The following is a 223184-nucleotide window of genomic DNA, read 5'->3' on the forward strand; positions in this document are numbered from 1 at the left end:
AGCTAGCTGCGGGGTTACAGCAGGACCAGCGATGTAGAATAAACCCGTGTTAGTGCTGCCCCGAAATCACACAGAATCCACATTGTAAAGCACCATTTTCTGAAAAATGTTGAACCATGTTTTTGTCGACATTGCAGTCTTACACAGATTGCCAGCAAGGTTTAAGTAGACCGTTCTCTCAGTGCGACATTCAATGAAACTGCAAGATCACTGTTAGCTCACATGGCATATGTCATGAGGATGGGTGAATTAATAAAGCATTCGATTGTCTGTGAATTCATGCAGTTTATTGCCATCTGGTTAGTCGTCTGATGGTACTATATTTTGCTTGCTGCCTCGTGTGTGTGCTGCAGGCTGCTGGGCCACTGGGAGGAGGCAGCCAGGGACCTGGCCACAGCCTGTAAACTGGACTATGACGAGGACGCCAGCGCGATGCTGAAGGAGGTCCAGCCTAAGGTACCAATGCCAGAGAAAAGAGGGAATAAAAAACACTGTTCAGCCTTTTTAAATCGTAGTAACTGTAACGCAGACATGTCATTTTAATGTGTGCGAGCTCAGAATTAGAGGCTAGAGGACATATTTGTGATGTATTTCAGTGTTCAGATGATCCTGAAGCAGATAGACGGTTTGATCAGAGTAGGGCTCCAGAAGGGACTCTATAGCCGATGCTCCCAGCCGTGAGTTTGTGGTTCCTCATTCTTATCGTGTTTCCCTTTTTCTGTTTTTCAGGCTAACAAAATCATGGAGCACAGACGCAAATACGAGCGCAAGAGAGAAGAGAAGGAGGTTAAGGATAAACAAGAGCGGGTAAAGAAAGCCAGAGAGGAGCATACGCGGGTCCAGAGGGTGAGTTGCTGTGGGGGATTTTCCTATTTCAGACTTCCTATATGGTCAACTGTAACGGCATACTAATGTACTACAATTAGTTGATAAAAGCTGTACAATTTTAAGTTGCTCCAGAGCTGCCAAACACTTCACTGCTGGTGTCCATGATTTTCCCACCTCAGTAGCTAAAAGGCACAACTGACATCCGCTAAGCCCCGCCCCGCCCTTAGTCACTGTTGCTCCGCCTGTCAAGCTTATACAAAACCGGTAACCCCACATATTAATGTAGCATGAAATGCTCCTTGGACTTTGAAGTAACTCTGGGTTACTACTACTGTACGTACTAAGGTAGTTAGCCGGACATGCTAACATTTGTAGCTATATTAGAGCAGAAAAACACTCTAATCAATTCCTACACTTTTGCGGTCGTGTCTAGAAGGTAACCCTGAGTTGGGGAAACTGTCGCGAGACGGTTAAGGTTAGGCATTGATCTCGAATGCTCAGACTACAAAGAAATGCAGTTCGAGCCTGTGTCTTCATGAGAAACTACATCATCTACATTCTTGCATTCATCATTTTGAACCCAAAGCGAACGGCAGTAACATTTTCACAAAAAAAGAGAGTTGTCTGTCAGACACTGATAAACTCATCCTGCTCTTTTGTCTTTCAACAGGAGGAGGAAGAACGACAGTTCGGAGGAGGATTCTTCCCAGGTAGGAGAGAGGAAACAGGCCGGTTCATTGCATGATGGGATGAGATGAACACTCCAAATGTCATTGGAGAAGCAAATCTCTTTCTACACACTTTGATTATTTTATTGTTCAGCTACATAAGTATTGTATGTTGTAGGATCCAAAGCCAGAACAATGGATGATTTGTTTAGTCATTTGAGGATTTGTGTCCTTGACAATTACAGGTCGATATTTATTCGGAGTCATTTGTTTGTTTCACCGGTATCGTATTTACTCTGTGCAGTTGGGATTCATCATTGATTTATCAGACAGATGTTACTGCACCTTTTTAAATGCAATAATGAGTGCTGCTACAGTTAATGAGTCTGGTTGTTTTTCTGCAGGTCCTGCTGGATTCCCAGGCGGAGCCCCTGCTGGCATGCCTGGTCTCGGTGAACTCCTGAAGGATCCTGAGCTGCTCAACGCCATGAAGGTGACTTAACTGCTCAACATTAATCCTCCACACCCCACCGCTACGTGCCCCATGACTTACAGGTTATACAGATACTAAAGGAATAGGTTGACATTTTGGGAAATACACGCTTATTCTCTTTCTTGCCGAGTTACCAGCAAAGCAATGTACTGCTGTGGACGGGACCGGCAGCAAAACGTATTTTGGCCACCTAAAATAATCAATATCAGTTTAAATGTACACTAATTTTAGAATATTTTCACCGCTTTACCTTGAAGCCCTTATTTCCATTCATGCTCTCTTCAAAGCCACCAGACTCCTTTGACAAAAACAGTAATTTTACCTCGCAGAACACGGGGGTCGCTGGTCTACCGCTGCCTTGATCAGTTAGTTAGTGTTATTGTGCAACTTTGTTGTTTTTTTAAAGGGTTTGTTCGGATTAATCCGGATTAATCTTCACCCACTTTCCAGGATTAGGAGAATGTCCTGTTTTATTTCACTGCATCTTTAAAACAGATTTTTGAAATGCACTACATGACTTAAAGATGACTCTGTTTGCATTAAACCCCAGGACCCTGAGGTGATGACTGCCTTCCAGGATGTGGCACAGAACCCGGCCAACATCGCCAAGTACCAGAACAACCCCAAAATCATGGCCCTCGTCACCAAGCTGAGCTCCAAATTTGGAGCTTCACCACAGCCATAGACGTGAAAGGACCAAAGAGGAGATGAGATGAGAGGAGAGGGGGATACGTGGTGAAACAATCTGGAGAGCCACAACGCTTTTCAACAATTATTCCACTGTGTGCAGATCAAACAGGGGAGCAGGTGATGGGTTAATTGGTGTGATGTAGAGAAAGTGAGGCAACTTTTTAAATGTTCTTAATATGCCGGTTAGCACATAGCAACGTCCCAACAAGGTTAGGAGTCACGTTTGACTCGTCTCAGCTGGGACTTCACTCAACCACAGGTTGGTGTTTCTTAACCTGTATCTGGAAAAACGCTAAACTGGGAGCTCCTGAATTAAGACGTTAGCTCACAAACATTTTTACAGCCATTTAATACGTGGTAATGGTTAAGCTACCGGTATTTCCTTTCTCCGAACAGAGCCGAACTCTCACTCACAACCGTCTGCACTTTTTGTTATCAGATCTGTTATTATAAATGCAAAAAAAAAAATAAGTCACTGATCTTTGATGTCTGACCCTGTTGGAAAAATGATTCACAATAATAAAACCTCTGTTGCTGCAAAACAGGTTTGACGTTCTCTTCAAGTTTACTTTGCACCTTGTACAAACCAGACTTAACTGATTTTACAGAATGACAACATGCACTAACACTCATTTTTACTGGTGTTATCTGTTGAACTGAGAAAAGTGATTCAGAAAAATTCAATAAGTTGATTTTTTTAGCACATTAACATCCAGGAGGACCTTCACTGACAGCACCTTGTCGGTGAGTTAGGGTATTTGGCATAAATTGATGTATTGCTTTTAATGAGTTTCAACCTCTCCTAACTTTAATAAACGGTTACTTGTACTGATGAAACTGGTTTAACTAAACCAGATAGTTGCAATTTGACAAAGTTTTGGGGGCAGTGTGTAAAGCTAAGTGTTAGGCAAAATGGCTGAATTTGAAATATTTCCACTGACAGAGTAGAAAATACTTTTTAGGTTTTAAAGTTAAAACAATGATTATTCTTCATTTATCAAGAAAAACTTCCACATTGTAAAATGTGTGAATCTGCTTTTCTCAAATGTAATTTGAATATCTTCGGATTTGTTGGTTGGCCAAAACAAACAATTTAGAGACGTCACCTTGGGAAATTATGATGGGCATTTTTCAGTATTTTTTTTACAGAGAAATCTATTTTTAAATCAGTAATACTGCAACTAAAAATTATTTTCATTATCGTTTAATCTGCCATGTTTCCCCCTCAATTGTTTGGTCAATAAAATGTCAATAAACCCATAATTTCATTAAGACCAAGGTGCGTCATCAAATTACATCCGTTTGTCCGTCCAACAGAAACTGAATATATGAGCGAGTCGCTACAGGTGCTGCAGTAGAAATCCAGCCCAGAGGGAGAGTGGGTCACCAGGCCACTTAATCCGCACAGGGCATCTGTCTTTCAGCCAGAGGATTACCGCTATATAGCACATGGTGGGTCCTGAATCACTGCGTCAAAGCTGATCTAACCGAGCAAATTCCCCTCAATGAGGACAGATTTTTGTCCACCAAAATGTAGTTTAATTGTTAACCAAGTCGTGAATGAGTCTTTGCACACAACCAAAGCGATGTAATTTTCAGTGGCTGGCATTCCTGCTTCACAAACCGGAACACTGAACCGTCAGAGACCCCTACTATCTCCACCAGAAAAAAAAAAATGTTTCATTGTTTTGTGACAACGTTCAGGTTTATTTGTGTACTTACAACATACCAAAACAAAGACGTGGGCGTAAAATAACAACTAGGCTTACAAGCAGGAGGGGACAGAGAACAGTAAGGTAGATGCTGGTCACAGCCAAGAAAAAAGGTCAGCAATAATACAGCTAGTGTCCGTATCTGAAAAAAACAGGACGTACTGTCAATACAGATGTTCATTTCAAGAAATATTCACAAATTTTCACTGTCTAAGGCAACAAATGAGTAACCAAAGTAAGACTCATTGCACTTCAAGTACTGATACTCACTTCTGAAACTCCCACTCCCTGTTGTCCAGAGGGCACACCTGTCTGGTTTTCAGCCAGCGGGAAATACAGTGGAAATGGAAAGCATGCTGGGAAAGAGAAAAACACATGAATACATGCACAGTACAGCTTAGAACAAACAGGTTAGTGCAGTCAATGTAAATTAACATTATTTAATAACCAGTTTCCCCTATAAATAATGCTAATAATGTTAATGATTTGTTGGCAATTCTCCTCTGTACTTATCATACTGTAAAGGGATTGTCTGCTTCAGTAATGTTTGTAAATACAGGAGAGACACCAGCCTATATATAGTTTATAACTGCCATCATACGATCACTGATCATGATTTCAATTCTCTATTCACATCGCCTTTATTTTACTTTGTTTTAAAGGGCACTCTTTCATTCTAATCTAAAATCAATCAATCCGCTAACGGTGTTTTTAAAACCAAATTAGCCGGATGAGAATTAACTGGATCATGTTAGCCTGGATTAGTTGAGCCACAGACAGTTGGAAGAACAGGGCCCTGTAATACGGTAATATGCTCATTTTGACAACATTGCACTGTTTCTGAGTTTTATAACATAATATACTTAAGTGTTTTAGAGCCCCATATCAACATAACTGTACACAACGATCACCTGCATTTTCCCAGGAAATGCTTCTCAGTCTGATCTGTTGAGAACATGATGCTGGTGTCTCATCTATAGAATCAAACTGAAACTGTCAATTTAAATATATCTCAAAACTACATGGGCAAAAATGACTACTGACTGAATCTCTAACCAAGTTACAGTGTATATCCAGCCATGCAGATTATTTTGGTTTTATTTTCACGTGATTTGAGATATCCATCTCCAAAATTCCGGACACTAATTTTGTTTGTGATGTTTACAACATTAAAAGAGTCTGGGATAACCCAGAAACCTTGTGAAAAGCTGTTATGGGAACCAATTTGCATTTGGGGAAAATAAATAAATTGACAGCACAGTCGTAATCAACCTGATCAGTGACACCTGTTAGAGGCGGGTACTCACGTTGCAGACACCCCAGGCTACAGTGCACTCCTCAGAGGTTGCTGAAGCTTGGTTGGCCTGGCACTCTATACCTAATGAGGGAGGGAGAAAAGTGTCAACAATGCAATTTCACAGAACAGGCCGACATGTGATGAACGTCATTTACAGTCTGACAACTTGTTGTTCGTGTGCACTTTCACAGCTGCTGCACCTGACCATGTCATTTAATATTCACGGTCCAGTATGTATCAAAGGAGAGAGTTAACTCACAGAGATCCATGATGTGGTTCCGACAGATAGCACAGTTATCCACCACAATGTCCCAGGCCCACAGCGCCACAGCATTCCACTGGTGGGAAATCACAAAAGTTATATGACCAACACATTCATTGCAGGTTTTCTTGTTGACACAGATGTAGAGATTTAAAGGGGACATATCGTGCTCATTTTCAGGTTCATACTTGTATTTTGGGTTTCCACTAGAATATGTTTACATGCTTTAATGTTTAAAAAAAACTTTATTTTCCTCATAGTGTCTGCCTGAATATACCTGTATTCACCCTCTGTCTGAAACGCTCTGTTTTAGTGTATTTCAATGGAATTGCAACAGAATTGCACTGCTAGGCAACAGTTTGGGTCCATGTGTACTTCCTGTTAGCTGACGTCATTCACATACACTGCAACAGGAAATAAACTGGGACCCATTTAGAATGTTTACGTTTAAAACTGTGAAATGGTCTGAATATTGTAGATTTGTGACATCACAAATGGACAGAAATTCTAACGGCTTGTTTCAAAGGCTCAATTTCTGAATATGGGCTGTGTGTATTTCTCTGTGGATTAGGCGTTTCGATACTTTCACAGTATTTATATAGAACTTAAACCTGCTTTATAATGTAAAAGCCATGAAAATGTCACTTTTTACAATATGGGACCTTTAATGACTGCTTCACAGTACATTTAAATTTCATATTTTAGATTCAAAACGTTTTAATATGCTCTTGTCTTGTTTGGGTAGTACAGCATACATTATGGAAACAGTAAAAGGCCAGCAGTGCACAAGCTAGTGATCAATAACACCAAATTCATATAGATAAAGATTTTACTTGGGAAAGATAGAGACTTAGAGAAAACCAAAGCCATGAAGGGGATGACTGTTAAAGATGGGACACAAAAGATGGGTTAATACTGTATTTGTGTTAACATGTTCAGCCACATGTAATTAAAATATATAAATGGAAAAGGCGAAGCATCACCTCTCTGCTTCTTTCTCACCTCAAAACAATAAACTCAAGAGTTAAACTGTGAAATAGGAGTTGCAACATCACATCTGAGACCTTGTTATTCCAACACTGATAACTGTTTACATTGCTGGCACTGTGATATTACTCTAACTGATATAATGTCACATACCTTTACACAACATTGACATGGCTCACGTTAAACCAACTATAACATTAACCAACTAGTTAATTGATGAACGTATCATTGAATGCGGGGTTCCCCAAAACGTTTAGCTAGCTAGCTAGTAAAGTACAAACACCACACCTTATTTTAGGTTGACCACATAGTCCCAATATTACATTGAAGTGGATCATAAACGTATTATAACATTAGGTTTTGACTCTGGGCTCAATCTCCGGAAATGCGGCTTAGCTAAACCAACTTAGCTAAGTGCTAATTCATACTCTGTTTGAAGCAGGCTAACAGCTACTGTCCTAAAGCTAGAGCAAGGCCTATTGAAGGAGGCTGGGTCACGGTCTTGAAGAGTTGGGTATGACGCATGCGCAGTGTAACGACTTTTTAATAGTCGTGTATCACAGCTGTTACCCTGCACTATATTCACTTTTAACAGTTTTCTTCATCTCCTTGTATTTTTATATCTGGTATATTTTTTTGTACTTTGTACTACTAACTTTTTTACTGCCTTTTTTACTAACATGTTTTTCACTATGGAACTGTGATGCTAGAAAATTGAATTTCCCTTGGGATTAATAAAGTTACTATCTATCTATCTATCTAGTATGCACTTCATGACATACCTCTATCTATCTATCTATCTATCTATCTAACTCTATCTATCAATCTAACTGAAGCTGAGGTCGTGCGTTGTGATGGGTTAAAATTGCAGACCAGATTCTACTGCGCATGCGTAATAGCTCCCACAGCTATGACGCGTGTCTCGGCCTCCTTCAACAGGCCTTGGCTGCTAGGCTAGCGTGAGTTAGCGCTAGCATGCTACCGGCGGCTATGCTATATCTAGTTATTAACAGTTAGCAGTGAGCTGATATATTTTTACGGCTACTAGTAGCTGCTGACAGATTATACAAGTTCTTTAGCATCACGAAACCGAGCTGTACTTCATGCCACCATACCTTCTTCACTTCGAATCTCTTCTTGCTCGCTCCGCTGTTTGCGCCACTTGGCGTATCTACATCCATCGCTGCGGCCATCTTGAAATGAGACGTTGGGACCAGTTAATAACCTCACCCGGAAGAAACACACAGCAATATCCGTCCGTCAGCGTGAATAAATGTGTTAATCCGGGATTGTAGTGGGTTTTTGTCATGAAGTGGTCATTATGGAGAGGAGTAATTTATGTTATGTTGCTTAAAAGAAGTGCATACATCGTTTTTTCTAAAATCAGGAGTGCAATAAATTTAGGTTCCACCGAGATTTGAACTCGGATCGCTGGATTCAGAGTCCAGAGTGCTAACCATTACACCATGGAACCCCATGCAGCTCATCAGAAAATATCAAGTATAAATAGTCATGAGATGTCATGTCTCTCTTTTATTACTGTGGAAATTCTGACTAAACATTTCATTGTATAATTTAATTATTAATATTGTTAGTCTGTCTGTATGTGTATGTGTAAATTCAATAAAAAATATTGTTTAAAAAAAAGAATATATAGTTATCTATGTGTGCTATAAATTGATGTATATAACATTAAATTGGTAATATGGGTTTTATAAAGCATTTCAGTCAGTCATATTTTAGCCGAAGGGTAGTGCAGGCAGAACATAATGCACACAAGCATCTAAACATCTAAATCCCATACTGAGGTTGTTTCTTTCTTTCCTTGTATTTCCCCTATTTTGGTTTTTGCTTTGCTGTGTTATTATTATGTTCAGACAGTCCAGAGTGCTAACCATTACACCATGGAACCCCATGCAAAGATTGAGAAAATATTAAGAATATATGGTTATGAAATGTCATGTCTCTCTTTCTTTGATTAACATGGAAATTCTGACTAAACATTTCATTGTATAATGTAATTATTAATATTGTAAGTTTTATTTAAATAATTTTTTGTTGTTTTTTTGTTGTTATTTTTCTTCTTCCTGTTTGTTTGTTTGTTTTCTTTTCTTTTTCTGTAGCTGTTTGCCAATTTTGCATTGATTAGTACATGGACATTTGTGATTATATTCGTTTACTCTATTAGTGATCTATCAATTTGTAACCCCACCCTATATAATTATGCTTAAATACCAATACAAAATTGATCACAAAAAAAAGAATAGATAGTTATCTATGTATGCTATAAATTGATGTATATAACATTAAATTGGTATAATATGGGTTTTATAAAGCATTTCAGTCAGTCATATTTTAGCCAAAAGGTAGTGCAGGCAGAACATAATGCACACAAGCATCTAAACATGTAAATCCCATACTCAGGTTGTTTCTTTCTTTCCTTGTATTTCCCCTATTTTGTTTTTTGCTTTGCTGTGTAATTATCATGTTCAGACAATAAATGTAAATTCCACACAGAGTTGTAATCTTAAACGCTTTAATTTAAAAAAAAAAAGAGAAAAGGATCTACACATTCAATTTGTTATATTCACTTATTACAGTGTCTTCTTGTTCTTTGTCACTTTTGGTGCCTTACGTTTTCTCTGAGGCTTATTCTTGGTTGCTTTGGGTTGTTTAGCTTTGGGCTTTGCGGGCCTAGTTTTGACTCCAGGGGCCTTCGAGGGGCTGGGTTTGGGTTTCTTCACTTTTGCAGGTCTGGGGGCCGTAACGACAACCTCCTCATCTGGAGGAGAGCCGCCTGCTGGGCAGGACGTGAACACATGGACATCCCTGACCTTCTGACCTCTGATCTCTGGAGGGTGACCGCAGGTGGCAATCACCTCCAAACTTACATTTTCCATCCACCTGAGAGACAGAGATGGAGGGAGACAGAGACAGTCAAATAATTCTTGTCAATAACGTAGCTTTTAAATAATCTAGGTGAATTGATTACTATGCTTTCTTGATCCCAGTAGCGAGGAAAACTCTGCACTGACCTGCGTAGCGGCAGCAGAGGACAGTCACACATCAGGGGGTTGTCCTGCAGGTCGACCACCTCCAAGCCGGTGAGTGGGCTCAAGTCAGGAAGCTCCTCCAGCTGGTTTCCTCTCAGAGTCAGAGCCTTCAGCCCCGGGCCCAGCCCTGCCAGAGCATCCCTGGACATCTGGACGGTGGTACAGTAAAATTTAAAGAACTGATCAGCAATAAGTGCTTTTTGAGCTGTTAGCATGGGCTAACAATGTTGTGAATAATATTAATCCAACACTTAATTTCATATATAGTCTGATTGATCAGCTGGCCCACTCTGTTGTGATTAGACAAACAAACCAAACTCTTCGGACTCCGCTCTAACTAGCTTTGTATGACGGCGTGCCACACTAGCCTCTTGGCAGGTGTTATGCAAAAGTGTTACTTGGTGACACCACCACCTTACGGAAGAAACGCGGTACTTCAAGCAAGGCCTTTCAGACAGTTCAGGATCAGAGTTTCTGTGGGGGAGAGTTACTCTCTTTGGCCTGGACTTTGGGCTTTGTAACTTTGCAGACCTTTTACCTGCACAAAAAAACTAAAGGAAAGGGAAAAAGCACAAAAGCAGAATAGGTCCCCTTTAAGATAAGGGAAATGCTGTCTTGTTAGTTTAAAAGGATCTCTCGTACCTTCTCCACGCCCATCTGATCCATGTAGAGCCTCTTTAGACTTTGGGATATGGGCCTGAATGCGTTCGGTCCCACCCAGCGAATTGAATTCCGGGACAGGTTGATCTCCTCCAGGTTAGGGGCCTCGGACAGAGTCTGGGTGGGCATCTCCGTCAGCTGATTTGAATCCAGGTGAAGTGTACCTAGGTAGGCAGAGTTCAGAGCACCTTTGGCAACAGCAGTTATGGTGTTGTTGGTCAAGTAAAGCTCCCTGAGTTTAGGGGTTACTGAGGACAGCAAACCAGTGGGCTCTAGTTTGGAGATGGAATTTCGCTCCAGGTGCAACACAATAAGGCTTGGTAAGAGTGCCAGAGCTAAAGGAGAGACACAAAGAGACAGAAAATATCAGGTTTCCTGTGTTTGTTTGACATACATATAGTATGTACCGTGTACCGACTTGACTGGGCTAACCACTCACCTGATCCGGGGAACTTCACCAGTCGGTTCCCTTCCAGGTGGAGGTAGGTGAGCTCGGGGGCTCCAGCAAAAGCTCCGGGATCCAAGGATGTGAGGTCATTATCAGAAAGATACAAATAGAACAGTTTCTTCATTCCCCGGAAGGCGCCGCCTTCGATCTCGTGGATTTTGCAGAACTCCAGGTGAAGGGAAACCACTTGGCTGGTGCCTGGGAAGCTGTTGGCAGGAAGGTAGTGGAAGTGGTTGCTGCGGAGGTCAAGCAGCTGCGTCTTGGCGGGGAAGCCTCGCGGGACTTTGGTGTGACCCCGTCCCTCACATGTGGTGTGCTGGGCTTGAATCTGGGGGAGGGTTAAAATCAGCACACACTGAACGTACAGAGCAAAGCAAAGCAGCTAATGATGGAGGGTGGACTGTAAAACACTCACATCACAGTCACAGTTAACTGGACACTTGACTTTCTGCTTGGGCTTGGCTGTTGTGGGCGTGGGGGTGCTTCCTGTGCTCTCATCGTCCTTCTCAAACTCGTCCTTCAGCGTCTCCCCCCTGCTTCGGCAGCGCAGATCCAGAGGAACCACGGCCTGCAGCGGCTCGTCCGAGAGGTGAGGTGGTCCGGCGCAGGCTCCCAGCAGCTTCACGCCACCGACACCCGCCCATTCCCTCAAGGGCCGCATGTAGCAGTTACAGTACACCGGGTTGCCTTTAAGGAAAATGATCAGGATGTATTAAAGATGACATATGGTATGTAATTATCCTCCATGTCTAAGTAAAAACTGTCAGAACCCAGTTGTACCTGTCAGGTTGAGACTGGCCAGCTTCGTGGGACCTGAGAGGGGCTCCAGGTGACGGAGCTGATTGTGGCTGAGGTCCACGTGGGAGAGGAGGGGGGCCCGGGACAAAGCCTGATCCGACAGGTCCTGGAGGGACATGTGGTCGAGGTAGAGGTGTGTAAGCTTCGCCATGGAGACGGATTCCTCTCCGAGGTAGGTCATGGGGTTGTGGCTCATGTCCAGACGCGTGACCTCAGGGAGTCTTTACAAGGAGAGAGGAGAGTAAAGTCAAAAAGTTGAATGACAAATTTACCGCTGTTTGATATTTCATTATGTACTATTTCTTCCTTATGTTGCCTCTCAAGACTTTTCAAGTTCGTACTTAACTCTGTTACTGTAATTCTTCACCGTATAACCTATTAAACAAAACTGAACATTTAAAGCAAAACAAAATAAAACATAATTTAAGATTGTGTCTTTTTTATAGTCAACAATTAGTCCAACCTGCATGTCTTTGGACTGTGGGAGGAAACCGGAGAACCCGGAGAGAACCCACGCTAACACGGAGAGAACATGCAAACTGAACTGCTTTCCATTATAATACTAAAATAACATTTGTAAACAATCCTTCAGATGTTCCCACCTGGTCATGGTCTGAGTGGGGAAGAACTGCAGCTCGTTGTGGTCCAGGCTGAGGCGGCTGAGGGAGAACAGTCCAGCGAAGGCCTCGGGGGCCAAGTTGTTCAGGGAGTTATGGCTGAGACGGAGCCACTTGATGCTGTGCATGCCCTGTAAAGAGGAGTCAGAGTGTTGTGGAATCATACTGCCAAACTTACTTATTCATTGTGGAGTGTGTGTACAGTGTGTGTGTGCAGCAGCTTCTTGCATTTGTGATAAAAAAAAAGTCTATAATCCCATAAATCGGAGTACCTGGAAGGCCATGTTGGGGATGTAAACCAGCTGGTTGTGGGTGAGGGCCAGCATGTTGAGGAAACCGAGCTGTGTGAAGGCTCCAGGCTGGATCTCCTCCACACGGTTATGGTCCAGGTGCAGCTCCTTTAAGGAGGAGAGGCCGTCAAAGGACTCCTGCAACAGAGGTAGGAGGTAGAGGAAGAGAAAATTAAATCACCTCATATTGCCAAAATATTTAAACAGCCAAGAAAAACAGTTTTTTTGACCAACTGTTCAAAAATATCAACAGGGTCTCTTCAGTGTTGCCCTCTGCTATTACCTGGTAAAGGATGTCAATTTTGTTGTAGGCCAGGTTTAGGGAGACCAGGCGGCCCAGGGTCCGGAAAGCGCCCTCCTTAACCTTGATGATGTTGCAGCGCTGCAGGTTGAGATGGGTGAGGTAGGGCGTGAGGATGAACGCTCCTCTCGGCAGCACCTGCAGGTTGTTGTTCCTCAGGTCCAGTTTCACTGTAATCTGTGAGAGCGATAAAACAGAATGGAGGATGTATCTAAGGCAGAGAGGATGCACAGTTAAAGGACAGGTCTGGGATCAGGAACAATACTATTTTCTGCAGAGCCCTTGAGCAAGACACTTATCTCCTTCTTGCAGCTATAACTGTACAACAGTATGAATGGCATGCAAACGTCTGCAATGCACAAAACAGTCCACAGCTGCCATTCAGTGTTTCTTCCTCAAACACTTGCGTGAAGTGAAAGTGAGGCATTTTGAATTCCTCACCTCATCTATAGTCGGGGGAATCTCTGTTAAGTTCTTGCCAGCGCAGGTGACTGTGAGTTTGGAGCCATCACAGCTGCACAATCTGGGACATTTGCCTGCTTCAGCGGGGGAACTCGGCACCAAAAGCAGCAAGAAGGCAGCAGCAGAGAAGAAATACATCTGCGGCAGTAAAACATGTGTTAGAAATGTGATTAAAAAGTCGAATCTGCTGTCTTCACCATTGTTTAAGCAGGCACAAGCTTCATCAAAGTTGGTGCTTAGAGAACTACACAGCCTCTTAACCAAAATATATAATGAATGCTAAAGAGTTCAGTCTACTTCTTGTGATTACTTTTTACTTATCTGGGGCTTTCTGTTGAAACACATTGCTTATCTGCTGTTTTGTTATTTCTAAAATATTTTGGGATTAAAAATATATATATATTTTATATATTATATATATATTGTTGGTTTTTAAATGATGTATCTTATTTTCAAAATCTCAAATCTGCACTAGAACCACAAGTGTCAGCTCATCAGGTGAAAAGTTATTCCTAGAATATCTGAAGTCTAACCTCAAAAACAAACAGAAAGAAAGAAAAAAAAACTGGCTTACCTTCAAGCAGAACGTCCCCATCACAGCCTGTTTGATAACATGAAATAAAGGCGGCTTAAGTGTGAATCTGACAGTTTAAGCTTCGGTTATCTGCCGCTGACTTTTTCTATTTCACTCTTGAGTGTGTCCAGCCCTTACTGTCAGCGGACCAGCAGGCTAACAAACAAGGCTTTGGTAAATTCTTTGAGGATGACCCCTGATCCCCCGAGCCCCCTCACTGCAAATTAACACCTTGGCTTCACATTTTTTTTGTCCAGTTAAGAGGCTGAGACACAGGGAGCAACTGTATTTGTTGGTCAGGTTGAGCTCATTTGTTGATATATGGAAGAGATAAACTGACTATTCTTGGTTTGTAAGATCAGGGCTTTTTACTTCTTTGACCCCCAGTGCCACTAAACTAATGGTTTCTGCCATAAACCTACTGTTAATGAGCAGGGATATAACTCACAAGAGCTGCTGTGTTGCTCAGTTTTTATGTACTTATACCATATGTTCTTGTGACATTACCTCTTTAAAGCGTATATTTATAATATTATATAATACTCAAAGACTGTGAAAGCCATCCGACACTGAAACCAGCTTTATTTTCGCAACACAAATCCAAAAACTCTGCATCTTGTGCCTCATTAAAAAGGCAGAAAATACATTTAAACATATTTCATCCCTTTTGATTGTTCTATTGTACATTACTCTTATTTTGATAATATTTACCAGTCAATAATACATTTTAATAACATCATTGTTTGACCATATTATCTAATTCAATAAACATTTAATATAAAACAATAGAATAGTAAAAGGCATATATGAAATATAAAATGTGCAATAGCTGAAAATTGGAGCCCAGATCAGTTCTGGTCAGAGCTTTTTGTAGTTTGCACCAAAGTGTGATCTGTGCTTCACTAACCAGGAGACACACTGGTCGTAGGTTATGTGGGGGAATGGGACCGTTTCTTATTCACCAGAATACAAAGAGCATGAAGCCCAGGTTGTCAGTGCTGTCCTTGTTATATGAGTGTACACAAAGCACTTTAGTTAGTCCACACTATGAGAGCATAAATCTACTTCAAAACACAAAGCATTCAAGTCCAGTCCAGAGTCCAGAGAGAGGTTTGTAGCGGTGATACAGCGAAGAGCGTCTGTTCTTCTCGAGTGCTGCTCCGCTTTATTTTCTTCAAATGTGAGCTCATGTGTGCTGGTTTCCAAAGGTCCATCAGTGATCAGTCAAAGTTCAGTCTCTGTGTGTGTGTGTGTGTGTGTGTGTGTCCACAGTCCTCAGCCCTCAGACCGGACTCTCTGCAGTGTTGACTGGAGGCTGTTTCTGGCATTGCCACATGAATCCAGAGCCTCGTTGTTTCTGTGAATGATAACACACACAGTTAGAGGGTGAAGCCTATACACACACACACACACACACACACACACACACACACATCTCTTTAAATTCTTAAAATAAATTGTATTATTTATCCATTAACTTAATATTTTTCTAAAGGGTAAGTCTTGTATTTCTCAGATTGTTGACAAATCCCATGAAACACCAAAACCTACAATGACTGGATCCTTGCATATACTAACAAGTATGGTCTGTGTAGCCAAAGCGTGCGCTATTGTTGTCCAGAAATACATCAATGAGCCACAATGTTGCACATGTTCCTTTGTTACGATGACCACGGGCACTGTAGTTTCAGTCAATGTCACATATACTGACTGTCCTGCTGCTGTGAATATGCACTAGAGCACCAAATGTGTATTAAACTCTGGCTATAAAGAGTTCCCAACAAAACAAAAGTTCAAAAGTATTTAGAAATGAACTAATACATTGTCAGTTTAGGTCTAAAGAAAAAAAAAAAAATAACACCAACATTATTATTAGAGTTATAATCCTTAAGATTTTCATAAAATCAAGCCCCATTTTTGATACTAGTTATGGTGTGTATTTTCCAGGATTAGCCATTCATTGTATTTACAAGGGTGTAACGAGACATTGATGTGGATCGATATACTGATTTAATGATCAACGATCCAATATCATCGATGCAAAGTGGAAACATTGATACATATCATCTTTAAGATACGCCTTTATAGTGAACAAAAGGAGGTCTATTTTTATTCTTTTTTATTAAAAAGAATAGATTGTTTTTCATTTAAAGATCTGGATGAGCCCAGTAATATAACTGTCAAATCATATTTTAGTTGCTTTTTGTGAGTTGATATAAACATAACTGTTTGTGTTAAATAGCCATATGACATCGTCTCATATCGATCGCAGGCGCTTGAATTGAATCAAATCGTATCGTGGCAGACTTTGTGATATCAGCAAATATCGTATCCTTATCCAGAGAATTGATATAATATCGTATTGTGATGAAACTGGTGATTTACACCCCTAGTACTTACACTCTGAAATGACCTCTCTCTATGGTAGTTTTCACTGTTAGTGGCGGGGTCCGCCATCCCGCGCTGGATTCAAATTGCCCATTAGTGCACGGGTGATTCACAGGAAACCATACGGCATGTAATCCACAGTTACTGGTTGCAATTTTATCTTGCTGAGCCTCACTGTTTACTCTTCTAACACGCCATAAGAGCTGTATCAAGTTAATGCAAAACTAACATTTCCTCGTGCAAGTTATTGATTGACTTCTTCATTAACACAACGTGTTTGTTTGGCTTTAAAACAGATACACAAGGTTGCGGTTCTGTTGTATTTCTGACAAAGTAGCTGTTCAGTGTTTGCTGCAGGGCTGAAATCTTAAGGATTATAACTTTAAGGACAAATTACCATGAATCCTTTGCTTTAATCTATGTCATAGGGGCAGAAAGTTAAATGTTAGCAAACAACATCAAAAATAATAAACCCATTCCAACACAACAATGAGCAATCACCAGAGAGTGTCCTCCACCGCTTACTACGGGCACCAAGTTCAAAAACATTCATCATGTGCTTCATTCCTGAAGATAGGATTGTAATCGTGGTATTTGTACCTGGGAGCTGCCTGCTGATTGGCTCATTCTGTCACGTCCTTACCGGGACATGAAGGCCTCCAGCACGGCCACGTTCTCTTTTGGGAAGTAGTCCTGTCGAACAACGTGCTCCAAGGCGTGGAGGTGGCCGGGAACAACGAGCACGGGCTTCACCTTGTCCTCACTCTGGACAGAGGGATGGAGGGGAAGGACGAGAAGACAGAAAAGAGAGGAGTGTTAAAAGCAATGGGAATGGATGGAGTGAAAAGACCACAGTGAGAAATGCAGAGAAGCATAAAGGAAACAAAAGGCATCAGAAAGTGACGTATTTCTGTCTTGGCAAGCTTTGCTGAATATGTGCAGACTAATCATACCTTGAGAAGTCCGAGCAGCACTAACAAAGATGATACAAAGCTGTAGCCTTGGAAGGACGGAGTGGTAAAAGCTTTCTTCAGAAGGGCATCTGTGAGGAAAAAAATATTTATTATAAACGTATATTCTAACACAAAAAAGAAAATAATATAGAAAATGCGTGTCTTGTTAGCGGACTCTAAAACTAACTAGCATCTCTCAGCACGTTGGTGCAGTCGTTCTGTAGCAGAGGTCAAGATAAAAGATAAGTAAAAGCAGAAGCTTTAACAGACCATAATGCAATTCAGCCACTAGAAATGACAGGAAATATGAAGATGATGAACCAAAGTTGTCTATGGACAAAGTTAAACATTTTGGGAAAATTTGCTTATTCGCTTTCTTGCCGACCACTCACACATTTTTGACTTTTGACAGAGCCCTGCTAGCCGTTTCCCCTGCATCCAGTCTTTGTGCTAAGCTGTTGGCTCCAGCTACATATTTATCGTTGAGACACGAGAGTGCAATCAATCTTATGTAACTCTTGGCATGAAAGTAAATAGGCAAATTTTCCTGAAATGACAAATGATTCCTTTATAAATGTCAAAATGGGTTGAAATAGATTCTGTGAGATCACTAGATGAAACAGGTTGATAGTACACCAACAAAAAAAAGTAGAATAAGTGAAAGACACTGACATACTGGCGTAAACTAATTTGTTACGCTTTGAGGTTTCTCGTCAGTCAAGCCCCTCTGTCAGCAGAGGCATGTACAATAACAATCAAACCAACTGATGCAGACAAAGTGTCTCACCGACGCTGTCCAACACGGCGTTCTTAACGTCGTTGTTCTCCTCCTTGTACACAGATGCAATCTTGAGGAAGGCTTCAGCTGTTTTTGTAGCATCTGACACGTCCACCTAGACACAGAGAGGAAGAAACATTTACCGATGGCCATCTGCTTCATGCTAGAGGAGGAAGTAACAAATTGCATTTACTCTAAGTAACAAAGTTGTTATTTTTGTGTACTGTTTGAGTATTTTTTTTTTTTAAGTTAGTTTTACTTTTACTTAAATACTGTTTATCACAAGATTGTACTTTGCTACATTTCAGTTAAAACCGTTACAGAGTAAAAAACAAAAGTTACATGACAAAGATGAAAGGAGATAAATCAGAAGCTGCAGCAGAGAAGAAGCTGCAAGTGTGTCTGTGGCTGCAGGAGGCCTGCAGTGGTGATCACGCTAAGTGACACATCCTCGATGTTGGTGACCTGAACAGCAGGGGCACGCAAGGTCTGGCTAACATGCTAAATGATAACATGCTTTGACTTCTGTGTTCACTGAGGAACCTTTACCTTCAGTGAGGTGTGTGGATGAGGACTTTCTGCTGTTTGAGACTGTTAATCCCTGATGTGACAGAACGTTTTTAATTTGAGGAGCGCATTGGGACCAGAGAGGCAACACAGTTGAAGCTGCCAAATGCAGGACGGACAGCTGGCAAAAGAAAAAATTGCCGATGTGTGAATGCGCAAATTAACAGACTTATTAATTTAACGGAATACTCAAAAGTCAGATATATTCATCTAGATGGGGCAGTGATATATAAATAGCTATCAGAAGTGTAATGGATGAGTTAATTACACTTCATTATGGCCTTTGACAAAGTGGTGGAGTCTATGACTATGTCAGTCTTCTCTCAGTTGCGTCCCCGACTCCGGCGGCGTGAAACGGACTTGAGAGCGAGTAAAAGAATGAATATAAAAACATAATTCAAAGCAGTAAGCACCCACAGCATACAGCCAGCTGTCCTTCCTGCATTTGACAGTTTAAACTGTGTTGATTTCAGCCTGGATTATGACTTAAACTTATCATACGATCTGCGCACTGAGCTCTGATTGGTCAGTAGGCGGTGCCTTTATACGAGTTGATCTCTTATCCGGAAGATAACCTGCTCCGGAGCAGGCTAGCTGTTCAGGATAAGTTACCATGGCGATCTACCCCGGTAAGAAGTGAACCACCGCTGTAGGACGGAAAACCCTGAAGGGTTAAACCTGAAGTTACCTTGCTAACCGCAAATCCTGCTTCGTAGTACAGGCCTCTGATGAGGATGTGAACAACCACGTCGTTGACTAGCGACAGAGTTGCATGCGCACGCTTCGATCGCGGTGTGTAAAAAGCCATAGACTGTACAGTCTCTCCTTTGCTGTAATATGGCTGCAGCTGCTGTGGAGTTTCTATTGTTTACATGTCCAGGTTGTCTGCTTTGGTGATGTTGATTCTAAAAGAAGTTTCAGGCGCCGTGGTGTCCATAGCTTGATCATTTTTGTTTAGTTGTCTGAGTTTTGTCTCTTTTCTTATAAGGCTACACTGAGGAAGGCAGTTGTTTATTTATGTAATTGATAATCAGTTGTATGCACAGACTGCAGAGTCTGGTGGTTTGGACAGAAGGGGTCTTGTTGCTGATGCTGTTCCACTTGTGTATAAGTTGGCATTTAATGTAATCTATTTTGTAGCCAAAAGATGTTAATTTAACCCTAGTATCACATCATCATACCCTCCCCCCCCGACCCCATTTAAAATGTACCTACAGTACATTTACATTTTAACTGACCTACTTTTTACTTAAGTCCATTTTTTACACAGTTCTGTGGGTGAAAACTTAAGCTGGTGTGCATGTATCCTGTGTTTACCTGCTGCTCGATCAGCAACGCTCTCTTGGCCCCCAGTTTGAGCAGTTTGTCTGGGGACGGGAAGCTGAGGAAGGAGGAGACGTCTGGCGGCCGGGGTGCTGATGCAGGGGTGGACAACTATGAGGGGAAAAGGAGGGAAAAGAAAGTCAACAAAACCACAAACACCAAACACACACGTACATACAGCTAGTGTGGCCTTTAGATTGGACAAGATGTCACCCATGTAGTGCAGACTGACACGGTTGTGCTATAAGATTGTCAGCAATAATAATATAGCAACATATGCACCTAATCAATAGGAAGGTGAAAAAAAAAACACACATACAGAATGATCTTTCCATTTCATATTCATTTCAAACTTGGGGAAACTGTTGGTGCACAGTCCTGCTATCAGATCCAGCATTTCAGCTCTTGCTAAGAAATATTTGATGCAAAAATGAGGTTTATCATTGCTTAACCTACTGACACATGTCAACTGCATTGAGCAGGAGCGTGACAGTGTGGATGCGGTCAGCAAACAATGGTTTTAGCAATGACTTGGAATAAATAATGGTGTAAACATCATGTATTTTTTGGACTCTCAATAGCACCACCTAGTGTCAGAACACTTGGACTTGTCTGTTACATATTTGTAATTTTTAATTAATTTCATGCCGTCTTTTTAGAAATGCTTAACAGCTTGTTCATTGCAGCTTCAAACTTGCAGTTTGTTAGGTAGAAATTTAAACTTCACTCAACTCATGTATGCAACAGGTGATTAATGATGTATTTTTTTAGGTTAACTTTTGCTTTGATGCTACACAACACCATCACACATGTATCTGACCTTGATGCCATTGCTTTCCTCCTCCTCCTCTTCTTCCTCTTCCTCCTCGATTTCCTCCTCATCCACATCCTCTTCATCCTCGTCTTCTTCTTCCTCTTCGTCGTCATCCTCGTCATCATCTTCTGGCTCACCCTCATCGTCACTGAGGCAGATTAAAAACACAGCTCATTAGGGAGGATTTTTCGGGATGAGATGCATCTTTTTGAGTGATCGTGATATTCGACAGGTTCATGTGAGAAGTCACTGTCGGGCAGATTGCGCCAGCTTTCCAGGTGCAGATGTGATGCATCAATCAGGGGAGCAGATGGGATTTACACAAGCCACAAGGAAGGTTATGGTGGAGAAATGTGACAGAAGTCATGACAACTGTTGTCTGCACTAGACTTGCTTGTCCTGGATTATTAACGGATAGCTCGGCTTGATTCTCTTTATGAAGCAGGTTACATCAATCCAGGTTGCTATAGTAACACATTTCGGAGAACAAGCCCGGTGCTTGCTTGACATATTTAAGGTCAATGGTTAGGGTTGTGTTTAAAAACACATGAAATAATAATAATAATGCACACTGTCACCTCACCTGTTTTCTATGAGGAGTTTGCACCTCTTTGCTCTGGTTTCCTCTAACAGTCCAAACACAAACAGGTCTTGAGTATCGTGTTTATGAGTGTTAACTCTGTGTTAGACTAGCAGCCTGTCCTGCTTCTCACCCAGTGCATGCTAGGTTCGATTCCAGGCACCGATGACCAACAATAGGACAGACAGGTACAGAGAAAGGATATACGCAACAGGAGCTAAAGCCCGATGTGATTACCTGAGCGATCCTAGAAGCTGGTCCATGTTCATGCCTTCCATGACGTCTTTCAGAGCTTTGCAGCCATCATCTCCTAGACAGTTACCTGAAAACCAGAGAGATTATTTTATGGAGCGTAGTTAGGGGAGCCAAATTAAACAATAGAAAATCACCAATTAACGTCTCTACAAATGAACATCACCTAATCTTTTAAAACTATTAATAGAAAAGCTGATTTTTGTACATTTTAAAAAGGATAATAATTAAATATACTAAAAAATAACTAAAAATGTAGATGTGTGAGGAGCAGAGTTTGCTCTTTACAGTTTTTTACCATTTAGATCCAGTTTCTCCAGCTGGTCCCTGTTCTTTACTGCTTGTGCCACAGCCAGAGCAGCTTCCTCTGTAATCTCGCCGAATGACAGATTGAGTTCCTGTTAAACGTAACAGAATATTTACTCAGAAGGGAGGAAAAATGTCAAACAAAAGCTAAGAAATACACAGGGAAATAAAGACCTTTTAGAATCAAATTAGGATAGAAACGCAACCTCCACTGGTGTGTGTGTAACCATGTTTAGTCTGGCTACTAATTTATGCCCAGTTACATCCAGATTGGATGGGCAGGGTCACAACATCCACACCAACAATTGATTATTCTGAGTAGCAGTGACAGCTCAGGTCAGCCAGTAGTATAATGTATTTCTCACTTACCTTTAGGATCGGTAGTCCCTCCGATACAGTTTCGGCAATAGCTATTGCTCCTGCTGGCCGCACCAGACAGTCTCCAAAGTTTATCACCTGGATGTTGCGGAGGTGTTTCAGGGCCTGTGAAGGACATATATATGATTTGCTGCAACTTAAAAGACTGAAAAGAGAATTATTAGTAGAACTGCAGTAAAACTGACGGACAAACTGGTGGATGAGTTTTTAAAAGAAAGCTAAAATCTGAATTCCACATTCAGATCTCATCCAAGAACTAAAGTTCTCCAGCGTGGGTATAAAAAAACATTTTAAATTCCTTACTTATCCCTCTTAAAGCTCCACTAATCACTATTTTACATAAAATAAAGGATGATTTTAAATCTTATTTTTTCTGTTGAAACCTCAATTCATGCCCCAATAACATTTTTCTTAATTGATGTGAACTAAATAAATATGTAACAACTTGGGGATTTTTATTTTTTATTCTTCTCTTCATTTTTGTTGGTATTTATTTATTCTTTTTTTCGTTGTGATTTATTATAATTTTTTACTTTGTTTCTCTTTATTTTTAATTTATTTATTTACTTATTATAATTGTTTTCCCTTATCTATTTTTCTCTATTTAGTTTTTAATTATATTTTGTTTATTATTATTCCTATTCTATTTTTTTTATTTATATTTTCTAACTTTATCTCTCATTTTTATTTCACCTATATTTATTTATTCTTTTTCAATTCCTTTTCTATACTTCTCTTCTCTTCTCTCCTAATATAAGTATAAATAAACATGTTATTTTTCCTCCCTGTACATTTATGTATTCTCTGGGCCTATGAACGGAAATTATTACTCATTCCTACTTAATGGAACATCGTAAGGACACTTATGACCCTGTTGTGTCATGTCAAAACATGTGATTGTTCTGTACCTGTTGAAAGGAAATAAAAAGAAGTCCAAAAAAAGAAACCTCAATTCATGACCACTGCGAGTGTATGTGTGGGCCTTAAGCTGCTAACGGTCCTTTAGTAGGTTCATCACTCTATAAAAATGATGCGGTGATGGGAACACATGGTAATAAAAAACTGGTACAACAGAATATAGAAGTTCAATGGGCCTTGTTGTGGGAATTTCTGTAAACAGAGCTCACAAATAAAAGCGTGTCTTTTGAGTTTCATTATCTCATTCTCAAAAACAGGCACAGTCAACCTTCAACAATATCTCAAGCTGAGTGTGCCCTACTACTTCTAGACAGACAGATATTATTTATACAAAACATTGTGAGGTCACCGTGACAATGACTCTAATCAAACAGTCTGCAGCTGTGTATTAATACAGGGAGCTGTCTTTGATGGTATGCCTCAAAACAAGCTCCCAAGCTAGAGCGTCTGGTCACTTAAGGTTAATAGATGATAAAATTGATGGGACATCGAGTGTTAGCTCAAAGTAGGTAAGCACTCGCAGTGGTCATTCAAAATAACAACATTAGAAGTACTAAATCATTTTTCATTTCCTTCAACAATCATTTTGTCAAGGAGAATTTCACTGTCAGTACCTGAGCCATGGCGATAGCCCCCTTCTCAGTGAAGGTATTGTCGTTGAGGTTGAGGATGCGGAGGCTGGCGTTGTGCTGCATGGCTGTGGCCAGAGCTGTCACACCGGGGTGATTGATGCCATTCTGGGGCATGTGAACTTCCTCCAGGCTGCCCATCAACTGACAACACAAATTATAACCATAAGATTACTCTACCTACACAACCACAGAAAACTACAGCGGTTTGTCTACAATAACAGACTCTCACACAGCTTTGAACAAGTCAAGTAGTCAAATAACTGACAATATGAACTGCAGTGATGTAATCTGGTCTGAGATCAATATTTGAAAATAATCATGTAAAGAAGACAAGCTGGGTGAAATCTCTCACAATGGTCGTAATGTAATGTAGCATGACAATGTGGCATTCTTCATCAGAGTAGACTTTGCTGTGTTTCTCCAGTCAGTGTTCAAAGCTCAAGGCGGGATAGTTAGTCGTCCTTTACCTGGAAGGCTTGAGCGAGGGCTGTGGCTCCATCGTTCTCCAGGCGGTTCCTCCCCGCAACAAACACCTTTAGGCCGAGGGGGGTCCCCTCCGCACTGGACTTTCTATGGCACTGGGTCAAAGAAGCAGCCAGGATCTGAGGAGTCCATGAACAGGGATGTGAATATTTACAACCATTTTTGTTTGGGAAAATTCTTTTTTCATTGCAGCTGCTATCAATAAATCAAAAACTTAAAAAAAATGTCCATGCACACCATTTTGACAGCATTCATCTCTCTAATTCTTCAACTGACAACTTTCAGTGTTTACACTTCGACGATCACTTCAACCCTTTCAGGTCACAGGTCTTCAACAAAAAATGTCAGCTTTTCTAACTTCCACAGTTCATACATAATTTACTCTAACTTCTTTCAGGACTTTCACTTCAACTGACACTTTCTGCTCGATTTAATATCTAAACTTTGGCGGACATTTCAACTCCTTTCAGTGCTTGAACTTCAACTTAATCTTCAACTCCTTTCAGAAGTTAAAGAACATCATATGCATCATAAAAGCAGACTTTAGTAAAACAGTTGTATTGGATTGCATAAGACTGTACAGGTGTACCTAATAACGTGACATTATTCATTCATTCATTACCTAACAATGAACAATGTAGATGGAAACATGCCTCATTTTAAAAAAGCCGTTCTTGGGACTCACCTTCCCCCCTCCAATGCCCATTCCACAGTTGTTGAGCCGAAGCTCCTGAAGCGTGTAGCACGCAGTGCTCTTGAGCAACTTCTCAATGCCCTTCACCCCATCTGGTCCAAAGGCGTTGTCGCTGAGGTCTAAAACAGTCAGCCTGGCACCCGCCAGCATCAGAGCGTCACCCAGTGAATTCTACATCACATGGAGAGAAAGAAACAAAATAAATGTCAGGATAAGCAGGTCAGTGTACCAAAAACAAACAACAAACTCTGTCTGGAAGCCTAAACTTGTAACAAGAACAATAATGTTAAGGAAGAAGTGCATTACCAGGGCAGGTGGGATCTCAGAGCGCAGGCGACCTGTGAACATGTCACTCCAATAACAGCGCTGAAGGAGAGAGAATAAAGATACAGTGTCAGATGAGAGACAATCGTGAATATACTCCACTATAAAGAAAATTGAAAAGCAACTAGGCATAATCATGTTCAATATGCTGTACAATAATATTTTTATTATTAAAGCTGAAACAAAAAAAAACAAATCAGTCGATCAAGAGAAAAATATCCTGCCAATATTTTGATAATACATTAATCATTTAAGTAATTTTTTTTAAGCAAAAATTGCCAAAAATGTCAATTAAAACATGAGTATTTGTTGCTTTTCATGTCTTATGTGATAGTAAATGGAATATCTTTAGGTTTTAAGTGTTGATCGGTGAAAAAAAAAGCAATTTGTTGACATCGCCTTGGGCTCAAGTAGGTGAAGGTAATGATTCAATTTTAGAATGATCAAAAAGGGACAGAAGAAACACTCCAAACCTTGAATTTGCTCTTCGTCTCTAGAGCCTTAGCGATGGCCTGTGCTGCCTCAACACCTATAGTGTTTCCCTCCAACCTCAGAGCCTGTAAATCCTCGAAGTCCTGGATCTCCTTAACCATCTCCTCCACTGGAGAAAGGCAAAGAAAGAGGGATGGGAGAGTTGGGACGTTATAATGGAAAACTCATTAAAACCAAGACTTTAGTGTGTTTAACCAATCAAGCCTCACTGGCTTATAGGCAGGGATTCTGGCACCCTGAACATGCACAGTGATGTCTGACACTCACCTGATTGGGCATCATCCAGCTTTCTTCCCTGGCCTTTGTAGCTCAGCTCTCCTTCCTCCTCTACTCCGGCCTTAGCCAGAGATTCGGCCAACTGCGCAACAATGTCTGTCGCCATCGGGACACCTGAGGGACAAACACATAATTTACTTTTTATTTTGCTTCATGATAATCCTGGTGTCCAGTGACAGAGTTGGTTTCCTCTGCCCATTAGGTGGCCCACATTAAAAATTAAGAACCAAAACACTGACCACATATAGCTAAGTCATTGAAACATGCAGTTATGTATGGACATTCTGGCTTTAACTACCACTTTTTTGTCTGGAAAGCTTAGTCCACCTTTCTACTAAACAACTGTTTTGCTGAGGGACAATCCACACACACATTGTGTTTATTTACATCTGCTGTATGATACACTGCAGCTCAGATTTCATTAACAGATTTGAACATATCTCGTTGAACAGTCTACAGATGGTAAAGATGTTATCACAGGTTAGGGGACAAAGCTCCTTCAGCGACAGGCTGCTCCACCTGAAGTGTGTGAAGGAGCGCCATGCAGGTCCTTCCTTCCTGCAGCTGTCAGACTCTACAACCAGCACTGCTCCCAGTAGACCACTTACACACCAAAAAAACTGACAAGAACTGCACTTTACTGTACACCAACTGTCTATCAGTACTACTCAGGTGTAATTCTCACTGTGCAATATCATTTTCCACTTGTGCAATTTTGTTAATAGTCGGTTCATTGTCAATACTGTATATACTGCTCCTTTTTTTATACTTCCTTCTATTTAAATGGTTCATATTTTGTTACACTTTGTGTAACACTGTGTTAGCTGATGCATCTTGTTTTTTGCACTATATCCCCTTTGCTGCTGTACACTGCAAATTTCCCCACTGCGGGACTAATAAAGGAATATCTTATCTTATCTTAAATCCTGGAGCTCCTCCGTATACAATGAACCAACAAGTTAACTTCAACAAAATGAGATGAGATCTGATATGAGATGAGATATACACCTCAAGTGCAACAACCTTCTTTACATTTGATTTATTACATCTACCCTGCCTATTTTACAAGTGCAATTACCTCTGTTTACATCATATCTATGTTTTATATTTTATACTTCTAGTGTAACATAGTTTATATGTGTTTATTACATCTACTTGACCTGTTTTATTTGCTTTATAACTGTGTGTGTTTTACCTGTTATATGTTTTATCTGCCTCGTTTAGTTTTGTCAAGTATTTGTTTTAAAGAACTGACCAGAAGTGGCAAACTGTGAATCTCTATGTATTTAATACAATGACAATAAAGCTTTCTATTCTATTCTATCTTGTTGAAGTCAGTCACTAACGCTGATTTACTGTCCAACTAGAGACTCAACAACAGGTTGTGATGCTCCTTCAACCTCAGGAGGACAGTTGCCTGGTTTCATACATCATGACGTCACTAGATACACATCAGAGTTGAGTGTTGTTTTGGGGTTAGCTTAGCAGCATTAGCATTAGCCGAGTGCTGCTAACGTTATGCTAACACACCTCAATGGTTTGATGCCAGTGACGCTAGCTTTGTTGACAACTGTCCATTCTGTAAACATACCACGAGCTTTGCTAGATGCTTAACACACTTAGTCCGGTGGTTGCAGGAGTATAAAACGTGCCATTTAGTGAGCTAACGTTAGCTAGCAGGTTAGCTACCACTAGTTGACGTCAGGTGTGACAGAGCAGAGCAGCGCGTGGCTGTTAGCTGTTACTCGGCCTCTCCTCTCTGATAACCGTTAACCACACAGCTGTTAGTCTGAGCCCTCCAGTAACCCGGTTTCTCTTCTATATAACAGAGACTTTAACACCATAGTTAGTCTACTCCCAGTAGAAGTTAATATCACCATTACCACAACACCGCTGTTCTGATTGAATCCGGTCCAGTCACACACTCCCGCTCGCTCCTAGCGTTCAAAACCTAATCCAGCACGTTACACGACGTGATGACGACAGAGAGCTGGGAGACAAGGGACTTGTAGTTCAATTAGACTACACCGGTGCGTTCAAGTTCCAGTTCTACACACAGTCTGTGGGAAATATTGCGTATATTCTCGTCGTGGGTAATAATAAGAAAATGAACCTTGTATTCATTGATTCGTTGTTTGAGCCCAAAAATATATATATATTTTTTTTTCAATATTATATTTATTGTTTTTTTTGTTCATTTTGAAACCATAGAACAAACATTTACAAACCTCCCCAATAATAACATTCTCGGTACAAAGAAATTTAACAAACCTAATATTAATAGAAAATAAGCCAGTATAGATACAGGAAAAACATATTATATACAAAAAATAGATAAATAAGTAAAAAGAATATACACATGTAAAAAAATAAAATTAAAAACAATAAAATACGATAAAATCTATTTATATATATACATATATATATATACTGTATACATATATACATACATACACATATACGAACACGCAGTATATACACATACCAAAAAAAATATACATATAATCAATTAAAAAAACTCAGTGTACAATTCAGTCATATCCTATTCTATCTCCCTATTCACAATAATCCTGCTCCAGCAATGATACAAATAACAAGCTACCTTGGAGTGACGGTGGTACCAATCCTTATCCGAAGAAAAAGTATAACAGAACATTGATTCATATTTGATCAGCGTTGCTTAGTTTGACCGTTTGATCGGAGTTTGCGAGTGACTGACAGCTGCTCAGAGATGGAAAGGCTCCAGTTCGGCTCTGATTGGTTGTTTTCCTCTGGTCTGGGAAATCTTGCAGATGCCATTATGAGCACCGGAGGCCCAACATTCTGCCCACTGAAGCTTTAAATAACAAGAATTAAAGCTTCAGTGGGCAGAAGCTTTAACTACAATTAAAGCTTCTGCCCACTGAAGCTTTAATTCTAGTTATTTATTTAATTTAAATAATTTTATATGGAAACTTGTTTTATTGACCCATTGAATGTAAACATATTTTGTTGAATTTTATTTACCCATTTATATATTTATGTACTTATTTATTTATTTGTTTTTGGTTATGGTTATTGTAGCTTTGCTGTTGTTTTTGTGTTCTTGTGTTCTTGTAACATCTGTTTTGAGAAGTGCTATATAAATAAATGTATTATTATTATTATTATTATTATTATTATTATTATTATTATTATTATAATAATTATTATTATTATAATTATTATTATTATTATTATATACTTTAATGAAGCTGATAGATTTAGAGGTTGTCGTATCTTTCCTGCGACAGTGCTGTTGAAGTGATGAGGAAGGATGCTCCGCGGACACTGTTCTTGCTGGTATAATAGAGTTTATTACAAACAAGCAACAAATGTCATAACGGACGTCTAGAGCGTCCGGAGGTCTCAAGTCAAATCTGAAAGTCCTGCACTTCGGGGCTCTCGTGCCTCCTTATATCGGGTTCATGTCATGCAACATCTGAGCTGAGCGTATAACCATGCATGGCTCCTTTGTCCTACATGTTTATCTTTCAACCCCTGGTCTTAGTATGACCATGTGTGTCTCCACGTATGCTTCTTACACATATGTTTACAATTAGGGGCCTCGCTGTCTTGTGCAAGACCTGAAAATATACCATAAGGTCAAGAGAACAATCTGCCAGGGCACCACTTCTTGTGTTTTCGTGACGTTATTGAGGTTTGCACCGTTATTGTTCCCAACAAGAATTAGTATCATAGTGTAAAAATAAAGGAGAAGTGAAATAAAGAATGAAAACAAACCCATGTGTATGAATTAATGGCAGAAGAACAGGGTGTGTAGGAGGGGTTTAGGCAGGAAGTGGTGCCTGACAGACTATACCCAGGGCTGAAAAGCTACGGGTCATTAAAGGGCTAGCGGATGTTTGCAGCTGGCTCCTGCATGGAGGCTGGGGCTGCTGGGAATCGAAACTTAACTGAAGTCAGACACGAAGCCTCGACGGGTCTATTCCTCCTCGGCTCGCTGTCTATCAGCTCTCACCTGGAGAGAGTTTCTCCGTCTTTCAGGACACTAAATGACACGCGTGTAAACTTTTCTTCAGGTTCAATGAACTTCTTCTCTGCATTAGGTAGGTGTGTCTGAAGTTGGCCCACTGCAGCAATGATAGCCAGGGTTAGGGAGGCATGCAGGGTCAGGGGGCTTGTTTATACGGGATGTTTGTGTATTTATTGAACATGAAACCAGGCTCGGTGAGAGTCTTAACACGAGGTGGTTGTTTCTTGCGCTCTACCTTTTAAAGGAAGTGGGTGTTTACAGCACAGGCACTATCAAAACAACAACAGTCAGTCTTTGCTACTAAACCCACTTGTTTGTCTTCTCCCCAGGGAACCAGCATGGAGCCTTCCAGACACAAACGCAAGGAGGAGATAAGCAGATCTCTGACATTTATACAGTGAGATGCTTTGTGTTATTTGAGTGACAGAAAGTGAAACCTACCATGATCCTGAATGACTCATATCCTCTATAACAAGTTGTACCTTTCTAAGCATGTTTATATCTTGTGTTCTAGGTCTTCTCTGGCTTATCCAGATCCTGAGGGCTACCAGGTACCAGCTGTTATTATATATTATGTATATTATGTCTGTCTCTTTACTCTTGCACTCTGGGTTTTTATGCATGTTAAGATCTACTTGGTCATAAGTTGTTGCTGAAGTCACAAGCCACTGTGCTTTCTGTTTCGTTTCTCCCTTAAAAATCCTCTGTCTTCTCTCTCTCCTCTTAACATCTTTCTGTTTACTCCTCGCTGCATGTAAAATCAAGGACTGGGCACTTTATTCACATATTTTGTCCATTCTCTTCTTTGGAGGCAGTGTTGAGCTTCAAATTAATTTCTAGTCTGTCTTAAAGAGGACATATTTTGCTAATTTCCAAGTACGTACTTGTATTTTGGGTTTCTACTAGAACATGTTTACAAGCTTTAATGTTCAAAAAATGCTTTACTTTTCTCATACAGGCTGTGCTGCAGCTCCTCTTAACACCTTCTGTCTGAAACGCTCTGTTTAAGCCCCTGCCCCCTGAAAAGCCCAGTCTGCTCTGATTGGTCAGCTGGCCCACTCTGTTATGATTGGTCAACTGACCGGACTTTGCTCTCGCTCCGCTCTAAATAGCTTTGTTTGAGGGTGTGCCAAACTAGCCGTTATGCAAATGTGTTACTTGGTGACATCACCAAGTTACGGAAGAAAATGTAGGACTTCAAGCGAGGTGTTTCAGTCAGTTCAGGAGCAGTGTTTCTGTGGAGGAGAGTAACTCCCTTTGGCGTGTACTTTGGGCTTTGTAACTTTGCAGATCAGAATCAGAATCACAATCAGAAAGGTGTTTATTGCCAGGTGTAAGGGGTATACACGAGGAATTTTTTTGGGCTTTGTTGGTGCGAGACAAATAGTATAATAACAAGAATTGAATAAAACGTTAGAATAAAATAAGAATAAAAATGTACAATTTACAAATAAGCTATAAAAACAAACATGATATAAACAGATAGTGCAAATATTGCCGGTGTGCAAACAAAACAATCAGGTAACAGAGGGAGAGAGAGGGAGAGAGAGGGATACTGTAGGGGGTGGTATTGAGAGTGTATGAGAGAGGGGGAGAGTCAGTGTCGGGGTAGGGGAGTGGGGGGGGCAGTAGTGTGTGTGTGAGGGGGAGACAGTCACGGGGGCGGATGGGCTGTTGGAGAGCCCCACTGCCATGGGGAAAAAACTGTTTTTGTGGCGTGAGGTTTTGGTCCTGATGGACCTTAACCTCCTGCCAGATGGTAAAGTCTGAAATAGATGGTGTCCAGGATGGGAGGGGTCGGCCACAATCTTCCCTGCCCTCCTTAAGGTCCTGGAGGTGTACAGCTCCTGGAGGGAGGGAAGGTTGCAGCCGATCGCCCTCTCTGCAGCACGGATGACCCGCTGCAGCCTGGCCTTGTCCTTGGCGGTGGCTGCGGCGAACCAGACGGTGATGGAGGAGGTGAGGATGGACTCGATGATGGCCGAGTAAAAGTGCACCATCATGGTCTGTGGCAGGTTGAATTTCTTCAACTGCCTCAGGAAGTACATCCTCTGCTGGGCCTTACTGGTGAGGGAGCTAATGTTTAGCTCCCACTTGAGGAGCTGAAGTCCACAAACAGGATCCTGGCATAGGAGCCAGGGGAGTCCAGGTGCTGGAGAATGTAATGAAGGGCTAAATTTACTGCGTCGTCTACAGACCTGTTGGTTCTGTAGGCGAACTGCAGTGGGTCCAGCAGGGGGTTGGTGATAGTCTTTAGGTGGTGGAGCACAAGGCGTTCAAAGGTCTTCATTATAACGGAGGTCAGGGCGACGGGTCTGTAGTCCTGAAGACCTGTGATCCTTGGCTTCTTGGGGACCGGGATGATGGTGGAGGCTTTGAAGCAGGCCGGCACCCTGCAGATTTCCAGTGATGTGTTGAAAATCCCTGTAAACACTGGAGACAACTGGTCTGCACAGTGTTTCAGGGTTGCAGGTGAGACAGCGTCTGGGCCGGCTGCCTTGTGGGGGTTTTGTCCTTTGAAGAGCCTGTTGACTTCCCCCTCTTTGATGGACAGAGGTGTGAAGGGGGGGAGGGGTGTGCACAGGCTCGGTGCTTGTGGAGAAAGCTGGGGGGTGCTGGTGTTAACAGTTTTAACAGAGTGGTTAGCATTGCTGTCCTGTAGCCTTGTTGTAACTCAGACTGCTGAAGCTTCATATTATTTCTTGCATTGGAGTTATGATATGAAAGGATCACTTTAGTGCCAGTATGAACGTGAAATGAATGTTTACGACAACCAATACAGTTGGCCTTGTGATCTTTTTGAAGCAACTGTGCTTACTGTGCATGCAAATGTGTAATGTGACCATGGCCCAGAATATCAAATCATTCATAAAAGCTGTGGGGTGTGACTACTTTAGTCCCAAAGTTTTTGGGACACACCACCAGTGTCTTATTCCCTTCTTTCTTTCCCTCCTCCCAGGACTTCCTGACCCGGTTAGTGTGCAACCTGCTCGAAGAGGGCAACGCCTCGTTCAGAGACAGAGACTGGGAGCAGGCAGTGAGAGAGTTCACTGAAGGCTTAAATGTCTCACACTATGCCGCAGCGGAGGAGATCCAGATCCCCGAAGCTTTGCTGGAGAGCCTGTATGTCAACCGGGCTGCTGCCTACCACAGCATGGTGAGATACACCAGCTGGTCCTGTGTGTTGACGAGACACCGGTGAAGATGTAGACAGCTGTTCTTCAAAATGCATGCAGCTGTGACTAAGACTTGTGACAAAAGCTTTTCCACACCCAAACCTGATCTGTGCGTGAGTCAGTCAGTTGTGGAGCCAGTTCAAAGTGGATCAACAACCCATAATGATGACAGGTCGAAATAATTATTCAACCTCCGGCAACTTAAGTTATACGTAGTTTATTATGCAGCAGTAGAGGAAAGCTCACATATAACCCAATGCAGGGGATTGCACCACCAAACACCGAGGCAATAGATGAATGCTGTGAGAGCGGGGGAGTCATGGGGAGGTTGTTAGCATGAGTTCAAGGGAAGGCCAAGGCATATCTGGGAGAACCCAGGAGTAAATCTTAGAGTATCATACAAAGCAGTGAGCATAGGATAATAATTCATAGCAAGATAACATGACTATTACACATTCCTTCCACAGCTGAATTACAGTTTTCTCCACAGGACCAGACTGAAATAACACAACTATTGTATAGATTGCCATTAAGTTTGTGCAGACTCTCATGGTCCCCAGAGGATGAGTCCTAATGACTTTGATTGATCCCCTGACTTTTGCTCTAGCGCCACCATGAGGTTGCTATATTGTGATCTATAGCTTTATGTATAATGCTTATGTCGTATCTTTCCTGCGACAGTGCTGTTGAAGTGATGAGGAAGGATGCTCCGCGGACACTGTTCTTTTTGGTATAATAGAGTTTATTACAAACAAGCAACAAATGTCATAACGAACGTCTAGAGCGTCCGGAGGTCTCAAGTCAAATCTGGGAGTCCTGCACTTCGGAGCTCTCGCGCCTCCTTATATCGGGTTCATGTCATGCAACATCTGAGCTGAGCGTATAACCATGCATGGCTCCTTTGTCCTACATGTTTATCTTTCAGCCCCTGGTCATATCTTATGACCATATTCTCCACTTATGCTCCTTACCCATGTGTTTACCCTTAGGGCCTCTCGGTCATGTGCAAGACTTGAAAATATACCACACTTACAATGACAACAATAGCAACATGTTCGCATTGTCACAAAAGCATGTTTGCATGCTGACGTTAGAATTAAGCTCAAAGCCCTGCTGTGTCTAAGTATAGCCACACAGAGCAGCTAGCATGGCAGTAAACTCTTGATAAGATCATTTTGGGGTCTATAAATTAAGATGGGTGTTTTGGGAGTACTTTATACATAAAAAGATAAAGCCTATATTACTTTTGAAATAGAAATAGTTTTAACCAATAATGAAATCCATATCTGGTCATTTTCAGACTGTTCCATCCGACTGAGGCAGTTAAAGGGTTAATGTGGCTGTTCAAAGGTCTATGGCATGCAGGTGTCCTCAATCATCCAGCCAAGCCCATTGTTGACTGACTGTCAACACAGATACTTCCATATCCGCACTCATGGAAAAAACATTTTCGTGATGTCTGCTTTAGTACAGATTATACTTATGTTGGAGACAAAAATGTAAAAATCAGATGTCTAGTTTTATCCATAGTAGGGGTGTAAAGATACATCGATCTGGATCGATATCGATTACTAGATCAACGATCCAATATCATCAATACAGTATCTTTAAGATATTAAGTAATAGAATTGTCGAATCATATTTTAGTTTCCTTTTGTGCATTTATATAAATGTAACTGATTGTGTTGAATAGGCATATGATATTGTCTCATATCGAACGCAGGCCCCTGAATTGAATTGAATCAAAATCGTATCGTGGCAGAGTTTGCGATATCAGCAAATATTGTATCATTGTCCAAAGAATCGATATAATATCATCGTGACGAAACTTGTGATTTACACCCCTAATCCTAATCTAGTATATTTAGCTGATAGACCTAATATTAGTATTAAATTTCAATATTGAATTCAACGCTGGAATCGGGGAAAACCAAAACCTTTGACCTACAATGATAAGCTCAGCAGCAGTCTCTGATGTATTGCAAGTGACAAATAATGTTGGAAACAAAGAAGAAATAAATACCCTTTACATGTCCGTTCAGGTAAAACAACGCAGTAAATCTGTAAATCAGATTATATAAGTTTATTGAAACTTCAGATAATGTTAATAAGGCGATGAGAAGAAAAGGTATTAAGAGAACCTGCAGTTCAGAAACATCTAGTGTCCTTGACAGTGCTGCCCACACACATTCCTACAGTTATTAACAGATCACTGAGTTTGGACTAAACTCAGTGCATAACTTCTTCAACAAAGGAGTTTTTCTTTTCTGTCCTCCCCATCCCTCACACCTGATCTCTGCTTCTAAAAACGCCGTACCGATCTGATTGTGACTCCTTTAACCATGTCTTTTTCTTTCACCTCTCTTTCATGTCTCCCACAGGGTGAATATGAGCAAGGCGGGGAAGACTGCGACAGAGCTCTGAAAGTGTGTAAGGAAAGCCGCAGGGCGCTGTACAGGAAGGCACTTTGTTTGAAGGAGCTCGGGAAGTACAAGGAGGCCTACAACTGCACCACGGACTGTCTGCTCGTTACTCGTCTGGTAAAGGAAAGAGACAATTGTGTAAATTGAGCTCTTGTAAGAAGCAAAGAAAATGATTTCAGCTGAAAGGTTCATTCTTGGCCTCGGAAAAAAATCCTCACAAGGTCCACTTACTTAGATTTATAGCCACGCTAGCAGTCTAAATACCTGCAGAAGTAAAGGTGCCTTCAAATGGGGTCGTGTTCACGAGAGGAGTCCATATGAACGCCCCCCTCTTGTGGTATTCACAACCTCGTAAGTGGAAAGCTTCTGAAAGCTCAGAGTTCACGTGTTTGTCGACGTTGTCAGAAATAGCGGAGGCCATGGAAGCTCATTTTTCGATACATAATAAGTGAATATATTGTAATTTTAGTCGTATATTGTTTTTCTTCGTAATTTCATAATATATCTGAGGAAAATGTTGATATTCCCAACGGCCTCATCTGTCACCTGTCATTATGTCTTTGCATTTACTGCATTATGTTACCAAATTGTTAGCCTCTGTGGCTTCTAGATGCCGACAGTAACGTTAATATTAGCGTTGCTTAGCAGCGGTGTTATCACAACTTAACCACTTGACAGCCTCACAAAGCCACTAGCAGCTTTAGACCCTTAGCCTTGATTCTTAAACTTTTTGATAAAACCAAAAGGATAATTATCTCTTATCTTGTGGATTGGAGAAATGCTAAAATGTGTAAAATTTTAAGGTGTCTCTTTTTAGCATTGGTTAAATGAACAGTAAATGCAATGCACAACACGCGATAAGTTCCAAGATGATAATAAACGGGCTACACGACATGGTAGATTACACAGATGTGTAACTTGTGCAATGTATTGATTTTTTTCTTTTTTCTGTTTAACTCTTAACAGGACAAACAAGTGAATGAGCTCGCACAGGAGCTGGCCATCCATCTGGGACTCAAAAATCGGAAACCATACGTCGGCGCAAAGGTTGGTAAAGTGATTATTGTTTAGATTTTGTTCACTGAGGAATGCAAATGGATAATAGTAAAGGATTTTCTCAGTCTTCAGCTCTGTCATGGTCAGATAGGATGCAGTCTAGGGGTGGGCATGGATAAAATCTTATATCACGGTAAGTAATTTCATATTGTGATATCGATATATTTACATCATGATTTGAAAAGTTATTTGGCTAAAACAACCATTCTTGATTATCCAGTGAATTAAATACCTTAAAAATCACATTGATGCTAAAAGCTTGTTGAGTAAATATGCAATGCAGTGGGGTAGTTGCATCCAGAGATTTTAAAGAAATGGTTACCATAGTACATAGTACGACAGAAAAATCTCTGATGGTTGACATATATCAACCATCAGAGATTTTTCTGTTGCCAAACTCTAATTCAGACAAGATTGCAGATTCCAGTTGATGCAGATTTGTGTCTCATATTCAGTCTGTTATCATGTCTTTCCCAGGAAGGAGGACTTATCACAAGAGGTGTAACAAATGGAACCAAGACTGAAGCCATCAAGGCAAGTTCCACATTATCTCTAACATTCACCTTAGAAGAAAAAAAGATTTGTACAAAGTTCCAATTCATAATATTTACTAACATTTTAGTTTCTTAAGTGAGAAAACCTCTCTGAGATTTAGTATCACAGAATCAGTGATGCGTGTTTTGCATATATATTTTTGTTGAGCCCTTACCATAGACAGTATAAAAGGAGTGGGCGTAGTCACTGTGACGTCATCCATTGTTTTGTGGAGTGCTGTTTTGAAGCCTAGAGTTCGGCATTTTGGCTTTCGCCAACTTGTTTTTTTGGCCATCGGCATCTTGTTTTTTTGCAACCAGAAGTGACACGAGAGGGTGGAGCTAAGCACAACCGAATGCTAAATAAGAAATTTTTAGGCGACCAAAATGTTACAATTAACTTTCATGAAGTGAAAACAAAGAGTTAAAGTTGTAAAACAAAAACACGGACAACTCCCAGCCCGGACAACGCCGTGGTAGCGACCTGTCAATCACAAAGTAGCCCCGCCCTAAAGCATCCCCTGCTTTATGGTCTATTTGACTCTAAATGGGACCATAATGTACTAAATGAACATCATGTTGTATTGAAGAAGTCTTGAAACTAGCGATTGAAACCATAAACTCATGTTTACAATGTTTACTGAGGTAATAAATCAAGTGAGAAGTAGGCGATTAGGACTCGGAAACTGTTTAACTTTGGAACTTCAAATTTGGTATGATGGTTGACAGTGTGGTCTGGTTGTGCCTTTTGGGGGGGTAGAAGTCCAGGGTGTCCAAAACTTTTTAAATTTTTCCAAAAGGGCAAAACCGTTGGCCCTACTTTAGCAGGGGTCAAGCAGTGATTGGGGGTATGTGAGTCATGCTCACTTTTGCATTGTTTTATATGTGCTTGATTATACTACATATGCTTTTTTCCCCTTCTCACTTCCAGGTGTCTGGTGCTCCTGTTGGAAATGGTATTAATCCTCTGAGTGGCCTTGCACCAGGTGGGAATTCTTCACTTTTACTTGATCAGAATTGTGTTGCATTGATAATGCAGGCAACATGTTTGTCTCCACATCTGTTTTCATTGATTTAAGTTCTTGAAATATGTGTACAAAACCTATAACAAGTAAAATCTAAATGAATTCCCTACCGCTTCTTTTCAGTCAGTTTTCCCAGCATGCCTCAGTCCTCCATTGCCTCCCCAGCTCCCAGCTGGCGCCAACCTCCTGTCTCCTCAGTACCTGACATGGAGGACTCGGAGCTGATGGGAGACGATTTGGACAGCCTGCTCGACTGCTTCCCCAACGAGCAAGACCCAACTGAGGTGAGATCTGTGTTTGTGCTGCGTTTGTCCTTACAGACCAGTAAATTAACTTTTGTCTTTTTTCATTGGAAAAAAATGTGTTCAGTAGGGAAAGAAACAGTAGAGGTCAGTTGTTGCAGAAGTTGATATGCTAGTATGTTAGATGCCTATTTACACATCCAGCATAGACTGGTGGACATGGTTTGTCGACTGCCGTTTTGAAGCCTTGAGTTCTGCATTCACCATCTTGGTTTATGCAACCAGAAGTGACACAGAGGGTGGAGCAAAGTACACCTGAACACTGAATAATACTCATTTTTAGGCGACCAAAATGTTACAATTAATTTTCATGAAGTGAAAACACACTGTGAAAGGGGTAAAGTTGTAAGACGAAAACACGGACAACTCCCAGACCGGACAACGCCGTGGTAGCGACCTGTCAATCACAAGGTAGCCCCGCCCTAAAGCATAACCTGCTTTATGGTCTATTTGACTCTAAATGGGACCATAATTTACTAAATGAACATCATGCTGTATTGAAGAAGACTTGAAACTAGTGATTGTGACCATAAACTCATGTTTACAATGTTTACTGAGGTAATAAATCAAGTGTGAAGTAGGGTCATTTTCTCATAGACTTCTATACAAACAGACTTCTTTTTGCAACCAGAGGAGTCGCCCCCTGCTGGATATTAGAAAGAATGCAAGTTTAAAGCACTTCCACACTGGGTTCACTTCTCAGATCTGGAGGTTTCCCACTGGTCTCCACCAACTCCTGAGGGAAATATCTGTCTCTTAAGCAGCTAGATGTTCCACTTTCTTCACCAGCTAGTTGCTAACATTGTGTGTCTGCCATTTGGTGCTGGTCAGGTAGTGTACAGCGGGTTTATCAGAACCTTTCCACTGGAACCAGCTGTCTACCACGGCTAGAAACAATACTGATGAGAGTTTGTGGGCTGTAAAAACAAAACGATAACCTGAGGGAAACTACAGTCGGGAGATAATCACTACGAGTGTCCCCTTTAACATTACACTAATTTGATCCATTGTTTATGTAATAATATTGATTAGTGCAGCTTTAAGTATGGGTGATTCGTCATAAATAAACATTTCAGAATCATGTTGATATTGCCAACATCCATCAAAACCTTCAAATGTAATCATGAAATTGAGCATTAAATTTTTTACATTCTGTCCCATTCTCTTTTTTTCACTCCAGTTTCTTTCTCCATGTTTTCCAGACCCCCACCAGGCCAGCATTCTCAGTCCCCAGCAGGACCTCCAACTGCGAACGCACAGTTCCTTCTGTCCTGCCCGCCCCAACACCCCAGCTCCCCCCGGCCTTCTTCAGCTCGGCCGTCAGCAAACTCAACTCCCTGGACTCCTTTTCAGGTGGTGGGTGCAACACCACAACTGGAACACTGGATGCCCTTGATGACCTCTTGAACCTTGGAATTGGAGGTGCCACAGGTGCTCCAAACTTAGCACTGACCTCCTTGGCGCTGGATACTCTGGATGGCCTTGATTCCCTGGATGACCTCTTGGATACGGCTCCAAGTGCTGCTGATGGGATTGAGTCCCTTGATGATTTGCTAGATGAACTAGAGACCGTCTCTGATCCAGGCGGTCAGAGCGGTGAAGTCCCTAAAATTGGTGTGAAAGCTGTGGAGCCACTCGACTTTCTTGATGTCCTGGATTTGTTTCCCTCAGTGGAAGGTGTTGCTGCAACTTTGCCTGCAATCTCCACCGGGAGAGCAGGCCTGGACACGCTCTCCGATTTCAGCTCAACTGGTGATTATAATTTCTTGGGAACTTATTATATTATTGGCAAAGCAGGAGTTTGTCCTGTTCTTTTAGAGGTTATAACAGCAAATAGCAGATCAATTGAAGAGTGATGTTTGTTTTTGTTCTCACATTGTTTCATTTGAAAACTTTTAGAGCCCTTACAAAGTGAAAGTACGCCGTTTTTAAAATGAAAAAAATCTGATAATTTGAATTAGAAAGGATAAGCATAATTTGTCATTTATTTCCTCTCATTGCTCCTCAGATATCACAGTCCCTCCCACTGCTGCAGCTCCAGTAATACGATCTCCAAAGAATAACTACAAAGTAAGACTGGTTATCTGGCTTGTGTTACAGTACCTGCTCTATTGTTATCCGTTTTCTCAGCATTAACTGAAATCTTATTCTTGCCGTGGCAACAAAGAAGAAGAATAACCAAGCGCCGGTTGCAGTCTCTAACCCGCTGTCCTCCACCCATGAGTTCCTGCAGGCCTGCTCCGTTTGTTTTCCTCGTCAAGGTACGTCAGAGGTCCATTCATGTCTCAAACTAACTGTAGTGTAGCCAGAAATAACAATGATCCTGTTGATGGTTTTACTATCCAGGCAGGTTAATGCCCTTTTAATATTCCCTGTTTTGAGCTTGAAAGGAACTTGTGATTTCAGCTGCACCCTTAAGCATGGGGTTGTATGAGGTACTTAATCCATAGTTGGTGTATTACCTACAGTAGATGAATGTCGGCACACCCCCAGTGTGGACAAACAGACAGGAGTGCCAGCATGGAAGCAAAACAATGTACTGCTGTGGAAGGGGGCCGGCAGCAAAACGTATTTTAGCCACCTAAAAGAAAGGCCCACCTTAAAAAATCAATATCAGTTTAAGTGTAAGCTATATTGAGAATATTTTCAGTGGGTAACCTTGCTGTGAGACAGCTCTACAGACTATGTTCTGATGGGGAACTGGAACTGTTATCTATGCTCTCGCCAAAGCAATCAGACTCCATTGAAAAAAAATACATAAATTGTACCCTGCATAACACAGGGCTTCTGGTCTACCACTGCCTTGATCGGTTAGATTGTTTGTGTTATTGTGTGACTTTGGTTATTTACGATTCACCAAAGTCACACAATAACTCAAACAAAATAACCGATCAAGGCAGCGGCACACCAGCAACCCTGTGTTATGTAAGGTCAAATTAATGTTTTTTTCAATGGAATTTTGTGGCTTTGGCAAGTGCATACATGGATACAGCGGCTTCAGTTCCCCGTCGGAAAGGGCTGTCTGACAGCAAGGTTAAGTGATGAAAATATTCTAAATATAGAGTACACTCAAACTGATATAGATTTTAGAATACGTTTTGCTGCCGCCCCCGTCCACAACAGTACATTGCATTGCTCCCGTGCAGTAACTTCTGTCTGTGTCTCCAAACTGGGGGTGTGTTGACCGCCATCTACTGTAGGTAATACACTGACTACAGATAAGCACCTCATACAACCCCACTTCAAAACACCCAAACTATCCCTTTTAATATTGCAGAAAGGGCAAAATTAAAAAATCGATACAGAATACATCAGTGGAGATAACAAACTATGTCTTGTGGTGACTCCTACTCCTACGTTTTTGTCCTATTGAATATCTTCAACTTTTATAAATAACCCTGCCCCCTTTCATTTTCAGGTCAAGGGATATATACATTTGTTCACAAGCCAGACCTGGTCCACAGCTGTAAGCAAGACATTCTGTTATGTAGACGAAAGGCAGGTCATCCTTCGGAGTGGACCAGAGTGCGACAGATTCCCAACTGGAGTTTCTTCAGTGGGCCGTTTGTACTTTGCAGGGGTAAGGATCTCAGGATCTCTTCTGATGAATTGTCTGTTGGCATTCATTGTTCACTGCTTGTTATTGTGGTTGAAAGTCATGTATCAGGACTACATAGTGTGTTTTGTTTTGTGTGTGTCTCCGAGTGGTCGAAAAGAACCTAATTACAGTACATTTGCATAAAACACTTCCCTTTATATCGTGTGTCAGATCTAAACAATAAGACTGAACTTGATGACGTCAACAGGGATGGACTTTTCTCAATGGACACAGTCGGAAATTCCTTATTAGGAATAACCCCTTGAAATGTGCCATCTTGTCCTCAAGGGGGTCCTCAACGACAATAATTCAATTGGTCCAGACTGAAATACTAAAACATCTACACATATACATGATGCCCAGAGGATGGATCTTAATGACTTTTGGTGATCCTCTAACTTTCATTTAGTGCCACATTCAGGTCAAAGTTTTCATTTATCCTGTGATTTTTGTCCAATTTGTTTCCTGCAAATACCAAACGTCCCATCTTTATCTCATGGGGATGTGTAACCAGTTCCTGTTTCAGTGTCGATGGTTCCTGCGTCAAAATCAGCATGTTGACAATGAAAAACTTGCTAAATTTTCTATATGTTTGGTAAACATAGCAATCCATTAATGTACATTTATTTTAATTTTGCACTGAACAGTCAGTTCCTTTGTCCTTTGTGTGTGACTGAGCAGACCACATTGTGGTTTGTTGGGGGTAGTAGAAATCCAGGTCAGTTCGAGGAGGCCCATCCTGTCGTAAATTGAGCATTTGTCACTTACTTTACCATTAGTGTCGTCCTTAAGCCTTCGCAGGGCCGTTTCCAGTCTCTCAGGTCAGAGTTCAGATCAAAATGTAAAGCTGAAGTCACCAATATTGGCTACATGGTGTTGTCTTCCTTTAACCATGTGACCATCTCTTTGAGTTTCATCATATCTTGCGGTAGTGTCAGGGAAGGCAGTTGTATATGATAGGACTTGGTCATTTTGGGGAAGGTGTTTACATTTTCCCAATGCGAACAAGGCAACTCTCTGCCACTTTGATTTGTCAGAAACAGTTGAATGTGAAGGAACCGTTGATGGCATATGTTTTTACAGATTAAGGAGGGAACTTGTAATTAAAAACAATGAGTGATTAACGTGACTGTGTTTATGCCCCACGCCCGTGGATGTGTGATTGAATAAGCTCTCTATTTTCTTACATGTCAGAGCTGCTGAGGTCCGGGGATTTGGGCGTGTGTAAGTTCGGAGAGAAATGCACGTTTGCCTACAACCAGCTAGAGATCGACGTTTGGACAGAAGAGAGGAAGGGGACGCTGGACAGAAACCTACTCTTTGAAATGGGAGGTTTCAAACTGGACCCTGTAAACGGCATCATCCGCCTCCTGCATGAACACAAGGGCATGTTCATGTTCCTCTGTCAGGTTAGTGCTCCTGTACAGTTTATATAATAATTATTATTATTATTATTATTATTATTATTATTATTATTATACAAACATGGTTTCAATTCTCAACTCATGTTTGTTTTGCTTAATTATATATCTATTTATTTGTTGATTTATGTATTTGTTTTATAAATCTTGTTGTTTACTATATTCTGATATATGTATATTACATTTAGGAATGTTCTCTATCCTGTAATATGTTTTGAAAATTGAAAAATTTAATTTGTCTAAATCTAATCTAAATTTGTTTTATGTGCTCAGGTCTTCCTTAAATTATGGAGGTCAAAACATGACTTATTCCTCAATAAATAAACACTTGCATAAATGCTGGAATAAATACAGAGATAAAGTTAATAAATATTTAAATAAATAAAAGAATAAACAACTAAATAAATGAATGAATAAATAAATGTGGGTTATTAATCAGGAAATAAATAACAGTAACATATTTATTTATGTATTTCTACTTTTATTTGTGTGTCTATGTTTCTATATTTTATTTATTTTTGTATTCTACATTTATACTTTTATATCTGTTTTTTTTTCTTCTGTTTTTGTATGACAATCCGGTAACTAGGTTGTAGTAACCTCCCTGTAAAGCAGGACATTAGTGTGTTACAGTTGTTAGGTTAGAACCACTGACCTTAGTTACATACAGACACAAAAAATCTAAATAAATAAAAGTAGAAATACAAAAATAAGTATATTTAGATGTATAGAAATGTGTGTAAATATCCTGATTTTTAAAAATGTATTTATATACTTATATATTTATTATTTTATTTATTGATTGAAATACACATTTTATTTATTTAACTGTTACTGAGCACAAACTCCAATCCCAGTTGTATTGTGTATTAAAACACTGGAAACTGACTAAGAAGTACCAGTTTCCAGTGTTTGTTCTGTCTTGAAGCATGCATGTGACTCTACACACTACTGTATCTATGTTTTTATTCTTCATATGCCTGTCTGGAACATTTACTCAGCATTTTGTTGTATCATAATAGATTTATTCATTTCTATTCATTAATCATTTGTTGAGACGGTCATCTCTTAATCTGTCTGTCTGTTTTTGTTCCTTTCTTTTCTTTCTTTTGATTCTAGGAATGCTATGACAGTAAACCTAGAATCATCAGTAAGCGCTGTAGAGACAATCACACCATCTGCTCTAACTTGGATGCTCACCACACCTTCGATGCCAATAAGTGAGCGCGTTTACAACATATGTGTCTTCATCCTCGTTCCCTCGCTCATTTCACTCATACGCTCCTCTCTTCTCATGTCTTTCCTCTATCTTAAACACACTTTGATTTCTCTCTCTGTGCCCGTCAGGTGTTTGGCGTTTGTGATGAAGACCCACAGCGTGAACTACCGAAAGGTCCGACCTCTTGGCGTCCTGTGCAACATGGATCTGTGCCGCCAAGCCATCCGGTACGGCTGCCAGAGAGAGGACAGCTGCTATTATGCCCACTCAGTCATAGAGCTCAAAACCTGGAGGGTGCAGCGAGACACAGGTGCAGTCTATCAGACACTGGACACTGCAAATAATAGAATAATAAAATATTAAAACACTGAAGAAGTGTAGCAATAGCCTGTATTGTTTCTCTTAAATTTAGTATTTCTGTGTGTGTGCTTGTGTTATTTTCAGGAATCAGCCCCGATGAGATTGTAAAAGTATCCACAAAGTGTTATGACAAGCAGGAGCAAAACTCAAGCAAGCAGAAAGGAAATAGAGTAAGAAAACCTTTTTTTATAATTTTATTAAAACAACACAATGTTTCTCCGGCATATAAATCAACCGGTTACAGTTTTTTGTTGGTCAACTTGTCCAACGTCCTCTCTGTTTGTTCTTATTTTTGTAAATGTTATGAATCCACTTGTTGAACCTGGGACATCACCTCACTGCTGGTCTTGACTGAATTTTTCACCTTTTGTACAGAGCGTTTGTGTAAGAGCTGTCATATTTATCATATTATTTTCATTAAAAACAAACCTACATAAAAGAAGAAGAAAAATAATCGGTATCTTTGACATGTGAATGATGAAGATATGCTGTTAAATGACTACCACTCTCATCTTTGTTATCGTTTAATTTGATGCAGTTGTCTTCTGGAGGTGGTGGGAGCAAACCAAGAGGGAAGAGTCTGAACATGAATATGAAGTTTGTGTGTGCTCTCTGCTGGCGGGACCGTCTGATCAGTGAACCAGACAAAGCCCTCAAGCACTGCAACGCAAAGGCCAAGCACACGTGAGTACAAATAATGTATTTACATAACTCCTATACAAGTCTGGAAAATGCATTTAAAGAGCGGGTCCATTATTATTATTATTTCTTTTAGGTTTATATCACTCCGTAGCTAAAACGCATGTTTTAGCATCAAAATGCTTTTTTGCCAGCAAGTCCTACTAAAAACTTAAAAGACCTGACGTAGGTTTCTGCATAATGATGATGCTGCTATATATACATCCAGTTAGTGTACTAACGTTACATACAGTACCATAGGTGGCTGTCGGGATGCTCCCAGTTTGTAGAAGCAGACCGGAGTAACGGCATGGAAGCTAAGCAATGTACTGCTGTGGACGTCATGTTAGTTCGGATCCAAAAGTCAGACAATAACACAAACAAACTAACCGATCAATGCGGTGGTACACCAGCAACTCCCATGTTCAACAAGGTAAAATTACTGTTTTTGTCAATGGAGTTTGGTGGCTTTGAAGACATTATATAACTTCTTCTTCAGTTCCCTGTCCGAAAGGGCTGTCTGATGGCGAGGTAAAACGGTGAAAATATTCTAAATATAGTGTACACATAAACTGATATTTTTTTTTTAGGTGGCTCAAATACTTTTTTCTGTTGCTCCCGTCCAGAACCGCTTTGACTTGCCATCAGACAGCCCTTTCTGACGGGGAACTGAAGGCGTTATATCACTCTCTTTAAAGCCACAAGACTCCATTCACAGAAATTCAAAGTCATTTTTACCTCGTGGAACCTGCTTTTTGCAACGGCTGAGTGGGCGTTCCCATTTGAAAAAAACGTAACAGAGCGTAGATGGACCCGTCCTTTAATAATTATTAAGTTATCTACTGTATAAACATGTCCATGTCATATTATCAGAGATCTTATTAAATATCAACCAGAGGTTTTCAAGCCTGCCTGAAAAAAGGGTGAAAGGTTAAATGTTGTCTACATATAAAGACAGTTGTCCAAAATGATCCATCTTTTTTTTCCACCTCCCATCTGGGTCTCGCAGCTGTGTCCTTTTCAACCTCTGTCCTCTTCTTCTTGTGTCGTCGTCTTCAGGTGGACTAAAGAGAGATGGGTGCTGCTGGTCAAGTCCTTGGAGAGAAGTAAATGGGTTCAGGTCCGACCGCTGCCACACGCCAAGAACTTCCCCGTGCAGTATGATGTAGGTCTACTCTTAATGCACTTTAATACAACAAGTAGTTCAACCAAGCGCTCTGATTCATCAGACGCTTCCCACATTGATGTGCAGAGGGTCTCCCTCACTCTTTCTTGCATTTCTTGTCTTTTTACATTTACTATATTTTACACATTTGGTGCTTTTTAAAGATGAAATATGTAAGTTTGCCTGTTGTTGTGGCATCTGTTTGAAAGTTTGTACTGCACATTGTAATCTGTGTTTTAACAGCATTACGTTTTCTCCCGGCAGATATGTACCCAGATTTTGGAGAAAAGGAAATGTAACTACTCTGGAAACTGCACCTTCGCCCACAGCCAAGAGGAGAAGGAGATGTGGATGTATATGAAGAATAATGACTGTGAGTTATTACAATAGTGCTTCTTAAAGAGTACGCCACTGATCTAGCATTGTACTCCGATAACTACTCCTATTAAAAAAAGATCAGAGATATCGTCTTTTTTAATTACAGGCATGCGTCTTCCTTGTCCGAACATGGGGCCTACATTACCCACATTGCAACTCAACAACTGAGAGTTCAGTTGGAGATTCAGATGTGTTATGCTAGTAACAGCTAATGTAGCCTTGAGCCGCTAACCCCAGATACCGATACTGTTCGAAATGTTGCTAAAATAGCCAGAAATCTAGATGGAAATCTCTAAATGTATAATCTCGAATTTCACCTGAAGAGCACTGCGGCCGATCGTTGGGGCCTTGATTTGTTGTCTGACTTCAACTCTGTCTCTCACTGAACATCCTCACAATAACAGATTTGTATTTGTTCCTGTAGTGCGGGAGATGCAGCAGGTATACGACATGTGGCTGTCATTGACCACCCACAACCGCCAAGCAGATGGAGCAGCGCTCAACCAGCCTGTCCCAGAAGAGAAATATATCGTCATGCCAACCGACTATGCTGAACTAATGGTGGGTACACATGTTGTTTAACAGCTGCCCCAAACTAAAATGTACACATTATGTTTCCTGACTATGCATCTGTAAGATGACAATGATGATTGTTTTGTATTTTTAGAGTGGCTTCCACTGCCGTCTGTGTGGTAGGCACAGTAACGGTGAGCGGCAGTGGCAGCAGCACATCTCCTCTGAGAAGCACAAAGACCGAGTGTTCAGCTGTGAGGGGGAAGACGAAGCTCTGACGTGGAGCTACCGTTTTCCCGGCCCGTGCTTTGAACTCTGCCACAAGTAAGACAGGTTCCTGGATCAGTTTTTGGTTTTGGATTTGGAGTGTTGTTGGTTTGAATCACAGGACCAGCTGGGGAAACCTGCCCACAAAACCTAAAGAGTAAATTAACACCCCCTGAATTTCTAACTTATTGCTCTAATTAGTATTTTAGTATTAACAATGGGTCAGATAACTTGTGTCACATAGTGACAAACCTTCAGAGAATTATCACCAACTTTGCAGTTCCCCTCAGTTCCACCGAGCATCTTTCAGTGTTTTGGTTTTACCGCCTGCAAAATGTACTATTTTAGTTCAATCTCATCAGCATTGTTTTCACTCTGACGAACTCTGATAAACCCACCATACACTACCTGTATACACTACCTGCCCTGCACCAAATGGAGCTACAGAACCAGATATTTTTCTCAAGAGTTGGTGGCGATCAAAGCAGAGCAAAAAGAAGAGTGAATATTGAACCAAAGATTCTCTATAACAAAGATGACACATTACAAGCTCCGCCAATGGTTTGAAATGGTATACACTTCCTGTCTCCTAAGTAGGCATGGTTATGGCATGTTCACCTCTCCCCCCCATGCCCACTCCTCGTTTCGAAGTGTTGTGAACATCGTGTGGATGGATGCATGCAGATTGGGTTATATTTGCATAATGTATTTATATTTACTTTAGCTAACATTAGATATTTACTCAGCTAACCGCCATATTTAGCATTACAAAAATTAGTTAGCAAGGGTTTTTGCAAACATTAGTTGCCAGATCTTGTGAGAGTTTGTTGCCGAGGCAGGGAAGGATCTCAAACAAAGTTAATTTTCTCCTGATTTGTTTGTCTGAAAAATGTCATTTTAGTGTCTGAATGTGCAGAAGATATGTGGCTCGTGAAATGAGTCCAATATTTACTTTGGTGACGAGAAAGAATCAGTCATACTCTGTGTACACGTTCACTTCTCCCATTGGAGTTAATAGACTCAGGACATGCCGCCAGTCTCCTAAAGGGAAACCCACGTGACACAGATACAGGAAACGGACTGTCAGTGCACCGTCTCCTTTCTCAGCTGTCTCCGATTGAACTTACATTTGTTGCCAAATGAATGCCAGTGTTGCTCTGTGTCTGCTGGATGTGTAAATAAGCAACTGTTTGCTAAAACCATATCAACTTTAGAAGGATACGTCATGTGTTTACAGCTTGTTTTGCATGATGTTAATGTTTGACAGGTTTGATGGCGGCTGTCCTGACGGTGTGAGCTGCGACTACGCCCACAGCGCAGAGGAGCTGCAGGAGTGGACCGAGAGACGGGACTTCCTGCGACAGAAGCTGGCCAAAGCCAGGGAGGACAAGCTCATCATGCCTGATGAGTTTGACTTTGGGAAGTTCAACTTTCTACTTCAGGACTGAGTAGATTTTGTTTTTGACTTTGTGAGCCATTAACTGCCAAACTAGCATTTCAGTTTATGAAGAGGTTTCAAATCTTGACCAAAAATCAGCAGGTGATCAAACTAGCAGTGTTCACAATTTTACCTGCCAAAAAAGACGACTTGAAATGATACATGAAGCACGTGTATTTGCATTCCAAATCATGCCATATACCGTTTACTTTAAATATTTTAACTTCTTCTAATTGAGCTACTTTTGCTCAGGTCTGTTCAACTAAAACATCAGTAAAACAAAAAAAAATTCTCTGTGCTGTGAAAGTGTTGGTGCCACTTTGAAAAACACAGCAGATACAAAAACACGCCACACACACACCATTCATCACAGAATACTCATAAAAGGGTCATATTTAACCGTACATGTAGCCGTTTGTGTGCTCTGACGAGTGACATTCACACATTTAGTTAAATAATTTTGTTCTTTTTCCCTGTTTGTGTCCTGTTTGAGCAGGGAGTATTACCAACAGTGCTTTCATTCCACAGTTCACTAAGAGAGACGATGTTCAAGGCCTTAACTGCGCATTAAAATACTTTTTTTTTTCTTAAGTCTTAATAAAAAAATGTCATGTTCATTTCTGATTTGTACTCAGGCAAAGACTTATGTGTTGATTCAACATTCAAGATTCCAGATGTTTTTAGTCACGCAGGTTATACAGGTACAATCGTGTGAAATGCTTTTTGCTGGGAAGCTCCATTAAAATAATAAGTTATATTACAATTATAAAAGGAAATACTATGTACAAGGGCATATTAAGAACATATACATATCAGGAAGTATGAATGTACATATATAAGAAATAGTTTGTACAAGGCATATCAAGAATATATACAGGCATATTAAGAACATATGCATTAAGAATATATACAGTATAAGCTATATTTTTGTGTGAGAAGGTGTCATATGAATTATCTATTTTATTTATAATATTATGGTGGTATGACTTGACTTTGTGTATTTTTATGTGGAGCATATGTGTGTTATTCTGGTTCATAATGAGGTGTTCCTGCATTGGCCAAATTATTATGAGACTTAATAGTTTTGCTCATAGTTTAACTAAATGAGAAGTCAAACAAGTGTGAGTATTTTCACAGTGTATTGCTACTAATAGTAAGTACAGGTAAAAACAGTTTCATTATACTGTCACCTTTTTTAGTGCATTACTCAAACAGGCCACTAGATGGCGCGGGGCCATCCTGGCCTCGAGCCGCCTTCTCATGCCTGCACGTGCTGCCGTGCGTGGCGAGAAATGTGCTCTCCTGAACAGGGTTGTTGTTGTGCTCGTGACAGAGCCCGCCCCCCTGCTCTCTCATTTACTCCGCGCTGTGACTGACAGGCGCCTGCTCCGCTCTCATCCAATCAGCGCGGTTCCATTATAATACAGGTTGTTTGGACACACGCAGACGTCCCCGTGATGTGAGTTGCTGCAAAGTTGGTTAAAAGTGTCTGAAGTCAGCTGCTGACACACAGTTTGGTTTCTCTCTCAGTTGGGACTCGTCTTTTAGACAGCAGTAGAGACTTTTCACAGGTTGCTCATCATGTCGACAGCAAGCCAGATCATCTTTGGAGACAGGAGTGATGTTCCTGATCTCCTCAAGTCCTTGGCTGACTATCCTTTCTCCTTCCCTGCCTTTGGTGACACAGGTAAGAATCATTTATCATGCTTTTTGCAAGCAGAAAAACAGACTTGAAACTTGCACTTGTTATCATATACTGTAAATTACCTTAAGTGCAATTTGCATGCACTTATAATCTACTTGTATAGCCTATTATTGAGTCCTTTTATGCTACTTTACTACTGCTACTAATGTAAGTTACTATTTACTCCACTGTATTTATGTGACTAAACATATGATCCGCATAGTATGCTTTTTTTCTACTTTTTATTTGAGTTTTCAGAGTGAAACATACAGTAGAAAAAAGATGAAGTATTTTAAGTAGAGGTATTAGAGGTAAAGACCTCAAATAAATAAAAATAGATGTGTGTGTGTGTATAAATAAAATAAAAAAATGTTTTACAGGTGAATTATCACACATGTATGAGGGAAAAGCAATATAGCAAATTAGATTGCAATACCTTAATTTATTGCAAATTCTGTTCAAATATAGGCAACAGAAAATGTATCAAAATAATACATAAATAATAGTATACATTTTTATAGATTAAACTAACACTGTAAAGTAGTTAAAAATTTGCTTCAGATCGACCATTTAAACATCACCAGTAATACTAATCAAATCACTGGCCAGTCTGCTAATAATGAGTACTTTTACTTCTGATGTTCAAAGTACTTCAATAAAATTAACAATGCAAGACTAGTATTTTGACATATTTAAGAAAAATATCCCAGTGCTTCTTCCATCATTGGTGTAAAGTTATTAGACAACTTAAATCCTGATGTATGAGTACAACACCTCACAACCCTCATTACAATGGGATTAAATGTCTGGTCTAGGGCTAACCCCTTTTGGTCTTTTGGTCAACTAAGATTTCTTTATTCTATTAGTCATTGTTAATTTTCATGCTGAATGACTTATTTCCAAGAAACTTATGATCACATCTCTGGTAAACACAAGATTTAAAGTGGTGCTTTTGTGTGATTCTTTGTGGTGAAACTCTGTTTCACAGATCTGTCGATTAAATCGACTAACGATAAGTCAACAAAATGTGTGTTAGTCGACAAAGAATTTCTTTGGTTGAGTAATACATGCTAATACATACCCCTCTCCGGCTGCATTCAGGAACTCGTATTGATTACTATAGTAAAGATGATCAAGGTTGTATGTTGAAGTGAACCCTGTTGCAGGTTCAGGCCTGTATGGAAATATGTCAGCAACACAGCAGCCTGCAACTGATGCAACAACACTGAAACAGTCCTCACTCCACGGTTTCATCACATCATTAGCTTCTTTGTGCACTCAGTTCTTCTTGTTTACTTTCTTGCTTTTTTTTGTCAGATCATTGTTTGGTATTTTTATTGGATAGTTGACAGTAGAGACAAAGAGGTGCCATAAGGTGTGAGTGAGGCCCCCAGCTGTAATTGAACCAGATCCGATCACATGTAATGGTGTGAGTGTTTTTCCCCTCACTGGACATGTCCAAACAGTACTCCTCCAGATGGTGAGGACAGTGTTGTTAGTACATTATGGTTGGTTATGATCAGACTTTCACATCCAATGAAAGTGACCCTTTGTAATACTGGAAAAATAACTTTACTTTGCTATTATGCTCTTTTACTATGCTACCAACATATTTCATCCTTGAATTACAACAATATATGTTGCATCCGCTGACTAAATTTCCCTATAACCTGCTGGAATGTAAATCAAGAATTGAACATGGCTGTTTAAACTCTTGAAGGGCCCTTCAGCAGGGATGATGTTTGTTCAGGTTTGATGGGAATAGGCGGACCCACGTTGGCCCCATGACCCTGGTAGATAATGCTGGTATTTAGATTCAGTTTGTAAGACGACATGTATGAAGGAACTGACACCTTGGTACATCTATGAAATATTCACGTTTGTGTCATTGGAACAAATGCAAAAATATTTACAAATGCCGTTATTCATTGAATTTCATCATCTCGCGCTGCCAGCATTGATGCATTTGTTGCCATATTTGCTACTCGTGCTGACACATCGATGAATTAATAAGCCAAGCAACATAATGTGCAGAGTTTTTGCAGTAAATCTCACAATATAATAGCCTATAATGTAGAGCAGAATACAATTTACCTGCATGTTTTAAGCATGACAAATCACTCACAATGTATGCATCTCTGGATTGACAGTTTGACTGTCTTTGTTAGTTGTGCCTGGTAATAATACGACATGACACCTTGCTGTCTGCCCTTCCCTTTAGTTTCGGTCAACAATAATTGCAAGTTCTCTCGGTGACACCCTGATATTTCTTTGTCTCGTTTACCTTGTGTATGTCTTGTTTTTGAGCAGCATTATTAGTGCAGATTCATGCTATAATGCAGAAAAACAGGAATAATCCCTTTTTTTTGCTACGCACCAATACTTATTTTAACATTAAGACCAAAATAAAGATCAAGCAGATTAATAATAAGATTATTTTTATCAAGCACACTGCATTTTCTTGCCATGCTACATAGTTCATAGTCATACTGTGGCGTGTTTGTAAAGGTTGTAAAACAGCAAAGCCCCTCCTGCTTTGGAGAGGAGGACACAGAAATAATACACAAACTTTCTGTTAAACTCTTCGTTCTGCTCCGATAGATTGAACGTTAACGCAGTATATAAACTGAACCTTCTTGTTCTCATTGTCCCGAAACGAGTTGGACCACAAGGCCAAGACTACCTGTCTTAGCTGCTTCATTAGACTAAATACAGTGTTTATGTGACCGGACAGTAGAGGGCACTGAGAAGTGTTTAATCTAACGATTATTATTCTAGGCCAGCGGGTGTTTGCATGTTTTGCACTGTACACACCGCATTATGAGCCCAAGGCTTTTCTTGCTGTTTTTTTTTCCAACAAGCTCTGCAGGATATTTAGCAAGTAACAAGGAATTGACCACTCTGTATATTGTAAAACCTTTTGCACAAGTACAGGTGAGGTACTGCACATAATTCAGTTGACGTTTGTGGTTATTGTGCCACACACATGCCGCCAGACTGACCCAGTTACCCCTGCCACATAACTACCTTGACATTCATCATCCTGACAAAGCGGGAGTCTCAAGCTATATACCAGTACTACATGGTAATACTGAGCAAGTGCAGCATTCACAAAGCAATTTGTTGTCTTGCTTAAGGGCACTTCAGCTGATAGGCACCATGGATGAAATACCAACAACCTCTGTTGACTAGCTCTAAGCTGGGTTTTTCACTTTGTCGGTGCCAGTGGGGCTGGGCAAAATGATAATATATATCTTCAAAACGATATGAAAAGGTTCATCGTATATATTTTTCTGTGCTGTTTCTATCGCGATAACGGCTAGGTTTATGTCTATTTTTTCTCTATAATTTCACTTAAAAATGGTTCATTTTGCTCTTAAAATGAGAAACTATTCCATACTTTTCATTTGTCAAGTATTTAATTCACACAGGAGGATACAAAAATAGGCTTTACCATGTGGTTATTTCATATAGACTATTTATTAATTGAACTACCAGAAAACATGCTATATCGTGATATATATCATTATCGAGATATGAAATTACCTATATCGTGATAGAAGATTTTGGCCATATCTCCCAGCCCTAAGTGCCAGTATTAACAACCCCGGAGTTATTAGATAGCAACGTTTAAACCATGATACAGTGAGATACAATTTACCGAAAAGTTAAATGGATAAATAAGAATGTGGTAGTTAGGTGTTTTTTTTTTTTTAAATACTCTGAAAATATTATTGAGTTTGGTTGGTGGCGAATCCAAATGTTATGTGTAGTACTGATGAGGGACTCAGACATCACTCATGACTCATGTATATCTAAAATCTTGACCTTATGTGTAACAGGGTTCACACTGTATTCTCAGGTGGTCGAACATGGTTGAATCAAAAGAGATGCTTATGTATTCTCCATTCCTTGGCACTTTATTTCAGAATCCAAATCAATATCAGTTTTTATTCGCCATACAGTACATATATACAAGGAATTTGACTGATTTTATGAAATGGAAACAGAAATGGAAATAACAGCTTTGGACAATGATAACAAAGCTGGAAATGTCTATATACAAGTCAAGTGTTCTTTAAATGTAAACAATACAAATATCGCAAAGAAATAAATACTGAATGGATGAAAAAATGTCCGAAGAAAAGTAAAAAAAAAAAAAGCTGGATATTTTGGTATAATAGGGTTATTGACAGTGTATGACTGCGTAAGTATTCATCAGTGTAGTTTTTTTAAGATAAAATCAAGGTAAATTGCTAAGAAAAAAAAAAAATCATCATTTACATGGTGTGTAGTCTAACGTAACGTAAGTGGTGCACTTAAGTTAATAGATAAGACTGGAATGTAAACATTCATTCAAACTTTATTGCAGACTCAATGTCCAGATAAGAAAAAAAGAAAAAACAGCAACAATACATTACATATAATACATTACAATACAGGAAGCACTATAAAAAGTCATGATTAAAAGATATTAAAAATATATATACATACTTCAATGCCTTGCATATAAAGAACTATACCAGTGCCTCCACAGTGATTGGTACCGTGTAGTGCTAAATCTGATGTATACAGTCCATCAGTAGTCTTCAGTCTGTCTGTGTCCAAGCTGCTGCAGCAGCAGGTTATTTCCTCTCTGGTGGGTCACTGACTGCACAGCAGACACTGGGCGCTTTGTTTACCGTCTATTGTGGTGAACTGGTGGACAAAAAACACAGACAAGTGGTGAAGGTGGGGTGATTGAGCGGTTTGAACATCGTGTTCCTGAAACCAAAACGTCTTGCTGAAGAGAGCGAGGGACTGTCGCGCGCTCACATAGCAGCGCGTGCACAGAAACGTGACGTTTCCTCCTCTTTTGTTGTGGCTCCGCGAGCGTCTGATGTGCATAAACAGCATAAACATGTTATCAATTACGATGGTGTCAAATAAATAATGCATGTCATAATGAGTTCCTATGATAAAACGACGCACATACAAAATGAATAAACGAATGGTGGTAAATTATAATGAATAATAGTAGTAATAATTGTAATAATAGTGTTATTTAGAGCTGTCTGGTGAACAACGTGTATTCTGTTACCTTTTGGGTCCCCGTGCACAGCTGATGGGGCGCGTGCCCGCTCCAGCTCGCCTTGACCCGCACGTGCTAAATATGTGGAGCTACGCCCCTTCGACAGATTGTACTTTCACGTGAGCAGGATGGAGGCGGGGTGCACGTGTTTCAGCACGAGTATCCTTGAAGAAGGTGCTATATGGAAGTGACAGAAAAGTATTTGCACGAGCTGCATTGTAATTTTTTTGGGTGTATCGAGTAGTGTGCGCGGGTGCAGACGTGCAGATTAATCTGTATAGTCACGATGCAAGTGTGCAAATGTGTGATTTTAGTGTGCTTCAACTGGGATGCATCCTTTCCCTGCAGGTTGTATGTATGCGCGAGTAGTGACACTACACATGATATGTTGTCTGGCTGCACGAGACTGAATGTTCTTTCCAGCCTCCTCTATATAAACATCTCCATGTGGTGAATTAGTAGCCATGAGCAGTCTTTTTTTTCCAATATCATATTTATTTGTTTTTTGTTCATTTTGAAACAACAGAACAAACATTCACAAACGTCCCCAATAATAACATTCGGTACAAAGAAACTTAACAAACACTAATATTAATATAAAATAAGCCAGTATACATACAGGAAAAACATATTATATACACAAAAAATAGATAAATAAGTAAAAAAGAATATACACAAGTAAAAAAAAAAAAAATGTAAAACAATAAAATAAAATAAAATCTATTTATATATACATATATATATATATATATGTCAATGAGCAGTCTTTTTTCCCCCTCAATATTATATTTATTGTTTTTTTTGTTCATTTTGAAACAACAGAACAAACATTCACAAACGTCCCCAATAACAACATTCTCGGTTGAAAGAAACTTAACAAACACTAATATTAATATAAAATAAGCCAGTATAGATACAAAAAAACCATATTATATACAAAAAAATAGATAAATAAATAAAAAGAATATACACAATTAAAAAAAATATTTAAAAACAATAAAAAAAATCTATTTTTATATATATATATATATGCCAATGAGCAGTCTAAGAACCACTACAAAGACAAAGAGGAGCGCCTATGTACACTATACATTGACAGTCACACATTAAAGTGGACAGCGCTGGCAGCCAATCAGCTTCTACTATTCCGTGAGTGGGCGGGGCCAGTGGGCTCAAGAATATCCAATCAGCTTCTACTATTCCACTAGTGGGCGTGGCCAGAGGGCTCATGAATATGCAACAAGCGCTCGGTGGTGCACACAGAGAACAAGGGGTCTTGTGTACAGTAGTGTTGCTTTTTGCTGTCCTAAAAGCAGCGTTGATAACAGGCCTGGAAGCAGCAGCTCTGTCGTGGTGAAAGAAGCGTTTGTTTTTGTTGTTGAGGAGGCATCTCTCTCGGTACCGTTCAGTCTCTCTGGTGGTCTGCTCGGAGCTCAGCAGGACATAATGTCTGGTAAAGCCGCGGTGACAGAGGCGCTCCAGCCGTCTACCGTCGTTACAGCCGCTCCTGTAGAGCAGAAGTGCTTCCCGTTTGTTTTAAAGAAGATTATGGACATCCCTCCTCCTAACATCCTGGAGGAGGGCGACGACGGTAAGATTAAAATGATGAAAATAGTTTTTCCAGTCTCTGCCATGTTTATCCACACTACAATATAAAATGCATAATCTTTAGAATAAACACCAAATTATTGCATTGGGAGGAAATGATGAGCGTTAATTAAACCGGATTAGGACGGACCCATCATGTGATGCTTGGAGTCAGTTTCATCTGAGAGGCTGCGAGGAAACCAAAAAAAGAACAAAAAGTTCTAACTCCTCTCTGCTGCTCTGCAAGCAGCGCACACACACTGCAAATACACTATCAGACAGAGACAGTGCTTGGCTTTTCATTAGACATAATAATCTAGTGTTATTTTGGTCTAGAGTTAGTGTGGTGGTGTTTTGTGTTTTGGTAGTGCATGTGTGGAACAAGCTGGGCTCTGTACCTATTTTCCGGTTTCCCAGAAGCCTCTTTTATTCCATATAGTCATCCTACTTTCTCACTTTTAAACTCAGCTTTTTGCTTGAAATCCTCTTTTTTTTTGTCACGTGTCACACCACACCCCCCTCTTTCCACCCTCCCCTCCTTCCATCTACTAATTATCTTTTCCTGTCTGCAACCTGATGTCATGTGTGTGCACAGGAAAAAACCTTTCACTCACAGTAAGCAGCCTGTTTATTTAACCGCTGTTCACCCTCTTGTCTTTAATGCAGAAATAGAGAAAGAGAAGCTGTGCTCCTCTGAGGATGTGGAGGGGGGCGGGGCCGCAGCAGCAGCAGCAGCAGCAGCCAGTGCTGGTGGAGGTTCCAGAGGAGGAGGAGGCAGTGGGGGGGTATCAGCCTCCTTGACCCCGGCCATTTGGGAGAAGACCATCCCCTACGACGGGGAGACCTTCCACCTGGAGTACATGGACCTGGACGAGTTCCTCCTGGAGAACGGGATCCCTGTGAGCCTGGAGGAAGAGGAGCTGCAGAAGACTCTGGCTTCAGTGGGAGTCAAAGGCAAATCCATCCCCAAGGTTACTCCTACTCCTACTACTACTCCAACTGCTGAAGCTGAAGCTCCTGTACCCGCCTCAGCATCATCCCCCTCGACGGTCACCTCAGATCCAGAGGAAACGGTGACGGTCACCACGTTACAACCAGCCAAGCTAGAAGAAGAGGAGGAAGAAGAAGAGGAAGAGGAAGAGGAAGAGGAAGAGGAAGGACAAGATGAGGAATCTTTGTCTGAGGAGGCAACAGCAGAAGTGGAAGTGAAGAAAACAGGTGAGAAATATAGATTTATTATTATTTTTGCATGTGTTTTTTGGATATACAGTTCCTATTTATTCTTCGTTCCAGTTCTCTTTTTAATTCCCCCATTAGTATTAGACTGAGTAATTTTAGGAAAACAATTCCTGCTGCTGAGATTCTTAAATTCTGTAACTAGAAGCTGAATTATATGCTATTTGTTTCAGCTGTCTGTAGTTGTATATGATGTCTTTGTATAGGTGTAGCTGTAATGTGTACTTGTAGTCGATCTAGCCTTGTAGACGCTGGGCTAACATTAAATAACATTGCACATTTAGACACACAGACAAAACCCTGACCTTTGAGCCCATGCTATAGCGTTTATACTGTATGTTTGGCACATGGCCAGCAGGACTATGTCTGCTACACATCACTGTGATCTGTAAAAACCTGCAACTAAAGGCAGACATTGTCAGTGCTTTCTTGAGAAAAAGAGTTGAATCAACCCTGACTGTCTTGACAAAAACTGAACATTTAAAGCCTCACAAAGAGATGATGTTTTACCGGATCTTTGCACTGATTTGGATTACAATGTGCAAAAGTTTCCCTGTCACTCTAGGGGAATAGAAATGCTGTATATAAGGCTGCAAGTTAGCATTATTTTCATTATCAATTTATCCACAATAGATGTAGTTTCCGAGCTAACTTTGTCTCTCCGTACCCATATAGATCGTAACCCTGCAGACCGTAACACCCCCTCCCCCATCGACCCAGAAGCCATTGAGGTGGACGTTAACTTCCAGCCGGATCCCACAGACCTGGTCCTGTCCAGTGTGCCGGGGGGAGAGCTGTTCAACCCGCGCAAACACAAGTTCTCTGACGAGGAGCTGAAACCGCAGCCCATGATCAAGAAGGCCAAGAAGGTGTTTGTTCCTGATGAGCAGAAGGTAATTTAAACATATGTGTGCGGTGTCTATTGGGCATCAACTCCAAAACTACACACTATTAAAGATACAAACATTTTGACATTATTTTTTACTACAAAAAGGGATGTTAAAGTGTGATTGCAGCCGGACTGTGTTCTGGCCACCCCTGGTAAAGATTAAAGCATTTGCAAACAGTGTGGTGGCTTAGAGATCAAGGATGGGGGGATGTTTTCACAACACAGATGTTCCTTTCAAATCCCTTGCTAATGTTTGTTGTGTTCAACTGTACCTCTCCCGTTCGTTCCCTCAGGATGACAAATACTGGTCCCGGAGAAAGAAGAACAACGTGGCAGCAAAGCGCTCTCGCGATGCGCGGCGGCTGAAGGAGAACCAGATCACGGTGCGCGCCTCCTTCCTGGAGCGGGAGAACGCGGCGCTGCGCCAGCAGGTGTCCGAGATGCGGAAGGACTGCGGCCGCTGCAAGAACATCCTGACCCGGTACGAGGCTAAGTACGGCCCGCTGTAAAAGAACTCACCCAACGAAAAGTATCAATGAGACAAAAAGCAGAACTCCCTTCCCCGCAGAATTCAACACTGACACAAATCCACCAAGGGAATCTAAATTTGCACTGTTGTCTTAGCTGACCTCCAGTCACTGTGTCGAGCTCCAGCTGTTAACAGGATGCTGGAGTTTTGGATGCACACTGGCAGGGCAGTGAGGCATGATGGGAGCGGTGGTCACAGGACGGCCTGTGGAGAGCGCCTGGCTCCTACACTCAGAGAGGAAGGGGACGATTTATGGACACTCCCATGGTCAAACACACGTGGAAAAATCTGGTCTGTCTCCAGACGGTTTCAAGAAAAATCAGGAGATGTGAAAAGAGCAGACCGGTACAAAAAGTATCATAGGCTTTTAAAATGCCACACAAATCAGTTTTTATCACTGCACAGCACTTCTTCTTAGTGGACCAAAGCATGTCAGTCAGAAGTCCTGTATTTAGAACGGTGCACACTGGCCGCCCCTCACATTTCCTTGTGTTGCACTGTGTCCGTCGTGTCCGTAACTTCCTTTTAAAAATACTCCGTCTGAAGCTCAGAAGAAGGATGTTGATTAACTGGTGGCAGAGTAGGAGCAGGAGACAGGTTCACAGTGGTACTTCCAGTCTGCAGAGAAAGGAAGCAAAGGCCTCAGGCCGGTCATAGGAGAAAGGGATGAGAGTCCGTTAGCAGGTGGGATTCAGTCACAGTTCTTCCGTCTTGTAACCCACATGCACGCCTCTGCGCACACAGAAACGGTCTGTATATATAGTCGTCATCTCCCTGCACCACATAGATAATGTGCGTGTATCAGTGTGTAATCCATTTTTGCACTTTTCTCTTAAAAAAAAAACACATTATGGTGGTGGCAGGTATTTACCACCACCACCATGGGAGACACAGTAGCTTATTAGGGGAGAAAAACATGCATGACCTACAATTTAAAGCTACTGTGATGTAGTTTCCTTTTCTACTAACCTCAGATCATCTTCCAGAGCCTCACACAAGATTTAGTCAAAGAAGACCGATATTTTACAAATGAAGAGAGCTGTAGTTTTTTTTCTGCATTCGAAGGTATATGTGTGATGATCTGCAGGGCCCTCACCGGTGGAGGGGTATGTTGATGCGTAGGGATGTTTATTTTACTGCACACTGCAGGTAGAGGGCGCTAGAGCCACTACAGCCTGCCTAGTTCACGGTGTAGTGATGGATTGATTTTATTTTTTTAGCCAGGGCCCAAAGGTGACTGCTTCTAAACGTTGTAAATAAATGATTGTCTCATGGTCTTTATATCCTATAAGACAGGGATTCTGACTGTGTGTCTTTATTAACCCAATACTATTTCTTATATTTGCCAAATAGTCAATGAGTGCTGTATTTATTCTGACGGTAATAACGCATCTGTTGATTGTGATGTACAACAATATGTCAGATAATTCTATTTCCTTTAGAGGAACAATACTTCTAATGAAACCAATGCAGGGAAATCAATGGGTAAACTGTGCTTTTGGATGTTTGTTTAAAAACAAAAAAAACCAGATTTATATAGTTTTATGGGATTTTCTTTTCTCTATATACATACAGCATGTGTCTGAACACACAGAGGATCCTTGTTTACCTCATCCAACACTTCCTATTTTGAAAGGTTGAAAGTTTAGCAGGGTTATAAAGTGTTGTTGGTCGAAACAGAGAGCACATAAAAAGTTCCGTTTGACTCCCGAGTTGATAAATTGGGTTCTTTTTGCGTCTAAATTAGTAAACACATTACAGACTGTTATGGGACTCTATATCTCAAGTGTCTTCGGCCGACGCACATTTCGTGATCGGTCGGCTTGTGCTCCTAATCGCCGTAATCTTGGAAAGAAAATAAATGTGGCAATAATACTCTTGTTATGTAATGCTCGTTTTCTTTCGGTGACGATGTTGTATGTAAAATTGTTATGTATTTATGTACTAAATAGAAATGCCCCCAAAGTCATTTGTACTTCCAGTTTAGATCCTCTGTAGTCTAGGATCCTAATGCATGAAACCCAGTAAACGTGTCCTTTTTTTTCCTTGAATATTTTACACCAAGTGTACTTATGTCTGTAAACCATCACTGAAAACTAGATCTGTTTTTGGATGGGTAGGTTGATGGTCTATTGTACAGTTCTGTCAAAACAAAACAAGCAGAGCATCTTTGCTATGATGTCCTGTGTTTATGACTTGCATAATAGAGCCACCCATCCTTTGTGCAGCCAGTGCTTGACCTTGGAGCGAACGTCAGCTGAAAAAGGCATCTTTTGATCACTGTGTGGATTGTTTTTTCTATTTACTAAAGATCGATCTATATCTAGATACACTGGATCAGCTGGTGATTTTGTGTTTTCTTGATACATTCTGTGTTTGTTTCAGTTTCCTGATGGCGTAGTAGTGTAAGGAGACATTTCTTAGCAATGTGTTTTATGTTGCATTGACATTCAAACTTGGCATTGACTGCATTATGCTGTTTTATACATCAATGTAGTTGATGAATGCAAACTTTTAGTTATTTCTCAACTAAATTAAAAATGTTCTGCATCAGGCTGACTAAAGGTACTGATCCTGAGAGTCTTTTAGAAGACCGAAAGATCATTTATAGTACTGCGTACAGTATGTAGCAATCTCTGGCTCATTGTCATTTAGCAGGCTGTAGATTTTCCAGGGAAGATAATAACAGTGGTTTAGATCTCCAGCTGTCTGTCGCCACCTACAGACAAAGATAGTCACAGATGCTGCACTATTAGAACCACCATGCGCCACCTGCAGGCAATAAATGTTACAACGGCATGTTTTTCCGGCATGGTTGGTCGGTTTGAGGTATTTTATTTAACCTTTCACCTGTTAGCTAAAAAAAAAAGTAAATTTACAACATGATTGTTTTACAGTTACCGTCAGTAACGGTTACCTCCGTGTATGACTTCGTTAGGCACTTCGTCATTAGAAAATTGAGCATGAAATTGTTAATTGACCTGCCCAGAGTGAGACATTTTACCGATAGACAACAGATAAGTCAGGACAACTAAAATCATAAAATCTGATCCAGGTTAAAGATGTCAAATATTAAATGTTATCGTATGGAAAAACTGCAGTTGTAATACTCTGCCTGCAGGTGGCACCAGTTTGAGCGTGGTATTGTTCTCTTTGCCTGACAGTGGTGGAAATGAGCATCTCCGTCTGAAGGTCTAAACCGCTGTTTTCAGCTTCTGGCCTGAAACCATTGGCACTGGCTTATGGTGCTGCTGCACATCAATGACATTACGTCCTTGTTTGCTATTCAAAGCAGCTACAATACTCCTGAAAAATAAAATGTCTAAAAAGTCTATTGATTTTTAAATTGAGTTTGTTCTGTGGTGTTTCTGCTTTGTTTTCTCTTTTTTATATAAACATATGTTTTTTTGTTAGATGTTTTTGTATCGTCCTAACCATGTATGGGATACATGCAACTGCAGTACCATGTCCTAACTGTATCTTGTATCATGCAATTGAAATAAATTGGGATTTAATGACATGCTGGCTCGTTGCTTGACCTTGCCTGAGTCATCGACCAGCTGCAGCGGCTCTAATGGGAATAGGCACGCTGGTGCTGAGAGACAAAGAAACGATAGAAAACAAAAGAAGCAGTTCGGTGCAGATGTTTTCCACATCCTTAACCTCAACCTTGATGCACACGTTCATCACATAATTTTCCCTTTGCCTTGTTGTTTTTCACTGTCCCCTCCTTCGCTGCCTCTGTCCTGCTGCTCATCAGTATTCCAGAGGAGTAGGAGATGTTGCGTAATGATCACACCGACACACTGGGGAGCAGCGTTGCGTAACAGCAGCAGCGGCAGCCTCAAAGACGGGATGGGTGTTTGTGTGTGGAGAAAGGAAAGCGAGGAAGCAAGGGAGGGGCTCTGGGAATAAGGAGGGAGGGGGGGCAAGGAGAGGAAAGGATGGAGGAGAGAGAAGAGAAGAAAGGATCAGGTGCTTGGAAGGATGGAGGAGAGAAAGGAGAGGAGGAGGGAGGAGCAGGGGGTGAAGGAGAATGGGAGAAGAAGGGAGGGGGGGCAAACAAGATGGCAAGAGGATGGACAGAGAAAGATGGAGAACAGGGATGCAGCTAAAAACATGTGAGCTGAGGGAGGGAGGGAGGAAGGGAGGGAGATGGGATGCAGCGAGTGGGCGATGAAGACGTGGAGGAGAGCCGAGGAGGAGCCCAGCCATGCATGTTAATGTCACACCACTACATGTTACTATAGAGAGCGCAGCCCTCTGTGTTCACATGAGCGAGTCAACCTCACAGCTGGCTGCATCGGACAGACAGACAGACAGACAGACAGAGACAGAACGCTGGATGATGAAATGTGAAGTAATATCTGCTGGGATGGGTCCAGCTGTGGTAGGTGGTGAGCAATCTGGCTCCTCACCATTTGAGAATTCCATCTTTGCTTTGAATTATTGATCAAACATCACTTGAATCTGTTTACCACAATGAGAGCTCCGGCATTTCAATCCGAGGCTTCTCGCAGAAACATGGGGATCTATTTTTCATAATGTTTGATCTGCAATATGTTCAATGGTAAGTGAGTATGACACAGTGAGAGGTGAGAGGGAGCTGGGTGTATCTAAACTCGGGCTGTCAATCGATTTTAAATAGTTAATCGCGATTAATCGCAAATGAATCACATTCTTTAATCTGATCAAAATGTACAATAAAAGGGAGATTTGTCAAGTATTTAATACTTTTATCAACATGAGAGTGGGAAAATATGCTTTGTACAAATGTATGTATATATTTATTATTGGAAATTAATCAACAACACAAAACAATGACAAATATTGTTCAGAAACCCTCACAGGTACTGCATTTAGCATACAAAATATGCTCAAATCATAACATGGCAAACTGCAGCCCAACAGGCAACAACAGCTGTCAGTGTGTCAGTGTGCTGACTTGACTATGACTTGCCCCAAACTGCATGTGATTATCATAAAGTGGGCATATCTGTAAAGGGGAGACTTGTGGGTACCCATAGAACCCATTTTCGTTCACATATCTTGAGGTCAGAGGTCAAGGGCCCCCTTTGAAAATGGCCATGACAGTTTTTCCTCACCAAAATTTAGCCTAAGTTTGGAGCGTTATTTAGCTTCCATCACGACAAGCTAGTAGGACATAATTGGTACTGATGGATTCCTTAGGTTTTTCTAGTTTTCCTATGATGCCGGTATCTTCACTAGCTTTAAAACTGCGCTCTTATCACTTAACTTCAGTATTTTCTAGCTTTAAAACTCAGCCCGCTCCAACCTCCGAAAGATCCATTGCGTTAATGCCGTAAAGAAATTAGTGGCGTTAAAATGATTTTGCGTTATTAACCCGTTTACTTTGACAGCCCTAATCTAATGTCTGCATTATCTCCACATCTAGTCATTCTGCGTACGCATAAAACAATGAGGATGACACAATCAGATTATTTCCCATGCTTATTCTTTGCCAATCTGTTGTTTTTTATTACAAACTTAAAAAAGAATCTGATACAATAAGAAACTGCAGTAGTAACTCCCCATTCCCCGGGGGAGGGGCAGCACAGAAAACAGGTCATTGCATTTCAGTAGTGAAAGATTCATTACACATCTACAGGGTGTACAGATCGGATACAAAATAGGAACAAAAAATAATAAAATACAGGCAGGAAAGAAAGCACTATATTTATACATCATCTGAACTTTTAATTCGATTTATTTTACTCTTAAATGTTAAACTTTTACATAGAAAATAAACTTCTTTTATGACAATGAAATATTCCAAAGTGCAAAATAAAACGCACACATCGATATAAGCAAAAGGACATCAGAATACAAAATTCTTGTTTTTCCTCTACACTAATGTTCAACCCTGATTGTAGAATAGCCTGCGTTTAGAGTGTGTTTACAACACTAATCTAATGTGTTCATTTTCAAGTGTAAAACACAACAAAACAGCGTTCACTCTTAAGAGATGCGAGGGCAAAACAGCTTTTACAGTAATCGCTCACATCCTCAGATTTGTACACAGGAAATTTAACAACGCACCTCGTTTGCTCTGAATAATCTGACAAATACGGAATAGAAAAAAAAGGAGTCCCTTGGACATTTTAGACATGCATGAGACAAAAATTAAATCTCTCCACGTCTTTTAAACACACAAAAAAATGAGCAGTTTCCTCCGCAGGCCATCTCAACCAGGGTTAACTAACAACATTCACAGCACATTCATTTCCTTCATCATTTCCAAACCTGCCGTAACACCGTCTTCCTTTAGAGGAGATATACTGGATTTTTTTTTTTTTATTCCCGGGTGCAGAGAGGTAGAAACCCCTTAAATCCTTCAGGGTAATTTAAATTATGGCGTTACATTGCACTGGAGGAGGGTGAGCATCTGTGTAAGCAAAGACAGTCTGGGATATATGGCTATAGTATCAGGACCAAAAGGACCAGGCTGATGGGGAGAAGAGAACCCACTGAAAGAAATATGGAGGTGAGAAGAAGTCTAATTTAATGGGATATATAATATGAGGGAGGTTAAAAGCCATTTTTGTTGGTATAAATCTGATTATTTCTAAGTTTAGGTACTGAACTCGATGAAAACAGGAGTGTTAGCGTTGATGTTAAATTGTTTAAATTAAGAGGGAAACGGAAAATCTTTCAGGGGGAAAAAATAGGCGAGGTGACCACAATATGCAGTGAATTCACATAAAAGGGAAAATGGACATTGCACTCAAAAAAATGAATGTGAAGATTTTTGGTTTAAACGCACTGCCTATGGGAGTAGTGTTCAAAAGTGATATCAGCCATCTTTTCCTACACAAACCCACTGTAAACATTCACATCTTAAACTTCAAATCGGACTTGAAGGATGAATACATTTACCCGTCTTGGTAGACAAATGCTGCACAAGGTACAATACACATTCAATACTTTTATTCTGTACATCTTTATTTTTGACTCGGTTTGCATATATTCACGTTATTTTTCTGAAAAAATAACCTCGGCATGTAAGAAACTAAACAAAGAATCTGAACATAAGAACTTTGTATATACATATTCCTGGACTCGTCTTACTCAATACAAATGTAAGTGATCATTTTTTGCAAAAAACAAAAAAATATAGAAATATTGGAAATAAATTACAAAACAAAAAAAAAAAATTATATAAATGCATCTTTCCCTCACAATCGTAACATTTACAGTACCTCCCCACCCGTTCCCTTGGAAAAAAAAAAATACAAACTTGCATGCGTATGACAAGCTGTCACATTGCAAAAACCAGCGTGAGCACAAGTCAAGGGTCCTTGGGTCATCTTATACAAAAACATTTACTTGAAAAATAAACAGACAAGACTTAACAGCATCTCCTCAGCGGCGCGATGCATTCGAATACTGTTTGAATCTCTAAAGCATTTCATGATTAGCTGAATAAAATGTGCCATTTCCAAACAAGAGGGCGAAAGGAATGGTGGGAGCGCTAGTGTCTGTGGGCGACACGCCGCCTCAGGAGCCCAGTAATAAAGTGCCGGACAGCTCAAATGGACATCTGAGAGTTACCCTTCCCTGTAGTGACTAACCGACAATCACGTGGACCCGGCTGGTAAACAAACCATTGTTAGAAAAACAGCAGACTTCCAGAGATCTGACAAGCTGTCCAATAAAGCGCCAACAGACCAACGAAGAACATTCATCTTTGTATCTTTGTCCACATAACTGGGAAACTGTACGATTCTGGGTTTTTGTTTAACAGCCAGAGAAGAGAGATCGCTGAAGAATTTCAAGAGGAGGGAGAGAATAGTGTGAGCCTTTTGGCTTCAATACCATTTAAGCTCACCAGAAACGTGTTCTGGGTTTTAAAAGTGTCGCTCTCTAAAAGCCAATACAGCCTGGACGCCACCGAGGCAAAACAAACCCTCTAGCTGCTTCTCTCTCCCTCTCTCTCTCTCTCTCTTTCGTTTCCTTCGGTCTTCCCTTCCCTCCCATCTCCCTGCAGAGGAAAACCTCTCCTTCATAGTCAAAGTCATGCTAAGCCATTTATCACAATCCCTACTGCTTAACTGCTGCATCCTCTACGCCTCTTCACCTTCACACACTGCTGACTGAAATAATTGTGTATATATATGTGCGTATATTTCTGCATGTGTGTGTGTTTGAATACATGTATGAAACTTACATCCCAGTGTGTACAATTGAGGTATCAGCGCATTGTCTTAAAAATGCAAAGATTTACTTGCTTTTTTTTTCACATTCACCAAGGTTTCCCTGACCTTCCCAGCCGCAGTTTCCCCTGACAGATACAATACATTCTACTACATCACTCCCTCAACACCCCCGCTGCTCCTTCTCTCTGCTCCCTCCGCTGCTCTCGCTTCATTTAAACCCACGTCGTGTACACTATTCCAGCTTATGATAAACTGCTCCCAATGTACGCCCCGGTGACAACAACGGAGTCAAATTGTGCCTGCGCACGAGTGCGTTTCAAGGGTAACGGGGCCCACCGTGCAAATAACGAGTCTCTCCATCACGCTGAGCCACAACAAAACAGAGCAGGACTACACACACACACACGGAGACAAGCAGAGCCCCCCTCTCTCTGTATTTGTGGCAAGTAGGGCAGAGCAGATTGCAGAGCAAAGTGCTGAGCTTTTCCACAGCCGTCGTTCCCTGCAGGACTTGGCGAGGTCCTTTTTCACAGCATGACAGTGCAGTGCAAAAATGGAGCTATACTAGGGCCGGGTCCATTAAACAACAAAAAGTCCCTCACATTAACATTCAATGCAAAAACATAAAGAGATTGGCAACGACTCAAGGTAGAAAAGGAACTCACCCCCCCACCCACTCCTGTCATCAGAGAACGTGATGAGTAACAGCAACGGACATAAGGGCAGGGTGGGGTTGGGGGTAATAGAGGAACAAAACAAAATCACATTAATTATTCAGTGGTATTTTAAATCTTTGTAGTAAAACTAATTCTTAACTCGTATTAGTATTAGAAGAATTTGTTAGAAAACTGAAAATATGTGGAGCGTCATTGTCCAAACCCGCCTCCTCCTACAACAATTCTTATGGTTACAAATGAAGGCTTAGTTGGCCAGCACCACGGGCTGGAAGGACTGGCTGGGGTATTGCAGGTTGTAGCTTCCTAAACCCTCGACGAACGGCGGCTTCTCCATGTACGAGATTCCTCCGTTGCTGCCAATGATGCCCACGCTCTGGGCGGGGGGAGGGCTGGAGAAGGGGTCGAAGGACGGGTGGCTGTTGACAGTGTGGGGGGGTTGGAATGGGCTGGCGTGAGGCTGCATGGGCTGGGTGTCTGCATCAAAGTAAAGGGGTCCCGGGGATCCTGGGTAGACGAACTCTTTGGCGTTGGGAGAGAGCTGGCTGGCGATGGGACCTCCGAGGGAGTGCAAGGAGAGGGACAGGGGCTTGTGCTTGAGCAGCTCTGGCGCCGAGATGGTGGTAGGAGAGCGGGTGAGCATCCTCTGGGCGGGCGGTACGACGGCTACGGAGCTGGCCGCCGACCCGGCCCCGCTGCACTTCTTCATCTTGGTCGAGCCGAATTTGGTGGCGGCGAAGCTGGCGGTGGTGAAGGTGATGGGTTGAGGACGTGCGGCGGGAAGAGCGGAGGGCGGCTGCTGAGAGGCGAGGTAGGGCAGCCCGCCGCTGGGAGGAGAAGGGGTGGAGGTGTTTGAGGAGTGCGCGGCGGGGTCGGTGGGCGTGCTGGAGCTGGTGTAGCTGAAGAGCCCGGGGCAGGACTGGGCAGACAGAGGCGTGGGGGAGCTGGAGAGCGACGGCATGAGGGCGGGAGACGCCTGGCTTCCAATTGGCACAAACACCTGAGCGTCCGGGTTAAAGCCCAGACTCTTGGCCTCCTCCGCCTCCGCATCTCCTTTACCCTCTCTGCTCACCCCCTCAGGCCTCTCGCCGTCACACCCGAGACCTGGAGGGTCCTCCAGGTAGAGAACCTTCACCGCCCCCTTCTCTCCAATCTGGTAGGACACCTCGTAAGGGTCAATCCACACACTGAGCTCCGCAGGAACATTTGCACGCACCTCCTCCGTGTCCAGTCCGCTTCTCTTGGCGGCCAACTCCACCACGGGGTCCCTCGGCGCTCCCAGGTGAATGCAGCGGAAGGCGGAGCCCCTGAGAGGGGCTTCGGGGTACCAGTGACCCTCAAAACGAGACATCAGTATCCTCTCCAGCTCCTCGCCGAACAGGTCAGCTCGACGCCGAGGCAGCTTGTTGTACAGGTAGGACACGATGAAGTTGAGGGCCACCTTCACTTCTAGATGCATGGCTGCACCGGGTTAGCGCCGTCGTGGGGGCAAGGGGATCAAGATGATGCTGAAAGTGAGGCAATGCAACTGTGACAAGGAGTTTTTCCCTCTGGCTTATTGTAAAGTGTATGATTCTTTTAGTGTCACCATGGTAAAGGCACCTTGAAGGCGGGGGCGGCAGGTTGCAGGCGGTCTTTTGTCGTCACAAATACGCAACAATGTTTTCAGGTCCTAACTGTGAAGAAGAAAAACAGAAGAAAGCCGTAAGTTTACATGGAAAGAACCAGAGGAAGATTTAAGGGGAGATCAAGGGATCAAAAACAAGGGGCAAGGACATGGTTGTCCAGCTGTAGACAATAAATCACACTCTTATTTTATGACCATAGAAAGCCTCAGTTGTACGGGGGCTGGAGTGGGCCACCAGAACAAACAGACTCTCTCTCAGAACACCAACAGCACGAAAATATAGGCTACTGAAATTAGGATATTATTAGAGCTGCAACGATTAGTTGTCAACTGCCAACTATTTTGATAAATCGCTTAATGGGTAATTTTTTTAAGAATAAAAAAATCAAACTTCTGATTCCAGCTTCTTAAATGTGAATATTTTCTGGTTTCTTTACTCCTCTATGACAGTAAACTGAATACCATTGAGTTGTGGACAAAATGAAACATTTGAGGACATCATCTTGCGCTTTGGGAAACACTGATCCACATTTTTTGACATCTTATAGACCAAACAACTGATCGATTAATCGAGAAAATAATCAACATATTAATCAACAATGAAAATAATCGTTAGTTGCAGCCCTACATGTTAGGGATAACGTACAGTACAGTGAGCTGGTCGGGGTGCCGCATCTCTCTGTCTGGGTTTATTTTGTAATAATGACCTGCTAGCTGTACATTATCCCGCTTTTTACATGGCTACCTACTTAAGAAATCAATAATTTGACACAAAAACAGTCTGACATCAGAACTGCGCCCATAGCAACGGTCTGCTATACATAGCAACGGTCTGCTATACATAGCAACGGTCTGCTATGAAGAAATAACAGACCGTAGAACGCCGTGATTGACCAATCAGAATAGAGTATTCAACAAATCCGTGTAATAAATTATTGTTATCCATCAGTTCCTTGAACAATTTAAACAAACAAACAAACAAACCCGCCCCCCCCACACAAACTGCATCACCGTAAACAAAATGCTGCCAATTAAGACACAGTTGTGAGATCCTGATGGAACGGTTTAGTAAATGAGTAAAATCAGTTAAGTGAACGCTTCATTGATTTACATAATTATTTGAATGGCACGCTCTAGCCTCCATATAGGTCATTGCTCTAATGAAAGCAAGAAATACACACGACTGCATGTAAGAGACCAGTGGAGGTGTCAAGACTTAATACACTATGGATTGAGACAATTCTATACTGAACCTGTGAGGGCAAACATCGATCAAAATAAAAATAAATTATATAATTATATGCACTTGAAGCCATCGAAAATCGATTCAAAGAGCTTGGGGAAACAGTGAAAAGCTCACCATAATGCCTTTAGGTATCAAATTATACATTTCCATAATACTAAGAATAGTTCCTAATATTAAGAATAGAGCTGCAATTAAGGATTATTTGTATTGTCGATTAAAGTGTTGATTATTTCACGATTAACCGATTGGTTGTTTGATCTATGAAATGTCAGAAAATGGTGAAAAATGTTGATCAGAGTTTCCCAAACCCCAAGATGACGTCCTCAAATGTCTTGTTTTTTCCCACAACTCAAAGATATTCAGTTTATTGTCATAGAAGAGTAAAGAAACCAGAACATTTTCACATTTAAGAAGCTGGAATCAGAGAAATTTGACTTTCTTTTCCTTAAAAAAATGACTCAAACTGATTAATCGATCAACAAAATAGTCGATTAATCGTTGCAGCTCTAGTTACGAGGTGAGAAAATTAACTTGCACGCTACTCTTATTCAATAACACACAGAACTTGTACGCTTTTTTATATTTTGGTTTCATCAACTGCAGCATCTACTGATGGATGTAACAGATGCCGTGCTGTGGGCTTCATAAATCCTTTATAATCTGAATCCGATCCCACGGAGAGCCTCCTGCTTAATGCTTTAACACAGTCACACAGAGTCCATCCATTCATCACCACGCAGTCGAGACGAAATGAATGAAAGATTACATGCTAAAAAGAACAAAACAAAACAATAACACAACAAGAGGAAGAGGTGTAAAATGGCAGGACAGCTATGTCGATTCCACAGAACACCATTTCCCACCATGCAGTGTGTGCGATCAACCCCCTCCCCCCATACACACACACACACACAAACAATTCACTCACATTCACTTCTCTGCCAGATGGGGGATTCAGCAGCTAAGATTAGAAAGATGCCTCCGATTAAAGACAATTCTAATGTTATTACAGATGAAGCTGCACAGGCTGCATGCTTCAAGACGAGATTTACATTCCCCCCTATCGCATGAAAAAGGTGACATTGAAGGAGAAGATGGGGGTTGGTTAGAATGGGCTATATATATATATATATATATATATATATATATATATATATATATATATATATATATATATATATATATATATATATATATATATATATATATATAGGGCCCCATTTTGCATCATCTGTGGTGCAAATTCCTCTCCACCACCTGAGTTAAAAATGAGTTGAAGTGACTGTAGAAAAGGATCTGTGAGCACAGGAGAATCCACCGGTCCATCACCTGCAACAGCCACCAACATCCCTAAAAACCTTGTGTGCACACACACAGCTAATCTACACAGCATCTACTGCATTTCATTATAAGATACACAAAATCCAATGTCATCCAATGACATTAGAGGAATAGCTCAGTTAATATGTGCAGATTTGTTGCTTCAGGAGTGCAATAAATGGTCCAAATCATAAACCACAGCTTGCAATTGCAACAAAAACATCAAATTGTTCATGTTCGTATTTGTATTCTTCACCTGCAGATTTGTGACACAGCTTGAAAAGAGATAAATTCATTTTTACAGGCCTGTTGTTGTGGATCAGGGCAACAGCAGGATCTATAGTGCTATTTTTGTTTACATGGACTCATTATCAGAGCTGCAAATGTGTGCTGCAAAGCATCCCCACTACATGTCAGGTTTTTATCTATTAAGCACCACATCTACAGTGAGCTTACAAGTAGCACAAGCTAATGTGCAATAACAGAAATATGAAAGCAAAAATGTTATAATTGAAGGTCAACAAATAAAAGGCCTGCCTGAAACCAAGTGGTCCCCACACACATAAAAACCTCAAAACAATAGGGTGAATATTATTGTGATTTTGCACTGTTGTTGTCACCTCACCTAATAAACACACTGATAGACCTATTTGAATGGGAATATGTTGCACATCTATACCAGATGTGCCAACCAAATTGAGGTAAATATGCATGAAGAATTGGAGATTGGAATAAATATCCTCCAGGTTTGCATGTAAGCTCAGATAACAAGGGAGAGCAGAGTCTACCTGGGGATTACTGCCATATGTCAGTCAAAAAGCCACTGGAGCAGAAAGGACACTGGTTTAGCTGACATGCAAGAATGCCAAATTGTCGCTGTGAATGAAATTATAAGGCTAATAATTAAGTGGTGAACATCCCATCGACCCAGTATGTGGTCACTGAGTCCCTCCTCTGCATAAACAACATATCAAATCAGATAATAATAAACAGTTGAGCAGACTTGGAGAGGGTCACTTCAGCTAATACATAACAGTCTTTATTCAATTCAATGGCTGAACCAGTACAGTCATTCATTATATAGTCGCATTTAGCAAAGCCAAGACAAACACAGCAACATGCTGCTGACAATGAATGAATGAACACGCCTTTATGGATATATCTAAATAGAATTAGCCCTATTTCATGCACCGGCGGATGTTTAATTACTCACCTCTCGTCACTGATGCGCTACTAGCTTGACTTGTACTCCTGCGCGTCTCTGTTTTTATTCCCTGCTGTTGTCTCAGGATTTCAGGGCGGATGATGTGTCGACTCCACCAGAGGATGACCACTGGATATTTTTGTTGATTTTTTTTTTTTAACCGCTTGCCCCAGTTCTCAAATGGCCAAAAGGAAGGTTTTCCTTCAGTTAGTCTTCAGCTGACAGTTCGCATGGAGGCTCCAGAGAAACTTTACTGTTTGACAACCCGGCGTATTTATACACTGTGTGACTCGCCCACACGCCCGTGACGGCAGGAACTACTTTCTTCATATTATAGTTAATTTTTATTATTCCATATAAGGGGTATTTATGCATTATGTTCTCCTGTCAGAAAATCATTAATACCATGCACAATATATATATAAATATATATATAAAATAAAAAATATATATAAATATATATATTAAAAACAAAACTGCAAAAAAACAATAATAATAATTAGTCTTTACTCACTCTTCATTTACTAGACAAGATAATATATATATAATAATTCATAGTCTTCCTCTTAAAGTATTGACCCCCCCAAAAAAAACATTATGACGTCTTTTCCCCCATGTTTACCTAGCGGGCTCTAGTTTAATTGGCGGAGGGATATTTGTAGTTTTCCTAAGGTGCTGAGCAATTTGCTAAAAATATAAGCGGTGATAGCAACAGAGTCTCTATTGGCTGAGATGGAGGAGGACCCACACATTATTGGGCTGCAGCGTCCATTCAGAAGCCAAAGCAACCTGACTTCTACCAGGGGGGCTTGTGGGAAATGATGTTCTTGTCAGTAAATGGTGTGTGGTGATGAGAGTGTTAAATTATAAGATGTGCTTTGGCTTTTTGTTGACTCTGGGTTTGTTATGCATTCACACAATCATAAATTTTTCTTAACTGTGGGGTCAGGCTTCTATAGTATCTTATGAGTTTCACTGTGATAATGGACTTTTTATTTAAAAAAAAAAAAATGAATGCATTCGAATGATATGGATTAAAACCCATGCATGACAAAATGTTATGCTTACACCACAGACTGTATATAAATGGTTTACACAAACACATTTGGTAGCCATGTTTTTCAGCTCGTCCTATGTGTAAATTTAAGTATTTTTTCTTCATCTTTTACTTTAAAGCTCAGACGTGTTTGTTTCCATTTGGATAATCTAAGGTTTAAAGACTCATTTAAAGCAATTGTTTGAGTTATTGACACTAATGTCATTTTAAGGCATTTGAAATAGATTATTGTTTGTTTTTTTCCAGGACAAAGTGTTTTGTTAAGTATTGTGTGATGTACTTCAAGTAGAAAATATTTTCAAAATAAGATAAGATAGAGTTGAACATGACACATCAAGTTAACAGATAGTACAAAGTGAGCCTGAAAAAAATAAATGCCCAAGTACATTTTTACTTTTCTTTACTTCAGTAATGTCCTCCAGATAGTTATGTTTTTATGCGACTGCAGTGTCTAATATTGCATTAAACTATAAAAACATATTCACTCATTATATTTATATCATATTATATGTGATATTATGTTATGTATTATGAATATAGTTCCTTAAGATAGTAGCAATACTACACTTTAAAATGCTCCATTAAGTAATTTCTAAAACTGTGTACTCTTGCGTAACTGATTCTCATTCAAACCAAATTACAACATACATTGGCTGTAGACATCTGATATGTACCTTAACTTGTCTGTGTGACTATGTGTATTTACGTTTATATTATGATCTTTTGTTGCTGATTGTTTATGTATGTTTGAAAATACATATGTATATGTGTATTACTATTATTATTTTACCTATACTGTGGTTTAGTTGATAATTCTGTTCTTCATTCTACTTTTTATTAATTTAATTTAATTCATGATTTAATTTTATTCTTTATTTGTTTTTGAAAAATGTGTCAAAATGCACACTTCTGTATTTGGTATTTCACACTGAATGGATTGCAAAGTTATGTTGTTGATGAAAAAGTAAAATAAAATAAATAAAAAATAAAATAGAATGCTCCATTAAAGTCCTACATTCATTTACTTAAGCGGAAGTACAAAAGTATTAGCAGTAAAAGATTGTATCCAAAAGTATCCCAATTTAAAGTAACCTACTTGTTGTGCAGTAGTAGGCCCTTGTCAGAGGGTTGTATTACTGGATCATCATTATTGCTGGATCACTGTGTAAGCAACATTTTAATGTTGTGTTCTGTTGTGTAGGTGGAGCTGGTTTTAGTTATGTCCCGGGTACTATAGACCTAGCTAACTATTTTACACAATGTTAGGTCATTTAATCTTTCAATGCGTAATATTTTTTCAGATAATGATATGTTTTGCAGGCCTATGTAAAATCTGAAACTTAAAAGTAATTGTAACTGTCAAATAAACATAGAGGAGTAAAAGTACAATATTTTCCTCTGAAATTAAGTGCAGTAGGTACTTCAAAAATTTTACTTAAGTACAGTACTCAAGTAAATGTCTGTTACTCTCCCCCACTGCCTAGTTAATACATGTGAGAAACAGATTAGATTTATATGTAATATAGGTGTTATCAGGATGTTACTGGCACAAGTCATGTAGAAACTTAATTTTATTTTTTGTCGTTTATGTTTATGGAACAACAACAACAACAACAACACCAATATAATAATAAAATAATAATAATAATAATAATAATAATAATAATAGCCTACTACTACTACTACTACTAATAATAATACCAATTATTATTATCATCATCATTTTTTATTATTATTATTATTATTATTATTATTATCATTATTATTATCATCATTTTTATTTGAATTATTATTGATGTTGTTGTAATTATAATTATAATAATAATAATAATAGCCTACTACTACTAATACTAATAATAATAATAATAACCAATTATTATTATTATCATAATTTAAAAAATATATTATTATTATTATTGTTATAATAATAATAATAATAATAATAATACCCTACTACTACTACTACTACTACTAATAATAATAATACCCTACTACTACTACTACTACTAATACCAATTATCATTATTATCAACATTTTTATTATTATTATTATTATTATTGTTATTGTCATAATAATAATAATAATAATAATAATAATTACCAATTATTATTGTTATCATAATTTAAAAATATATATTATTGTTATTGTTATAATAATAATAATAACAATAATAATAATAATAATAATAATAATAATAATAATATACTTTAATAATTCACTTTATTATTTAATCTTTTATGTATGTATTCTTTAACCCAGTAGCGCGCTCCCTGAGCCATCTACGTCACAGGAGGGCGACACACTCATCTTTGTCAGTGAACAAAATGGCGTCCTACTGTTTGACTGTCACCAGACTGCGGGTAAGAAAACGGTTATTTCACTTTCACAGAGCTTTTAACTGCTTTGCTATCGACCACACATGTGACAACAGATATGTTTTGTCGTGTAATTCAGCCGCCGGGTCTTAAATGTGACCGACAGCGGCTGAATGTGTAGTAAAGAGCTCACGAGCCGCTCCGGTCAGGTCACAGTGTCCTCGGTTGACTCACCATGGCGACGCGTTGTAACGGTTATAAACCAGCTCCGAAACCACAGCAACCACCGTTACACCGTGTTGTTGTTACCACTAGTAACTAGTTCACACGTTATCAAACTGAAAAGAGGCTGAAAACGGTCCCAGGTGGCCTGATGTGTGCAAGGTGATCACAAGGTTACAGTAGTTTCCTCAATACGCACTTCATAACAGTTCACTCCGGATTCATTATCAAGATTCAAGATGCAAGATGCAAGATTCAAGAGTCTTAGTTGCCATTTGCACCTAAAATAAGTACATTTGAATTGTGAGCAGTTTACACCGAGTCAGCTTTAAGAAAAGAAAAAAGGTAGAAAAGTCACACGGTAATTACAGTATAAAATAAATAGCACATTCAACTCAACACAATAAATAAAGTATTAAGTGTAGTCAATAAATAACCTAACCTACCCTCTGCATAGGAACGATACCCCCAGAATACTAATATGCAGTATGTATGCTGATGCACAGCAGTGTGTTTCTGGCCTCATGTTGGCTAGTGGGTCAAATCAGATAGTATATGTTTATTTGAATAGCACAGGGCCTTCGTTAAGCATCTGTTTATGTAAACACAAATAAGTCTGCTGCTCATAAAGTAACCTGCTGCCTATCTATGTCTTGTAAACAATGAATATTTGTTGTCTGCTGGGTGAGGTCTTGCTTTTATTGGTGCTTCATCAATTTATTATCTAAATATTTCCATTGGAATTTCAGAATATAAATCAAAAAGCTTTTATGTCATCACACATACAGTATAAACCATTGCATATGTCTGCATCTATTATTCCCATAAATGAATATCATATGGTATAAAGGAGGAAACAAATACATAGTTTACTCCTGAGAGCTGGGACTGATGCACAGCAGTGTGTTAAGATAAGATAAGATATACTTTTATTGTCCCCGTGGGGACATTTTTCCTGGACTCCATCCAACTGCAGTTACAAACACTAAATTAAAACAGCATCAACAAAAATAATAAACGATTCCACACAAGACAGGGAAACAGTTTCACAGAAACAGATGTTTCAACACATACACAGTCCACGTACATAATGGCACATACTATCACACACACCATGGCAGGTATTGCACCCAGGTAGTGCACTGCACCGTCTACCGTCTTGCCCATATTGCACAGACAATAGCCCAATATTACACAGATGCAACATATTGCACTGTCCCAATTTAACATATTGCACTGTCATTGTGATAGCTTTATGTTACGAGTTGTTGAGGAGTTTAATAGACATTAAACCCACTAGCCAACATAGGTCTTATGTTGGCTAGTGGGTCAAATCAGATGGTATATGTTTATTTTAATAGCACAGGGCCTTCGGTAAGCATCTGTTTACAAAAAGGATGTAAACACAAATAAGTCTGCTGCTCATAAAGTAACCTGCTAATCTAATCTGTTTCTTGTAAACAATGCATATTTGTTGTCTGCTGGTATGAGGTCTGGGAGAATAAGATAATATACCTGTTATATTACACACAGTAATGGAGATTAGTTGTGAAAAGAAGACAAAATGGTTTCCAGAGTAGTGTGCTTGAGTTGTCTGAGTTTGAGATGTGCCATGACCTCCTTTAGCCAACATTTATGAGATGGTGCCATGGTAGTATTTTTCCATTTGAAGAGAGTCAATGCAATGCAATGTAGAAAAGGGCATAGTCTCAGTCCTTACATGTTTAGTTTATTATTTGGATCAATATGGGTTGGATAGCATTGCATTGAGTTTACATTATATAAAAACTATGCATTCAAACAAGTTCTTCATGAACCACTTGCACTTGTTACTGTCAAAATAGCTGGACAACACTGAACCTGCTGGTCAGTGGTGTGTCAGTGTGTCAGTGGTGTTGCCACAATACACTGTCAAAGATTTGCACAGTTTGTATAGACTAGATGGATATTCTCCTCATTTAGGTTTAACTTAAGGAAAAGACCAAACTGACCATATTTAGCTAATCTTTGATCACTTGTCAATGCTGGCCACCAAAAAACACCATTTCCTGGAGCTATGAGAAAGGGCCTCTGAGCAAATTTTCCACTCCTGCTGGTTTATTTACACTGATTTTGTTAGTTAACAATGCTCTTCTGATTTACTTTGCCTCTTAACCTCTAGTGTTCATACGTAGTAAACAGTGTAGTGTATCAGACTGTCAGTGACAGCCTAGCGGGTGCTGCTAGCCCCTGAAATATGAGCCGTATAAACTCTCACCCAGTTTTCTCTGAGCAAGATGACTTTCCACTGAATAATATAAACACTGAGGGTCAGATATTCACCAAGTGAACATAGCATCCCTTGTGTGTCGCCTAGAATCGCTCATTGGCATGACTGGTTTAAATCCAATCCTATAATATAGCTTACTTTGCTGGTAGTGGCAAATGACATCAACTAATAAAAATGACTCACACTTGAAGCAGTGGCCTGATTTAAATTCTAACATTCAGTCTGATATTAGGTTTCTGCCAGAGTTTTGATGTAATAGTTATATATGTAATGCATTTTACTCCATTATAAACGTATGAATAAAAAGTACATTAAAGTTATCGAAAGAAAGGTCTTGAAATGCTTTATTTATACAGTGTATACAGATAGATTAATGTCAGTCTGATGTTGCTGTAGCAGGAAGATTTGGACTTTCATAACCTGCTGTTTTTACCGGCATGAACAAAATCCTGACACAATTCAGCTAGAGCTGTAACAATTGATTGATTAGTTGTCAACTATTGAATTAATTGCTAACTATTTTGATAATCTATTAATCGGTTTGATTCTTTAAGAAAGAAAAATTCTCTGATTCCAGCTTCTTAAATGTGAATATTTTCTGGTTTCTTTACTCCTCTATGACAGTAAACTGAATATCTTTGAGTTGTGGACAAAACAAGTCATTTGAGGACGTCATTTTAGGCTTTGGGAAACACCAATCAACATTTTTCACCATTTTCTGACATTTTATAGACCAAACAACTAATCGATTAATCGAGAACACATTTTGGTCACCTCAAAATGTCTTAATCGACAATACAAATAGTCGTTAGTTGCAGCCCTACTCTTAACAAACATATATATACTGTAGATATATACAGTATATATATGCTGTAGACCAAACAACTAGTTGATTAATCGAGAAAATAATCGACAGATTAATCGACTATAAAAATAATCGTTAGTTGCAGTTGTTGGTTAAAAAAAAACAACTAAAATTGTTGCTAAAATGGAAGCAAAACGAGAGTCTCTTTGCTGGCTGAAGCACACTGTTATTTACGTGGCATATGTTAGAAATTGGTTCTAGGATTTTAACAAGTCCAGTGGGTCATTCTTGTCGGCTGGTATAGATGGAGAACAGTGGGATAAGATAAACAGAATTAACAATGACTGATCAATTAAAATATGCTTTATTCGGCTCCAATACTGATCTTGTAGAGCGGGTCGGGATGTCTAACCAAACTGACCGAGCCTTTTGGGACCAAAATGGTGGATTCTTCCTCTTCTGTCTTTCTGTATGCCACATTTTTAATGGTGCCACTTGCAAGATTATGTTTTAACTATCCTCACACACGGTCCTACTCTTGCAGCATTTAATTGCCTCTATTTCCTCCGCATAGTTATTATATAACTCAGAACTTAATGTGTTAGTCCTAAACTGTACAATAAAACTTTGTTTATGGTGTTATGTCTCAAACATGTCCTCTGTTCCCTCTGGTCCAGCTGGCCCTTGGAACCGGGGCGAGGCGTCTTCATGTCTCCGCAGCCTTCAGCGCCAAGGCCAAGGTGGCCATGAGCCGCTTTGAGCCCGGCTCCAGCATTAACTATGAGAAGCTGCACGAGAACATCAACATTGTGCGCAAAAGGTCAGCGGTCATCCTTCTCAGAAATACACACAAACACACAGAGTCCTTGTTGATTACAGTTTGGCTCATGAGGAATGGCTGGTGTTTATTACAGCTGCACAGTTAATCTGGTGACATTTACAGTGTTGACGTGTGAGTGCCAGCAGGGCCCACGGAGCTAACTTTGGATGTCCTGGTGTTCCTCTTTTACTGAGCTTACCACATGCTGTAATCCAGGAATAGGAGATTCCTTTAGTGTGGCTGTTCTATGACTATTATATGAACAGTTGGCCCCCAAGTGTTTGCTGTCCTGATAAGCCGTATTTGCTTTTGGTGTTAAGGGCTTTTCCATGATTCTTGGCAACAGGCGACATACAGTACACTACTTTCCAAAAGTGAGACACAACATACGGAAGAACAGAACACTTGAAATACACTATATAGACATTAGAAGTAAGATGTTTTTAGACAAATTAATAAAACTTGTAGTATTTGACTCTACAAAACACAATTTTTACCGCATCTCTCCATTACTCCACCCAACCAGGCTCGGCAGGCCTCTCACTCTGTCGGAGAAGATTGTGTACGGTCACCTGGATGATCCAGCGGGGCAGGACATCGACCGCGGCCGCACTTACCTGCGTCTGCGTCCAGACCGCGTGGCTATGCAAGACGCCACAGCTCAGATGGCCATGCTACAGTTCATCAGCAGTGGTCTGGCCAGGGTGGCGGTTCCCTCCACCATCCACTGTGATCATCTGATTGAGGCTCAAATCGGAGGACCCGAGGACCTGCAGAGGGCCAAGGTGAGGACAGATGGATGGAGTATTATACAGTATATATATTGTATATATATATTTTTATGGTACAGTCATTGTTTGGACTTTGACATTGGCAGAAGGAGAGTTGCAAAATTCTGGGAATATTCAAGGTGTAGACTTTCCATGGGAATTAACAGGAATATATGAGAATCAATGGGAATAAAATGGAAATAAAGGGGTTATATGCTCAGGCTGTATTTACCACGTCGTATGCCGATAGAAACAGCTCTTTTACCATATTATAAGCAGACATAGTCCATTAATTTGCCAAATATATCTATTAATTTGTCAAATACATACAATGTGAAATGTGCCATGTGGTGAGTTAGCTAGCAAGTTAACTAATGGGGAAAGGTACTTTGAAAATTTGAGCCAACGGTGTGAGCCGTGTACAAACCTAAGATTTAAAGTGAACAACTCATTTTATAAAAAAATATGTTTTACAATAAAGAATGAATATAAATTGATTAATTAAAACTCCTCAATTAGCTCAATCAAGCTACATCCCACATAGTAACAACAGAAGGTGTTAGTAAGTAATGAACTGTGTGCTTTAGGCTACTATCTGCTGGTTGACTGAAATATCATAAACAATATAAAATATATTCACTCCAGTAATATAATCAAAAGTGACATCATGAAAGCATGTAGTCCTTTGGCTCAGACAGTGCAGTAGTGTGCTGTAGATTGCGCTGCTGAATTCAGTGCATGGTTACAATTCAATTCAATGATTTTAATTTTAACCAAAACATGCCATAAGACCTAGTATCCTATTACTGCTTTTTAAATTGAAATTGTGCAAGCTTAACTTCCCTTTGATTTTAATTTTTTCCGGAAATTCCCCAATCTTTTGCAACCCTAGACAGAAGAAAAAGATTTGTCTTTTGATACTTTTTCCACCTACTGAGATGCATGTTTTTGTGCCTTCCTGCTGTGCTACCGGCCTCCATTCTGCCCTGCGTTTTCAGTGTAATCTGGTCAGACAGAGAATCTGGACAAATGGACTTGGTCTGGCATGTTTATTACCACAAAACAAATAATAAAAGGAAGCGATAGTTACTCTGGTTTGAAAATGTTTTAATAATGAATCATTAAAACACCATGTAATGCTGATTTCAGGTTAAGGCGACGAGTGCTGGTTCAAGTTTATACAGCCAGTCACATACACACACACGTACACACACTTGATACCAACAGCAACAGACATCAACATTAAGCTTGTGCACTTGCAAAGTGTGTATCCGATACCAGCCTCATGAGATCCCATTAATGTGTTTGCAGGACGCAGTTATAGAGAGACTCAGCAGCTTTATAAGTTTCTCCTCTGGCTTTTGGCTCAGGTTGTCATTTGAGCCAGTTTTTGTCAGTTAATACAATGAGTGAACAAGAGCCAATTTCTATTTTGGGTAGTGTTCATACAGTGCAAATGGCATTTTGAGATAACTTTTCATTATATTGCAGTGTATTTTGAACTGACAGTATCGTATATTGTCTTGAACTAACTTGAAATTAGATTTTTTTTGTCAGTAGAAAGTCAAATTCAGTCAAGTGTAACATTTGTTGAGCAGGATTTGATTCTCCGCTGGCAGGGATTCGAGGCAGCAGCGTTAAACAGTTTTCTGTGTTGGTTCCAATTCTGACGGTTTGATCAAATTGTCTGTTGGATTACAGGATTCAAAATTAAGTGCTGCAGCCAAGTTTATTATGTTATGGTTACATCAAGGACACTCATGTATCATATATGAAAATAAATATTTCCCCAATCACCCTCAACACAGGAAGTAAACGAGGAAGTGTACAACTTCCTTGCCACGGCTGGTGCCAAATATGGAGTTGGCTTCTGGAAACCTGGATCAGGGATCATCCATCAGGTACAGTACACCGATTTATAATGATGCCATAAATGGATTTTTCTAATACTCCAAAAGTGGGTTTTGTATATTGTTATTTCTCTTGGATGTTTGAGCTTCACTTTGCAGAATGATTTATGTGTCCTTCCAGAAAAGGATGAAAAATGTGTGACTGACTGTGAATGTCCCTTCCTTTGGACAGATAATCCTGGAGAATTATGCCTATCCCGGAGTGATGCTGATTGGTACAGACTCCCACACTCCCAATGGCGGTGGCCTGGGGTCCATCTGTATCGGAGTGGGGGGAGCTGACGCCGTGGATGTCATGGCCGGAATCCCTTGGGAGCTCAAGTGTCCTAATGTGAGTTCTTGACACCTGAAATCTTGTAAATTAATTTCAATTTCATTTTAAACCATTAAATGTCTTCATGAATGTTTGTGTTAGTTTTTTGTTTCCCATTAGTTTAAGCCTGTGTGTGTGTTTTATTTCCCTCAGGTGATTGGAGTGAAGCTGACAGGATCCTTGTCTGGCTGGACCTCGCCAAAGGACGTCATCCTGAAGGTGGCTGGAATCCTGACTGTGAAGGGCGGCACCGGAGCCATTGTGGAGTATCATGGGCCTGGAGTTGACTCCATCTCCTGCACTGGTAAGGATGAGATACAATACGAATTATTTGAAGACATTCTCTGTGTTTACATGTGAAAATCAAAGAAAGGAAGAACAGTGACAACTTCAACTACTATCCATATTTTGCTTGAATAGATAATACATTTCTTCAACTTTAGTGCAGTATATGTTACTCAAAGGCTAAAGTGACACTCGCATTTATTTCAGGAATGGCCACTATCTGTAACATGGGTGCTGAGATTGGAGCTACCACGTCCGTCTTCCCCTACAACCACCGCATGAAGACGTACATGGAGAAAACTGGCCGTGGAGGTCAGTCTCTTCCTGTTTAGTTTTGGTCTGTTTAGTCTTGATTCACTGTGTCTCACCTCCAGCTGTGTCCCCCCCCTCTCAGAGATTGCCTCTGTGGCTGATCAGTTCAAAGATGACTTGGTCCCAGATAAAGGCTGTGAATACGACCAGGTCGTAGAGATCAACCTGAGCGAGGTGAGTCAAAACATTTTCACGAGTCATGTAATGTAAGGTATTATTATCAGCTGTAACTGCCTTATGAGTGCAGTGCAGAGCAGCGGCCGTGAGCTAGCCAGTGGGGCACGCTCACATGCACTAAAAGCACGTGCGGCTGGCTATGTCAACAAAGCACAGAGAAACTCAGATTACGACACACAGAGGGAGAAAGACTTCGTTCTCTGCTCAGGTAGACATTACTCCTCTGTATCTTTACATAGCTAATAGTTGTTTGCTGCTACATTAATGCTCTGGATATCATATTGATAACCTCTAAGAATCATTGACCTACCAAATTTTGCTTATGTTGGTATGTTTAAGCTTTCCTGAGGAGATTTCAAGTGCTGTCCACTAAAAGGAACTACAGCACTTCTCATTCACTCACATACTGTTTGCTTCGTCTTGTTTACCGTATCATGTGTTTACGATGCTGCATGAGGTGGCTCAAATGTGCTTTTAAAAGTGTCCAAATTTAGAAAACAATATTTATAGCATACATGTCCCACATTACTCCCTTTTATGACTGTTTTCCCTCCTCCTCCTCTACCAGTTGAAGCCCCACATCAACGGGCCGTTCACCCCCGACCTGGCCCACCCCGTGTCTGAGATCGGGGCTACAGCCAAGAAGAACGGCTGGCCCCTGGAGGTTAAAGTCGGTCAGTATTTGTGACACAGCTGTATTATGTTACAATTGAAAAATGCTTTGTCTAGTGAAATTTGATATTTCTTTCTTTGTTCCTACGAGCTGTGTTATATTTTCCAGATATGATCAGATCACATTACAGCCCTGTCATGTGGTCTTCCAAAGTAGCTCACTAGAATGAGTAATAATGCCAATCATTGACAGAATGAGTAGAATATGATTATGACGATAAAGATGTATTATTACAGACTTGTTTTGTCTTTTGTGTCTTCTAATTTTCCTCTCATTTCATATGCAAAAATAGATGAATACTTCCAATCTGCCACTGTAACTGTATACTCTCTCATTTTCCTCCTTCTCAGTTCTCTTACAAACATTGAACTTGTCTCTTGCAGGTCTGATCGGCAGCTGCACCAACTCAAGCTACGAGGACATGGGCAGGGCGGCCTCTCTGGCCAAGCAGGCTTTGGATAAAGGTCTGAAGTGCAAGGCCCAGTTCACAGTCACCCCTGGTTCTGAGCAGATCCGCGCCACTATCGAGAGAGATGGATATGTGAGTCAGAATCTCAACAACATTTAGCAAGTGACCAGTAGCATTTGGGCAGTTTCTTTTTTTCAGCAGGTTTTTAAGATAAATACAATTGTGTGTGTTTAAAAGATGCAGGAAAGGATTTTTTCAAATTCATGTTGTCCCTCTTTTAGTCCAAGATCCTGAGTGATGTTGGTGGAATCGTCCTGGCCAACGCTTGTGGACCCTGCATCGGACAGTGGGACAGGTATGCACCCCATTTGTAAAGGTTACTTGCGCCCCGCTGGCAGCAGGATCATGGCAGGTGATTATTCTGTTCTAGTCCAGAGCAAAATATCTCAACAACCACAGGCCAGATTGCCATGACATTTTGTAGAAGTATCCCACAGATGAGGATTTCTTGATTTCCGCTTTACCAACATTGGTTCATGACTGGATTTTCATTAAATGCACTGTGAATATTTCTGGTGCCTGTAGGGTGAATACTACTGTTTCTGGTGACCTTTCCTCTCACACTACCACTGCACCAACTTTTTCCAACTTTACACAATAAATCTAAATCTAAAGAGATCATCATAGATCATGATCACCAGAACTCTTCCCATTTTGGATGTTTGATAAACTTTATTCTAGCATTAATCAGAGGCCAAAATTACAAATTTACATTTAATAAATCTCATATTCCGATTGCCATGAAATTTGCACATTTATGCTTCCAAGAGAATGAACCCTTTTATTGGTTCTTCATTTAGAAAGGCTGTAAGAACAGGGAAATCATCAATACATTGTTCACTTCACTTTCATATGCAGTAACTACAGGCCACTAGCAGGGCTTTAGACTGTTAGTATTGTAAACTGATTTGAAACAGGTTGCTCACCGCACAAAAGTACAAAGTAAAGTCTGAAGATCAAATAGAAAATTCCTCTGTGTGATGTAGGTTAAACACACAACGCATCAGACTAACATGTTCGGTGTTTTGACTTTCTTCAGGAAGGATGTGAAAAAAGGAGAGAAGAATACTATCGTCACGTCCTACAACAGGAACTTCACTGCCAGGAATGATGCTAACCCAGCTACTCACGCTTTTGTCACCTCTCCTGAGGTAAGAAGCACTGCAGGTTGAACATCAAGCAAAACACAATTTCAGTGATTCATAATAACATGGGCATCAATAGACCGACTTACAGTAGCTCATGTATACAGCACAGTGGAGGACTTAAAGGTTAACGTTGGTATTTTTCAACCTGGACCCTATTCTCCCACGTTTTTGTGTCTAATTGATTAATGGGGACAGCAATTCTGAAACTGGTCCAGTATTGAGGGAGAACTGTAACTGGCAGCCGCAAAATCATCTTAATATTCAGCCATGACATTGAACACTAAGCTACGCTTTCTGTACTCACAACACAACAAACCCTGCCCGGCTGACGCTCATGTTTCCACCATGGATGTATTCCAATATTCCACCGTTGTCTTCCGGCAACACGTCACCTAGCCAGATTTCAAAACGAGACTTCTCCTTGAGAGAGACTCTTTCCATAATGTCAGACACTTAGAATGATAATCAGAGCCTGTCATGGCTAAGACAAGCACTTAAATTGGACATAAATGACGGTGCCATCTTGCCCCAATAGCACCATATTGCAGCCTGTGAGCGGCCGCAGTCTACAGCGCTCTCCCTCAATACTTGACCAGTTTCAGAAATTGTTGTCGCTATTAGTCAGTTAGACATAAAAATGTGGGAAAATATGGTCCAGGTTGAAAAATACCAAAGTTACCCATTATAAATAAAATTGTTAATTCTGTATTCCTTGGTGGCTTAATACTAAATGCCTGTTATGTAATTCATTGTAGATTGTCACTGCCATGGCCATTGCCGGGACACTCGACTTCAACCCAGAGACCGACTATCTGACCGCTGCTAACGGAGAGAAGTTCAAGCTGGAAGCTCCCACCGGTGACGAGCTCCCCTCCAAAGACTTCGACCCGGGCCAGGACACCTACCAGTACCCCCCTGCCGAGGGCAGCTCAGTAAAGGTATGCATATATATATATATATATTTTTTTTAAAGATACAGTATCTAATCTCAACAATCCAGAAAGCAGCACATCTGTAATAACCCAGTAGGAGTTTGAACCAATACATGATAGAGTAAACAAGTGTAAACCAACAGCACGATGCAAGGCTTGTTTAGACAGAAATGTCTAATGTGATAGTTGTCAAGACAGAAAAGGAAATTTTTTTGGAGTTCAAATAAAATTTGGTTATTATCTTTGAAAATATTCTTGTTAGAAGCTTTACGTCTTGATTTGACGTTGTTCAGGTGGATGTGAGCCCCACCAGTAACCGTCTGCAGCTGCTGGAGCCCTTCGACAGGTGGCATGGAAAAGACATGGAGGAGATGAAGGTCCTCATCAAGGTGAGAAGGAGATTGAAGGACAGATGTGGTGGACTAGCGCAAATTACAAGACTGTCTCAGACTAATTTCTCTTGGTCTGAGACTAAAGCCCTCAAGCCGGCTCAGAATCCATGTTCATGCCCTTCAGGACGGGTCCTGTAGTCAAAGCAGTTCAGAGACCTCACCTCATCGTGAACCGTCCCAGACGCTACCACAGTTTTCAAACATGCTTGAGGCAGCAGACACATACATAAACAGAATGATATTATGAATGTAATCGGAGCTTTATGGGGAATGAAAAGGAGATGGAGCGACATAATGAGACGCATCAAAGACACAAAATATACACAAACCATCCCAACAATTATCTGAATGCCAAATTTTAATTCAAGTTTATCACAACACTGCCACTTGCTTTTACAATCAGACTGAGGACCTTTAAGATGTGCTTTTCTCTAAGTCGTTCTAAGTATAGTTTATTAGTTTATTTCTGATCAGTTTAGTTATTTCAGTGAACTATGTTTCTCTCTAGAAAAATTGTATGTGTGCTCACTTTATGTCAGATGTTATCGATATTCCTCTAGATTCACGTTTCTTTTATCAATTACAACCTTCAATGTATGTTGTGGTGTGAGCTTGTAGAGCTAAATAGCATCTGAAATGTATTGTCAGGTCACGGGGCAAGCCAAAAAAGAAAGGGATTGGGACTGAGACGCACAGACAGGGTAGAGAAGTTGAAAAGTATTGCGACGGAGTAATGCATTGTTGGTTTTGGTCTTTTAATGGGATTTGCTGACGATAAGAAAAAGCCTTATCCTTTAAAATAATTAGTTGACAAGGGGAAGGACAGCTTTACTATTAGTGAAGGGCCTTCTGGTTATTGGATGATTGTATTGTTTTAGCTGATTTGTCAAGTGTTTGCACAAAGGTGACTGAAACTCCACAGAATGATATAAATGTTGTAGTGTTAAATAGCCGTTGTTAAATAGCTCCTTGTCCTCTGTATCTTCCTCTCGTCTCCTCTGCTGCTGTAGGTAAAGGGAAAGTGCACCACTGACCACATCAGTGCTGCCGGGCCCTGGCTGAAATTCCGCGGCCACCTGGACAACATCTCCAACAACATGCTGATCGGTGCAGTCAACATCGACAACGATGCCGTCAACAAGGTCAAGAACCTGCTGACAGGAGAGTTCGGAGGCGTTCCTGATGTGGCCCGCCACTACAAGGCGAGTTTGGCGGTGAGTTTAGTCTTCTCGATCCTCGTCCTGACAGCAGTTTAAATGTCTCCTTTGTCTTTGTTTAACTCTATAATCCAGGCCAACGGAGTGAACTGGGTGGTGGTTGGAGACGAGAACTATGGAGAGGGCTCCAGTAGAGAGCACGCTGCCCTGGAGCCACGACACCTTGGAGGACGCGCCATCATCGTCAAGAGCTTTGCCAGAATCCACGGTAGGTTTCAGGGCACAGAGAGAAAAAAAACATGCAAACATCAATCTCTTTAGATATATTCTGCAGCCGTGTGCAATTTTGTTATGCCTCCGCGCCGGCGACAGCTGTAGCTGAAAATAATCTACATAATAATCAACAATGAAAATAATTCCTAGTTGCATCCCTAGACATTTTGGGCAGACAGGGATGTAAACTGCAGCTTGACTGGTTTGTGGAGGCATACAACTAAATCTATTTATCCTTACACTCAAACTGTTAATTTATTTTCTTTGTGAAAGGTAGAGGCAACAGGGAAGCATCATCTTAATATGTGTGGTCGGCTTCCAGACCAAGCTGATGATTATTTAGCCTGGCATGTTTACAGTCTGCCAGAATAAAGAGCGTCTAAAAGAGTCTCCAAGTTATAATTACAGTCCATTAGCGCCAGTTTGTTATATAGAAGTCTGGGTGTAGGTAAGTGGGGGGATGAAAAGCTGTCTGATCTCAGGAAGGTTGCATTCATTTTTTGTGAAAAGATTTCTTCAGAACCAGAAACACACTAAATAAATGCTGTTGTGTGTAGTTGATAGTTCACATATCTGTACAAAGCTTTCAACATCAGAAAGGTTTCCAACAGCATGAATTCTGTGTAAATGGAGCAACTAATTCATCATGAGAACTAATCAATAACAACCAGACAGACATGCTCACATGCATTATTCTCCATGACCTTCTATCTCTTTGTAACCGATACACTGACAGACAAAGAGCCCTTCTCTGGTTACCTGATGGAAGTACAGTATGGGTGTCAGCGTCTTGCCGTTATGTCTCATATTTCCATCGCCTCACAGAGACAAACCTGAAGAAGCAGGGCCTGCTGCCTCTGACCTTTGACGACCCCCACGACTACGACAAAATTCGCCCAGATGACAAGATCTCAATCACTGGGCTGAAATCCTTTGTTCCCGGCAAGGTGAGCAATATCCTGCGCTAATGAAACATTGATCCAAAGGACCGCATTAACATTATGTTGGAAGACTAAAAACTGGATAAATGATTTGACACATGATCTTGTGTCCTCCCTCCAGGCCCTGGCAGCAGTGATCAAGCACAGCGACGGCAGCCAGGAGTCCATTACTCTAAACCACACCTTCAACGAGACGCAGATCGAGTGGTTCAAGGCCGGCTCCGCTCTCAACAGGATGAAGGAGATCCAGTAATTGGTGGAGAGGAGGGAGGCGGGGCCTGTAGGGCCTGCAGAGGGGCCTTGGCGTGGGTTGAGAAGGGGGGAGAAACGTGGGCCTAGAGAGGGGCTTTGCAAAGAGGAAGAGACGATGTGAACGGTAGATGGTAACCAGACTTGTTGGTGTTAATGTTGGTTCAGGGACAGCTGTAGTCATGCTCAGTTAACGAAAACACACACACACACACACACACACACACACACACACACACACACACACACACACAAGGTCGCTGTAAAGATGAAAAGCGCACACACACGTACACTCGAGCACGCACACGCACAGACAGGATTACTGTGAAAGCTCTCACGAACGACAGGCAGAATTACACAAATGCACTCAAACAAGCGCACATAACCCGAAGCTTAGCAGTGTGTGTGTGTGTGTGTCTCTGTAATAGGCGGCATCGTTGCTACTGGCAGCACTCCTCAGTTTAAAATCTGATTTGTCAAGCTTAGTTGTTCATTGAGTGTCGCCCTGCAGCGTTCAGCTGACTGCTTCATACACAGACGCTCATCTTTCTCCATTGACGGTGACGTTTATTTTGCTAATTTTGTGGAAATACAGCCTGGTGGAAGCATTATACCATCTTCAATGACCGTATCTAGCGGAATACAAACCTGATTCGGACTCTGAATTAATAAAGTCAGATGCAGAATATCTTTAAAATAGTAAAGCAGAGACGAGTTAACGGCTTCCTGCTTTAATATCTTAAACTGCAAAATCCACCCCACAACCAGACAGTTCATTAAACCTCCTCTTTAATGTTTGTCTCAATAGTTTCCATCCAAACGGCTCAATAAGCTCACTGAGTTCTTCAACTCGCATGAATGTACTTTTCCTTCATTATCTCCAGACATCTTTCCCACATGTCTCTCTATGATTATAATGCATCAAATGGCGATGAACTCCACTAGTTCCTCTTGTATCGGGCTGCTAGATTTGCCATTATTGACTTGAACAAGCGTTTCCTCACTCATTGTCGTTTGGATCCACACTGTAAACAAACTACCAGACACACTCCCATCAGCCCCCCCTGCACTGTCATGGTACAATTGTAGCCCAATCCATTTCCACTCACTCTTGAGATTTTGTGTGTTTTCATGCTGTTGCTGTTGTTGCACTTTTCATTTTGCGCTACATGTCGGCCAACACGTGAATCTGCGCTGCTCTTCCATCTCTTGCTTGCTGTCTTTTTTTGCGTGATATAACACCCCATTGTGTGAAAACTTGGGACTGGGTCAACAAACCACAACACACACTACCATTGTGTTAGCGCTAGCCTTGACATTTTGTTCTTTCCATCTGTGTTTTGTCCTGTGTGTGTGTGTGTGTGTGTGTGTGTGTGTGTGTGTTATGCATGATTGTTTTTATTGGGTTAACATCGGTCTGTGTGTCCCTCTTTGCTCATCCTGCTCTCACCAGGCTGGTTCATGCAGTCCAAACCACAACCTGATATGTTTGGGGGAAATAGGCTGTAATCAGATTTGTGTTGCTAGACATCGAAGCTGCTCTGGGCGAGATTATTAATGCAAATTCTGAAATCTTCGGTGCCCATAGGAAATTGCAGTGTCACAAAAAGTCAGCCGCGACGTCCCGAGAAAGCTCCACTCTTTGATAGTAGCTCTTTTGTCTCATCATCCCAATTAAATCCTCCTGAGCAAAGCTTCACAGACGTTTCATTATCGTGGTTTCTCTGTGTTAAAGTTTTTTGAGTTAGTCCCCACTATCATCTGGAGTCGCCAGCGTGTGAAATTGCCTCGTGTAGCTGTAACGGGAGATGACAGGCTGCGTTTGTCTTCGCATTGAATGTTGTTTTTTCAGGTTGAGGTTTGGTCCTCCATAGCATGAGAAAAAAAGGCCTGCTGCTGTCTTCTTACACTAACTAACGCACAATCTAGTGTCCAGATGCCTGTACACTAGCACTTTGTAGAGTTAGGAAAGTAGTTTTTAGGTGTGCTTCGCTTTTTTTCTGCAAACATTTAACTCTTCAGCGCACATCTCTGTTGTTCGTGACCCTATAGGACTGACATTCATTATAAATACAAAAGAGTTCAGAAGGTAGAAAATGTAGATTCAAGATCATTCTTGTGTTAAGTTTGATATAAACCAGAGTCTTGCCATGATGTATACCTAGTGTGCACCACTGAGACAGTGTGGTTATATTGTATATTTATGTGCGTTTAGGGATGTTTGAGGTCTTTGTTGCTGTGTTTAATGTGGGAGTAGTGCTGGTCCTCAGCTGTGTTCAGCTCATCGTCCAGAAAGTCTGTAAATCCGTCACTTCTTCATTCTGCTGTCTACGAAGTAAAACTGCTTTGGATGACTCATTACAGTTCCTGAACTAGATCCCCATGTACTAAAATAAGTCATTGACCTGTGTGTAAATGATGTGATATATAGCTGCACTTTGTATAGGGGTGTGTACATAAATCATAAATATATAAATAAAGAGAGAAAGAGAGAGATCAAGTAACATGCTGTATGCTGCCTGTCTAAATGAGAGCTGTTAACTCTGTGACAACTTATAACATCATGATATAGAGTCCCCTCTAATCGAATGGTTTCACAAACCAGTTTTGGATTCTGGGTCAAATGAAAGCACGTATACTGGATTGCCGGTTGCTTCTGGGTTTTGACTGAGAAAAGGGATTTGTTATTTCTAGGATGATGGCGCTTGGTGGTTTTGTGTATTTTTCTTAAGTTATAGTTTTGTTTAAATTGTTTTCAGGGACAGAGGTGATTTGAAATAGCAGCAGCCCAACTTTAAACGACTCCATGTCGGGTTTATCTGTTCATATACGCAACACTTTGAGAAATCATCACGCTTTATGCCCTCTTTAATCACTTTGATGGTTAAACACTCCTCACCAGTGTATCAGATTTACTGCCAAAGATGCCTAATGAAAATACTGAGATGTTGAGAAGTAAATGGTTACCATGAATCGTGTTTGAGAAATCACCCATCATTATGTGATCTTTCAAATACATCACCGTGTCCATCGATTATGTACAGGGTGTCGTTTCCAACAAAATTCACCATGTTTATTCATAAAACATCTTAAAAAAATACTGATTACTTTAACCATCCTTTGTCCTCAGCCAGCACATTTAAAACAGCCGCTGTGTGTGAAGCAGTTTGATTATACTGTGATGTAACATAATGCTTTTGTTGTACACTGGTTCGAGCCTTTTTGAGTTTTAACAGCGCTACTGTAAAGTGACAAATCAAAAGATGTTCATGAAGGCATGCCTATTGTGTCATTTTGTACTCAGGTGTGCTCCGTTCGGTCAGGCTTCCTCTGATGTGTTTGAAATCAGTTTTACATAACATGCTTCACCTGTTCAGATACATACGGCAAATTAATATGGAATATGAAGAGATGTTTTATCGTAGCGATGATTCCCCTCACACCGGTTTCAGCAGTAAACGTGACTTCGCTTGAGAGATTTAAATGATCTGCACATTTACAAAATGACTGGTAAATTAATAAAGATAAACTTCCGAAGTGAATGTTTTTGTGTTTTTTCTTTGTTTAATGAAATCAATAATAAGAACATGTGATTGCATGTATTGCAGTGTTACAGCAGATATACAGGCTACTAGCAGATGAGGAAGAATTGGCTTCAGTTGTGGTTGCTGCTCCTTGTAAACTCCAACAGGCTGCAATCAAATCTGGCACACAGTTTACACACATACATTCACTGACATTCATTATATACACCTATTTTTCTATTTTGGTAATGTTCATTGTTCACTTGCACTTTCAAAACAACAACCACAACTTTGAAATATCAACATACATACTCTCATACCTGTATTTACTTGTACTGTGTGTGTATATATATATATAGATTCTGTGTACTATATAATTATTTAAACATTCCTCTATGAAATTCCAATGAAGCATGTTGCCATGCCAATACTAGACAAATCTACTATTCATAGTTAACATGGAAATATGTGCACTGTGCCTTGGAAAGATTTAGGCTAAATATTGTGGGAAAAAAAGTAATTTGTTTTTTCACTTAGTTTACACAGTAGGAAATATAATGTTCATGTAATGTAATGCACATTTCATAAATAATTCAGTTGCTTATTATTCTGGGTAAAGTTCATAAATCTTAATAGACAGTCTCAAAACCCATATTTTATTGTTTTATCGTCGAACTCAAATAGTATGGCAGCTTAATTAAAGATGGCAATAATAAAAAGGGCTAAGAAGATGTATTTGTTGGAAATAAAGTTTACAAAATGTTTAAGTAACTTTATTGAATTTAAAAAAATGCATAAAAAATACAAGAAATAAGGAAAAGATGGAATAGATATAAGTAAATAGCCCATGACAATAATAACTTAAACGGTATTAATTAATTAATGAAATAAACTAAGCCGATGGGATTTTTGATTTCAAAAATTATAGAAACAAATTATAAGTTTTACAGACGGATACAGTTTTCAAAGGCTTTTTGTTAACTGAGGATTCAATAGTTTTAACATAAAGGTTGCATTCCTTTAAGAAAACAGAAAATAAAGGTTTGGTAGAAGAAAATTTGTATAAAATATTTGGTTAATATTTGGTTAATGTAATAATGATAATAATAATGATAATTATATGGATAATGATAATAATTATTATCATTATCCATATAATAATAATAATAATAACACTATTATTATTGTTGTTATTATTATTATTATTATTATTATTATTATTATCATCATTAATTCATAATTTTTTTTAGGTCTGTGAAAAGTATGGAAACCAAATAACACGTTCTGGTAATTCAAAGAGAAATGATTACATATATTATCAATATTAGAGCTTTAAATGTGTGCACTGTAGCTTTAAGTTTTGCGACATGTCGTAGAAACTCACTGTCGTAAAATAATCACGTGGAGACATCATGGACGCTTTTGGGTTTGCTGTATATTATTATACCTTTAGAGGGGTCTTTTGCTAAATTGTGAACAATTATCTATATTTTTATTTCCTCTCCGCTGTGCAAAACACCTTGAATGCTGTCCTGAGAGAGTAAACGACACCTCACAGCTCAGCTGACAGCTGGTTCAGGTGGTTCAGGTGTTTCACAGCAGCAGCAGCTCTGTGTTTGTGTGTGTGTGTGTGTGTGTTGGTGAGGAGCTGCTCTCAGTGAGCATCATGTTCGTGTTGGTGGAGATGGTCGACACCGTCAGGATCCCTCCGTGGAGCTTCCAGAGACAACTGAACGAGGCCATAGCCGAGGAGCTCAACAAGAAACTGGCCAACAAGGTGCGAGTTCACTCACTTTTCACTGCTTAAAGGTCCCATATCGTGCTCATTTTCAGGTTCCTACTTTTATTTTGTGTTTCTACTAGGAACATGTTTATATGCTGTAATGTTAAATTTTTTTTTTTATTTTCTTCATACTGTCTGCCTGAATATGCCTGTATTTACTCTCTGTCTGAAACGCTCCGTTTTAGCGCATTTTAACGGAATTGCAACAGAATCACGTTGCTAGGCAACAGCTTGGGTCTATGTCTACTTCCTGTCAGCTGATGACATTCACATACACTGCAACCAGGAATAAACTGGGACACATTTAGAATGTTTAAGTTTTTAAAACTGTGTAAAGGGTCTAAATAGTGTATATTCGTGACATCACGAATGGGCAGAAATCCTGACGGCTTGTTTCAAATGCAGAGTTTCTGAATACGGGCTGTGTGTATTTCCCTGTGGATTGAGTGTTTCGATACTTTCACAGTATTTATATAGGATTTAAGCCTGCTTTTATAATAAAAAAACATGAAAATCAGACTTTTTTATAATATGGGACCTTTAAGCAAAAGTACTAATAATACCACAGTGTGGAAATACTCTGTTACAAGTAAAAGTCCTGAATTCAAAATATTACTTGAGTAAAAATAAAAAAAAGTATTAGCATCAATATAAAAAAGAAAAATATTTGTTGGGCAGAAATGTCCTTTTCATATTTCATAAACTCATATGTTTTGTTTGTAAAATATTATCTGTAAATATAGTGGAGTAGAAGTATAAAGTAGCACTCAACAGTAAAGTAAAAGTAACTGTATGTGAGTAAATATGCGTAGTTGCTATCCACCACTGGTTACAATGTGTAAAACTCTTATCACAAAATTTTAAGATATACTTCTAATTTTGAATTCAAAATCTCACATAGCATGCAAAATAAAAATAAAGTCAGGTTTATTATTACTACCGTTATTTAATCATGTCATCTCTTTTCTTAGTGCAGCAGCAGAAATAAGAACAAGAGATAAGACATGCAGCAAAACACAGTCACACTATCACATAGAAACAGCATCAGAAACAAACACAGACCTCTCTAAAAAGATCCCAAATTAAAAGTTTAAATTCATCCAATAGGATGAGACTTTCAGGTTTTAAAGGTCTGTGAAAATAGTTCCCTTTACACTAAAGTAAATTCTCCATCCATACAAGTCAAAATGATAATTGCACTTCACTGTCTCAGTTTACTTTTTCTGTTATATATCTTCCACAAAGTTTAATATTTGAGACTTGATCGCTTGTGAGTTCAATCATCAAAACTACAGAAAGTCGATACGGTAAAACTAAAGCATTAACACGGACCAACAGAAACCCAATACATTAAAACATTTTGACAGTAAATAAAAGGACATAAATGCATTTCAGTGGTGGTGCAGTGATTCGTGCTAATATGAGGTGAGCATATGATTTAGTGTTTTGCACTCTATGTCAGAATCATAGCATGTTGTGTTTAAAGTTTAAAGAAGATAACAAGTCAGTTTGGCTCTTTGCATTATGAGTCTTTGCTTATTGGAAGTCTGTTGTGACAGTCAAGCCAAAGCACTTGTGTAATATTGTAATTTCAGCGTGTCTGCAAACACTACTCACATTACTGTGACCTGCTCTCATCACATCAGGTGGTCTACAACGTTGGCCTGTGCATCTGCTTGTACGACATCACCAAACTGGATGATTCCTATATATTCCCGGGGGACGGAGCCTCGCACACCAAAGGTATCACGATGTTCTCTCATTTCCTCATACACTTGCATCATGCATCAAGCCATGTGCTATATTTATACTGCCTCTTTATATTGTAGACGCACTGGCTAATATTGCAACGCAGGCCCTTCCTTAGTTTTAATTTGTTTATGATCATTTTGGTCTCACAGTTTCCTGTTCACCCTGCTAAGAGTAAACTCCTGAAGGACATACTAATATGCAGTAGACCCAGAACATGTTGCTGCCGTTTTCCTATCCAATGATAAAACACTTCCGCAGGCTTGCAGTGTGATAGAGGTTGGTCTGAGGCGTCACAGCGAAACCCCCTTATTGCCACAGTTAGTACTCCGATCTTAAAACTCCCTTTTTCAGTGATTGTGCACATACATTGGGGTATCTGGTGTGCCTACCAACCCACAAACTGTGAAAGAAGACAACACAGTCAGTTTTTTGTGATCAGAAAACATGTGATTCAACAAGACATTCAGATTAGGCTCCCCTTTATGTCACATGCAGGCTCATTAGAATATACCGCCCACAGCTTGAGAACTACTTTTGCAAAGGTGCACCATATTTTTCTCACAAGCCAATCAGAGCAGACTGGGGTTTTTTCAGGAGATGGTCTTAAAGAGACAGGAGCTAAAATGGAGCGTTTCAGACAAAGGGTGAATACAGGTATATTCAGACAGACAGTATGAGGAAAAATAATGTGTTTTTTCTAACATTACAGCATGTAAACATGTTCTAGTAGAAACCCCAAATACAAGTAGGAACCTGGAAATGACCATGATATGTCCCCTTTAAGTTAAAGCGAGGGTTGATGGACTTTCGTCTTTCTCTCAGTTCATTTCAGGTATGTTGTTTTTCACCCTTTCCTCGATGAGATCCTGCTCGGGAAGATCAAGTACTGCAGTCAAGAGGGAGTTCATGGTAACTCATTCTGTCTTCTGTCTTCTGTCATGTCAGCATGTTTGATTCAATCTCCAGAAAATGTATGAGCTGATTTATTCTCAGAGCTCAAGGTGACGCAATGTCTTGTTTTGTTCGACCAACAGTCCAAAGATATTTAATTTGCATTAATATAAAACGGAGAGAAGCAGCAAATCCTCACACTGGATAAGCTGGGAATAGTTTGAAGTATCAGCTTGAAAAAAGAACAGATTAAAGAGGAACGACGGCCGTTTTCAAACTTCATACATGTTATTCCTATGGTCTATGTCCAAAAAATAGTAGTAAGCATGAACAACTCTCTCCCAAATGAGAGCTGCTCCATAGACAATGAATGGGGGACTGATTTTGTCGACCCACAGAATGTTTGTTTTCTTTTTCTATTTGAGATTTAGCACTCTAGTTTTGGGATTTGGGAGAGAGTTGTTCATGTTTACTAATATTTTTTGTTATTATATATCTGCCTTATTCATTTATTTATTTATTTTGCCATATTTTATTCAGTCAGTTGTGCTGTCTTCACCCCATGTGAAAAACAGAAAACATTATTAACAAAGGCTCAGAAGTCTCTGCTCCCGCATGTACCAGACGACACAGAAGTACTGAGGTAACGCTGTAACCTTTCTGTTTCACAGTGACGATGGGCTTCTTTGACGACATCCTCATCCCACCGGAGTCTCTTCAGCAGCCCGCTAAATTGTATCCTGACTGAAAATGTTCCTATAAATGAAGTAAAGTGCTGTGATTTCATCTGTCATCACACATTATATAGATTAATTGATTGTGACTATAGTTTACGTAGCTGCAGCTCCTTAGCTACGGCCTCAGTGACGAAGCAGAGCAGGTCTGGCTCTGGGAATATGAGACGGACGAGGGCGCCCACGACCTCTACATGGACCAAGGAGAGGAGATCCGTTTTCGGGTGACAGATGAAGTCTTTGTGGACACCTCGCCGACGGGCCCGGCCACCGTGGCGGCGGACACGCCGGCACAACCGGGACAACCGGGACAATCGACGGCGCCGCCAGCAGAGGAGATCGTGGAGAAGAAAGAGGCGCCGTACACTCTGATTGTAAGAACACACCTCACGACTAACACACATTTAGTAAAAACTGTTAAACTATATATCTGATAAAAGCGTGAAAATCAGTTGTTATTTTGGCTCATTCAGACTCTTTGTAGGTTTGTAGGAGCTACAGTCAGAGTTTTCTCACTAACGTTCACCAAACATATGTCCCAGTGCAGGAGCTGCTTCATCCAATTTTTTCCACAACATTTTTAGACTGAATGTATCATAATGGGCCAAGAAGGCTGTCACATACCAAACCTCCTCCAAATCTAGACAAAAATGTTACAATTAACTTTCGTGAACCGAAAACACACTGTGAAAGGGTTAAAGTTGTAAAACGAAAACAGGGACATCTCCCAGATCGGACAACGCCGTGGTAGCAACCTGTCAATCACAAGGTAGCCACGCACTAAAGTATTTTCTCATAGACTTCTATACAATCAGACTTCTTTTTGCAACCAGAGGAGTCTCCCCCTGCTGGCTGTTAGAAAGAATGCAAGTTTAAGGCACGTCAATATTGACTTCACTTTTCAGACCCGGAGGTTGCCGACTGGTCCTGGCAAAATTTGTGGTACTGAAAGCTTGGTGACGTAGTCACCGGTAGAGGTGAAAAAATTCCACAGGGAACCTTTAACACAGTTAATTTGAAGTTGATCTGTTTCTACCATCCACTCTGGACAGGGGCACCGTTCACAGTAGACTGCTGTTGTGGAAGACTACAAACTGCCTTATCTCTTGTATAGCCCGACCGATAAATTGGGCAGTGTATACTATCGGCTGATATTAGCTGTCCATCACTGATACATCATGTCCCACTCACCGCATGTATCTCAGTCACAATTTAAGGCATCCTCATCTTTTTATTTTATTTTAATTGGGTGTGAATATATATATATACTGTTTATGGTTTCTCCTCAAGTCCAGTCTCTGTCAGGCTCCAGTCTTCTTTGTGCAGTTGTTCCACAGATATTATGATATCTCTCATTATGGACCCTCCTGTTCTCCATTCCCTCAGCGATCAGCACTGTTTGCAATTACTCACAAGGGCTGCTTTGTGTGTCAAGGTTTACCACAATTGAACTCCACGTGAAAGCTCTTCATTGATTTACTTAGTGTCCGCTTGCAAATAAACTGATTGCAGAGATTTATTTTGTTTGTTTGTAAATGTCACTGTAATAAATGTTGGTATGACCGCCGGGCTCTTAAACTGGTGTTCAAAAGATTCATAAAGGTTGCAAGTTGTCCTGTCTTACAAGGTGCAACAAAACTAACAGGAGAGTCAGTCTTTACATGCCCACACAGTTCTGAGAATAGGACTAATTCATCAAAATGACTGAAGCCACCTGTGTGGGTGGACTCTGAGCTTTAACTGTGGACATACTGAAACAAAAGTAGCTTCACGTCCATCCTGACCCACTGCGCTGTTGTTTCAGGGGACCATCTGTGACCCGGGGCTGGGGCTGCTGTCATGGTGGAACAGTTAGCACTGCAGAGGAAGAAGAGGACACTTGGTTGGATACGAACAGATCGACCGCCATAACTGATCACATAGGTGAGGGGCGGTCGGCTGGAGACACAGAGCCCGGTAGTTTGGGTACAGAAGTCGAGACGTGAAGTGGAGCTGCTCTCAAGATGCTGTTGGTGTAAAGTGACTGATGTGCTCCGTCACATTGAGACTGATTGTGTTGTAAATACTGCACTTAATTAACATACCAGCGTCATGTTTACATGTCAAATAGACCATATATTTAAAAAAAAGAATGATTCGATGGACATTTACGGTCATTTGGTATATTTCACATGAGATTTTGACCCCCAAGTAAAAAACAACAACAATAAAGTCATTAATTATTTGAATCATAATGTCATCACTACTTTAGTATGATAGCTGGACATACTCAAGTGACAAAATCTGGCTTAAATGGCGCAAAGTAGTTGCTGTTGATCACTAAAAAGCACTTGTCAGGGATGAATAAATGTGGTGCCTAATGATGTGAGAACTTACAGACACTTGAGGTTAAAAGAGATAATTTGGGTGTTTTGAAGTGGGGTTTTATGAGGTACTTATCCATAGTCAGTGTATTACCTACAGTAGATGACGGTCAGCACGCCCCCAGTTACAACCCCACTTCAAAAACACCCAAACTATCCCTTTAAAGTGAGAGAAATAACGCTGAGTGATATTTTTGTTGATAGAAATTAGTCCCACAGGACAATTTGTGTGTCATTAAGATCCAAACAAACGTAACATTGCAACAATAAAAAAAATAGCTTTTCAAGCTTAAAATATTTACTTTATATTTTGAAATGTTACCTCTCCCGCAAGTTTATGTTCACGCATCCTCAGTTTATTTAACATCCTTGTAATATTTCTGCTTCGTCTCACAGTAAAAGGGCGTATCATCAGCGTGAGTGGTTGTGGTTTGTCATTTTGTGTGATTATAGGAAGTGTATCAAAACGGATTAGTGGCCGGCCTTTAAATCCTTCAGTGTGAAGGCCAGTGAAGGTCCTGCTTGTTTATAACCGGCTGTGCTCTCTGCACTCAGTGTTAGTTTAGCAACTCACACACACGTACTTGTGTTTGTTGTGCAATCAGAAAAGCAGCAGGCTGTGTTGCATGTGACAACTGCATGGCCAGTTGATGTGTGTCTCCGTTGTGAAACTAGGTCAAAAACTGCACAGAGTTTTTCTCAACAAAAATACACGGTTTACATATGACCTTCCTTGTAGACATAATTCACCATGTGACTCACTGGAACTATCTTGTATATGTGAATATGAGTGCAGGGCCGGCTCTAGCCCTTATGGTGCCCTAACCGAAATTTGGATTTGGAGCCCCCCCCCTGCTCAAGGGGACATCACAATGACATCACAATGGTTTTAAGACAAAATTAAGATTTGTATTTTCATAAATAACTGTATTTATTAAAATATAAATAAACAATTGGTCCCTGATATTGTTGGCTTTAAAGTGTTTACCACAATTTACACTTTTATTAACGAATAAATGCGGCCGGGCAGTAGGGATTTTACGGAGAGGACATTTTCCCACCGTTTAATAAACTTGTGACAACACTGGTGTTACTGATTACACCGGACATTTTACAAGAACAGATGACGCTCAATATGTGTAGCGTGCTTACTTTGATCTTTACCGTCAGGTGGCTGTGTGTCTGGCCTCTCCGGTCCAGCTTTTGCTGCGAGGCTGCAGGATTCCACCTGGCGCTCCTCCGCCGTGCACACCGGCTGTGACCGGCGATTACCTCATTAACGTTATGGTTCCCTTTTAGCGTTGGGTTTAAATCTGAAATATTGCCAAATAGGCCGTTTGCTTTTCGCTTTGACACCAAATCCTCCGCCATCGTCTTGTCTGTTAACTCTCTCGTCCCATGTGTGTGAAATCTGACTCCTATTACTCTGAGCTGTGACTCCGTATGGAGCAGAAACCTTCCCTTTGTACCGTCCGTTGTCCGACTATGCACTGACAACACGCCGCTGATTCGCCAAAATTAACTAAATGGGTTTTATTTCTGTAAAAAAAAAGCAAAACGACGGTGGGTACGTAATGTAATCGGTGTGTGCCCGACCGCCGTGTAACACCAGTAACACAGACTACCGCGACAAGAAAATATTGAATATCTTGATATTATGGTTTGTGATACTGAATCGACTTTAAAAAAACACTTGATTTTTATTTTATAGTTTACATGCAAAGCTTAACTCAGTCAATACTTTACTTTTCATTTGCAAAGAGATGCGCCATCTCAGTGTGTGCGCCTTCTCAAAATAGTGCTATGATGTTGAATGTTACAGGGACTGTGATAAATGCAGATCCCGCTGTTCTGATTGCATACAAAAGTAAACTTCTAAACAGTTTTCCTAAAATTTTATTTTAAAAATCGCAATATATCGCCTTGCTTACAGTATCGCAATATATTGAATCGTAACCCCTTTATTATGATATGTATCGTATCGCCAGACTCTTGCCAATACACAGCCCTAAAGCCTACCGGGCAGATGAAAAAGTGTTACAGGGATGAAAAGTGTATTTCTTTATTTCTTTATTCTTTGTTCACTTGTTACCTCAATGCAGAATTAGGAAGGGTGCTCCATTTTTTTTTTAGAGGGCGACCACCGCCCCAAGACGGCGGCGCCCTATAGGCGACCGCCTATAGGGCCTATATGCCTTAAGCTGGCCCTGCATGAATGAGTGCGCCTCGTAGCTCATCTCCGACTGTTTTTTGGTGATTTTTATGTGATGAAAGATGTAAAATGTAAAAAATCCATTGCATCACTGGAGTCCATTCAAATACCATAACACACCCTTTATAATAGAGCAGCTCAGAAACAGCTGCACAAAGAGTGACGACATGTATGACAAACATCCCAAAAATCATGGCAAAGACAAAGATACCTCGAACACACTGAGCACACTGAGTCCCCCAACAGATTACACACACACACACACACACACACACACACAGAAAGAGAGAGAGAGAGAGAGTCTCACACACACACACCCACACACACACACAGGGTCGCATCACGCCATCGGAATCTCCGCCAGCTGCGCAGACTCAGCAGCCTCTCATCGTCACATCAGGGTTTTCCGTCGGACTGCGCGGATTTAGTCGACTTATATATTTAATAACTCGTTATATAACACACACACACACTGACTCAAGACACACACTGTCACACGCGGATCGTCCTCTCAACCTACTAGTGCAGCACCGATGCAGTAAGTACCGTTTCTGTGAATCTAGATGCATGTTGTTGAAGATGCCTGCAGGTGGGAGTGTGTCAGTGTGCCTTTGTTTTGTGTTTTTGGGGGATCGGGGACAATGCTGTATTTTTTGCATGCTTGACAGAATAACCGCTAAATAAAAAGAGATTATAGGCTTTATTGTTATGTATTTATCTGGTGTAACATTGCCACCATATTTGACCGCCAGCTGCTCTCAGTGAACGGACCTCTCACCTCATCTGCTTTTATCCAGCTGCTTTCACACATTGTTTTTAATTTTTTTTTTACAAATTGCAGATGTTATTATGGCTCTAATAATCGGTATTAATATCTTATAAAAATATATCAAATAAAACGAGGGGAAAAGCTAAATAGATCAAATATGAACTCCACAATCACACAATCCATAGACATATTGCCTTTTCATAATCATGGGACAAGGGAGGAGATTTGTGTGTCCGACCGGGTGGACCAGAGGAGCCATGCATGACCCTCTGTTGCTTCATTTCTGCTCTTCCAGATGTTCTCCAGCTGCTGCTGGTGTCTGTTAATGAGTGTAAACTCTGAGTTGCTCTGTATGTTTTTTCTCCATCCACAGATTCTCATTATGAACAATATGATTGTAATAATCATGTTGATACTCTCAGTTTGTTCGGATTTGTATTTGTAACACATAGGCTATATCCCGTGGTAAAGCTATTTGATATGATGTGTGTGTAGTACTCCTGTAGGATGTGCAAATTGGTCATTTGAGATGGGGCGCTGACGTCACGAACGCACCACTGGAGGCGGCGTTCTGCAGCTGTTCTGACGTCACGCCTGCATCATCACAGGAGAGAGGAGTGGGCGTCAAAAGCACGTAGGCCTGCACACATAGAAAAGGACACCGTACTGACAGGAGATCAGTCAGCTGCCTCTTATTCTAACCTTGAAAATGTCACTGTGAGTAGAAAACCAGATTAGGAGGTATTGAAGGGCAAGGTCACCTGACTAAACAGGATCTATTATTGCGGATTTTAGTATTAGAGAATGATGAACAACATAGATGATTTGATAACAAAATCATAGAGGAGCACATGCCTACTATGTAACTCTGATACTGCAATGATAGTGTCCTGTACACTGAACAGGATGCAAGTCAAGTAGATATGAAAATCTTTTTTGCACACCATTGCACAATGTCAAACACAATCAGGTGGTTGCCTCTAGTTATTTTGCACTGGCATCAATTTATTTTTAAAAGCATTTAACCTGCAGTAGGCAGAATGTTTTTGGCATCATTGGGCAAATATTCCATAATAACCTTTCAGCATATTGTAATTCAAGTGTTCTGAGAGAAAACTAGACTTCTGCACCTCCTCATGGATCTGTTTTCAGGCTTTAAGAAATTTAGTCCATGACGGGAGACTTTGGCCAATCACAGGTCATTAGAGAGAGAGTGTTCCTATTGGCTGTGCTCTGGCTGGTGGGCGGTGCTTGGTATTTCCTCAACTGATCTCAACATGGCTGCCGGGTCACAAACTGTCTCATTTTACAGCTAAACAGTACACTACAAGATGATTCTGAAAACAATTGAGGAGAGAAATAGTTATTACAGTAACAGAATATTGATTCATATTTGATCGGAGTTTGCAAGTGATTGACAGCTGACGGCAAGGCTCCAGCTCGGCTCTGATTGGTTGTTTTCCTCCGGTCTGTGAAATCTTGTAGATACCATTAGGAGCACCGGAGGACACAGAGGCACATGTTTTTTTTACTGATTTTTGAACAGATTTTTTGCAGATTTTAATACTTATATATATATATATATATTTTTAAAATGAATTAAAAAAGAAGCATTCAAATACTGTTTTGGAGGTTGAATACCATGGCAACGATCGAAGCATTGAAGCATTCGGGTCAGCCCTGCTGTCATTATTTAGCTTATTTAAAAATATTTTGTTTTCTCATCTTAAAACAGACTGCCAATGCTTTCAATAATGCCATCACTGCTCATCTCTCTATTTAGAGATTGATCATTGTTTGTATGATTGTGTCTAGTCTAAAGTTGTACTCTTTTTCTTTTCTAACTTATTAATATGTATTATTATTATTAATATGTATTTTATTTTTTCTCTTAGTTATTTAGTTTGGTTATATGTTGTTTGTTTTGTTGCTGTTGTGTTATATAACATTGTGTCTTATTGTTCTGTGGTTCCATTTGTTTTGTTAGAGTTTGTTTGGGACCCCCCCTGCTCCTCCTCTCCCCTTGAAAACAAGCTGATGCATTTCAAGGGGTTTATCCTGATATAATAAATTTAATTCCTAATACAAAGCTTTGGGAAGCTTCAGAGATAAACCCTGTAGTATAATAATCATGGGGGATTGCAGTGGTATGCAGATATATTACCAATTGAGGCAAAGGGAAACTTATAAATGTGAAAGAAACTAAATTTTGTGTTGGGTTTAAAGGGGCACTCCACCAATTTGACATCCCAAGATCAGTTTTCTTGTCTTGATGACTCGGCTTGTGAAAACTATTTTGTAATGTCTTCTCTAGTCTGAAAAAATTACCCTGATGATGTCATCGCGTTATCTCAGGTGGGGTTTGGAGACTACACGCATTTTTACATTTTTACATTTTTACTGTGTTACAAACTGGAGGTGTGGCGTTTATTAACAGGGTCTAAGGATACAACTGAGTTGCATTATGGGAGGTGTAGGATCCACTGTTTTTGGAGCCATACTATGAGCTAATAGTCAGGATGTCTTGGCCTCTGCTGCATCGAGTGATCATTCTGTTTTAAAATCACTGGAGTAGCCCTTTAATATCAGAAGGGACTTGAGACTTGACTGAGGCGGCGTCACCTCAACATCTATTTTCTTGTTGGAAGGAATTTCATCGAAAAACATAAATTTGACTTATAATGGTAGAACAATACATTCCTAGACACACTGAAAAGACGTTTTTCACCTCTCAGGTCCCTTATTTGTATTTGGTTTCTGACTTGAACAGGCTTATTCTTGGATGGATGGATGACCCCTCCCATCCCTCCTGTCCCCCATCAGGTCTAAAGCCACATGACAACTCTCTGATCTTCCTCCATTCTCTCCCTGTGGTTTCCCTCCTCACAGCCCGTCCTCCTGACAGACTTGAAGCGACAGCGCTGACCTGGATAACGGCTGTGTCTCACACACTGAGGCGGCCCTCTCCAAGCAGACGGACGCACAGATACACCAGCGGACAGACGACTGTGTCAGCAGCCCATCAGCAGCCTGCGGCTCACCAAGCAGCAGCAGAAGCAGCGTCCAACACTGTATCCACGCCATCCATCCTCCCTCATCCTCCTCCTTTTATCCCTGTCACCTGTGACATGGCAGACCCCAGCCTCACGTCGCCCTCCAGGACCCCGCTGCGCTCCCCCAACGCCTCCTTCACCCTCTCCTTCCCCTTCCTGAGGGAGAGGAGCCGGGTATGGGAGGAAGGGAAAGAGCAACCGCTGCCTCGAGATCTGCCCAGCCCGTTGCCAACCAAACGCAACCGCACCTACTCAGCGTAAGTTAGTTTATTTACCAATTAGTGTGTGGCGGAAAGAAGACACTTAATAAACACACACACATTTGAGTAGCCAGGAAGGCAATCCAGGCACTTAAAAATGTTAAAACAAGTGGCAAACAAGGAAGGGAATATATTAAAAATTTAATTTTGAATTAGGTACTTTTACTTGTAAGGGAGTATTTTGAAATTGTGGTATTGCTACTTCTACTTACAAAAAGGATCTGAATATTTCCACCACTGCAACTTGTCATTAACCAAACTGAAGTAATAATGGATTCATCATTAGTAATTTTTCAAACAGAAAGAAATATTGATCTCAGCTTCACTGATGTGAAAGCTGCTTGTTTTTGAATGTAAATCTGACAGGTTGCTGTATTGTGGCTGGTTTGCTGACTGTTTTTGGTGCTGAAGAAAGGTTAAATACTGTAGCACTGTTTACACAGATTAGTACTACGCAGATTAGTGTTTTCATTTCTGCTGCCGCTGTGTTGTAACATTATGAGTCAATTTGTAGTTGATGCGACCAGCTCTTCCTTCTAACCGTCATGAATCCTTCCTAACAACTTTATTGTTTTTCTCTCTTTGGCTGCAGTACGGTACGAGCTACCTCAAGTCCGGTGTTTAAGGGCGTGTGTAAGAACTTCTCCAGGTCACAAGGTCACGGCTTCCTCCGACCCTCCCACGGTGGCGAAGACATCTTTGTTCACATCTCAGAGTGAGTGGCAATAACACCGTACACACTCTCAAAGGGCTAAATCCTACAGATTTCACAGCTGTGGCCTCGGAGAGTCACAGCAGACAAACACGTCGTGCATTAGCAGAATTACAAATAGCAGCACAAAACTTACTGCAGATCTGCAGCGTCAACTCACAGGACTGTAAGAAGTCAGCAATAACACTGTTTACGTGTGTACTTTTTTCAAAGGGAAAGCTATTTTTTCCAACCCTCCTAGGACTCTGTGACACGTGCAATAAGTGGACATGGTCTTATTCCACCTTTTTATTCAGAATAAGCAAATACGCCAAATATTACTACAGCCTCAGCAAATCTGTGAGATTTCTCCCAACAGATCAAGCAGGATGATCCAGTTATCTTACAGCCAAACAGCTGCATCGAGGGTCTAAAAGTCCAACTTTATCTTGTCTCAAACATTTCCTCATTGTCAGAGCTCCAGCAAATGTCTGTTTTTGTCTGTCTGTGTGTGTGTGTGGCGTATGACCAGCACACTCAGTGGAGGGAACTATTCCTTTAATTGAATAATTTGACATTTTGGGAAATACACGCATTTGGTTTTTTTTCCCCAAAAGTGAGATGAGAAGATTGATATTATTCTCTCCATACTTGACAATATCGATCTTCTCATCTCTGTCAGCAAGAAAGTGAATGAGCCCATTTCCCTTAATGTTGAACTATTACTTTAAGTCAGTGGTTCTCCAGTTTGGATGTTTCGCAAAATAACTGCAGGGTCATGAGCAGATCATTGGGATAGGATATTAATTATTGTGTCTTTTAGTGATTTTATTGTGAAATGAATAGTTCAGACTTTAGTCCTCTCTTACTTTATGGAACAACATGAAAAGGAAAAAATATATATAATCTACTTTTAACTAGGCCTTTTTACCATTGTGCAGTTTGGAAGAAGTTTAAGTTGTAGAAGAAAAAGGTTGAGATCTCATCTCATGAGTTAAAAATCACGAGCAGTGCATTAACACATTTTTTGCAGCATGTCAGTGGGAAAAAAAAATTCAAACAAATGTTCTATTGTAAATGTTATGGAGGGTATTTTTTTTAATTTGTGATGGCACTTTGTCTGTAACCCTGCACTTTTTACTCATACTTCATCCCCCTACTTTTTCTCTGTTTCAGCATCGAGGGGGAGTACGTCCCAGTAGAGGGCGACGAGGTCACGTACAAAGTGAGCCAGGTCCCGCCCAAGAACCTGAAGGTGCAGGCGGTGGAGGTGAAGATCATACATCTCAACCCAGGGACGAAACACGAGACCTGGTCCGGCCAGATCATCAGCTCGTAGACCTGACCTCCGGGCCTGGTGGGTCGTGCTGGGCAGCAGGGCTGGGTGGGGGGACGGCGGACCTGTCGATTGGGACTGATAACTTATATTATGAGCTCAAATCCTTTCTTTAAAAACATGTTTTACCTACACAGCAAAGTGTCGTTGGTGTCTAGTACACTGATGAATTTGTTGTGTATTTAAAACTTATCATTTATTCAATGTTAGGAAAAATACACATCTGTTTTATTTATTTATATTTTTGTGATGACAGCAGTAATAAAAGTCAGATTTGAGATGGGAGGCTAAAGTGACCAGCGGAGGATCAAACTTCTAAATCAGAAAGCGCTTGTGGGCGTCATTTTTCACGGAGATGAGCTGTAAAGTATGAAACACTGGGAAAACTGTAGACATAACTGTGGCTGCAGACTGAGGCATGACAGCTGAGCGTATGTGCAAGGAAGAGAGCGATTGCAATGTAGGACAAAAGGCTGAATTCAGTTTCACTTCCCTTCTTTGCAGCTGTTGTGCACTTGTTTACTTCTCCAAAGTTTCCAGGATCACATGTTAGGTGCAAATTTGGGTCAGATGACTTGTTATCACAACATACGCAGTGCAGACGTTGGACAGATGGGAAGAAACCTTGAATTCAAGAACAGAGATAGTGCATGTTAAAGCAAGTAGTAGAATTGAAGTTGAAGAGATTTGAAAGTTGAAATGGCAGGTTGACCATCTCTAGAGCAGTAAATTACAGCTGGTTTTGCATTGAAACTCAAATGAAATCTAACTATAAAGCAAAGAATCTCTCTGTATGTCCTTCGCATATCTTGAGAACCGCTCTAAAACTGTATTTCCCCAGTGTCAGACTTGATACTAACTTATAACACTAATAACGTTACCGCCAGCAAAATACTTCCAGTGGTCAAAGCAAGCACCTATTTGGAAATTACCTCCGTTATAGGTGTATTTCACCAATGTTTCTGACCGCGATTAGCTGCGAAGTGGATGTTACAGTCCAAGCATTCAGCCCATTCTGAGCAGGCATGTTTTGACACTTCACTAGTCTATATACAATGAGCAAAATCCCTAAATATAAATAGTTCTATATTTGCACCCTTAACAGGACGTCTCATGACCTCTTTTGGGTTTCAGGTCACCAGTTTAGAAAACATGACATTAGAGGACAAAAAAGAGGAAGTTTTATTTTCAAATGGAGATAGGGATGTGCGGAAGTGAGAATAAGTTTAGAGTTAGGAATTAGACAGAGAAAGCATGAAGTAAGACCAGTACTAAAGCAGGCAGATCACATTAAACCAAGCATGGATATTTCAAAAATATGAAAAAAATGACACATTTTACTGTGAATGGAAAGGGATTCCCTGAAAAATGCATATCCTTGGTTGTATTGTCTTGTTTGTGGTTATTTATTTTAATTATTTATTCAGATTTGTGTGTCCTCAGATTGCAGGCTCTACTGTATATTTTGGGTAAAACAGTCAAAACTTGCACTTAAGAAATGATGAAAACTGCCAGAAAAAACTGCTCCAGACATCAATGTCAGGTTTTTCCTCAATTCGTTGTTCCGTTTGAAAATTTGTGTTTTGAAAGCGTCTGGAGCCATGAATTGCTGATAAAACTATTTGTAAATCTCTTTTTCTATTATAAAAAAACAACAACATGTATCTGTTTGTGGTTTATTAAGTGTAGTCAGTGTGATGGTGAACTACATGACTTCATAGTTGGTGCCAAAAGAGATCACATCAACGTTGTTTGTAGTTATTCAGGTTTTGCTCAGTTATATACTGTACTGTATGTCATTTTCTAATATATGTGTTCCATAGAGTCTCTATGCATCTTGTCTACCTGTCAGTGTCACTGCCTGAATTACATTTGGTTTATTTCTGTCACATCGAAGGGCACTTTCTTTTGTGGGCGACTGAACCTTGAAAGAACATTAAAGCATTTTATGATTCACACGTCTGATGGCAGCTGTGTTTCTTTAGTTGCATGTGGGGGTGAGACTGAAGGAGGAAGAGGAAGAGTGGTATGAACTCTGGTCAACATGTGGTGAGAGAGGCTGTCTATAATGAAGAGGTCACAGAGGTCAACATGTCCTGTCAAAGTGTCCCCATCCTGATAATCAGAGTTGACATTTTGTTTCATCATCATTCAGTGAGTACTTTTTCAATTCATTATATTGTATACCATTTATATTTGGATTTGGTTGGTCTGGGCAGACACGTCAACTTCAGTGAGGCAAAAACTAGCTAAGAAGACAAAAACGGCAAAAAAAAATCTAAAAAGATGCTAGAAATACGCAGAAAGTGGCGTATCTGTCACGTCACTTCCTGCCTTTTCCCCTACTTCCAGAGACACATCATCAGAAACTTCTTGATGGTGTCTGAGGAAGAACTTAAGCTTGAAACACGCTGCGAGCCAGAACAACTCCCGACACAAGCCTTTTCGTGTTCTTCATGCCATTTGAGTGCCTGTATCTATAACATATTTAGCATATTACATTTTATCACTTTTCTGCATTCAGAGGCTCCATTTCTTTTTTTCTGTGTTTTATTACTGAGCCATTTGGGAAGTCTTTTACTGTGGGGTCGAAAAAAAAAAAGAATACAAAAATAAACCAAAGTAATAAAATTAGCAATGCTAAATATTTGAAATACAAATTGAGTGCTAATTATCTATTTAGCTGTTATTAATTGGAAGATGAGTTCACTACTCTGTAAATATAAATATAAAACTGAGGATGAACACTAGTGTGTATATGAACTTTTTGGGTATATGGAATATGCATTTATTTTATTTTGTTTCTTTTTTTCATTTTCAGTGATTCAATTAAATGAGGTGTACAAAATAATGTAAAATGGGTAAGTGTTACAAGCTATTTTCCGTCAGCATAAACTTGCTTTGGTTTGTCAGTATTTCAAACGTAATGATTTCTTGTTTTTATTATTTTTTTTATATGTGTATTTGAGTTGTTTAAGTTGAAATCAATCAAAGTAAACTAAACTCTGGACACGTGAATCATTAGACGTTTAACAGTGAGGCTGCTTTAGGGATGCTGCTGAATAAGATTAAAAGAAACACTGTTGATTGTAATGGGGAGTAAATTACATTTCCTTAAAAACAAATTGATAATTTGGTGTTTTAACAGCCACAAGTGGAATTGTATTGTATCTTTAAAGCATCTGCGTAGGTAAGATTTCAAAGTTTCTGGCGACTCCCAGTGGTGAAATGTAAAAAGACACAAAGCAGAAAAATGAATGCAGGAAAATCTGCAGCCTTCTTGATGAGAAAGTGTTGAGTTTGTGATTTTGTGAGTGAGTTTTATATGTAAAAAAAGCATTTCTGAGGTAAAAAACCCAGTTTGGTCCAACAGGATAAAGAACGACACCAGAGAGCCGAAGTCAGTGACAGAATATCAAAACAGTTTTATTACAATTAATTGATTTTTATCCATAAATGACTGAAAAAAGACAAGACCACTCTTTTAATCAGTTAGCATGAAATCTCATTTTCTGCTGTGCATAACAGTCCTGTCTACATGATCCTTTTAGTCTTTGAGGTTGAAGGAGTGTTTTACAGTCGGACACAGAACGATCCATCAAGGAGGCATTAGTTTTCTGAACCATGACAGACAGACAGAACATTGACCTGTCATGGGGAAATCATAGTGTCCGTTTTCGCATATTTAAAAGTTATTTAAAAAAACCTTTAAGCATCTGTTGAAAACGGCATGAAAAAAAGTTAGCAACAAGGTACCAAGCAATAAGCATCAATACATACAGTCACCCAGCGTGCAGGCCATGAGGCAGCTTGTAAAAATATTTTACATAGAAAGCTGTCATATTGAAGAGTTCGCAGAGTGACTTGGTCACAAGAGCTTAATCCACTGGTTAAGATGAATCCACTGAGTCAGTAATGATCAGTTTTAAATAGAAATCTGATACATTTTCACTTTAAGAACCGCAAAACAAGCAGCTTTGTGAGGTTAAAACAGACATTTGATATTCAAGGGATCACACAGTAAATAAACAATAAATCCTTCCAGCTCAGAGCGCTGCAGAGACATTAAAATACCTGGAATGATTCATAAATCCTCAACTGTTTAATGCTTCATTCAGATCTCATTTTCAAAACAAGTAAAGCACCTGTTTTCTCTCTCGCTCTCCTCATCATCTCCTTCAACAAGACTATATCAACGATTGGTATGAAATTATGCCAACATTAGTGCAAAACATCATTCTGTACTCTAATAATCTAGAGTAATAACTTTCAACACTGCAGAACGTTTTAGAATCTCCCTAAGCACAGTAATTAAAACTTTCACATACATCAACATGTAACACTTCCTCAGTTTCTGTCCCTTTTTTAAAAAGCAGCAGATTTTAATTGTACAAATTTAATCAAATCACCCATCTGCTGTCCATTTGTATTTAATCATATTAATAATATGGAGAAGATCATTAGTAGTACCTTTCAGCAGTTCATAAATAGCCTGGGTTTGAGTTGCACTAGCAGAGACCCACAGGCGGGAAGTCGAAGGTGTTTCTGGGTAAAGGGATCGGGTGTGCGGTGTTGGGGGTTGGAGGGGCGTTCGAGGACATCAGGGCTCGTGCGGCGGAGCATCAAAGAAAAGCTCCCGACAGAACCGGACCGTGTCCTCCGGAGAGTAGACCGTGAAACCGATGGTCCGTGGGTCGTTGAAAATCTCATAGTCGTTTCCTCCCTAAAAAACGGAATCATCGAGAATTATAAACACAGATCAACATCCTTTCAGTCGAAGCTCTCCTAATCTACAATCATGTCATTTGAACTTTAACCTCGGATCCCGGACAAACAGTCAGTTTTGTATGCCTCAACATAAAGAGGACTTATTATGCTTTTGTTCTTTTTCCCTTTCTTTTAGTGTGTTATATAGTTTTTTGTGCATGTAAAAGGTCTGCAAAGTTACAAAGCCCAAAGTCCACGCCAAAGGGAGTTACTCTCCCACACAGAAACACTGCTCCTGAACTGCCTGAAACGCCTCGCTTGAAGTCCCGCCTTTTTCTTCCGTAACGTGGTGATGTCACCAAGTAATACATTTGCATAAAACCTGGGTAGCGGCTAGTTTGACACGCCCTCAAACAAAGCTAGTTTGAGTGGAGCTGGAGCGAAGTCTGAAGAGTTTGGTTCAGTTAACCAATCAGAGCAGACTGGGCTTTTAGGGCTCCTCTGCGATGCTTACAGAGCTCACTATGAGGTGTTTTTACTGTACAGTAACAAAAAGTATAACTGACTCTCCTGCACTATTTAAATGGAAATCTGTTTGAGAAAATCAGTTGAATAGTTTTGTGTTCTGCGTGCAACTTGACTCCCTGTAGCACTGACAGTCAGCTAAAGCAGCTTTAGGATGTGTTTATGGGGGCTTTGCAATGATCGGCGTTTTCATATTAGGTACGATTGATTCATACCGTGTCGAGTACACTTGCGTCATCATCCATGTGCATTTGTTTATGTTGAGATCAGCGGGTGCTTTCACAACAGGGACCTGGGCCCGGATCCGAGTACACTTGACCCCAAAGACCAGTTCATTTGATTAGTGTGAACGCTCCGTACCGCATTTGGGCATGGTTCGTCGATCCGTACTGGAGTCCACGTGAGACATTGTGAAGGTAAACCCCAGAATACAATGGAATCTCCCTTAGTTCCAATTAAGGGAAATCTTTATGCTGCTGATATTGTAGACCGCAGTGTGCTTGCAACATTGTGGACAGTTGGTGTGGTAGATCTTGACTGTCAATGAGTCAACACGAGTGGCTGACCTCACTAATGCTCTTGAGGCTGAATGGGTGCAAATCCCTACAGCCAGGTTCCTAAATATTTGCGGAAAGCGTTCCCAGAATGCCGGTGGTTTTGGAACGAGATACTCAACAATCAATGTAATGTTTGGGTGTCCACATGCTTTCGACCATGCAGTGTATAAAGAACACAATTGGTAAACTGTGTCAGTATGTGTATTTGTATGCAGTTCCCAGGATGAACTTACATCTGAGGTCTCGTTGCCAAAGAAGTAGATGGTGTCCAGGCCTTCGCTGTCCAGCTGCTCTAGACACAGTCTCTTGTCCCAGCCCTCTGGGAAAACGTCAAAGCTGATGAGACCACCTTAAAAAAAGATGATGACAAACAGGACATTGTTATTATCATCATCTTAACTATATACTCATATACACTGTATTCCTTGAACAATATGTTTAACAATATCATGCATTTTAAAAGAGGAAAATGAAACATTCTAATATCAGCTGACATACATTTGCCAATTTTTTGCAGACAAAGCATGTGTTCATGTCACGTTTTCAACACAATTTATATTAACCAGTACACTCAATATGCTGGTGGATACTTTCCCTTTCGCTCTCTTCTACCTGTATTTACAGTCAACACCTCCAGCTCTGCAGAACAAACGTTGTTTACACAGCAGAGGCTGAAACTGATGGAGGCTTTTGGAGCTCTTTATCCAGCAGGGACGGATCTGTTTGTTAACAGTTCAGAGAGCTTGTTGGCAGGGAGAGACGCAGGGTGTGCCACAAAAACACGCCAGCCCAGTGTGTGTTCATTTTTGACCAAACAATGCCAAGCATTTTCTTTATTCAAGGAATCCAGAGACGACTGTGACGTGTGATTACTGCTGCAGCTCACGGAAACGTTCATGATTTGCAATGTGTGTTTTGCAAAATGTTCTCTACACAGTCCAGCTCTGGTTTTCATTACAGCTCATTTTTCATCACAGGTCATTTTTAAAAGTCACAGAAAAAGCTCTATTGTTGCTGTGCTGTGAGTCGAATGACCTCAGCGACCTCAGAACTGTGAAATGTAGCCGAAAAGTCTCCTCCAAAAGTCTCTCTGCAGCTCTTCCCTTTCAATCTGCTCTCTTGCCCTTCCCCCCTTTAATTCTTCCCACTGCCTTGTCTCTGCTAAAGAGTTTAAAGAGGCAATAACAAAAGGCAACAGCTGAGGAGTGTCCAGCCAATCAGAAGGCTGTTTCACTCACACACCCTCCACACGCCTCCATCCCAAACACCTTCAACCTCACACTACAAACACCTCAGAGCTCCAACAACCCATCCCCTGGACTGCTTTACTCACTGCTGAGCAAAGACAAGGAAGGCTGCTAAATTGCTGACAATGTGTAGATGTGCATGTAATCCTTTTCAACCCTTCTGTTAAACCCTAAATGCTGTAAATTAATTACAAATAAATAAAGGTTACTCAGCATGGTGGTTAATCTTAGACAAAAATGTACAAAAAATAAAAAGTTCCAGAGAATATATAACCAGGAATCTAATAAAACTTTTAAAAAAGTGTCGAAATGAGTAATTGAGGGAACTTAATATGCATCATTCCTGATGTAGATACAGGACTGTACTGTATATATATATATACACACACACACACAAACATACACAACAAGTCTCAAAGGGTTTGCTTCTCTTTAACTACATCTCCTCTGTTATTGCAAACGTTTAATAAGGAAAAAAATCAATACAGGATAAAAGCTTTTACCTCTCTGTCCCTTACATTCTGTACTCTCTCAGCACAGATTGGATAGAGTGTCAGGTTTACACAACACCTATCGCAGAGATCGACGGTATCAGTTAACAAGGGCGGCCGTGCAGAAGCAGCTAAGACACCGAGGATGGCAAACAAATGAATCTCGAACTCTGTTCATCCTTCGACCGGACCCATCGGCCTGTTTCCTAAGTGTCAAAGGCAACAGAGTGAGCGGTAAAACATCTGCAAACAACTGGCTTTCCACCTCAGCAACCTGAGTGTGTGTACGATATCATCCATCTGGAAGTCAAACCTACTTTAAGAATATGATCAGGTGCTGGAAATGATTTTTAACGACACTGTGGCTGTTAAAATAACGATTAAAAGTCTGTGCTTCGATTTATAATAATAATCAGATCTCTCTATGCAACGCCACCTAGACGGATCCCTACCGTTAACCCTGTTTCTATTTTTATGATCCATGCTGATAACCTGACTTTGCCATTGTATATATTTTGGATTTACACCTTAATGTTACCTTAGACTTTTTATATTTGCACTCATCCAACTTTGTATTGAGAAATGTGAAATAACGTCACATTTCTCTTTTGTGCTACATGCCAGGGATCGAGAACAGGAAGAGCACAGTAAAAAACAAGTCCATCTGTCTCCTTTGTTTGAACTGTGACCAGCTTTCAGGCGTCATCGGCAGAGGCTCATACCTCGCACAGCACGTAAGCAAACATCACTTACCCGATCCACCTTACTGCTGCTGCTGTGTCGCCACAGAGAGAGAGAGAGAGAGAGAGACCTGTGTGTGTGTGTGTGTTTGTAATAGTTAACTGAGGGCTCCAATGTCCAGCACAAGGTCCTCCATACACCACAGGTGTGGTGGTAGAGGGGTCTTTTTTAAACAGTGATAAGAGACAATAGGCAGACAGATATGCTGTTAAACTAGTTTGTCATTAAGCTGCACAGATGTTATCAGGGAGATCCTGAATGAACTCGCTCCAAGAATACAAACAAAGATGCTGTTGCTCACTCAGAGAGCACGACGATACTAGATCTAATAATTTCCAAACATGATAAACAGATCTGAGCTTTAACATTCTCATCACTGTATTTTAAATTCTAGTGGAAGGCTACTATGAATATAATATGTATGAAGTGATTCGGTCAAGTCAAGCTCTCAGGGAACAATGTCATCCGGTGTTTTGATCCCCTTTACTCCACTTCAGGAGACGTTTTAGGGCGATACCAGGCTTCAAAAGGTTAAATACAACATGCAGTTTGCAGGGGTGTGGATGTGTTGAGGTTTTGCAGACTTTTCATTGCGGTGTTCTCTCCATATTTTGGATTATTTACAGCTCTCAGCCACTGTTTACAGCAATCTGGATCCTTTAATGGCAACCGATAATAACTCACTCCACAACCACGACGTTTCCTCTTCCACTCCTTACAACCGGAAACAATGCAAGGCGACACTATTGCAAATATCACATTTTTGTAAACACAAGTCGAAGAAGTTTTCCTACTCAAGCAAGCTGAAAATAACAGAAAACGCCTTGCCGCGAATATTTAGACACAACGGAAGCTCTGGTCAAGCCTATCCAATAGGAGTAGCCCAGGGGAGCAACCTGGGAGTGGCGCCCAGTGCATTCTGGGTGTTGTAGGTTTTCTACCTTTTGAGCGAAAGAGAATACCACAGCCTTTTTTTCTCTGGTCATGTAGCACCAATATGACTTTTTGTCTCATGATACCGATTCCAACCCCGAGTACTGATCCGATACAGTGCTCTATTTATCCCACATTTAAAATCAGTGTACCTTACTTGGGGGAACTCCTTGGAGATTTTCACAGCAATAAAGTGCCGCTGTCTCCTCTGTTTTTGATGCTAATCGACAAATGCACATTGGCTCTTTTTTTCCATATATTTATGGCCCTGCTGTGTTATGCCTCCTGCAGATTAGGAGAAGACTTATCTGTCATGTCCCAGTTCCCGTTTGTAATTGAGGCCAGTCAGAGTTAACTCCAGTGGGTAATATATTACAGGATGCATGTTTTTTTTTGGGAGTGCACGTTGGGCTTTCAGCTTCCGACTCTCTCACCTTTAGTGAACCGTAGTCCCTTTCCAGCAAACTCCTCTTTCAGGGCAGCGACAAATTTCTCCCTGATCTTCTCTCTCTGGCGACAAAGTGACAAAGAAGCAGTCAGAAATCGCCAACCTTGACGTTTATATTCATTTAACACTCTGGCGATCATCATAACTATTATCTGCTTATGTGCAATTTGTCATGTACAGATTATGTTGGTTAATATAATCTGAGCATATATTATTTCATGTATGAACGTAGCAGAGGATCCAGCTGCGTAAATGTTAGCGGGAAGCTGAAGGGTTAAACCTCTCCTCCTCGGCTGCTATCTGCTTCCTCCATATCGCCCGGCTCTGTGAGTCATCAATGGACGGCCTGTTAAGCTGTTGTGAAAGCTCAACATTGTTTGACCTCTCTCTGTCTGCTTAATTGAGCACATTTGATGAAACCGAGAGACAGAGAGGCGGTCTGTGACTCTCAGTGCCTGATGTGTAAATATGTACAGTTTGTTTAGCTTTGCTGCTGAATTTGGCTACATTGCATCTTAATAACGTTCTAGTAATTTCATTGCAATTCAGGCAAAATGCCACTTACTACATGTACAACAGCAGAATAAGCTTGAACGTTACAAGCAGCCAGTGATGAATGAGTGTGATATTTGACCTATACACTTTGGTTTTTACCTTGTCGATTTCAGAGAATTCGATTCGCTCCTCCGGCGTGCAGCTCCGACCAATGGGGGAAATGTTGAGCATGCCATGCCTGAACTCAATGAACGTTCCCCTGCAGGCAGAAGAGGACACTTAAAGGACATTTTAAAAAAACTTAACTGAGGCAGAAACCTGGATTTGGTTTAACATGATACCAAGTTTACAAAGAGAGCATCACCCCCCCATAGGAAGAAGAAAAACACATGTTAACAATCATGTTTTAGCTTTATTCCTACACAGAGATCCAATCGGGCATGTTCTTATCTGCCTCAACAAGTCAGTGCTGAATCTGCTGATGGATAAAGAGATAGCAGGAATACCAGGAATGCAGGTCAAAGGTGTGCGTGTGTGTCCATCCTGGGGGTTTGAATAACTTGACTGTCTTATGAGGTCGGTCAAAGTCTCACCTTTTCTTTGGCAGCTTGATGAGCCCCATGTAGCTCAGGCAGAAGTTGATCAGGTCCTGCAGCAGCTCCTCCCCGATCTGGTTCTGAATGGCCTGATGGGATGAAAATACACTTCATTCATAAACACTTTCACACACTGTGCTCTGATTCAAATTAAATTATTACATTTTTTTTCCCCCTGTGTATCCATATGGTTCGTCAAGATGGAGGAAAAGAGGTCACCTATTAGATTCATAGTCGTAAGTAGCCTTTCAGGTGGGCTGTTTAATATATCAATATGATATCGATATAGTGATATGAGACTAGATATCGTCTTGGATATCATAATATCGTAATAAGTGTTGTCTTTTCCTGATTTTAAAGGCTGCATTACAGTAAAGTGATGTAATTTTCTAAGTTTACCAGACTGTTCTAGCTGTTTTATTATTTGCCTTTACCCAATTAGTCATTATAGCCACATTACTGATGATTATTTAGCAAACATTTTTGTCAATATTTTGTAAAAGCACCAATGGTCAACCCTATAATATCGTTGCAATATCTATATCGAGGTATTTGATCTCCATGTCACCCAGCCCTACCTTTTAGTATCTTAAGCTTTTGGGTAATGAATTAGATCATTTGTCTTATTTCTTTGTAGGTAAACATATTTTTCATCACATAAAATGTAAACATGTGAAGCATGTATGTGGTATTTCTCTCAAAACAGATAATGTGTTGGATACCAACTGAAGTTGTGACATAACATGAAAAATGGGACTCTGAATGATCACTTACGTGCTTTGAGAGGAGTTTCCCATCTTTGTATTGCACTGTCCCGTTCTCAGCAAACACATAGTCAAACTTGTGTATCACTGCAAGAGAGGAGAGGAGACAGGTGAAATGTGACTAATGTGCTCATAACACCCACACAAGGAAGTAGTAGGAAGAAGTGTCTCTTCCACTAAGGTCTGAATACAGAAGAATAGAACAGCCTGCTATATTTACCTGGTGGCAGATTACAGTTTGTGTAACTCTGCCTGGAAAAGCCGCGCTTAATCTGTCTGACCTTCCCACTCACTTTGGCCTGTAAGTGATCCGCAGGCAACACTCTCCAGGAAAAGTCTGTAACTTTGCCTGACTAAAAAGCTGCTTTGATCACTTTCCCATTAATAACCACAGCAGTCACCTGCACAACAGCAGAATCCAGCAAACTGAAGGCATGTAGAAGCTGATGATGTAAAAACAGCTGGATTGTGTCTGTGTGACAAATAATAATAAAATGCTCCTCTAACTGGGTTAAAAATGTAAAAAACATGTTATTAGAATTAACTGTTATGTGGTTATTTAGTTCTACACATTAACTGATGATTAAATGATAAAACTGACAATTTCAATAACCTTTTTCACCATCAATAAAAAGAAACACTGTAATAATGTGATGCGAACATCTTATCATTACATTTCCGACCCATTCGTTGTGTCATTTTATAGCACAGCTTATCACATTATCCGTCAGCGCTGACAATATGTGCAACGTGAAGTATGAAAGGATTCACCTTTAGCACACTTGGCAAGGTTATGAAACCGCATGGCTCCCTCTTGTCGCAATACAGCTGCATTCCAGCTGTACCCTAATATTTACAGATAGACAGGTTTTCATCCTGCTCATGCAGCCGGGAGGTTGCTGGCGCTGCGGTGTGTTTTGGCAGCAGGTTTGGGAGCCACAGATAAATAAAGTTAACTAAATAGAACCACTGGAGTTGCACTTGAGTTCAAATGTCGACTAATATGTTCATATTTTTTTAACTGTGCCTCCCATTGTGTTGTTACGAAATCATATCAAAACAGACAGTCATGATGAGTTGAATGCAACAGTTAGTCATCATAAGACAATTGTCAGCCCAGCCTCCTGGGTTGCAACACATATAAAGGAAGAGAAAGGTGATCATGCTGAACTAACTACTAGTCTAACAACTGTTCGCAGTGAGTCAACCTCCCCTCATCATGTGTTCGCGCACAGTGACTTGGAGTTTTTACCTGTCTTGTGAACATTGCTTGGCCCCAGTAATTTAGGTGTTCACATCTCACTTTCCTCAGCAGTGGGGTCTATATATGTTTGTGTATTTTATCAGCATTGAGAAGGTTGATTATATATATCATAGTTGCTCAGATATTGAAACGATTAAACATTAAAATTGTTAAATATTATTATACTGAACACACTAGTGTTGTGTGGTCTTTATCCCCTGCTCGCAGTGGGCAGCTTTATTATGATTTATTGTGTATATAATATTCCTCTTTTTAGCTATTCATAGCTGGTGGGAAAATAGCCTCCCAGTTGTATCGCTTCTGCCGTCGTCATCGCCCCCTGCGATGGCCAGCGGGAAAGACACTCTTGTCTGGGGTTGGTACATTTCATGATTAACATTGAAAACCCATTCATGCGATGCTGCTACTGAGGTCTGCCCCTCATAAACCCCTCCCACCTGCTTTTAACAAATCTGATGGGATGTATAAGGAGCTGAAAAACTCTCCTGCATAACACACGTGAATCAGTGATGAAATAAAGTATGACTGCCCTAACTCATGATTTACCCCAAACCATGTGACTTCAAGAAAACAATGTTGAGATTTTGGCGGGATATATATGAGGATATTTCTGGTTTCAACTAAAAACAAATCAAGCACAAACATCTGTCAACGCTGAACACTTGCAACAAAACGTAGTAGCCTCTATAAAGGTTTATGTTTATTGACAGCTCTATCTCGTGATATTCTGCATGCGCGTTTTAAACGAGTAATAACAAAATTAGAGCTCTAATTCCCTGAAGCCATGTGACTTAGAGGAAAACAACAATGACACCTGCAGGTCACTTCCAAGCACATACTTCTGTCAACGCTGAACACTTGTTATCTGCAGAGCTACAACAAGCTATAAATGGATGCTCGGTTAGATGAGGTTAGTCCAAAACAGCCTCTCCAGGCCTGCTGAAGCAGTTACAAGCACTGCAGTGCAGCTTAAAAATGGGCTGTTTGCAATGATGCCTGTCTTCATCAGTGCTCCTCACTTGTTATAAATGCTGTTTAAATGTATGGCTAAATCATTTACAGAGCTTTCTGCAGCCTCCTGATCCAAAGTGTAAACAATGCATCACAAAATACATCTCAAGACACTCTTGTGTTATCATCCTTTTATAGCGAGTCTGTTAGAAGGATGTTGTGTTACTCTCTCTATTAAGCTGCATAACGGCCTAAAACCCACATTATTCCCAAGGACCATCCTCTCTGTGGACTTGTGTCCAATTAAGCAGAGGTTACAATAAGAAGTACCAGGTCACGCGGAGTGATCCAGCTGAGTGAATGATGCAGCATGCGAGTGTGTAAAACCATCATTTATTAAGACAGGAAGAGGACTGCTCACCATCATCCCCCTCCCCGAGCTGCTCCGCTATCTTGGAGTAGTCCGACCCTCCCACGATGCCGATCTTCACTTTCCTCCGCAGCGTCTGGAAAAACTCGTCCAGCTGTGGGTCGATTTTCTGCGGATTACAGAAAAATGCACTGCACGTTATCGCTTTGTGTAAACTGGTAGAGCTCCCTCTCAAACACACACACACACACATGACTGAACATGCACACGTATGTACCATCATTAACAAGTAAAATCTGTGTGTTCCACTGTGTTATTGAAGCATCATTACATAGAAAGAACAGAGAACAATGGAAAAGACTGCAGAATTTGCCTTTGTGGTGTCATAATCTGGCACAGATCTCCAATTAGTCCAACATATGGATGGAAGAAAAGCTCTGAGCTGCACACAAGGGAGACCACATTATGTAATATCGGGGCGCTGACACGCACACACACAGACACGCACACACACAGACACACACACACACACACACACACACACACACACACACACACACACACCAGTTACCTTATATGAACCCAAGCATTCAAACGCAAAGAGCCAATGACAAAAAGGAAGGAGGAAGAAAGGAGGAAGACTTGGAATGAATAATAAAAGAGATGATTTCTCCTTTAAACCTTACATAAATGTCTAAATGAAAACCACCAAAAAGAAGAATTTACAGTATTTTTTTTTTTTTTTGGGGCAAATATGTTTATTACATTTTTTTTACAGATCATAAAAAACATACACTTCACATTTCACATAAAAGGCAAACCATAAAACAACACATAAAGACACTTTGAATATAATGTAAGTAAGGCATTTTCTGCTGTCGTACTTGCTGACAAGATACTAAGATCACAGGTGGAAAAGAAAAAAAAAATCTGACTCATCAATAACAAAACTGATCAGAGTTCAAAAATATATATAATAAAAATATAAATAAATATAAATTTAAAAAATGAACAGTACATCACTACAAGGTCTAAGTAAAATCCCCCTACCCTCCAGAAATTTCACAAATGAGTCCCAAATCTTATAAAAACTTAATATACTGTAAATTTCCCATTTACAGTATATATTTTTTTTAAATTAAAAATCACTCATTAAATCCCATGTGAGGTGACAGTATCAGAATCAGACAGACCTATACATTTCCACACTACATACCACATAGCCCCTCCATGTGTGTGTGTGTGTAGGGTAAATAGTAACGTGTGTGTGCAGGGGTAAGGATGTATAAATGAAAACAGTGTATAGGTGAGGTTAGTTAGGAGGAGGCAGTGTGCTCTCACATACTATCTCCTACCCTGAAAATAATTTAAAGGCAAATGATGAAGGCAGAGAAAAAAGGGAGCTGCTATTGTGAAAGCTTGTAATAATCAATAAGAGATCATATCGATCTGGATGGATGTGAGCTCACCTCTCGAGGCAGGGTCAAAGTACCGTCCACATCAAACAGGCAGAGGATGTTTCGGTCCGACGAGAAGCTCTTAGGTTTCTCCATTTCTTCTTCTTCCCAGTCTAAAAACAGTCCTGCTGTCTCGGCTCAGTGAGATCGGCTCGCAGCACTAACAACAACACAACAGAGTGCGGTGTCGAACGTGTCGGGTCTCATTTGCAACACTGTAGCTCAGCCGGCAGCCAATCACAGCCAGGGAGACTGGCGTGACGTCAACAAATGGGCGGGGCGGTGACATTTACATGCAAATCAAGAGCCGGCTGACCTTTCACCTAGTGGTGAAGGGAAGGAGTAGAAGTGATGGATGCAGCACAGAAACAGAGAGGATACTTGTGCCATAAAAGTGTGTCAGCCACTATTAATGCTAGATACAGATTGATCCATTATAACTTTCTTCACCAACTCTATTTCACACCACAGAGATTGCATAAATATAGACCTGAGACATCAAATGTGTGTTTTAGATGTGGTATAGAGGAGGGCTTGTTTTTGCATTGCACCCGGTTATGTACAAAACTTAATATCTTTTGGCAGGACTTCTCTGACATTATGACAAGACTTACAGGATTTACCTTCCCATTGGATCTGCAAATTTGCTTATTAGGGAATTTCACGGTCATTAGTGCACCTTTAAGGAACTTTTAAAAAAAAGTTTTTAGAAATAGCTCTATGCATTGCCAGGAATTGTATAGCAATTACATGGGAGTCTGATTCCCATCTCCTCATATCTAGATGGCTTTTAGAAATGAACAGCTGCATTCCACCTGAAAAAATCACATATACCCTCAGAAATGAATACAACACCTTTCTGAAGATTGGCAACCCTATCTAACCTATATGGACTCCTTACCAACACCTATATCGGATTTGATATAACAAAATTATCAGACTTGATACATCATTAGTCATCTGAATAAGTCAGAACACCGCATCTTGTTATTTATGATTTTTTATTTATGTATTTAATTTGTTTTTTCTATATCCTTTTTAATTGAATTGGTAGTTAACTAGCTTACTGCTTTTGAGTGTGGTTCTTTTTCAGTTTGTATGTGGGTGGGATAGGGATGGAATTTGGAGCCATGTTTGTTTGAGTTTGTGTTCTGTATGTTTTGTATATTTGGTTAATTTAAAGGGACTATTTGTAACTTTCAGAAATGCTTGTTAACAGCGACACCTGTGGCCGTTAAGTCAACGAAAGTCAGCGTCGGGCTCGCGCTTGCTCGCTCTAAATAGACATGAACGAGCATCGCTCAAAACAGTGAGGCAACACACGTCAGCTAAAACCCCAATATCACTCTATATTTCACCTGCTTGGCAGTAATGTTAGCTGACCAGACGAAGGTCTCTCCATGAATCAATGCTGGCTTTTCCTGCTCAGCCTCCGGTGTCTCCCTCTCATGAGGGAGACACCGGAGGCTGAGCAGGAAAAGCGGGTCGGTGACGGAGCTCCGCAGCGACCAAGTTCTATCTAGGGAAGCCTAGATAGCAAAACAGTGTTGGCCGCGGTTGGAGGACGTGGGGGAGACCGTAGTTTTGGTCTCCAGGGCTGGAGTCTCTGCTGTACTCTGCTCCCCTGCCTGCCTTCACTCAGCTCGCTCCACCTCACTTGCATTCACGCACACTACACACTGCAGAAGACTTCGTAGCTCTGAGAATATCTAGTAAATGTACAGTGGACGTTTGTGCAGAAATAACTGCTGCTCCCCTCCAGACCAACAGAGGTTTTCCGTGTCTTGTGAAGTGACGGGGCTTCGCAGCGAGAAACGTTATCGTCTCCGAACGGGTGCCGGTGTCTCCCTCCGGCCGCGGTCGGGAGGCTGAAGCAGGAAAAGCCAACACTAGGATCAGCATTGATTCATGGAGACACCTTCGTCTGGTCAGCTAACATTACTGCCAAGCAGGTGAAATATAGAGTGATATTGTGGTTTTAGCTGACGTGTGTCGCCTCACTGTTTAGAGCGATGCTCGTTCATGTCTATTAAGAGCGAGCAAGCGCGAGCCCGACGCTGACTTTCGTTGACTTAACAGCCACAGGTGTCGCTGTTAACAAGCATTTCTGAATCTTACAAACAGTCCCTTTAATATATACCTATTGTTTCACTTCTGGTGTACATAACAGTCTCTTCATCGTTATTTGTCCAGCTTTGTTGTCCTCGTTCCTAGCAGTCATTTCTATTTCTGTGTAAGTACATTGAGAGAGATGCATAAAACCGGAGTAAAATTCCTTGTATGTATGTACTTGGCAGATAAACCTTATTCTGATTCTGAGTCTGAAATCATGCACAAGACTAAGAGAAGTAAAACGTGCAAATAAGTTACAAAGTACAATGATATTGATAAACGGATAGGTCTTGTATATTTGTAAGGGGCCTACGAAAATATTGATGCCCGAGTATCCCGATATTATGTTTTGTGATACTTACTGATTCTTAAAAACACTGAATCGATTTTTAATTACTAGCTTACATACAAACATTCGTGGCAGACAGTGGCTCAGATTGCACAAAAAGTAGTGCTATGATGTTGGATGTTACAGGGACTGTGATAACTCTGATAAATGCAAATGTAAATCCCTCTGTTCTGATTGCATAAAAAAGTAAACACAGACTTTATGCATATGGTGGTGTGTTCTTTATACTATATCAGTTTTCCTAAAATTAGATAAAAAATATCGCAATATATTGCCTTGCTTACTGTATTGCAATATATCGCAATATATTGAACCGTAACCCCTGTATCATGATACGTATTGTTTTGCCAGATTCTTGCCAACACAGCCTTAATATTTGTACAACAAATTTGCAAAATGTGCCTTGAAATTGCATTTGTTTGTCAGTTTGAATTTGTTATAATAACTCAATTACAGACCCAAATGAATCAAACCAGTCACAATAATTCTTGTGTTCCTCCATCCTTTTGTGTTAGATATAACTCAAAGTTTACAGTGTCTATAGAGGGACTTATTATGCTTTTGTTCTTTTCCCCCTTCATTAGTGTATACATTGTAGTTATATAGTTTTTTGTGCATGTAAAAAGTCTGCAAAGTTTCAAAGCCCAAAGTCCACACCAAAGGGAGTTACTCTCCCCCACAGAAACACTGCTCCTGAACTGCCTGAAACGCCTTGATTGAAGTTCTGCCTTTTCTTCTGTAACGTGGTGATGTCACAAATCACACATTTGCATAACGAACAAAGCCGTTCCATTGCAAATTACATTCATCAGACCTGTAATTAGTTTTTATGGTTTCATATTAAAGGGGTATTTAGCAGTTACGACCTGTTCAGACTCAGATCACATGATCCTCTTGATTTGATCACTGCCACTGCCCCTACTTTGCTACAGTGGCAGGCTTGCAGCTGACAGACAGAACTCTTTAAGTTTTATCTCTGCTGTTCAATGATTTAAGATACAATGTGTGATAGACTTCAACTGATAGCCTACTTTTGGGTACTGATATCAGTACTGATGCTGACCTTGAGGGTTATCAGGATGACTCACAGGAGCATCATTCACTGAGAGATGACATATTAAATGTAGAGTTTATCTATGAAATAATTGCTGCAGTAAGTGATACTTGTGAAGTACATACAGTAGCTGTGCTGATCAGACAGGTATTATTCAAAGGCGGAAGACACAGAAGAAAAGTTCCAACTTGTTCTGCTACACCAAACCAGCCCAACAACATATTGCTGTAATGTGCTGTATACAATAACATTAAAAGGGGAGTCAGCGATTCTGGAGAAAGATTGTTGATACTTGAACTCAACACCCACACAAATAAATAAATAAATAAAAAGATTTACCATCACGTAATCATGTAATCATTGTTCTGATTTATTACTTTTATAATACTTAATACAAAATATACTTATGACCTTAAAATGATCTCCTAACATCTAGGAAAAACAAACCTGCATATTCCTAATCTATTCTAATCTTGCGGTTGAACATTGGAGTCTTAGATATAATTGAATTCAATTGGATTATAATTATATATAATGTGATTAAATGACTTTAGATTAGATTACATAAAATTAAGTTATGTAAAATTAGATTAGATTAGATTTAATGACATTACATTATCAAAAGATATTTTAAATTTATATTGAATTATCAAGGATTATATTGTATTATATTAAATGAAATTACAGTAGATTAGATTGCTTTAGATGAGATGTAGATTAGATTAGACAAGCGTAGACTAGATTGCGTACATTAGATTAGATTAGATTAGTTTAGACTAGATTAGAGTGTGATTACAGTGGAGGTGGAGGTGTAATTTAAGGTGAGGTGAGGCATAGTGCCGACATGGTGCCACTTTGAAACAGATCAGATAACAGACGAACTCAACAAACTGTTATGTGGAATTTAGTATTTAATGAATCTGTGCTTATAAAAGCAACAAATGAATCAAGTCAACCACATGTCATTTTCTGAGCATAAGGAAAATGGTTACCTATTTGGTGTATGGCACTTAAGACAATTAATTGATTTATTCATTCATTCATTCACAACGCAGGAACACGAATATCAGGGATTGATTTAACAACAAAAAACAATCTTGTGGTCTTCAACAACACTCAAAATGTCACTGTTAAGTATTATATACTGTAGGAACATCTTTCTCTACAGCATCTCATCTCCATTTAGCCAACACATCCACAAGAGGGCATAACGAGAGAGAGACAGAGATGGTACCACTCAGGAGTGGATCTGTGCTCGCAGAAAGACACATTGAATTACTGTGTATCAGGCAGTTACTCCAATCCAGAACCCTCAGTTAAATACTGACATTTCTCACCATCTGTATACAAAAACACATGAAGTCCAGCGTCAGTCACACTGTGTTGACGGAAGTGATGAGCTGGTCGTGTTTGCCACAGGAGGGCACTCATACAACAACCAGCCCCTGGGCCCTCTCCATTATATATGACACTATTTGTTTTCATGTGTACATAAGTAATGTTTAGCTGAGAAACTTCAACAAGCCAAAACTGGAAAAACGCTTCAGAATTAAGTATGCCTAAACATTATTCCTTAATTTTAGATTTATGTGAAAACTGAAACAATAAGAAATCACCACAATTTTAAAAAGACGGTCAAACTGTGGATCACAGGAAACGTGGGACTGTAACCTTACCATCCTGGTTAAAATGTGTTCGAAATATTTTCAGAATTTATTATTTGGATGTTTGACTTGGATTGATTTGATTGGTGAAATGTACCTACAGTATAGTGTGTGGGTTTGTTTGCCCTAGTGCATAATTGCATGGAAATAAGACTTTTGTAGTTGTGTGTGATTTGATGTCCTCCCTCCCATTATGTTAAAAAACTAAACTAAAGAACATAACATTGAATTCTTTAATAACATATGATGAAACAGTTTCTAAGAATTCTTGACGAGGGCAGTTTTGCAATAGGTGACAGGCTTAATACTGGCACCATAAATCACTTGTTCTATGTTTTATCTTTTCCGCATTTCACAGCATCATAAATCACTGCTGCATGGACCTGAGGTTCAAAATAAGTGATAGCGTCAGAACACAAACCAATTTAACCTTTTTTTTAGTTCAGGACATATATATATGTTTTGAATCTTGGCATATAGGGTACTTTTATATGTTTGTATGTGTTTTGACCACGCTGACAGACCTTTTGGTAATTACGTTTGAGTTTCAGAGTTCCCTTCAGTGTGGCAAAAGCCAAAGAATTTGGTGTCATCGAGGTCAGTCGGTTATTTATGTGCCTGATTTATTAGTAAGATGCCAATCAATATGGTCAAATTGTATGAGGAAGGAGGCAGCAGAGGGCAATTATTGACTAATCATAAACAGACTAATCATTAGCTTCTGAAATAATGAACATGCCTCTTTATCTGACTTCGACCTCAATCCCCGTGTTTCCTCAAATCCCAGCAGACGGGGTCATATAGCTTTAACCTTTATTCAAGGGTTAAGGCTGGCTTTTAACAAAAAAAAAGTGTTACTGTCACAAATCCATGAGTTAATCCGTCTTTCAATTCTTGACCTCCTTAACTTGTCACTTTGCCCCAGGCTCATTTGTTCCAGATGCCAACCTTTAAAAACAGGAATAGTTTCACTTTGAGAAAAGGCCCAGCAATTTCCTGAAACAGTTGGGCACTGTTAGCAAAAGTTAGTCAAACAGGAATAAATAGTGTGCTTTGTGGGGACTATTTTTGGACACTGATTAATAAACATCAGTGCCTATGTTTGTCAGTTTGTGTCTTTCCTTGGGATTTTGGGATACAGGTTTACAACTCAAATTAAACTCCCAGTCAGACAAAATGTTTTGGAAAAATAGTCCCACAGTCCAGATACCGCAGTAGTCCAAACAGCAAACAATTTTTTTCTTCATATGTTTTCACTGACGGTGAAAATAAACATCATCAAAATATTTCAAGTCAAGTACTTTGTCATTACAGACACAAAAAAAAGAAAATGTTAAATTGAAAGTTGATTTTTTTCCCCAGTTTGACAATATACAGTATACTCTATATCTGCTTGTATGAGCAGGCTAGATTACGGCAATTCTCTGTTTATGGGTCTCCTAAACAAAACAATCCATAGATTACAATTTATCCAGAACTCAGCTGCACGAGTTTACGCCAGGACAAAAAGATCACACCGCATTACCTTCATTGGTTACGAGTTTCTTTCAGAATACAATTAAAAATCTTCCTTGTGGTTTACAAAGCACTGGCTGCTCCGGCTCCACAGTACATCTCAGACATGCTTTCAGTTTATTATAACCCCAGCAGATCTCTCAGGTCACATGTTGGAAATATCCTGCATGTGCCCAGAACACTTTTCAAGTCCGGTTAGATGGCTTTCAGTATTTATCCACCTAAAGAATGAAACAATTTGCCTGCTGATCTTAGACTTGCTCCGATACTGTGTTTATTTAAATACAAACCTAAGACATTACTTTTTACTCAAGCATTTTCTTAAATTAACACACCATATTTGTACAGTATGCTTGTTTGTATGTGTGTATGTATTAGTGCTGTCAAAATGAACGTAATAATAACAGGTTAACGCAAATTTGTTTTAATGCCCAAAACTAAATGTCCATAATGCATTAATGTAATTTGCGATTTTTATGTTGTAGCAGGCTCAGTTTGAAATGCTCTAAACTTACGCTAAATTCGGACGAGGAAAAACTGGCATGGACATTTTCAAAGGGGTCCCTTGACCTCTGACCCCAAGATATGTGAATGAAAATTGGTTCTATGGGTACCCACGAGTCTCCCCTTTACAGACATGCCCTCTTTATGATAATCACATGCAGTTTGGGGCAAGTCATAGTCAAGTCAGCACACTGACACACTGACAGCTGTTGGGCTTGAGTTTAATTATGATTTGAGCATATTTTTTTATTCTAAATGCAGTACCTGTGAGGGTTTATGGACAACATTTGCCATTGTTTTGAGTTGGTAATTGATTTCCAATGATAAATATAAATATAAATATAAATATAAATATAAATATAAATATATATACTCCCTTTAAGGTATATTTTGAACAGATACAAAAAATGTGCAATTCATTTTCTATGAACAATCATGCGATTAATCGCGATTAAATATTTGAATTGATTGACAGCGCTAGTATGTATATTTATTTTTATGTGTATGTACGTATGGATGACTCTGTTTATTTGCACATTTTTGATATTTGTTGCTTTGTTTTTGTTTTTATGTAAAGCACTCCGAACTGCTTTTGTATGATATGATGCCGTACAAATACATTTGAATTGAATTGTTCCAGATATATCACATGTACATTGAGTGATGCATGCAAATTCGAAAGGATATTGTTTTATGGCAACAATAAATCCTGAATTCCCAACAATTCCACGTCATATGCATTATTTTATATAACTCTGTAATTCAGCCCGGCATATATTGTATCTGTGGAAACTTACTGATATTTGAAATAGCCTATATGGCCTATACATGCTCACCCCACCCACCTGGTTGGGTGCTCTGTGAGTTGAGTTGAAGGCCACCATTAAAACAGCCTTCTTATCTCCCTTCATGCGGAGGGGAAAGTGCTCAGTTGGACCCATTTTCTCAGACTAACAATAACAGCCGCTGTTGACAGCGTTCAGTTGCTATTAACCAGCCACGATGAGACAATAAAACTAAGAGTCTTGTTCCTCTTAACACGTTACCATTTCCTCCGCCTGATAATGTGCCAGGGTGTGTTGAGACGGAAAGCCTCTTCACATGAAACCTTTAATGGGACTAAATGGCTGTGTGCCCCGAGCCAACCGTGCTATTACGACGTCATACGTGTGTGTTTGTTTAAGACGTTTTACGACCTCGCGAGGTGGTGGCCAGAGAGGAAGCTGAGTGATGATGCACTGTACTGGAAAGACAGACGTTTTGATTGGAAATGTTGAGCGTGAATCCTTATTTGTTTTGTGTGGTAGAATCACACAGCGTAATGGTGTTGTGGGTTTTGGTGTTAATTGTGAGTTTATGGAAAGGAATGAAATAGCACATGATCTTCTGCGTGTTGTTCTCCATGTACAGTCTACAGAAAACAAAACTTATTTAAATTCACTTTGACAAATGTCATGTAAATATGGCTTTTATCTGAATGATAATTCTTTAAAGGTGCTAAATGCGAGATTGGGAGGATTTCTATTGCTTCCACAGGGCTGGATGTATATATGTCTTATTATACATCAATGCTTACAGCTAACGGTGCTAACAACGCCAACCGTGAAAACAATACCAACAGTGCTGACAGAGCTAACGGTGTTAACCTGAGGGGGAACAGGAGGGTGTGTGCTAAGCTTCCACAACGGCGGCGTTGGACGGGACAGCGTTATCAGCTGTAACCGCCGTAGGAGAGCAGTGCAGAGTGGTGGACGTGAGCTAGCCAGAGGGGCACTATCACATGCACTAAAAGGCATGTGCAGCCGGCCCGGCTATGACAACAAAGCATAGAGAAGCTCTAATAGGTAGACATTACTCCTCCATATTTTTATACAGCAAATGCTATATTAATGCTCCTGGTATCATATAGAGCACCTTTAAACTCCTTATCAGCATAAAGTAAATAACATAAAACAGTGTGAGAAAGACAATTCAATCATGGAGTGATAAAAGAGGTGTCTGACACCAACAAGATTTAGGACTGGCAGTAGGACTACAGTGTGTTTGTAGAAGATGTGTGACGAGGATAGATTGATAATGAGACAACAGATACCGTCAAAACTGTAAAAGATAAAGCAAGTTATAAACAAGTTATTATTTAAAAACAGATAATAATTTGATTAAATTATTACATTATATGTAATAACAAATGATTCCACCCCAAATCTTAGAATACATGATATTACATTTGTTTGATAACTTGGTGACTATTTAGATGGATGTGTAGTAGTATCTAGTTAGTGCCACAAGATAGGATGCCATGCTAACAGATGTGAGGCTGTACATGCAGAAACACGCTCACAATGACGATGCTAACATGCTGATGTTAAGCAAGTATATGATGTTTATCATGTCTACCATCTTAGTTTAGCATGTTGACATTTGCTAGATAGCATTAAACACCATGTACAGCTGAGGCTGATGGGAATGTTGTGAGTTTTGCAAGTATTTAGTCATAAACCAAAGAAATGGGCAAATTGAAATTTTGACCTGATGATAGCGCTGAATGAAAAGTGTAATGTCTGGACAAAACAATTCATGGCAATCCATCCAAAAGTTGTTGAGACATGTCACTTAAAGCCAGGGCCGTCTCTAGCCCTTAGGTGAAATTCAGATTTTTTTGTTTTTTATTTTATTTTTAAAATTGTATTTAGAGAGCGACCAGCAGCCCCCAGAAGGTGGCGCCCTGGGCGACCACCTATATGGCCTATATGCCTCAAGCCAATCCTGGTTAAAACCACAAATGTTAACCTCCTGGTGGCACTAGAGAAAAAGTCAGGGGATTGCTAAGATCAGTCGGCTCCATGAATGTTTCGCCAATCCATCAAGAAGATATTGAGATATTTCTCAGGATAAGTGAAAACTTTGACATACTAGTGCTACAGGTTTAAGGCACAGGATCATCAAAGCCATCAAGTTTCATCCTCTGGGGACCATGAATGTCCATTCTGTAGTTGTTGAGATATTTCAGTCTGGACCAAAGTAGTGGGCCGACAACTGACCGTCAGATATCCATGCTGCTAGCATAATTTATGTATTTATTTATTTTTTAAAAAGGACTGAAAAAGTTGATTTCCTCAAACAGCTGGGCATTGTGTTTTGTTGTTTGCAAACATTTCTTGGACAGAAGTAAATAGAGCATTTGTTAGGGACTATTTTCAGATGCTGATTTGGTGAGTTAACAGTAGTTATGGCAGCAGGATGGTGCGTGTGGGATGGAACTAAAATAAACTACAGTGCCCATGTTCATTGCTTTGTAAGAAACATGTCACCCAGTGCAATGGTGTGGCACACATTCATTTTTAATAGTTCTTGGATAACAATAAGCTCTCTGGCCTAGAGGAATAAGCTACTTCAGGCTTTGGCTACACAGACAATGCTTGTTAGTCGGATGCATTCATTGTTGGTTTTGGTCTATTCAGGAGAAACATATAGAAGATCACCTCACCATTTAAGAGAACTGTTAATCAGAATATAATCACTTTGATAATGACCTTAAGCTGCTGTTGCAATATTGACTTTACCAGGCTGTAATGACATTATTAGCATGCATATATAAACACTTTAACGATATGTTTAGGTTCAGAGTACAGACTGTTTTAACTCGAGGGTATTTCACCCGCAGGTGCAATTTTGAAGATGTTAGAAATATTTTTGATGCATTTAACTGCAACTTTGGTGGCTCCCTCGTATCCAAACAAATAAACGGTTATGTTTGCACACTTACACTTTTCAATTTTTCAAGGATTAAAGGCTGGTTTTCTGAAAACATGGTGACACTGGTTTATGAGCCGTTTGGCCAACACTTTTATAGACTTAATCCACCCTGCTTTTATAGCAGACAATATTTATCAGCTCCACACAAGCCTTCACTTTTATTGCCTCCTGTGACCTTTGCCCCTCTCGCTATGCAAGCTCCCCCCCCCCTCCTCCCCCACCTCTGCTTCGAACAAAGAGTCTTCAACACATTGTGTAAAAAAGACAAAATATAAGTTGAACTGATTCCACTGTCTACATATATGTGTTTTTTTTTGTTTCCAGTCTACAGTCATGAATAATCTGCTATTGTCAAATGAAGATAAATGGTGTTTTATTCTTACACTTACTTCAGGCTATCACTGCAGAAAATGGAGATTTGGGAATAGTCTTTGATTATTCAGACAGAAGATGTAATGTGGAGGCAGTCCTAAACTTCATGTTTACAAACAAGATGAATTATGATCTCAATAAGTTTCTAAGTGAGTCCAGATGGAGTGTGGGAGTCTCTCCTGCCCTGCCCTGCCCTCCCTCTGACTGGTGCACCGACTGTCACTTGACTGTTGTTCATTAACGTATAGGGGACAGGTAGACCAGCCCATACCAAGGTGGAGGATTATTGATCTCAGGCTTTCACTAGAGGAACAACTGCTGTGAAAACTGCGATTCTTGTCGTCAATCCACATTTTCTTTTGTACAGTATTTACTTAAAGTGGTTAGGTGGCAGATCTCAGTCTAAAGTGTATTCTCTTCTCTTATCTGGATGCTGGACAGTGAATCAAGAGACAGTGAGACTTCTGCTTAGTCACTGAAGAGTTCACTTCTGTTTTTGGACTTTTGTCGTCAATGGAGAGGATCTGTTCAGGCGGACGAATGTGAAAACCTGCCCTCAGCCTTCTGTTTATCTGAACAAGGTTTTGTATTTTTTTTTTGACATGTAGGAACTGTGGGAGAGACACAAAATTCTGAGGGAAACAGGAAAATCTCAAGGAACAAGATGTACCGCTCACACAGTCTGCTTTACCTGGGAGTGTTAATAGTGGCGGTGGTCGCCAACAAGATGCTGGAAGACTGTTTGTCATCGAACCGTACGTACTTCATGAATGTTGTGCTGCTGGAGGACAACACTTATGGTTGGAGTCGACCGTTTGTGCAGGCGGCCGTGAAACAAGCCATTGAAGAGGACAGGCTGGAGAACATTAAACATGGTATGGATATTTATGAGTCCTAAATAAGACTGAAAGGACCTTACAGACAATAATAATTTTATACAATCTGCAAACAAATTGCTTTACGGCAGCCAATAAAAAACAAATAGTTAAACATAAGAATATAGCAGCTGATAGCAGATCTAGAAAACCAGTAAAATAGAGAATTACAAAGTCAAGATGGCTGGTTATACATGTAGGCCCCATGAATTAATTTCTCTGCACCACTGTTATGTAAATGATAAAAGAATGCTGGGGATGAAAATATTATAATTAAAATGAAAATGGAAAACCAAAATCAGCCCAAGATTTTATCTATCTTGTTCATATAGGATGAGATCTCTTTTGAATTTAGGGGGTTATCTCGGACTTCTTTTTTTTTTTATCACTTTATTATTACTCTATCATTTTATTACTCCTTTGCTGGATGAAGCTTTTTACAGATGAATAACCTTTTTTAATGGATTCACAAAATGATTAGGCTTTTTCACAATTAATTTATCTTCATTTTTATCAACACTTTAAAGACATGCAGCTAGTTTGTATAATATGGGGGGCTAGTCGGGGATATTGATGTTGGGTATACTTTGAAATATTTCCGTACTTGTGCTGACTTTGGTACCGATACCAAACAATTCCCTTTTTCAATACAGAACTTTGAGGAATATAAACTCTAGTCAAATGTTGTCTTAAAACAAGTAGCAGTATAAAAACTTTGCCTAAACAATAGACAGTGCTGTTTTCAAGGTCAATAAAGAACTTTAATGCTCAGCTAAATAAAAAAGTCTGAAACTGGAAACATTTTGACTTAAATCAGGAACTTTTGGATCAAATAATATGTAAAAAAAGACCTGACATTCAATGCAAGTCAGTGACAGTTTTCGATACTCAGTACTATGGACACATTGTGGTTGGTACCAAAAAGTATCGAGGTTTGGTTTGATACATGTAGGCCAGTGATTCTCCCCCTAGTGGTCCATGGCACTCTCTCTCAGGGGGTCCGCAAAATAATTTACTATAAATTATAAAATTGTGCTGGGTCATTAAAAAGTACATATCTACAGATTTCCACCAATAAAACAAGTATATTGTGTCCATTAGTCCCACCCACGTTAGCTTTGGGCCGATAGAAACTCTGATATGATTGTGACACATAGCAGTAAGTTCATTATTATAAAGTTGAATCATTTATTGAAAGTCAGCGTTCGACTGGTAAGTTTATATGTCTGGATTTCTTAGGACTATACCAATCTTATTACCGTTCATTCCCTGAACACTTTTAAGAGCAATTACTTGAAAAGTATAAATGTATATAAGTGGTATTAACATGATTCAAATAGAAATGTGTTTCTGTTTATCACTATGAAACAGGTCTGAAGTATTTAGGTTGAAACGTTTTAGAAAACAAATAGTTCCAATGGCATCTAAGAGTACAAATAGTAGTAAGCATTATGCTTAATCGATGTTACGATTAAGAGGGGCTCCTTGGAAAATGTTCTCCCCTGTAAGGGGTCCCTGGCCCCGAAGAGTTTGAGAACCCCTGATGTAGGCTACTTGATATGTATACGTAGTGGTTGCTCTTGTGGCAGATCCATGCAGCAAAAAAGCATGTTTGATACACTTAAAATAATCCCATGCAGTCTGATTGTTGCATTTTATGTCCTCTATCTACACATGTGCAATGACACAAAATATTCAGATGTAAAATCTGGCCATTTAAAGGGACTGTTTGTAAGAATCAGAAATGCTTGTTAACAGTGACACCTGTGGCTGCTAAGTCAACGAAAGTCAGCGTCGGGCTCGTGCTTGTGCTCGCTCTAAATAGACATTAACAAGCATACGTCAGCTAAAACCACAATATCCCTCTATATATCAGTTACTTGGCAGTAATGTTAGCTGACCAGACGAAAGTCTCTCCATGAATCAATGCTGATCCTAGTGTTGGCTTTTCCTGCTTCAGCCTCCCGACCGCGGCCGGAGGGAGACACGGGCACCCGGTCGGAGACGATAACGTTTCTCGCTGCGGAGCCCCGTCACTTCACAAGACACGGAAAACCTCTGTTGGTCTGGAGGAGCTGCAGCATTTATTACTGCACAAACGTCGACTGTACATTCACTAGATATTCTCTGAGCTACGAAGTCTTCTGCAGTGTGTAGTGAGCGCGCATGCACGTGAGTTGGAGCGAGCTGAGTGAAGGCAAGCAGGCAGAGGAGCAGAGTACAGCAGAGACTCCGGCCCTGGAGACCAAAGCTACGGTCTCCCCCGCGTACTCCGACCGCAGCCAACACTGTTTTGCAAGACGGGCTTCACTAGATAAAACTGGTTTGGTACTTCCGTGTAGTTTGTGTTTGAATCTTGTCTGAACAGCGTAGCCACATGCGAGCGCGCATGGGAAACCAACCCGGGTGATTTATACGTGTAAGAAGTTACAAACAGTCCCTTTAAGGTGCTAAATTCGATATCCAGAGCATTAATATAGCAGCTATACCTGAGCAGAGAATTAAGTCACTCTCCCTCTGTGTGTGTGGTAATCAGAGCTTCTCTGTGCTTTGTTGACATTGCTGTTTTGAAGCTGTTTGGCATATTTTCTTCTTTCGGCAGAGGCTAGCTGTTTCTACCCACTTTAAGTGTTTGTGCTATAAGCTAGGTTGAAATCGTCTCAGACGAATCTCTCTCCTGAACACACAGAAGCTGTGTTCAAACTTGTCATCTAGCTATATGCCTGTACAGCAAAGAAGCATTAACAAGGTTTGGTTTGCTATTGGCAGTATCCACGCTGCTGATGTATTCTATTCATACAACGAAAAAGCTAAATACAGCATAAAACAGTGTTTCCAAACCACCTTTATGCCAGGTCTATATATCTTGAGAGGGCTTGGGGGGGTCCTGACCTTCAGTTGGGAACCACTAGCATAAACTTCTCAAATCCCATTTTAGAAATGAAAGAGTCCCTTGTCAACAAAACATATATGTGACTTCACAGTGTATTGTTTTACACCTATTATTTACAGTAATAACCCATGATGAGCTTTACCCTTACTGTCATCATTTTGTCAGAGGCAAGTCTTCTTATTATCAAATGAAACACTTTGTAATATTCTGCATTTTTCTTGCTGCTGCTATAAATGAAACCAAAGGCTAAATTTACACCAGTGGGTGATAAAGTCAGCCTAATCTAATCTAATTAATGGGTTCATTTTGTATATTAACAACTCTTATCTTCTTTCCATGACCCAAGATTTAAACTTCACGTTGACGGCTAACTACAACGGGTTCGACACCACCGTGTACAACCGACAGGGCTGTGGGAGCAGCACCTGTGAGGGAGTGGCGATACTCAAGCTGCTGCATGTGAGTGTGGTCAAAAGATGCCTAAAGAGTGTTTCAAGTGTTTCTTTTATTGCACACATGTCAAATTAATTAAGGGTGCTGTGGTAAAAATGCTTTAGGTGCCGCTAAGACCACTTATGTACCTGAACTTCCTGACATGAGAGCGAGAAACCAGAACCTGAATCTCCTGTTTTGTGTTTACGTCTTATCTTTGTCCTCCTTTGTCATTTCTAATCTCAGTGTAAAAAGTGAGCTACTGTTAATAGTGATAAGATTCAAGAGATTACATTTTTCTGTGTTCATACTGGATGCTGTGGTTTAGTGCGCAGTAATAACAAGTTCCCTTTTTGTGGTTTCCTAGTTTATTATCCCTAGATTACTCTTAAACTGGCACAGTTACACATCTATTGCTCCATGACGGTTATCGTGGCTCACTTAAATGTTAAATTATAAATGAGTCATTTAGTCAAACTATTTCCAGGACAGTTGTAAATACTGATAGGAAGGAAAATGTCAATTATCGAAAAAAACTTTTTTTGTCAGCGCCTCACAGTCAATGATCAACCACTTCTCTGCAGACTCACAATTTTGCACCAACAATATCACCATTGCAAGTGTTGCTATCATAGTAGCCTAAATAGAAGAAAATGCAATGCAGTCACAGGATGCTGTATGGTGACCTTCCAGTAGGTGTGACTCTTGTCAGTTTTTTCTTTAGTTTAAGTGCTAAGTGTGCTATGTGAACTATGTGAACTATGTGGCAATGGTAGTGCTGTGCTTTCACACAGTAATTGACACACTTATAATGCCTCTGTGATGACAGAATAACTACATGTACTGTATCTTTCTGCAGAGTAAGGGAGATGTTGGGTGCGTCATGCTGGGGCCTTCCTGCACTTATGCCACCTTCCAGTTAGTGGAGTGAGTATAACTCGGTTTGTCCTTTAATTATCTACCACCAAACAACTGACTGTTTTTTTTTTAACTTTTTAACCCCGTTATCTACCTCAGTGACGAAATTGGCCCGAACCTGACTATTCCCATCATCTCTGCTGGGAGCTTCGGCCTCTCCTGTGACTATAAGCCCAAACTGACTCGAATTCTGCCTCCGGCACGCAAGATCTCAGACTTATTCTTCAACTTTATGGAGGAAAACTTGGAATTTAAGGATCCTTGGAAGCAGGTCTATGTCTACAAGAAGTCTGGCAACCCACCTGAAGACTGCTTCTGGTGAGACAACACAGGCTGCAATTCACCTGATTGACCTCTCTGTAGCTTCATTCAGCGCTACAGGATGTGTCACTTTTTTGTTTTATCTCCTTGCTTTTGCCACAGGTACATCAACGCATTGGAAGCACCATCTGAAAACTTTGCCAAAAAGACAAAAAGAGAGATGCTGCGTGGGGAGGTCGATCTGAAGAAAGCACTCACCGCTAGGAAAAGACACAGCAACAGTGAGTATTTTTTTACAGATACAGATCAATGCATTACGCATTTCTTCATTCCTCCAACAATGCTTGAAAACCAAATGACTATGATGAAAAATATCACCTAATATCTACACTCGAGATGAGTCATTTATCTAATCAGAACAGTCACAATATTAGTGTGCATGGAGTGTGCAGGAAACCAGACTAGGTCTAAACCTAGTACAGTATATGGCTGGACCGTGTATGGTCAATGTGCTAAATTGTGGCCAAATTGTTACATTGTCAGTCAGTGGTAGTGAGTTCCTCGATATTAAATATTCATCTGCAAGGGATCCCAGTAATATTTGTTCTTAAAGTGTACTGAAATTGCATTTCACACGACATGGTTAAGCTACATTTCAGTCAGATAATTGAGGAGTGCTTAAATTGAATAAATTCAACAATATAATAATATTATTTTCAACAATTTGTTGTTCTGGTTTACTCATCTAAAGTGTTATTATCCTATTGCAGTCACTATGGGTGTATATGAGTTGATGTCCTAGCCAAACTGTAGCTATGTTGTATACAAGTGCCACAAGATGGCAATAGCTACATTTGAAGTGCTGTACGGGAACCGTGCAAGTCACTGAATTTTCCACAACATATGCTAATGTTTCACAATAAAAGCATTATTAGAAAATTAAGGGGATTCTGTCCACTGAAATGCTACAGAGCTTTTAATTTGAAACGCTTACAGAAAGTGTTGAGCTTGTATCAACAATGTAATGCTGTAACAACAATTTAACAGGGCAAACGGGAACAGATTGGAGAAGAAGGAAGCTTCATTGTAAAATAAAAGTTTTCAGGATGTACAATTTATCGACGTACTGAGAATGTTTTTATTCCCATTAGCATGGCTCTAAGGATGTAGGTCTGTTGGTGTGTTCATCGGTCCACTACTTTGGTCCAGACTGAAATATCTCAACAACTATACTGAATGGATTGTATCACATTTTGTACAGATATTCATGGTTGTCAAAGGATGAACCCTACTGACTTTAGTGATCCCCTGACTTTTCCTCTAGCACCACCATGAGGTTGCAAGGGGCTCATCACTTGCTCAGTTTTTGTGGTGAAATATGCATGAAACTAATTTAAAATGAGCTTGTTGTATGTGTTTTTAATATACAGTACATATCTAACTCCGGCACTGAAAGTCAATCTATACCAGACTTATGAAATACATAGTAAGATTGAAATACTGTAACCGGTGCTTATAAAATGTTGAAACATTTCCCTTCCCGATTTATTTATTTCAGTTTTCATCGTATGTGGGGGCCCTGATGACATTGTTGCAATAAAGGAGATGGTGGACCAGATTGATAAGAACATCATGTTTATTCTCCTCGATATTTACAAGTAAGCCTGTCTATGATGTCACCATTTTGCCCAAACGCTGTGACCATGAAGCTTCATGAGTTTGAATTTTGAATGTATAGAAGTTCACAGTGACACTCTTTACCTTCCTCCAGCCCTGCGTATTATGTCAACACAACATCCAGTAAGGGAATGCAGGATGTACTAGTGATCACTCTGCCACAGAGGAACTACGACTACGGATCAAACTCAACATACAACGACACGGTGAGCAGCATCTTAAACAAGACTGTGTGAGGAAACAGGTCTTGTGTAAGGCTTTGACCTTTTTGTCTATCTTTCTATCCAATGGGCAGATAAATGACTACGTGGCTGGGTATCATGATGGGGCTCTGCTGTTTGGTAAAGTCCTCAGAGAGAAGATGCTCAGTGAGCGACATAACGTATCCTATGAGGGGTCTCCGAGTGACAACCCTTTTGTGAATGTCTCCTTTGACGGTGCGTATGATCAGTGACAGCTCAAGGTTGTGTAGCAACACAATGGGAGGCAGAATTACAAAGCAAAAGAAATTTAATAAACTACTTGCCTTTGCTTTACGGGTAGTTTTATTGTTGCCTGGTAATGTAGTCATGAGAGGATTTGAAAACTGTTCTGTGCCTGTGTACAAGGATGCTCCAACCCCTGAAATTTGTTTTGAAAAAAAGCTATTCATTATGTTTGTAGATGTTTGGACTCATTCCACACATGTTGTAGCTGATCTAGTAACATACAATTATACATTTAGATTGTAATTACGCTATTTCCAGATAATTAAAAATGCTTTCTTTTTTTTGTGTGTTTGCTTCGAGCAGGCATGGGAGGACACTATGTGCTCGATGAGTACGGTGACAGAGATGTTAACATCTCTATGATTTACACATCGACTGTCACTGGCAAGGTGAGACTATTGTCCATTCAGCAGTTAGCACAGCCAATGTGAACATTTCTTTTTACACGTTGCCTCTGTCTCTCTCCAGTATGAAACCTTGTCGGTGTTTGACACATCGCAAAACAAATCCATCGTGATAGACACAAACCCCGCCCTGCTCTGGAATGGTCACCTGCCTTCTGACGTACCAGACAATCCAGATGGTAACACACACCCACACTTAGGCCCTGTTCAGACCTGACATTAACATGCATCCTGAGTGACCATTTGTGATCCGATCTCACTCCCCACTCCATATGCAAATAAACACGTAGTAAACACATGGCTAATACAGCAGACGTTGTGACGTATACATGAATGTCAGTAGTAATATCCTACATATTTGTGAATTTGGGTACATTTTATTCACATTTTATTAACATCAAAATAAAAGGTTATTGTACCGGCGGTTCCCGGGGACCTTTGCATGCGCCGCCGGCACCGGTGCCTTTGCCTTTGCCGGGCTACAGCGGAGTACAGAGCTTCAGAGAGCCGGGGATGAGAGCGAGAGAGAGGGAGGGCAGGCGAATGTCATGAATCGGCTCCGTGCAGAGCAGCGGAACAAAAACGCCGACACATCTCCCACAATATGTTAATAATGCACTTCCTGTGCCTAGTCACATAGTCTGTAGATTATGTAGACTATAGATAAGATATATTTTAATAAAATACAGTTGTACCGACAGAATGCATTAGAGCACAGAGGCCGTTTCCTGCAGCGAGGCAGACAAGCGCTCGCGTCAGCCTGTCTATTCACATGTGGAGCGCAGAGACCCGCGGATCCAAGCGGGACGTCAGTTGAGTAGGCGGTCCTTAATGTGACCCAGACCACCTCTGAAAGTGATCTGAAAGATACGATCTAAATGCGTCCTCAATGCGTCTTGAGTGCGCTCACACCTGTACTTAAAGCTGTCTGCTTGTGATCCAATCATTCAGGACACATGTTAATACCAGGTCTGAACAGGGCCATACACACACACTCACACACACACACACACACACACACACTGATGGTGTAAAGGTAGTGTGGACAGTGATGCGGTGCTTCACTGTAGTCTGAAGACTGTTAACTCCATACAACATAGTTTCTATCTCGTGTGAGTGTTTGAGGTTTCCAATGTAGGGTCCCTGCTGCAATGTTGAGAAGCTTTAGCATACAGACTACACAAAACATCATTAAAGTCTGAAGATATGATTTCATTGTGTTTATTCACAGTATGACTGTAAAAGTTTTTTTGTCAATGCCACTGTGTGTGTGTGTTTCCAGGCTTAGATATGCAGGACGTGATTGTGATCGTTCTGAGTCTCAGTGTTGTCGTGGTGACAGCCATCGCTCTCATCTTCTACAGGTAAACAGCAGACACGTATCACAGCTGCATCACATGTGCTACATGTAGCATTTTAGCATCAGTAAAGCAGGGAACAGGAAAATACAACAGCTCTGACTAGAGTCTAAACTGTCAGTGACAACATGTTTTTGATGTCGGAGCAACAAAAGGCGGTCTTAATTGAAGCTCAGGAAACTAAAACACCAGAAGAATCAGCGCTTCCTCGATGTTTACATTTGGTCATTGTATCGTATAAATGTAGTGTAAATGGATGCCCTCTGAAAGCAAAAGAGTTATCCCCTGTGCTCATTATGTATGTATTTACTGTGAGTCTGTGTGTGTGAATAATTTTAGGCAGAACAGGAAAGAACGTCTCATGCAGAAGAGATGGTCTCACATCAACCCGCATCTGATTGGTCCGCTGGATGAGAAGGAGGTCTCTCTGAAGGTAAACTGCCTCATCAATCAACTGTTTTCTACATGTTAGATACAGGGGTCAGCAAGCTTCAGCAGCATTTGTTTACACACATGTAATTTAGTCAGTTACACAATTATTAGAAGTTTGAACTTGTTTGTAATAATTATAGAGTTTAAGGCCTGTTATATACATAGGATCCCCTCGCTCAACATTAATTCATCATGCTGGTTTAATGTGTTTTATCACTAACCTTATTTAGCAACTAATGTGATATTTAACAAAGTAGTGACATATGTCAATAGTGTAACGTAGGATTTCTTTCTCACAAAATGGCCATAGGTTGTTGACCCCTGTCTTAGATAATGAGTCTAATCTTTTCGCTGATCACATCCAGTAAGATAAGGACATGAAATCAGATAAGTGTGTGTGTGTGTGCATGTGTTAACAGATTGATGAAGATAAGAGGAAGGACAGCACGTTCTTCAATCATAGAGGCCGCTATGACAAGAAGGTACCGACATTACAACTTTCAGAGATCCATATTTAGTCGTAAAAAGAACAAATAGAAAGACATGATCATGTATTATCAGCGTTTAAATGTGTCTTATTTCTCTGTATTCTTCAGCCTGTAATCTTGAAAGAGCTGACACATACAGACGGAGACTTCACAGAGAACCAGAGGATTGAGCTGAACACTGTAAGACACCACTGTGTTATGTCTTTTTTTTTTTTTAATCTTGAAAACAAAACACTTTTGGTCAACCCACCTCCGACTTTCTCCCATCCTTTAAAGTCTTTCCCAATGTACTTTTCAATGGAGAAAGATGATGCTATACATGTTGTAAAAGTCCAACTTTCTGTCTAGTTTAGGATTTTCCCAGCCATTCAAGTAATTTCTGGCTTTGTTAGCACATGGAGAAATGAATCTTCCTGCAAATAAATTCGATTTTGTGCTTTCTCATAGTGATAGAATTAAAAGAGTGTGTATGAATGAGCATTTTCCTCTCTAACAGTATATAAGTCTACACTCTAAGTGTATATTTGTCATTTGTGATGTTGTTGCCCAACCCTTTTTTAACCTTTTCTGTCCAACCTCCCTGTCCCTCCCGACCCCTTCCTGTCACTACCTCCTCGCCTCCATGTCTTCATGTTTCAGCTGCTGCGTATCGATTACTACAACCTGACCAAGTTCTACGGCACGGTGAAGTTTGAGTACGGTGTGTTCGGGGTGTTTGAGCTCTGTCAGAGGGGTTCCCTCAGGGTAAGAGCAGACCATCACTCACACTGTCCCATTGTCTTACACTTTCCCTGCATGTCGGATCCTGCTGGAATAAGTGGTCCATTTCTTTCTGCACAAATTTGATCAACATTGCGAGATAGGACCTGTTTTATCATGAACTTCTATACTTACTTGAGTTAAAAACCTGGAACATGTATCCCAAATTAGTCTCATCACTGCGTGTATTTTAATGCAGATCTGGATCCACATGCATTAGAAACACATTTGTTTTATTAAAATAACACATTTAGACAACTTTGTGATTTTAAGTTATATATTTGTTTTTTTCTTAGAACATTTTACAACCTGGCTGACATGAAATGCATCTATAGAGACCTTGCTTTTTTGTCATACTAACTGTTAGTTTGTTCTTCATATATATATAATTATCGTTTTCTTCATCAGTGTTTTACTTAAAGGTAGGGTTGGTAATGCTGAGAAACTAGCAAGAGTACACTAGATTTAAAAAATGATCCAACCTTAAAAACAGCCTTGTTTTGCCAGCTCTTTTCCAATGAAAGCAGCACTAGCTCCAAAAGTCCCTAAATCTGGCGAGAAAGTCACCAAGTCAACAACACTGACAGCCCGTCCCTTCAGGTCTCCCTCCAAAGCCACTCCCCCAAAATGATCATAATGAACGTAAACAACGAACATGACTATTATTAGTACTCACAGCTGTCAAAGCCAGCAGCTTGTGGAAGACTCTGGTGACGCACAATGATGCACGGGCAGAGTACGCACAGACAGACAGGTAGCCCATTCAATCATTACATTCAGACCAAATGAAATGTTTGGACGTACTTTTTACAATCCTGCAGCCACAGATACCAGATTGTTTTTCTTTTTTTTGTCAGGGCATTCGATTTATTCATTGCCGTCAGGATGTAATGAGAATTTCAAGTAATAACAAAAAATTTATTTGAACAACACTACCAAACCTACCTTTAATATCTGCTCTATTACCTTTAAAAGGTGAATCGTGCTGCACTACATTTAACTGTACTTTATACTCTAGTGCAATGTTGATCTGACTTTACTTCATGTCACATGATTTCAGTACGGACAAACATGTTTATGACAGAGCTCAGTGGCCTCCTTTCGCCACTGCTCACAATGACTTTACTGTTCATTTGATAAGTCGTGGACACACAGTTTAAAGGGCACTAATAGTGTGTGTATGAATGCACGTAATCACACACCCACACACACACACACACACACACACACACACACACACACACATTAACTGAGTACAGCATGTACGCAGAGTAGTAAAAGTGATAAAATATGAACCTCTTTATCTGTTTTTCCCCTCCAGTACATTCTGAATGACAGGATCTCCTACCCAGATGAAACCTTCATGGACATGGAGTTCAAGATATCAGTCATGTATGACATAGCAAAGGTATTGTTTGTTACCAATGTTTTTTTTGTGTGTGGGTATGTCATTTATTTGCACACCAAATAGGAAAACAATATGAATTCCACATGATTTTCTATCACTCGAGGATTTATTTTCCTTCAGTGATATATATTTAGATTCAGCAATATTTTCCTAATGGACATGTCCTGATTTGTTTTATGTGTTTTAAGATAATAATCAGTTTGCTCAGTGTATTTTAGTCAACCTGACTCACAGTGCATTTCAAGGAGAGTAGGATGATACAACACATAACTACTTTGTATAACCATCCTGGTTACTACTGTCCTCCTGCTTACAGGGCATGTCATATCTCCACTCCAGTAACATTGAGGTCCATGGTCGCCTCAAGTCCACCAACTGTGTGGTCGACAACCGCATGGTGGTCAAGATCACTGACTTTGGCTGTCACACCATCCTGAGGCCAGGCAGAGGTGAGAAGGAGTTTTTCATCATCATTGAGGTCGACTTTTGATCTTTAAGGAACCTGATAAACCAAGCCGACGGACGGTCGTCAGTCAGCTTGGGGCCGTCGGTGAGCGTCTGTCGGCCTAGTTTTTGCGGTGTGTCCTGCACCGTCGGCACTAGTCTGCCCGTGTCAGAGGTTTTTCGGCTGACTCAGCATGTTCAATCAGCGATGGAGCTCGTCAGTGAGAGAAATCACTCTGATTGGCTGTTCAGCTTAAGTGAATCAGTGCACGAGGAGAGAAACGGACGTGAGGAAAACAAGCAAACGAGTAAAGTCAAGAGGGCAAACACGAAAGGCTCTTCTCATTTTTCATCTTCATCTCATCTGATCATTCCAATACACAGATATTTTCACAGCGACATGGCCGTCTGGAATGAAGCTAAGTGGTGAGTGAGAGTGGTGTGAAAATGGTCAGTACAGACTATCGCTACCTGCTGGTTTGGAGAGTTATTACATCTCACGCAGGCGCAGAATGTACGTGCTAACTGGCTGTCAGCTGTAGTCTTTGCGGTGTGTTCAAGTACAACTTGTTGACCAAGACAAAGGTGACGTGAGTGATGCAACAGTCGACCTTCATCGCCTCTAGTTCTTTGATGTCAGGTTGGTGTGTCTAGGCCTATATACTGAGAATAGAGTCATCCTCTCCTCTCCTCTCCTCTCCTCTCCTCTCCTCTCCTCTCCTCTCCTCTCCTCCCAGACGTATGGACGGCCCCGGAGCATCTTCGTACAGATGGGGTGTCTCAAAAAGGCGATGTCTACAGCTATGCCATCATTGCTCATGAGATCGTTATGAGGCGGCCCCCGTTCTACACACAGTTCTGCTCTGATCCTGCAGGTAGGCCTGGATAATTTGGCACACCATTAAACAACACCACCAACATACACCATTAAACATAAACAAACAAAGCAAACAAAACTTACCCTGTCAGTACAAGACAGTTTACAATCCTGCTTGTATTGATTACCTTAATGTCATCCAATCCCTCAGAGAAGATCCACAGAGTGCAGTATCCCAGCGTGATGTGCGTCTTCAGACCTGACCTCAACTTTGACGGTGCCTCAGAAAGAGAGGTCGAGGTAAGAGAACCACCAAACACATGCTGTTACAGTCACACACTCTGAGCATGACGGTTTATAAAGTAAAGCTGCTTGGACTCATCAAAGTTGAATAAAGAAGGCCATACGCTCCCTCTTTCTTTTTTCTCTCTTTGTACGTGTGACTATGTGTGCTTCTGTGTGTATACAGCTGTTCATGCTGATAAAAAACAGCTGGGACGAAGACCCAGAGCGAAGGCCAGACTTTAAGAGAATAGAGTTAACTCTGGGTAAGATTTTCAGGTACGTCAACACCACACATTCATTTAGGCTGACTTGCAATTATTTCACTTACACACTTCATGGCCAAATATAGGTGGACATCAGAACATTACACCCATACGTGTAGTATAGGCCAGTCAAGTTCTTCCACACCAAACTGGGAAACGCCCAATATTGTCTAATGTTTGTGATTTGGGGCTATATAAATCAAATATACTTATAAGTTAAATCTGAGTAAAATATCACTGTATGCTGTAGCCTTTCCATTAAATGGAACCAAGGTGCTCTTGTCCACATACTTTTGGCCATATAGTGTATGTAATCCTGTTCATTAATATGAGATCATTCCTGCTGCACTGTTCTCTTACATGATGATTTATTAATAAAATGATATAAACAATGATAGTATTGTTATATGTATGTTTTTCTTTGACACAGTAACTTGCACAACCAAGCCAGTGAGACATACATGGACAACCTGATCCGTCGCCTGCAGATGTACTCCAGGACTCTCGAGCATCTGGTGGAGGATAGAACCTCTTTGTACAAAGCAGAGAGGGACAGAGCTGATCGCCTCAACTTTATGCTGCTTCCTGGGTAGGTTTGTACTGTATCTGACTGCTGATGTGACACATGTTTAAAGCTACACTGTGCTTTTTATTCTTTATTTTACAAAGGATCAAATGTGTAATGTGAAAAGGGCGCTGACAAACCCACAGAAAATTATCACCCGACTCTGCAGTTCCCCTCGGAGCATTTAGTCTATATTGGTTTATTGTTTTTGATTTTATGGCCAACTAAAACTGCTTTCATCAACATAATATTCAGCAGCAGTTACTGTAACTGTTTTTTATTGAAAAATCACTGATGAATCCACTATGCTCTACCTGCCCAGCACCAAACGGCAGATTTAGGGTGCTTTCACAACCTGTTTGGTTCGGTTAAAACAAACTCAGCTTTTCTACAGTCCTGTCTCTATTATTCATCATAACATGCAGCTGATTTGCAGTCTAATAACACTAATAATGCTTATAATCAGTTATTAATCAAAGAACATATATATACATATCAGTATCATTAAAGTGCTGCATAATCTTCTGTCACTCCCCAGAATTTGATTTACCCGCGTGGGTCCTGATAAACAATTGCTAAAACTGTCCAATCAACAAGTCACCTGTCAGTCTGTATGACTTCATGTTTACTCCTCTTGGTTCATTTGTAAAAAGTCAGTCTGAACAGGAACCGGACCAGAACTAAAATGCACCAATGTATAATTTTTCCCCTGGACTGGACCAAATGAACCAAACTACAGGTGTGAAAGCACCCAAAGTTAGCAACTAGTCAGTTAACACAGTGGAGCAGCTAAAGAGCCAGGCATGCTTTGTATTTATTTGTGTGTGTCTGTTTTTATTTGCACTCTATTTTTTTTTTTTTTCTCTGTTGTCTCTTGTGTATTTGTCACATTTCATAAATCCTGGAAGCAGGAGGCTTTTTGAAAGGGGATGTTTAGTTATACAGTATTTAGTTATTTATACTATGATTGAAAACATTGATTTCCTCATTTTCCCCCTTGGTAATAATAGTCCTGCCACGTGGAGGCAACGAGACCTGACCTACAGCTCAAGACAAAGCTGTATTTGCATGTCCATGTCATATTCCCCTGGCGTATATGTAACTGAGAGTAATTTAAATTTTATTAAAGGCCATCAATTAACGTGAGTATTTCCCCCTCTCCCTGTGTCTCCTCAGCCCAGTGGTGCGTTCACTGAAGGAGACGGGCAGAGTGGAACCGGAGCTGTTTGAGGAGGTATCCATCTATTTCAGCGACATTGTGGGATTCACCACCCTCTGCCACTACAGCACCCCCATGGAGGTGGTCGACATGCTCAATGACATCTACAAGAACTTTGACAGCATCCTTGACCACCATGATGTCTACAAGGTACTTTAGTGTGACAGTCTCAATTCATTCTTTAGTAATCTACTGTTTAACCAGTCAGTCAAAGGGCTCAGAGGGTGTCAGGCAGGATGTTAGTGCTGTTTTTCTGCTTGTATTTCTAAGACCCTATCTTGTGAGATAGAACTTAGATAAGAAACAATAATCTAAAATGTGGAGGTAGTTGAAGTTAGAGTTAGTTTGGTATATATGGTATATACTTTTTCATGTTTGCTGTATGTTTTCTGTAATGTTTTATTAATAAAGCTATTCATCCATTGTCTCTCAGGTCGAGACAATAGGAGATGCGTACATGGTTGCATCAGGTTTGCCCAAACGCAACGGCGACAGGCATGCAGTGGACATCGCCCAAATGGCCCTGGACATCCTGGCATTTGTAGGGACTTTTGAGTTGCAGCACCTGCCAGGCATCCCGCTGTGGATCCGTATTGGTGTGCATTCAGGTAACAGAAAGTCATGATTTTGTCTTATTTAATGTAATCCTTGTTCTTGCCCTTAAACTTCCTTTAAAAACGTAACATTAGTATATTTTCTGGCAATGTTTCGGGTCACATGGGAGTGCAGCGCTAACATATTTCAAAAGAAGCATTCGCATGATGATGAGATGAGTCAAACGTATAAATGAATACCCAAATAGACTAGATTATTTAAACAGCTTGTAGAGTTATTAACACAATTCCCTTTAACAAAATTATTAACAAAATTAACAAAATCCCCCTTTAACATCTACATTTTATCATAACTTTGAAACTATTTTTTTAAAAACATACTTTTCCAGTTTTCTCGAAGCACACTTTTATCTATTTCGCATTTTCCCCACACAACATTCTCGTAAATGAGAACATGTCTACACATGTCTGTGAGAAATGCTTAGAACATATTATCTAGTCATTGAAGGGAGTTTGTCAATAGTAGCGGTTATGTATTTGGAAGTAATTTAAAAACATAGTAGGTGGCAATAACACACTGTTACAATGCCAACCATTTAAAGAAGAGCAAGAAAAAAAGAGAAAGTCCAAAAAAGAAGGCTCATAATTCAGTTTTTCCTGTCAGTCATACTGTTACTGACGTCTAGTGGATGAATAATATATATGATTAGCCAAAGATAATCCAGACACCACCACACACAGCTTTCTCATTATCATAGATATTATAAATAATCATATCAAATAGATAATGAAATGTGTGAGAACTGAGAAAATAAGAAGACATACATGGGAGTGTAAAATTATTTAAAATCATCATTTTTATCAATTAACTATATGAAAAATAATAATATGAATGCTTGTTTGTGTGTATTTGCGTGTAGGACCGTGTGCAGCAGGAGTGGTGGGGAACAAGATGCCTCGCTACTGTCTTTTTGGAGACACAGTCAACACTACATCACGCATGGAGTCCACAGGCCTGCGTAAGACACAACACACATTTTAACACAGTCACAATATCGGCGGTTTAGGTGCAGCTTCTGATCTTAAGAGAGCTGAGGGTTTGACTCATGATTCTCTCTCATGTCCAGCTCTGAGAATTCATGTCAGTCAGTCCACCATCAACATCCTGCAGAGGACAGACTGCAAGTTTGAGTATGAAAAAAGAGGAGAGACGTACCTGAAGGTTAGTTGGGTTTGCTTTGGCTTTTTATTCACTCATCAATCCAGTTGTTTACATCAAATGTAAACCGCACAGATAGTGGTTACTACTCTTATTTCCTATGTGTGTGTGTGTCCATGTGTACCTGACCCGCAGGGTAAAGGCAAAGAGACGACATACTGGTTAACAGGAGTGACTGGGGGAAAATACAACCTGCCGACACCACCAACAGCGTGAGTAAAACACTGGCTCATCTAGATTTATTCCAAACACGTCTCTTATGTGAACACTGACACTTATAAGATACAACATTTCCTTCCATCTCACTACTGATGTAAACCGTGTTAAAGTGACTGTTTGTAACTTTCAGAATTGCTTGTTAACAGCGACACCTGTGGCCGTTAAGTCAACGAAAGTCAGCTTCGGGCTCGCGCTTGCTCGCTCCAAATAGACATGAACGAGCATCGCTCAAAACAGTGAGGCGTCACACGTCAGCTAAAACCACAATATCACTCTATATTTCAGCTGCTTGGCAGTAATGTTAGCTGATCAGACAAAGGTCTCTCCATGAATCAATGCTGATCCTAGAGAAACATTATCGTCTCCGACCGCAGCCGCAGGGAGACACCGGAACCCGGTCGGAGACGATGACGTTTCTTGCTGCGGAGCCCCGTCACTTCACAAGACACGGAAAACCTCTGTTGGTCTGGAGGAGCTGCAGCATTTATTTCTGCACAAACGTCCACTGTACATTCACTAGATATTCTCAGAGCTAAACTAACTCTTCTGCAGTGTGTAGTGTGCCCGCATGCACGTGAGAGGTCGAGCAAGAAAGCGAGAAGCCAGGCAGGCAGGTAGAGGAGCAGAGGAGCAGCAGAGACTCCGGCCATAGAGACCAAAGCTACGGTCTCCCCCGCGAACTACGACCGCGGCCAACACTGTTTTGCAAGACGGGCTTCACTAGATATAACTTTGAGGTTTTGGTACTTCCGTGTAGTTTGTGTTGGAGTCTGATGGTACGGGTCCACAGGGAATCTGAACAGCGTAGCCACACGCGAGCGCGCATGGGAAACCGACCTCGTAGATTTATACCTGTAAAAAGTTACAAACAGTCCCTTTAAGCTACAAACATACTTGTCAACCCTCCCGATTTTCCAGGGAGACTCACGTTTTTCATGCCCGTCTCCTGGGGTCACGACTCTCCCGTATTTCTCTTTTCTTTATGGCAAATGTTTACACTTTTTTCCTTTTTTCTTTTATCTCAACCTGTTTCTGGCACTGTACAGTGTATATAAGCCTTACTGTTTCCACCTGGATGACAGTAGAGCTACACCTAATGTTGCTTCCCAGCAGAAGAGAGTTGCTCCCGACTGCCATGGGTGTATAAAGAGAAACACTCACGACACAACGCGGTTTGAGCTGCGCTCGACACACATCACAGCGTGCAGCGCGCAAAGAGCACAGTGGCGCTGTTGTGTCTGAAAGGGCCTTCAGTGACTGAGAGAAAGAGAGAGAAATGGAGAGTACTAATAGAAAGAAATACTTAAGAAGGGGCAAAAAAAGAATGAATGAATGAAACTGATGAATATTAGTTTATGCCAGAGATTCACACAAGTTCACACCAGAGAGGTGATTTATTCAGTTTTCTTTCCTGAGAATTAAAAGTAAAATTAAAAGTAGGCCTATTTAACATAATAATGCTATTGCAGTGTACTTATTTTTTTTTGGTATTTTCAGTCTTTTAAAGTCACCAGAATATAGGAAACAAAGTATCTAAAACTCAAATGTTTCTGGGGGAAATGAAATCCTCCCTATTTTTGAGGTTTCACTGTTGGCAAGTACGGCCACAAAACAACAGTGAGCTTGGTAGATATTTGTGACACAATTCATTATAATTCAATACCAAAATTAATGTATATATGATCAGTATTTAATGAAGCAACAAGTCATGTTCATGTGATTATTACCCACCCGAATATTGACTTGCTTTTGAAGTTAAACAGAAATTGCAAATGCTTGACAGGGCTTTGGCACTTTACATCATTTTGCATCCAAAATAATCCTCACGTTACTGTCTCAGGGAGAACTTCCAGCGGCTCCAGCAGGACCTGGCGGAGATGATCGTGTCCAGTCTGGAGAACCGTAGCGTTGGGAGTGAGGGCTTCAAAAACAGGAAGACCCTGTCCACCAAAGTCCGTCGTAGGGAGACCAACAGCAGCCTGCAGGGTAACAGCCCGCCAGAGTACTTCCACCTGGCTGTCACCGACGACCCCAGTACCTACCTGTGACGAGAGGAGCTTTCCGTACACTGACGGCCAAGAAGTAGACGTCGTAGAAGTGCGTCATAGCCTGCACCTGTCGGAATCAGCACTGCTGGGTTTCTTTGAGTGACAGCGAAGCAGCAGTGGAACAAGCAGGCGAGTTGAAGATGAGACTTGTGTGTTGATGTAATCATAAACGTGCTTACAACAGGGTCTCGGTTATCTCTTTCCCCCTTCAACACGCATCCCTCTGCCACATAAAATGAACTGTTTATTAGTCTAATTTCTTGTTAAAAGGAAAAAATGCACCCTCAGATACTTATATATCATTCAAGATGTTTGTTGAGTGTTGTTGTGGTGGAAGAAGTGCTATAAATAAGCCCCCTCCTCTTTTATTGTGTGGGACTGACACATTTCCACACCATAGCTTTTAAAAAACATCACTGTAGCTGTGTTGTACTCTACATCATTACGTCCATTTGCTCTGTTATACATGGGAATAAGAAAGGAACAAACTGGCCTAAAGAGTAGCAAACACATAGGCAATATCTGCTACAGTGTTTATTTTGATACTATCACATGGGGTAGTCTGACAAAGTCTGACATTTTTCCACAAATAATGGCTATAAATTTTACCTGGAACTGTTTTGGGTGGATTTTTCTTATAAAATGTTTAAAATAAAAATAGCATGGGTTTATTCCTTTTTGTATTTTGTAACACACAACTTTTGCCTTCTCCTGCCCTGTGGACAGTGATAACTCACACACAGTTATTGTCACATCTACATGGATTTTAGTGTGGGAGTCGTCCTTTTAGATATATTAGAAAAACACATGGTCAGTTCTCTCCAAAAGGAATCCAAATAATGATATTGAATGTACTCTTCTTGACTTTACTTTGAACAGTTCTCCGTTTACGTTTAGATGCTGCCAGCAGGAAGCTTATTGATTGAGAAGGTTTGACAAAATGATTTACCATGCATATAGCCTTTTCTGCTGCAAAGACAGTGAAACTATATCCAAACAGTACTTGTCATAATATAGCGGAGATCTGAGAATATTTCTCTTTCAAACCACAACGATGCTACCTTGTTTTCAGAACATCCGAAATATTTCTGTAATGATTTTGTGTTTTATTAAATGATGTTTGAAATATGGCATAAGATTCAGAGCAGTTTTTTTATTTGGTCTTTTAACAACACTCTGCAGTAAAGTACACAAAACTATAAACAGTCTTACATGGTATGATTGGACACCAATCTACACCATAACACTTGTATTTCTTCAAGCGGTGCAGTGAATTAAAACAACAGCTGTAGAAAATTATTTAAGAACCATAAGAACATGGTAGAAATAAAAGATATCCAAAAGTTGGATTTAACAATGGGGGAAAACTCACCACACTGAGCACAGTGTGCGGAGTACATGCAGTGAAGAAAGGTTATAAGAACACACACACAGGCCTACACAGTTTTAGTAGTAACCAACGCAGTGCCACCCAGCTCTGTGGCAGGAAGTGGGAACCTGTGTTCCCTCATTGTGCTGCATGTGGGCAGCCCTCTGCCCCCCTCTGTCCCAGCATACTTTGCGGGGTCCCTGCAAGCGGTGAAGTCCTCCTCCCAATTTGAGCCTGTTTGGGCCCCCAGGTGCAGGTGAGGGCAGGGTGGAGGGGCCCATGCAGCTCTCTGCAACATCTCTGCCTGACCGTTTCTTTCTGGAGGCGGTGGGTGGATTTTGGCAGGTGGCTCTGTTTTCTGAAGAGGCTCCTGTTGCGGTTCTGCGTCCTCTGAAACACAAACAACTGAAACATTAGTACGTCAGTGAATGTTTGAAAGTCACTGAATACTAGATCAAATTAAATATATTGTGTAATAGAATCTCCCTCAATACATGTGTGGATTGAACTGGAGCACTGATCACTTAACCCATTATTGTTGTTATTATTAATCTTTAAAGGGACTGTTTGTAACTTTTTAAGCGTATAAATGTATCGGGTTCGGGACACATGCGCGCTCGCATATGCGCGTTCGCGTGTGGCCGCTGCCTCTCCTCCTCTGCCTGCTTCCCTTCACTCAGACAGCGCGCGCGTTCTCGCTCAGCTCGCTCCACCTCTAGATGTGAACGCGCGCTCACTCCACACTGCAGAAGAGTTAGTTTAGCTCTGAGAATATCTAGTGAATGTTTGTGCAGAAATAAATGCTGCAGCTCCTCCAGACCAACAGAGGTTTCCCGTGTCTTGTGAAGTGACGGACCTCTGCAGAGAGTTACGTTGTCGTCTCGTTACCGACTGGGTGCCGGTGTCTCCTCTGCTCTCTCCGGCTGCGGGCGGAGAGAGCAGGGAGACACGCTGCAGAGCCCCGCTGCTTCAGCCTGCACTGAGGCAGGAGAAGCCAACACTAGGATCAGATCTAAATCATGTTCATGGAGAGACCTTCGTCTGGTCAGCTAACATTACTGCCAAGCAGCTGAAATATAGAGTGATATTGTGGTTTTAGCTGACGTGTGTCGCCTCACTGTTTTGAGCGATGCTCGTTCAGGTATATTTAGAGCAAGCAAGCGCGAGCCCGACGCTGACTTTCGTTGATTTCACGGCCACAGGTGTCGCTGTTAACAAGCATTTCTGAAAGTTACAAATAGTCCCTTTAAACCATCAATTATGTCTTAAAGAGGACCTATTACACTTTTGTGCTTTTTCCTTTTTTCCCCTTCCTTTAGTGTGTTATATCGTTTTTTGTGCATGTAAAAGGTCTGGCAGGAGCTCAAAGAGAGAGTTTCAGACAGAGGGTGAAAAGAGGTGCTGCAGCACAGCCGGTATGAGGAAAGTAAAGCATTTTGTTTTTAACATTAAAGAACATGTAAACATGTTCCAGTAGAAACCCAAAATACAAGTATTAACCTGGAAATGAGCATAATACTGTAGGTCCTCTTAAAGATATTCATACACAAGCTTGTATTTATTTCCAACAAGTTATCTGAATTTAAAGGCAGCTATAAATGGGAGAGTGTGGGGGTCAAAAAGACTATTATTTTATTCATACATCTATAGAACACTATATTCCTATATTTAATCCACTAGTGTAAAAAAAACTTTTAAACATTACAAGACAAGCATCGGACTCCTGCATTACATCACGTGTTAAACAATGATGTCTTTCACAACAACTAAGTGGGCAAAGCTGAATACCTCCAGTCTGCTGATCTAGTTTTTTACATTCCTGGTTGTCCTGTGGATAAAGGTCTATTGACAGTCAATTTAATCAATGAGGACAAAAGCATGCTACTGATAAAGTGAATTTAGTGTCTCCTTAGTCCTGAGATGTCTTGGCTTTTATTCAACTGGGTTAAGATTGCGCAGGAGCTGAAGATTACAATTATGGTGGCCTATTTACCATATAAAGCATACAAGTATTTCAGCTTGATCCAGGCTTTCATCCCCACAAGAGCCATTCAAAGGAGTTGCTGATTAAAAAAAGGCAGGCATGTCACATGACTGTCAGGGTTCATTTAAATTCTAGAGTTTTAATAAGCATGTTTCACAAAGTAAATGCATGCAGACATCAGCAGCTTTCAAATATCTTTATGGATACCAGATGATGTCTCTCTGTCCACCAGGCCACACTGTTACATAAAGCTGTTCTGCTGTTAGTGCCTCTCTGCATGTCTTTTTGTCAGTTTATGTGTTTTCAAGGTTGTGTGAGACCTAATTTGTTCTGCCTAACCAAAGGATGTGTGCTGAAACCAGAATAGCTGGTAAGAGAGCCGGGCTGACCCATGGGACGCCTGACAAGAGGAGAACAGAAACTGTGGAGTTTCTACTGTGATGAACGTCACACTTCATCACCTACCCGCCTGCAACCCCACTTCCTCCACACTACTCTCAGATGCTAGCTCTGCACGTCAGATCACCGGCTTACAATAAAAGAAATGGCCGCCACTGGAAGAACACAAAAGACATGTTGCCCTGACGTCAAATACGTCACTGAAGGAAGATTTAACCCAAGTCATGAAGACCTTCACCTGATATATTTTAGTATCTGATAAGGCTATATATTCTATTTCAGCTGCTGCTTCTCTAAGGTTTAGGTGTTTAAATGTCAATACTGACATTGATATTTTCAAAATAAAGCTTATTTGTAGTGGCAATATTTTAAAAATGTATCCTATTAAATGCTAAACATCTAACAACTTCTCTGTGTCTTCTCAAAAATTAAACTCTGACGCCTTTGAAACAGCGTTAAACCATTATATGACACACAAGAAAAGAGAAGACTGCTAAAGAAATGCTCTTTTCATCCTCTGATGATCCGGGGATATGTTGTCCCTTTATGTGAAGAATTAATTAATAAAGAATACAATAAAATTAATTATATGAATCATCAATGTCAGTTGTCCTTACCTGAGGTGCTGATGTGCCTGGTCTGTCGTTTGTATATGATAAACCAGAGAGCCAGAGCCAAGATGGACCCCAGTGTGGCCAGCACCACAAAGATCCACAGAGCCGGACTCAGCAGCATCACAGCATCGGCCCTGGCAGGAGGAGCCGTGGATCTCAGCTCTGAGGGGAAGAGGCTGATTAACTACCTCGACAGAAAAATGATTCTCAACAGCTGTAAAACCCAAGTTATGATATGAGCACAAACTGGGGTTTATTAGCATTGAATGACTGTTTTTATTTTAAAAATAATACCAACATTTTTTATTTAAGATCAACAGAAGTATTTCTCTTAATGTGGGAACTCGGCGCCTCCCCCTTCAACAGATAAATAAATAATGAAGTTTTAGCAGCTGTACACAGGAGTAATCACCGGAATGCTTCGTGTTACAGAAGAGGATATATATTCATGCAAGTCAGGTTGAAAACAAAACATCTCTGAAGTTTTAGATGCCCAGGAAGAAGTCAACATCAAAAAGTGGCCAAGTGATGTCAAGCCAAACTAGGTCAACTAGGACTAGCTCAAAGAGGTTTTGAGACTAGACTTGACAGAACAACTCCGCTCAGGAGGTAGATAAAAAATAGAGAGGTTCAGTGAAACTCACCTGTTGGTGGTCCAGGTTCAGGTCTGGTTTCTGTCTCGCTGGGCATACAACCAACAAGGGGGTCCCACTTTTGGCCAGCAGGACAGTCATCCTTGCCCATCTCTGAGGCAGGGTGAGGAATGTGGAGACCTGCTGCTGTGTTACCCTCCCCGAAACCTGTGTTTGTGACACAAACCGAAAAAAAAATATATAGATGAAAACAGAACTGTCAGACACAGAGGAGGGATGTGACCGGAGCGTAAATGAATGCAGAGGGCCTAACAGACGTTTCAGTTCCTGCTTTTCACAGGAAAGGGTGAATCACTACAGTTTCCCCGGGGGCAGAACGAGAGAGATCTTAGTGTTTCTGTTTCAAAAACAAAGAGGTCCTGACCTTCACGCTCCTTAGTTTGGATTAAATATTGTATGACTGGCAGATTTATCTAAGATCATTTTACCGTTTGTCCACATGGATAATTGGTGAGGATATTGATTCATCACTACTGTTTGTTGTTTTATAGATAACCATCATGACTGCTGATCAGATGTAGTTCCTGTGTGACTGACAGCCACTGGTGGACTGAAGGTGGGGCGGGGGGGACCGTCCCTCTTGGTGCCACTATGTTCGAACAAACCACAGCAAAAGTGCCCTCTTGGATGCCCCTATGCTAGATGAAACATGATAAAGTGCCCTTCCAGTGAAGAAAATATGATGAAGTGCCCTCTAGGATGCCCTTCCAGTAGAGAAAACATAATAAAGTGTCCTCTAGGGTGCCCTTCAAGTAGAAAAACATGATAAAGTGCCCTCTAGGGTGCCCTTCTAGAAAAACATGATAAAGTGCCCTCTAGGGTGCCCATCCAGTAGAGAAAATATGATAAAGTGCCCTCTAGGGTGCCCATCCAGTAGAGAAAATATGATAAAGTGTCCTCTAGGGTGCCCTTCCAGTAGAGAAAACATGAAGTGCCCTCTAGGGTGTCTTTACACTAGAGAAAACATGATAAAGGGCCCTCTAGGGTGCCCTTACAGTAGAGAAAACATGAAGTGCCCTCTAGGGTGTCTTTACACTAGAGAAAACATGATAAAGGGCCCTCTAGGGTGCCCTTACAGTAGAGAAAACATAATAAAGTGTCCTCTAGGGTGCCCTTCTAGTAGAAAAACATGATAAAGTGTCCTCTAGGGTGCCCTTACAGTAGAGAAAACGTGATGGAAGTGCCCTTCGAGTGGCGAGAGTGCGATGAAGTGCCTTCTAGGGTGGCCTTAAAATTGAGAAAACACGATGCAGTGCCAAATAGGCTGCCCTACATGCTCGAAAACGTTCTGTGCGCTGGTGCCTGTTTTATTTTATTTTATTCGCCTCTGCCCTTCAGGCAACCTGAGTCCGCCGCTGCTGACAGCAACATCTCCATCTCTAATTCACTAATTCACATGAGGTCACAGACTTCTAAGACATATAATCTCTCTTTTCCATATAAGAGCCGCTGAGAGCAAAGAACTTATATTGCTTCTATGCTCGTTGCTGAGACAGAAGAAGCTGTCTGTGTTGGTATGTTGATGCATCAGATCACGGTCTAACGAGAACTGATATGCGACTTCTTCTTCTTCTATGGTGTTTATTGGTGGTTGGCAAACCTGCTTAGAGGTGTATTACCGCCACCTACTGGACTGGAGTGTGGAGCAGTAGATAATAATAATTGAAAACAACAACCAAAAGAACAAAACAACTAAATTATTTCTATTATTCCTGTTGCTCTTAAGTAATTAATTAGACGTGTGTGTACTTTTCTGTCTTTTCTAGCAGATTCCCCATTGTAATATTTCCATCATTTAGTCCTGATATTAATTCCCTTCTTTCTCCGTCATACCTGTTGCAATCTACAAATACATGTTTGACAGTTTCCGGTTTATTACAGTGTGTGCATACTCCAGTTGGGTGTTTGCCTGTTCTAAGAAGTTTGGTTTAATTGTGCATGTTCTCAATTTCAAAAAAAATAATTTGTATGTCAATCAACTGTTGTTTTAATGATTGTTTGGCCAATATGTGTGCTTTCTCATTTCCTTCCACCCCTACATGAGCAGGAACCCAAAGAAGAGATATCAAATCCCCTATAATGTAGTTTGAGTAGCACATGGGAAATCTCATACAAAATATCCTGCCTGCATGACGATTTTCCAGATTTAATACTTGAAAGTGCTGCCAAGCTGTCAGAAGTTATTACGACACTTGCTTGATTATCCACCCATTATAATACTAACAATATTCAAATGTCTCATTGGCTAAAATGTTACACACTTCCCTAAGTGTGTATCTGCGGCAACACCGCGTAGCCAAGCATGGGGGGGATCTTGAGAGCAAACATTTCACACACACATTTCCATCACCTTGGAAATGTGGGACAAGTAAAAAAAAAGAAGCAAGAGGCATATCAGGGGAGATTCCTGAGCTAGTTTAAATCAAAATCGATGTTGGGCCCATCATTTTTGGCCCCTTGTCGTTGGTGGGCTCCCTGTCATTGGACTCGACCATGCACCTGACCCAGCTAGAAAAACACACTTGAAAGAACCTTGCATGAACCAATAGGGGGCAATAGGGGCACTGATAAACTGTGCTTACATCAGGAATTTGGTATCTCTGAACTCATAACAAGTTCGATATCAAAAATATGCACACAAGAGAAAAAAAGACATTTAATAAACACAATTTTAGCTTGGGTCGTGTTTACCGTGTTCACGAGAAGAGTGCATATGAACGCCCCCCTCTTATTGTTTTCACAACCTCGTAAGTGGAAAGTTTCTGAAAGCTGAGTTCATGAGTTGTGACGTGTTTGTTGATGTTGTCAGAAATAGCGGAGGCCATGGAAGTTAATTTTTCGGTGCATAATATATTGTAATTTTGGTCGTATATTGTTTTTCTTTGTAATTATATAATATGTCTTAGGAAAATGTTGATATTCCCAACAGCCTCATCTTTCTCCTCTGTCATTATGCCTTTGCATTTACTGCATTATGTTACCCGTTTGCTAGCTTGCTAAATTGTTAGCCTCTGTGGCTTCTAGACGCCGACAATAACGTTAATATTGCCGTTGCTTAGCAACGGTGTTCTCACGACTTTACCACTTGAACGCCAAACATATTGTGTACATGACTTCCCATGTTGTAAACACAAGCTCACCAGTTTCATTTGAAGGCACCATATGTCCGCACCAGATTTCAAGACTTTAGACCAATCAGAACAAAAGTTGTTTTCCCTGATCATACTAAATACAGTAGTTGGGCTCAAATGGGTTGATAGGTGAGATGAGCAATAAACAAACATAATAGAAATATATTCATGGCTCCTACAACAAGTATTCATAAACTACATACTAATATTTGTCTTACTATCATATCATAAGGCAGCTGTGGGTCTCATAGCATCTCATTATCTCTGTGACTTCTTGTTACTGACAGCAGCAATGATCATTTGTAAGACTGTGTTGGTACCACTGTAAAACTTTAATAAAAAATTAACACATGAAATGATGGCATGATACAGATGTGCAGTATTACACATAACATTAAATAAGAAACAAAGGCTTATACAAACATTTAAACCTGAGATATTTTTTCATTTTGCACAGCATAAGAAATAGGCGCACATAAATCACAGTACTAGAGAAGATCAACAGCCCTGAGTATGACATTGCACTGATTGTTTCATTTACCTCTGAAATTATAGTGTTTGCATGCATGAAGACATTCAAGCATTAAAAAAAGATTTAAAAAATGACCACTGATTTAGTGCATTGATTCTGCGTTTCAAAAAATCATTAAGTTAGTCTCAGTGTTCAAGGCACAAATGGTTGCAGGTATATACTGATCTCTACTGTAATCCCAAAGTAAATAATACATACACACGTTAAAATACTGATTTAAAATCTGATTGGCAGTTTGACATCTTGCATTTTATCACGTAGAAGGAGGTATTGTTACTCATAAAATGTAAAACCTCAAAAGAAAGCATTTGTTTGTATCGCTGGGATTGAGATCCAAAAACACACCTGCGATTACCGCTTATCACCAAAGAGAACCAAATGGAGATCTGTCAGATTGAAACTTTAAAGCAATAATTAAACTCAAAATCATCCGTGTGTAAACGGATGTGTGAACCACAAAACAAATGACTCATGACTCATTACTCTGAAAGCATCAGGCAGACAGAATCCCACCTCATGGCTTGAAGAGAAGAGGCTGCATCCGGACGAAGGTGAAGTTGTAGTACTGCGGCAGACCCTGGTGGCTGATGTTGCTGAATTTATCCCAAATGAACGGCGGGAGTCCGTCCTGTGTCGTTGGCCCGTTTACCGCCTCCGCACGGAAGTCCCCAGCCATGTGGAAATCTGTCACCTGGACGGAGAACAACGCAGGAACCAGAGAAAATGTCAGCTAAAAGGCCTTTGGTTTTACAAGTGACCTCTATTACTATTATGCAAGATCACTGTGGTGACAGGGCACTACCTTAGTGTCATAGCAACCTCCTGGTGTAGGGCTCTCTGCCCACAGGTCGCAACGGCAGCAGATGGTCTTGCAGGGGTCACCCTTGGAGTATGGATCCTTCTTGTAGTCTGAAAAGAAACAACAATGGTAACATTAATCATGTGGACACTGGTAGATATACAAGTCATCTTCTGGGCTAAGTTAATCTTTATTTAACCACTTACACTCCTTGAGGGCGCCGATTTTACTTTTTTCCGAGGTTGTAGAAGGCTCAGTTTTAGAGCTAGAGTGAAGGTACTGGTATCATATGAAACTACAACACCTACCTAAGGAATCCATTAGTACCAACTTCATGCTAGCATGTCGGGAAGAACGGTAAATAACGCTATGAAGTTACGCTAAATTTTGGCGAGGAAAAGCTTGAATGACGATTTTCAAAGGGGTCCCTCAAGATAGGTGAATGAAAATGGGTTCTATGGGTACCCACAAGTCTCCCCTTTACAGACATGATAATCACATGCAGTGTGGGGCAAAAACATGCAGTTGTTTGAATGCAGTATAAATGTGTTTTATTTTTTGCCAATTCTAAAATGGTGTGTTTGAACATTTCTGCATACTGGGGTCCCTAAACAATCTTGGAATTACATAAATTGGGTATCACTGTAAAGCTGAGACTCTCGTGGATCCAATGAACCCAATTGTATTCATGTGTGATGATGTTAGTCCCCATAGGAGCCATTTCACTGTAGTGAGACCCTTTTTTAAAACTTGACTTCACTGTATAAAATGACCTGTGGTGACCTTTAGGATAATCACAGCTTCATGAAACTTTACAGCCAAAAACTAGAGACCTAAAGCATTCAGAGGATGGATGACTTTCCTAGGTAGATTGACAATAAGGGGGTTTATGAGCAGTTTCTAGAACACAAATTCTCGCCATCCAATCGCCAAAAAACACAATTCTTGCAGAAATCTCCAAATGTCAAAAGCTTTTGATCCCAAATCACAGCATGGCTTTTTATATGATGTTCCTCAAGGCCCTGGTGTCTTAATGTGATATTTTGGAGGGATTATTGATCATTTTCTATCAATTCTCAAGTGGTAAAAAATGGTTAAATTTAGCACCAAATCTGTGTAACAAATGGTATCAACCCCAAAATTGCAGCAACATAATAGAGCATAGGAATGACCATCATCTATTTGTATCATAATGTTCTAAGCCCTTATACACTATTTATTTTAATTAATTAATTATTTTTTTTATTTATTTCTGATTTATGACTAGAGCAACTTGCCACACAGTGCTGAGCTGCATCTCAAATTAATCTTCAGATTTCCAGCTTTCAGATGATGTACACCACTTCTATGAGACATCTACTGTTGACCTGCTATCTCCCCCTAAAGACCCCCTGTACTGCCTTAAAACAGACAAAAATGGGTCTATGAAAAAGGAGTGGAGAGTGGAAAAGGTTAAAATGTGGGACCAACATTAATATGAGTATTATTTGAGATCTACCGTTTAGTGATATGCAAAGTAAAGACTCATGATTACCTGGTGAAGCTAGGTCAATCAGTTAACAAAGATGTCACTTAGGTTCTCTTATGAAAAAGTAAGAAATGCAGGTTCCAGTTGATATGGAGAACCAGCTGAATGTGAGTCAGAAACAAAACGAGATGGAGCCACACACCATTAAACCTCATGATGTGCTTCAAGGAATCCAGGTCCTTGACATCGGCCTGGTCGCGGCGGAAGATCTTGGCTCTGGGACAGAGGTCGTAAGAGAAGTCTTCTCCGTGCTCTTCCCACATTTTTCCATAACCGCTCAGCGTGTAGATCTTCTGGTGGAAGGGAATGTTGTAGGACGGCCAGTAACCTGTGGTGAACGGAGGCAGCGGGAAAGAGAAACTCTACAAATGTCCAAATGAAACAAATACTGTAGAAAACAGGAGATCTGTTGTTACCTCTGCGCAGAGCCTGCGTCTGGTCAGAGTACTCCACCAGCCCGGGGATCTGCTCCACCACAGTCAGAGCGCCGTCATCAACACTCTGGCCCAGCTTCACTTTGCTCCTGTCCAACACCATGTACTGGTTGTTGTAGGTACCTACACAAGCAGAGCCAGAAATATCGTCTTTTCTATTCCATGCATGCTAATGTAGCCTCGAGCACAGATGAGGAGCGGGCAGCAGAGGTCTGGGGCCTCATTACAGAAAAATATCCAAACTGCTAGTCCTATCTTAAGTTTCAAAGATAGGAAAAATCCTGTCTTTCTATTACAGAAGCAATTCCTAAACTCATGGCAGTGTCCTATCCTATCTCAGACCTCCTATCTTAACTTAAGAAATCCGAACTATGAGTGTAAGTTTGATCTTCAGTCGGTACTTGTCATGTCATGCCTGTATCTTTGATTCAAATATACCAGTAAACTACTCGAGATGGACAAGCTATAATATCAACAGCTCTCACTTGTCACTGGCTTGCTAGCTTGCTACTATGGACAAAGAAAAGATGAATGATCCATACGACCACTGGCAGAGCCCTCGTAGGGCCTCTCCAGAGCTGGACGTAGCCATAATTGACAATTTCCCGGGAGACTCCCGTTTTTCATTGCCCTCTCCTGGTTTCCTCCCGAGGTCACAATTCTCCCACATTTCTCCCGATTTATGGCAATTTATCACACCTTTTTTTCCTTTTCGTTATTTCAGCATATTTCTGGCACTGTACAACGTGTATAAGCAATAAGCCCTACTGGTTTTACCCGGACGGCAATAGAGCTACACCAAATGACTTTTCCCTGCGGTGGAGAGTTGCTTGCGACACCGCAGCATGGTTTGGCTGACATGTCCTTCTGTCTGTCTGTCTGTCTCCATCTCCACTGTTTTATTAAACGGGACAGTGCCGCTGCCGCACTGCTGTACTCACACGCACCTCTACACACAACAAACAGCGATATCCGTCTGAGAATAACTAATAATAATTGATGTTGAATATGAATCATGTTTTTTATTCCTTATCTCATGGGCTATTTGGGAATTTATACTTTATTATTACATACTTATAAAAAAAAGAAAAGCATTCGAATACTGATTTGGAGGTTGATGACCATGGCGACGGTCGAAGCTTCGAAGCATTTGGGTCAGCCCTACAGCAAAGCAGTCGTGGTGTGGCGCAAGCTATTGGAAATAACGGGTTTCAGAGTGCAGTGGTGTCGTTGTCGCGTTGTGTCTGAAAGAGCCTCTCAAAGAAATTCTCAAAAAATGAATGAATGAGAGCTGATGAATATTAGCCTAGTTTATAACAGAGATTCGCCAGAGGGACAGTTTTCTTTCCTGAGAATTAAGAGTAAAATTAAAAGTAGGCCTGTTTAAAATAGAAATACTATTGCAGCGTACTTATTATTTTGTTATTTTCATTCTTTAAAAGTCACCAGAATGCAGGAAACGAAGTCTATGAAACTCAAATTCTCAAGGTTAGCAAGTATGGACGTAGCACGTAGAACAAATTCAAAATGAATCGTCACGGCAGCCGGAAAATTTAAAGCAGCATCATACGGTTTGAGTAGCCTTTCAATCATTATATTACCATATATACCATCTTCATTGTCACTGGCATACAGACTGAACAACAGTGCTGCTGCCATTTCTGGCACTTCTTTTGAATTTAGGACATGGTCTATGCCGTCCTAATTTAGGGATTTCCCAAGGTAGGAATCCTAAATTAGGACGGTTCTGTAATAGATAAATTCCTGTCCTAAGATAAGATAGGATTTTGTCTTGAATGCGGTTAGGAAACATGTTTCTGAAATACCAATAATGTCATCCTGAAATCATCCTGAGATAAGATAGGCTTTCAGACTTTCAGCTTCTGTAACGACGCCCCAGGTGAGCTCACTTCTTTCTAACTCCACATCCTCAGATGTTTTTTCAAACTTGTAGTCTCCAGACTAGAGCTGTCGATAATAACACACGACGCAAATTTGTTTTAATGCCACTAATTTTCTTTAACACATTAACGCAATTTGCGTTTTTTTCAGGATGTAACGGGCTCAGTTAGAAAGAGTGAAGATACTGGTGTCATGTGAAACTAGACAACCTAAGGCATCCATTGATACCAACCATGTCATACTAGCTTGTCGTGAAGGAGATTAAATAATGCTCCAAACTTACGCTAAATTTTGGCAAGGAAAAACTGGCATAGCCATTTTGAAAGGGGTCCCCTTGACCTCTGACCTCAAGATATGTGAATGAAAATGGGTTCTATGGGTACCCACGAGTCTCCCCTTTACAGACATGTCCACTTTATGATAATCGCATGCAGTTTGGGGCAAGTCATAGTCAAGTCAGCACACTGACACACTGACAGCTGTTGTTACCTGTTGGGCTGCAGTTTGCCATGTTATGATTTGAGCATATTTGATATGCTAAATGCAGTACCTGTGAGGGTTTCTGGACAATATTTGTCATTGTTTTGTGTTGTTAATTGATTTCCAATAATAACATATATTTATGTATTAGCATAAAGCAAGCATATTTGCCCACTCCCATGTTGATTAGAGTGTTAAATATTTGAGAAATCTCCCTTTAAGCTACATTTTGAACGGATAAACAAATGTGCGATTAATTGTGATTAAATATTTTAATCGATTGACAGCCCTACTTCAGACACAACCGATGCTGACTCAAGTGACATCACTTAAGGATCTTTATCAGATTACACGCAGCTCCCTCTGGAGACACAAAAGGCTTTCTACAACTGTTTTTCACATATGCGGTAGTTCTCCTTGAGACCTGTAAACAGACTTTGTCTGCCTGTAAATTAGGTGGAGTTCCCCTTTAAGTATCAGGTCTAAGCAAGTTGATTTTAATTTTGTGCTAAAAGAAATGTATTCCAACGGCTGCCTGGAAGGTCAAATGAATGAATAACAGATCTAATACACTGGTATGCTTTGGGAAACTAAAGGTTGGTAGTAGTGTAAGTATATATTAATTTCATTCAGTTTTATTGATTTGCTTTGAATAAAATGGTCTTTAATTAACTGTTATTGACCTATTGCTTTATGTTATACTTGTATGTCTCATCATGTTACTGCCATCTTTTAAAATAATTTGTAACTATGCTTAGTGCTATACAAATATAAAATCACTCACCAGAGTTGTACATGGAGAAGGTTTTGGCCCACTCTTCTCCGGTATGTGCCAAACTGTGAGCCAGCCTGACCCTCTGCCACGACAGCAGGCTGTTGGGAGTGATTGTGTCAAAAAGGGAGGTGTTGAAGACATTGTTGGTGGTCTGTGTCATCATCAGACCACTGCCCAAGAGGTAGAAGTCATCCAGAGACACGAGGAAACCTGAAGACGAAGATTAACCTGAGAGCGTTTCTGACAATCTTCACAAACAAGCCACGGTTGTGTGGAAAACTGTGATTACAAATCGCTACCATTTCACTGCTGTCCTTATTATCTTTGAAGAATTCTTGTTTCGGAGAACTCCTGGGGCCTACATACGACATACCAGGGTAGCTGCTGAAGGACAGTTTCCCAGTGGCCGTGTGGGGCTCAGTGATGCGGAAGTCCCAGTGTTTGTAGATCCGCATTGTGGCAGCGTAAGTGTACCAGCTGGAGTGGGCAAACAGGAGGTTCTCAAAACCTGGCAGGATCTGAGGGGAAGGGGGGCGGTCAGAAAACAGAGAAGTGGAGTCAGACTCAACAGTCGATCGATACGGCATTCCTGTGTCAGCAGAAATGACTGGAATTTGTGTCAATGTGAATCAGATTTTGAATACCTCAGCGCCATACTTCATTATCTTATCTTTAAGCTCTTTTGCCCCATGGACTGTTTGGTGATTACCAATGTTTAGCAAAACACACACAATATCAGGCTCTCAGTTACAGGGATATGTGAATAAAACCATAGAAAAGACATGTGGATTTTTCTATTTCACATATGTCGAACACCATAAAAAATGTCATCTTGGATTTCAGTGTAAGGGTCACCTTGCAAAACCTGGTACACAATGTAAATGTGGCAGTGCTTCACTATGTAGTAAATATGTTTGATGTAATTTTGAAGCCACTTAAGGAAAAAAAATAAGGATATCGTTAATTTGTTAAGTAAGGGACAATGTACAGCGAGCCGGTCATTGTTGTGAAATAAACCCCGACAGGTCTTGCATCAACCTGAAGGGGTTTATTTCACAACAATGATCCGCTAGCTGTACATTATCCTGCTTTTTACACGGCTACTTACTTAAGAAATCAATAATTTGACGCAAAAACGGCCTGCCATAGTCCGACATCAGAACTGCGCCCATAGCAACGATCTGTTATACATAGCAACGGTCTGCTATAAAAAAATAACAGACCGTCGAACGCATTGATTGACCAATCAGAATCGAGTATTCAACAAAGCTGTGTAATAATTAATACAAATTAATTGTAATTCAAGAAATTTCACAATTTCTGCAAAACACAGACATGGCACAAACAATAGGAACAATGAAGAAAGTAAGTACAACAAGTACAAGTAAGTTAATGGCAGAATAATAAATAGCAAAACACAAGTAAGATGTGATTATAAGTAAAACACTGAGCAATAGTGCACATGAGGGTACAATATGTCTGCTGTTAGTGTTAGTAAATATATGTTATGACAGAGGGATCTTTCTTTCATACTAAGATCCTTTTTCTTACCCCACAATATATACATTTTCACCAACACAAGTGAGCGTGGGACTAATTAGTTAATGTAGTAAATTAAATTTACACTAATACAAGACTGCGTCTCTGGGAACACTAAGCCCTGTATTCCTGGTGTGGTGGTGGTCATAAAGGAGGAATTAGCACTTTTTATAGACCAAATTCTTCACTGTTACAAAGACATAGCTTTTTAAGGGCGTTTTTCACAAGCCACAGTGCATTTGGTTAGTCCGAATCAGAGTGAAATTGACACGTTTGGTTTGTTTTCTATTTCCACTGGTTTGGTTTCACAATGCAAAGACCAAATAAAAAAAAAATTTAAAATTGGCTGAGGGGCGTGTACTAAGGAGCAAATTTATCTTTTTCATCTCGGGCGCTGCCACTTCTCTGCAGGGAATCACAGACTTTGATATATTGCTGTTGAAGTGTTTTCCCCTTTGACTCGGCACTGACCTACTGCACACAAATCCTCTCTCCTTTAGTTTCAAATTACTTACAAACGTCACTATTTTTGTGGACTTTATTTAGGATATTCTGTATGTTCTCTTCGGACTTCTGCAGAAGTCCAGTTCAGTCCTCTCCCTCTCATGTTAACCTGTCGTTTACCTGTGTCCATCTCAACAAATGTAGTACAGGCAGCCTGCGTTTTGGTTCGCTTGGAAACGGTCCGAGAACACCTCTCGCATGCGGTCTCGGACCAGATGTTTTGGTCCACACCAGAGTAAAATTACTGCGTTCACAACTGCCCAAACAAACCACAACAGGGGTTGAACCACACTGGAGTTCAATTAAAACGGATTAAATGATGGCTTGTGAAAGCACCCATAAAAGAGAACGGGGAGCTCTGTATTTTTTAAATAAGTATGCAGGATGAAAAAATTCAAGAAATTAATTTTTCATTGGTTTTCTCATTTAGCACACATTACGTACATCATCTGATTACAGCTGATGTTTTACTGATTTTGGACAACACATTTTGTACACAGGGGCTTTAAGGAACACCCTTATGTAACATTGTCTTCTGTGTTGCTGTGTGCAATCCTTATGTAGAGTATGTAATACATCTTACTGGAACATGTTTTGACGTCTGACCTTGATGAGAGCAGAGCAGTGTCCCATTCCCGGACGTTTGAAGTTTCTGAGCGGAGGGTTGGAGGTGGGGACCAAGGCTGGGATCAGATCTAGCAGGTCTCCCACTGCATTCAGGAACTGGACGGCAAACAGGGACAGCGGCTATGGGAAGGACACCAGATAAACAGCTGTTAGTCAGCAAATGAAAATTAAACACGGACATCTCCCAGACCGGACAACGCAGTGTTAGCGATCTGTCAATCACAAGGTAGCCACGCCCTAAAGCATCCCCTGCTTTATGGTCTATTTGACTCTAAATGGGACCATAATTTACTAAATGAACATCATGCTGTATTGAAGAAGACTTGAAACTAGCGATTGAGACCATAAACTCATGTTTACAATGTTTACTGAGGTAATAAATCAAGTGAGAAGTAGCGTCATTTTCTCATAGACTTCTATACAATCAGACTTCTTTTTGCAACCAGAGGAGTCGCCCCCTGCTGGCTATTAGAAAGAATGCAAGTTTAAGGCACTTCAGCATTGGCTTCACTTTTCAGACCCTGGAGTTGCCCACTGGAGCAGATCCATTCATTTATATAATGATTTATTTTATTTTTTTTAATTACGGCACTTTGATGTTTATCTTTACATGTATATACAGTATACTCTAGAAACCTGAATTTGAACGGTTGCAGTTGTTTATTCTGTATTTTCCCCACTGATTTATACTTTTGATGTATTTGTTTTTTCATTGTTTTGTGGGATATCTCTTCTCAACTGTTGTAGAGAAAAGATATCCCACAGGGCTTCTATGCATGTAAAGCGCCTGTATAAACAAGAGTTAAAATGCAATGATAAGATAATGTTATGTGGCCTTCATACCTTTTTCCCTTGTTTCTTGGCCCAGTGTGCGACTCCTGCTTGCAGTCCATCCATCTGAGCCACGATGAAGCCTACGTGTTTCCACAGAGGATCAGAGCTCTTGTTCAGTTTCACCTGCTCTCTGGTCCACGAGTCCTGCTTCCTACAAGCCCAAGAGAGACATTTCAAGTTTACCGCTGTCATTATTCATTATAATTATTTACTGTAAAACACTTAAGAGTAAAGAGACATAACTGAGCTCATGATCAAAAGCTCTGCAGACGTGTAGTCCAACAGATACATCTAAGTATAACGCAAGGAACTTCTGTTTGTCTGTCTGTCTGTTCCTCTGTGTGTTATTTGCATATCTCAAGAACCCCTCATCCGTTCAATTTCCCACTTGGCGGGTGTATTGCTCAGAACCCCAAGGGAGTGAAGTGTTGAATGCGGTGCAATTTGGCCTGATGGTGGCGCTATAACAATGAACTTTACATTTTGGCCTGTAACTTTTGAACCGTAAGTCTTTTTTTTCCAGGTTTTTGTGGGAACAGACAAATCTATCCATATAAGCCACGCCCATCCGCGTCTAGATTGATTTTCCAACATTTTGAATTGTGTCCAAATTTTGAGCAATCGTCACCAAATTTGGTACAGAACATCTCTGGACCAAGCCGGGAAAAGTTACTTTTTTGGATGTTTGATGTTCCACACAGTTTTGCTACAGCTGGCCCTCAGAGTAAGCTCAAATGCTGTGGGCAGGGCTTATATTACAAAAAATGTCATATCTCCTGAACACTTTGCGCTATTGCGACCACATTTGGTGGACATGTGTAGATATGATGTCTGAGTGACCATGACAAATTTGGTGCCATTTGGCCAATAAGTGGCACTGCAGCCAGCAGTATATATGACTGCCCTTCACATATCTCGAGAACGTTCATCCAATCAACTTCACACTAGGCGGGTACAGGACCCTGGATCTCGATCTGATGCCCTGGATAATCTCAACTCTCCACACAGCAGGGTAAGAACCAAAAGCAACTCTGAAGGTAAAAGGCTACAAGGAAAGCTAACAACTGGGCCTCAAACTCAAACTCTGATTGTGGGTGATGCTGCTGTTAAAGATGTGAAAAGCATGTGGAGTAAAGACATCAAAGTACTCTGTTTTCCCAAAGATATGGTCTCTGATCTGGCAGAAAGAATCCTGGATATTGTGACTGCACACCCAAATGTGAAAAATGTGGTATTGCACATTGGGTCGAATGATGTTGTGAAACAACAGTCTGAAGAGCTGAAACGGGACTTTACTGGTCTGCTAAACACGATCAGCTCTGTGAATGCTCAGGTGTTTATCAGTGGACCCCTGCCGCCAATCAGAAGAGGAGTCGAGAGATTCAGCAGATTGCTGGGACTGAACACATGGCTTTCAACAGCATGCAAATCCCACTCAGTGCATTTTATTGACAATTTTAACTTTTTTTGGGACCGCAGACATCTCTTCAAGGCAGATGGACTCTGCCTAAACAAGTCAGGAGTAAAATTGTTCAACTCCAACAAATTCTACTTCCTGCGTCATTCATCTGTTCCCTCTGCCAAGGACGCGAGACAAGAGGAATCACCACTGGACGAAGACACAACACAATGTGCCAGGGGACCTCAAGGAGAATCATTTCACCCCCCACCACAAGCCAGCCCTGGGATACAGCAGAGACAAGAGGAGGCGTCCTCCTCCTCGCTTGTCACCCTTTCTCCCTCCTCCCCCCTCTTGGAGTTCACTGACCACATGAAGGAGCTGGTCAATGCTGGAACTAAACTTACTCCCCGCCCTACACCCATTTTCTCTCCCATGATCCCCCCACGAGGTCGACCTCGAACAACTTTGGCACTATCTCCACAAACACGACACCCACCACCTCCATCCCCTCCACAATGGAATCAGCCTCTGTCTCCGCAGCCTGATAAGGATGTTCCTTTACAAAATGTTGCAAGCACAGATTGATATGTGCTGGGTCCAAGCTTCAAGGCTAATGATACATGTGACTGTTTCCAGGATAAGCTGGGGCCCTGTGTGATGAGAGCTTCTTCTATCTCAGTTCTAATAAGTAGTAGAAAAAGAATGGTGAATCTGCAAAGAAACAGGAAGATTTTTACTGATTGTGCTAATTTATCAAATTTAGCATTGATTCCTTGCCAGCCAAACCATGTCCCAAAAAATAATAATAATGCTTCTAGCACATTAAAGCTAGCCCTGTTAAATGTCAGGTCTTTGGCAGGAAAAAGTTTTTTAATCAATGATTTTATTATTGAGCACAAGCTTGATTTTATGTTTTTAACTGAAACTTGGTTAGACCAAAATAACAGTGCAGCTGTTCTTATCGAGTCAACTCCTCCCAACTTTAGTTTTATGAGCGAAGCTAGAATGCATAAGAAAGGAGGTGGAGTTGCCTTATTGTTTAATGATTCTCTCCAATGCAAACAGATATCTTATGGACATTTTGCTTCTTTTGAATATGTCGCTCTTCAGCTGAACTCCTCTTCTCGAGCTTTGTTTCTCAATATCTACAGGCCACCTAAATACTGTGCAAACTTTTTTGATGATTTTACTGAACTGCTGTCTGTAATTTCTGTAGACTTTGACTGTGTAGTCATTGTTGGTGATTTTAACATCCATGTTGACAACCAACAGGACAGAGGGGCCAAAGAACTGTGTCAGGCTCTTGATAACTATGGAATGAGTCAGCATGTGACAGAGCCCACACACAATAGGGGACACACTTTGGACTTAATCATATCAAAGGGCCTGAAAATTCCAAGGTTGTAGTGATGGATGTTGCTCTGTCTGATCATTCCTGTGTATTCTTTGAGAGTACTCTTCCTGTGCACAGAAATGATAAGACAGAGGTAATCACAAAAAGGTATATCACTGAAAATACCAGTGATCAATTTGTTCAGGCTTTCTCTTCCACACCCACCCTCCCCTGGACCTCGGTCAATGAGCTTGTAGATAATTTCAATTCTAAAATGACAAATGTTATTGATACCATTGCACCCACCACGGTGAAGATTGTCTCTGGTAAGAAAAAATCTCCATGGAGAAATACCATGTTGGTAAGAAATGAAAAAAGAGTGTCGAAAAGCTGAACGCCAGTGGCGGAAAACAAATCTACAAGTTCATTATGACATCTATAAAGAGAGACTTTGCATTTATAATTCAGAACTGAAAAATGCAAGGCGGTCCTTCTTCTCTGACATCATCACCAAAAACAATAACAATGCACGTGCCCTGTTTGCTACTGTCGACAGGCTAACAAACCCTCCTGTATCAGTAGCCTCTGAACTTTTATCCTCCAGGGCCTGCAATGAATTTGCTTCCTTTTTTACAGAAAAAATTCACAAAATCAGGCAAGCAGTCACTTCCTCCATAGCAGGTACAGGATGTTTGTTTCCCCTGCGTCCACTTAAACCTGGCGCAAATACCATGACACAGTTTTATCCAATAAATCAGACATACCTGGAGGAAATCATACAACATCTAAAATCCTCCTCATGCTGCCTTGACATTCTGCCAACAAGCCTTTTCAAAAAAGTATCAGATTGTATGGTCTCAGAGCTTTTACAGATTGTTAATGCATCTCTTGTTTCAGGAGTCTTCCCACAGGCCCTGAAAACTGCTGTCATCAAACCACTCCTCAAAAAGAACAATCTGGACTCATCAGTAGTAAATAATTATAGACCGATATCAAATCTTCCATTCTTGTCTAAAATAATTGAAAAAACAGTTTTTCAAAAATTAAATAGCTTTCTGGCACTAAACAACTCTTTTGATGTCTTCCAGTCAGGTTTTCGACGAAACCACAGCACTGAGACTGCTCTTGTTAAGGTCTTCAATGACATCCGATTGAACACAGACAGTGGTAGAACTACGGTTTTAGTTTTACTGGATCTCAGTGCTGCATTCGACACGGTTGACCATAATATATTACTAGACCGACTGGAAAACTGGGTGGGTATTTCTGGCATAGCACTCAGCTGGTTTAAATCCTACCTAAAAGACAGGGACTTCTTTGTGTCTATAGGTAATTGTAAATCTGAGCTGAACAAAATCACATGCGGAGTTCCCCAAGGCTCCATCTTGGGGCCTCTTTTGTTTAACATCTACATGCTCCCACTGGGTCAGATTTTTGAGAACAACAAAATAAATTACCATAACTATGCAGACGACACACAAATTTACATAACTCTATCACCAGGAGACTACAGTCCAATACAAGCACTGAGTGAGTGCATTGAACAAGTCAATAATTGGATGTGACAGAATTTTCTTCAGCTGAACAAAGACAAAACTGAGGTCGTAGTTTTTGGAGCCAAAAAAGAAAGATTAAAGGTTAGTGCTCACCTACAATCTGTGATGTTAAAAAGCTCAGACCAAGCCAGAAACCTTGGTGTAGTCATGGACTCAGACCTGAGCTTTAACAGCCATATTAAGACAATTACAAAGACAGCCTTCTATCACCTGAAGAATATAAGAAGAATTAGAGGACTGATGTCTCAGCAGGATTTGGAAAAACTAGTCCATGCATTTATCTTCAGCCGACTTGACTACTGTAACGGCGTCTTTACCGGTCTTCCTAAAAAATCTATCAGACAGCTGCAGCTGATTCAGAACGCTGCTGCTAGAGTCCTCACTAAGACCAAGAAAGTGGATCACATCAGTCCAGTTCTGAAGTCTCTACACTGGCTGCCTGTCTCTCAGAGAATTGATTTCAAAATACTGCTGCTGGTTTACAAAGCACTAAATGGTTTAGGGCCAAAATACATTTCTGATCTTCTGCTGTGTTATGAACCATCCAGACCTCTCAGGTCATCTGGATCAGGTCTGCTTAGTGTCCCCAGAGTCAGAACTAAACATGCAGAAGCAACATTCAGTTTTTATGCACCAAATATCTGGAACAAGCTCCCAGAAACCTGCAGGACCGCTCCAACTCTCACTTCTTTTAAAACAAAGCTTAAAACTTTCCTGTTTGGTGGTGCCTTTTATTCTGACACTGCACTATAACTTCTACTCTTTTGAGTTTTATGCAATTTTAGTTTCTATCCTAGCTTTTATTTTTAGCTTGTTTTTATTTTCTAATTTATAATGTTTTAATGTTTTTATGTTTTTATAACTGTTTTAATTATTTCTTAATGTTCTTTTGCATTTTGTCGCAATGTTCTTGAATGTTTCTGTAAAGCACTTTGAATTGCCCTGTTGTTGAAATGTGCTATACAAATAAAGCTGCCTTGCCTTGCCTTGCCTTACAAGCAGCCATACCGCGGTTCTCGACAACGCTGCAAGCAGCACTCCTGGGGGCCAAGCATTCAGCCTGTTCCGGACGGGCACACGCTCCTAACGGGCACTGCACTAGTGTTAATAAACTGACTTGAACTGAGGAATCGTTTATGGAAAGAAACATGATCCTGTTGGGCCACTCAAAGCCTTTCAAACATTGCACCCTCAAAAAAATCTCAAGTTATCATTCAGAAATTCTAACTTCAAACAATAATATTGTCTCTGTTCTCCTCTTCCTGATGAATTTTACAATTTAATCATTGTCAGGAGTGGACTACATTAAACTCTGGTCAAGAGCAGCCCAGTGCCATTACAGAAAGAGCTTCAATATTTGGCCACAGTATGAGCTAAACTGAACAACTCTGAGAAGAGGATATGAGAGGCGATGACATTTGTGATTATGTATGAGACTGCGGTGCTGCTGCTGTGGTTTTAATTTTTCAAAAGAAAAGGGAAGAGACTCACGCCATGAAACTCTGAACCGGGCCGAGGATCTTTGGGTCGTGGATCAGCTGCGGATACATGTTGGCGTAGTTGTCCATCATCTGCCTGAGGAAGAAGAGCATGTATGAATGCTAAATGAATGTAATCAGAATAACAAAAAAAACACAGTATTCATAATGTTAAAGCAAAGTGTTTGATAATGGTTGGTGATGTTGTGATTGTTTTATATTCTCCTTATGATTTTGTATTTTTACTGCATCATGAGGGAGGCCGGAATGTGGGTCAATTATTTCTGAATTATTACAGAAGGTGTCAAAGGTCAAAGCTGGAATTTTCTTACATCCAGACTCACATTCTGACCAGCCAATCACCATTTGATTATGTGTAATGTATGTAATGTACCTTGTATAATGTTAGGGACTCTATAGGAACAGCGAGCATGGCAGCACATTCATGACACTTACTGGGCAGTGAGGAAGCCTTCGAGGTAGCCGGCCAGGAAGAAAGTCACCTCATCAGTTTCAGGTGTCTTCCCGTACCCGGCACGGATCTCTAGGATGCTCCAGCCTGTGCTGGACAGGGTATCGTTCAGATACCCGTATGCATCCCCCTCCGTCTCCAGCACCCCTTCCTTCAGCAGGACGATCTTGTGTTGGGGGTCCCAGTACACCGTGGCTGCCGTCATCTCTGAGAAGAAAGCAGTAAGAGGACATAAACACAACAATATGGCTACAAGGTCTGCCTCACAACAGTCATAGAGACCGATGGCTGTAAAACACAATAAAGTAGGGGACATTAGCCTCCTAGAATACAAGAGTGAAGTCATCTGTGCAGTAAATCTAACAATCGACTAATCTTTTTTAAGCATATGCTGGCATATAGCCTACTGGCAGTATATTGGTGCATCTACAGGCTGCTGTGCATTGCATTTTTTTCAATGTTTTTTAGCTTGAGTGACAGATGACATCTACTACAGGGTCACTAGACTAGATAGATAGTAACTTTATTAATCCCGATGGAAATTCAAGTTTCCAGCATCACAGTTCCATAGTGCAAAACATGTTAGTAAAAAGGCAGTAAAAAAGTTAGTAGTGCAAAGTACAAAGTATAAAAAAAAATACCAGATATAAAAATACAAGGAGATGAAGAAAACTGTTAAAAGTGAATATAGTGCAGGGTAACAGCTGTGATACAGGATTATTAACTAGACTAGATGTCCCATTCACTATAAATATCCCACGCCTGCATGTCTGAATTTCTTCTTTCTTGTCTTTATTAATAAAGCCCCTATATTTGCTTATGATAAAATAATTGATCTGTTGATATAACCGAAAATGAAAGTTAAAACTAAAACATTTCAGTGGCAGGAGCCCTCTTGAGTTTGGGGATTACCCTGCATCCCTGCATCCTGTATAGTATACAGTATAGGTAAAGAAATCATATCCTATTCAATTCAAGCGGTCAAATCACAACAGTTGACAGAGAGTGTCAGTTAAAGTAATAAAAAAGTTACAGCCAACCACTACTTGCTAAATACTGAAAAATAAAGCCATTAGATCCTTTAACAACCACCCGTGATTTCACATAAACTCGGCCTACTTACTGTCAGCAGAGGCGAAGGTCGTAGCCACAATGAATAAAAGACACACAAACAGACTCTGTACTGAAAGCATGGCTGTGTAAATGCTGTTAAAAGCTAAACTAACTGCAGAATAGAGACGTGGATCGGTCGAAAGCGCTCCAGGCGAGGAGGAAATCAGATATATATGGCGGAGGGAGTGAATCAGAGGAGTCAACCAGACTGTCAACAGAGCGGAGCGTTTCCTGATTGGCTGCAGTCCGCAGGGAATGGAAACAAGATATGTACGCTTTGAGAGGGAACTATTTAACACTAGGTGGCATTAGCAACAGCAATAAGGCAGAACCATGTGAGCCTAATATAGTATTTTTCCATTTTAGGTTCACAATAAGGGGTAAAATATTTCACCCCAGATGGGACTCGAACCCACAATCCCTGGCTTAGGAGGCCAGTGCCTTATCCATTAGGCCACTGGGGCTATGTGGCACATCCTCCATATCATGTGGGTATTTATACATGAATAAACGTCACAGGTGTCACATGAACAAGCACATAATATTTAACATTTAAAGAAAAACAACAAATAAACGTCAGTCGAAAAAAAGACAATAGATTGCTACAGGATTGAGTCTTAAAACCGGGAAATGACTCAGCATTTTAGCACTTCCGGTTCCCTCGTCTGGAAGTTAATGTTTTTTTTAATTGGTTTTTAGTTAGATGCCTGAAATAAGGTCTGTGGTTTACACAAGCTTAAGCGATTTCAACATTTTGTTCTACGATATAAAGTACATCAGTAAATATCCCATTCGTGAATATTGAAGCTTTTATATGTTTAAAAAAGACGGTTGCTAACAAGTGGCTAAATGAGACTCCTATACTCGCGCTCATGCGACCGTGATGTAGCTCGTTTTTAGCCTAACGTTAGCATTTTATTTCTGGCTATTGCATCCACGCTTCAAAAAATCATAAAAGTGGTGTTTATTTGTGGAGATTATCTTGCTGAACAGATTTTTTTAGTATCATAAACATTTGTTTGCCACATAGATTATTGTTTTGGCAATAATCCAAAAGAAAAACCCCATTGGTTTTTTGTGGGAACCAGTGTGATGCTAACTTCCTGGTTGGCCTACAAAAATGTGTCTTCCCTGGAGCACTCTTTTATGTCCCTTTAAAATAGGCCAGACACTATACTCATCATTATTATTATTTTTTTTATTCATGGTACAAAACAACCGTTAGGCCATTTTATGATTCATATAGTAAATTAAGTGCAAGTCAAAATAATAATTTCAGGTAATATGCTGTAGGTGTCTATGAACCGATCTGTGCAAGACAAATTAACATACAGTTGGACCTCCTGATTCATTACATTCCAGTTATTCAGAAAAAGAAAACAATACACAAACAAAACATTTCAACACATTGTACTTGCTGCAGACTGCATTACAGTGTTATCTGATGTGATGCTGCCCCCAAGTGTTCCCAATAGTAAATCATGAAAATCCCCTGAAGACAACAAAGAGCCACAGAAGTGGAAAGTTATATTCACTATAATATATAATGATTCTTTTATCTCATTAAAATTTTTTAAATATACTTTGACGAAAAGAATAAATAATGTGGTAACAGTTTTTACACCCTTTCCCTTTGTACATACAGTACTTATTTACATGTAGTGTTTGTATTTTTTAATCATCCATGATTTCCACACAGTGGTAAAGCTACGTGAGGCTGTGTGTGTCCATTACCTTTCTCCTCCTAAACACTACCAGGGCACTGCTGGAACGGAAAAAAAACCATACTGTTGAGGGGAAGTGAGCAACGCGAGTGTGTTACAAGAGAAAGAAAAATATATTTTAAATTGAAGCATGCAGTATGAGTAGGTGCAACAGATGGAATGACCTTAAAAAAAGACTTTGGTTGTGAAGCTGTTCAGAGCTGAACGCTGTGGCAAATGCAAGCTCTCCCTTGTTGTGAAACACCTAAAAATATGCTCAGAAGAACAAAATAAAAAACAGAAGATAAAGGAATGTAACAGCTGGATGTAACAAACTCTTCATTCAGTCATCATCTTCCACAACACCTTCATATTTTGTATATTTATCCAGTAGTGTCATTTGCCATTTGTTTGTTAAGCTGAGGAGACACTTAACATTTACCGCAAAATATCATTTTAGGTAGTTAAATAAATCCCTGTCCAAAATACGACAAGTTTGTGGCAAAGAAAGTAACAAAATAAAAATTTTAAAATCAAAGTGTAACTTCACCAATCCACAATATGCACATTAACACGCAGCCTGGACCCATTACGCTTCATTAAGAGCTAAGAAGGCACACCTCATAAGCATATAAATCCTACTCCGTCACATTAAAACCCCTCTATAGCATTCAGATTAAAATAAACTTGCCTTCTGTTAGTTGTGTCTCTCTCTCACGGTCATTAAACAACAATGACCTTATGTGTGGAGGACACATCAAAAAGCAGAAAGTTGAGTCAAAAGTTGCAATGGTAAAATAATCACAAAGCTGTAGATGTGAGTGTCCCAGGAAGAAAACACCACCAAAAGAAAAAAACATACAGCATTATAGCAGCAATTTTCAGTAGTATACACCTTTGTGACGACAGTGTTATCCATTTCAACTGCTATACTCCATTGCAAAGATCGCTGCTTGGTGAGTGCATTGACATTAAATGCAGTGAAGGAACAGTTATGATAGAAGGGTGGACTTCATTTCCACAAGAAAAACACACACACACACACTCACACACACACAAATAACACACTCACTCTCATTCATCATCGATCAGTTTCTCGGCGCCGTTCTCCGCTTGTCTCCCCGCGCTGCTCCCTCCTTCCTCTCCTCCTCCTCCCCCCTCTTCCTCCTCCTCCTCCTCCTCATCATCTCCAGTGTAGGAGAAGGACTGGCTGCCGTAGTTGATCATGGTGCGGGAGAGGTCCACTTCGATGGGGAAGACATCCGCCTCCTTCAGGACGGCGTAGCACTCGTCATAGTAATGGGACATGCCTGAGACGAAGCGCTGCAGCTGGAACACGATGTCCTGGACTGTAGGTGAAGAAGAGTAGGGAGATGAGTGGGGTATATATGTTAATAAACTCAGTGACGGCTAATTAAAGTCGCACATTGAAAAACATAAAGAAATTAACGAGGGCAACAGGACACTGTGTGGTTTTCTGATCTGGTACTGAGGGACAGATTATATGAGATCAAATTGCTGAATTGACTTAACCTGAAATGGTTGCTATAGCTCTCCTCAGGCAGAGCTTATTATTGTATTACTTTTTTCTGCTCCATATATTTACATTTCTCTGCATTGTGCATTTTTGCAGACTAAATCCTGATAATGATTTAAAGGGCTGGTAGTGCTGTTAAAATACATTTGATGTTATATTAGTTGAAATTCTTATTACATCCCGACAGCAATCAATAAATCAAATGCTCTGACAAATACAAAAAAAATCCGGTATCTGTGGCTGTCGTAGGACTGTAATAAGTCGGTCCAATCATTTAATTCCGCCTGAATGTAATGAATGGACGGGCTACCCGTCTACCTGCACGCTCTCTGCCCGTGCACTCATACGAGTCTTCCACAAGCTGCTACAGTAGCTTGACAGCTGTGAGTCCCAACAGTGGCCATGTTCGTTGTTTACGTTCATAATGATAATTTAGGGAAAGTGGCTTTGGAGGGAGGCCTGAAGGGACGGGCTGTCAGTGTTGCTGACTTGGCGACTTTCCCTCTAGATTTAGCGACGTTTGGAGCTAGTGCTGCTCCTTTAATTGGAAAAGAGTTGGCAACACTGGGCTGGCTTTTTAGGTTGGATCATTTTTAAAAATCTAGTGTACTCTTGCTAGTTTCTCAAGATCACCGACCCTGCCTTTTAATTTAATTCTAATCACAACTAAAGCGTCCAACATTATCTTAGCCAAAAGGAGGTTAGTATGATATTATCTCTAGAATCACTGGTATATAGTGAAAATCTAACGCTGTTAAAATATGCTTTACATGAAACGTTTTGAAACATTTCTAATTAAAACTGTGGACACTGAATAAATATGCAACTTGTTAACCTCTCTCTCCGTCTTGTGTGGTATATATACTGTCTTACACCTTCACCTCTTAAATCCTGTTTTAAATATCAGACAGCAATGTGAGCAAAAACCTGTTTTTGTGCTCTGACCTTTGACCTCATACATCCTGGCATGGCCAGGTGGTAGGGTTGTAACGGTATGAGATTTTCACGGCATTACACTATTTTTTATCATTATTATTATTTAATTATTATTATTATCAGTTATGATGGCCCTTAAAGGAATGAGAACAGAAATATTAAAAATAGAATTATAAACCTGATAAAAAAAAAAATAGCATGTAACTATAACATGTTATATAACAGGCATATTAGTCTACATGTTAGCATTTCTATAGCATGTATTTAACTACTAAATAAAAAATAACATCAGCTGTGAGCTTTTAAAATAATGTCCTATGATTAATAACAATTAACAGTCCCATTTGTGGTGGATAGAGAGAAACTGACCAGACAGATGTAATGATGGTACTTCACCGGTGCCAGTTAACACCTGATAGAGTGAGTAATGGAAAAAAATAAATAGCTATAAAAAACAACAACAGACCATGTTTCTGATCCAGCAGCTCTATCTTCTCCAGAACGTCCTTCCTCATTTTGGCGAAGCGGGCGCGAGCCTCCTGCCGACACCGCAGCACCAAACGGTACTCGTAGTTACCAGTGCTGACACGATACAGGGGCTCCCCCATGGCCTGTAAGACGAAGCACATTAAATCACTGCTTCAGATAATATGAGTACAAGAATCCTCCGAGAGAAGTCAAAAGCAACATGTTTTCCGTTGGCAACCTGTAAATCTCGTTTATATCATGAAAATGGGAACTCACAATACTGCTGTATTCTTCATCATCCATTTCCTTCACCTTCAGGCAGTACGACTGAAAGACACAAGGAATTCATGCTGTTTCTCTGTTGACTTGTTTAGTATCAGTCAGATTTACAAGCGATGGCACTGTGCTGTACATCGCACTAAAGCCAAAGGCACAGAGTGCTGCTGCCTTACCAGATACTCAAACTTCACATCCAGGTACTTGCGGATGGTGAGCTTCGTGTCTGGTATGGCCTTGTGAAGGTACGTGTTCAGATCGTGGAGCATCTGCACGACAAGATAAGATATGATATGATGAGGTTTGGTATGACGTCAGACAGACCGTGCAGTCATGTCACCAGATCCACACATGACAGATGCACAATAGACAGAGCAACAATCTTCACAGATGTTCTTCTCTCTAATCTCAAACATGCACACACTGCAAGATTTTGAAAAGAATGGCGCATCACACACTACAGGATATTATTAAGTTTATCGTGCCAGAGGAAGCCACGCATCACCTCACGTGATCTCACGTGATATCGGGAAGCAGGTGTAAACAAAACGGTGACTGACGTGGTGCTACAGTTAGCTGTAGTAATGCTTTGCAGTGAGAAAAAAACAAAAGCAGAAGGCTAAATGAGAAAATGGTTGGGGAGACGCGGTCTAGTCTTCAACGAGAACTGGAGGTGGGATTTTAACTGTCAGTTTTAATATCTGTTCACAGCAGTATGCTAACTAACGTCAGCCTCAAGGGCTAGAATATTTAGCGTTGCTTGGCAACACCGTCAGCTGCTCTCTCATTGGATAATGTGGTCCCGCTCAGAAAGTACTGACACATTCATCCAGATTTTAACTCCTAACATGTTTGAAATTATCGGGGCGGCCTCGATGAGTCTGTGAACAGTTTGGGAGGTTTAAGACTGGATCTGTAAACCCCTCATATTACCCGATAATCTGGGCTGAACATCGGTATCGTTCAAGGTCCTGGACCGGATTTCCCCTCCGGTTGTTGGGTGAATCGGAGATAAATTGGCCCAAATCTCCTGTAGTCTGAGCCCGGCTTTACAAACTTTCATGTTTTCTCTTTAAAAGGAACAATATGTAGCACCGACGGCTGTAGTCCAAATTCAAAACATTGGAGCCGTCGCCCGTCCGCTCCTCCGCTGTGACGGACGACAGCACACGTTTTCGCAGTTTTCGCACTTCTAGACACGACCGCGTTAGCCTCTGGCCAGCAGTAGTTGGAATCACTTCACCGGCTGTGTGTCTCAAATACTCGCTGCCTTGATAACCCAGCTGCGCACGGACCACAGAGAGATGTGCCGAGGCTTTTCAGGTCGGGTAGAATCTAATGTTAATGTTATCTCTGTTGATCCAGTTCATTTGCTTGCTTCCGTGTCAATTTGTTTCATATGTGGCAGCGGGGTGTTGAAATGGGCAGCGGACGGGATCACACCGGCCAAAACAAAAACAGACATTCCGAACCGGAGTGGAAATTTCAAAGGAGAACATACTGGCTGTAGCATTGTTGTCAGAGAAGCCAGTATTTCAATTAAGCATGTTTCCTTCATCTTTGATGCCATATTATGGTCCTTTTATGATTTATTACAGTACATACATTACATACTGGTCCTTTAAGAGGTCTGAGTTTTCTCAATGCTTCAAAGCCAAACTTGAATCTGTACTCACAGGCTTGATGGTCTTTAGCAGCTGAATACCGTATTTCTCAATGTTGCGGTGAGCATCGGCAAACTTCACAAAAGCCTCGCTGGCTGCAGCCTGGGGCTCTCGTACCCCGATGACGGAAAAAACATCCCCGAAAGCTGGAGGGGAAGATTTTCAAATCAGATACATTAGAAACTAAAGCTGAGATAAATTGACATCTATTAAGATGATCTGTCTTGTGTTTTTCTTCTTTGCTAGTCAATTTCAAAAAGGTAAAAAAAGCAAATTTCTGATTTTGATCACAATAACTCACCTCTGTGAGTTTGAGAAAGCTCAAAGAAAGCTCTGAGCAACCTCTTGGTGTGCTCCATCAGCCCTACAAGCAAACAGAATAAAGAGACAATGGTTTGAACAAACAGCAACAGGTGAATCTTTACAGTAATGTTATCTTATTTATCACTCTAAACTGCAACACTTTAGGTTACAGAGGGACAGTTTTATAATTTGATTATTCTTTACCTTTGTAGAGCTCTGCTGTTTTCTCCAGCTCCTCCAGTCTTTTGACCAGTCCGTCTGTCAAAGTAAAATGAATCCATGCGAGTTGAGCTTTCTATAAATTCACTAATAAAATCAGAATGCTCATAATAATAATAATAATAATAATAATAATCTCACCGTTGCATAGAATAGCTCTACTGAGTCCAAGAGCATCTGCTGTGCCGGAGCTCATATTCTCTACCAGGCGATGTTTGACTTTTTTCAGCACTGAAACACACAACATACTGTATGTGTTTAATGCACACACACACACACACATACATACAGCACTGGAAAAAATCCCTGTAATACAAACAAACGAAAATGAATCAAGACTAATAGTGAGTGTGAGTGTGTGTGTGTGTGTCAAGTGGAGGTGATACCTATATCCAGAGACTTCCCCTGTTTGGGGTCGGCCTGCAGTTTGTTGTAGTGGATTACTGCCTCTCCCTGTCAAAACATAAATCAAGAGATACACAGTTGAATCAACAACAGCAAATAAACTGTATACATTTAAAAGTAGACCATCGCCAACTGTCCAATTCTGAATGGTACTCGTGGTGTTTTGCTCTGCGCCCACTTGCTACCTGGTTGAATCTGGAGACTCGTGTGTTATGGCGCCCCATAGAGTGGAATGAGGAATGAGTCCTAAAACCTGGAAATGAGTTCGCATTTTAGCACTTCCAGTTCCTCCGTCTGGAAGTCAATTGGTTTTTAGTTAGATGCCTAAAATGAGGTCTGTGGTTAACACAAGCTTAACCTCTTAGCCTCCTAGGGTGCTGGAAGGTGTGGTTCGCCTAGACAGATATACCCAAAATAAATCAAGAATAGCTCCACAACTAGCAGGTCTACATGCATGATCTTGGTCTCTATGGATCGGTAAGACCTCAGAGAGTTAGTCGCCAGTGTAAGTACCATTGTAACTGTTACTATGCCTGAGTAAATTGTGATGAACCAAAGGAAAAATTTACATTTTTATCCTCGCCTAAAATGTTTTCTAGATTAGACAGTGGATAACACCTTTATAGCAATAATGCTGTGCACAGAGATGCCACTGAATTCATTCAGCAACTCCTTGACTACAACTGTGCCAAAGCAGATATAAATAACATAAAGCACATCGATTCTACAAAGGTTTTAGTGAGGATAGGACCAGGCGGACTCTCCATTTGGACACCCAAAGTGTGCCAAATGGGTTTTCTACCTCTTGAAAGGGAATCTGGCTATAAAATACTCCTGATATCCACTACAGGAGGCTATGTGCACACAATGGAGCCTTTGGTCATGACATTTACCCTGTGCATCATCAGATTCTACCATTGTGCACAGTATAAAATCCATAAAAAAACAACTAAATTGTATAATTTTGACTCCAAATGGAGTAGTTTTATTATAATAATGAAATGTGATCAAGTAAAACGCAGACAATAACAAATGAGATCAATAACAATGGTAATAAGATAACAAAAATAATCCAAAGTCAAGTATAAACATTAAATATAAAAATGCTCAAAAATACTATAAAGTAAAAATACAATTTCTCGTGCATTTATTTTGTAACTCAAATATTGAAATCATTGCCAAACAAACATTGTTTGGACAAAATACACCCGGAGTGTTGTTTTAGTAGCGTTAAGGCCTCGTCTTTTAGAAACAATTCTGAAAAAAGACCACCACAGCATTTTCTGAAGTTTTTAAAGGCAGTGTTTTAACACACAGCTCAGGTAAAAGAGGGTCACGTTTTGTTCTACAATATAAAAGACATCAATAAATATCCCACTCATGAATTTTGAAGCCTTTATGTGTCTTAAAAAAGGCTGTTGCTAAAAAGTGTCATAATGAGACTACTTAACGTCAGCATGCCGACTCGTCCACCTTTACAGCCGCGTTGTGTATATACTCGTGCTCATGCAACTGTGATGCCAAAAACGTTTAACTGTCTTTTCCTGCTATGTTTTCATGCACTTTGCTTGCTTGTTTACTCATTCAGAATATTACACAAAAGAAACGGTGGTATTTCACTCAGCCTTATGTCACATCTGTAACTGTAATGGTGCTTCCCCTATAAAAACTTTAAATAAATAGTTGATCACAAAAAAGCAGATCATCTCTAGAAAACAAATCCTATCTTCCATTCATTTAATTTGATAAAAATCTATAAATTCTTTAAATACAATGTGTTATCCTATTACATGTGGTCAAATTTAAAACTTTTCCAGCTTCATGGTGCCGAGCGCGAAACTCACGTGCACATTCATTTGCGCTGAATGGGTAACAGCAACCCCATCTAATCCTTTAAATCCCACATTGCACCCCGCCTTTAATCCATCACACAGGAAGTCATGGAATTTTCTGGGTGCGAACAATGGATGCCAAAAACAACACAGCCACTCTGCACTGGTGATGTTATGCTATGGGCTATTGTCCAGACTTCTTTAGTACAGCTGAGCAAGCCAGTAAAGTCCCTCTTCTCCACAGTCCGATGGTGGGTTTGCACCCATAATTAGTAATAACTGTTGGACTATTCACTGATTAATCTGCAGCCCCGGCGGGACACAGAAATGTGAGTAATGTTTTATTCCTTTTTTTGCATGTTTCTATTCATGTGCTTAATTTCTTTTTTGAATGCATTAAAAGACACTCATCATTTGTGGTGTGGAGTTTAGTCGGTGTAACTATTAATTGTCAGGCGAGGAGGACATACTGGGGGGTTTTCTGAATATAAAAACATTCAAAGAAAGACTGATTTCCCGCCTGAGTGAACGATGAGGCAAAAACAAACCCACCAGTCACAAAACAAAGTTATCTGCATTTAGCCGGTGGTTGGGTTTTATTTTTCTGTCTTAGTCATCAACTACTTTAATCGCTAACAGAGAAAACTGAATGGAATTGGTCCAACTATATACTGTGCATCCACAGGATTGTAGAAGAGGTTAGTAATAAGCCATCTGAGTATACCCTGGTGTTGTTCAGGACTGTAAATGACTCTGGACTGTGATTCCATTCCCAGTATTTGTGTACCTGCACAGCTTGAATCATCTTGGCCACCTCCACTTTGGTCTTTCCCTTCACTGGTTTTCCATTCACGCCTGTAATTTCATCACCTGCTGCCAGTGTGCCATCCAGAGCTGCTGGGGTGTTATCAAAGACCTGTGAACGAGCAGAAACCACATTAAAAAAGGTACCAATGACACAGATGTCTTCTTACATTTTATACTTGACAGAAATGTCCTGTGATAGATTCATAAACACGGTTACAATCATGTGTTCTGCACCTACCTGGACAATGTAGAGACAAGGACAGTACTGTGCCCCACCACCAATGCTGATCCCTATAAGATTATTAGCGTCTTTCTTCAGACACACGGTACCAGGTACTGTTGGTATCCCCCTGTGGAGGAGAAAACATGATACGTTGAGATTTGTAGTATTTAGTTGACACTGTATTTGCAAAATCTTCATAAGTACAGCATTATAGTATAAAGCTCTTCAAGTTTATGAACAGTCAGTTCAATAAGTGGAACCTCGGATCCAAGAGGAACAATGCGGATTCCGTCCTGGCCGTGGAACAGTGGACAAGCTCTTTACCCTCGCAGGGTAGTTGGAGGGGTCATGGGAGTTTGCACATCAAGTCTACATGTGTTTTGTGGACTTGGAGGGGAGTCCTGTGGGGGTTACTGCGGGAATATGGGGTGCCGGGGCTATCCGGTCATGTATAACCAAAGTGAGAGCTATGTCCAATACTCAGCACAAAGTCAAATACAAGGGAAGTATTTTGGGGTCTTGTTCAAGAGTGAGGGTGAAATGGAGCGGGAGATGGACAGGCGGTTCGGTGCAGCGTCAGCACTTATGTGGGCGCTGTACCGGATCATTATGGTGAAGAGGGAGCTAAGCCGGAAGGCAAAGCTCTCGATTTACCAGTCCATCTATGTTCCAACCCTCACCTATGGTCATGAGCTTTGGGTTGTGACCGAAAGAATAAGATTGCGGATACAAGCGGCCGTAATGAGCTTTCTTCATGGGGTGGCTGGGCTCAGCCTTAGAGATAGGGTGAGGAGCTCAGACATCCGGAGGGAGTTCGGAGTAGAGCAGCTGCTCCTTCGCGTCGAAAGGGGCCAGCTGAGGTGATTCGGGCATCTGATCAGGATGCAACCTGGACGCCTCCCTTTGGATGTTTTCCGGGCATGGCCACCTGGTAAGAGGTCCCAGGGTAGACCCAGAACACGCTGGAGAGATTATATATCTCGTCTGGCCTGGGAATTCCTCGGGGTCCCCCGGGAAGAGCTGGAAAATGTTGCTGGGGACAAGGGCGTCTGGAATTCCCTGCTAAGCCTGCTGCCCCCACGACCCGGCCCCGGATAAGCGGAAGAAAATGGATGAATGGATGGATGGATAGTTCAATGAGGAGAGGAATGAGGGCAAAGGTCATATCAGCATTTATAAGCTCACACTGTCAGCTACTGTTATACGGGTTCAGTAATATCTCAGTCCCAACATGGTTCGATTTGTCAGTGTATGTGGTCCCATGTATAAACTGAAGATTTAAAAATACTGTTAAACACACTGAAGCACATAACTGATCATAAAAAGGAAAAAACCTAATTGTGACTCACAGTTTGTCCTCCTCCAATTCATAGTCCATGTCAGTGAACATAGAAGGACAGTTTCACTCCCGTCCCTGACAAAACCTGTGAGGGATTACAACAAAAAAAACATTACCCTAAATATTGTGTGACTGTAGCTGAAATTTGATAAAGTGAGGACAGAAATATCAAGACAGCTTTTTCTGACAGTTTGAGCAGCTCTGTCAGTATGGGGCTACCAATGCAATACAACGTGATGTAAAGTGAGCTCATTCTGGTGGGAAATACAATATAATGTATATATCAAATGGAATTAAGCTCAAAATAAAGCAGGACACTGACAAGCTTTGCAGCTCATTAAATTCACAGAGAACTGTTGTTCTCTTAGAAAATCCTACAGACTCACGCAGTCGCACACGTGGAACAAACAGATAAGACAAAACATTGCAGCAACATGTTGAAGAACCACTCCAACATACACAAAAAAGCTGGTATTAGAATAGCTGGTGTTCATATGCATTTACACCCTTTCCCTAATCCCATCGATGTCAGTGCTGTGCAGGCAGAGAGAAGACTAGCTGCTGCAGCAGCTGGACAAACAGCTGGTAACTTTCAGTGCATGTTAACTACCTTATTCTGACAGATAAATGAGTGAATGCATGACAGTGACAGTTGAACTACATAAAACGACTTTATGAGATTAAAAACAACGACAGTAATATTTATTTTGTCCTGACTGAGGCCAACGGTAAGAAAACTGCTTGCTAACGATGGCTACTGTAACGTTAGCTACTGTAACGATGGCTACTGTAACGATGGCTACTGTAACGTTAGCTACTGTAACGATGGCTACTGTAACGATGGCTACTGTAACGATGGCTACTGTAACGTTAGCTGCTGTAACGATGGCTACTGTAACGATGGCTACTGTAACGTTAGCTGCTGTAACGTTGGCTGCTGTAATGATGGCTACTGTAATGATGGCTACTGTAACGATGGCTACTGTAACGTTGGCTACTGTAATGATGGCTACTGTAATGATGGCTACTGTAACGTTGGCTACTGTAACGATGGCTACTGTAACGATGGCTACTGTAACGATGGCTACTGTAACGTTGGCTACTGTAACGTTAGCTACTGTAACGATGGCTACTGTAACGATGGCTACTGTAACGTTAGCTGCTGTAACGATGGCTGCTGTAACGATGGCTACTGTAACGTTAGCTACTGTAACGATGGCTACTGTAACGATGGCTACTGTAACGATGGCTACTGTAACGTTAGCTGCTGCAACGATGGCTACTGTAACGTTAGCTGCTATTAACAGGTGGAATAACACATTTCTCTTGTTCAGGAACGTTAAAACGCCGTAAACGACTTACCTTTATTATACTTTGCACCAGTTTCTCACTCAGATGTGTCTTAGCATGCATAAAATGCACAATATCTTTATAAAATCGCTAGGATTAGTCGCAATGATCTTAATTTCTGGATCCACTGACAAGCTCCTATGTTTACTTTCCTTCGTCACTTCCGGGTAACGAAGCGGAAGTTCTTCTTCTTCTGCTTCTTTGAGGTTTATTGGCGGTTGGTAAACAACGATTTGGTGCATTACCGCCACCAGCTGGTCTGGAGTGTGGATCATTCTGGCTAATAATTACCTTATCCCCAAAAAATAAATAAAATAAAAATAACATCAAAATAAAAATAGAAAAAAAAGAAAACAAACAACCTCATATTTTTCCAATCATATGAATTTGTGTAAGATACTGAAATAATGTTCTATAACACTCATTTAGTGAGTTCTTTTGTAGAATATCTATTAAATCAAAGTGTACTTTAATAACTTTGAGGCCTTGACTCAAATGCCTTCTTTCTTCCTCATATCTCTCACAATGCAACATTACATGCTCCACCGTTTCCTCTTGTCCACAGTAATTACATCTACCTGTGTCATGTTTACCTATTTTAAATAGTGTGCTGTTTAGTCCAGTGTGTCCAAATCTAAGTCTTGATATGATTGTCTCATCTCTCCTGTTCCTTCCCACACACCTCATTTCTCCCACTTTCCTTTGAACTCTGTAAAACCACCTTCCTTTCCTCTCTTCCTCCCATTGCATCTGCCACCTTTCCCTGTCTCTGTTTAATAATGAAGTGGAAGTTGTTGTACAGGATGACCCATAGATTGTATGAAAAAGAAAAAAAAAAAAATTCTTCAGTTGAAATACTACAGATATTTAAACTGTGTATGTTTATATGTATCTATATTAATATATACTTGTTTTTAATCAACCAATATAAAGCCCATGTAATTGCTTCCAGGAAGCCCTCAGAGTGTGATCATGACGATGTGGTTTTACTGCCCTCCAGTGGTCAAAGTGTGGAACTGCAAGATATTAACTACCACTTCCGGTGAATACTTTCAAAATAGAGTGTCTTCACTCAGACTACTGGAAAGAAAACATCCAAAATACACAGTTAGGTGTTTATTTTACTACTTTGTCTATTTGTGTGTGTAGCTTTCTCCTAAATTCAACGAAAGTTAGCATTACATAAAGCCTCATTTGCTTATTTTAACATAAAATGTCAGAAAAATTATAAAACAAAAGCTAATTGTCTTAATGCAAGTAATCAGCTGGGGGATTCATGGGTTTCATGATGATAACTAGTTGTTAAAAGTTTTTACCCTACTCACCTGGGTACCCGGCCTTTATTTATTTAAAGGTTTATTTATCTGAATAAGGTTTTTCTCAAACTCTGAGCCAGAAATCTCCACTTCAGTAGCACTGACACACACCAAACGTTCCAGTTTCACTCCCATCTGTATTCTGAAGGGTTTTAATGAGGATTTTGTTTATATAGAATATAGCATAGCCTAATTTATATAACATTTTAGACCAAAAACATGGTGAAAATAGTTTTTTTTTATGGCTGGTGACAGTATTTTCTGATTTATGGAGTGATAAAAAGAGATATCCAAAATGCCCCCAGTAAAAACCTTTGACTCTAATATGTCAACAAAATGAAACAATAATTTAGAATCTGATTTTATCCAATGTTCAGGTTTTTGTTCTGCAAATGTATGCAAATAAGCATATACTTGAAATATAATAATGGCTCGTTTGCATATTTAAACATGCATTGTCAGAAAAGTTGTAATACTAAAACGAATTTCCTTAATATAAGTAATGAACTGGGTAAGTTTCATGGCGATATCCATTAGTTATTTTATTTTATTTTTATTTTTATTTTTATTTTTATTTTTAATTAAATTAAATTAAATTAAATTAAATTAAATTAAATTAAATTAAATTAAATTTAATTTAGTTCTATTTTATTTTATTTTATTTTATTTCTTTATTTTATTCGCTTTTTAGTGTCTCCCCTTAATGTAACAGGTACCGCAGCTCCACACTGTGACCACTTGAGGTTGGCTTTAAATAAATGTATATATACCGCCCTCCAGTGGTCACAGTTTGGAACTGCAAGATATTAACTACCACTTCCGGCGAATACTTTCAAAACAAAAGGCCAAACTGAATGAATTAGGAACCAGGACGAGGAAGGCTGGGTTCACTTGACGATGTTACTGTTACATACTGTAGGTCAGGGATTTTTAATAGTTGATAACCATGTCCACCAATACAGATAATCAAGTTCAAGTTTCTCAGGTTCCCATCGACAATGGTTATTAAATATGTATATTAAAAAGCTAAATCATGCAAATAATAGCAAAATGAGAATCTGATACATAAAATAGTGCAAACTAAAGTATAGGGCTTAAATATAAACATATATAAATATAAAATAAGTAATATAAATTTGTAATTTGTATATATATGTATATATATATATGGATGTATATATACATCCATATATTTATATATACATATATTTTAACTGTGACAACTAGACAACTATTATAGCTTATAATAATAGATTGATAAATAGATTTATTTCTAATTGACAGTTTGGTCACTGTGCTGTCGGCCAAAGTGATACATATAGGTATCAGGTATTATGAAGAGACAGGAGAGAGGATCATTGGTAGACAATAATTTTTTTAAATAAAATAAATTATTAATTATTAAAGAGACATCCAGTGTTATTGTGATAGAGAACAACAGCCTAAGAATCAATAAGACACACGTAGGTCTATGTATTGTTAAATGTTATTGTTATTATTTATTTTTAATGATCAAGCACACAGGTCAAGCATGACAATGTGCTTTAATTTCTAGGATGAGTTTAACAGGAACAGTGTACTCTGGTAGGTGGTGTTTTTTGCTCCAATGTAATCAGTAATGTCTTGAAGACTCTCCTCAACGTACACAATAGCTCCCAATCTAAAACTTTTGAAATAGCTCTTGGCAGAGTAGTTTGTGCAAACACTTTACAGTGACACTGTGGCAGCTGTTACTCACAGCCTGTTCTGTGATTAACGAGACAATTCATCTTATTTGATTAGAGAGTGCAGTGCATCTGCATTGAATAGACTACCTGGTTTTCATGATGATGAATGGGCCACATTGTAGCGGTTAAAAGTCCTTTAACTGAATCCTTTGTGCTTGATATTATAAATTAGGTTAAACTTCACAGTCATACCACTTACTTTTTGTCTTCCAGGGCAGAATACTGTGCTTGTGTGCAAAGACCATCTTCCTACATCTTCCATTAGCTCCAGGACTGTTCACCAACACCAGCACCCAGAATGAGCATGGTAAGTTTCACTGCTTTGTTTCTGCTTTTATTTCACTGCATATGAAGACATTATGGATTTGCTTCTGTAAATAGATGAATAAAAATATCAATACCATTATGGCTAACAGTGATATTCAATTTTCTGATTAAATGATTTGAAACCCTGAAATGTGTTTCTCAGCAACTTGAATTGAAGAATGTGAATCTGAGAGCTGGAGATCAGCTGAAAATAAAGGGGATGATTCTGCACGATGCTGAGAGGTGAGCGAACCAAACGCATTACATTTATTTTATATTAGCTTAAAGGGAATATATTGTGCTCATTTCCAGGTTCATGTTTGTATTTTGGGTTTCTACTAGAATATGTTTACATGCTTTAATGTTAAAAAAACACATTATTTTTCTTATAGTGTCTGTCTGAATATACCTGTAGTCATGCTCTGTCTGAAACACTCAGTTTTAGTGCATTTCAACAGAATTGCGTTGCTAGGCAACAGCTTGGATCCATGTTTACATCCTGTCAGCTGATGTCATTCACACACACTGCAACAGGAAATAAACTGGGACACATTTAGAATGTTTACGTTTAAAACTGTTAAATGGTCTAAATATTGTAGATTTGTGACATCACAAATGGACAGAAATCCTGACGGCTTGTTTCAAATGCACAGTTTCTGAATACGGGCTGTGTGTACTTCTCCGTATATTGAGTGTTTTGATACTCTCACAGTATTTATATAGAACTTAAACCTGCTTTATAATATAAAAGACATGAAAATCTCACTTTTTACAATATGGGACCTTTAACTGAATAAAATAATATGGTGATATTTATGCAGATGCATTCTGGAAAACTGGAAAAATGGGACTTATATAATTATAATATAGCCTGTAATATTGATCTTGTGTGGCCTCCTAAGCTCTGCAAACGCCTTGATATTAAGACCACCTTTATTGTATAATCTCCGATCCACTCAGATTCCAGATCGACCTCGGCTCTGGTGCAGACGACCTGGCACTGCACTTTAACCCTCGTTTTCATGATGACAATGATGGAGCCGTTCTTGTTTGCAACTCAAAGACTGACGGTTGTTGGGGCGATGAGAAGCGGGAAATACACAACCCCCTACAGAGGGGCACAGAGGTCAAGGTGAGGGAATCTGACTGAAGGAAGTAAAAATGTGTGTATTTTTTGAAAAAAAGAAAAGCTGTGGAAGGTTTAGCTAGGATTTAAAAAAAAAAAATGCTTAAAGGGTCAGTTCATCCAAATCACAAGAAACACATTTCCTCGATAGCGATATTTAGCCATGCAGGTAGATTTTGTTTGGAGAGGTTTTGAGATTTCTGTCTCAGAGAATTTCTACTAAAAATAAAAAAAGGTTTTACTGTATTGTTTCTATTTTAGCTGGTGTTGAAGCTGGCTGGAGACGTGTTTGAAGTGGAGCTTCCTGATGGACAAGAAGTCCAGTTTCCCAACCGTGAGGACATGGATGTCATCAGCTACATCAAAATCGCAGGGGACTTTAATCTGACTTCCTTCAAGATCTGCTAAGAGACACAACTGTTGTAACACATGCATGCCACGTTTATCACTTTGGTTAAAGACGAGACTTGGTCAGTTATTGTAAGAAATATTAATCATCTCAAGAGATGTATATCTTCAGTGAATTGGAAATGTATCTTTATTTAAAAATGTCCTGTTGTGCACAATAATATAAAATGTTTAAATTCACATGATCTTGTTTTGTTGTCTTTGAAAGGTTGTAGTTTTTTTCCAGATTATCTGTCTCATGCACTACTGTCAGGATATAGTGACCGTTTTATTAAAACATATTTTTTTAATAATATTTGCTCCATTTCTACCCACTGCTGCTTTAATTATGTAGTAATTTGAAGAAATTGCCACGAAATAACAGTAAAGTAAAATCAATATTATGACAAGTTGTTACTGTAATTACCTAATACTTTACAGTAATTTCAGGTAATTCTACTAATACAGTTTGTTAATTCCCATATAATTACAGAGAAAACCTCTTTATTCTGCTTTAATTTTACTCTGTAATTACCCAATACTTGACAGCAATTTCAGGTAATTCTACAACTGGTCATTATATTGATTTTACTGATTTTACTTTATTTCCTAGTAATTTCTTCACATTACTATGTACACTGTAAACAATTGCTGTTAATTTACAGCAGAATTTCAACAGTATTAACCTGTTATTGCTAAAAACAGTGCTTTACTGTTAATACAAAAGAAAATCTGTTAAATTATGCTCATAGGCCGTTTTTTAACTGAACTATAATGTATTCTTAAAAAACAGCACTTTACTGCTGATCAACTGTCTAAAGTATCATCAGTAACAGTTTCATGCAGTATTTGTTTAATTCTGGGAAGAGCAATTTCACCTGATCTGCACATGTGAGGCTGGATCCGTTCTTTTCTTCATCCATTCCCATCTTACTGATTATTTGGTAAGTAGTAATGTTATTTAATTAATAAATCTGTGCAAAGGTTATCAGTGATGTTTCCAGTTAGTTTGCATTACAGAATATGTGCATGTCATGATAGAGGGATTCAACAGCTAGCTAGAATTTCACAGATGATTGCATATTAATCGGACAACACAAGGAGCTCATTTTAATATCTATGTATTCAAGTTAATATCTAAGTTAATGTGCTGACACATGTATTTTGCCAGTGAATTCATGCATAACGACGGTGTATACATTTTACAGTGTATGGAAGTCCCTTCAACATTTAAAGTAGCATTAAGACTTCAGTGCATGTTGGTTATTGGGTGGTAATTCAGCAGAGAAGATACAAAATTGAAGGCAAGGTTATTTACTAGCTAACTAGTGTTTTTGAATGATATCTGAAAACCACATGTTCTATAGATCAGATGGTCAGAATATTCATAATTGATCAAAAAATGGTTTCTCAACCAGTAATGCACACCACTCAACACAATTCATTTAAAACATTGACTAAAAATCCATGAAGTTGACTGAGGAAAATTCTTTCTAAGTTTCAGGTGAAACAGCAGGAAGCTATTGGCGCTGGATGGTCAGCCTTGAGGGCCACTTCATATGTGAGGGGATCCAGCCCACCTTCTCGATGGGGCTTGCTGCATTATTTTCCACCTTCTACACCTGCACGCTCAAATTAATCTCAAGGTTAGATACTTTCAGTAAAACCTGTATTTTTATTGTGGCATTAATCTAAGTGATTCACACAACTTGATTTTTACACAGTACCTGAAGAAACACTATCATTTTTCAGGTGCACCGTAGGAATAAACCCCGAGAGAGGCACCAAGGATGGACAGGGCAAAGTCTTCTCAAAGAAAACTGGCAAATTCACGAGCTACAAGACAAGACTACAACCGTATATCCACATGTATCCACTCTGCTGATGGGACTCATGGACTTGAGTGGGACTTCATTTAAAATGGTGAGTTTACATTACATACATGATAAGAGGAAATGAGGGCTACACACGCTGATTTTGTATGTGAGAAGTTACAATGAAAGTTGTGTTGGAACTCATATATCTCTCTCTCACACAGTCAGCGGGCTACCAAGGCTGGATTGAGAGAACTGGTGTCTTTGAGTGGGCCATAAGTCATTCACTAACTCACTCCCCGACCATCGCCCAATACTTGGACTTCCACACTTATCCATGTACCTTGTTAGAGACTGAATATTCATACTTGGACATGATGTCACATGTCTGGTGGTGTTGGTGCTCATTATGATATAAGGCAAAATATTATTTGAGAGTTTTGTTTTAACTCTATGATATAGCTCAACTGTCTGTAACTGTTCCACAAAGTAAGGTTAGTAAGATTGACAGATGTCTTCAGAAATGCTATTTCTTCTGAAATTTGGTTTGTTATCTGTGTCAGGTTTTTGTTGGCGCTGTGTTGAACTTCATATGAAAATAAAAAGTAAAGTGCAATAAGATAAGCTGTAGATTTTCTTTTCTCACACATTGTACATGATTGTAAAAGCAGTGAATTAGCTCTGTTCTTCACTCACATGTTGTTATGGTTTGCATTCTGTGCTTGTAGCCATATAGACAGACATTTTGGGCATCATAGCCTTAATTATAGCCTTTTTCTTAACAAGTGCCTTTAATTGTATTCAGTGTGACTATCCCTAAGTCTGTAACCTGCTAAGTCTATTCATCTAGGCAAAAAATAATGTTTATTAAAATGTATGTAAAAAATACAACCTAAATAGTGCATTAAAACAAATCAGTAAGATAATGTAAAAGAAAGGGGAAAAACAGCTATATAATGTATCTTTAAACAGTAAATTAACTATAAAATACTGTGAAATTAATCAAAAAACCTGTATATACTGTATTTTTCATTAACAGTACAAAGCTGTAAATTTCAGCGACAGTATAATAATGTTAATTTTACAGTAGAATAATGGCAACCCTGCTTCCAGCTCTTTACTGTTATTTTACTGGGAAATTCTTAACAGTGTAATTAACAACCTTTAAATTCAAGGGTTGCCCAACTTTTTAATCTATTAACTATAGAAATAGTTACCCCAGATATTAAAGGTGTAGCTGTGTGTTTGTGTTAATGTGACTGAAGCAGAATATAATTATGTTTGCAATATGATCATTGTTCAATATTGTATTGATCACTGCTGCTGATTAGTCTGACCAGTCAAACAGAGGAAGGAGAAGGAGAAGAACCTCTCCTTTAGCCAACTTGCTCACAGGTACCTGTCATAGTTCTGCAAAGGTCTTAAAGGATCAGTGTGTAGGAGTTAGTGGCATCTAGCAGTGTGGTTGCAGATTGCAACCAACTGAGTACCCCTCCGCTCACTCTTCCCTTTCCAAGCATGTAAAAGAACCTAAAGTAGCCGTCAGGTGCATTCATGCCACCAAATACAGCATGTTACTTAAATGTAAAATCACGAAAGGCTCTCTCTAGAGCAAATGTTTGGTTTGTCCTTTCTGTGCTACTGTAGAAACATAGCGGAGCAACATGGCGGACTCCGTGAAGAGGACCCGCTCCCTATGTAGATATGAAGAGCTCACTCTAAGCTAACGAAAACACGATTCTTAGTTTCATGTGACTATACACTTAAAAAAACATAATGATTATATTCCATTTCTGCCAATAGATCCCCCTAAATCTTACACACTGGTCCTTTAAAGGTTTTAAAAGTACTTTTGTCAAATATCCCATATTTTACAATAATCATTGAATAATATTGTATTCATACAGTCAAAGGTGATTCCCCATGTTAGCAGATTTTTTTTTGCTGTTTTTGGATTTATAGGATCTAATGATACTATGAAAAAATCTTAATTATGAGAAAATACACTACAGTGTAAGGCATAATGCCCTATGGTCTATGGCAGGTTTAAAGGTGTAAATTGAGACTCATTTCAGAAACATGAAGAAACCTGGTTTTTCACTAGATATTATGTTATTTTTATTATAACATGACACATTAACCTCAACAGATTTCTTCTCAACGACTTACAGTACGTTGTTTACATCACATATGGATATTGTAATAGTAAGGAATCAGTGAGATTCTAAATAAAAACAATAAAACTCACACTTGTGTGGCTATAATAACAGATTGATTGAAATGAGATTAACATAACACAGTTTAACACTTCAAATAATACAGAAACATAAAGCATCCTTCATTAGCTATGTTTGACATGTTCTTTAACACGATTCAATTTCACATGTAGAGACCGTCGTGGCAAACAAAAAACATTTACATTGGTTACATTGCAACTTATACTTGAATATCATTCTTTGTTACAAACAGGTACATGCTTATTAATAGAAGCCTAATATCTAGCCTAAATCTCCAGACTTTAATCCTTGCATGATATCATTACAGTATCACAACAATCACTCTTAGGTTTTACTTCATTATGCATATACAGTGGAAACCTCTTAAAGTGGCCACATCTGTCAAACTGATCAATATAAGAATATGATTATTCAAACTGTTTTTTTTCTTTATTTCTCATTCAGATTACCATCTAATTGACATTTGTATCTTTATTACATTATGAAATGGAGAGCTTCGCTATTTACTGAATTTTATTGACTGTTTCAAAATACAGTTCAGCTGTTTCAAACGCGGCTCCAACCACAGATGCTTACGTGCACATTTGTTTTCTGTCTCCATCTATGGCAGCCATGACTGTGTTCCCGTTGTTTGAGTAGACTACACAAGGTAGCCTGAGGAACATTAAGTTTCGTTGGCTCGTTTTTAGCGGTTTGTCATTTAAGCTTCGTTGAGACTATGTTTTTCATTGAGAGAAAATTGCTTTCTTTTTCCTGTCATGTCTTTAATGTGCACAAAGCACCAGCCTCAAGTAGACAGCCTAAAGCTGACGGGTTACCGCGAGGCAAAGCATCATGGGAGTAAAGTCTATATAAGCGGTTGATCGCTGTAACCATGATCACTATAAGCTGTTTACACTGTGCTTCATTATGTTTCAGCAGCTGCAAGCACATGAACATCTTAACACAATTCATAAACAAGACATGCACCATGCAAAAATACAATTCTTGTTCGACACGATTTTCAGATTAGATTTTTAGAAATAATACAGGTTAACAAAGAAATATGTCTTCCATTAGTTATTAGTTCAAAACTTGATCATTTCTGACAACATTTGTCTCTCACCCTCTCACAACTCTTTCCATGTTCATTGAAATTCAGAACTTCTAATTCGACATTGTGATTTAATAAGAAATGCAACAATTTAATCAGTCCTCTTTTTCTCTCTGCTTTACCTTCATGGAAATAATTTTCATTTACAGAAATCCTCATTAAACAATGCACTTGAAATGATTATTAATGCATTAAAGATTTTATGACTGACTAAATTCTCCAGGTCGATATTTTTCTTGTGCACTCTTGTTTGAAGTGTTGAATTTTTGTGTGCCTGTCTAATCGCGTGTAGTTTGTAATGATTCATTGACTGTCCACATGGATCACTCAGACAAATTCACCTGTCCATGATAAAATTAACAAAAGTCTGTGAATGTTGCTTTACAGGAATCTGATGAATGAATAACCACGTGAAAACAACTATCAGCCATTAGCTGGGTTGTGGTTGTGTTGGCTCACTCACAGATTGTACATTTCATCCAGACTTTGAATAGCTTCTTCCTTAGTGTGTTTTTTCCACTCGCTGGGAATTTCTCCTTCGCCCTGGAATTTTAACTTATAGTGGTCTTCCAGTTGCTTCTCAAATCGACACACAAACCATGTCCAATATTTCAGCTTAGACTCATCAGGGGTAATTCTCCAGTTAGCATAAAGTGGGCCAGCAGTTCGGTACTGTTTGAAGGGAAAGAACTCTTCGGACTCATGACCAAGGTAAAAAACTCGATCACTTGCAACATTTGTTGTGCAGAAATCAACACACAGATCTTTTGTGTTTTTCCAGTACATACCATTGGCTGCAGAAGATCGATGAAAAGGTACGCTGTGGTCATCAGGACTGTGATTTTCTAGTGTGTTGGTACAAACAGCTGCACAGAATGGACAAGTTACCCAGCAGCTGTTACACAGCTGATCAATGAGGATTTGATCAGGCTTCATCCTGAATTCCTCCATTTTATTCCATGAGAGTTTGCTCACTTCCATCATGACGGATTCAAGACCTTTCTCTATCTCTTCTTTAAGAAAGTCAAATCTGTTTATGTCACTGAAGTTTTGACAACAGATGGTGTCGAATGTTAGCGTATCGTTTAGCAAACTGGAAAATTCCTCCATCCACATGTCTGGGTCTCCTCCCTGGATTCCGACTTTCTCTGTTGCATCAAACAAAGCTTGACTCACAAGATTTTTGATGTCGTCAACATTTTTCTGGAGTATGTTCCGTGCTTTATCTGTGCTGTCTGTGAAGATGTATTTCTGTACTTCCTCTCTTATAAATTCCTCCGCTTGGCTCCTTGGGTGTCGGATGTACGTGATAAAACCATCAAAGTCCTCTTTTTCTGCGAGCGACTTCAACACGTGTTTCTCCAAGTTCAGCCTGTTCCCACTGAATGCTGGGAAACTGCACCTCATCTCTCCAGCGAGATCAATGGCAGTCTTGTTACAGACGGCCTCAACAGTGGAACTCTTCAGGTTCTCACAGATCAGTTCTCCAAGCACAACAGCAGACGAGTTTCCTTTGCAGAAGCTTCTGAAAATGTTGTAATATTGCATTTTCTTGCTTTCTACATAAGCAAGTGCATCGTTGTTCTCTTTGAATTTCTTGTGGGACTCTGAAAGCCATCTTCCTGCTCTGTGAAACACATACAGTATGAGATCAACTGTAAACTCCTTCTTCAGAGCATATTTCCCCTTTGATTCAAATTCAGTCACCTTTTCTTTCACATGGTTGGCCACTTCCTGCAAGAAAGTTGATTTGTAGCCTCTTGTAGCTACAGGTTTGCTCTTGATTGCATCAAGGGACTGTTTTTCAACACCTTCAATGAAGGATCTGATCAGTTGCTGTTCTTCATACTGAAAATACCCCTTAAAGGTATATTTTGCTTTTGTCCAGGTTTCTGAACAACGGTCAAGAATACCTTTTTCTGTGTTACTCAGATCTTGGTGCTTGGTGAGAGATACATAATGAACGTAATCTCCAACCTCTGATATTTTTTTGAATCTGCCACTGCTTTCACATTCAGCTATGAGAGACCATTCAAACCCAATCTCCTGAAGGATAATTGACTGATCTTGTTCATAGTTGATGTCCTCAATAGGTTTTATACCTGCAGTTAGTTCACAAACCAAGCTACTCCAAACAGAGTTGAAGTGCTTTTTAAGTTCCTCTTCATCTTTTGCCTTGTCCTTTAACTGATGAGCGAGCTCTTTGCTCTTTTGTAGCAGCTTGTTCTCAAACTCTGCCTTCTTATCATCTAGCTTTTTACAAGCGTTCTTCTGCTGGATGACTTCATCCAGTCTTCTTTTAACTGCTCTCACTTGCTCATCCTGAAACTCCTTGATTTTGCTTTCGAATCGTCCTCGCCACTGAACCAACATTTCTTTGTCTCTGTCATCATCAAAGTATGTTGTCATTGCTTTTGTGATTTCTCCATAGGTTTTCCTGATTTCTTTATGAAGATAATTGAACTCGACCTTGTCAAGTTTTCCATTTTCAATTTGGGTATGAAGCCCATTCTCAATGGTCAACATGTTGCTCCTCAGATCCCAGGTCCAGTTCGCGTATTGGATCTCAAGTTTTCTGTATACTGCAATTTCAAGTGTGTTTTTGAAACTGAAAACAAACTGTTCGTTCATCAGGGCTTTCCACAGGTCCTGGATTTTGCTTTTGAACTGTGAGAGAGTAATCCCAGCAGACTGTGAAGCTTTAGAGAGGATGATGGTCTTCAGCTCTTGGACGCTCTCACTATAACCTGGATTTGGAGGAGCCATAGGTGGACTTCCCTCCCATAGCTGGGCAAAGTATTTCACATCTTTCTGCACATCAAATGCAATGACGTCACTGAAGCACTCAGCATCACAAACCTCCTCTTTGGCTGCTAGTGAGGCCATCTTGTCCAGTTTTTCTTGCAGCCGTCTCTTTCCGTCCATGTTTTTCTCTGCAGCTGCAATATCTGTAACATTCTGATGAACGAACACACAACTTGGAGAAAGTTTGATTTTCTTCATCCTCATGAAAGCCTGAACAACAATCTGCAGAACATCTTGCATCTCAGCTGGATTCTCTCCAAAGATGTTGATCAGTGTCATGTTTCCCAGACCAACAACAAATGTTGCCAGTTCATTGTCGTGCTGAAGAGTAGCGTTACCTTCCAACTCAAGAGCACGCAGTCCTTCCGTGTCCACCACTAGGATGTAGTCAAACTGAAAGTCTTTCTTGATCTCCTCTGACACTTTGACCAGCTGCATGAAGGCCCCCTTGGTGCACCTGCCAGCACTCACTGCAAACTGTAACCCAAACATGGCATTCAGCATTGTTGATTTTCCACTGCTCTGTACGCCCAAAACTGACAAAACAAAAACTCTCTTGTCGCCCAGTTTCTTGATGACTTCATCTAAAAGACTAGAGATCCATGTTAAAGGTACGTGACCTGCATCACCATCCATCAGCTCCATTGGGTGTCCTGATATCATCAACTCTGCAGCCAGCTCTGGGTATTTAGACCAGTCAGTCTGTACCCTCTTTGTTTGTTTCTGCAGAGATGCATGGGCTTCATAGATCTGTCCCATTTCTCTAAAGATGTGCTCCAAGCCAAAAGTTGCTGACTGTAGTTTTGTTGATATTTCATCAAGCTCAATTTGCTTTCTTTTTAACAGATCAGATTTGTCATGCTTCTTCTTCAAAGCCAAGACTTCAGTCCACTTTTCATCATAGTTTTGGAGAATTGAAGAGAGATCGTCTGTGGAGAGGGCATCTATTAAGACCTGAGTCCATTTCAGGAAATAGACTTTGTCTGTTGATGGCAAAGATGAGAGGCTTTCAATGAACAACTTCATCGGTTTACTGCAGGAAGCAGTGTGTTGTTTTTGTCGTATTTGGTTTAATTTCTGTTGCTTTTCACATTTCTCCTTCTCAATGTGTCCTTTCAGGTGATACAGTTCTTTGTTTATTTTGCACCACTCATGCCACAGTTGGCCTTGACAAGGCAGAAATGTATCTTTGATCTTTGAAACATCCATCCTCTGAAGCAAGTTCACTACTTTCATAGCAGCAGATTTTCCTTTTTGACAGGCTTCATCATCTTCATCTACTCTGATTCCAGAGACCTCAGCCATGGTTTCAAGCTGGAAGGATGCATGTGGTCCAGACAAACCTTTTCCAATGATTTTTCTCAGTTCTTCAGAAACATCCGAATGGCTTCTGTCCTTCAGACCCACTTTGTATTTTCCCTCTTTGATCGGAACAGCACCACAATCATTATCAGCAATGAGAATAATGAGAGGCTTTGGGGACTTGAGAAGGGCTGAGATAACTGCAGTACTTTGTTTACCTCTTTCCAGAGTTGGTACAAGAACAACATTGACTGAAGATCTGTCAGTCAGTATGTCACGCTGTTTCTCAATCGACAGAGCATCACCATGAAGATTACAGAAGGCAATGCAGTCATTGAAGGCATCATTGGGTTTTCCAGCAGGGCAGTACCAGGCAATCTCTGCCACACCATCCATCAGATGTCGAGACTTGGTGCTACCTGGGCAGTTTCTGTGGAAGAAGGTGTTGTGACGGTCGTTGATCAAAGAGTTCATCAGCTGAGATTTAGACAGAGATAGTGAACCCAGGCGGAGAAATGACACCATGGGTGTCTCAGCTTTGCAGATGGGCATACTCTTCATGGTGACAATGTTTGAATTGTCTTTGATTTCAGTTATCTTCCATGTTTTTCTTATTTGTCTGAATGTCCACAGAGGACAGCCAATATCCATTGTGACTGGGTCAGGAACAAGAAAAGGTAAGGCGTACTGACATTGTGATAGCTTTGTAATCATGTTCTGCTTAAAGAAGCTGTCTGAGCAGTGAAATACTGCCATTTGAACATCCATTGGATGCACATGAGTATTGAGTTTTGATTGGTCAAACTCTACACTGGCGTTAAAAAGAGCATCCAAGTCATCGTCATCTGTGTCAAAGGTGTCAAACACTGGAACAGGATTTGAATGGCTCACCTCAGGACTGTCTTGTTTTACAGGAATATATCTGGCTCTGTAGTCTAACATCATCAACCTCTGAAGAAAAGTAAGAGCGAGATCTTTCTCAGATGTGTCATGATCCTGTTTCACAGGTGGACCTACTTTAAGAAAATCTGCTGGTGACAACTTCTTTTGACGTTTGTCTTGAAGGTGAAGTCTGCCAAGCAGTGTTTCAGCTTCTCTTTGATATTGTTTCTTCTTGTTGATCTCTTCAGAAATCTCCACTGACTGCTGTAAATAAGTAAATAAACATGTACTGTATGTAGAAAATTATAATGTCACACAATGAGATATAAAGTAAATAGTCTTTAAGATCTTGTGAATTTGGAGTTTCTTACCTTATCCATGTTCCCACTCGTATCCATATCTAAGGTACCTGAAGGACAGCAATGAACCAGAGGGACTGATCAACCAATATGTTTTTCTAATGTTCATTGCAAGTCATTTCTGAATGTTGAAAGCTATAATTAGCTCTATTTTTGACAGTTTGGGGTTATCTTACATTAAAATATTCCTTAAAATGTTACCTTTCTTCTTGGTTGCAGATGATACAGACTTGATTTCAGACTTTCCCCCTGTGCTGTCATCAGTCTTCTGTGAGTCCTGCTAAGAAAACATGAGATTTTATATAACCTTTACAGTAGTTCACCTGGTTAGAGCATTTGAGATAAAGAATGTTTTCAGTAATAATTGAAAACAGCAACAAGATAAATATACCATCACTCAGTAACACACAGTGGTGCACCAATTCAATAAAGGAATACAAAAAATATAAAAGCAAGGTAAAACAATATGCTCATTTCCAAATTTCAAATAAATATGGGTAGTTTTAGAAAACGCATGCTGTTCTATAACCATGAGCCCTATTGAGCTTACCTTGATTTCAGCTGCATCCACCTCCATATCTTCTACTGCAGCATAATGAAAGAAAAAAGCAGATTGCACAAGATCAAGGTTTAGAAATAACACTATTAGTTAACCATCTTACTTTCATTGTATTTGCAATGTGTCTGTGTTAAATTCCATTTATTTCTGCAAATGATTTTACATAATATCTGTCATAATAACATAATATTTTACATAATATCACCCTCTTCAGTTCAGAGAAAGACATTGAAGTTTTACTGCAAAAAGAAAATATTAAAATAATCTAGAAATTTTGTTTGTTTAGTTTTTCTTGTCTTTTTGCACGTTGGGTTGTATGACTTTACAAAGACATTTTTGGTCAGTTATGTGATGTGATTGATTTTTATGTGTTTTTGGTTGTACTGTGATATTAGAGACTTGACAGTTGCAGGATGACGCCTATAAATTGTACAGGGTCCTCATAACCTAATGAATTAATCTGACATGATTGGTAATATAAAGACACCCCAAACCATTTAGGTAAAGTTAAAAAAGGTTACTTGGTTTTCATAATAGATTATGTCTCATTCAATCTTTCACATCCTGTAAGCAAACCTTGGAACCACCCTGTTCAGCAACATTGATCACTAAATAGGTATTTAAAAAAGTGTTGTTTCCCCAGAAATGAATGATTGATTTTTATTTATTCAACTGGAGAATCAAGATTTGTGCATTAAAACCTATTAACCTAAAGCTATTGTTTTTTATGTTTCAGAACAATTATTACTACTATACTCTCATGCTCAAATATCTGCTTGCTTTAAAAGATTCAAAATCAAAGCTTTGATGTATTTCTAATTTAAGTTCTGTCTGCATTATCTTTATGAAGCAGTATAGGTGCATATGGAGGACAGAACCTGCCAAAATCAAAAGTAAATAAATGAGTCGATAAATAAATAAATATGCCAGTAAATGTAGCAAAAATATAAAAAATAAATGTAGACATTCATTAATTGATAAAATGTGACATGAATTGATATTTCTTTTTTAATTTAACTTTGTACTAATTCCCCTATATACTCTTGTATTTAATTTTCCTGATTATTTATTTATTTTATCAACTTTTAAATCTATTTATTTTTGTATTTATTCTTTTATTTTAGATGTATTTATTAATTATTAAATTGTATGTATTCATTTATGTATATTTGTATTTACTTATTTATTTAGTTCTGCATGATTTTCCCTTTGCATTTTCCCCCATATTTATTCATCCAAACTTATATATTTCTGTATTCTTTTCTTTATACATTTCATATGCATTTCTGCTTCATTATGCAAATGAGGTGGCTGTCATTCAACATGTGTCATGGGGTCAGAGTGCATAGATCAATTATATGATAGTTATCGTTTGCACACGGATAGCAGTCGGAGCAGCAGCAGGAATGAAGACTGGAGTTGGAGCAGACAGCGTTAGTTAGTTAGCTAGCATATAGAGTTCTACAGGAATGAGTACTAAAACCTGGAAATGGTTCCCTCGTCTGGAAGTCAATGGTTTTTTTTAATGGGTTTTTAGTAAGATGCCTGAAATACGTTTTTTTTACATTTTTTTTACATTTTTTTTTGTGTGTCTTAGAAAAGGCGGACGCTAACAGCAGTGGCTAAATGAGACTACAAAACATCATCACGCCAACTCGTCCAGATTTACAGCCTCGTTGTGTAAACTCGCGCTCATGCGAACATGCTGTAGTTCCTTTATAGCCTAACGTTAGCTTTTTACTCCTGGCGATTGCATTCACACTTCAAAAATCATAAAAGTGGTGTTCATTTGTGAAGATTATTTTACGGAACAAAACGTGTAAGTATTTTAAATGTGTGTTTGCTGCAGAGCTTATTTTCAGCAATAATCCAAAACCCAATGGAAAAATCCCATTGGCTTTTTGTCAAGGGAACCCAAGGCGATGCTATTATCCTGGTTGGCCAACAAAAATACGTCATCACTGCAGCACTCTATAGTCAATTTATGCTCTGACATCTCGATCAACCAATAGGTGAAAAGTTGACCCCATGACCCACGTTGAATGACAGTCTTCTAATTTGCATAATAAAAAAGAAATGCATGAAGAAATGTAGAAAGAAAAGAATACATAAATAAATAAGTCAGGGGAAATAAATGGGATGGAAATGCAAAGGGAAAATAATCCACAGATAAATAAATAAATACAATTTAATAATTAGTAAATACATTGAAATGTAAAGTTAAGATAAAAATAAATAAAAAATGAATACATTTAAAAGTTAAAAATAAATAAATAAATAAAAGGGAAAATTTAGAGTAGAGTAGTAGAGTAGATTTATTTTTTATTATTATTTAAATATCCGGTCATTTATTAAATCTAGATTTTGTCAGGTTCTTCCATAGGTGTAATCTGTGAATGCACATTCAGGATTAAAACCTCACTTGTTTGATTTTGCTGAAACACTGAGGTATTGATCCTCTCTTCTTTGGGGGATCTGTGGTCCAGGTGCTCTTTCTTCCCTCTATTTTCAGCACACATCACCCCACTGTAGCCGTGGTGACCATTTTCAGAGACCATGACGTCTATTTTTTCCAGCAGAGCTATTATCTCTCTTTCATCCATCATACTTTTTGTACATGTGTGATATCTTTTTTCAACAAAACTGCTGTTGGCGTTCAGGTCGGTCAATGCACCTTCACATTTTTCATCTGACTCATGAGTCACAACTGTCATTACATAAGCAAGTGATCCTTTCCCAAAAGCTTTATCTAACCACTGCACTCCTGAACTGTAATGGCTGCTATGTAGACCATGCGGTACCAGTAAGAGAAAGGCATGGATTTCCTGATTCAATGGGAATTTGTCAATATTTTGTAGACCAAGCATGTTAATGACAGAGATGTGCCGACCACACAAATCATACAGTTTGGTTGAAAACTGCTCCACATTTGTTTGCTCGTCATGGTCTATTAAGATGTTTTTTGATCCAATCTCAATAGAATTTGCGTCACCAATTAACACAAGTGTGAGTTCAGGTATCACTGAAATAAAATAAACAGAGAACAACATCACTATGTAACACTGCAGTAATCAATGAAGCAGCATTGTTAAAGTTATACGGAGTTCACACAAACTCAATGACAAAATAAAAGTATATAATTAATTCTCACATTCACATGATGAGTTTGATATGTTTTAATACTTCCTCAGTGTTTGAAACTCAACTGAAACATAATCTATAAAATCAATGTTACTGTACATCAATTCTTGTTTCAAATATTACCTGTCTCATTGGCTGCAGATGGTACAGACTTGGTTACAGACAGTCCTCCTCCTGCTGCTGTGTTGTCATCGTTGTCTTCATCCATTTTATCTGCTCTTCATCTTTACAGAGTCGTGCTGTAGGCCTATGACGAAACAAATGAGACAAATACAACATACACTATTACTGCAAAGGCACATTACCATTCACGCTCATTGAGCTAATTATTTGAGAGGATAAATAAAAGCACTAAATCTTGCACATAAAACATTTTGTGGAACATCCTGATGATTTTGCTGCTGGTGGAATGTTGCAGATATTGCAATTTTTCCTGCATTAATTTCTTTATATTTAGTCATAAATATAATTTCAATTTTAGTAGTATCTTTACCAAGTAACATTGAAACACCCCATTCCACCATAAATTGAATTATCTTTACTTCGGTAAAAACACAAAATTCAGGTGCCAGGTGACAATTCAAAATATAATGTAATATAATGCAGTCAGGCTCTCAGGCATTCTGTATTACTTTAAAATATTTATTCTCCTGTACAGAAGATCAACTTGAGTCAACACACACATAGGTATGATTTACACTTCCATCCTCTTTTATGTCTTCTTTGGGGGAAGTAACCTCTTTAAATGTAGCCTACATGTGGCACCTATTCACATCAATGATAAATTAATTTTAATTAATTAATTTTAATTAATTTATAAACCCCTGGACTTTAACAGTTCATATATGTGTTTAAGCAATATTTCTGCTCATGTTCAAAAACGTTCTGCACATTCAAATTATATCCCACATATCTGTGTTCTTTGCGATTTCAATAAAGTCAGAATATTTTAAGAAAAATGTTGTAAAAATGAGGATAAAGTCATGCAATTCGAGAAAAAAAGTCTTAATTTTGGAAATAAAGTTAATTTAACTAAAGCTCAGTCATGATGACTGAAAGGCAGAATCTAATAGAGCAAAGGTGTGTGTATAAGGGAGGGGGAAGCAGAGACATTGACACTGAGCTGCAGGTCAGAGGAAAGACGTCACACTGCAGTGAACTTTGTACAAGTCAATGTAACTGTAACACCCTATGGAAATGATAAAACGTGCACGTATGACTTATATAGCAACCTTGTAATATTATGGCTTAATTGTGTGTGTGTCTGTGTGTGTGTGTATACATACATACACACGTAGACATACATATATTATATATATAATATATAAATTATATATATATAATGTATATTTATATTATATATATATATACAGACATACACACACAATTATGTCATAATATTATATATATACAATGTATATAATGTACACAAACACGCACAATTAAGTGATCTTATATCTCAGGTAAAAAATTTATTAAGGTTTCACAAATCTGAAACTGTGTATTAAAGAATATTTAGCCTCTCTGGGATAATCTCGTCCAGATTTGACAAGTCTAAGTGTAGTGGTTTTTGAGCTGGACCTGGTCCAATGTGGTCTAGATGTAAAAAAACAAACCAAAAAAAAGCATTGAAATCTCCTTTTTTTTATTTCCACAAATAGAATCAAGTTTTCACGAATTTGAAAGTGGGTTTCAGACAGCGTTTTATGCTTCACCTTAAATGTCTAACACGCTTTCACAACAGTAACAGGTGCAACAAAACGGATGAGGTTTGTTTTAGGGTTTTAGGTGTCTCTGTGTGTGTGTGCGTGTGTGTGTGTGTGTGTGTGCAAGAACTCTTAAATAAAAGTCTTCCACACAAGTCAGAGCAGCAAACACCTATCGAGAAATATCACTATATCAAACTGAAGTTGTTATAAAAACTCTACATGCTCAGATTTTAAGTATGGACACAAAACAGAACATAGTTTAAACTCACCTTTTGTTCCATGTCTCTTGAGCTCTGCCTGGTCTGTGTGGATGAGGCTGCTTTGTCCTCACTCTATATATAGAGACCTGATTCTGGGTCTGCCTCTCACAAACCCCTCCCTCCTGCTCTTAACAGATCTGATGTGGTGTGATAGGGTTACGGAGCTGAGAAACTCTGTATGCACATGACTTGTAAATCAGTGATGAGAAACGTGAAAGTGAAAGTAAGACTGCCTCAACTCATGATTTACCCGAAACCACGTGACTTCAGGGAAAGTGGTGTATAGGTTCATGGTGGAAATGTTAAAGCTCAAACAACTGTCAACACTGAACACAACTAAATGTAGTAGCCTCTCTAACAATGTATGTTTATTCACAGCTCTATGGAGCTGAGAAACTCTGCATGCACATTACATGTAAATCAGCAGTGGTGTCAATGCCATTTACTCAAGTAGTTTACTTAAGTACAAGTTTGAAGTACTTGTACTTTACTTGAGTATTTCCATTTTATGTTACTTTATACTTTTACTCCACTACATCTCAGAAGCAAATATTTTACTTTTTACTCTACTACACTTATTTGACAGTATTAATTACATTTTATTAAATACTATGAAGATTCAGATTCTCAATACAAATAATAAACCAGCTAATACATTTTGATGTATTATTGAGTAATTATTAAGTATATAAAGTAGCTCCACATTTACCAGCTGCAACATTAAACTATCAATAAATACAATCCAATAATATAACATATATTATTCTGCATGATGAGGACTTTTACTTTCGGTACTTTAAGTATATTTTGATGCTAATACTTTTGTACTTTTACTTAAGTAACATTTAGAATGCAGGACTTTTACTTGTAACTGAGTATTTTTATGCTGTGGTAAAGATCGGAGTACTTCTTCCACCACTGTCAATCAGTGATGACAAGAGTAAAAGTGAAAGTAAGACAGCTACATCAGTATAATTCGTTTTGTGATTATTGATTTAGCTGCCTTACTTTGTGTGAAAGTGAAAGCAAGAGAGCTCTATTTCCCCTAAACCTTGTGACTTGGAGGAAAACAACAATGACCATTAGAGGTCACTCTACTCAAACACTGCCAAGCACATACTGCTGTCAACGCTGAACACTTGCTATTTGCAGAGCAAGAGCTACAACAACAGTTCACGTTTGTTTTTTTAGAAAGGCATAAAGTATTTACCAAAGTTAGTCCAGAAAAGGACAGAGACATTGATTCAGTCTCAAGTTTTATGTTTTAATTTAAACTGCTCCTGATGATAGTTTTTTCAAAAACAAAACAACAACAAATAATGACTGTAATAAATAAAAACAAATAAATATAAATAAATATAAATAAATATAAAAAAACAGAAATGGTTGTATAATAACTTTGTGTACACAAAGAAATGGTAGTTAAAGTTGTATTCAATAAAGACTCATAATAACAAGGTTAAGATGGGCTCAGACTACAGGAGTTTCAAGCTTCTCCTGTAGTCTGAATAATGATTCTTACATCCCACAGGAGATGTAAGACAAGGGGAGTAAAGAAGGATGGTTTAGTCAGTTTGAGGAGCACTGGACAGCTGGAGGTAATACAATCTGCCTCTGCTTTTGAGAGGGAAAGTGTAGGAGACGAGACACCAAAAATAGCCAGCAGGGGGCATGAATGAAGTGTTCTACCGAGACAGGAGAATTTGCTGCATGACCAGAACATGTGAGCATGACTGGCTGGCTGCGGTTGATTTTCAGTGGTTGCATGCAGAGCTCACCTCAAAAAAGAGTTTTGACAGTTTTTGATTTGTCCAGTGACTACAGTGCAGTGTTTTATATTGCATAAAACATTGTTGGATGCAAATAGAATAAGTGTGGACTCTTTCTAAAATATGGTATACAGACTTGCATTCATTTAGCTCCTTTCTAGTCTTCCGACCACTCAAAGTGCTTTACACTACATGTCAGCATTCACCCATTCACACACACATTCATACACTGATGCCAGAGGCTGCCATGCAAGGTGCCAACCTGCCCATCAGGATCTAATCTGAATAAAGTAGAATGCTAAAGACTATCTGAAATGTTTCCCAGTCAGCTTTAAAAGACATAAGACTGAAATGTAGCTTCTGTATAGGCTTATTACATATGATAGAAATTATGCCTTTAAAAGATGAAGTGTGCTCTAAAATACAATCGCAGAGGATACAGCAGGGACCTGAAGGAGCATTTTGTGCACAAATTCTCAAATTTGTAAGTAGCGAAAGAAATAGTTTTTAGATCATTTAAATTTTTCACAGAGATCGCAAAATAAAAAAAATTTCATCGGAATGGAGATCAGCAAATGACTTAAAGGCCATGTTGTGCCAGTCAACAAAGGTGTTGTCCAGCAGAGAGGGTTTAAATCAGGGATTTGAATGAATTGGAGATTTTAAGGAGAAAAGAGTCCAGCCAAAGTGATGTCTAACCTGTAACCAGATTTTGATACATGAAAGGGACTCAAGTGTGTACCAAGATAGTGTATCTGCTCCTGGGTCCTCGTAGAGCCGGTGCAGAATTGGTCTTCTGTTAGCAGCCAGTAATACACCAAAAGGTTTGGAGCTGACATCCCTCCTGCCTTTTTTTTTAATATTGGAGTGTTTTCATTGATAGTCAAAGCGACTTATGGATGAAATAATATTGCTTCATTTATTTTACATTGAAAGGATATTATTGTGTCTTCTATTAATGGAATACTCATTCCCCTGCTATTTGCTTATCAGCCAGACAAAGGCGTGGAGGACACTAAACTTTTTACACTGGACACTGTGTATAAGCTCCTAGAAAAACCTGGAGCTCATGCAAGACTTTTATTTGCAGACTTTTCCTCTGCTTTTAACAAAATGCAGCCTCACATCTTGAATGAGAGACTTGCCTCTTATTTTAATCTCCCAGACCGGCTTCTCATGCTGATTCTAAATGTTCTTACTGTGAAGGTCCAGCAGGTTTTCGTGAATGGACAAATGTCCAAAATATCCGTATAAAACACAGGTTCACCTCAGGGTGGTGTGTTGTCACCCCTCCTATTTATCATGTACACCGACGGCTGCAGGTCTTCTCAGGAGAACAGGCTTCTTGTTAAGTTTTCTGATGACACTGTCCTCTTATCTTTACTTCAAGGCTCAGAGTCCGATCATGGTCCTGCATTACCTGAGATTGTTAAATGGTGCGATGATAATTATCTTCACTTCAATGTTTCCAAAACAAAGGAAATGATCATTGACTTCAGACACAATACTGAACACAAAGTTAGTCTCATACACGGTGAAGATGTTCAGATTGAGGAGTCGTATAAATACCTTGGAACTGTGTTTGATTGTAAACTTAGGCTTCATATTAATACGGAGTCTATCGTCAAACGAGGTCAACAGAGAATCTATTTGTTGAGGAAGCTGAACTCTTTTAATGTCAGTGAGAGGATCTTAAGTAACTTTTATTGTTCTTTTATCGAAAGTCTTTTAACCTTTTCTTTTATTTGTTGGTTCAGTGGCTTAACCATTAAGGACAAGAACAGCCTGTAAAGCATTGTTAAGGTTTGCTCCAAGATTACTGGAGTCAAACAAAGAGACCTGTGTTCCCTCTGGGAGAATCAGGTAGTAAAGAAGGCAAAGAATATTATCAGCCAACCTCTTCATGTTCTGTCTCCTGACTTCTCATTGATGCCTTCAGGCTGCCGTTATCAGGCACCTCTGAGGAGAACTAACCGTTACTTCAACTCTTTTATTCCTTCTGCTATCAGGTTATTAAACTCAGACGGTAGTCATTTCATGTGAGATTTTTAATGGCAGTTCCCTTACATGATAAATCATGTAACAATGTCTATTATCTATTTGTTTTCTCTTTTTATTATTATATTTTATTAACTTATCTGCTGTCCTTCACCGACCTCTCTTTGTCAGTTTTATTGATGTGTGCTTGACATAACCTTTTGGATGTTGTCCGTGTGTTTATGATGGGTAAGCTGTAAATGAATTGCCCTTCTTGGGATCAATAAAAATGTCTGAATCTGAATCTGAATAGATAAGTACATTTCAGGAGGATATTCATCTGTATGGAATTAATACGACCTGCAACTGACAGTGGTAGACCTAATGACATCCAGCGGTTTAGACTGCACCTCACCTGGTCCATAAGAGTAAGAGAGTTAGCTGCAAAGAGATTAGAACATGTATTAGTTACATTAATGCCTAGTAAGTAAATAGGTGAGTCATTTTTAGAGGAAGTGAGGCAGAGGGATATTTACGTGCTGCCTCATTGATCGGAAATAATTCACTTTTCTGCAAATTTAATTTATATAGCTTGTTGGGACGGAGGCTAAATAACGCTGCAAATTTAGGCTGAATTTTGGCAAGGGAAAACTGGCATGGCCATTTTCAAAGGGTACCTTGACCTCTGACCTTAAGATATCTGAAGGAAAATTGATTCTATGGGTACCCACGAGTCTCCCCTTTACAGACATGCCATGATTATGCTAATCCCATTCAGCTTTTATCATAATGTTCTAAGCCCTTAGAAATTTTCACAATTTATTTGAATCAATTCATTAATTCATGTTTATTTCTGATTTATGACTAGCAAAACTTGATACACAGTGCTGGGCTGCATCTCAAATTAATCTTCAGTTAGCTTTCAGATGATGACAACCACTTTTATGTGACATCTACTGCTGACCTGCTATCTCCCCCTAAAGACCCCCTACCCTTACCCTGATATTCTTACCCTAACCCTTACCGATCT

General features: G+C 39.9%; 16 protein-coding genes and 2 non-coding genes across 30 annotated transcripts in view; 8 read left to right on the plus strand and 10 right to left on the minus strand.

Moving 5' to 3' along the window:
• The window catches only part of st13 (ST13 Hsp70 interacting protein), a 7117-nt gene extending 3896 nt beyond the window's left edge, over positions 1-3221 (plus strand). For both annotated transcript variants that reach the window (XM_074655433.1, XM_074655434.1), the window contains exons 9-13: positions 354-456; positions 730-846; positions 1499-1538; positions 1901-1989; positions 2540-3221. In XM_074655433.1, the coding sequence (XP_074511534.1) occupies positions 354-456; positions 730-846; positions 1499-1538; positions 1901-1989; positions 2540-2674 (484 nt within the window). In that variant the 3' untranslated portion in view covers positions 2675-3221. The remainder of the gene's footprint in view (positions 1-353; positions 457-729; positions 847-1498; positions 1539-1900; positions 1990-2539) is intronic.
• A 1136-nt stretch (positions 3222-4357) lies between these two features.
• rbx1 (ring-box 1, E3 ubiquitin protein ligase) lies at positions 4358-8209 on the minus strand. The gene is made up of 5 exons (XM_074655435.1): positions 8053-8209; positions 5948-6026; positions 5699-5769; positions 4662-4747; positions 4358-4533 (listed from the first exon to the last, which is right to left on the minus strand). Exons 1-5 carry the CDS (start codon positions 8128-8130, stop codon positions 4521-4523), a joined length of 327 nt encoding a protein of 108 aa, XP_074511536.1. The 5' UTR covers positions 8131-8209; the 3' UTR covers positions 4358-4520.
• A 130-nt stretch (positions 8210-8339) lies between these two features.
• trnaq-cug (transfer RNA glutamine (anticodon CUG)) lies at positions 8340-8411 on the minus strand. Its single transcript has one exon. It is a non-coding gene; the product is annotated as a tRNA-Gln (tRNA).
• Positions 8412-9462: 1051 nt separating this feature from the next.
• Positions 9463-14576, minus strand: chadla (chondroadherin-like a). Its single transcript, XM_074655404.1, has 11 exons — positions 14141-14576; positions 13546-13704; positions 13087-13281; positions 12786-12941; positions 12499-12644; positions 11879-12117; positions 11514-11785; positions 11090-11426; positions 10633-10985; positions 9973-10139; positions 9463-9841 (listed from the first exon to the last, which is right to left on the minus strand). Exons 1-11 carry the CDS (start codon positions 14159-14161, stop codon positions 9532-9534), a joined length of 2355 nt encoding a protein of 784 aa, XP_074511505.1. The 5' UTR covers positions 14162-14576; the 3' UTR covers positions 9463-9531.
• Positions 14577-14705: 129 nt separating this feature from the next.
• On the minus strand, positions 14706-28331 carry LOC141780260 (ran GTPase-activating protein 1-like). 2 transcript variants are annotated; one of them, XM_074655405.1, is made up of 16 exons: positions 28182-28331; positions 26290-26412; positions 26004-26131; positions 25513-25572; positions 25198-25377; positions 24497-24631; positions 24012-24170; positions 22471-22584; positions 22094-22193; positions 21781-21865; positions 20970-21111; positions 20144-20260; positions 18269-18374; positions 17482-17570; positions 17172-17293; positions 14706-15497 (listed from the first exon to the last, which is right to left on the minus strand). In XM_074655405.1, exons 2-16 carry the CDS (start codon positions 26402-26404, stop codon positions 15416-15418), a joined length of 1734 nt encoding a protein of 577 aa, XP_074511506.1. In that variant the 5' UTR covers positions 26405-26412; positions 28182-28331; the 3' UTR covers positions 14706-15415. The 2 variants fall into 2 exon arrangements, with proteins under 2 accessions (XP_074511506.1, XP_074511507.1); XM_074655406.1 differs by having other exon boundaries at positions 17129-17293.
• Positions 28332-30162: 1831 nt separating this feature from the next.
• Positions 30163-50497, plus strand: zc3h7ba (zinc finger CCCH-type containing 7Ba). Of its 4 annotated transcripts, none has more exons than XM_074655407.1 (23): positions 30163-30386; positions 30643-30710; positions 30828-30864; positions 33273-33470; positions 35871-36029; positions 36879-36959; positions 37446-37502; positions 38433-38487; positions 38650-38810; positions 40031-40580; positions 40837-40898; positions 40996-41089; positions 42247-42408; positions 43621-43835; positions 44967-45067; positions 45195-45376; positions 45511-45596; positions 45965-46110; positions 47164-47269; positions 47534-47642; positions 48072-48208; positions 48315-48484; positions 49695-50497. In XM_074655407.1, the coding sequence occupies exons 2-23, from the start codon at positions 30652-30654 to the stop codon at positions 49873-49875; spliced, it is 3108 nt and encodes a 1035-aa protein (XP_074511508.1). In that variant the 5' UTR covers positions 30163-30386; positions 30643-30651; the 3' UTR covers positions 49876-50497. The 4 variants fall into 4 exon arrangements, with proteins under 4 accessions (XP_074511508.1, XP_074511509.1, XP_074511510.1 ...); XM_074655408.1 differs by having other exon boundaries at positions 30166-30386; positions 38692-38810; XM_074655409.1 differs by lacking the exon at positions 37446-37502 and having other exon boundaries at positions 30166-30386.
• Positions 50498-51282: 785 nt separating this feature from the next.
• Positions 51283-64381, plus strand: tefb (TEF transcription factor, PAR bZIP family member b). Of its 2 annotated transcripts, none has more exons than XM_074655411.1 (4): positions 51283-51552; positions 58874-59425; positions 60119-60336; positions 60626-64381. In XM_074655411.1, exons 1-4 carry the CDS (start codon positions 51447-51449, stop codon positions 60839-60841), a joined length of 1092 nt encoding a protein of 363 aa, XP_074511512.1. In that variant the 5' UTR covers positions 51283-51446; the 3' UTR covers positions 60842-64381. The 2 variants fall into 2 exon arrangements, with proteins under 2 accessions (XP_074511512.1, XP_074511513.1); XM_074655412.1 differs by lacking the exon at positions 51283-51552 and adding an exon at positions 57859-58211.
• A 1874-nt stretch (positions 64382-66255) lies between these two features.
• Positions 66256-75366, minus strand: tob2 (transducer of ERBB2, 2). 2 transcript variants are annotated; one of them, XM_074655413.1, is made up of 3 exons: positions 75119-75366; positions 71315-71388; positions 66256-71220 (listed from the first exon to the last, which is right to left on the minus strand). In XM_074655413.1, exon 3 carries the CDS (start codon positions 71169-71171, stop codon positions 69960-69962), a length of 1212 nt encoding a protein of 403 aa, XP_074511514.1. In that variant the 5' UTR covers positions 71172-71220; positions 71315-71388; positions 75119-75366; the 3' UTR covers positions 66256-69959. The 2 variants fall into 2 exon arrangements, with proteins under 2 accessions (XP_074511514.1, XP_074511515.1); XM_074655414.1 differs by having other exon boundaries at positions 66256-71240.
• A 3069-nt stretch (positions 75367-78435) lies between these two features.
• On the plus strand, positions 78436-96141 carry LOC141780266 (aconitate hydratase, mitochondrial-like). The gene is made up of 18 exons (XM_074655415.1): positions 78436-78527; positions 82456-82598; positions 83125-83383; positions 85177-85269; positions 85451-85609; positions 85745-85895; positions 86084-86188; positions 86271-86362; positions 86934-87039; positions 87422-87579; positions 87729-87802; positions 88547-88658; positions 89411-89593; positions 89881-89976; positions 90990-91181; positions 91272-91404; positions 92235-92356; positions 92472-96141. The coding sequence occupies exons 1-18, from the start codon at positions 78492-78494 to the stop codon at positions 92601-92603; spliced, it is 2346 nt and encodes a 781-aa protein (XP_074511516.1). The 5' UTR covers positions 78436-78491; the 3' UTR covers positions 92604-96141.
• A 1347-nt stretch (positions 96142-97488) lies between these two features.
• polr3h (polymerase (RNA) III (DNA directed) polypeptide H) lies at positions 97489-112225 on the plus strand. 2 transcript variants are annotated; one of them, XR_012596597.1, is made up of 9 exons: positions 97506-97900; positions 99553-99649; positions 100481-100567; positions 101221-101284; positions 101414-101657; positions 103088-103206; positions 109517-109937; positions 110533-110655; positions 111808-112225. XR_012596597.1 is itself a non-coding variant. In XM_074655401.1 (6 exons), the coding sequence occupies exons 1-6, from the start codon at positions 97790-97792 to the stop codon at positions 103136-103138; spliced, it is 654 nt and encodes a 217-aa protein (XP_074511502.1). In that variant the 5' UTR covers positions 97489-97789; the 3' UTR covers positions 103139-104062. The 2 variants fall into 2 exon arrangements, 1 of the variants encoding a protein (XP_074511502.1); XM_074655401.1 differs by lacking the exons at positions 109517-109937; positions 110533-110655; positions 111808-112225 and having other exon boundaries at positions 97489-97900; positions 103088-104062.
• Positions 109756-113929, plus strand: csdc2b (cold shock domain containing C2, RNA binding b). The gene is made up of 3 exons (XM_074655402.1): positions 109756-109937; positions 110533-110655; positions 111808-113929. Exons 1-3 carry the CDS (start codon positions 109756-109758, stop codon positions 111968-111970), a joined length of 468 nt encoding a protein of 155 aa, XP_074511503.1. The 3' UTR covers positions 111971-113929.
• Positions 113930-115368: 1439 nt separating this feature from the next.
• Positions 115369-127722, minus strand: pmm1 (phosphomannomutase 1). The gene is made up of 8 exons (XM_074655400.1): positions 127526-127722; positions 126108-126225; positions 123482-123558; positions 122705-122796; positions 122271-122370; positions 121603-121678; positions 117990-118105; positions 115369-116690 (listed from the first exon to the last, which is right to left on the minus strand). The coding sequence occupies exons 1-8, from the start codon at positions 127607-127609 to the stop codon at positions 116568-116570; spliced, it is 786 nt and encodes a 261-aa protein (XP_074511501.1). The 5' UTR covers positions 127610-127722; the 3' UTR covers positions 115369-116567.
• An 11337-nt stretch (positions 127723-139059) lies between these two features.
• gucy2ca (guanylate cyclase 2Ca) lies at positions 139060-159996 on the plus strand. The gene is made up of 27 exons (XM_074655403.1): positions 139060-139714; positions 142954-143066; positions 143899-143966; positions 144057-144275; positions 144381-144499; positions 145777-145876; positions 145990-146101; positions 146191-146332; positions 146687-146772; positions 146852-146966; positions 148070-148151; positions 148485-148578; positions 148997-149059; positions 149174-149245; positions 149705-149809; positions 151146-151232; positions 151549-151681; positions 152414-152551; positions 152705-152793; positions 152963-153054; positions 153472-153630; positions 154783-154975; positions 155259-155433; positions 156300-156398; positions 156507-156601; positions 156734-156810; positions 158658-159996. Exons 1-27 carry the CDS (start codon positions 139504-139506, stop codon positions 158863-158865), a joined length of 3246 nt encoding a protein of 1081 aa, XP_074511504.1. The 5' UTR covers positions 139060-139503; the 3' UTR covers positions 158866-159996.
• Positions 159997-167328: 7332 nt separating this feature from the next.
• On the minus strand, positions 167329-184553 carry plbd1a (phospholipase B domain containing 1a). The gene is made up of 11 exons (XM_074655416.1): positions 184334-184553; positions 183195-183417; positions 182752-182835; positions 176979-177120; positions 176115-176255; positions 173839-173983; positions 173475-173675; positions 170291-170431; positions 170017-170202; positions 168350-168456; positions 167329-168238 (listed from the first exon to the last, which is right to left on the minus strand). The coding sequence occupies exons 1-11, from the start codon at positions 184401-184403 to the stop codon at positions 168062-168064; spliced, it is 1617 nt and encodes a 538-aa protein (XP_074511517.1). The 5' UTR covers positions 184404-184553; the 3' UTR covers positions 167329-168061.
• A 161-nt stretch (positions 184554-184714) lies between these two features.
• trnar-ccu (transfer RNA arginine (anticodon CCU)) lies at positions 184715-184787 on the minus strand. Its single transcript has one exon. It is a non-coding gene; the product is annotated as a tRNA-Arg (tRNA).
• Positions 184788-185506: 719 nt separating this feature from the next.
• Positions 185507-197570, minus strand: pick1 (protein interacting with prkca 1). The gene is made up of 13 exons (XM_074655417.1): positions 197398-197570; positions 196046-196120; positions 194712-194823; positions 194454-194582; positions 191816-191882; positions 191571-191660; positions 191415-191468; positions 191209-191271; positions 190920-191053; positions 189420-189512; positions 189244-189294; positions 188966-189110; positions 185507-187375 (listed from the first exon to the last, which is right to left on the minus strand). Exons 2-13 carry the CDS (start codon positions 196084-196086, stop codon positions 187101-187103), a joined length of 1254 nt encoding a protein of 417 aa, XP_074511518.1. The 5' UTR covers positions 196087-196120; positions 197398-197570; the 3' UTR covers positions 185507-187100.
• LOC141780269 (galectin-2-like) lies at positions 193856-202457 on the plus strand. 5 transcript variants are annotated; one of them, XM_074655420.1, is made up of 6 exons: positions 193856-193995; positions 194547-194613; positions 200642-200735; positions 200898-200977; positions 201695-201866; positions 202122-202457. In XM_074655420.1, exons 3-6 carry the CDS (start codon positions 200727-200729, stop codon positions 202266-202268), a joined length of 408 nt encoding a protein of 135 aa, XP_074511521.1. In that variant the 5' UTR covers positions 193856-193995; positions 194547-194613; positions 200642-200726; the 3' UTR covers positions 202269-202457. The 5 variants fall into 5 exon arrangements, with proteins under 5 accessions (XP_074511521.1, XP_074511520.1, XP_074511519.1 ...); XM_074655419.1 differs by having other exon boundaries at positions 193858-193995; positions 194462-194613; XM_074655418.1 differs by having other exon boundaries at positions 193882-193995; positions 194443-194613.
• A 3697-nt stretch (positions 202458-206154) lies between these two features.
• On the minus strand, positions 206155-218466 carry LOC141780278 (interferon-induced very large GTPase 1-like). The gene is made up of 6 exons (XM_074655438.1): positions 218418-218466; positions 216563-216686; positions 213290-213324; positions 212941-213019; positions 212752-212789; positions 206155-212644 (listed from the first exon to the last, which is right to left on the minus strand). Exons 2-6 carry the CDS (start codon positions 216645-216647, stop codon positions 207851-207853), a joined length of 5031 nt encoding a protein of 1676 aa, XP_074511539.1. The 5' UTR covers positions 216648-216686; positions 218418-218466; the 3' UTR covers positions 206155-207850.
• Between the last annotated feature and the right edge of the window lie 4718 nt (positions 218467-223184).

The sequence above is a fragment of the Sebastes fasciatus genome, chromosome 13, assembly GCF_043250625.1.
Source record: "Sebastes fasciatus isolate fSebFas1 chromosome 13, fSebFas1.pri, whole genome shotgun sequence".
Lineage (NCBI taxonomy): Eukaryota > Metazoa > Chordata > Actinopteri > Perciformes > Sebastidae > Sebastes > Sebastes fasciatus.

Excerpts from the sequence above, each read along its gene's own strand:
- LOC141780269 (XM_074655420.1), top strand. Across the intron at positions 200,978-201,694 it reads ATTCTGCACGATGCTGAGAG|ATTCCAGATCGACCTCGGCT; the intron begins GTGAGCGAACCA and ends CGATCCACTCAG. Across the intron at positions 201,867-202,121 it reads AGAGGGGCACAGAGGTCAAG|CTGGTGTTGAAGCTGGCTGG; the intron begins GTGAGGGAATCT and ends TTTCTATTTTAG.
- chadla (XM_074655404.1), bottom strand. The coding sequence starts at position 14,161 with ATGGGGACGTTCTGCTTGAAG. Across the intron at positions 12,118-12,498 it reads CCCACTCAGACCATGACCAG|ACTCCCTGAGGTCACGCGTC; the intron begins GTGGGAACATCT and ends CTCCTTGTAAAG. Across the intron at positions 9,842-9,972 it reads CCTCTGCTGCCGCTACGCAG|GTGGATGGAAAATGTAAGTT; the intron begins GTCAGTGCAGAG and ends TCTGTCTCTCAG.
- pmm1 (XM_074655400.1), bottom strand. The coding sequence starts at position 127,609 with ATGGAGAAACCTAAGAGCTTCTCGTCGGACCGAAACATCCTCTGCCTG. Across the intron at positions 126,226-127,525 it reads CTTTGACCCTGCCTCGAGAG|AAAATCGACCCACAGCTGGA; the intron begins GTGAGCTCACAT and ends TGTAATCCGCAG. Across the intron at positions 122,371-122,704 it reads ATCAAGCTGCCAAAGAAAAG|GGGAACGTTCATTGAGTTCA; the intron begins GTGAGACTTTGA and ends TTCTGCCTGCAG.
- rbx1 (XM_074655435.1), bottom strand. The coding sequence starts at position 8,130 with ATGGCCGCAGCGATGGATGTAGATACGCCAAGTGGCGCAAACAGCGGA. Across the intron at positions 6,027-8,052 it reads AGAGATTCGAAGTGAAGAAG|TGGAATGCTGTGGCGCTGTG; the intron begins GTATGGTGGCAT and ends ATTTCCCACCAG. Across the intron at positions 5,770-5,947 it reads GAACCACATCATGGATCTCT|GTATAGAGTGCCAGGCCAAC; the intron begins GTGAGTTAACTC and ends CTCCCTCATTAG.
- zc3h7ba (XM_074655407.1), top strand. The coding sequence starts at position 30,652 with ATGGAGCCTTCCAGACACAAACGCAAGGAGGAGATAAGCAGATCTCTG. Across the intron at positions 43,836-44,966 it reads TGTTCATGTTCCTCTGTCAG|GAATGCTATGACAGTAAACC; the intron begins GTTAGTGCTCCT and ends TTTTGATTCTAG. Across the intron at positions 47,643-48,071 it reads GTATATGAAGAATAATGACT|TGCGGGAGATGCAGCAGGTA; the intron begins GTGAGTTATTAC and ends TTGTTCCTGTAG.
- tefb (XM_074655412.1), top strand. The coding sequence starts at position 58,067 with ATGTCTGGTAAAGCCGCGGTGACAGAGGCGCTCCAGCCGTCTACCGTC. Across the intron at positions 58,212-58,873 it reads CCTGGAGGAGGGCGACGACG|AAATAGAGAAAGAGAAGCTG; the intron begins GTAAGATTAAAA and ends TCTTTAATGCAG. Across the intron at positions 59,426-60,118 it reads AGTGGAAGTGAAGAAAACAG|ATCGTAACCCTGCAGACCGT; the intron begins GTGAGAAATATA and ends GTACCCATATAG.
- LOC141780260 (XM_074655405.1), bottom strand. The coding sequence starts at position 26,404 with ATGGCGACAGACATTGTTGCGCAGTTGGCCGAATCTCTGGCTAAGGCC. Across the intron at positions 22,194-22,470 it reads AGGGACTACCGATCCTAAAG|GAACTCAATCTGTCATTCGG; the intron begins GTAAGTGAGAAA and ends TACGTTTAACAG. Across the intron at positions 21,866-22,093 it reads GGAGAAACTGGATCTAAATG|GTAACTGTCTAGGAGATGAT; the intron begins GTAAAAAACTGT and ends TCTGGTTTTCAG.
- plbd1a (XM_074655416.1), bottom strand. The coding sequence starts at position 184,403 with ATGCTTTCAGTACAGAGTCTGTTTGTGTGTCTTTTATTCATTGTGGCT. Across the intron at positions 182,836-183,194 it reads GAAGGCTTCCTCACTGCCCA|GCAGATGATGGACAACTACG; the intron begins GTAAGTGTCATG and ends CTTCTTCCTCAG. Across the intron at positions 173,984-176,114 it reads ACTGCTCTGCTCTCATCAAG|ATCCTGCCAGGTTTTGAGAA; the intron begins GTCAGACGTCAA and ends CCTTCCCCTCAG.
- csdc2b (XM_074655402.1), top strand. The coding sequence starts at position 109,756 with ATGGCAGACCCCAGCCTCACGTCGCCCTCCAGGACCCCGCTGCGCTCC. Across the intron at positions 109,938-110,532 it reads CGCAACCGCACCTACTCAGC|TACGGTACGAGCTACCTCAA; the intron begins GTAAGTTAGTTT and ends CTTTGGCTGCAG. Across the intron at positions 110,656-111,807 it reads ATCTTTGTTCACATCTCAGA|CATCGAGGGGGAGTACGTCC; the intron begins GTGAGTGGCAAT and ends TCTCTGTTTCAG.
- LOC141780278 (XM_074655438.1), bottom strand. The coding sequence starts at position 216,647 with ATGGATGAAGACAACGATGACAACACAGCAGCAGGAGGAGGACTGTCT. Across the intron at positions 213,325-216,562 it reads ATCTGCAGCCAATGAGACAG|TAGAAGATATGGAGGTGGAT; the intron begins GTAATATTTGAA and ends ATTATGCTGCAG. Across the intron at positions 212,645-212,751 it reads CGAGTGGGAACATGGATAAG|CAGTCAGTGGAGATTTCTGA; the intron begins GTAAGAAACTCC and ends ACTTATTTACAG.
- gucy2ca (XM_074655403.1), top strand. The coding sequence starts at position 139,504 with ATGTACCGCTCACACAGTCTGCTTTACCTGGGAGTGTTAATAGTGGCG. Across the intron at positions 149,246-149,704 it reads AGAGGATTGAGCTGAACACT|CTGCTGCGTATCGATTACTA; the intron begins GTAAGACACCAC and ends TTCATGTTTCAG. Across the intron at positions 156,811-158,657 it reads CTGCCGACACCACCAACAGC|GGAGAACTTCCAGCGGCTCC; the intron begins GTGAGTAAAACA and ends TTACTGTCTCAG.
- pick1 (XM_074655417.1), bottom strand. The coding sequence starts at position 196,086 with ATGTTCACTGACATGGACTATGAATTGGAGGAGGACAAACT. Across the intron at positions 191,661-191,815 it reads GGGGAAGTCTCTGGATATAG|TGCTGAAAAAAGTCAAACAT; the intron begins GTATCACCTCCA and ends TGTGTGTTTCAG. Across the intron at positions 191,272-191,414 it reads AACAGCAGAGCTCTACAAAG|GGCTGATGGAGCACACCAAG; the intron begins GTAAAGAATAAT and ends GTTTGCTTGTAG.
- LOC141780266 (XM_074655415.1), top strand. The coding sequence starts at position 78,492 with ATGGCGTCCTACTGTTTGACTGTCACCAGACTGCGG. Across the intron at positions 86,189-86,270 it reads GGAGAAAACTGGCCGTGGAG|AGATTGCCTCTGTGGCTGAT; the intron begins GTCAGTCTCTTC and ends CCCCCCTCTCAG. Across the intron at positions 88,659-89,410 it reads CTTTTGTCACCTCTCCTGAG|ATTGTCACTGCCATGGCCAT; the intron begins GTAAGAAGCACT and ends AATTCATTGTAG.
- tob2 (XM_074655413.1), bottom strand. The coding sequence starts at position 71,171 with ATGCATCTAGAAGTGAAGGTGGCCCTCAACTTCATCGTGTCCTACCTG.
- polr3h (XM_074655401.1), top strand. The coding sequence starts at position 97,790 with ATGTTCGTGTTGGTGGAGATGGTCGACACCGTCAGGATCCCTCCGTGG. Across the intron at positions 97,901-99,552 it reads ACAAGAAACTGGCCAACAAG|GTGGTCTACAACGTTGGCCT; the intron begins GTGCGAGTTCAC and ends TCATCACATCAG. Across the intron at positions 101,658-103,087 it reads AGGCGCCGTACACTCTGATT|GGGACCATCTGTGACCCGGG; the intron begins GTAAGAACACAC and ends CTGTTGTTTCAG.